The following is a 225,661-nucleotide window of genomic DNA, read 5'->3' on the forward strand; positions in this document are numbered from 1 at the left end:
GCTGGGAGATTTTCCCGAGGGGATGACAAGTGAAACCGCTTCATCTGGCCCGCGATCTCCTGGCACAGCCAGCGTCTGCGAGCAAAACAAGAAGGTGAACATCAGTTGGAAGGGGTGCCGGTGGGTTTTAGGCTATCAGTGCCTCTCCCTTGGTATTGGTGAGTGTGTCGGTGTGTCCGAAGCGAAAGGGTTAGCAAAGGGACTTGTTTTTCCTGGGAATTTAACACGTGATAGTCATACTGCCTGGTTTTTAGGAGAAATAGCACTTGGGTATGGAATCATGAAGCCTGCTACTAAATTTCACCTGCTGTCAGGCAGCTAAATTTCATTGTGGCATGTTACTTTGTTTCCTTTCTCTGCAGGAGCACGAGAATGTGAACTAATAAACTAAACCAAAAATAAACTTTGTCTGCCCTGAACAGTGCCTTTTATTTTGGGTGAGAAGAATTCTAGTACCTTAGGGATGGAGTCATATGCATAGAGTCCCTATCAAAGTGCTTTCTTTCAGCAAAACACAACGATGGAAACACTTCTCCATAGAACTGATGCAGTACACGGTGGTCTGTAGCACAGGAGCAAGTGGTACCTTTTTTGGGTAGGATGGTGTTTTATACAAGATGGATAATAAAGGTGCAGAACAAGGATTTTTGAATACTTGATGCAATTTCTAAGGAATTAGTGGAATTATTGTGTTACAAGTAATGTGTGTGGTCAGGATGGAGTCTGCAATAATCCCCTAATTGTGATGATTTAAGGCAGTGGTTTTGACAGGAAGTTTGTTACCAAATAACAGCTTCCAAGCATGCTCATTACAAAATGGAATTACTTGGTGATTTGCAGCCCTTCGTAGCTGCTTCCATCAGAAGATCTTATTTCTCTGCGTGCTGGAGTACACATCCAGGAAAGTTCAGTAGAATTCTCTGACTCTTTTTGTAACTTAGAGCTGATCTGGAGTGTGGTTCCTTAACAGTTCCTCAACATGAAGTTGAACAGTGTAGGAAAGCTTTGGGGACATTATAGTATTGTATCCTTATATGTAAAGCTGGTTTGATGAAACCCCAGTGAAGTTCTGCTTCACAGAAGTGTTTGTTTATAATGACAGAGAAGCTGAAGATGGGAAACTACAGGAAAAAAGCTGGCTGCTTATGAAGATGAATAAATGTGTTCAGTTGTGGGCATGACAGACCAGAGCAGCCTCTTCACTAGTTTGCTGCTATGTGCTTCAAGTTTTTGGATCCAATCCTGGAAGCTGTTCAGTGGTAGTTTTGTCCTCATGTCAAGTCTGCTTATTTAATAAAGGTCTTGTGAGGGAATGTTAATTAAACAGTACATGGCGTAAGCTGTAGTTAAAACATCCTGAATTGGAAGGCATTACATGGAAGGAATATAAAGTTCTTAGGCTGTATTTAGCAGGTCTGGGCACTGTCTTGCTTCCAGTTTTGTACTAATCTGATTTTCTTTACTGGCAGCACCTGTCAGGTGAAGGAACTTCAAAGTCATTGGAAACACACCTTATTTATGGCCTACTATATAAATTATTGTTGTTTACACTTCTGAGTTGGCAGTGATACTATAGAATAGGATGTGGATATATTAACTGTTAAGTTACTGAGAAAACCACTCCATAAACTGCTTTCACAGTTGTATTTCCATACACTTCAACAGTTGCAATGTTGACTTCCCTGAGCTCAGCTCAAGCTCTCAGTGTTTGGTTAAAATGCAATGAGGAATTGCTAACCTATGTGGTGGGAAAGCAAATGAAAATGATGTACTGTGAACTGCCCGAGCTTGTCAGATTTTGGTCTGTGCATCATTTTCTAGGGTAACTCCATGAGCACAGGGTTTCTTCTGGAAATAGCTGGCTTCTAAATTTGATAATGAAACACAGTTGCAGTGGTTGTTGGGATCTGCTTTTTCTTCACCAGTTCCAGTCTGGCTTTTTCTTGTCTTTATTATTCTTGAGATGCTGAAAGACCGCTTTCACTCAGAGAATATGTTATATTAAAGTAATTTATTTTCTGAAACTCCTATCTAAATGGCTTGTTTTCTGTGGCTGGCTCAACCAGCTAGAGTTGTGTTCTGGAAGCTTGATGAGGTTGTGATAAAAGGCAGATACAAATGAAAAACTATTAAAAGTAGTTTTGAGTCAGGTTTTACAGTCTGTTTTACAATTGCTTGCACAACTGGAGTAGTTATGTGCATAAATCACCTAACTGGAACTAAATTTATGTTGGCCTTCCAAGTTGTTTAAGAATGCAGTTATATTTTTCTAATTTTAGTTGTAACAAAAAAAATTACAACTGGGTTAGAATGGCAATTTCCCAAGTCCTAGTCACAGGTGGTACTAAGCAATAAGTAACCAACAACTGAACATTGATCCCTTTACAAGTGCAGGCTCTTATAAATTATTAATGTACACCAGTAATTGAACCTCTCTGTGCCATTCTCTTAGGATAAGCCTAATCTACAGGAGGAGCAGAAGTATTTTCTAGTTTGATGAGGTGGTGGTTTTAAATTAGTAACTTAAGCCATGCTCTAAAATTACAACTTCATTTTATTGATGCTTTTGTGATCTAAAAGTTGCTGTGAAAAATAGCATTGGAGATCATCATTCACTGGGAAGTTTAGAGCCAGATATCATTATGCTGTGAGTATTTTCTGGAGCCAGCGTCTATGTTCCTGGTTACAATAAGGTTATGGTCCATTCTGTACAGGATACTGTGTGTAGAAGAAATGGTGAAACTCATTTAAAAAACAAATGCGCGTTTTTAGTGAACCAACTTTTTCCCCTGTGTTGAAATCAGCTGGCTTGGGGAATGCACTGCTCCTCTAGACTGTGTTGTCTTGAATACTGTTTGTTTGTAGTTTATTGATACACTCAAAGCTGCTTTCTCTTTATATTCTGATGAGACTTCTTTTACGTGGCTCAGATACTGAGAGCTTAGATCTGGGATTTGTAGCAGCTTTGGGGAAGGATGGTTATTTGAAGTTTGAGGGTTAGCTTGGTGGTTTTTACTTCTGCAACGCTGCTGTCTAGCCAGCTGTTTATCTTGTAGTTGTGCTGATTGTTCATGGAAGTGAAATACTTCACGTTTGTCCTTATTGCCTCTTGTTTGTTTTGGACCATCTCCCCGGTTTGTCACAAATGATTTAAAAACCTTGGTATCGTCCTTCAACTTGTTTTTGCCTCTTCTCAGCCTGATATTAATATCATTTTAATGAAAATCTGAAGGGTATTATTATCATTATTATTATTACTACTACTACTATTATTATTACCTTTTTAATTGCATTTTTTTCCTTATTTGGACAGGTTTTTTTTTAATTTTCTGTACTAGGATATTTTAGTTTTATTTGTTCAATACGTGCATCATTTAATAGAAGACTTCATAGTTTTTACTGAGTCTTTATTTCTTGGCAAATGTTTAAAGCCTTTCATCTTCTTCAGCATCTAAAATAAATGCATTTCATCCAGTCTGTGCTGGTCTTGAAACAGCTCTGTTTTGAGCCTCTTCTAAATCTGGGGGCATACATGTTTTAATTCTGGGCATTTTTCCTTCCAGTGTCTTCTGATTATCTTGAAGAGCTTCTCAACTGCCCAGATCCTTTTTATCAGTGTTTAATTATCATTTAGCTTTGCTCATACTGAGATTTCCCTTCTCTCTCTCCCCTATCCCCTTTCTCCTGGTGTTTTTCCACAGGAATTGAATTTTTCTCTCTCACTGAGGTTCCTTCACTTCCAGTATGGAGATGAACAGAGAAAAACTGTGTGCCAGTAAGGCTGATGGGAGCTCAGATTCTGCTTATCATTGCTCAACCTGTCATGATGATGAGGAGTGGAGCAACACTAGCCGGGGACGAGCGAAGTCACGAAGTTTGTCTGCTTCACCAGCCCTAGGAAGCACCAAAGAATTCCGGTATGGCTCTTGGCTCTTCCTCTCAGTGCTGTCTTTAAGAACAGTGAAAACAGCATTTTAAAAACATGTTACCTAGATTTTAATTTTTGTTCCTTTTTTTGTATATAACCACGGTCTTGAAGCTGTGGGGAGTGATAGGAGCACTGGAGCAGGCCGCTCAGAGAGGTTGTGGAGTCTGGAGATATTCAAAACCCACCTGGATGCATTCCTCTGTGACCTGCCTTAGGTGATCCTGCTCTGGCAGGGGGGTTGGACTGGATGATCTCCAGAGGTCCCTTCCAACCCCTAACATTCTGTGATTCTGTGGTAATGAACTGAAATAAAAATAGTGGTTCATGGTAAGAAAGAGGAAGATGATGAGTGAACCGTGCTGTGGGTGATGTAGGTGGGCATCTGTGAAGAGATGTTCATGGAAATGGGTCCTGGCTGGTTGTGAGGGCTGCTGGAGCTCTAGTGTACTCAAAACCTGGATGAGTGTTGAGATTGTATGGTAAGGTGAGGCAGCACAAAGTTTGTGCTTGCAGATTGTTTCATAAGAGTGAGAAACGCCCACATTTCCTTGGAGCCAAATTTTTAATCTAGTTGAGAGGCTCTTGTCATGTGGACAGCGTGGAGAGGACTTCTGGGTTTTGTGATCTTTGGATTCGTAAATATTGAGTAGCAGGCTGGGGCAGCAGCGTGGCTTGATCTTGTGGGAAGGATAGCAGAATTCTGCCTGACTTACACTGTGGCTCTGCAAAAGCACAGACAGAATCTTGGAGGAGTTTCTCAACAGCTGAAATTCTCATCCAGAGTTACTGCTTTGCTGGTAGGAAAGCTCTTGCAGGGCAAGAGCCTAGATGGGTGAGGCTGAAGATCACAGGGGGAACCTTTATGAAGGGAGGAGTAATGAAAGCCTGGATCTGAAGAGGCTAAAAGGTTAGGAAAATACTTGCTTTGCATGCATGGTTCGGAAGGTCTGTGTGCTTTCATGCTGTGGAAAGTACATGCTGTGCTCTGTACTGCTGCTGCACTGTGTTGTAGTCAATATGTAAGACTTAGATTTTAACAACTTAAAAGTGCTCTAAAACTGATGAGTTTTCTGTTCTCCACTTAAACCTTTAAGAATATAAACTTAGTCAATCTGAATTTAGACCATGTTTAGATTTATTTAGACCATACTATTTTTGTGCATCATTGTCTTCTAGTTAAGTAACTACTAGTTAAAGAACTACCTTTTTTAAGCTAGAAGTTATCTTTGTAGACCCTACTACCCATTGTGGGGTTGAATTAGGGCTGTTGTTGATCAGGTTTATTTCATTAGGATGCTCTGCATTCTTTCATTGGTTGTCTTCAGTTTAGCATTTTGCAGAGTCAAGAGATCTCAGGCTTGCTGTGTGGTACTCGGAGGGAAGTGTTCACCTCCTTGCTTTGAGCTGATGAATGCTTTGGTCCTACAAGCTGTGTAATATCCAGTGTACTGCTGCTCATTCCTAGCAAACACAAGCCTTACTACACCTTTAACTTCTCTTCAAGATTTCACCTTCTATTTACTGGATTGTGTATAGATTGAGTACTGATGAAACCAAGGCAAATCTCAACTGAAGTTTATAGCAGTGATTAATTAGAGCTTGCAGGGAAAACTTTGAATGCCATGAAGGTCAGATGTGGGTATTTAATGCCTCTTGTAGGAATAGAGTTTAGCCAGCTACTGGGAGTGGTATGGAATAGTTACCTGTGTGGAAAGAAGGTGAAAGGACAGTTATTTGGGAGCAGCTTGAGAAGAGGGAGCTGATATTGTCAGGGTGGTGTTTAACTTTCCGAATTTCCAGAGTTATTGTCACATGCAGATAGAAACTTACTATTCCTTTGCACATATTAGCACATTTTAATCTCTAATTATGTCAAATCTTTGCTCATTTCTCTGTTTTAATATGGATAAGGTGAACATTACAAAGCACTTAGTAATGATCTTATCTGACTGCATTAGTCATGGCTGGACTTATAAATGGAAAAAAAAATTGAAAAACAAATATCCCTTGATACAGGAAATTCAATACTCATTTAATTAAGGGAATTGGAATCTCTCACACACATATATTTTATTAGACATGGAACCAAAAAAGATGTTGCTATAATTCCTGAATAACGTCTTTTTAACCTGTCATCTGGCTTTGATTTTTATGAGATTTCTGATTTTTTTTTTTTTTTAGTACCAGAGTGAGTCATGGGGCTGGTCTGAGCTACTGTCTAATATACACAATAAAAGGCAGTGCAGTAATGATTTGTGACTGCCAAGCAATAGGTTAGCTACCAGTTCCTGTGTTATTGAATTAAGCACAGGAAAGGCCTATTTCCCTCTGCTTTTTAATGAAATCATTCTAATAGCATTTACACAATGTTTCAACAGTGACATGACTTGAGCAAGTTTTACTCCCATTTAGAGACTTGCTGAAGGAGGTGGGAGGGAAGAAAGGCAGAACAGTTCTGACTTGCTCCAGATAATCTCATCCTAGAGCTAGAAGTAATCCTGAGTTCTGGGTGGGGTTTAAGTCTGGGGATAAATGACATTTCAGAGCTGTTTATTTGAAAACTAAGTCATATTAGCTCTTACTAGATAAGTAGATGGGGAAAAATAGCATTTTCCTCCTACTTATTCAAAGCCTAAGGTCTGATACTGTAGATAGATATCTCCAAATACCTTAGAACTGAAGAGTTTGTGTTGTATAAATTTATTAAGTGCAAAGATTTAAACAACAAAAAAAGCATTTAAATGATTGGACACCGTTACTGTGACTTGACTGTGGCAAAAAAAATATGAAGGTGTTGCCTTGGTGTTGGAGATTCCATTGTAAATCCTTGTCAAGACTTACACTGGGAAACCTAATTTGCATACATTACTGAGCCTTATTGAGATGAAGAAGACTCATTAAGCTATTTTATGTGTACTTATACCAGACTTCATCATTCTGCATGGCCTGTTCTAAAGTTGGGTACTCTGAGATAAGATGTAGCACTTCAAGAAATGCAGAAGAATATTGTGGTTATTGTCTGCAGCAGTGAAGCTGATGTCACTTTAGGAACTGATGCAGAACAAGCCTCTACACACATTATTGACACACAACTAAGAGTTGTTTTGTTGAGAACATGGCCTGAAAACAACAGACTTAGGCTTATTTTGTTGCTTGTTTGGTTCTCTTGCTCACTGTCAACAGAAATTAATGCATGCCAAAATACTCTGGAGGAGAAAGTGGTTATACTATGTAAACAAAAGGCCTTGGCTTGTGTTTTGGTTTTTAATTAGGCACACTTCTTAAGTGAAGGTTGTGAGACTACTGAATTACACACAAAAACTGATCCCTGTTGCTCTTTCTCTCAGCTAGTGTCACCACAGATATTTTTTGAGTTTCTGCTGAATGCTGCCACATGTCTGATTTGATCGGTTCTCAGTGTTATTAAATCACTTCCTAAAAAATCTGAAATGTTCTGTCAGCTGCTCCAGTACCAGGTTGAGCACTTGGAAGTGTTAAATACTTGTTTATGCTCTTGTGTTGACTGTTACTTAATATCACAACAAACTGAGGTCTCCAGAAATGTGCCCTTTAGTTCTTTAAATGCCCTTCATACTCCAGCTTGAGAAAGGTTTTTAATGTGTAAGAATTACACAGCTAATTCTGAAACAGGAATGGTCTGTGCCTTGTTTCTTAAACATAGTAGTTTTCCTTTTCACAGTAGTGAGACCTTGGAAATTGATTGTTTTTAGGATTTGGGATTTATCTACACTTTTTTTGTTGGTCTCTGTGAAGGACACATGTACTGCTCGGTATTGCAGTGTGCAGAAATAGGATCTTTGCAGGTTGGACATGAATCCACAGAAGCAACTGATTATTCAGTATGTGAAGGGGTAAACTGTGATTAAATCACTTTAGAGGAGCAGGTACAGGAGGTAAGTTTTGGGTGAAATGTGAGAGCTGATAGGTATAAAATTGCCTTGGCTGATCAACCAATACTGCAAGCTTAAGAAATATACTTTTCTCTGTATTGCTTAGTGCAGCCTTTCAAAGAATTGTTTTTGGTGTACCTTTGACTTACTGATCATATTTTTTATACCCATGTCATTAGGAGAACACGCTCCTTGCATGGACCGTGCCCAGTGACCACGTTTGGACCAAAGGCCTGCATGCTGCAAAATCCTAAAACGATTATGTAAGTACAAATAAATGGTATGATGCTCATTCTGTGGGGAAGAACTGAGTTTGCTTGTCCACTCTTGACCCTCTAATTAGAATTGTTTGTATCCTGATACTTAGAGAGGTTGGATGATCCTTGGGGTCCCTTCCAGCCTGGCATTCTGTGATTTTCATGCTGCTTGATTGCCAGCTCAGGATCTGCACTGCCAAAACTGGCTTGCCATTTTTATCACACTGTTTTGATCATTTAAAGTCACTGCTAGAGAAGGATGGAGAGCACCAGCGCTGCTGAGCTGTCTTCTTGAGTCAAACCCCATTAGAGGGGCATTAGCTTGATTTGCAATTTGGAAAGTACAGTGTGGGTTTGAATGCCACTGGGATTTGTTCTCCCAAGGGGTGCTAGGGCATAATCAGTATTTCTCTGGATGCATTGATAGCAGCTTTGCCAGTTGGAATATTTCCTGCAGGGTCGCAGACATAAAAGGAAATTAATTTTATTGGTTTTCCATTACTAATTCATGTGATGTTCTTAGGCTCACCATCTACTACCTAAACTATTGGCAGGTTGTTTTCACAGCTCAGTATATCTGTTTTGAAAAAAAAAAAAAAAAAGGTAAAATTAACCATTTCACATAGAGCAGGGCATGTGAACAGTAATAAGTTTGTTTTAGGCATGTTTTGCGTCATCTGCAATCCACAGTTTGATGGCAGCTATAATAAGCACTTCCCAGCATAATTGGCAGTAAACTTTCCATGTGGTTAAACACCCTTGTAGCAATCTAATTATGATGTAGAGGAGCTATTGCTACCATTTTTATTTCATCACTGAAATACATAAAGAGCAGTGTTGAGGAATGATAGAGGACCTGAAATTTTTGTGGACAACACAAGGAAAGGAGAACTTGTTCTGGATACTGTGAAATCTGAGGAGAGCCTTCTCATGCTGAGTTAGTAGTTTGGGTTTCTGTGCCTGATCTCTGGCAGTTTCAGTGTATCAGTATCATGACTCTTCTAATAGGTTGAGTGAAATGAAGAGCTGATTTCTGCTTAGGCATAGAAACATTTTAACTTTCTAGGCTAGATGGTATAAAAGTGTTGCTTTTTTACACCATGTATTATATATACTTAAATGGTTCTTGATCAAATGAGGAATGTCAGAGTTCTACAGAGTAACCGAGTTAGTGGTCCCTGTTTTTTTCCATTTAAAACGTTTTGTTGTTCTTTCAGTTAAATATAGGGTGTTTAAGTACTTATTGGCCTAAATCTTCACCTCAGTAGTAGTGAACTTTAGAACAGGGTGGTGGTGCCCTTTCCTTTCCTATGAAAGCATGGTGAAATCTTGCGGGGTCCAGTAACTCAGCTTCCTCATTCTTGCTCTTCTAAAGTGGATGGCTTGGAGTCTTGCAGTTGATCTGAAGCCCAGCTTGCCTTGTGTGTTTACCCACCTGACTGATGGGCATGCTCCTCCCCATGGGCTGGGCCAGCAGGGCATGATATAACCATGGTGTCAAGATCAGTTGAGTGTAGAGGCTGCAGGCGATAGCGAGCAGAAGCTACTTGCCAGGAACAAGGCTGCTTGTGCAGTGCTCAGGGCAGGTGGGCAGAAAAGGGAACTGGAGGAAATGGCAATTTGAAGACCAAGTTGTAAAGTACTAGTCTTAGACAATTGTAAAGTACTACTCTTACTATACAAAACCATATACTATATGGTTTTATTATGGCTTCTGTAAACAAGCCAAACTTTCTTGTTTTGAGTTTTCTTCTCTGCAGTCAGCAATACTGTTAAAGTCTCTTCACGAGAGAGCATTTTTTAACAGACTATTTGATTTTTTTTTCCCCCCCCCTCCCTTTAAGTTAGTGAAGGTCTTGGTTCCTCTTGAAGTTCTAGTGTCAGTGATTGTACTGAAAAACCTGCTTTATGAAGACTTGTGTAAGATGAGCAGATGAACTGAATGACTTTTTGGTGAACAAAGAATCAGGTGTTGGAGAGAGGTCAAATACCTGGTTTTAAACCCTTGAAATGGGATTTTTATCATGAAGTTTTGCCTCTAAAGATTGGTAGTAAACCATTTTCTGCAGGATTTTTCTGTAAAGCCTCAGAACTTTGTATTGATTCTAGTTGAAATACTTAACTCTGGAAAAAAAATTAGAGAGAAATGTTTTTGTTTGAAGTAGCAGGTATTAAGAAGCGATAAAAGCCACAGCTTGGTTTTATTTTGGAGCTGTTACTTTTCCCTGACTTCTGGAAGGAAACATGAAGATCTTAAAGCATGCTAGGAATAATCTTTCTTTTAGTAGAAGTTCCTGGACTTGGTGAGTACGGCAGAAGGAGATTTGTCTTTCGTTTCAGTGGAGTCTGGTTTTATGAAGTTTATGAAATGCAATCTGGGTTTTTTTTAGCCAGCTTTAGAAGATAGCCTGGTCATCTTGAAATGCTTTTGGGGGTGGTTTCTCTGGGTGCATTTTCTGCCTTTTAACTGTATTGAGACTTGAATTAGTTTTTATGAAATGAACTTTGAGTATAGAAAACATTCCCTCAGGCACCATTTGTCTTGGAAGTAGCACAGAAAACTTCAGCTTCTTTGCAGCTGCTTGGCAGCAATAAACACATTCATGCAGCCCTTCCTAGTTTATTTTCTTTTACTATTTTCAGTGTAGCTCTTGGTTGGTTAGTCAAGTCAGTTTTGGTAGTAAAGGTTATTGATATTAGACCACTTCATCAGTTCCTGTAGTATTTATATGTAGAATGTAGGCATTTTGGAAAGGAAAATGAGCAGATCAGTCCACCTCCAGCAGCAGCATCTCTTTTATTTTAACCCTTGAAGTGCTAAATCCAAATCTCTCTGTAAATTTGGCTTGCCCAGCACTTCTACTAATCTGCTTTGCTTTATGGATTATGCCTGCACCATATGGAAAAGGATGGGATCCTGGTAATATGCATGAAGTGCAAGTGTGCAATTATGCAACTCAGCAGATAGAAATGAAGAAGGGAAATACAGCTGGGTATTCCTAATCAGCATAAGTGTTCTCTTACTGAACCCTCTTGCAAGCTGCAGAATTGTGTACCTGTATTTATCCTTGGGGTTCTCCAGCCTCAGAATTCTGTCCTGACAATAGAACACAGTGGCTGTAAAGTGGTTAGTATTAGTGAAAAAGTGCTGAAGGAAACACTGCTGAAAAGAAACAAAAGAATATTTGGGTTGGAATTGTTGCACTCTTGTTTAAATTTACATTGGCTTGAGCTGTTTGACTTCCAGTATGGGCCAGGGAAAGGTTTGTGCTGTAGCTTTTCCTGTTTCCCTAATTGAATGTGTCTCCTTATTTGGAGTCAGTGTAAGAGGAGAGAGCATTGAGACAAGACAGAGGGAAGCATTATGGCTGGAAGCATCTGCAGAGATGTCAGTTCAAGAACTTGATTCCAGAGCTTTTGCAGTGCCTTCTGTTCAAGCCCCTGTTGCAGGTGTTGGCAGCATGGCAGCAGTCACAAGAATGGAGACCTTAATACTGTGTTACTGTCTCCATATCATAAAGCATTGATTGGTTCGTGGGGGGAAAAGCACCATTACAATCCAAACCTTCTTTCTACTGTTCTAGGGCTGAGTGCAAGGATATATTCTTAACCAGAAGGTTGACAAAACAGAAGGTAGCAGCACTGTATTTTTTTTTCCTGTTCTCTAGGCACATTCAGGATCCAGCAAGCCAGCGGTTGACATGGAACAAACCTCCCAAGAGTGTCCTTGTGATTAAAAAGATCCGGGATGCCAGCCTGCTGCAGCCTTTCAAAGACCTTTGTGTGTATCTTACTGAGGTAATTTCTTCCCAGAAGGAAAAATTTCACATCTAGACTGTTTTCAATTATTGATTCTGCTGCATGTGGAATGTGCAGAATTGGATAGGAAAAAAAATAGTTTTACCTGTTGTCACTGGAAGTAGTAAAACTCATTCCAGAGCTTAAGATCAATACTTATGTACTATAAAGAGCTTGGAAAAAAAGTAAAACCAAAACATTCCTTCATTCTGCTTGCAGTCTAAGTTACAGGGAATGGGATATAAAAAGCTTTAAGCCTTGAACAAACAGCAGTGTTTCTGCATCATGTAACCTATATTCCATGGTTTCATTGATTAGATGATTTATTCATTTATTATTTTGCATGCTGCAAAACTCTCACTAGAATCAGACCATGCATTAGCAGCCAACAGATGCAGACCACTTCTCTAAAATGTTTGTATGTTTTTAGTGCAAATGTTGAGAAAAGTCAAGTTTTTTTTTCATTTGAAGCAGTTATTAACAAGCTTATCTTACCTTTCTTAAGGAGAACAATATGATAGTGTATGTAGAAAAAAAGGTGTTGGAAGACCCTGCTATAGCTAATGATGATAATTTTGGACCAGTGAAGAAGAAATTTTGCACCTTCAGAGAAGGTATGATGATTTCTTGAAGGTGAAGTTGGTTTGTCTTGGTATTTCCTTAGTTGTTTGGGAACTAATGTCTTTTGCAAACAGCTGTTGGTACCTCTTGATTGTGTTTTTATACTGGTGAGTGAATGTTGGCATGCTATACTCTGTGCTAGGAAATAGAGCCTGCTGATAAAGCTTAATTAAAAATATCAATATTCTTCTAGATTATGATGACATCTCCAATCAGATAGACTTTATCATATGCCTGGGTGGAGATGGGACCTTACTTTATGCTTCTTCACTTTTCCAGGTTGGTCTTTGTGGGGAATAGACTTAAAGACCTTTTCTTTTTGAAGTATTTGAAGGTTGTTGGGTTGGGGTTTTTTCCTTTGCTGTTTAGGACAGCATTTGTCCTTTGCTGTTCGTTCCTTTTTTTAAAAATCAAAGCCTGTTTTACCCTGTACCCTCTGAAAATAGTTTATGTAATGTCTTGGTTTTGTTATGCACAGTTGCATCATTAGTCAAACGTATTTACAGGCAATTAGTTGAAGTATGAATTGCTTTTATTCAGTAGCTTTTAAATTCTTTTCTTTATTGATAGGGTAGTGTACCTCCAGTTATGGCTTTTCATCTGGGATCCCTTGGATTTCTTACTCCATTTAATTTTGAGAATTTTCAGTCCCAAGTCACTCAGGTTATAGAAGGTAAATTTAAGGGGACAAGGTGTGGTGTTTCTTTTTTGTTACATTTTCTGCAGCTTTTTTCAAGACAAGTAAATTTTCTTAACCACCTCATTCTGAGGTGGTCCCATAAGATTGAGACACAAGAAACTTATGCTAAACTAACCATAGTATTGCCTTGCATTGTCCCATTCAGTGCTGCTTTCTGTGCTGCTCTCTAAGGGAAAATGGCTGAGACAGAACTTTGGTGTGGAGTAAACAAGTAAAAGATGATGCAGAGCTCATGTTAAATGACAGCTAAAAGCACATCTGGAGCATGACTCTGAAGGCTGTGGTAGTGCAGTGCTCAAATACTGACAAGTCAGGCAAATGAAGTAGTAAAAGGAAAGAAATGAGCTGCATCCAAAGCAGAGTGCTGAAAGGATGGCTCAAATCCTCTTGTTGCTAGAATGTTCTTTTAATGGCTGTTTCCAATTCTCTTTAAGCTCAGCTTTTGGCTCAGTGAGGATCACACAAGCCCAGCAGTGTGTTCCCATCATAAGCATATCTGTAGAAAACTTAAATCTCCTATTAACATCATGAGGAAAGGGAGGAAGGACTGGGTTCAAATTGGACTTTAACTTTGCTCATTACTACTAAAAATGAGTTTTGGGCTTCAACCAAATATAGGCACTTACCTTGTGAATGAATTTGGGCATGTTGAAAGCAGGGGCAGTAAGTGGATGGCATTTTGTACAGTTTGCTAATCATCACAGGGGTTTAGTTTCTCTACCAGCATATCACTTGGTGTGCTTTCTCCTCTCTTCCCTTTCTAGGCAATGCAGCCCTTGTTCTGCGAAGCAGGCTGAAAGTCAAAGTGGTAAAAGAGCACAGGGAGAAGATGGCAGTGCAGAATGGTATAGAAGAAAATGGAGTGGTCTCTACAAATCTAGAGAAAGAAGTGGGCAAGCAAATTATGCAATATCAGGTCAGAGGGCAAAATAAGCAAAAGAACTGCTTGTAAATCATTTTGTACTTGTTTTATTGTCACTTTTCCCTGTTCGTTAGTTTACTTACACAGTGCTGTGGGCCAGATCCATATTGCTCAATTTAAAGTATGTGCACTAAAGTGGCTATTTCATTACCTTCTGCAATCATAAGTGCCAATATGATGCTTTCCTGTAGTAATACTTTCCTTCTATGTGGCAAACAAAGCAGTAGTTCTAAAACGGGATGTCCCAAAGATTTTTGTTTTAATAAGTGAACAGAAAACCCCTGCACATTGTTATTAACCAGCTTCTGGAAATAATTCTGAACATCTAAAAACTTCAGCTGGCGCTTGATAAGGCAGAAGTGTAAAGGGTTTCATTTGGCAGGTCCAGGTCCTAAATCAGCATTTCAAAGGTCTGGCAAGCAGGTTTTGGATTGTCATTGATTCCATTGCCAAATCAGCAGCAGCAGCAGACTGGTGTAATATTTTGTGTCATGGCAGGTCCTGAATGAAGTTGTAGTGGATCGTGGCCCTTCCTCTTACCTTTCCAATGTAGATGTCTTTCTAGATGGGCACCTGATAACAACAGTGCAAGGAGATGGTGAGTCTGCTTCTTGACTTAAATGGCTTATCAGTTTACATGTAGGCTGTTGCTGTTTTGCTAGAGGGTTTTCTCACATGGAAACAGAATCTCAAGCTTCAGTTCACTCTGGTGACAGAAAACATCAGTGTGCAAAGAAAGGTGTGTTTATTTATTGGTAACTCATGTGCTCCACAGTGAAGCACTGAAGTTTTGTAAGACTTGTGGAGGTAAGTGGCAGTTCCTTTGGGTATGAAATGTTAGAGCTAAGGGCAAGAAATTACTCAGAAAAATTTGGATACCTGGAACTTGCTGAAGGCCTCAGATGCAATAGAGACATTAATCTTTAAAGCTCTTACCTTTAAAAAAAAAAGAGTGTCACTCATGGAAAAAACGTGCTGTGCCAGGATTAGAGGAGTTTCTGCCTTTTTGTGTCTTAGACGGCAGTTCTGCTGTGAAACACAAGCTGATACATTCTGTGCTTCATTTTCACAACAGTGCTATTTCGTAGTTGTCTTCCAGATTGATTGTGATGCTAATGTTAGTGAAATCTCTGCTCCTTTCACAGGAGTCATTGTCTCCACACCAACTGGGAGCACTGCATATGCAGCTGCAGCAGGAGCTTCTATGATTCATCCCAATGTTCCTGCCATAATGATCACCCCCATCTGCCCTCACTCATTGTCTTTCAGACCTATTGTTGTTCCTGCTGGAGTGGAACTCAAGGTTAGCTTCTCCTCTGTTATTTCTCTTTCTTAGTTAAAAACTTCTGTAATAACCAGATAATAACTGGAAAGTCTTTCTGTATTTCCAAAGAGTAGGCTTACTGCTTGTGGAAAAACATGTATAAACCAGGGTTGGAACTTGTGCAAGGGGTCGTTTCTCAGAGAGAGGATGGAGGAGGTGTTTGTTCCTTGCTCTTGAAAACTGGTTTTGGGACCTAAAGTTCAGTTATTTTCTCTTTTTCAGATTATGCTCTCTCCAGATGCCAGGAATACAGCATGGGTTTCCTTTGATGGAAGGAAGAGGCAGGAAATATGCCATGGAGACAGGTCAGGCCTTTTTGGGGTTATAGTTTAGAAAACACTGATTCATGCACTTCTCTCATTCTCTGACAACCATCAAAAGGGTTGCTGGCAGTGAATGAACAAACTGTTATAAACTCTAACACCTCTTATAGCACAAACTGCCAAAAGTATTTTAACTTCAGGCTTTCAGATCTTCCCATGAAAGCAAGTGAAAGGTTAAGGCTGAAGCATGTCAGCACTGCATGCTTGGCAAGGAAGATGGATATGTCTTCAGAAAAGCCTGTAAATTTAGCTTAAAGAGAAGGCTCAGTAGCTTGAGAAGGTGTAAGCCAAGGGGAGTTTATGTAAGCAGTACTCTGAATAATGCCAGGTGGTTTAAACTGTGTGAACTCAGTGAGTGTTGTGGTCACTTGCAGTGCTAGTGCCTTGAGCAGCACGTTGAGTTGCCTCTGGTTTTGTGTGCAAAATGGTGTGGCTTACCCTGACTGAAGGTGATTTAGGGCAGCTGTGATATCTGACTGGTACAGGAGAACTTCTGCTTTGTCTTCTCCATACAAGTTGCCAGGAAGGAAGGAAAATGCATAGCTAGCATGGCACTCCATCTTGAGCTGTGTGTATTTCCTGTCATGGAGGATAGATCAGGAGACCAGTGAGAGTTCAAATGTGAGATTTGGCCCTTAGTTAGATGCCAGACTAAGTGGTGTTACTTATAGCTAAGACTTGAAACTTAAAAGATCAAGGTGGTGACTTAGATTATGTTTTGTCCTCATGATGTTGTTGTGAAGACCTGCAGAAGACTGCAGGAGGTGGAGGAGTGGGTTCAGTGTTATCCCCGTGTCAAAGAATGCTGCCCACAGTGCATCTGTTACAGTTTCAAGCTCTGTGGAGATGAGCCCGCAGACTTGGTTGTTGCTTGACTAAACTTGCTTGTTTTACCCCATTGTCTAAGCACAGCTAGTGAATTGGAGATGATTTGATTGTGTTTAAACTGCTGTTCATTGTCCCTGACTGACTGGGCTGTTCCTGTGTTGTTACAGTATTAGCATCACTACCTCTTGCTATCCCCTTCCTTCGATCTGTTTCCGAGACCCTGTGAGCGACTGGTTTGAGAGCTTGGCTGAGTGTTTACACTGGAATGTGCGGAAGAAGCAAAACAATTTTGCTGTTGAAGAAGAAGAATTTTGAGTGTCTACATCTAACAAGACTCATGGGAATGGAATATGGCAGTATCCCTTCTATATGCTTGGATATTCAAGTTCTTGGCTAACGAGTGTGGTCACCATCTCAGACATGTGTAGGGATTCTATCTGTGATCTGCTGAGGGCTGGGAGTTAATTGTGCTACTTCCTGTCTACCCAGAGTAGGAATGGAAGAAATTGAGCTCTGATTGTTATAATCCAATGTGAATTTCCTTCACATGAGCAATCTGGATTACTTCTGAATGGTACTGACAAAAGCATCTGGAGATTTGATTGTAACCTCTAACTTACCAATTACATGGTAAGCTGAATGTAGATACCTAACAGAAGAGTGGCAGTAGCAAAATGGCATTAAAATCTTCTGTTTGATTTGGTATATTTGTAATTCCATTTAAGGAATTTAAGTAATTCCATACACATATAAAGGCTCTAGCAAATTTTCTTTTGAAAACCCCAAAGCTCCTCTTTGTTAGCTTAAATGTCTTACCCAGAGCAGCTCTCAATCGAGACAGCTCTTAAAATACTTCCTCCTTTCTTTTACTTGCAAACGTGACACACTGTGGAGAAACACCCCTGAAGAATGTTTCTTTCTTAATAGATGGAATTAGTGGGGGAAAAAAAGCATGTATATATTTTTTATATATACATATTTCTATATCTCATGCCCATTTGAACAGTGGTTGACCCTTGGCTGTCATCACTGTGTCAGCATCCACAAACCCTGTGGATGAGCATTAGGCTGAGCTTGGTTATTTCAGTGATCTCCATTTTTGCAGCTGAGCTGGTTTCCAGCTCTCCAATTCTTGGTGGGAATCATCAGTCTGGTGGGTTTTATATTATTGTTGATTGATTATCTGGGATAAATGGTAGCTTTAGAGACTACAAAGTGAAAGGCCACAATTCCCCAAGCTTTTAAGAAGAATCTTGTCTTCAATTCCTACTATACTGTCTAGTTCCAGTATTGCCTTGAAGAAAAGCATATCCTGTGCTAGGCTCTGAATGCCCTTAGCTTCCCCTAGTACCTTCCAGCTCTTGGTGCTGAGTAATAGAAAAAGGGACACTGCAGTGGCAGGCTGATAAAGGAGAGGACACATTCCCAGTAGAGTAGCAATGGTGCCTTCAGCACACTCAAGATATTCTAAGTCTTGTATTTACTTTTTTAAAGATGCTTTCAACTGTTTCTAACTTCTCTATGTACATATTTTATTCTATGTGCTTTTATGAAAGAAAAACAACAAAACCCAATAGAAAAAGAAAAAAGAAGATAGTTGGGGGGAAAAACAAAGCGTTTGTACTGTACTTACACTGAAAAAATATCAAACCCAAGTATAATGTTTACATTTATGTTCTTTGTGGTGCAGTCTCATGCTCATACTATCCAAACTTCAGCATTTTCAAAGTCTTGCTGCATTGGTCATTAAAGGAATAGACATGATCTGTTAGATTTAAACCTATGGCATAAAACTGTGGAGGAATGAAGTTCCTGATGAAGGTGGGATTTCCTTGGAAGTGGAGTGAGAAGCAATGGAGAACTCTTCATGAATGTCTTACATTGTCTATGTGGTCCAAAGTGGGAATGGGAAATGTATTCATTTCCAAACTTTGCCTAACCTGCTGTCCTCTGATGGTTTCAGTAACGTCTCTTCCATCTTGGATGCTGCCCTAGTCTCGTCCGATTTTATGAAATCCAGCTCTTGGTTGATGATACAAATCACAATGGAAAATGTGTTAATATAAATTAATACTTGGTTTGTACATTTTGTAAAATAGAATATTGGGTTGATTTGGTCAAAATAGATGAATTTTGTGGTATCTTGGAAAATATCCAGATAGCTTTTGGGATTTATCTTTCACTTGAAGCTGCAGTAATTGTTTTATCACTGTTTTGAAGCTGCTTACGGGTTTCTTAGGTGGAGTATTCAGTTGTTTAATAACTGTTTACTTTTTGAACTGTAGAAATGTCAGATTTTTTTGTTTGGTTCGGTTTTGCTTTGAAATTTTTATTTAAAACATGCAATAATAGAGGAAAGGAACATGGTGTAGTGTGGCTACAGAAAGGTCCTCTGGAGAAATGAGCAGAACACAGGAGGCACGCTAGGAAGTGGAAATAATTTTGCAGAGGGGAGGTGAAATGATTAATGAGCCTTATCTCATATTTTTTTAAAGATAAAAACTATATTCAGCACTTTTTATTTATGCTTTTTATAATAGTAAAGCTTTTATTGACTGAATTGCTGAACTTCTAATTTCCAGAGTGCATAGGTCACGAAATCTGTAATCAAAACATACCTAACTACTTTCTCTAGATTAGATCTAGATCAGGAGTTCTCTTTAAATTTATCATGTGCTGCAATTGCATTACTGGCTTTGAGGCTGCTGCAGTTTTGCTTGTACAACTATTCCTGCTTGATAAAAATCTTACTTGGATCCCTGATCAGCCAAGTAGGGAGCTACAGTCACTGACTGAAGGCAAAAGTCACACCATGACTTCAAGTCTTTGCTTCTTCCTCAGAGAGCTGCGTCGATTATAATTGTACCAGCTGCTTCTTATCAAAACACAACCCAAGCTGTGTTAATACATCACAGGCTGTACAAAGTCCCTTTTCAAGGCCTTTAATCTGCAAACCAGCAATTCACAAACAGGCTTCTGAGGTTTCAACAGCACTCCAGTTTTGCATCTTTAACTGCTTAAAGTGTGGGTAACTTCTGTTCAAAGCTGACTTGGTTATGTTGGCAATAAAAGCTCATTTTGCTGTTGGAACTTACTCGAAGTCAATGGTTTGACCTGGACTAGTAAAATTGGGGTTTGCTGATGAAGAGCAGTGTTTCTAATCCAATGGTTTGTAAACATCACTGTACTTACCAATCCTTCCCAGTCTACAAAGGGTCAAAATGGAAGCTTGGAAATCAGTTTGGGTTTTTTTAAAGAAGTTTTTCTCCAGCAGAGAGTTGAAGTTGTTAACAACTTGATGTAGTTTGGAATAAAGTGGTGTACTGACTTTTTGAAGAGGAAAAATCCTGTTATATATTGTTAATGCTTTGAAACTTTGTTTTAAATATTGTTGAAAACAAATATTTTTCAATCCTTTCAATAAAATCTTTTTGTAAAGTTGGATCTGGAAAGCAGCACTTTGACTGTCGAGAATGTAACAGCAGGGAAGCAGAGTCTCCTGCTTGGAAAGCAAATGTCCAGTGGGGTTTGGTGCATTGTCTGGTGGGACAGCAGCATCTGTTTCCTAGAAATACATCTACAGCTTTTTGAATATCGATGGCTGATGCCAGTCTTCTCCCCCAAAATAAAGCTGGATTTGCTGTGCAAGTTGAAACAAATCTTCTGTACAACTCATGGGGCTACAGTAACTACTCTGTGGAAGCCCAAGAGTGAAAAAATGAGGAAAGAGGAAAGGGATAAAGGGAATTATGTGGATAATTTGGATACCTAGGAATCTCAGCATTGAAAATGTACTCTAAATGCCCATTGCCTTTGCACATTGTGACCAAAAAGTAGCCTCTCTCCATGCTGGGTTTGAGAGGTTTCTCATACAGAATGGAAAAGAAGATGGATCAAAGAAGGGAAAATGTAGCAGGTGCTACATAAAGAATTTGCACAAGCTACCTAAAACTGAAATCTCCTTGCACTTATTCTGAGTAAAACTTGCTTGATCTTTTTGTCAGGGGGAGTTCCTAATGCCCTGTAGAGCAACAGCTTCCATTTGTTCAGAACAATGTGATGTGTTCTCTTTGGTTTCCTCTTCTTCTGGCAAAGACCAATAAACAATGTGAAGAGTAACCTTGGGTTTATCCAAAGTTAACTTTGGAGTTAGCTGGATTAATCTCCTGCTGTGTTAATGTGAAGTTGGGTGTCTGTAGGAGTTGGTTTAATGATTGTCTACATCCAGGATGAGAGTGGCTGGGCAACAAATGCAGTACTTCAATTTAGAGGAGGCCAAAGACAGTGTCTGTGGGTTATGGCAGGGTTGTGTATCAGGAAGGTTCCACAGATTCAGTCTCATAGTTCTTGCCTACAGAAGCATTAACTTCAAGACCTTGTGAAGAAGAAGGAGCAGACTTGCACAGAAACTTAGCAAGCTCTTAGAAATCAAATCATTTCCCTGTGCAAATAGGAAGGTTAATTTGCTTTGGTTTGGGGAAGAGAAATGTTTCAGTGTGATCACAACTGCTTTTCCTTCTAATGATAATTGTTTCTGACATGTCCTTGCATTGAAAATAAAAAGGAGCAGAGCTCAAACACACTTTCTTCAAGCTAACTGTGACCAAGTCCAGGCCTACTGCAAGGTCCAAGTCTTCCCTTCGCTGCTCAGGGCAAGACCTGCTGCATGTTTGCTTGTTTCAGCAAAGGACTGAATATGCTTAATTGTGTTCCTCCATTTCAGCAACAATTCATAGTCACATTTGGACTTGTGGAATGAAGTCACAGTCATCAGCTGGCACTCTGGAGCTTTCTCTTGATGTTGTCAGCTGTATGCAGTCTGACCACAGATATTTAACCTCTTCCTGCCTCCCTTGTGCTAGCTATAAAGTACATTTGTTTCAGGTTTAGAAGATTAGGAGAAGTATATATATTTTTAATAGCAGTTTTGAGATCACCCTTAAGAGTGTCCCTACTTTCTGCAGTGTATTTCTGCAAGATGTCTCTGAAGAGGAACATGATAGCACTGTTCACAGCACAAGTGAGTTCCAGCTCCAGTCTCTTTCATACCCAGTTTGTGAACAGGCTTCCCACTGAACTGATGTGAGCAATAATTATCCATGCAAACTGTGTTTACACTTTATTAAAAAATAGACAGCCAGTAGCTAAAGGTTCCAGTCAAGAGAATATCAAACTTCTAAATTCCAGTATTAAAGGCTTAGTTTAACAGTCACCCTTGGAGTCTGAGATGGCACGTTGGTTAGACACGCTGCAGGGGGTAGTTGAGATTAAAAATATACTAAAAATAATTGGAATAGTCTGAAGTCAAGGAGGACCAAGAGCCCTAACCATTCTGTAAGGGTTAAGCCACCACACAGCCAGAGTGGAGATTAGGGTCTGCAGCTGTCATCGAAACTGCTCCAGGGCTTGACCTCTGTTCAGCAACAGATGTGAGTTGAGAAAGGAGGGCAGGGCAGCCCACTTCCAGTCTCCGGGTGTGTGGGATGGCTGAGCAGGTTAGTATCATCACCTTTGTGTAGAGCCAGAAACTCAGCAGTTTAAGTAACAACTCGCATGTTGTGAACCTCCTGCAGTCACAGAGCAACAGCAGGAAAAAGAGGAGAGCTGAGATGCATTCTCCTGCCAGCACAGCTCACTGCATGCAGAGGATTACCGCTCGCGTCCCCAGCGCGCTTTGCGTTTCACACTCAGTCACCAGCTGCACTGCTCCAGCTCCCTAGCACAAAGCAAACCAAGAAATGCAGAGCTATTTTTCTGAGCAACTTCCTCTTCCCCTCTGAAACTGGCCCATTGTCTTACATCCCCAATGCAAGTACTTGATCAGAACTTCCCCAGCTGGGATTTCACTCTTTAAGAGCTGCAGTGAGCACAAAGGGGATGCTCAGGAGTCGATCCTTCCATAGGAAGAAAACACTGTGGGAAGAAAGGAAGATCAGTCAACACCAAGGCCTAGCAGCATTTAGGTCCTTCAAGTAGAAGGAGGTTTGTGTAGTTCAAGATCACTGTCTCTCTAGGTCCCTTAATTTTGTCTCTCCTAGTTATTATAAAACAGTTACAGCACAACAAAGAAGAATTAGATGCATCTTGTACAGAGGAGGTATTTCTGGCTTTCTGGACAGCAGCAGTTCTTGCACAGATTGGAAGCAACTTTGACTCCTGTCAGCTTTCTCCTAGGATAAACCACACATGTTCCACCCAAGCCTCTGAACTGTGTCAAGTCAGTAAATTCTAAGGCTGCAGTAGCGCTTGATGTCATTTGGGATCTGCCTTTTGTTCTGACTATCCCTAACAATTCCCCTGGCTCAGCAAGCTCTCTACTCACTTGTGACTGTGATAACACAACAGGCTACAAGCTTCAGAGCCAACTGAACCTTTTCACATACTTACTCCTTTCTCTCAGCCCCTGTCCAAAGCTGCGGTAGACGTGAATCAGTGCCCAAAACAGAACAGACTTGATTGCAACAGAAATGCAAGAGCCAATAATGAAAGCAGCTTCCAGAGTGTAGGAATTCCCTTTGCCCCACTCTTTTATCACCTGCAGGACAAAGAAAGACACACAACAATCAGCACCTAGTGCCACAAAACCTCATTGAAGCCATAAAATGCCATCAAGCACTAAATTTCTGTGAGAAGTCACTAGATAGTAACTGGGAGGGAAAAACCTGGTTGCTTTTAAACTCTCTTACTTCCCTGTTATATACTATGATAATACTCCAGATCTCCCAGGCACAGGAGGGGTATTACATTGCATGTCCAGGCCCTTGTTTCCTGGTCTCTCTTTGTGTTCACTGTCACCAAAGAGCCTTAGCTGGTTTCAAGTTCTGTTACTCTTAGTCAGAAGCCACCACCTGCACTCTTCTTCCTTACTGCAACACAAGTAAAGACACACCAAAGACAGTGTGTGGTCCTTCTGTGCTCTGCCAGCTCAGACAGGCCTGTGAATAATTGAGAAGGCCTGGTTTGACTCAATACTTTGATAAAACCCCAAGGACTTGGCTGAGTGCAGCCACTGGACTTTTATCAGTGTCTGGAGACTATGTGAGGTATGAGAAACACTGGCTGCTATCAGCAGCCAAGCCCTTCCCATGCTGAACAATCTGCGTTGCCCTTGCCCTTCTTCCTTGCCTCCATCCACAGACATGTTGTGGGAGGTGCTGAGGTACCCCAGTGATAAGTGCCTCATCACTATTTCAGTGCCAAAAACAATGCCTAATACTGGAATTTGTTGGGCTTGCACTGTCTCTTGTTTTGACTACATCAGGACTAACACCTGGGGGTGCTGCCCAAGAAATTCTTTACAATATAACTACTTGAGGCCCTGCAGATGCTCTGGCACCACTTGAGACATTTCTGAGGAGCTGTGTATCTTGTGCTGGAAGATTTCCTTGCATCTTTCCCTAATCACTCTGGACACGTTGCCAGTTGCAGAGACTTCCACGGCCTCTCTAACTAATCAGTTCAAGAGCAATCTAACATGGCTCCTATCTTGAAAAGGTGATCCTGAAGAGGCTGGACATGCCTGCTGCTCTCACTCATTCTAACAGGAGCTGCTCAGGAGTGAGGTAGCATCTTTTGGGCCCAAGGATACAGTAATGAAGAGGAGGCCTCCAGCCTTGCTCCCCATTATTGAGTGAGTAAAGCTTGAGGAGTTACCGTGTAAAGCAGGTAGATGAGATAAGCCACTTCAGGTATGTTCTGACTCAGAAAAATCCAGACCAGAGGTTTCAGCTCTTTTAAAATCTGTAAGATGAGATAAACACAGCTTTAGAACTCATTGCTGTATTTAGTTGATTTTTCAATAGCATTTCAAGTGCTGGTCTAGCCGAGTTCTCAGTTGTGACTCTGTTCTCCACTTGCCTTCTCTACCTGTGTTTTTTTTTACTGGGAAATATGGTCTCTCTTTTCCACTGAGCTGGACCAGGAGTGTTGTAGGTGAAATCACAGCTGGTTGTTTCATGGGTACTTTTTGTACCGTGTGTGACCTGAGTCATCTGTGATAGTTCTAATGCTTACAGTCCAGCTCCCAGCTGGTTTCAGTGGAGAAGCAGCTGACTCTCCTGAGCTGTATCTAAGCTGCTATACTTTCTCTCTGGGTACATTCAGATTTGTCTCTAACAAATTAATGTTTTCATAGCTAACTGATAGCACTCTGTGACTTTTTTCTCCAGTTTTGTTTCTGCTACAGATCAGTCACTGAGAACTAAAATGTGGGAGAAGCAAGAGGATTTAACTGTTAGAAAAAATTAATTTCACAGTCAGCCTTGGGACTTGAGAAAGAAGAAGTGATGGACTACTTTCCAGCAGGTAGCATCTTTCAGCAGTCCTGGGCTGGAAGGGCAGGTATAAGGAAACCAAAGGAAAACAGCTGAGTCACTGAGAATGAAAGCAGTGCCTGGGTCAATGCTGTGCTAAGTTTTGATGCATCTAATCAACCACAGATTCCCCCCCCCAACTGATATTAATCAATGGTCAATACAGGAACTTCTAGCATTAAGGGAACTGTCCCTCTTTTAAGGAGAATTAAAATAAGGAATAATCCCTTGTGAAAGGGCATGTGCATCAGCCCAGAAATAAGGGAGCATCAGGTTTAGCTCTGCTCTCAGGTACTGTGGTTACCAGCAGGACTGTGTTGAGGCATTGGAAAGTTTTCCAATGGAAGGCTGTGACTTCCCAGCCTGGGATAACTGCTCAGGGTGAGAACTTGTAGTCTCAGAAGTTGACTCTCCTTGTTAGTGTTGCTGTTACCATAACACTTACTGCAATGATGCTGATGGTCACCTTCAGGCAGGCCCACAGAACCCCTGTTGCTGAGATGATGTTGTGTAGAAGGCTGATCTCATGAAGGCTTATCAGCAGAATACATAAGCAGAGCTAAAAGAGAAGAGGAAGAGATTATTATCTGAGACCATACAGCTCACCAAAAAGTAGTTGACACAAACTCCCAGCAACAGAAAGTTGGACACAGGTCTAAAGGTTAAAATTCCCCCTCAGGAACTGACAGACAGCATGAAAGGGGACCCAAGGACAGATGTCCTGCCCTGTGTGCCACATTAGCAACAACAAAGAACAGGGAAGGCAGTAAGATGTGCTGCAGATAAAGCATAAGGTAATACAGGGTCATACAGTAGTAAAGTAAGGATGAAGGTACTACAGAAGTGCAAGCTCTTTCTAACCACGTCTTGGGTTCTCCTCACTTATCTCTAACTTCAGGATGCTATCTCACCCTGATTGCCCTGCTGGGTCAGGATTTTTTCTCCCATTCCAGTATCATTTCTTCAGATATAGAAGATAGCTGGAAAGCAGAAGACTGTAAACTGAGATGTTGTGCACTGAAAACCTTTCTTATATTAAGAGGCCATGCTGGGTTGGAGCTTCTGGATGCAATTGTTTTGATGGACAAATTTCCTAAAGGTAAGTTTGAGTTCTTCTTTTGGGCAGGACCATGATAAAATATAGGTTGATTCATTATTTTAACTAAGCTTCCCTAAAGCAAACACCTGGAGAGATGACCACTAGGAAGCTAATCTTATCTGCAAAGTAAGGTGCAGGCAGGATTGCTCTAGGATGGGAATATTCAGCTCAGTTAGTCCAGGATATTCTCAACAGGAGGGGAAAAAAGGAAGCCAGGGGGAGAGAGGTCTATACCTGTGCCTGAAGATCAAAAGTCAGCATGGAAAAGCAGAGGTTGAGCATGAAGTACTGTGACTGCAGGCTTTCTAGAGCACCACCCACTCGGAAGGCCATCATGCTTTGACTCTGAATGAGGATGATGGCACAGATCACATCAAAGGAGCCAACCAAGAGGATCAGGATGAAGCGGGCCTGATGGGAAAGAGCAGTAAGGATGTGACTGGGCATGCCAAAACACAGACAGTCTTTAATCTTCCTTCTCCTAACTGGAAATAAAAGCATGAAGGGGCAAGGAGAATCAGGCTGGCTGTTAACAGCACTTTAATATAAACATGACAGTTTGGCACCTTGTTAAGTGGCAAAGATCAGGCCAGGAGCTTTGCCATTTGCTGTAACCCCCTGGCAGTAACTGTGAGCTCGTGTTGCCTGGTTTGGTTTGTGTTATCCTCAATGTAGTAGTTTTACAACTGTTAAGAGAAAGGTAACCTTCACATTCCCTGTAGTAGCATGATGACTTTTAGCCAGGTTTTGTTTGAGGCTTTATCATACAGTTTGAGGGAACAGCTTGCTCTCACAGACTGGCTCTAAGCTTCCTGCAGGGCAGAAACCACCTGGTGAAGAATCTTCCCAGTTGATCTCAGTGGGGACAGTTACTCTGAATGACTACATTCCAGAAAACACTGGGTTTGGCTGGGCTGTTTTCACTTTGCTGCCATTCCACTCCATCTCTGCTGCTGGAAGGATGGCAGAAGTGGCAGAACACCCTTCATTATTATATTGATATGATTAGATTGTTACTAGCATGCCTCATGCTGGCCCAGAAGTATTGATCAGGAAGCAGGAGTTTTACTTTTATAGCAATAAAAAAAGATAAATCCTTAATTAGTACATCTTCCACAGCAGGCTTTACTTTGAGGTTCAGTCTAATGTATGAATTGGTGACTGGGATGAAAACCTTGAAATCATTTGCATCTCTTTGATGCCTGTTCCTTACTGAGCCAAACACCCCAGTTTGCTGTAGATGTTTAACTAAAGGGACAGTGATATGTAAATTCAACAGGCAAATTCTGCTTTGCTGCTTCTTCCTAGCCTAGCTGTCATCTCTTCTGTGAAAGACTAATTTCTGGATGACCTCACAGCAAGGCAGCTCCTTCTCACGTGTGAAGGGAAGGACTTCTGGGAAGCACAGAATACAACCCTTCTTTAAATTTTATTGTTACCAAATGCAAATAAGATTACCTGCAAATGCAGTGCTTCCCCCAGCACCACCTTTTTGTTTCCTTACTGCAGGTTACTGTAACTCACAAAAGCAGGTGGCTGGATTTATGGAGCAGTGGGACCAAGGGCTACCTCCTTGCACATAGACATGAGATTCCAGTTCTGTTCAGAGGTTAGATTTAGGTGACTTTAGGCCAATTATTTTTATAGCTGGAAATCTGATGCAGAGTAGGTGAAGTGAAGGGTACCTTCTGCAGTAATCATCTGTGACTAAATTGATATTTATGTTACTGCCATACAGAAACCCACAGAATCATAGAATCACAGAATGGTTTAGGTTGGAAGGGACCTCAGAGATCATCTACTCCAACCTCCCTGGGCAGGCTGTTCCAGAGTCTCATCACCTTCATACTGAAGGACTTCTTCCTCAGCTCCAGTCTAACCCTGCCCTCCCTCAGCTTCAAACCATTCCCTCTTGTCCTGTCTCTAGACACCCTCATGAAAAGTCCCTCTGCAGCCTTCCTGTAGGATCCCTTCAGGTACTAAGGTCTCCCCCAGAGTCTTCTCTTCTCCAGGCTGAACAACCCCAGCTCCCTCAGCCTGTCCTCACAGCAGAAGATTTACAATGGTGGAATAATCCAGCCTGCCTTTTCTCTGTTATCAGTGTCCCCATCACACACATCTTGCCTTTCTCAGATTTTTCAAATCCAAGATGTGGAGAAAACCAAAATTAATTAAAACCAGGAGACTAACCAGGAGTTTGGGCTTTTGCTCAGCAGAGAGAACAGTGAAGTTGACAATGGAACGAAACATCACTAGCAAGATGGAAAGAACAAAGACGATGAGCTCCTGGCGGTTCTCCTGCAGGATCCCTCTGGTCACATAGTACACACAGAACACTGGGAAGGAGAAGGAAAGGTCAGTTACCAGCTGAACAGAGCCTGCACCTGCTGCAGTTTTGCAGCATGCTTGACCCAGGTGACAAAATGGAGTATTCAGATGGAGTAATTAGGCTCCTCAGTCAGTAACATATCTTTACTCCTACCGAGGAGCCTGAATCAGACACTAGAATGAGGACAGAGTACTCTTCCCTGTGTTTAGCATACAGGAAATGAAATAATCTGCTAGCTTTTAGAATTACTTGTGAAATAACACTTTGAAAATGGCAACATATTAGCCAGCCAAAATAATTGGCAGCTGAGCTGTGCTATTAATACTGCAGAGTGTGCTGGTGTTTGAGTTAAATGAGGCAACACCATCTCTACTAAAGAACTGAGATGACACATCTCCCCAGTGAGAGTAATTCAAGTGACTAACAAGCAATCCACTACTCACACACACCTCTACACCACTGTCTGTGTGGTTCTGACAACTGCAAATGGATTGTGTATGAAATTGAACCTGGGCAGATTGGATTCCTAACAGTTTCTTTTTGTGCTGGAAATCTGGAAGTGCCCCACCAAAAGATCAGTTTGGGAAAGTTCTGGGTCCTGTTTTTTATTAAATCCATCAAATCCCACCACTCTTAATACCACAGTCAGCTCTCGCTGTTGAACTCTGCACTGCTTTGATAAAGCCTGAAGAAGGAAAAGGCTTTTATTTCTTAAAGGCAGCAATCAGTGCTTTGTTCTTATATTGGATGCTATTGCAAACACCAGTTAAATTTTCCCATGGTCAAAGTAACAGCAGATTTCTTTTGCCAGAGGGCTGCTTCCTGGATGCCACACATCAAATCATCTGGTTTTTCCAGGTCATGACTCGGGGACAAAGTGTTGTAGAAGGTTTCAAAGTAACATAATAGCTTTGGTCTCTCTAAGCAAACCTCCCAGTGAATGCACTTCCTTCTTCACCTTTATCAACAGCAACTGAGAAAACTGAAAATGATGGGCAAATTACAAAGTGATTTTTCTTCATGCTTATGACCTCAGGAAGATCTGAAAGATTCAAGTCACTGTTTCCTTATCTTGCAAATTCAGCTGCTAAATCAGAAGTCTGTACAAATAATTTGAAAACAAACTTTTTTCCCCCCCTGAGCATTAAGATGTTTGCAGAGGTAGCAAATGCTCATTTCTGAAAGAAAGGACATCCTTTTGCCTTTGCGAAATGAGTGGTTTCCAACAAATTAAATCCCAAGCCCAAAAGAAGTATCTAGGCGTAAATCCAAGAGGTTGTTACAGCCAGGGCATTTCCCTTTCTTTAAAGGACCACCATCACTTCTGCCAGGCTTTGTTTCCCATGTAGATGGTGTGGTTTGGGTGTCTTTATGGAGGTTACTTTACACATCTCAAAATCTCAAGGTAAGCCAGTCACAGTTTTAACATGTTCCTTAAATGATGTTATCTTTCCTGACTAATATGTTAAAACAACAACTTCTGTTTATATTAAAACCTGGAAATCTGAAGTGTTAAAAAGACACAATTTTTCCTGATTTAAACCTATTTTAACCTGGTTAATCCCATTTTTAGCCTATTTAAACACTGGTTTTCCTGATTTGTGAGAGGTGTGCACTTCTTCCTCTGTGTGTAGGATATCAACAGAAAGTAGGAGTGGGGAAAACAGATTAGCAAGCACACTTTCAACTTCCCCATGTGATTCATTTGGTTTATTATGAAGGTTCTTCATTTTTCTCTGAAGCACAAAACAGCAGTGGCTGACAAAAGCAGTGTGACAGATTGGAGGCACCAGTGGTCTGTCCTAACACTGCAATTTTTGGGTGGCATGCTGAGTCCTGTGTGAAAAGCTGCTAATCAAACCAGAGTTTGGGAATAGAAGTCTTGTTTGTGTGTGTCTAATTATAGAATCTGGAACAAATCTATTGTCTTTGTTCTCTCTGGGTGAAAGCAGGAAAGCTGGAAAGCAGTGAGTGCTTATGATTAGTGTCCTTCTCATACACAGGTATTACACCCACCAAGAGTCCATTCTTTTCTATGCAGTTTTGGCCAGCAAGCCAACAGCCAATAGCTGCTAAAGCCACTGAAGAGGACTTCCTAAAATATTTATAGTTGTTATTTATGTTCATGTTAGGTTTCATTTCTATATAATAAAAATGGACCCTGGAAGAGGAACATGTTTCTATTGAAACTCCCATGGGAAATATCCACAGAAGTTTGGATTCAGATCAAACTCTCTCTGTTTGGTTTCTTGCAAGGTAAGAAGGTGCCTTGAAAGCAGTCACAACTCAGGTAGAGCATGGCTCATGTCAGGAGATGCATGTTCTGTGGCATACCTTGGAATGTGGACACCTCTAAGTTCCTCAGCACTTCATGATACAGACATGGAATGGGAAATGGGCAGCTAAACATTCACTATACCTAAGTAACAACTCTCTGAAAGTAAAGTCATTGCTGTATCAGCCTAGAGAAAACCAGTTATAGCCAAACTTCCCCAAACCTGAGTATTGTCATACATTAATACATTTTGGGTGACACCATATCTATTATTGATCCTTTCCCTAAAACACTACTGGGAAAAGCATCCAGCTTATTAGTGCTAATATGTTCTCTGCGTAACATGAGGCCAAATGGAGTGAACTAAGAAACTTCAGCTACTGATTAATTGCTACCTTGGGAGGAAAAAAACAACTTCCTTTTTTTAGAAGACAGAGTGTTTCTTACCAACTCCAACTAACTGAATAAGAGAAATGGTGAAATCTTCCTCAGTCTGTCGGACAAGCGTCTCTATGGTTAGCCCTATTACACTTAGCAGAGACAAAATAGTGACACAGAAGTAGATCTTCACAGGAAAGGATAGCTCTGAACAAGGTTTTATCTGCAAAGGAAGAAAAAGTTTTAACACAGAATGCAGTACAAAACAGTTGCTGTTCCTAGAAATGCATCAAAGTCACCTGACACAGGTGCAGGGTTTTCCTTGGGAAAAGGAAGAAAAGCTCCCTAAAACTGAACTAAAACTGCAAAACTGCTGAGGAGGGCAGAATTGCTTGATTTTGTAATTATCTCTGCCTGGGTGTTTCTGGTGTATACCTAAAGACTGCCTTCTGCTTTTCTCAGTGCCTCATAAGAGCCATGGTGTTGTAATTTCACCTCCTGAAATGCAGATTGCCAATACCCTCATCAGTGATGTCCAGCAAGTAACTTATTCCCAGTACCCTATATGCTGATTTAGGTTTGGAAAACTTTAAAGAAAAGTTCTAGTGAGCAATATGCAGAGGATTTGAGGGATCTTTTTTTCCATCCAACCCAGGCACACTGAATCGTGGAGGCAGATAAACTGCACTGCACTAGTGAAAACCATTTCACTGATGTATGTAAGGAAAAAAAGCACAGCGGGAACTGGGACTGGGAGAACTCTCCATGGAACTGGGGAGTCACCTGCAGGTAGGGCTGAGCTATAGCGCTGCTGGTTTCAATGCACGTTGGTATGTTTATGTTTAACGCGCAGGGTTTAATTCATATTGCGAACGCTTCTCGTCATTCCGGTACACGCAGGAGCTTTTGATGAGTTGCTTTATTAATTGGCTATTTGAAAACACTTTTATTTAAGCCAAACCAGCTAAACCAAGGGAGAAGCCCACCGGGCAGTGCTGTCTGAGCCTAGGTACGGACAGCCCTGTCCCGTTACGCGACACGAAGGGACACCTTGGGCACAAACTCGCTCCCATCTCTTCTCGGGGAGTGGCAGCGGGGGAGCACGGCCGTTACCGGGGCAAGCAGAGAGCCCGTCCCGGAGCCAGCCCCGTATCGGCGGGGCTGTGGGGCGCGGCGGTGGGTGTAGGTGTACTCACGGGGCCGCAGGGCGTGGGGATGAGCTGCCGGTGCCGGGGGGTGAGGTTCGGCAGAGGGGTCGCCGCCGCGGCACTGGATGGGGAGAGAAGGGGAGGAGGAACGAACCGTCAAGGCACGGCCCCAGCGGAGCAGAGGCGGCTCCGGCACTGCCGGCAGTGACGCTTCCGGCCCTCCCGCACCAACCGGAGACGCAGGGGCAGCCCAAGTCCCGCCCACGCCGCCGGCGAACCGAGGCGGCGGAGCACCGGGAGCGGCCCCCGCGCAGCGTTCAGTCCCGCCCGCCCTCTCTCCCTTCTTCCCGTTCCTCTCTCCCCGAGAGTACCCAGCGATGCCAGTTCCCGCTGCTACCTGTCATCCGCGCCCTCCATGGCCGCTCCGGCGCCGTTCCCCTCCGGTTAACGGTACCTACATGGCTGCGCCGGGTTCCGGGCAGCGTCCGCCCTTCCGGGGCAGGCTTCCGCGTCACTTCCCCGTTCCCGGCGGGAAGAGCCGCCGCGGGGCGGTGGCGGGAGGGAGTGTCGTGGACTCGGAGCCTGTCACTTGCTTCCCCCTCGCCTTTCCTTCCTCCCCGGGGGTTCCTTCTCGCCGCTGCTCCCCTCGGGCGGAGGGGCCGTGTCAGGGGACGTGAGAGACGGGCGGCTTGGGAGTTCCCGCTGGGCTCAGTGGAGGCACCAGCCTTGAGTGAACCCCCCGGGGTTTTATCAACCGTTACCTGGAGCTGTGTCCCCTATAATCCCCTTTTCCTTTGTTTATTTTTTAATCCTTTTTCTTTCCCTAAAATGGCCTCCCACTGCCCGCCCGCGGCGGCAGGGAAACAAAAGGCAGCAGTGACAAAGAGGCGGAGGCCCAGGCCTCCGGGTCCACGTCCAGCACCGCAGGCGAGGTGCTTATGCCCGCCCGTGGCCGCTTCCCGAGCAGAGCTGCCTCCGGGGCACGGCGGGAGTGACGGCTCCTTGCCCATCCCGGGCGGTGGCGGCTGAGCTGCAACGCCACCTCCCCCACGGGCGCCGGGGGCGGTGCGCGGCCTGGTCCCGCCTCCCCTGCCTCAAGCGGCGGCGGCGGGGCCGGTGAGCGGGGGCGGGCCCGGCCCGGCCGGCTGCTTCGCTTCGCTCTGCTCCGTTCCGGGGAGGGAGCGGCAGCAGCCTGTGAAGGCGAAGCTCGAGTCGACCGGGAGCCACCGGAGCATCTCGGCCTTGGTGGAAGGCAGCTGTGTGCTCGGGACCGCCCAGGTGCTGGCCGTGATGCTTTGACCGATTCTCGGGAGGGAAAATCAGCGGCCGAGCTCTGCTGGTGCTGATACAGAAGAAGATCCAGAGCCTGCTGTCTGAAAGCCCTTAGCGCGGAGGTGCTGGATTAGCTGCGGCATGCCCGAGGAGGGAGATGTCTGAGCTCCCTCCTGCTGTGCCTTGCTGCAGCGCTGGTGCTCTCTGGAAAGTCCTTGAGCCGGAAAGTCGGGTCCCAAGGGTCGGGGTACAGCACTGCTCCATTGAAGGTCTCAGAGGGGCGGTAGGGAAAGGCAGCTCCGAGCAGACTCCAGTGTTTAGGGTGTTCGGTCAGCTCCGAGGTGCTGCGAGGCATGCACAAACGTGCTGGGTTTGCCTGCGTGCTGGCTGGTGCTGAATGAGGAAAGGTTTTAGAGCCGGGGGACTGGAAATGCAGCCCAAGTGCAAAGAAGTACCAAGCGGTTTCATTCTTTTAGCATCATCTTTGTGTGGGAGGTGTTTATGGTTTTACGTTTGTATTTGCTGGCTGTGTTTATAAATGTCTTGGATCCTTACCGTGTAGTGGAACCCTGATAATATTTGCAGCTTGCTGGGATACTGAATTCTGTTCGTCATGTTGGATGCAATGTTTGGCTGACCTTTGTGGCATAAGAGGTTAAGAAATAACACCAAGCCTCTGTTTTTTTCACTCTCAGTTTAGCCTTAGTTTGTCTAACATTGTATTTTTCAGCTTTTAGTTTTTATATGAGGTGTAAAACTGACTTGATAGTGTTCTTGGTGGGTATTGTCTAAAGAAATTGTCTGCTTATATATAGGTACTAACAAGAGATCAGAAAAACTGTAGCAGTGTCTTTCTGTCTTTGCAGTTAGTTAGTGGTCATCCAGGAGTCCAGAGCACTTCTGGTCTTGGGCAAATGGATGCAGTAAGAACCTGTGGGTGTCATATGTGTAGTGAGGATTGTCAGAATCTGCTTAGCATTTTGAGAAGTAATCGGAGCTTCTGACCAGAAGGTCTCAGTTGTGAGGTGAGCTGCATCACAAAAGAATTTTATATTGCATTTGTTGGGAGTACCTGCTCTGTCTGCCAATTAATTTATTTCTAGCACAAATATTTAATCTGCTCTGTGGAAGGACCATGAAGGGCTCTGTGCATAACTAGAGTGGCAATAGATGGTTAAAACCCACAGAATCTGTAGTGCTGAAAAAAAGTTTTTCTCTGCTCCTCTTCTAAGTTTGAAATTAATATATTCCTGATTAAATGTTGAACTTCTCCAGTAGAAAGGGGAAAGGAGTTTGAATGCAGTTAGTCTCATGGTTATGATGTCTTAAAGCTTAAGTAATGGTAGAGTTGTTGAATTGCATGAGCTGCTTTTTGTAAGCCACAATTTGTCTGAGACTCTCAAAACTTATGCTCTCTCTTTTTTCCACTTTTTAATACAAGATGTTTATTGGGAAAGTAGTTAAAAGTTGGAGAAGATACAAGGAGTAGCACAAAATGAGCTGGATGATTGAAAGTGTGCAATCCAAGACAAACAGGCTATCAACCACTGCCACGTTTTCATCTGTTGGTAAACATCAGCTGCGGGTTGGTCTTGAGGGAGAAAGACTGAATTAGTTCCAGATGGAGAACTCTTTCAGCCCATTTAAGACTCTGCAGTTGATATAAGACAGCAGGTCAGTAATTTAGGGGAATAGTTTTCTTCTTATTTGCTGTTCTGCTCCTGCCCTGTGTGGAATCAGCAACACCAAATACGATACCACAGTGCTGCTGAGGGGGGGAGTTCTGTTGTGCTTAATCACTTCGTTTTTCAATTGAGTAGCATAAACAGAACAAAACATTAACGAAGTTGTGCTGGCTTAAAACCATTCTGGATGCAGAGGGTGGGGGTTTTTAAGACTGAAAAAGGAGGAGGAGTCAAGAATCCATTTTCCTTGACAATTCTCTTGAATGCGTGTCTTCAGACTCCTGCCTCAGACTGGGTTAACACAACTGAAGGGCTTAACGTGAGTGTGCCAGAGGGTCTTGTGCTGTGCTGCTGGCATTGCTCCCTGCTAAAATGGGAAGAGGCAGGGGTGTAGGGATGGAAATCTCTGTGTGGTTGTAACAACAGAAGCAGGGAAGATGAGGAATGGAAAAGTTCAGCATAAAGAAGCTGCTGCTTAGGGTATTGAGACTGACACAATAGATTTAACTGTTCATGATTTGCTTTGAGATGCCACACTGGACATTAAAAAGGCGTGAAGGAAATGGTGTCTCCATCTCTTCATGTGCCAACAAAATCAGGGCAGGTGCAGTAACTCTTATTTTTGCTTGCCATGAAGTATTTCTTGTGCTGCCATTCTTTGATGTAGTATTGTGATCTAATTGCAGACAGCTTTTCCAAGATGGCCAGTGATTAATTTCCCCCACAAGAATTACTTCTTACTGGTGTAAAGTCCTCCACTATCCTGAGGCTATCTAACAGCTATCTTGAGGCTAATTACATGACTTGAGAAGAACACAAGTCACTGTGATTCTGTTGTACCCTGTCCTCTTTTACTGTAGCTTGCCACATTCGTGTCGTTTGTAAAAGAAAGCTCAAGTTGCAAACAATTTAATGCCTTTTTCTGTCTTGATCTTTTTAAAAGGCTCTAAGAATTACTGCAAGTACCAACAGTGAACTGCAAGCTGTGCCAATACTGCATGGCAAAATCAGCAGTGTTGCTTTATTTATAACTAATTAGAGAACAAGTTTGTTTGGAAAGCTCCTGGAGTGACTTGACTCACCTAGGTCTTATCTTTACCTGGATAGCTGTGCTATGAAAGTTGTCTGGAAGTTGCAGTCCTTGTTTATTAATTGTTCACTTTGGGGATCATAACAGGTTAATTAGTACTAAGGGTGCAGGCTCCTGCCCCTGCCAGACTTTCTGGATTGTGAAGATTTTTCTCTTGAGGGGTTGTAAGAAAATCTTAGACTGAGATCAAAGAAACTATAGAGTCTTGAAGAGGAGCTGATTATAATTGAAAGGGCTTCATTCATATTCTTTAGAGGAGAAAAAAAATAAAAGCTCGTGAGGTCTTTTATGTCTCTCTGCTATTTTAGAATAAAATCATCTCCCTTAGACAAGTTTTGAGTGCTTAATCTTGGTATCATGATACCAGGAGGGCAAAACCCAGCCTGAAAGACAAGAGACAGTCTTATTTTTCATGAAGTGCAGGTGAAATGTGGTATCCTGTGCAGTGGGGGTTGAGTGTCATCACATTGTGCTGAATGCTTTTTCCCTTCTGTCTCTCTTTCACTCTCAGGCAGAAGGACTGCACTAGACCACATGAAGAAGCACGTGAAGTTTATTTTTCTGCAAGATGTCATTTGGAGGACCAAGTACACTTTTTCAGGCCACAGGAGATGAAAGACTAATCACATGATACCTTTGTTCTGCTGGAGTGCTGTTCTGTGCTGAGTCAATGTTGGTTTGTATTAAGGACAAATATTAATTGCTTCATGTCAGCATGTCGACTGTGACAAGTGCCCAGCCACCAGAGGAACCTAATTCTCCCCTCCTCGAAGAAAAACCAAAGGGAAAATCACTCTTTAATTTGGGTTCACTCTTTGCTAACAGGAGTGAGCAATTTGTCATTGCCAGGAGTGACAGTGTGCCAGAGGAGAACGTCCTGAAAATAACCATCACGGAGACAACGGTCATTGAATCAGACCTGGGCATCTGGAACTCTCATGCCCTCATCTACCTCACTTTGTGGTTTTTCTTCAGCTTTTGCACTCTTTTCCTTAACAAATACATTCTCTCACTACTGGAAGGAGAGCCCAGTATGCTAGGTAACCCTCCTTTCTTCTGTACTCTAATTCCAGTAAGAGATTTCAGAATGCCAGATCCTCCTGTAAAAAGCTGAGGGACAAAATAGTTCAACTGAAGTGAAAAAGACTCAGTTAGGAGATGTGGGGATAAATCTTGGGGCTGGGAACTCATGAGTTGTGATCTCAGCCTGTAAAGGGCTGACACTGCCCTTCCACTCACTGAAGCTGTATGGTATGAAGCTGTGCTTAAAGAGGAGCTGTAGCATGGTGTTTGAGAACTAAGAACTGGAGAGAAAAACGTAGTGGTTTGGGTTCTGTGTTGAAGAGAAATGTGGGAGCTTAACAGGATAAAATCTGGAGCCAGTTGTTGATAGTCTCCAGAGTTGGTAAGATTTCCTTGGTAGGGGTGCAAAAATTGCCTTTCTGTGATCTCTTTTATCCGGTTGGGCTGCTTATTTCTTTTTTTCGAGGGGGAACCAAAGGACACTTAAACTGTGAACCAGACTTCAAGGTGTTTGCCACCTTTGTTTTGTTCTGCTGCCTGGCTGGTAGATGTGGAAGTAACAAAACATAGACAATAGTTGCCAAGTTTCTTAGCTGCTCCAAGTACCACAATGAAGTTTGTCTTGTGTTGCTTGATTTGTCATGTTCCCATCATCTAATTGTAGGGGTCTTTTTTTTCCTCTCATCTTTCCTTTAGGTGCTGTTCAAATGCTTTCAACCACCTTCATTGGCTGTATAAAAATGTTTGTTCCATGCTGCTTGTACCAACACAAAACACGCATCTCTTACCCACCCAACTTCATCATGATAATGCTGTTTGTTGGATTAATGAGGTAAATGCTTCAATATCTTCTAGAGATCTCTCTGGTTGCTTTGTTGCACTCTTCTGAACAGAAGCTGTATTTTCATGGTGCTCTTCCTTTTTCATTCTTTGATGGGAAAGTGTTTGGAATATTCACCTTTCCCCCCTAAACAAAAAAAAAATTATCCTGTGATTTTTTTATTTGTAGTTCCTGTTGCTAAATGGTACATTCCTGTTTCCAGATGTCAATTGTGTTGGCTAGCTTGGCTTCAGAACACTTCTCTTTCCATTTACCTTCTTCCTGTTCTCTTTTGAGACTAATGTTTGTTTAATACACTAATATTTATCATGAGGTTGTTTTGTTCCCTCACCTTTTGCCCCCGTTTGCCTCAAAAGTGATGCAGGTTATTGACATTTATCTTCGAAACAGTAAGTAGTTGCTGTGTGTTGGGGTGTTTGGTCTTGGAGAGAGTAAGGATCTATGACTTGGTTTATTCTATCCTTTATCACTTCTACAGTGTAACAAGATTCAAATCAACTCAGACTAGCTTTATTGTAATAACTGTGCCACTTTATTTGGTATCATGGTTTAAAGTATAGTAAATATGTAGCTTGCCTAATTAAAGATGGGTAACAGCAAATGATAACATTTCTTTGGTCTATTACTACTTAAACCAGAATTTTACTAACTTTTTCAGCTGAGCCTATTGAAACACCCAGGTTAAAACACCCTCCTCTGAAGCTTGGCTGGAGTGCAGTAAATGTTTTCTGGAAGACCACTGTGCATCCATAGAAACTGCAGTTGCTCCAGGATGCTCTCACTTGTGCTAAATAACAATGTTTAAGCACATTCCACCTGCCAAGTGCTGTGGAGTGAAGGTGTGCAGCTGATCAGTTGCTGTAGTTCAGCCAAGCCACCACAATCTGATAACTTGATTGCCAGCTTCTGTCTTCTTAGTCACAGCAGCTCACATTTATAAACCTGGAGAAATTAGAATGCAACTCTCTTTTTTAGTGCTAGATATCTAAGAGTAGCTCTTAAAGCATTATTTTCTACTTCATTTCATGTGTTCCTTTATTACAGATTTGCAACAGTGGTCTTGGGTCTTGTCAGCTTGAAAAATGTGGCAGTTTCATTTGCAGAAACTGTGAAAAGCTCTGCTCCTATTTTTACTGTTATCATGTCTCGGATGATATTAGGAGAATACACTGGTAAGGACTCCACTCTGGAAATGGGATTTTGTTTCTCGCTTTTATGGTGCTGTCATTGGCCATGGATGAGGAGATTGCATTGAAAAATACTAAATGCACCTGGAGGAATCATTCTGTCTGAATGAAGAACCAGAGTGGATGTAAAGTTAAAAAGGATTTCTTGCAATTCAGCTGTGTAAGAGCTTTGTTCTTATGAAGTGATGTGGTGATAGCTGGGAGACCTTAGAGCTGCCTTCCAAAGCCTGAAGGGATCCTGCAGGAAGGCTGCAAAGGGACTTTTCATGAGGATGTCTAGAGACAGGACAAGGGGGAATGGTTTGAAGCTGAGGGAGAGCAGGCTTAGACTGGAGCTTAGGGAGTTGCTCTTCATTACGAGGGTGGTGAGACTCTGGAAAAGGTTGCCCAGGGAGGCTGTGGATGCCTCTTCCATGAAGGTGTTCAAGGCCAGGCTGGATGAGGCCTTGAGCAGCTGAATCTAGTTGAGAGGTGTCCCTGCTCATGGCAGGGAGGTTGTGGTAGATGATCTCTGAGGTCCCTTCCAACCTGAGCCATTCTGTGACTGAAGTTCAGTACCTTCCTTATAAAGACAGCTTGCTCTTCAGAACTTTAAATTCTTGAGCACCCTGATGTTGTCTGAGATCTCATTTTAGTGCCTCTCTTCTTTAAAATCCACTCAGTGAAGTTTCTCTTTTAGTTGAAACAAGTTAAGATGGACTTTAAACTTTTTAAAATACACATAATTGGATCTAATTAGACTTAAATGTTCCTTTTTTATTTGCAGGATTGCTGGTTAATCTGTCTCTCATTCCTGTCATGGGTGGGCTGGCTCTCTGTACAGCCACTGAACTCAGCTTCAACATTCTGGGTTTCTCAGCAGCTTTATCCACTAATATCATGGACTGGTAAGGGATGGTGATAGCTGCAGATGTGGAATAAAAGAAATTTATTTATTTAGTAGATGTAAGAAAATTGTTGCTTGTGGTTGATTTTGTTTACTACATTTCAGTGTTGGCATTTAAAAGTGATTTTAACAGAAGATGGTTTGTCTCTCATCTGCTCCCATTAATGAGATTAAAAATAGTCCAGCTCCATTAGTACAAAGTACTTGGACCAAACTCCCTTCTGCATGTTGTATAGAAAACATACCTGTATGTAAAGGAAACCTGTTTTTGTCATGGATTGATTGATTTGGCCTACATAAATACTGATCATTGGTGTCTGTCTTTTCCTTTCTTTCCAGTTTGCAAAATGTCTTCTCCAAGAAACTGCTCAGTGGAGACAAATACAGATTCTCGTGAGTATTGCAAATACTTTAGGTTTGATTAGCAGTGGAGTCTGGGCTGCAGAAACCATCTATTTGTGATTAGACTAGACTGGAGATTAGAAAGAAATTCTTGGCAGTGAGGGTGGTGAGATGCTGGAACTGGTTGCCCATGGAGATTGTGGATGCCCCCTCCATGAACCTGTTCAAGGTCAGGTTGGATGAGCCCCTGAGCAACCTGGGCTGGTGGGAGGTGTCCCTGCCCATGGCAGGGGAGATGGAACTGGATGATCTTTAAGATCCCTTCCAACCCAAACCATTGTGTGATTCAGTGAATCTATGAATTGTATTGCACCAAGATGTTTTTTTTTTTTTTTGTAATTCTCAGACTGTTCACAGCTTTAACCTACATCATTTAATCAGGAAAAGACAACTTCCTTATGCTCAGATCCTGTTGCAGTAGGTTGGAGTCTCATATTAGGCTAAAACTGAGCATTCCTTGAATGAGTCATCTTCTCACAGAAACAAGTCCTTGTTCTGCAATCATAAAACACCCCTTGACTTTATCAGGCATGCAGAAACAGGCTTCAGAACTTGTTTGATGTTTTAACTGTGAAATTGAGCTAGGAGTAAAATCTTGTGGTAAAACAGACCTACAGCTACATCTCTCTGACTTGCCATGAGGTAAAATGCTACTTTTGGTCTCCAAAACGTGTGCATTTCATCTTCACTGCATCCTGGCCAACACAAAAAGCAAAATTCCTTGTCTTGGCAAGAATTGGTTGTCCCCAGAGCTTGGCAGATGGCTTATTGCTGTTGGTATCTGTAAATACAATCATGATGCAGCTTTGGATTATTTTAACTGTTGTTTCTTCTCCTTTGTAGAGCCCCAGAGCTTCAGTTCTACACAAGTGCTGCTGCAGTGGTTATGCTTATTCCAGCCTGGATATTTTTCATGGTAATCTGAATTCACTGACAGATTTATTTGTTCTTTTTGACTCATGAGCACAATGTGCAGCTAAGGTTAATCTTAGTTTTTACTCTTTGTTCTTCCTTTTATTTTTTAATTCCTAATTAAAATACAATTAATATTATCTTTATGAGAGACTGGGAGGGATAAACAAGAGAAAATGTTCACAAGGTGCCAAGTGACCCCAGAAAAGCCTGAGTTTATCTGAGGACTTTTGAGATAAAAATCAGAATTTTGTCTAAGAGCATTTAAAGTCTTAAACAGTGTCTTGAAAACCAAATGTTAAATCTTTGACTTTTTGCTGATGATCAACTCTCTGAAAGCAGACTTGAGCTTTAAGTAAGTATAATCTGTGTCCTTCAAATTCTGCCATTTCATTGCCATGCATCAGTGCTCACAAAAGAAAATCAGGGGCAGGCTGAGCACACTGGAAAGTTCAGTCAGGAGAGAGCTGTATTCTAATACTCTTTGAGGGGGGGAGGTTTGTTTTGTATGCTGTAGGTTTTGTTTTGCTGAGGTTTAAATGTCAAAGTGTTACCTGCTTATAGTAATTACTTGAGTGGAAAATCTCTTGCAGAATTGCTTTATAAACAAAACTCTTCAAGTCCTCTTTTGTTGCTGTTTAGGATGTGCCTGTGATTGGGAAAAGTGGGAGAAGCTTCAGCTACAACCAAGATGTTGTCATACTTCTGGTAATAGATGGAGTCTTGTTCCACCTACAAAGTGTTACAGCCTATGCCTTGATGGGAAAAATTTCTCCTGTGACTTTCAGGTAAAGCTGTATTTCATGTCAAGAGCATCCTTCTCTCTCCCTCCAGGTCTCTCCATCAAAGCCTGGTTGTGTGGGGGACAAGAGAAAGTTTTCTTTGGCCTGAATTTTTCTATTCCTTTCCAGTGTTGCTAGTACTGTGAAGCATGCCCTGTCCATCTGGCTAAGTATTATTGTGTTTGGCAACAAAATCACAAGCCTCTCAGCCATTGGGACTGTCCTGGTGACAATTGGAGTTCTACTCTATAACAAGGCAAAGCAGCATCAGCAAGAGACTATCCACAGCCTGGCAGCTGCAGCCCCACAGGCTGCACAAAGCACAGCAGAAGATACTGAGCCACTCATTTCCAAGGATTTGGAACCCTATGATTAATTTGGCAGTTTACTCTTCCAACCTGGTGGAACTCAAATGAACTCCTCCCAAAAGTGGTTGTTTCTTTGACTGTTGATGCCAGTTTGGTTCCCTTGGAGTTCATGGCAGGTCAAGCTTGGGACTTGCAGCAGACAGGAAAAAAAAAAAGGGAAGAACCCAGTAAGCTTTGACTGAGACACTGATACAGCAACAGAGGACCTAGTGCTGTGTAACATGGTAAATGTGGGGTTTGGGGTCTTTCCCTGACTGCAGTGAACTGCATTAGAGACAGAACTCTGATGTCTTGTGGAAAAATGATTCCTTCTCCCTTTCCCATCAAAATAATGTGAAAACATGGACCTTCCACTGTATCCTGCTTGCTTGCAGTGGAAGGAAACTGGTGCAGAACTGAAATCTAGAGTTGTCTGTGCATCATCCACGTGTGTGTTGCAGAGCTGGAAGAAGGAACCTTCTCCCAACAAATGACTTCATTCTGGTTAATATCTCATTGAAGCAAGCTATGGAAATGAGTCTATACCCCAAAAGCAGTGCTGAGCAGCTATTGCTGGCTACAAAACTGGGAACAAAAAGAGATATTTTCCTGCTAAAATTTAAGGTGGAACTACTGCATCCTGATTGAGCATTAGTATTGCCATGCAGGTACACACATTGCCATGCATATACATGCACTGTATAAGTGGAATGAGTTAAGTGTTTGCAGTTGCTTAGAGGTTAAAAACACTGAAAAAAATTGGTGATAAAGGAAGGATCTCTTACTTCTATGAAACCATTGAAATGTTTTAATTTATTGCATTTTATCCTATTTTTCTATGAGGAGGAAATCAACTGTTTTGGTATTATTTTCAAGAGGGCAACAAAATCTTGCCTTGTAGAAACTCAGGGTTATAATTCTAACCTGTGTGCAAAGGATTTCTGTTTTATGTGAAGAATCTTGGAGGTATCTGTGACAAAGATGGCAGAGAGGTCACTAAAGGGAGGAGTATTAACCATAAACTGAGGTTATTCTTTATTTCTGCTGCGCCTAAGACTCTTAAGAAGTTTTCTTTTTTTAAGAAATTTTTTTTGTGGTAGATCAAAGCTTAAAAGTTAACTTAAAAAGTATTCTTAAGTGTTAGGAATTAGTGTTGGCAAAATGCAGCGTGGAGCTACAAAAAAAAAAAACAAACACAAACATTCAAATTGATTTGTTTTGTTAAGAAAATGAACAATTCAAATGAGCCAATCTTTAATAATTACCATTCTTCTGATATGGCATTAGAAGCAAGGATAAAAGTGGTCTTTATGGTAAAAATAATTTCTAATAGGATAATAAGACGTTGCCAGTGGAGTTTCTGCAGAAGCTGAGCTCATGTTTCATTTCCACATGTGAGGTAATCCCTTTAGATTTAGTGAACTGTTCTGCAGAGAGGAAAACTCTCTTCAAGAGGGTCTCTGAAGCAGCCTGATTCCTGTTTGAATAGTCTGTGCTTGTTTTGCCTCACTTCAGGTTACATTCCTGTACATGACTGGTTGCCTGGGGCCTATCCTCTGAAGGATTTGAGTGGGAGGGAAGCATCAGGATTATTTCATCATTGTATATGTGATGTCTGTGTGGTTTTGTTCCTTTGGACTCTTAGCACTTTTGCAAAAGCTGTGGACTATGATGAGGAGCTGTGGGTGTTTTGGGTTGGTTTGTGGTTATGCTTTCAAAAATCTCAGTGCATTTAGCAGAAGCAAAGGCTGGTTTGCATTGTGTTTCTGCTCCTTCTGGAAGACAGAAATGTTAATGGCTTTCTGGCTGCCCAGCTCTGTTCCTGTGTAAGCCCTTTCATCATCAGCTGAATAAGCTCAGTTTTAAAAGCTACCAGGCTTTTTGCCTTTCCTAGTGCTGGAAAACGTTTTGTGAAGCAAACAGGTGGGGGGAATTTGGAACTTGTAATTTCTAACAGGTCTAAAGCCATTAGTGGCTGGTTTAGCCCCACCTGTTCTGTGGCAGCAAGATAATGCTGCTTTACTGGGGGTTGTTTTCACAGTGTTGACCTTCTGTACTTTTCTATGCCCTGTTCTTGGCCTTTGTTTTTAATAGATTAAACAAACCAACCTCTTCACTGTCCACTTTTTAAGACCTTTTCTTCTTCCAGCCATACTAGTACCTCTCCTTTTGCTGTTGCTGCTGTTGGCAGGGAACAAAATTGTCCTTGTTTACCCAAGAATTCATTGCAGTGTTATACCCCAGCTCTCTGCCTGCTTTTTCCTTCTGCCCAATTTCTTCTGGAAATTAGCCTTTTCAACACTTTTGTGCTTTCTTTCACTGGCATTTCTCAGCACCACACCCTGATAGTCATGCACTGATCAGGACAAGCTCTGTGAGCCAGAGCTATGTGGATTATTTGGTTTATGTTTGTCAAGTATGTTCTCATACAACAGCCTCTTGTGTTTAATGTGAATTCCTGAAATAACACAAACCCTTCGGAAGAGCAGATTGCAAATGTCAGGGGTGACGTGCAGCACTTGACATCTTTCTCAAACAGCATTTCACAGCTAAAATAGTTGGAAAGGAGAGAGCTGCACATAGTGATTTAATGATCTTTTCCTCTCCTGTGTTGTGTTGTAACCTGTAGTCAAGTTAAATAACCACTTTGTGTTAAGTTCTCTCTGCAGTCTCAACTACTTTCCCTTTTTAGGGACTTTAATGTAAATTCGCCTTCATAGTGTATTCTGTTGCCACTGTGACTTGTTTAAATCATGCTTTATTCAACTGAATAATAAAGTTCGACTTTTTTTAATATGTAAGGATAGTCCTAACGAATGATCTGTGTGGTGCCAGTTTCTCGTTTGTTTGTCGTGGGTTGTGTTATTTATTACTGCACGGGCAGAGCTCGGCCATTAATTAACTAATTTATTAGCTATTTGATTGCCTTCCAGCCTGGCGCAGAGAGCTCCAGCCCTGGGAGCTCCGGCTGTGCCTTAAATGGCGGCGCCGGCAAGCGCAGCGTGCGTCAGACGTCATCAGCCTGTACCGCAGGGCGGAAGTGACGCTGCTGTCCCGCGCTGCTTGTCCCAGGCTCCGGTAGTGGCGGCGGTGAGTGGGCCCGGCTCCCGCGGGGGGCGACAGGGCAGCTCGTCGGGGCCGGCAGGCGCTTCGGTGTCAGCCCGCCCGCGGCGCGGGACTGAACACGAGAGGGGCCGGGGGGAGATGGGGACCTTTGGTGAAACCGCTCCCTGAGTCGAAAACGGGTGGTGGGGCCGGGCCGGGTGTGGGCCGCAAGGCTGGCAGTCCCGCCTCGCGCACCCATGGGCGCTGGCTCCGGCCAACCTCCCGACCGGGAGTGTGTTTGTGGGTGAGGGTGGGTTGCCTCTGTCCGGTGGGAATGAGCGGCGGCGGGATAGAGGGCCGTGGTGGTGCCTTCTGAGAGCAGCGGTTCTCGGCACCGAGGTTGTGCGTAACGGACTGTGTTGTACAGGTGCCTCTGCCTCTTCCGCAGATCTTGTGCATAGGCGGTGTTTGCATTTCACTTGAGCAGGTCACTAAGTTCGTAGCAAAGACTCTGTGCTTGTCGGTTTCAAATGGCCTTTCCTGGTTCAGCGTTAAGTAAGGACTTACTTGACTTTACCTGAGGATGATCCATTGAGCGTTCATATGTGAAAAGCCAGTGTGAAATAGACATAGGTATGCTGGACTCTGTGGTTTCATGAATGTTGTGTTCTTTTGCAGACCCTTTTTTTTTTTTTTTTTAAACTCAAATGGGTGATGAAAAGGATTCTTGGAAAGTGAAAACTTTAGATGAAATTCTTCAGGAAAAAAAACGAAGGAAGGAGCAAGAAGAGAAGGCAGAGATAAAGCGTATGAAAAATGTAAGCTACTCTTTAGTACACAAACATTTCTGATGAAATCTGAGGAGCTCCACTGCTGATATAATTTCCTGATGAGAACAAGGCTTCTTGCCCTGTTGCTGGAACTCCTCTGTGCTCTTAGGCATGTTTTGTGTGCGAGCTCTAATTCTAATGTTTGATAAAATTAGATGCTTTGCTAAGATCCCATTGGCCTTACCTCCTGTGCTATGCTTTCATTCCTAGTTATTGGTTAGACAAGGGAGAGGAATTGATGTGAAAGTTGAAGTTCCAGTAACAAGCTTTGAAAGATTTTACAGAAAAAAGGAATTAAGTAATAGTTCTTGAATACCTTTTATATATAACTGTGTAGAAAATAACAGTCATTTGGAACGAACTCCACGAGAGTTAATGCAATTCTGGTTAGTTTTATCTAATTACACTGAATTTGCAGTTCAGGTATAATTGCAACTAAACTGCATTTGGTTGCTTACAGCTGTGTAATTTCTGCTTTATGAGTTAGCGTGCTTTATCAGTGTGACCAGTTTGAGAGAGGAATATAAAATTTGATACCTTTTTGTTTTCCCCCTCCATTTTGTGACCTAACATTTAATTGCATTTTGGTTTTGCCCTTCCTTGTGTTCCTGTCACAGTCAGATGATAGGGATTCAAAGCGGGATTCCCTTGAAGAAGGGGAGCTGAGAGACCATCGCATGGAAATCACCATCAGAAATTCACCTTACAGGAGAGAAGATTCTATGGAAGACAGGTAGGAATAAGAGAAAAAGCTGAAGAAGAAATTAACTTTTAGAAGTACTGAGAATAGGGTTTAAAAATAGCTAACAGGGAAAAATTTAACTTTTCAAATTGGAGAAAAGAGGAAATAACTCTCAGTCTGTTTGACATTACCTGTAACATCCTGGAGTTTATTAATTTTTTAGATTTCATTTATATCTTTGTATTTTAGAGGAGAAGAAGATGATTCCTTGGCTATAAAACCACCACAGCAAATGTCACGGAAGGAAAAAACCCATCATAGAAAAGATGAGAAGAGGAAAGAGAAACGCAGGCATCGTAGTCATTCAGCAGAAGGTTGTTACTGCTACACTTGGATAATGTTTCTGGTAGCTTCCCAAGGTGAAGCCAAACAGGCAGCTGTGTAGAAAGTAGATAATGAAGAAAAGCTGTCAGGTGGCTAAGACACAGGAATTGAAACTTCTGTTATCTCTTTGGTTATGTTTAATTCCCTTAAGGGTATAGATATGTTTGAGAGGTCACTGACCACCAGACATGGAGTCTGCTGTGTGAGAGTAGTGGGATGAGCTATGATCTTTGTACCTGACTGTAAAGGCAAAAAATATCCTTTCTAGAAACATTCTTGTTATATCCTATTGCTAACAGCCTTTTTCTGGTTTTAATTGAACTATTTGTGCAGGATCCTATCATCTTTTAGTTTTCCAACACCCTTTCAGAGCAGGACTTTTTCCATTAAGAAAATAACAGAGAAGATGAAAATAGGTTACCATGAGTTTTCATCCTTTCTAGTTTTGCTTCTTAAAAATAGGACCTCTAAATATTTTGAAGAGTAACACTCCAAAATTAATTTCTGTTTGTTTAGGGAAACATGCCAGAGTGAAAGAGAAAGAACGGGAACATGAGCGTAGGAAGAGACATAGAGAAGAGCAGGATAAAGCCCGACGAGAATGGGAAAGACAGAAACGGAGAGAGATGGCAAGGGAGCATTCCAGGAGGGAGAGGTACATCTATCCCTCCCTCCCCTGTGACAAACCAGCAGAGATGAACAGCTTCCTCCTCTAAAGCTATCTCTGATCTTTCACCCTTCTGAAATCACAAATAATTCAGAGCAAAAACTTGAGGTCTGCTGCCAGTGCTGCATTCATGTGTGTTGTGTGATCAAAATGTGCTTTTGACTTTAATCACCTTTGTAAGTGGCTTCATGACTCCAGGTATTTCTAGGTGAATTCATTGCCAGTTTTTTACTACAACGGGGAATAAAAAAAAGCATGAACTAGATTTACATAGTATCAGAGGATTTATTAACTGACCTTGCTGAATTTCTGCTTAAATCCAAGTGCAGAAGCTTGTCTGTTTTGGAGCTCCTGGGCTTTGCCTTTGAAATCCCTCTTTTAAAGGAGCAGCTGAAAAGCTGCATCTGCTCTTGACTGGTGTGCAGCCATCACAATGGCCTTGTAATTTGTTCTCCTTTACTTCACAAGCTGAATTTGTAGTGAGCTGTCACATAACCAAAGATGATTCTTTTCTAGAGATCGTCTGGAGCAGCTGGAGCGAGAACGGGAGAGGAAAATCCGAGAGCAGCAGAAAGAGCAAAGGGAGCAGAAAGAACGAGAGAGGAGAGCTGAGGAGAGGCGTAAGGAGCGGGAAGCCAGGAGAGAAGGTAACTGTCTGCAGGAGTGGTGGTTGGGCTCGCTGCCTGCTGGCTCAGTGAAGGTGTAGAAAGCTTTTGTTGCTTAGGTCAGTGCCAGAATTAAAACAAATTAAACCAGGGGGAGCTTCTTCATGGCAGGGAAATGAGTTCCACATGGGGCAATCAATTGATGTCAAGTGCCTTAAATATTCAAGGCTGTTGAGTAGTCACTCAGTCTTGCTTTGCTTCTCTTTTTCCATCTGGTTTCCTGTAGAACTGAGGTTTATGTCATTGGCACTATCTGTGCCTGTGTATCTGTCATGGTCCCGGCTGCTGCTGAAACTTCTGAAGTCTAACTCCATTTAATAGAGACTGAAGTCTCAAAATAAAGTGTTTTAAGGGTTTGGGGAAATAATTTGTAAAGGGAGGGGTACTGATTGGGAAAACTCCAACCATGAAAAAGGCTCTAGAGGGAGTCAGGAAGATCTGATAACTGAGCTATTTCCATTAACTGCTTGTGTCGGTGTGAGCTGAAATTCCCCCCCCACCGACAATAACCAGGCTAGCCCAGTCTGGAAGCAAATGAAAAGCTGTATTTACAAGCAGATGAAATGCAATGAATATGTACAAATATACAAAATTCACAACATTTACAAATATATACAATCAACAGAAAAACACAACCGATCTCCCTTTGCTTCCCCCCAAGGGGACCCTCCCAAAGGGGCCTTCCTCTCCCAGGAGCTTCCCCCCCAGACCCCCCTGGACAGAGAAGCAGAGTTAGTTAAGCAGAAAGTTGTTAACTTAGCTGCCAAGGTCAGTGTGTGTTATCTTCAGCCAGAAGAGAAAAAGAAAACAGCAGCCAGACAGCCCAGCAACTGCCCCCACTGCAGAACGCAGAATGTGCAGAGTGCCTACTTTGTTTTGGGTAATAGTTCTTAAACATTTCTATCTATCCAATGGAAGTGTTTAGAACAATCAGTATTTTGCTTTCTTACACCCAATAGTGACTTATTTACATTCTTTCACTTTCTCTGTTCTGAACTTTGCAAGGAAAAATTAAAAAGACAGTTTCAAACCATCACACTGCTACACATGAACCTCACTTTTATAGCATGTCAGGTACCTGCAGGCTAGTTCAGGTCACTTTGGGTTAAAGGATCTCTGTCCCAGCTTTCAGAGGTAAAAATCAGAGCCTGTTCCTGTGCTCAAGTGACGAAGGTGTTCAAGAGTAGCAGAAGCCACATTTACTGCTGCTCTTTTTAGTTCAGCTCACTCTAAACAACTTCCTTTTTGTGCTTGGTATTTACACTGATTCTGCTCAATCTCTCTAGCTTTTAATTTTAGTTATTTTTATTCCTCTAACTGTTCTGTCAACTCCTTCTAAACCTTAGTGGGTTTTGTTCTTTTATGTATCTTCCTGGTCTGTCCAATTCTCTCTCTCTGGCATGAACTGCCTCAGCTTCAGAGTGCTTACTGTGCAGCGTAAGGGCATCTTGCTTCTCTTTCCAAGTCTGGCAGCTGCTTTCTCTAAGCAGTACAAACCCCTATTTTATTGTGCATGAGGTAAAGTCCTTTGCTCGCCTAGATACAGCTAGGTTCCACTTCTGCTCCTCCCCATTCCCCTTGAGCTTGGAAGGGAAAATGCAAAGCAGGTGGTGGTGGCAGCCAGGAGTGCTGAGGGCAGGGAGATGTAACGATTTTTCCGGTTTTGTTTTCACTAGTTTCTGCTCACCATAGAACAGTGAGGGAAGAATATGGAGACAAAGTAAAAATGAGACCCTGGAGTCGCAGCCCATTACGACAGCAGAGAGACAAGCTTGAGCAAGCAGATAGCAGGAAACCAGGTAGCATTTGCCACTTCATCATCGTGTCTTTGGGGGCTAGGAGGAGCTCTTCTGGGGTAGTGTTTCATTATCCCTGGGACTCTGTTGAAGGTGTTGTCCACTGCAGCCATGGTGGCACAACTGGAGCGTTCATGGCTGTGCACGTGTGGTGTCCCTGCTCACTGCAGGAGGCTTGGACAGGGTGACCTCTCAGGGTCCCTTCCAACCTGATACAATCTGTGAATCTGTGTACTGTTCTGTACAGCAGTGCTGGGTTTGCAGGTGACTCTGCAAGTGACAAACTGAAACTTTCTGTAGTTGGAGTAGCAATTCAAACAGTTTCACAGTGAGTCACTTCATTCACTCAGTGATAAAAGCAGCAGCTGACTGAATTTGTAACATTTTGTAGTTTAAATGCCTTGCAGGTAAAAAAGGGATTGTTTGCACTAGCTCCAGTTGTTGTTAGGAACTGAACTACCTTAAAGTTACCTGGCAGGGATCAATACAGTTTTAAGCACCACTGATGCTGTCATCTTGGAGAATAAAATAAATCTTGAAGGCAGTATTCTGGTTAGATGGTGAATTATGTTTTCTAAGCCAGAAAATGGCCCTTCCCATGCCTAGAAGGTCCTGACTGTGAGTAGAGGACTTGCACAACTGTCATAAAAGTCTCTTTGGTTAAAGAGCAGCAGCTCTGTGTCTGCCTTGTGAAGGTGTGTAACTTTCAAGTGAGCTGATTGCAGAGTGGGACCAGCTGAAATCCCAAGTGGAGGCAGGCAGTAAATCCTTGGAAGGATCCATCAACACTTACTCCCACCTGTTGGTTCCTGGTGGTTCAGAGGGGCTACATTAGAGTAGTAAGTGCTGCGTGCACAAGTTGGTGAAGCTGTGTTGTGGAGGTACTTGTTACCCTGTCACTTAACTCCTGATTTTTTTTTTTTTGTTTGTTAGAGAAGTTTAGGCAATAGATCAGCTTTGAAAACCAAAAGGTCAGTATTCCACATTTTTGGCTGTTGACCCTGCACAACTCCAGTCCAGAAAACCTGTTGCATCTTTTGAGCAGAGGCTGAATTTATGTTTTCTTTAGTGCTCAATCTCCTGTGCAAAAATGTTCAGCACCAATTTAATGGCCAGAGAAAGTAAAGCATTACCTGGGTATTCAGAGTGTCCTGTAAGTAGAAGTGAAATGCAGTCATCACCCTGTTCTTAATCTTTGTGGTCTCAATAGTAAAAGAAGAGAAACCAGAAGAGAGAGATCCTCTTTCAGACTTGCAAGACATCAGTGACAGCGAGAGAAAAACCAGCTCAGCAGAGTCCTCATCAGGTGACCAAGCACAGCTCTGCAGCTGTCATTGATTGTGCAGCTCTCTGCTGAGGGAACACTGCTGTTAGAGCCTATACCTACTTTGGTATCTGATTCTTCCTGAGCAGAATCTGGATCAGGCTCAGAAGAAGAAGAGGAAGAGTCCAGCAGTGAAGGCTCTGAGGAAGAGGGAGAGGAAGAGGAGGAGGAGGAGGAGGAGGAAGAGACAGGAAGCAATTCTGAGGAAGTGTCTGAGCAGTCAGCTGGTGAGTGACAGGAGGCAGGCCTGAGTATAGTGTGTTGGGATTCTTTTTCTTCCTCTTTCTGTGTTTCATTTGAATGTTTTCCTTTTCTCTTAGTCTAGGATAGGCTGAGACCTCACAGGTCAAGATTACTAAAGAGAAAAATAATAAAAACCCAAGTCGTATTCTATCCTTGTGTATAGAGGTAATACCAATCACCTGTCTGAGCAAGCTGAGTAGAATACTCAAAGCCATCTTGGTCTTTCTCAGTGGTGTAAGGCTGACAGTTGTAAAAATTAAACCTAACAAATACCTTACAATACAAATAGTAATTGGGGGTGGTGGTGAGACACAAATGTCTGGCATTTTTTAATTACTGTCACTTGCAAATTTCAGGTAACTTTTGAGTTTATACCAGCACAAGTAATGAAAAAAGGTTTAGTAAAAGCCTTTTACCAACACCTAGTAAAAAAACCTTACTACTTGTTAATTAGCAAAGAAAAGGCACAAAAGCAGGCTCTGGTGGCTGGGTGTTCCTCTTTAAAATCAATTACATAAGAAAATACCAATAAGTTTTGTGACTTAATTTATTCACCTGCCCCCTTCCCCACATTGCCAGATAATTGTGTGCTGTGTTGGAAGCTGCAAGGTGCAGTTCTGAATTAGGGGAAGCCTTTGCTTTCCAAGTGAAAGAGAAGGATGAGGTCACTAAGTAGGTGGTGAAGAAGGCCTAGTGAGTTAGAAAAGCATTTGAGCAGTGATCTGCCTTACAAGGAGCTGCAGCAGTGCTGAGGTTACTCACTTGAACTTGATTCTGTTTTGCAGAGGAGGTGAGCGAAGAAGAAATGAGCGAAGAGGAGGAACGGGAGAATGGAAACCACATCCCAGTTGGTACAATGCAAATACTGAATATTTAATGGAACCTCTGGCTGAGCTTTTGCAGCCAAATCCAGCTATTTCTGCAAATATTTAAAATCTTGCTGTAGTTTTGCCATGGTTCTAAAGCATCACATACTTGTCACTGTGGGGCCTTTCTCATATCAGAAAGAAATTCACTGAAATCTGTTCCAAGGTCCATGCTTAGAAGAAGTCAGATCCTAGTCTACTGAGCTTTCTTCCTTCTTCATTTTGGGCATCTTACCATCAGAACAAGTTCCTCTGGGTCAGTTTTCTCTTTCACTCTGTTAGTGTAGAGATGTCTTTTCCTGACATGCTGGAAATTGTATGTCCAGGACTGCAAACAAGTTACGAAAGCATCACCTCTGCTAAGAGGAGAAATTTGTCTTACCTTTGGTCTTTATTGTTAAATTAACAGAAGTTGAACTCCTAGGGCAGTGAAACACAGAGGTTATTTTGTCTAAATCTGAACTTAATTGTTCCAGTTGGCTCCCTCTTTCCACCACTGATTCTGACTTTTAAAGTTACAGAGTCGAGGTTTGACCGAGATTCAGCAGGAAGCGAAGTGGAAGAGGAGGAGGTAGAGGAGGATACTCCTCACTCCAATGCCATGACAGAAGGAGACTATATCCCTGACTCACCAGCTTCCTCCCCCATTGAGCTGAAACAGGAGCTGCCCAAGTACCTCCCTGCACTTCAGGTAGAGCATCACTTAAAGCCTTCTTGGGAATATCACAGGCAGATGGATTTCCCTAGCTGCTTTCACACGTTTTTGTGCAGGAGATAGTTTCCCCTTGCTGACCAGACATCACCAAATACAGATCTCTGGGGGAAATACTCCTGGGTTTTTTTGATAAGGTGAAAATATGCATGGAGCAAAACTCCCTCTCTGTCTTTTAGATAGAGGTAAGAATACTCTGAGATCTTGGTATTGCTGTATGAGAATAGATACTTGGGAGAGATCTGTTCATCTGAAGTGAGACTGTGATGGGTGATTATTCTGTTTGCAGCCAGCAGCAGAGCTTCAGTCTAGAGTGCTGAGTTGCCACCTTTGCCATTTTGGCAGAAATTTCAGGTTGTTCTATGCAAAAATGAGTGAGTGAAGACTTAATGAAATAATTCTGTTCATCTACTAAAACACAGGGCCTTCTCAGGATTCCTTTAGGGATCCAAGTGAAAATAACTCCCAGAGACACCATTCTGCTGTGGTGTTGCCATCTTGGTGAAATCTCTTGGTACATTTTTACAATTCCTGGGATTTTGCTGAAGTTTATTTTATGTTATCTTAAAAACACCACCAAACCAAACCCTGGAGAGGGGTAAAGGTCGGCTTTGTGTTTGCTTTTTCAGGGCTGTCGCAGTGTGGAGGAGTTTCAGTGTTTGAACAGGATTGAAGAAGGAACATATGGTGTAGTGTACAGGGCAAAGGACAAGAAGACTGGTCAGTAGAAATGGTCTCCAGTGGTTACCTTCATTCCATTTAGGGCTGCTGCTGACAGTTCTGCATTCTCCCTTTGATGAACAAAACCTGTCCCAAATACTTCATGTAGAAGAATCACTGCTGTTGAATAGGATGTGGACTTTGACATAAGGGCTTCACTTTCAGCTCTTTGAGTTCAGAAGCCATCTCTGTGTTGGCCATGATGGTGTGGAAGAGTTAATACAGTTTCAGTTTCTGGTTCAGAAGGCAGCCAGTTGTTTCTGGCTTGCGATCTGCTGTAGAGAGTTGCCAGGGTGGAAGCTTTCAGAATGTGATGCGACTGGTGAGGGAGTCCATAAAGGCAGGGGCTGTATGCTGCACTATACAGAAAGAAATGTCACTCTCTCTGTTTTCTTCTTCTCAAAAGCCACTTCTTGTGTATGCAAGTGGATTTCTATTTTGAAAACTCCATCTCTTTGCTTATCTCTCTACAACTCCCTGAAAGGAGGTTGGAGTGAGGTGGGGGTTGGCCTCTCCTCCCACATGAGACAGAATGAGAGGAAACAGCCTCAAGTGCCAGGGGAGGTTTAAATTCACATTAGGAACAATTTCTTTGCTGAAGGAGTGGTTAAGCTCTGGAGCAGGCTGCCCAGGGAAGTGTTAAAAAATGTGCAGATGTGGTGCTGAGGGACATTGTTTAGTGGTGACTTGGGTTAACAGTTGGACTCAAGGATCATGGAGATATTTCCCAACCTTCATGATTCTGTGATCTGCTTTGTAGTGCCAGGTGTCTGGAAAAAAATAATTGCATTTGCCATGAGTGGTACAAGACCATCAAGCCATTGATGTGTTCTCAGCTAAGTCTGTTTTCTTTGCAGATGAAATCGTGGCTCTGAAGCGACTGAAAATGGAAAAGGAAAAGGAAGGCTTTCCCATCACTTCTCTGAGAGAAATAAATACAATTCTGAAAGCACAACATCTAAATATTGTCACTGTCAGAGTAAGGCCACAATCCTCTGGTTTTAAAAGTATTTTTGTCCTTGAAATATTGCCTCTGGGCTGGTAAAAAGCCTTGTAGCAATGTTAGCATTGGGAGCAGAGCTTGGTTTTGTAAACAGCTGGGCACTGCCTATAAGCTATACAGAATTTACTTGTTTCTACCTAGTATGCTTTGGGGTTTCTTTTTCATAGAAAAAGACATTTTCTGTGGATTTTAACCAGTTTCTCACTTTGGCAGTGAATGTCCAGAATTCCTTTTTGCATGCTTTTTAAATGCAATGTGCTCATTTTGATTTGTTTGCTTCTGTGTTTCAGGAAATTGTGGTAGGCAGCAATATGGATAAGATCTATATAGTCATGAACTACGTGGAACACGATCTCAAGAGTCTGATGGAAACAATGAAGCAACCATTCCTGCCAGGTACTGACTGCTGCACTCTCATGGCATTCTTAAAACAGGAAAAGTGCCCAACACAACCCTCAGTGTCTTTGAGCTCTGCTGACATCAGAGAACCCGCTCTATACAGTGATGTGTGCTGCCTTGGAATGGCCCAAGAGTGTTCCTTGGAAAGCTTTTGTCTTTTTTCTGTTCAGGTGGATTTTACTGATCAGGTTAAGGGAGGAGTGCAGGCTTGGAGTGCTGGGACTGTGGTGATGCTTGGCTGGTGAATCCAGTTTGCAGGCTTAGGGTGAAGTGGAGGTTCAGATGTGGAATTGAGGGAGTTTCCCCTCTGCTAAACTGGAGAAGAACACTGGCTTTTGTTTCTGAGCATTATTTGGATGCATTCTAGCTATCCCAATGAATTTTTGCTCTGCTAGCAGCTCTCTGGGTGTAACTCTTGCCCTGTGACAGATGTTTATGGTGCAGTTTGTGCTGCACTTTAACCTCGACATCCCTTTCCTCCCTCCCTCCTGTCCCTTTCCCCGTTCTCCAAACAACTCAAAAATTCAAGCTAGATTTGATTCTTGAATGCATTTGGCTGCTTTTTGCTCATTTCAGGTGAAGTGAAGACCTTGATGATCCAGTTACTGCGAGGAGTCAAACATCTGCATGACAATTGGATCCTGCACCGGGACCTGAAAACTTCCAACCTGCTGCTCAGTCACTCAGGCATTTTAAAGGTAAGGATTACATCAGAGCTCCCACACCTGGGGAAAAGCTTGTCCTGCAGAATGACACTGCACCATGGCTGTGCCAAGAGCTGGATAGGATGGGTTTGCATTCATCACACCAGGAGCTGTGCTGTGTGAAATGTACAGTTGTGAAGGAGTGAGCTTCACCTATAAAGAGAGTGCCTTGGAAAGAGACTTGGGTATATTGATGGATGAGAAGCTCCCCGTGAGCCAGCAGTGCCTCAGGCAGCCCAGAAGGTGGCTGTGTGCTGGGCTGCATCCAGAGGAGTGTGGCCAGCAGGGCAAGAGGGAGGGGATTCTGCTCCTTTACTCTGCTCACTGAGCCCCCACCTTGTAATTCTGCATCCTGTTCTGGTGTCCCCAGCATAAGAAGGGCACAGAGCTGTTGTGAGTCCAGAGAAGGGCCATGCAGCAGCCACCCCCTGGTGGCACACAGACTGGCACTGATAGTGACCCTGTGGTCAGTGTTTGGAATCTTGCTGATACCAGTTTCCATTTAGGTTGGAGACTTTGGCCTGGCCCGAGAGTATGGCTCCCCACTGAAGCCCTACACACCAGTGGTTGTGACACTTTGGTACAGGGCTCCAGAGCTGCTCCTTGGAGCTAAGGTATGTTTCTCTTTGTTCCTGCTAGAGGATTGGCTCCTCAAGCTTAGTTTCATAATTTGTGAACAAAGCATGAGCATGCTTGATTCTTTAGATTGGCAGGGGTTGGAAGGGACCTCTGGAGAAACCATCCTCTGATTCTGTGATTTAGAAGTGGGAATTCTGACTCCTCAGTATTATTTTTTCCTAGTAACACAGGTAAAAAGGTTCCCTCTTCCACAGGCAGAAGGTGGGAGGGTGAGAGATGAGGTTTTCTCCTTTAGCATGCTGCTGGACTCAGCATGCATCAGTGCAAACCATCACTGTCACCTTGCAGCTTGGGTATCGGAATGGCTGTGTGTGTGCTGTTCAGAATCCCTAAAAACACAAACCTCAAATCCCCAAACCAAAAAAAGAACACCACCTCCACCTCCCCAACCAGCTCAGCAAAGCTGTTACTGATTTTATAAGCTGTCATATATTCCTCTTTTCAGGAATACTCAACAGCAATCGACATGTGGTCAGTGGGGTGCATATTTGGAGAGCTGTTAACACAGAAACCACTGTTTCCTGGGAAGTCAGAAATTGACCAGATCAACAAAGTTTTTAAGGTAAGGATTTTAAAAACACCCCTGGATTCTGACTGACTGGATTTAGACATGGATTAAACAGATTTTTGGGCATGGGATATTTATTTTGAGGCTCTGGCCAGCCTGATCTAGTGTGAGATGTCCCTGCCCATGGCAGGGGGGTTGGAACTGGATGATCCTTGTGGTCCCTTCCAACCCTGACTGATTCTATGAGGGCATTGCAGTAGGAAGAAGTTGCCAGTGCTTGTTGCTCTTTGAGATTAAGCTCATTGCTCTGGCTCTTGTTTTACAATAGTTGTAGTAGGCTAAGAGCATGATTTGTCTTGCCTCTCTTCTGTGAATGCTTACCAACTCGAGCTACATAATGACTAAGTAGAAGGGTTGTACTCTAGAATTAAGGAGATAATCTTAATTTACAGGATCTGGGGACTCCAAGTGAAAAAATCTGGCCTGGTTACAACGAGCTGCCAGCAGTGAAGAAGATGACCTTCACAGAATACCCCTACAACAATCTGCGCAAGAGATTTGGAGCTCTCCTCTCTGATCAGGGCTTTGATCTGATGAACAAGTAAGTGCTGCCTGCTTGGGAAATGTCTGCACACAGGGCCGTGGTGGAAAAGGTCTTTGTAGTGAAGCTCTGCTGGTGTTTCAGTGTACTTAACCTCATCAAAACATGCTGATGCATTTGAAGCTTCTGTGACGTGCCTCATGGCAGCTGTATTTAGTGTAGCATGCTCTTAACACCTGCTTTTAATCCTCAGTCCAAGATTGTTCTTGCCCACACATCCTAGAACAGAAAAACGTTTTAGTAGCAGTTTTAGCTCGTTGATGTCATGTTTAATGATGTGGTAAGTCAGCTGTTGTGGGGTTATGTGATGGATCTTGTTAAAACCATTAAATCACAGTTGTTAAAAGAGGGGAACAAAGCAGCCTGGGCCAGGGATCATGTTAAAAAGCAGTCCTGGGGGTTTCCCAGTAGTATCATTTACTTAACTTACTCTGCTTAGGGCAGGACTTTGTCTCCATCACAATACTGTGGCATTCCTGTGGGTCTGGATCTTGGGGAAACACTCAGCACATGTACAGCTCTTCACTGTGTCAGTGTTTGCCTGGTCAGGGCCAAACCTTGTTTGGGAGGATGAATTGTTCAGGAAAGCATCTTCCTGTCTTGTGAAATCAGCCACAAGGCTGTGCAGTTAACTTACATCATCTGACATCATTGTGTGGTGAATCTGTATCATCTCAGTTGTCTTCTCTAAAAAGCAAAGCAGCATTGCAAAATATTTTAGTTTGACCCATCCTGGATCCCTTTTGAGCAGCATCTGAATACCCACAGGGGCTGAGGTGTGGAAGCAGAGCCCTGCAAAAGTTATTTCTGATTGTAGTTCCAGCTGCTGTTTCATTCCTTACAGGTTCATGGAGGAAGCATGTTAAGGTGAACTGTCAGATCAACTGCATGGCAGCAGAGCCAGCAATGGAATTCTTTCTTACACCTCCTCCCCTTCTTGCTTTTCCTTTGGAAAGATTTGTCATTTGGGGGATGAAATGTTTCTTCTTTCTGCCCCTCTCTCACTCCCCTATTTCCTTGTCTTCCTCTACTCAATACCTATTTCCTTGTCTTCCTCTACTCAATACCTATTTCCTTGTCTTCCTCTACTCAATACCTATTTCCTTGTCTTCCTCCACTCTTCCCAGCTTTTTGACATACTACCCAGCCAGAAGGATCACTGCTGAGGATGGTTTGAAGCATGAATATTTCCGAGAGACTCCCCTGCCCATTGACCCCTCCATGTTTCCCACCTGGCCAGCAAAGAGTGAACAGCAAAGGGTGAAGCGTGGCACCAGCCCCAGGCCCCCCGAGGGAGGCCTTGGATACAGCCAGTTGGTAAGGGGCTGACTGACAGAGTTCTCATCTCCTTGGACACAGCCTGGAAAAGCTCTTGTGGGCTGTGCTTTGGGGTGTGGGATGCTCACCTCTGTCTGCTTGGCAAGGACACTACACAGCCCAGCACCCCTCTGGCTTTTCAGAGAGCAGGTCCAGTTACTGCTGTGCTCACAGAATCCTCATTTCAGTCCATCTGAGGAAGAAATTTGGCCTGGTTTTATCACAGGGCAGAAGAGGTTTGCTTTTGAAGGGTGCATTGGTTTGCACTCCCAGCAAACATTTCCCATCAAAACATTTATTTCTCATCTCCTATTTAGATTTTGTGGTGGTGTTTACATTTCTGTGTGGGAGAGGGAACTGCATCTGCCCAGACACTGCTAAATGAACTCTGGTGGCTTTTCAACAGGGTGATGATGATCTGAAGGACACAGGTTTTCATCTGACCACCACCAACCAAGGAGCATCTGCTGCAGGACCTGGTTTCAGCCTCAAGTTTTAAACTCAGCATGAAAGAGAGGAAGAAAAGAAAACCCCAAACTGTTCACGTGAGTGGATTTCTGAGTGCCCCACTTCTGTTCCTCACATCAGGGGCACTTGGTGTTCTTCACAGGGGAAAATGTCAGATGTCATCAGATGCAAAGGCTCTTGCTGGGTGTGGAGTTTAACTGCTGCATTCCATTAGAGGACTGGAATTAACCTGAAAAGCCAAGGATCATTACAGAATTCACAGGAAAACTTGAAGTACAATCCTGGAATAGTTTGTTTGAATTTTAGGGGGTTTTTTATTGATTTTTTTTTTTTGGTGGTTGTTGTTGATTTTTGTGTTGTCCTCTTTTTTTTTTTTTTTTTTCCCCCTTGTAAATTTGTAGAATTAAAATACGTTTTTAATTGTTTTAAGTGTGAAGGATTTCTTTTCTTCACATGCAGCAAACTCAGATGTTGGTGGCATTTAGTCTTTTAGAGTGGTAACTTTATTCCTTCTGCTGCCACTGTTACAACAGTGTCAGTCTGGGCAGAAACTTTTTTTTTTTTTCTCCTTTGTTTTAAGTGAATTGTATGTGGCTGAAGACAAGGTAAAAAAATCATCACAGTGCTGAGGTTTCTTTTCCTGTTGTGTGCCTTGGAGAGAGCAAGGCTGGGTTGGGTTCAAGACTGAGAAGGTTTTTTGGGTGCACTGCTGAGCTGCTCGCTGTTGTACCCATGGACTGCCACTGGCACTGGTGCAAGAGGAGTGCTCCATTGTTTTATAAATCAAGAAAGATTTGAGATGGGGACTTAAAACTTTATTTTCTATAGAAAATTCTTTGGACTATGCCCTTTTCCCAGTAAAAAAAGAGCTTAGCTGTACTGCTTATATAATGCTGAATTCCAGTCCTTTCTCCTAAGATGAAAGAGCAGAGGAATCATGTTGGGATACCACATCCTTTGGATTCTCTGCTCTTTCTTTTCTGGGAGGAGGAAGATTTGGGAAATAACTTGGGGTGTTCATGCTCTCAGAACTGGGCACCAGCCCAGGAAAAGGATTAACTGAAATGATAAACATTCCATCAGTTTCAGTACATCTGAGGAGCTTTTCTGGGTAAAGAGCTTGGAGCTGGAATTTGGATGTGGTAAATTTTGAAACCAGTAGTTGGGGGTTGGGTTTTTTTGTTGTTGTTCTGTGGAGGAATGCAGAACTCTGTGTGTTCTCTTGGCCTGATTGATTGCTTGGTGTTGAAGGAGACACAGTTCTGTTGTCAGGCTGTTAACTGACTTCTCTTTTAGCAAGGTTCCTCCTAGGTGGAGATCAGGAACTACTGGCAAGCAGGGGTCTGCAATATCCCCCTTGTACAGGAAGGAGCCATGATGCCAGGGCCTGTGCTAAGCTCTAGAGGGTCAGAGCTTGACTCTGTTTTTCATTCCAAGCTGTGCATGGTGCCCTCTGGGATGTGCTTTCCTTCCAATGGCCATGCTCTGACAAAAAGATTGTTTGGGTTAGTTTTAGTAAAGCAAAGAAAGTCTAAATGCTGGATTGCAATGGAAATTTCCTGTGGTTGGACAGCTGTGTACTTTGTTTCTGTTGCTGCTGTAGAAGGGAAGGATCAGCTATCCCTGAGTAGTGCCAACAGTGTTTGGTTAATGCAGCTTAGCTTTTCTTGCCTCTGCTGTCTGGGTTTGCATTCTGTATTTGTCTTTCCTAAGCCTGAGCTTAACTGACCATGCAAAGATGTTTTCTGTGATGGTTAAAACTGTCCTAGAGCAGAGGAGAACACTGGTAGAACCTTTCTGCTCTGACACCAAGGTCTGAGACTTCTGCCCTCTGCTGCAGTTTGTGAGATGCTTTGCAGTTGCCTTGGTGCTTTTGAGCAAGAAGAAATTTGTTTGGTCCAAGAGGTTAGAAGGACAACTCCAAAAGGATAAACCTCAGCAACATGAGCTGCTCTCATACTGGACAAGGATCTTGCTGAATGCAAGGACTACCAGGGCCTCCTGCCTGCAAAGGAACACTGCACTGCTGTGGACATGAGGCACCAGGCTTTGCCTGCCAGTACCAGTGCTGGGCTGGGGGCTGTAGCACATTCACCTCCCCCTGTGGGGGACGGGGGGAGGACAGTGATGGAAGTGTCCTCATTTCTGCTGAAGGAGGCATGAGACTTCTCAACCAGACAGCTAAAGGACAACTTCTGAGTTGCTGCTGGTGCAGGTAAAGAGTCTGTTGGGTTAAGGTGACAATATGCATCATAAATAAATACAGAGCACAGGGGAGAGGTTGGGGGGCAAATTAAAAATCTGTTATTACCTCATGAAGTCAAAATGTGGAATGGAGGCAGTAGGCAGGGGTTGTTCTGACCCTCCCTCCTTTCTGACAAGCAGAAGTAATATTACAGTGTGAATTCATAGAGTTACAGAATGGTTTGTGGTGGAAAGGATCTTAAAGACCATCCAGTTCCAACTCTCCTGCCAGAGGCAGGGACACCACCCACCAGCCCAGGCTCCTCAAGGCCTCCTCCAACCTGGCCTGGAACATATCTGGGGAGGAGGCATCCACAACCCCCCTGGGCAACCTGTGCCAGTGTCTCCCCACCTTCACTGGAAAGTTCTTCTGGTACTGTGCACCAGGGTCTAAAGAAGTGACAGCAAAACACTTCCAGAGCGTAACTGGTCCCTTTCCTCCCACAGCACCTCCACTGCAGCACAGCTGAGGCCTGGATCTGCTCCTCCAGTTGTGTGATGTTCCTCTTTCTCCACAGCAAGCCCCAGGTTAACTGCAAACACTGGGTTTTTTGTTTTGTTTTGTTTTTTTTACAAAAGTTTTAATTCTCTGTACAGCACCTACCTGACAAAATCTTTATCATTAAACCTCATTTGGTAAAGTTTTACCTTCCAGTAATCAAGTCTCAAGAGTCTCTTTTGCTCAAGGTGTGGAAACAGCTGCTGGAGAAGTTCAGTTGTGCTACTGGAGATTAAATATCAAATGCCAGAGGAGCATTCTGAATTGGAAACAGACCTGGCAGGAATTGCTCATTCCAGGGCCTGTCAGTGCTTCAGTCTGATTCTCCAGGAATAAGTAGTCAGAATTCTTTCTTTTTTCCTTACTATGCAGGTGTAAGTTCCTTCATTAATTGCATTGGCAATGATGCTCATGTGGTCTTCATTTAAGGATAAATAACCTGGGTATGAGTATTCCAGCAGCTCCTTATCTTTATACCAGCTGTCAGGGGAAAGAAGAGCAGAGGTTAAATACAAACTGCCTGGCACTATGAAATGTAGAAGCTCTTCCTCCTCAGGAGCTTTGCTGATGGGGCTTCAACAACACCAGGTTCAGTTTTACTACTGCAGAGAGCTGCTGGCTGTTACAGCTGGGCACCATCCTGACTGCTTCTGGAGCTAGAATCTCACTGAGGTGAGGGGAATTTGCATCCTTGATCTAAACCAACTCAGGGACTTGGGCATCTCACTTTCAGCTGCAGCCAGGAACAGCTTGCTTGTACCTCAGCAAGAGCTAACAGTGAATTGAAAGGGTAAAGAGCAGGGCTTTGGCAGAAGAGGGGTCTGAGACCTGACTTAAGCTTAAGAATTATCTTTGTGCTCTGGATGAAATTGAATTTTTACCCTTTTTCAGCTCACTTTCAGCCTAAATGCTTTAGAAAGTTGATGAGCAGTACCTGCACCTCCCCTCTCCCTTCCAGCCACCCCCCTTTCTGCTCTGGGTGCCAGAGGAGACAGTGACCTGCTCCAGAAGATACCCTGCACTGTGACTGAGGCTGTTCAGGGTGTAGAACCTGCAAATCCTCCCCAAGGACTGGAAGAAAGGACAGAGCACTTACTAGACTTTGCCTTTTTTATGGATTATCTTCTGTCCACAGCGGAAGGTGACGTTCCTGCCTTCAGAAACTGTCTTGGTTTTTGTCCTTGGTGGGGGCAGAGTAGGAGGGACTGTTGGGAATGGGAATTCTATAGACCAGAAAGGAGAGAGAGAGAAAAGAAGTATCTCATTAGCAAGCTTCAGTCAGTCCAAAGCCCTTTGACAGAATTGTGATCACACTTAAAGAACCTTAAAGGTATTAATGGAGTGGCTCCTGCTGAGCAGTTCCTGGATAGCTATTTAAGGTGGTTCATGTGCAATGAAAATCTGGGGCCTGTAAACTGACAGATGGAGCAAAACCACCTTCCCCATTTCATACAGCCCCCAGAATGCAAAGGTTTGTAGTTCTGACTGCATCTTTGCATTAATCTGCTCTAACAAAGTGCCTCTGCAGCCAGAGGGTACCAGTTCCATGGTGCAGCCTGAGGTCAGGAGGTGTTTATCTGAAGCTGCAGTGACTTGACCTGATCCTGCATTAGTCCCTGATCTGGATTCATAAAACTGCAAGGTTAGCTAAGGGGATTAACAAACTTCATCTCCTTTTCTGCAGAGCAGCTCAAGTTCTTTGAGCTTTGCCTTGTGTCCCTTCACTGTATCAGGAACCAAACACATCAGCTGGGGCCAGAAGGCACAGGGAGCAGTTGTGTTTTCAGGAACCTCCCCACCATGAAAGGAGAGGACAGTTCCAGGGTCCAGACCACAAATGTTTAGACACAAAAGCTGCTTCCTATTCCTTGAGCTTGGCTCAAACACAGGAGGGGCCACCTCTGCTGTGCTTCTCAGAGCTGCATGAGGCTGGGCATTGGTCCCTGCTGCTCTCCAGTGTGGCATATAAGATCCTGCTTCTCCCTGCAGCAATCATTGCTTAGCTTTTACCTCCTCCCTCTGTGCAAACCCCACCAGGGATCCCAGCAGAGCAGGCAGGTACCATAGCAGAAGTCACAGGTGGCTGGGCAGTGCCTCTTCATCAGCTTCCTGCGCTTCTCACAGAAGCCCTTCTGTGCCCACGCTGGACACATCAGCAGCCTGTCCCTGCACCCTGAAACAGGAGCAGACAAGGCATTAGAGCTCCTACAGCAGCAGCAGGAATCCAAGGTGCTTGCTCTTCCAGTCCTACACTAGGTACTGAGTGAAGAGCAGCAGGTGCATGAGGCAGAGCTTGAGAGAATCTCACCCCAGCTCCTTGAGTTTGGGGACAGCTTTTGTACCTTATATTAACAGCTCTGAGCCCAGCACAAGCAGCTCTCTGCCCTCCCTCTTCCCTTTGCTTTTCCCTCCCTTGGGTGCTCCTGATCTTTCCAGGGATGCACCTCAGGGCTGAAATTGGCCTTTTAATCTTGTCTGAGCCACAGCACAGAAGGCCCAAAGAGGCCATGCCCCAAGCAGGTTGCCAGGCTGAGGCACAAGTGGGGACACAGTGTCTGCCAGAGCAGCTCAGGCTGGGGCCACCAAGCAGCCTGACCCCTCTGAAACCCTTTCCCTGCACTGGCAGCTGGGTGAATGGGATTATGAAGTCTCTAAGACTGCCAGCCTCCTGTCCATCACATTTTATCTATTTGAAGCTACTTGTGCAGGAAGCAGACACTGCTACACCTCCTTGGAGTTCTATTTGCAGTTAGAGAATGGTTGGACTCAATGATCTTGAGGTCATTCCCAACCAAAATGTCTCTGATTCTCCCTTGCATAAAAAGGAGTCAGATCCTCCTGCTGAGCGGCTTCCAGCCTTGTCCTGCCAAATGCTGCAGGTCTAACACCACAAGGGTTCCACAGCTGCCCTCTGCCCAGCCCTGCCCCCTCCTTACCATACAGCCTGTGGATTCCCCAGACTTCATCTTGGGAGATGATCTTCTTGCCAGTCAGAGTGGCATTGATATGCATGAGGGCATTGGGGTTCAGGGAGTGCATCAGGCCTAGGGCATGTCCAATTTCATGAGCTGCTACATGGACCAGGTCTGTAAGCCAGACACCTGGAAAAGAAACAGACAAGCAGCTGCTGAGGTCCATTTGCTAATCCCAGCGTAAAACCAGAGGAGATGTTTCAGCACCAGGATGGTTTGGTCTCACCACAATTTCTGTTGCCCCTTTCCCATACCAGGTAAACCCTGGTCAAGGACAAGTACCAATCCCACAGTACCCATTTTGTGCTCCCAAGCACTCTGTTACCTTTTTTCCAGCTGAACCTGGTATTCCCCAGGATCCAGTACTCATGGTCATCAAAGTGGATTTCCCCATTGGGGGGGAAGAAGGCATGGGCCAGTTCCCCTGTGGTTCCATCAAAGCAGTGGTGGATGAGAGACTCCAGGCAGTCGGTGTGATTGATGGAGTAGAAGCCTGTGGAGAAAAGCAGCAGATTTAGTGTCTCCAGCAGGGCACAGGACACAGACATCCCTAAACTTATGATTTACAAAAATCACTCCTATGCTATCTCACAGTTCCCACCCTACAGAGCCCTGAAAGGGAAAGCTCCGGTCAGGAGTGAGGGCTGTGATGCAAATTCTCCTCCCTGTGATGACCCTGGATTGAGATCTGCTTCCAGAGGAGACAAATGAGTCTGCTTTCCAGAAAGGAATGCATCTCCTTCTGCAACATCACATGGAAAGCTGTTTTGGGTTTGGTTTTTTTTTTTTTGGAGAGAAGTTGGACAGGGAGGTGACAACCTCAAGATGTAGCTGTTCCATTTGAAATGCAAACAAACAGCCTGAGAGCCAGAGCTGCTTTGCTGGCTGTCTGCTAACACCATGCTAGCATCCCAGTGTACCCTGTGTCCCCTGGAAGAGGGCCACCTGGAGCTGATAGGGTGGCAGGCCAGGCCCCTGGGAAGGGAGATCATGTGCTGCTGCTGAGTGAGGAGCAGGTTGCGAAACAATGGTGAATGTTCTGGTCAAGGCTGCTGCCATCTGCACAGGAAACAATTATTTCATACAGCCCAGCAGACCCAGGAAGAATTGACAGCTGGGGATGAGACTGAGCAGATAACTCCTTAGCACTGACCACCTCCTGGGCTTGAGGTACTCAGCAATAACTCAGACTCATAAAATGGGATGGGTTGGAAGGGACTTGAAAGACCATCCAGTTCCAGCCCCCTGCCATGGGCAGGGACACCTCCCACCAGCCCAGGTTGCTCAAAGCTTCATCCAGCCTGGCCTTGAACATCTCCAGGGAGGAGGCATCCACAGCCTCCCTGGGCAACGTGTTCCAGGGTCTCCCCACCCTCACTGCAAAGAATTTCTTCCTAACCTCCAGTCTAAATCTGTCCTTCTCCAGCTCAAATCCATTCCCTCTCATCCTATCACCACAAACCCTTGTCAAACATCTCTCCCCAAAGTACAGGGACAGGAAGAAGGGGAGGAGAGAGAGCAGAGAGCAAAGATGGTGCTTCAGCAGAATCAACAGCAGGGAGACTAAAACCATAACCAGGCTGGAATCTGTCGCCTGCTCTTTGGCTCAGTGTCATTTCACCTCTCAATATTCACTTTCCCCACCTGTAGAACAGAAAATCCCTTCCCAGTAGCAGAGTTTGAGGGTTAACTCTTGTCAAACACCTAAAGCTTCCCAACTGCAAGTAGTAATTATGGCATTAACATCTCTTCAGGGCAATTAAGAGTAGCCTCTCTACCTGATTAAAGGCAACACCCCAAGCCCTTAGCTAAGAAGCCCTGCTGAGTCCATACAGCAAAGGGGTGGATTAGCTCCTGCCTCATCCTGAACCTCTGCAGGTCCCTGGTGGGGTCAGCACACACCAGAGCCCCTGAGCCCAGCAGCCCCTGCAGCCTTACCAATCTTGAGGTCGCTGGGGACGTGCCGTGGCACCTCCCTGAAGCTGAAGGGTGAGACCTCGCTCCACATGCGGAAGGCAGCTGCCAGCCCCCTGCGCGTGTCCCGGGCGCCGATCAGGTTCCTCGGGAAGGAGAGGATTCTGCAGGGATACACAACAGCTTTAGGAAAATGCTGCTCCCTTCCCAGGCAGCAGCTGAAGGCTCCTGAGGATGTGTCAGGCCATCAGCTCTTTCCCTCTAATAGGCTCCAAACAGGAGTGGCTTGACCTGGATGTTAAGAACATTTAATAACCCCCCAGAAGCTGATCCATTACAGATACTCTTTACCCTGAAATGTTCTTCACCACAGCCTTTGTCCCTCCTCAAGCACACAGGCTGAAGTTCTTTTGGAACAATCATTTTATCCTTGGATCTCAGAGCAGGGAACTCTTGTTCCCCACAGCAGCATCCTAGAAGCACTCAGCAGTGCCAGAGCTGTGTCCTGAGATCACAGCACCTTTCAGCAGCCATTTCCCTCAGTGATGATTTAGATTCCCATGGAATTATTTTGCAAACCTCAGCACAACAGAGTTATCATTCAGCTCCCTGCCTCCTAGAGGAGGTCTATAGCTGTGGGAGGCCTGTCTGGAGCCTGCCTCAGCCCCTGAGCTTTGCTGGCAGCAGCCATGGGTGCTGCTAGAGCACTGCGGCTGAGGCCAGAGGTGCAGCACCTGCAGAAACACTTCCTGCAGCTGCCCCTTCTGAGCCCCTGGGGGAGCAATGGTGATGTGGTTAGAGCCCAGTGCCACCCAGGAGCTGCTGCTGCCTAGGGCTAGAGCAAGTCCCTACTTGTATGTCAGGTTGAAGTGGTCCCATTTCAGGCGTGCTGGGGTGATGGTGTAGCGTTTGCTCCGGGCTGGAGGGGGCACGGCTGGGCTGTGCAAAGCAGAGACACCAACTCCATGGAGACCAGGTGATGTGGCATCTTCCTTAAAAAACAGAACAGGAGGTTAAAAGAGATGGCACAGACTGCAGGGCTGAACAGAAAAAAAAGCTACCAGGTAGGAGGTATCTGGGGGGCTGGAGAGCACAGCTGGTGTCCAGGAGGCAAGACCAGTGCCTGAGGGCTTGTAGGGATAGGATGAGAGGGAATGGATTGAGGCTGGAGGAGGGCAGATTGAGACTGGAGATGAGGAAGAAATTCTGTGCAGTGAGGGTGGGGAGACACTGGAACAGGCTGCCCAGGGAGGCTGTGGATGCTCCCTCCCTGGAGGTGTTCAAGGCCAGGCTGGATGAGGCCTTGAGCACCCTGGGCTGGTTGGAGGTGTCCCTGCCCATGGCAGGGGCTTGGAACTGGATGATCTTGAAGGTCCCTTCCAACCCAAACCATTCTGGGGGCAGTGCCCTGCAGAGTGTGGCTGTTGTGAGTGTGGGGAACAGAACCAAGACAGAGCAAAAGGGCTACACTGTGAGGGGTTCTTGGGGCATTTCTTAGCTCAGAGATGGAAAGAAAAGAAAGGAGCAGCACTCCTCAAGGCTGGATGACAGCGAATCAGTGCTGTAGGTTCTCTTGAGCTGCTGCATCATTCTAGATCAGGACACTGCAGCTGCTCCATTCTCCTCTTGGAGAGCAGAACAGATGGAGCAGAAATGAGGCCTCAGCAGGCTCCTGGCCCCAGCAAGTGCTGCAGCTCTTCTTGGAGAGTTCTCATTTCCTTTTCACTTTGCTATTGCTCTCCAGCCTCACCACAGAAGAAATGAAATGCTGGACAAATGAGTAAAACAGTCAACCCTTTGTGCAGAGAGCTCTCCAGAAAGCTGCACTGTGGAGCTGAAATGCCTTCAAAGTAAACAGGAGCTCTGGAAAGCCTGGAGTGCACTTAAAGCCATCCCAGTTACAGACATCCCAATCTGTGACACGTCTGACTAAGGCTGTGAAAGCCTTTTAGTCCTGAGTAGTGGAGGTAAGAAAATGGGAGCCAAGCACAGGCCTCTGGAAGTCCTCCTGCTCTGCCTCTCCTTTTCAGGGCTAAGAATCTGAGCACCTCTGTGTCACCTTTGCTGCAGAGGCTCCAAGACACTCACTCAGCAACGTGTGCAGTGGTGATGTTACAAAAGCTGCATCACCCTCACAGCACAGCAGGCAGGAGCTCTTCATTCCACTGATGGAAAAACTGAGGCTCCAAGAGCCAAAATAGCAAAGGCCTGGTCTGCCAGCAGAGAAGACAAAGATGCCTGAAGCAACAGCTGCCAGACACTGCCCAGATCACCAGCACCTCTCCATGACACTGCCCCTTCTGCCACTGGGCTCTTCAACGACACAGCAGAGGGTGAGATGGAATCACAGAACGGTTTGGGTTGGACTGGACCTTAAAGATCATCTCTAGTTCCACTCCCCATGCCATGGGCAGGGACACCTCCTACTCAGCCAGGTTGCTCAAAGCCTCATCCAACCTGGTTTTGAACACTTCCAGACTTGGAGCCTCCACAACTGCTCTGGGCAACCTGTTCCAGTGCCTCACCACCCTCATGGGGAAGAATTTCTTCCTAATGTCTGATCTAAATCCAGCTTCTTCCAGTCTGAAGCCATCACCCATGGTCCTGCTACTCCCTGCCTTTGTAAGATGTCCCTCTCCAGCTCTCCTGTAGCCCCTTTCAAACACTGGAAGCTATTCTAAAGTCTCCCTGAAGCCTTCTCTTCAGGCTGACCAACCCCAGCTCTCCCAGCCTGTCTTCACAGCAGAAGTGCTCAAGCCCTCTGATCATCTTCATGGCCTCCTCTGGACCTGCTCTAAGAGTTCCATGTCCAAGAGTGACTCAGGCTCAGCAGCAATCACTGAAACCTGCATCTGAGCCACTCACTAGACCAAGAAAGGTGCAGAGGGTTAAGTCTTTGCCCTTCTCCAGCCTTTGTTCTACCTCCCATTGGGGCACCAGGACGCTTTTAATTAAGAATGTGTTGCAAAATGAAGCAGGGGAGGGTGGGGCACCAGACACAGGCTGCTGGAGCTCAGCTGTAGGATCCTGACAGAAATGGAGTGACCCAGTTCAAAATTTCACAGCATCATTGGGATCAAAGGATCTGTCTGGATGCCAAAGAACCAAGACTATGGGAATGCTCAGCACTGGAGAAGAGGTCAGCTGCTCCCAGGAGAACACCCATTTGACTGTAGGTTAGTCTCAAGCCTTCCAGAAGCTTGGGGGGTACCAGAAGAACAAAGATTCAATTCTCCCCCCTCACCAACATACACAAAGATAAAGGCAGACACTGGCCAGCATCCCTGCTCTGTCTTATTGGCCCTCTGCAGGCAGACCTCCATTAGTTGACTTGAGATCTAATGAATAGAATTAATTCTCTTCTCTCTCTCCTAGCTATGCAGCCCCCCTCAAACTAAACATGAGTGGGTACCAAGTCAGAGTTTTGTCATGAGCATGAGATGCAAACAAGGGCTACTACTGCCAGGACCTCCACAAACAGCAGGAGGGGATGTCAGCACTTAAGAGAAGCTAAAATGAAGCTGAAAGCAAAAATTAAGACTAGATTCTGAGAGCCCCAGAGCCTTGCTGCAGGTTCCCCCTGAATACCAGCCTGTCCCAGCAGATCTTGCTAATGGCTGGACCATGAAAGACTTCCTATCAGCTAATAGCTTCCTTAGGTCCAGTGTTATCCTCTCAGGATCTCACACCATGAGCCTTGCCTCTGGAGCTCCTAGGAAAGCTCAGAGTGCCTGCATGCCACATCACACTCAGGGAACAGAGCTCCTCAGGAGAGCAGCCAAAGCTCTGAGGGAAAAGACCAACCCAAATCTTTTGTGCATTCAGGGTTTGGTTGTCTGCAGGCTGCACCCACAGCTCTGCTAACCTCCTTCTGCTTGGATGCATGGCCAGCTGCTAGGACCCTTTGTAGAGAGGGACTCCAACAGCTCTACTGACCTCCTTCTGCTTGGATGCACAGCCAGCTGCTAGGATCCTTTGCACACAGGGACTCCAACAGCCAAACACAGACCCTGCTGCCTTAACAGCTACCTACACGTTCTTTAGATTGCTCCCGGAATGCACCACCTTCCAGAAGGACAGACATGCACACAGCTTGGATATCCCCACTCCCCTTTTGAGCCCTTTGAGAATGAGATCCTTTCTCCTACCTGACTTCTCTGCACTGCAGCTCCAGCTGGATCTCCTACAGCAGCCAGCAAAGCCACCACAGAGAGCAAGCACAAAAATCCCACAAGGGTCCTACAGCCATTGCTCTTTCCCTTGTCACCTGAGAGGAAGCTCTTCCTTCTGTCTGCAGAAAGTTCTTCTGCTTGATCCATGCTGTTCTGAGAGACTTTTTTTTTTTAAGAGGGAGATGTGACAGAGATTAAGACATTCTCTTCACAGAGTGCATTGGTAATCCTTTTGCTCACAGCTGCATGTGTGAGCAGCCCTGCAGTCCCTGCCAAAGCTGTGCAGAACCACCAGAGTTCCAAAAAAGCTCTGAAAAAGAGAAGAAAAAAAAAAAGAGAGAAAAGAAAAGGAAAAAAAAAAAAGTAGACTTTACATTAAGCCTCCTTCCAATGTGCCAAAGATTCTCTCAGCCTCTGCCAAGTGGGATCATATTACTGCAGCTGAAAGTTGGGCTGGCTGAGGCAAAGCAGCAAAGTGAAACAAGCTGGGATGGACATGAGCTCTTTTCTTTAACTGACTCTAATCAACAGAGCACAAATCTGCAGCTGTCAGCTTTATGCAGTGAAAAAAAAAAGGAAAGAAAAAGGAAAAAAAATAAAACTGGGGGAGGGGGAGCAGAAAGAGGAATCCAGAAGCCAGCATCACATCCTTGGAATGTTTCACTGGGGATGCTTAATGCTGGAGGAGCTGTCATTTGTCAAGGGCTGCCCTCAGGAGCAGCATGAGGAATGAGATGTTGTGAGAACAGGCAGGGCTGCTCTGCTTAGGAAACTCTGCTCTGGGGGAGGTTACAAGCTCAGATAAAAACAAACAGCAGCTCCCTCTTCCATGCCCACTTGGCAAGTGACCTGGAAGTTTCTGGTGTCCTTGGGAGCTCCCCAGGAAGGGGTCAGTGTGCTGACAAAGACAAGTACCTTCACATCAGACTGGTCTGGGAGACCTCAGCTTGAGCACAGCAGAAAGACTGACTTGGAGAGCAGCTGTTGGGTTCTTGGAGGCACCTCTAGGCTGCAGCCACGAAGTCAGCTCAGGACCTTTTAGGAAGCTTCCTCAGAAACAGCTGCACTTCTCTCTCTGATCACCCAGCTCTGGATCCTCAGTGCTGCTGAGGTGTCCTGAGCTGAACAGCTCTGACCAGAGGAAAAGGAACTCTGCAAGCTCCTCCTTGCACAAGCAGATAGCAGAGAGGGGGTAAGCCCTGTTGCAACAAGTACAAAACATTCCTAGGGGGTGTCTGAAGCATTTGAAAGCTTTCAGAAACTTCTTGCACTTTTAATAATGACAAATGGTTTCATTCAAATAGTTTTTCCCCTAGATCATCATCAGAGCTTGCAACATTTTATCAGTTTCATGTATTTCCAGCCTAAAGCTGGCCTTGTAACCAGCTCAGCATACTCATGAACCACCGAGCCTGTGCACAGGAAAATTTGGTTTCTCCATTCCCATCACTTTCTGCAGAGAGTGGACAAAGTGCAGCTCTCGTTCAGATGTCAAGAGAAGGACAGAACTAGGAGTAACATGGAAGGAAGTCATGGATAGAATTACAAAGGAAAGCTGGAACTTGAAGGAAGAGAAAGAGCAGAAAGCAAAAGGCACAAGAAGGCCAATGGCATCCTGGGGTGCATCAAGAAGAGTGTGGCCAGCAGGTCAAGGGAGGTTCTCCTGCCCCTCTGCTCTGCCCTAGTGAGGCTTTATCTGGAGTATGGTGTCCAGCTCTGGGCACCCTGGTTCAAGCACAGGGCTATGAAGATGCTGAAGGGCCTGGAGAATCTCTGATGAAGAAAGGCTGAGGGGTCTGGGGCTTTTTAGCCTAGAGAGGAGCAGGTTGAGTCAGGATCTTATCAGTGCTCATAAATCCTCAAAGGGGGGCTGTCAGGAGCATGGGGCCAGTCTCTTTTCATGGTGCCAGTGACAGGACAACGGTTAACAGGCACAAACTCGAACATCAGAAGTTCCATCTAAACATGAGGAGGAACTTCTGTACTTTGAGGGTGGCAGAGCACTGGAACAGGCTGCCCAGAGAGATGGTGAAGTCTCCATCTCTGGAGTCATCCCAAAAGCCCCTGGATGCCATCCTGGGCAACCTGCAGTGGGTGACCCAGCTCTGGCAGAGGGGTTGGACTGGATGATCTCCAGAGATCCCTTCCAACCCCTATCATTGTGTGATTCTGCACAGAGCTCCAACTCCTGTGGACCCAAGCAGCCAGCTGCAGCATCTGAGGCCTCACTCAGCTGCTGGCCACAGCTTTCTAGGGACAGTCACACCTCTGCAGCACTGCTGGCAGAACCAAACCAGCCTGGCTGTGAGCACTCAGAGGGCTTTGTTCAGAGCTCCAGGGAGCAGGGCAAGAGCAGCTCCATTTGTGGTTTAAGCAGCAGACCTCAGCAGGAAGTGAGGGACTGATAACAACACTCTCCTGAACTTATCAATGCCTCAAGTTCCCTGAACAAGTTGCTTATCAGAGTCTGTAGATGAGAACACATCTGCAGAAAGACTGACTGAGAAGGGAGCCTTGAAGTGAGAACCTGCCTTGGAATGGGCTCAAAAACTTGAGCCAAGAGCTCCTCTCCAATAAAGCACCACTGACTTGAGAGCAAAGTTCTGCTAGCAGAGTGCTGGAAGAACACTGAGTTTCAGCTGTGGGCATTAGGTGCACCCAGATTTCACAGGGCAAGAGGCAGCAGTGGTTGAGAAAGAGTTCAATTCATGCACTGTTACACAGCCCTCTGCTCTTGGCCAGAGCATCACAGCCTCTCAGAGCATTTAATCTTCAAAGCAGGGCAGTGCTATTATCTGTCCCCTACAGCTTAAGCCCCACAGTGCTATGCAGGAGAACAGATTTGCCTGAGCTCAAGCATGGAGCCTGAAATCTTCCAAGCACCACTTAGTGCCTCACTGCTTCTCAAGGTGATTGCAGGAACCTGAGTTTTAAAGCACGGACTGAGAACTCACAACCTCATTGCCTGAGAGAGCTAAGAATGGCCTCTGTCCCAGTGTAAAGAAAGCAAAAGGGTTTGTTAAATGCAAAATACTCAGCCCTATCTCCTCCTCAAGTCAGTACCTAGAGCTTTAGTAAAGGCATCTTCTGCAGGACCTCCTTGTTTCTGAGTACTTATTCACATGCAGCTACCAAAGGTTAACACAGCCAAGCCCTTTTCTATGGCTTCCTGAAGTATTCTGAGTGGGGGAAGAGCCCACGCTCTGCATTAACTTTTTATCTTCCTGTACCCCATAGGAATCTTGAGCTGCAGAGCTGATTCCTGACCTCTGTGCCAGTTAGGATCCTGCTTCCCTGAGGAGGCAGCAAGCAGGTTACACCCTGATGGATCAGAAGAAAGCAAGCAGGGGTTTGGAAAAGCACATAGCTCACTTCCCCCCCTCCACACAAATCTAGTGCCTGTGCATCCAACTTCACCAAACCACTGCCTGCAGAATGCTTCCAAAACTTTGGAGCCCAATATTTGCTCAGAAACCAGCAGTAAGGCCAAGACAAACCTCAGTTATCATGGCAATGAGTCAGATGAGGAAAGCTCTCATGCTGAGGTGTTCAGAACTTACAGCTGCAGCTTGTGGAGCTAAGGGAGACACAAACTCCATGCTGTCCACACTCACAACACTGCTGATAAAGTCTCTGTGCATTCAGATTGTTTGGAGCACAACCAGAATCCTCAGTGCTGCTGCTGGTCAAAAAGGGGAACTCAAAAGGTTTGCACTCAGTTACTCACTCTGGTGGTTAAACTTCAAGCACAGCTCTCTTCTGTGGAGATTTTAACCATCAGCAGGAGCAGAGTGCACAGCTGTTGACATTTCATCCCTGTTCTCTGCCCTGGGTTGGGAATACCATGGCTTTCCCAAGGGATACTTGGGCTTGAAAGACTCTCAGATCAGTGGTCTCAAACCTACAGCACTTGTTGGAATTTCAGCCTTTTTCAGATGCTTTAGACAACTCTCCAAGCTCTCTCCTGGGAGCCAGGGTTGCCCTGTGCCAAGGGCAAGAAGTTCATCAGAACTCTGGAAGTTTTCTCTCTGTCTTTTTAACATTCTAGGTGCTTTATCAGGCAGCCTGAGCCCCTGAGCAGGCTGCTTGTATAGGAATGCAGAGGACTGCTGCTGGAACTGCAGAGCTCTGATGAATTTTCGAGGTCTCAGGTTCTCTAGTGCAGATATTTGCTTTGGACTCCAGGCAGAAACTGTCATCCTGACTATATTTGGACAGAAAAACATTCCTGGCTTTGGTTTCTGCCCAGTGTCTAAAAGCAATGGAACACATGACACTGAGGGAATCCATATGGTGGAGTGGGGAACAGGCAAGGAAGGCAGGGCACAGAACTGACTGCTCTGTCTTCCTGCTGCCAGCAGCAGTGACCAGGACCTGGATATCCTTTGTATGGAGCTGGGATTTCCTAAGCAACCAGTCAGGGGCATATTCTGAGATCCCTGCCTGCAGTTCAGTGTCACAAGAGAAAGCAGGCTCTGAACAGCTGTCAGAAGGCAGTGAATGCTGCACTGTGTTGGATAAAACCTAAAATGGGCAACCAGGGACTATGAGGAACATAAAGGACTGGATCATTTGCACCACACAATCACTCTGCTTGTTAAACCACCTCAGTCTTGGCTTTGCTCTTCCCAGTCTTGTTGCTGAAATGTTTGAAGTGGGGCTGCTGTGTAACACAAAGCACATGGCTACAGTCCCAAGGGCAAGGTTCAGCTCAAGAATAAATGCTTTCTCACTTCCATAGAGCACTCTTACAGCATTCCTCTGCTCCTCTTTGTTCACCATTGTTCATTTTAGACCTTACACTTCCAGCACAGCTCCTAAATGGTTCCCTGCTACATCTGCCAGATTTAAGAGGAAGGTTAGCCCTGGTGCAGCAGACCAGAAGCACACTGGCAGTGCTTCAAGTCCCCACAACAACCTGTTACAAAATAGTTATCCTCATCCTAAGAGGTGCTCAACCAAAACCAACCATTAGTGCTACAACTGCAGCTGCCTGACTGTCCAAAACCAATCCCACCTCTCACCAAACCTCTTGTTGATTCAGGGATTAAGTGCAGATTACTCAGCACTGGAACAAGCTGCTCCCCTTGGCTTCCCTTGTCATGAAGTGGGAGTTGAACATGGATGCAGGGAAGGCAGGAAGACCCAACATCTGATGATGTCTGATGGCTCAAGGCATGAGCATCACTGTTTCATCTTCAGGGCATCAGCCCAGCTCCAAACCACAGGCAAGGGGAGGGGACTGCACACAGCTGAATGGGATTTACCACATTCTGGCTCCTTGGTGGCCCATGTGAAAAGAATTATCAGCTCCTCATATAGCTCTCACTTTAAAAAGCACTTAAATATTCATCTCTTCATCTCACAACTAGGGAGGGGGGAAAAAAAAAAAAAAAACAACACCCACAAGCAACCCAACATTCCTGCATGGCTCCTGAGGGAATGGCAGTTAGAGCTTGTGCTTTTCAGTGGGCCATGGACTAGAAAGGTTTGGATCTGCTGTGGAAGGACACAGCACTCCCCAAAGAGGGAGAGACTAAGAAATATTCGTTAGTCCCCCAAACATTCTCCCACTTTCTATCATGCAGCCCCTCGTGATCAGCATCTGCTGATGTTCCTAGAAAAAGCCATGGTCTGCTGGATAGCAAATGAGCTGAAAACAAGAGCTTGCTCCAGCTGGCAAAGAAAATGGAATATTTAGCTTCACTGTCAAATTGGAGCAGCTCACACAAATGCCTGGACTGGCCTGACCTCCTGTTACCAAAGAGACATTGTCTTGACCCTAGGTGGAAGGTCAGCAGCCCACTCATGGCCACGTAGTGAGCAGAATTTCAGCCATCAAAGCAGAGAGAAGTTTTTCTTAGTACACAGATGTGCCTGGAGCAGAGTAAGAATTGCTTACCTGGGTGGAGATGCTTTCTTGTTGCTCTTTGTTGGGTTACAGCCATAATCTGTGATCCATTTGTGGATGGCCCAGTCCTCTGAAATCCTGGGAGCAGCATGGACTACTGGGAACACAATCAAGAGACAGATTGGGTTCTGCTTCCTGACTCTGCCTTTCAAAACCCAATCTCCCTCTCTCTACCCCTCAGCCTCCTGCTCTCTGTGCAATGTGGAGTTTCAGCTACAATTCAAAAGGAAGTGCTTTAGCAACCCTGGGTTTGAGGAGGAGATGAGGTGCCCTCTTAAAGTTTCACACCAGAAAGACTCAGCAGGATCTTTCCCTTTCAAAGCTACTGCTGCAAGGCACACAGGAGCTAGCAGGAGCCCCAGTGAAACCAGGGAGCTCCCCACCTCATTTGCAGACCTGTCAGCCTCCTTTAAGTGGTAATCAACATCAAGCAGAGAGTTATTCACTACACTATTCCCTCTGACTTCCTAATAACTGCATTTGTCTTTTGTCTTTAAAGGAGCACCTCCTACTGCTCTGACACCTCCTTGCCTCTCTTCCATGCCCTTCCTGTTCCTATAGCCAGCAGCTATTTGTTGCACCTGCAACTATTTGCTGTACAGCATGTATTTGGGAGAAATGTCAGCTTTAGTCCAAAGGAGTTCACACTTTCAGCTATTGGAAGGCAGCTCCAAGACCCCCCTGGAGTCTTCTCCATGCTGAACACCCCCAGCCTATCCTGGAACAGAGCTGCTCCAGCCCTTGGATCACCTTTGTGGCCCTCCTCTGGACTCAGTCCAACAGTTCTGTGTCCTTCTGATGCTGGGGACACCAGAACTGGAGGCAGGATTGGAGGTGGGGTCTCAGCAGAGCAGAGTCAAGGGACAGAATCCCTTCTCTTGCCCTGCTGCCCACACTCCTCTTGCTGCAGCCCAGCACATGGCTGCCCTATGTGCTGCATGAGGGCACTGCTGGCTCATGGGGAGCTTCTCATCCATCAATATACCCAAAGCCTCTTTCTTCAGAGCTACTCTCAGCATCAGTGTCCACAGGAGTCAGAGGTTGTGATCTACAGAAGGCAGAGGTTATGACACAAAACTTTCTCACACCACAAGATGACGAAGCAGCAATAAATATTCCTGTAACATCCACACATTGCACCAAGCTCAACAAATGCCTCTCCAAAGATCTGCCACCTGTCTGCTAAGGAACAAAGAGGAGCAGAACATTTCTGTCTGGGTTCAGTAGTGCAACATGTACCAAAGAGCAGGCTTGTGCAGAACTGTGCCACAAGATTTACACCCCACACACAAAGCTGGGCACATATTACACTGTGGCCCTACAGCCTGCCACTTCCAACAGTCACTTGACACAGGATGGACTCAGGAGGTATTTTTTTCTTCAAGTCAGACAGCTGGAAAACACAATAGAGCAGGCTCCATGTTTCAGCTACTGTTTGTACATTCATTTTAATGCTCAGGAAAATAGATTATTTTTTTATTTTATTCAGTTTTGCTGCAAAACAAAGAAACAGAACCAAAAAGAAATCCCTTTTTTTCCCCCCTCTCTCTCTCATGTCTTAATTATTCCTATTTATTATCTTTACACTTTGATTGGAGTATTTAACACCTGCCTTTGGCATTATGGATAGAAAGCTCAGGAGTCTCTGAACACACAGTTGTGCCAAAAAAACCCCAAACCAAACCAAAACCAAAAAAACCCAAACCATGAAATAAAATAAAACATGGAAGAAGAGTGTCACTTAGAGGTTAAGAAATATTTCTTGTAACAACAGATTTTCTCCAATCAGTGTTCACTACTTTATCTCTAAGGCACACACTCTGTCTTTAGGGTCTCATCACATCCAGATTTGCCTCTGTCAGTTGAAGTTCTTGTGGAGCCCACAAGTGCTAGTTCAGCCAGCAGGCTGTCTAAGGACATCACCTCCCTACCACTGAGAGGCATCAAGGAGAAGTGACAGCATGACCCCAGCTCCTCAGCTGAAGCTCAAGCATGTGCTTTGCCACGGCCTGCCAAGGTGTAAGGTACACCCTCCCACAGCAGCTCCTTTCAGAGCAAGGCAAGGATGCAAGTCTGATGCTGCAGAGCACTAGTCACGATGCAGTCACTGCAGTTGGATGCTGTTGGAATCATCTGCAAATGGAAGTCTATGCACCTCTGGTGTGAAAGTCTCTCATGCCCTCAGCAGACAGGTCAGGCTTGACTTCAGCTCCTTCTGATGGATCAGCAGCACAGGGTGAGGGAGCTGCCTGCCTCCAGCACCCTCCTCGGCTGTATGACACTAAGGAGAGAGGACTCCCTCCACCTAAGTCACAGCAGTTATTTGCTTCCCTCTTCCAGGATGGCTTTGCAGGTAGCCAAACACATCAGCCTGCCTAGCACTGCTCATCTACAACACAGACAACAAGGGAGGGAAGGAGGAGGTGGGAAGGGGATGGGAAGCGAGCGGATCCTTAGACAAAGATCGGAATCCTCTCCCGGATTGCCTGCCTGCAGATGGGGCAGACAGTGAGGGATGTGCTGCAGTCTGGGCAGGAGCCATGTCCACACTGGAAGACCAGTTTGATTTGGTCATCGATGCAGATGGGGCAGGTGATGCGCTCCTCCATCTGCCGGTAGCGGCTCTGCAGCTCCTCCATCAGCTTCCTCTGATCTGTGGATTCAGAGCTTGGGCTGCACTCCACCTCGGTGCTGTCTGCAGGGGTGGAGAGCAGGAAGGGTTAGTCACCAGTGTGCTCTGCCTCATGGCACTGCCTCTGAAACCAGACTCTGCCCCTCCAGCAGCACTTCACTGAGCCTCATCCAGAGATTCCCCAAATGAAAAGCCTGAGCTGATGCCCTCTGCAAGCTGGCCAGTGCTGCTTTCCTCCACTTAGCTGCTCAGCTGGGGGGGTGTATGTGAGCTTGGGTGGTTTCTTTCAAGGGAAAGAAAACCTTGTCTGAAATGTTCTGCCTTGGTCTTCTGGAACAGGCTGCTGCCACCTTCAAGTAAAACCATGTGAAGCTGCTGTGCTGCTCTGCCATGCTAGTCCAGGCACCCTTACAGTGCCAAGAGTGCTGTGCGCTCTCAACCTCCTCTTCATTTGGGATGCAAATTTCTGCTTATGTCTTTCAGGACACTCATGGTGAAAGAAGAAGAAACCATTTGACATCACTTATGTGGAATTTAGCATACATGAAGCTGCACAAATAGAATCATTTGGTCAACTCTATGAAATTAAGGAGCCTCAAATCCTGGGCAGCTGCCAGCTTAGGTAAATAGACTCCCCCTAGTTTCAGCTTCATACAGCCCACTGCTCATCTTCTCCTCCTCAAGATTTGGTTAAGCAGCTTTACACTTCAATACAGATCACAGAATGGTTTGGGTTGGAAGGGACCTCCAGAGGTCCAACCCCCCCCCGCTTTCCTCAATGTTCTGGAATTAGCTGCACTTCAGTGGTGCAAGAAGTGATTTCAAATCCATAAAGGTGAAGTGAATTTGGGGAGAGTGAGCTTGCAAAAGGCAAACATTGAAGGCATCACTGACAGGTTAAGTCCTGCTGGTATTTTCAGAGCCCTTGATGTTCCTCCTCCAGCAGAAATTTGTATGCAAATGTCTCATTTGGGATTCTTACCATTGTTATGTTGCTAGTCTGTAGCTCCTGTGCACTGCCAGGTGAACTTGCTATTGTTTGGGACATGGAGTTCCAAAAAGGATTCTCTTTGCCAGCTGTGTACATCCAATGTCCTGTGACAGACTCTTGGCTCTCCTACACTTTTGTCCAGGCATCAAGTCACAAGACTAGAGCCTGATTCCAACAAAGGAATCTACTAAACCAGGAGCAGCAGGACATGCAGTTCATGTGCACTTACCCTGAGAGTGACCTCAGCTAGCAAGACATCAACTCTCCCAACTGTTAGGAAAAAGCCTCAGTGGGAAATTCTAAGGCAAGTGTAAACCTGCTTCTGGCTTGCTGACATAATTCACATTGCTGATTCTGGCCCCTGTCTTCTGTCCACACTACTCAGTCTGTTTCAAACTGGGTTGAAGAGACACAATCTCTTCAAAATTTGTAGACACAATCCAGCTGAATGATTTCTGGAGAGCAGGCTAATGCCAGCCCTGCAGAGGCACTGGACTTTCAGGCAAGGGAGGAATGAGGCTTTCACAAGATGGAATTTTCCCTTCCTCACAGGTCTTCACTGTGAAATCCCTGCCTGTGGAAATGGTTAGACTGACACATGGAGAAACTGACAGTTGCTTTTCATACTCCAAGTGAAGCACAGGAGAAACTTCCTCAAATGTCCTGTCTGTGGAGCTGGAGCTTGGCACATGACACCTTTTCCTCTCTGAAGGTGGTCAGTGCAACAGCCACACCCCCAAAAATCCTCAAAACCAAACCATCAACTCCCATCCTTGTACTTGTTTCACTGAAAATCATTGCTGCTGCTCAAACTAATGCTGTGCAGGACCCTTCCCACAGCACTGAACAGGAGGAACAGCAAACATACCTTGCTTCAGTTTTTTGGTTATTGTCACTTGACATTTGATGCACTTCTTCATTCTCCTGGAGCATTCTACCATGAATGATAGAAGAAGAAACTACAGTAAGCCCACTGAATCAAGAGGAAGAATACAGACTCAAGAACATCAGCTTTGAACAACCTGAGACCTCCCTGGATGCTGAAAAGTTGTTTCTGCACAGAAGTGAGGACAATATCTTCTTTTTGAGCTACATGCTAGCCTCTTGGTTTAGTCTTTGTTATGTCAGTGGCAAATACAACACCTTTAAAGTCCTCAGTGCCCTGTGCTGCTGGAACTGGTGCACTATGGATCAAAACCAGCCCTCTGCTCTGGCACACAGTCCTCCCCCTGTGGTCAGGCAGTGAGTGTTTTGCAAGATAAACTTGCTGACATGTTTGAGCAGGCTGCCACTAAATCAATTGAAATGCAAACCACTAACAAAGCCCAGAAGAGAGAAATCCTTCTTTGATGGATAAGGCACTGCCAGCTAGAACTGAAACATCTGGCTCTCCTTCTGAATCATCCAGGGCATCTACAAGCACATGCAAAGCCGCCTGGAGGCCCAATCAGCAGGTAGCCAGCACATTCTGTGCTTTTCATAGACAGCTGTGGACATCTTGTTTGAGATGGTGGTGCTGAAATTGTGCTGAGGTTGTTTCAGGACAACAGAACAATAGCTTTGTGTTTAAACGGATTGATGAGAGTCCAGCTAGGGAAGCCATGTGGTGAAACAGGAAAGATGGACTTACCTTCACACACAATACTGTGCTGGCATGGGAAGAAATGGATAAGCAAGGCCAGCTCTGAGCAGACCAGGCACTCTGTGGGGACTGCCACACTGGAGACGCTAAGGTTGGTCATCGTGTTGGGGGTGGTGTGCACACGGCGAAGGCTGCAGGTGATGGTTGAGCTTTCTGAAGAAACCTGCTGTTCCCTGCAACCATACACATGCAGTAACATTTGAGTCACATACTCCAGAGGTCCTCCTTCAGCAACTAGACAACATTGTACTGACCCCTGCCAAACCCTGTGTGTGGAGACAGAGCAGCAGATGCTCAGGGAGCTCGAGGCTGTGAACCTTTACTGCCCTTGTGGGGCCAACCCAGCCTCTAGGAGCTGGGATTCTGACTGGAGCTATCTAAAAACAAAGGGCAAGAGCATGGATGACCAAGACAGGAGTTTCAAGGGAAACATTTCACCTGTTATTTGGAGTGGAGCAGAAGCATGGCCAGTTCCATTGCCTGCTGCATGGCTCCTCCTCCAGCAGCAGCCCTCAGATCAAACAGAACTCTGCTTTCATGTTTGCAGACTCAAAATCCAAAGAAATGTTTCTCAGAACCTGAGATAAAACCATCTCTGACTTGCTGCTCTCCCTTTGGCATTTTTCTCAGCTATTTCTCTTATCAGCTGAAAAACAGGCACTTATCTAGCTCTGGAATCAATTCTGCAGATTGTAGTGCCCACGCTTTGGTCACACCTCCTCTATGTTTAAATTATCTGCAGCTGCAGAATCCAAAGTAAGTAAACCAGAACCCTGAATTACTCTGCAAGGCAGAAGTTGCTCTTGGCTTCAGGGGCCAGTCTTCTCAGACTGTCTCAGGGCTCTCTGAAGTCAGGAGGCTGAGTCTGGAGCAAGCAGCATTAATCTGCTTTTCCCAGCTCTGTGGAATGGCAGCATGCACCCTTAAATAACCCCTCCAGAAACACAGGGGCAGCAACCAGCTCCAGATGAAACAGGAGCTGCTCAGACTGACAGCCAAAGTGTTTCAAAGATGCTTCATCCTTCCTGGAAGAACAGCTGCATGCAGTGAGAGCACAGAGCTGTGGGAGCACTCTGCCTTTGTAGGGAAGTCTACTGCAAGGCAGTTTGCAGGGGACCTGGTTTACCTGAATTTCTGTGAGAAGTCTTTGATGATCTGGACAATCCTCCCATCTGTAATGAGGTCTAAAGGAGACTTCCCTCGATGGTTTGCATAATTAATATCTGCTCCTTCTTGTGCTAAGTAACATGCAATTGCAGTTCCAACATTCAGCTCCACATTTCCAAGAAAACCAGAAGCCTGCAGCTAAAAAAAAAAGTAAGTTGAGAAATACTCTGTTCATAGGAAGAGTTTTTGTTATGTGGCTTTTAATCTGTATCAACTTCTGAACAAAGTCTTAATCCTTGTTCTTCTGATTTGAAAGTGCAGTTGAGATTAACTGAAACAGAAATCCTTCAGCATGTAAACAGCAGATTTAAGTCTTGCATTCCAGGACAAAGAGTAAGACTGGTCCTAATTATGACTGATCATAGTAACAGGCATTCACTTCTTCAGGTAGTGGAAAGGAAGTCCTCTGAGGACACCCCAGTACATCCCAGTTGATGAAGAGCTGCTGTATCAAGGCTTGAGTGACAGCTATTGAAAAAGCCAAATTTGTGTCTGTTATCCAAAGCCATTTGAAGTCTCACAGTCTCACAGTGTATGAGAGGTTGGAAGGGACCTCAAGAGGTCATCAGGTCCAAACCCCCTGCCAGAGCAGCATCACTTAGGGTAGTCTGCACAGGAACACATCTAGGTCAGTAAGTCAATAAACATGCTCCACTAATTTAAAAGACCAAGACATGTAGAATAGAGCAATTAAAATTAGGCATGAAGTACTCTACACCATCTAATGTTACCATAAATAGTATTGGAAATGGCATGCTCAGATCCTTCATGTTGCTGTAAGACTTTCTGTGCCCAGGACTGGCTGTCCCTGGCACAAGCTAAGAGCCAACAGCTACCAAAGCTCATTCTCAGTGAGGAGATAAAACCCAGCCTTGCTGCTGACCCCTCCTCAAATCTGCAAGCAGAGATCTCTAATTCAGAAGAAAGAAGGAATTGCTGAGCTGGTGGGGGGGGTGTTTCTGTGGAGTGTCAGTGGCTGAACCAGCCTGAGGACCCCAGGGTGAAGCCTCCTTGGCCATGCACTCGAGCTATCAACACTGGTAGCTTGGTAAGGAGCAGAATGGAAGAGCAGCAGTGCACTAAGCTTTTTCAAGCACCACCAGGTAGCAGGGAGGAATGGGTGGTTTGGCACACCACTGACATGCTGAAGGGCTGCATGACCTTATTCTGACCATTTCAAACTACAATACAGAATTCTGTGCCAGGTTTTCTGGGGTTCTAAGTTATCTCTACAATGGAATCATTCTCACTCCATCCATAAAGCATAACCAGTGCTTCCATTCTTGGTTTGCACTGCAGATCTGGTGTGTGCACATGGTGGGATTTACATAGATGGCAGAACACTCTGAAGGGCTGAATTAATGCCTTTGCCAGCAAGCCAGACTGAGCTTCCAGTCCTTGGTGCATCAGGTGCTGATTTCTAGATCCAAAGCCTTTCCTGACAGGCCTTACACATCCATGAGTACAGGGCAACAGAGCAAAACCCTCTTCAAGCTTTTTAATCCTTGAGCCTGATAGATCTCACCTCTCACTCTGCTCTACATCTGCAGATAACTGGGCTGTTTGTGGTTAGCTGTCCTCATATTTTCCAGGCCATCAGGCAGAACTGAATTGCTGCGGTTCTGGGGCATGAATAAACCCAGGAGTCTTGGCTCTGCAACTGGATTTGTGACCTTTCCCATGTCAAGAAAGCAACACACAATGCTAATAAAACTGGGGGAGACAGTATGAATTGTTGTCTGACTAGCTGAAGTTTCAGGCTATAAATTCAAGCATGGCCTCAGAGGATCTTTTCTTGCTTTCCCACAAGCAAGGAGGTTTGTTTCCACATTCTCCATCTGGTCTGACTTTACACAATTTCCCTGCTTTCCTCTGTCCCCTTGGATCCCACTATCTGCTCTCATATCCCACACCAGGCATTTTCCTGCCCTTGGTGCTCCTACTGACAGCTCACCTTGGAAAGGAGGGACCACCCCATCTCCCCTTCACGCTTCTCCATCATGACGGACGTTAGCTGCTGTCGTTCCAAGGCAATGTGCATGGCTGTGTCCCCATCCTCATCCTCAGCATTGACATCACTGCCTTCACTGACCAGCAGCTGCACCATCCCCACGTGTCCCTGGATGACAGCCAGGTGCAGAGGTGTCTGGTTCCGGTTGTTCTTGAGGTTGACATCACAGCGGCCCTTGGAGAGGAGAAAGGCATCAGAGGGAGATGTCCCTGCAGAGTTTGGCTGAAGAGGGCTGTGGTGCTTGCTGAGGTTCCAAAGCTCAAGTCCACCTCTTTGTCAGGAGAGCAGTATAGGCATTTCCAAGAGAGCTATGTGATGCAGCCCTCTGTGTTTTAGCCACACAGCTCACACACCTCAAACATCAAGAAAGAGGAGATGGGACCCCCCCCCCAGGAATGCCAGCCCCTGTCCTTCAAAGCCTGGCCAGCAATGGCAGCTCTTCAAAGAGACTGAGACATTCTTGTGAGACCCAGCACTGACCGAAGGGTGGTTTAGGAAATATGGGAGAGGGACAGGTGGGAGTTTTTGGTGGTGGTTTGGTTTTCCTTTCTTACCTCTTTGATGAGGATTTCTGCCACTTCTTTGTGATTGTTGAGAGCAGCAAGGTGCAGGGCAGTGAAGCCATCTTCCTTCTTGGAGTCAACCAGCTGCCGAGCCCTTGCTAGAATCTTCTTTATGGCTCTAAAGTGTTGGAAGACAACAGAGAGATAAAAACTACTCTATCAGGAAGGAAAATAATGTAGAACAGAGAGGCCTGCCTCTTCTGCTCAGTACCTATGAATGTTCATGTTCTAATAGGCAGCACCATGAGCAGACACTTGTGATGCATCCCCTCTGCCTCAGACTGAGTTACAAGAATGAAACAAAAGCCCTCAGCCATCATCTGACAAAGCAAACTCATACTGCTATGAAAATAATGAGCATATCTACCCTGAGAAGAATTCTGAAGAGTTTTCTTCAAGTACTCTTCACTACAAACCTTCTCCTGTCCTTCCCTGTGTGAACCCAAACATCTAAGGAGACTATCCAGGAGCAGAGAGATTTCTTAGCCAAGCTACGAGAAAGATGGAATGGGGCAAGTAGGAAGCAACTTCCTGTGAATGGTAAAAATGCAAAAAGATCACTTACAGCTTGTTGCCTTTTAGAGCAGAATAGTGGAGCAAGTTGAAGCCTTGACAGTTCTGGACAGTGAAGTCTATGTTGGGTACTTCAGTAAGGATCTCAATAACAACTTTGTAATCTGCAGTGATGGCATAGTGCAGAGGGGTGTCCCCCTGGGAATCCTACACAAGGATACCAAAGCACAACACAGGTTACCTACCTCAGACTGTCAAGTGATTACAGTTCCCCCTGAGGGACACTTCAAGGCAAGAAGCAATAGCATCCCCAGGTCACATCAGCTCCAGATCAAACATCCAAATGTCACTGCCACCCACAGCAGCCTCATAGCCCTTGTGAAATCACTTCCCCACAGCTTGAAGCCAGCTGAACAGGCAGGTGCTAATACGCCTAACCAGCTCTGAGAGACTGACCCAGCACAGTCCAGTCCCACCACCACCACATGCATTCTCCAAAATCAGGCTGGATCCAAGTCACCATCACTGCCAGTCTTTAAAATCTCCCCACCCCTTACTGCTGGCAACAGGAGTGTTCCAACAACACACAGCAGCAGGTGGTCAGCTCTCAGTGGAAGCCCAAGTCCAGGAGAGCAGAAATAGTTCTACTGAAGTGAGCTAACTGATGATGGGCAAACCCAAACCTGGAATTTCAGAGTACTGCAGTTAGAGGAGTAGTTCCTCTGTGCAGTGCATTAGGAGAATGACCTTCAAACTCAATGAAGCAACAAATGGTGTAAGTCACAAAGCATCATCTCTCTGCCTCAAAAAAATTCCCAACCAACCAACCCAACCTCCAAAACACACCCCCAGAAACCCCAGAGCTTACTGGGAGGTTGACATCACAGTTGAGCTCGCAGAGGGTGCGCACCACCTCTGTGAATCCTTGACTGACAGCCACGTACAAGGCTGTGCACTTGGCATTGTTCAACAGGTCTGTGCTGGCTCCTTTTGCAACAAGCACACGGGCAACCTCAGCTTGGTTTCTGGTTTGAAAGCAAGGAGTAAGCCAGATCAGATTCAGTTCTGTGCAGACAGTAAACGCTTCTCGAGTTTTGTATCCTCCCAACCTCATCCCATCTCTCCTTAGTATTACAAACACCTCAAGACCACAACAAAACCCCACAACAAAAACCTTCCTAGAACCTGCTCTCTCTTTGCTTTTCATTAGCAGGAATCTCCTCTTCTTAATGAGAAATTCTTCCCTGTTTAGCTTACAACACAATTTCATCTTGCTCTGGAAAACAAATGCAGTCACAGAAACCAGCCAGCCAACCTAAGCTCAACCAGCCAACCAACCAATCTAAGGCAAACCAACTAGCCAGCCAACCAACCTAAGGCCAGCCACCCAACCATCCAGCCTAAGCCCAATCATTCTCCACCCCTTTGCAAAAAAAAAAAAAAAAAAAAAAAAAAAAAAAAAAAAAAAAAAAATCTAATCAGCAAAACCTCCTTATCACTTGTTCTAGAGCCTCCTGAAGCTGACCTAGCTGTGGGGGTTAAACTGGGGCACTAAGAAATGTAGCTGTGGCCCTGAAGCTCAAAGGCCAGTTTCTAACACAAGATAAAATCAGAGAAAAGCCTCCACCAGCCACACACCCTTCACACAGAGTGTCTTTTTATTTCTAGAATGTCCTTTGACAGCCTGTTAGGGTCTTGTATCAGAGACAGCAAGAGGAAGATGTCCTACCCAAAAGCTGCATAGTGCAGTGCTGTATCCCCCTCTTCGTCCCTCAGGTTGACAGTGGCATGTGCCTGCAGCAAGATCTTCACAACCTCCAGGTGTCCCTGGTAGGAGGCAATCTGCAGGGCAGTCCTACCCTGGTTCTTTGCATCGACCTATAGGAAGGGCAGGGAAAAAGCAAACAGCTTGGTTAGGAAAGACCTTGGCTTGTGTTCAGCCTTTGGCTCTGTTCTAGAGCAGGATGGGAGTCACTAGCTGAAGGACAGCTGCAGGCTCAGAAATGCTAAGCAGAATCTTTGCCTCCTTGGCTCTACTTTACATTCATCAACTCCAAGGCTGACCTTGTCCCATAATATTTCTAAAGGGGAAGGAGAGAGGACATGGACTCAAGAAGGGAGAAGTGAGTGAACAGAGCTGGAAGCCAGGACTCTGTAATTGCAGCTGTGATGCCAAACCCATCTATGCCTGCAAGCAGAATTCTTCTTGACATCTCTGCCAACAATTCCCTTCCCAATAGGAAAATGTGTGAGGAGATCAAATTAGCTTTGCATAAAGCTTTGAAGATGCCAAGTCCCCATTGTTTTGTGTTACTCCAGGTACTTTACTGGGCACAAAGGCTTGAGGGTATATCACAGTGCTGAAGTGCTGCAATGAGATTTCCTGAGAATTAAAAGGGATTGAAGAACAAAGGGAGGCTGTATGAAAAGAAGAAAAAACAGGAAAAGAAGCTACTGAAATCAGTGGGAAAAGAGATGAAGGAGCAGGCAAACGTTCAGCAGGCTGGCAAAGAGGACAAAGGGCCTTCTCCTAGCTCTAGGCAGCAGTCAGGAGAGCAGGACAGGCAAAACTGGCCTGGATTCACTCAAAATGATGGGCAAGTCATTTAGGCAAGGAGGCAGACAATGCTGATAAACTGGAAAGGCCTTGGCAAGCAATTCCAACTTGCACTACTGATCTCAAATCCAGCCTCCTCTTGCTGTATGTAACTAATAGAAATCACTCATTCATTAATATAAATATTAAATAGAAAGTAGAACAGAAAGCTAATAACTAATCACAGAATGGTTCCCTGACCCTTGGCACTTTCTTATCTAGGACAAATGTGACAATTGCAGGCAGTTGCCTATTGCTCCCATCTCCAGAGGCCCCAAGAACTTTGTAAATAGTTGTCTGGTATTCATTATAGCTAACCACTCAATCAGCTTCAGAGATTCCTTCTGAACTGATCCTACTTTTCCTGCTTCATGCACCCAGCTGTTTTTGCCAGCCATGCAGAGCTTCAACCAAACTTAGGTTTGGATACTGATGATCTCAAAGGACACTGCTGAAAGTTTTTGTTCTCTGGTTCTCCCTTTTTAAACCTGTTTATAAACCCTGTGGCCCTCACTGAAGGAGCTTGAGCCTTCAAACAGGCAGCTTGAAAGAGCAGCAATTTGAGTGGATGTGATCCTAACTGTTTGGCATTCTGCAAGCACATAAATTGTTCAGCAACAAGTCAAGCCCAGTTCCCTGCTCCAGTCAGACATGAGATAAGGCACTGCACAGACATGCACAGCATCAGGATCTGGGCAGCTTTTCTCTTTCCTGATTCCAACAATATCATTTTGCAAGGTTATCTAAGGACAGACACATCCCAGCCAGCCACAACCTTTCCAAACAGAGGGGTAGATCTTGCTACTGTTTCGTATAGATAAATACCTCTCCCCCTAATTCTATAGGTGCAATGTCCATACAGGAAATCTGGGACAAGCCAGCTTTGGAAATGTGCTTTCAGCACTTAACTCTAGCTCAGATTTAAAGCCATGGAATATGCACATTTAACATGCAAATTTAATCCCGGATGGTAGCAAAATAATTTTCCAGCTGTTGGAGCTGATACTAGGTCTGAAAAAATCCATTCTTTTTCTCCCATCCTCTTTCCCACCTGACTACAAACTTTTACGACAGCCTTTCCAAGAAGAGCAACAAAAAGTAACCATTCAGGATGTCTTCCAAACTTGCCTTGTCTGGGTACTTCTGAAGGAGCTCTCGAACTTTAGCTGTGTTGTTGAGTGCTGCACAAATGACCAGGCAACCTGCATGCTCTGACTCTGTCTTCTGAGACAGCAGTTTCTCCAAGACAGTAATCAAAGTACCTGGTAGGAACGAGAAACAGCCACAGGTTAGGAAGGCCAAAAAGCAGGTTTAGAAATGCCTGCAGTTGGCATAGCACAGAACCCAAGCATGTGCCTGCTGTACCTCCAACACTCAGCTCACACAAAGGGCTTTACAAATCACACTTGCTTTACAAGTCTGATGTTTTGAGAATCCAAAAGACATCAGACCATGCTATAGAAGACCAACACGGAAATATCAGTACTAAAACAGCAAATAATCTGAGGAGCAATGCATGGATTTGGAAAGGATGCCACAGGGAAAAAAATTCAGGTCCTTTCAGATGGACCCTCTAATGACAGACTGTGGCTAGCATTTCCAAGTCCTAAATTCTGTAGTTCCTTAAGTCCTTAAGAGGGCTAAATTCTGTAATTTCCTGCTAAGTCCAGCTTTGCTTCCCCAGTAAGGCACAGCTTGGTTTTGGAGCTGTGTCCAGGGAAGAACAGACACCTGGAGTTTGACACTGTCCAAAGAGTGCTCTTACACCAGAGCAAGCACGTCACAACCCCTGCCAGATCAGACATCCCTGTTCTCACTATCTCACTTTTTGATTCCTTTGCATTCTCTGTTGTCATGAGGTTTGCTTCCTCCTCTCTCTGATAAGCTGTCAGGCAAGCTGGGTTGAAGGTCCAGGACTGTCCTCCAACCGACACTCGCAAATCTCCGTCCCCATAGACTTTGATCACTTTGCCGATGTGCCCCAGGGTCTGCAATAAAAAGAGACAGAGGATGTTCAACAGGTGAGATGCTGCAAGGCTTCTCAGAACCAATGCAAAGCTTCTAAGAGTGGTTTCACAGGTGGCACACTCCTGCTGTGTGAAAAGAAGCACTGAACAGCGACACACATGCAGACAGCTCCCACTTCAAGGACAGCAGAGGGGTCTCAGCAGTTTCTCTGTTACTGGTTTTACATAAGGGTTTCCCAGACACATTACACATGTCTGGAGATGAAGGTGGTGAAACAACAAGACATGGTCTGAAGAACCCTGTGAGAGAACTGATGCAATTGGGTCTAGGAAAGGTTTCCTCTGGGCATTTGTTTGCTCCTGGAGGTCACCTGTAGCCTGCTTTTAAGCCACAGTGGTCTGACTGGACCATTTTTCCACTTTCCTGCCTCGTTCCAGAGAATTAAGGAGGGCATAAGAGAGCTTGTTTATTTTGCTTAGTGAAACCTCTTTTCTCACTTACTGGTATAGCCAAATCGTTTGCAGAATCCCCATTTACCTGTGCTTCACTCTGGGTGCTGCAATAGGATTGGGATTACCAAGAGCAACCCTTTATTTTGGCAAGGCCTCAGCAGTGCCAGAAAGGTCTGTGCACTCACTGTGCACAGCTGGGATACTAGAGGGCAGTGCAAGCCCAGTCACTATGAATAATTGCTTGGGAACAGTCAGGAAGTTACTGGAGTGTCCTGGAACGGGTGTGCACTCACAGGTGCCATCTCATCTGTCCACTCCCCATGACCAGGTTGGAATCGCTTCACTGTTTCCATATCATCTATCACCCGGACAACATCACCAACCCAAAAGGTGTTGAGCTACAAGAAAAAGAAAGTCATCAGCTTTTGGGGGCTGAAGTCAGAGTTTTCAAAAAATAAAATAAAAGAAAAAAAAAAATTTGATCACCCCTTCCCCCCCAGTCCTCCCTCCTCAGAGACCCCCAAGCAAGCACAAAGCTCATTGACTCAAAGGCATTGCAAGACATCAAGTACAGCTACCAAGGGATCTGTAATCCCTGAACTGCAAAATAAACACAGGTCACAGGGCTGGGGTATTTATCTTTGAAGCCCAGTGCACATTAAAGCAGGGAAATAACTTGGGATGCAACGTTTTTCTTTCCTCTTTCAAACCACTTAATAATTAATACCAGTATGGAACTTTCCTTGGTCCAGCTCCTCTCTCTACCTGACTTGGCACTGGAGATTTTAATTCACTTTAATAAGGAAGTTAAATCTGTTTGCTATTTTAAAATAGAAAATGGAAACCAGAGTTTATCTCTGCTGGTAATTTGCCAGATGCTCCCTCTGCTCACTGAGCAGTGTGTCAAAACACACTTTTCAAAGCAGACTAATTCTGTGCAAAAGACTCTGACACTGCATTTTTCCAGTGGCATTGGGAGAGTTGAGCAGTCTGACCTTGTTCAGGTCATTCAGAATTTTGCTGTCTCGCAGCAGCTGCTCCTATAGCTCTTAACCCTGTTTCTCATCATCCATGTTTCACCTCCTCAAAGGTGAAGGCCAGAGCTATGAGGTTTAGAAATAGACACAGATGAGGTGGATTAAAGACTCAGGTCATCCAAAAGAATCAGAGAGAAGAGAGACAAGATGATGTAAAAAGGGAGAGTAACACAGAGACAAGAACATGGAAGAAAACAGAATCCAATGGAAATGGCACAGATGAAAGCTCATCACAGATGAAAGGCAGCAGCAGAAGCATGAACTACTGTAGGTCTACTGTTATCATTCTTATCAAAGATGCTGAAATCAAGAAATAGAATTTACCTTCAGAATTTCCAACATTTGAAATGCAAAAGTTCATCAAACTAGACAGCCTAGCAGCCCAAACCCCACTGCCTGCAACCACCTGTCTTAGCTCTGATGGCTTGCAGGAGTTTCTGCCTGCTTTTAGAAGAGCACCTGAGACCCAGGCTGTCCTAACACCACAGGCTGCCCTGACAGCTACTCCCTGCAGCATTTCTACTTCCAGCCCAGCTCACCTACCAGCACCTACCTTAGTGAGAGCTCCAGGATGGAAAGTCCAGCGGGTTTCACTGTTGAACTGCACCCTCACGTCCCCTCTGTCCGTGATTCTGTGCACAGTCCCTGTCTGGCCAATGAACTTTTGATAGTGGGGGGGAAAAAAAAAAAAAAAAAGGGGAAACCCCCAAAATAAATCACATTGCTTAATAGTGAGGAAAGCAGGCACCATAGATGGCTAAAGCAGGCATCATTTCCAAGTGACAAACTAACAGTGCTCCCAAAACTGCTTTACATGAGATGCAGTCATGGTTTTCCTGCAAAAGTAAGGGAAAAGCTGCTTAAGAAGCTCTTCTAAAGTAGCAGCATACTGGGGGAGGAGGTCCATAGGAGACCAAAGTGTGAAAATCCTTGGAAATGCAGCAGAAATTGTCCTCCTCTTCCCAACTGGCAAAGATGGGCAGGGATTACAACATTGCTCTGCAGTGTAATAGCAGCAAGGCATTCTCCAAGAGGCAATGTGATGAGTAGCAAAGCATAATTTTGTCTTGTAGTAAACCTTCTGCACAACAGCAGTGCTGCCTTCTTCAGGATGTGAAGGCAATTTAAATCTCATCTATTCTGGGCAATGAATCTATAGACCATTAAAAGCCCTGAAAGTTGACTGAAGGAGAAACAAGCAGCACAGACCTTCTAAATTAGATGGCAACCATATTCATTTAACTGTTCTCATTTTGTCTGATTGTCAGCCCACACCAAATGCACACAAGCCCCTGGAGACTCACTTCCATGATGGCCCCCCTGAGATGCTACACTACAGCAAGAGGTGTCACTGCTATCTTCACTTCCTCTAGTAGCTGAGGTTTTTACAGATAATAGGTGAGAACAGACTGAACTCTTCCAGCTAAAGACAACAGGCTAAGCTCCAAGAACATCATATGGGCTGAGAAATTTTAGCCCTGCCCAGGGATAGAGCCCACTGTTGACACAACACATAACTTTCTTTAGCAGTAATGCAAAGTACAAAGAAGCCAAATAGGGAATGGATCCAGAACTCCAAGGCAAAGATCCATGGCTCATTTGAAAACAAACAAGCAATCCAGCCATGAGGTTTTCTTGCACTGGCTTGCAAGACTTTTGACCCATCATAGACTCTTAGAATCATGCAGGGCTCCACAGATTTACCTGAGCCTAAAAATAAATCTGACTCCAACATCCTGAAGAATTTCTCATTCAGTAACACAAGGTAGAAGGTAACATGTCACACACAGATGTTCTGGTAACTTCCTAGCCAGTGCCTGCTTATGTAGCCTGAGATAGTGACTGGCACATTACCAAGAGGACAGCAGCAAGCAGAAGCCTACCTCTGCCATTTTAGGATTCCAGCCACCATGGCCCTCCTGCATCTCCCTTAAGATGTCAATGTCCAGCAGGCATTTCACTTTGTCCCCGTGCTGGAATGGATGCCTGTCTGTGCTTTCCTTCCTCTGCAGCTCAGCTGGTTTTCCTGAAGAGAAGAATGACACCACCCACACACATGCAGAATGCAGTAATAAACACACTTTGGGTTTCATTTGCCTTTGCAACAAGGGTTGCAAATTAGCAGAGGCTTAATTGGGGCAGAATGGTGTAAAATCCATTTTTTTTTCCTCCTATTGCTGGGCATGCCCTACACACCCTCTGGGGCAGCACTATGTAGAGAGATCAAGAGGGTTTAGCTCTAAGTGGATATTGATATAGGTTGAACATGAGGTAGTTAAAATAAGGCACAGTTCTGTCCCTTCCCTCTTGTGTCACATCAGACATCAGCAGCTGTTCCCTGCAATTCAGTCACCCACAACTGTTGTTCAGCAGACACACCCACACAGTACCCAAAATAAGCTCTCTTCCACAGGCAGCCACATAGCTGGCTTTGTGGAGAGCTCTGCCCTCCCAGCTTTCCTGTGCAGCAAGGCACTGTACCCCTGGAAATAAACTCCCCAGCTAACCTTTCCCTTCCCTCCTGCTCTTGCCAAGGTGCTGAAGAAGAGAAAAGAATGAGAAAAACCTGATCCTTTCTGCTGCAGTCTCAAAACCAGATCTCTCAGGTTTCCTTTAGGGGAGTCCCTGCACCTCATTTTAAAAAAAACCTAAATGACACCTTAGTGAAAAATGCTGGAAGTCCAAACCCACAAATAGCTTCCTTGGTTTCATTGGAGTTAAGAGGAAAAGTGGATTGCAGCAAGTTGCCAATACAATCACCTTTTCCCATGACTTTTTATAATCTCCCTGCTGGGCAAATACTTGACAGCTCCATTGGCTGAAATTTCCTTTTGTTACATTCCCCTTCAAGAGGCTTTTTGGTTTATCAAAGTATTTCCTCTCTAAAAGCACAGTGGACAGCAATTGGGCCAATTCTTGCCTGGAGCATGAAAAAAAACTCTTTGGATTAACAAAATTGGCACTGGGTTGAATCCTCTGCTGACACAGGCAGGCACTCCCAAGGAGTTCCATGCATCTGCAGCAGCAAAACTCTGCCCTTAGCAGAAGATCCCTCCTTAGGACACAGCTGTGGACGTCTGATGGTCTTCCAACAGCCTTACCACTGAAAGGCCGAACTATTTTACTAACCACTCTGAAATAAAGCAATCTGTTCACACACAGACTACTACTTCCAAATGGCACAGATCATGTGGCACCTTCCTAGAGCCACATGCTGCTCTTCTGTCTTCCAAGCAAAATGGCTTCAGCGTCACGAAGCGGCAGCGTGAATCAGAACCGCTCGTCCCTACCCACCTAATTTGGGGAGATGCTCTTTGTAGTAAAAACCACCAGATGCCTCCACAGTACATTTCAGGTCCACTTTTCCCTTGTGTCCAACTCTGTAGACGTTTGTGGTACCATCAGACCACGTGACGCTGGCCACACTGCGTCCAGTCTCCACATCCCAGCCACGGATGTCAACCACACGTCCAGTTTTACCTTCACCACCTGATGGAGGGAGAGGAGAGCAAAGTGTCCAGCTTGCATTTTCACTAGGACCAATATACAGCAATTCACCTAGCACTGGGATGTAATTTAATGGCCTTTTAACCTCAACTAGGCAAAAAATAAGGAAAAAAGCTCATCATCTCTCCAACTATTCACTATCAAGGAGTAGGCACTGTCCACAGCCAGGGTAGCTGAAATTTGGGCTGAGAGGTTGCCACCAGGAAGGATTTCTGTGGGGTCAGCACACAAGTCTGCTTCACTGACAGCATACTCTGCCTGAGCCACTGCCCTCCAGTCAAGTGTTCCTCATACACATGAAAGAAGGAAATCACACACAATAAATAAATGATTTGGCAGCTCAGAAAAGTTCCTCACAGCCTGAACAATTCACCTGGGTCTGCAGAAGGCACAAGGGATCCCACTCACCTTTTTAATTAGAGCAATTCAATCATGAGACAACTCAGTTTGACCAATTAAGAGACAGAATCTCTATGTTTAAAGCCCCTGAAAGGCAGCCAGTCAGCCATTTACTTTGGAACACAGGCATGGAGGAGCTGCACTCTGTGGAGCAGCAGCGCACAGGAACACGGCGAGGTGCAGCGGCACGGCACCACGCTGTGGCAAGACAAAAACACAGCAGGACTGGAAAATCCACCCAAGCCCTTTCATTTCTCCCCAGCACCAGCCAGGTAGAGGAACAGCAACTAAAGAAAGGTAGAATCATCTACTCCAAACCCCCTGCCAGAGGCAGGGTACACCTCTCAACTAAACTCAGCTGCTCAAGGCCTCATCCAACCTGGCCTTGAACATCCCCAGGGAGGAGGGAGAAGCCACAACCTTCCTGGGCAACCTATTTCAGAGTCTCACCACTCTCACACTGAAGAACTTCTTCCTCAGCTCTAGTCTAACCCTGCTCTCCCTCAGTTTCAAACCATTCCCCCTTGGCCTGTCTCTAGACATCCTCATGAGAAGTTCCTCTGCAGCCTTCCTGTAGGATCCCTTCAGGTATTGCAAGGCAGCTCTAAGGTCCCCATGAAGTCTTCTCTTCTCTAGGCTGACCAACCCCAGCTCCCTCAGCTTGTCCTCACCCTGACCACAGCAGAGCAAAAAACGTTTGGTCAACTTGCAAATTTCACAGTCAACGTTAATTTCTGCAAAGGGCTTTGGGCAGCAGGACTGCTAGAAAGACAAATAAAAGCCAGACCACTTGATCAGATTTCTCAGCTAGCTGCTCTTGCCCTTACCAGACACACAGGAGCAATACAGAAGCTTAACCAACAGACTATTACAGGGCTTGCAAGGCTCTTTATTAGCACAATTTGCATGTTACTGCCTTCAATGGAAATAAGAGTTCATGACAGCAGGGAGCTAAGTTCAAAAGAGCAAGTGGCTGTAATTGGGGCAGCTCCATCAAAGTCATGGCATTAGAGACCAGCTGAGTGGCTGGCCTGATGTCTCTTCTCACTTGTCTTGCTCATCTCAATTGCTTTCAGGCCACAATCATCGTAAGCAACCCACGTCTCAGACATGTAAATGTTGATCTGATCCCAAAAGGATGGATAAGCTGGACTGAGCATAAGCTGCTTTTGCTCTCAGACCCTGCAAGCATCCACGTCCTCCACTGAACCCAGAGCTGCAATAAATGGTGGAGCCAACACTGGAAACCTTTGGGCTTATAACTTAATTATTAAGAGGAAAAAAGAAGCTAGAAGCATCACAGTGTGCACAAGGCTCTGGAATAGAAACAGACACTAATGCTTCCTTAACCCTGCAGTGCTACACAGAAATAGGCACCAGTGAATTAGACACAGTCATGAGCACCCCAAGAGTAGCTCTAGAAAGGGTATTTTTGTCCCTTTCCACTTCCAGCCTGAAGCTACAATTCCTACAGAAAGGAGAAACCATTCTTCAGAAACCACAGTATGGAGTTCCTCATTACTGCTGCTCAAAGATCATTTCTCTTCACTGTCCTAAATTGTCCAAACCAGGACATTCCAGAGAACTCCAAGGGAAACAGGAGTACTGTACACAAAGTCAGCAAATTTTATTCCCACTATCCACGGGTGAATGGAAAGTTTTCCAGGAAAAGATAGGTCTTTATTTTCTTGTAAGGTGGTGAACATTTACAGCTCTATACAAGACCTTCCAAGATGGTTGCCAGGAGTTCTCACATCTATGAAAGAGGAGCAGCAAAAATTCCCTTCCCACACTTCATGTCCCAGGTATGCTTTTAAATAAATACAAGAAACCAAACACTACTAAATACTCTAAACACCTGCAATAACTACTTCTCCTAGAAGCTACTGCTTCACACAGGTTTTCAGCTAGAAATTTGGTAAAAAGAGAAAGAAAATACAATTAAAAAAAAAAAAAAAAAATCAAATGGCGTTTTACAGGCCATCTCTCAAAAGCAACTTACCATCCTGGTTACCCCACTCCCAGTCAGGACCACGAACTACTTTAGCCCCCTGGAAAGTCCCTTTTAAAGTGATGCGAGTCAAATTCTGTCGAGGACTCACCAGGACTCTGGGGAAAAAAAATAAGAAGAAAAACCCAAATCAATTTATAATTACTTTTTCACATTTTATTATAAAGCTCTGTTCCAACAGAGGTCTGTCATAGAAGGATCAAGTATACCACATTTAGCTAGAGGAAAACAGGGTTTGAGCTCTGAAGAGAGTATAAGATGTGAGAGAAAACAATGAAATAGTTGAACAGGGTCACTGATCATAGAGCTGCTCCTAGGCACTGTTCACCTGACAGCAGAAAGGCAACTAACAGATAACACACTGGACTAAAGACCACCCAGGTTTATCTTCAGACATTACCAAAACCTGTGAGATCCATGAAGAGCTTTACAAATGTTCTCAACAATGGGATGCAGACAACAGGGCAGAGGAGATGCTCTATGAGCACAAGGAACAGGCACTCTTCAGTGCAGGGACAAACATCTCTCTGCACACAAGCAACAGGACCATGGTGGAGGCTCCTTTAAGTTGCTGGACACCAGAATGTCATCTTGCTGACTCAGGAAGCTGAGCATTTATAAACATGAAGATTCAGAATGATTCCATTCACTCGGACACTACACAATTAGCCACAAAGGAAAAAAAAAGATCATCCTTGTTTCAGATCTTCAAGAGCCTTCAAGGTGCAGAAAATAAAACCTAGCAGCTCCAAAGAAGAAAAAATTCTCCACAAGCTCTGAGATGGAAGAACCACAAAATATATTAGGGCAAGGCAGCTCCCCAAGGGCCACAGTATGATTAATACCTTCTAACATAACCCTTTACTGGCATTCTACAGCATAAGGTACAACATCTGCAAACCAAAGTCAGTAAAACGCGGATTTAGCAGCTTCAGCAGGGAAAACCCTGCTGAAAAACCATCAAGCAATCCTAAACATCATAGCAGGAGGGCATGCTGGTTTTCACTGCAGCTGTGCCACTCAGAGTCCACAAGAACACCAAAGTCAGTCAATGGAAGGCTCATAAAATTAAAACTTATCCTTAAAAGAGAGGCTCAGAGAGGGGAAAAAGAAAAGAGGGGCTCAGAGTAGGGAGAAAGTAACCTCTCCAGAAAGGTTGACATCACCTCAGAGAAAGAATGAAACACTTCCAGCTTCCCTTTTACCTCATGACTGAGTTGAAAGCAATGCTGATGGAGGTTACCAGGGTGGAAATGGCCCAGGCAGTCTCCTAGCCTGAAGTCAGAACTGCAGACAACACAGCCTAGCTCATTTGCTGAGAAGCAGAACAGATTAGACCAGCAGTGTTGTGGCTAGACTGTTTCCAGGATAACACAGAGCTCTCTATCTGCCCTGCAATCCACACCACACACACCACCCAGCTTAAGGGGAAAGAGAAGAAAAATACCTACGTGATAGTAAAGAGGGGGTCTGATGTCCTGTTAAAGCAGCTTCCAATTCCCATAATGTTACAGCAACCTCTCTGCTGGTTTTGCGCCTGCTCTTCCGGGACCCTTTCCCTAGCAGAAAGCTCTCTCATGAGACTCCAAGCCACCAAAGTCCTCAGGGACCTCGCCCAGGGTACGATCCACTTCCCTAGGTGACCGCAGAAGTGCCACAATCCATAGCCGTAATCGCACACCTCCTCCTGACAGGCTCTTGGCAACTCCCAGACCAGAGAGAGCACAATGAGGTTCAGCAGCTGCTCCACAGGGGAAGGGGAGGGGAAGGCTACTGGGGGTAGGGCTGACCTCAGAATGCTGTATTTATTTTCCATCTAATACCTAGAGAGAGAAGGTGGAGACTCAGAAGGATAAAAAGCTTACGCTTGAACTTACTGTTTACTTATCCACCAGCAGCCTAAGTCTTTTACCTTTCTTAACTTCTCCCACCTGTGCTTTACAACTTAATGTGTTTAAAAAAGAGGGAGAGATTATTTACACATATCCTTATCACTGTTCAATGTTCATCATCCAGACTGCAGCTCCACAGGAGGAAGCTGAGGATGGTTGTTTGAATGGTTGAGATTTTGTCTGTTTTCAACACCCACCACGCCTGGCAGGTGGGAAAGAATATAATGGAAGAGGGCTAAGAAAAAGCTTAGCTAAAAAGAAGCAGTGATCAGCATTCATTTTATTGCTCTGTGTCAGGCACCACAGACTGGCTTCAAAAAAAACAGCATGGATTTGTGTGCTACATCTGAATCAGCTTAGCTACACCATTCTATTTTCACTGGGGTTCTTTTGTGGAGTTCTTTCCTAACAATTCATCACAAAACACCTTAGTCAAGGCCTGAGTTTATCACAAAGTGATAAAAATACACTTTTCTCCTCCAAACCCTGCTCTCACAAAGGAGGAATTTCAATGCAAAGATTCTCAGTGATGGCAAAATAAAGCACCAAGTGAAACTCAAGAAAGATGTTTAAACAGCAAAATAGCTCCCATTCATCAGACCCCTATCATCATTTATCCTTTTTTTGTATAATCATATCCCAGCAGTCATTTTCCATCTCAACACCTTTCATCTTTGGTGACATTTGTGGCTAGAGACCAGAAAAAAACCACAGCTGGCCTCTGCAGAAAGCTGAGCTTCCTTACAGAAGTATAAGAAACTGCACCTCCCATTCTCCTGAACTGCTGGAGGCAACCCATCCCAACTACCCTTATTTCCCCTGCCTCACAAAAAATCTTGACCTTGTCTTCTACCACACTGCTGACCAGCCACACCAAAGACTGATGCAAGAGCCAGATGTCCTGAGCCAGTACAGGTTTTAATCTAATTCAACATGTTTTGCTCCAAATACTGGATAACAACCAAAGCTATTAGTGTGTTGCAAAAATACCCTCGGGATAAATTTAATCACTGCAGCATTGCCTTTAATAACAATTTTAATTATGACAGCCAAAGTCTGCAGCCACTTCTGCCCTACAAATTCCAATGATATTAAATTACCATAGAGCCCAGCAAACCCTTGGGAGCATGTCCTGTACAGAATGAAGCTATGCCTCTCTTCAGCATGCTGGGAACCACCCCTCTGTGCATATTCTGCCCCTGTTCAAATTTCAGTGAGGTGCTCAGATAGCCTTTGACATCACTGAGAGTTATGCTCCAGACAGCTAGAAAAAGAGCATCACTCATGCTTTACAGAGAGAGATTTGAAACTCAGAATAACTCACTTGGAGAAGTTGAAACTGCTTTGTTTGCAGGAGAGATCTCAGGCTCTGCAGAAGTCAGAACCCCTTCATACCAGGCACTGCCATTTCCCAAGAGAGAAACTTCTCAGCTGCAGAAACTTTTTACCCCAAAGAAACAAGCAGAATAAATAGGAGTGAAAAGCCACGGAGGTGGTCACCCTGCAAGGCAGCAGGCCAGAAATAAGTGTGTTAATCTCTTCAGCAAGGCACAGCTGTAAACTAGAAGCTCAGCTCGCAGCAGGTACCACACTCCTCTTTAGGATGCACAAAGACCTACCCAGGCTACTTCAAGAAAAGCCAACACAAAGGGCTTCCAGAAGCTGCAGGTAAAACTGACCTCAGTGGGGCAAGAAATTCTGGATTCTCTAATCCTCCCTAGCAAAGCTTTTACTGAAGCACTTCCAGCAAAGGATAAAGGAAGGAAATTCTGACAGATGGCAGGCGGATGCTGATTGCTCAAGCATGAGCCAGACTCAGACAAGGACACTAGTGAGGGATCAGGATCACAGAAACCTATTTCAGGAACTGTCTTGACCAAGAATTTCCATTGTCAATCCCATCCTTCCTGGCCAAGGCACAGTTCCTGACAAAAACAGCTGGATGCTTACAACTCACACCACAAGGTTGGGCTAGAAGCTTGCTGTCTTTTCTGCTGACCTCCTTACCAGACTCAGCTTTGGAAAGCCACAGTGGGCAAGGACTGAGGCTCCTAAATGTGAACTGAAATGTGTGTGCACACTTAAGGCTGGTTGGATGAGGCCTTGAGCAACATCGTCTAGTGGAAGATGGGTTGGAACCAGAAGATCATTAAGGTCCCTTCCAAGCTAAACCATTCCATGAATACATGCTGAAGAGGTAAACACAGAAAATAAACCTAGATCCCCTTCATTGCCTGGTAATCAAATGCCCAGCAGTTGTCACTCAGCTGCTGTATGTTAGCTCAGGGATACAGGATAACCAGCTACAGATGGCAGGCTGGATTATTAAAGCTGCCTTGCATGGGTCAGCATGGCACAAGCAAAGCTACATGATGGCATGCACTTGTTCTGGTAATGCATCTGATTTGGAAACCCAACTGGTAACTAGACTAGCCAGAGCTGGTTTAAGAATCATGGCTGCAAGTAACTGCAAACTCTGTTTTGACTACAGCATAACACACTATGTGGGAAAATATTTGTTACTTCTTATGCTTGATTACACAAAACATTTCCCTGTGTACTTTGCTGGCTCCTCCAACTCTATTGTTCTCAAAAAAAAAACCATAGGGCTCTTGAAAAATTGTTATGGTTGTGATTTATTGGTGAGTGAAGGCTGGGTAAAACAAACCACTTCCCTCTACTGAAATTCAGCTCAGCATCAGCCCTCAGAAGGTGATGCACACCAAGTGCCATTGCTGCCTTTGCACCTGGAAATAAAAACATTAATGTTTTGTATTAGGGGAAGATCATCTCAGACTTCATTATTTGCAGGCTGTGCCTGACTATCCCAGCCCTATCACAAACCTGCTATGTTTTGCTTTGCTCTCCTGCTTGCAGACACTGATTTATTTCCCAATTACCAAGCACATATTCAGCAAATGGATACAGAACTGTGAAACAACAGAAAAAAAAAAAAAGTCTGCAAGAGAAAAAACAAAAAAAGAGGCCTGACCCTATTTTTAAATGAAGGGTGAAAGCCTCTCCCCAAACAGCCAGAAAATTATCAAATCAAACAAGACCAATTAAAAATACCTGCAATTAGCAGATGTTAGGAAGAGGTTACTTCAAATGGCAAAATAAATACATATTTAAAAGCAATAAACCAGTACTTCCTGCCATCAGAGGTTCAAATTCAGGTCATTTAAGACCTGAAATAGCCTCCAGGTAAAGGTGTCTTCAAAGCTTCTTTAGAAAACTGATTGGGAACCCTCTGCAGTGCCTGTCTGGGCTTAAAGCCTCTTAAGTCCTAGGATTAGTGAGCTGCTGGCCTTGCCTTGGTTTAGCTGCACAGGAGCCATGTGGTAAGTCTGGCCACAGCAATGCAAGTGGTGGCAGTTTGCTGTGCAGACATCACCCTGAGATCTCTGAAATGGTCCTACTGGAGGCTTTGGCTTTCTCTGTCAAAGGATCAGCAATGGTACCAGCTGCAAGACTGAATGTGTGGTGATACTCCCACAACAGACTGAGGACTGAGACCAGGGAGGGACTGGAAACTCTGGTTAGAGAGGTAGCTGATGGGACAGCTCTAATGCAGCTGCATCCCCTGGTGCTACACTGAGGGCAGGAAGCCAAGGCCTACAGTCATGATATACAGAACAGAACCACAGAATCATGTTGGCTGGAAGAGACCCTTAAGACCATCAAGTCCAACCATTAACCCAGCACTGCCAGGTCACCACTAAACCATGTTCATCACTACCACATCTCTACAGCTTTGAAATCCCTCCAGAGATGGGGATTCTACCACTGCCCTGAGCAGCCCAGTCCAGGGCTCAACAATCCTTTTGGGGAAGAAATTTTTCATAATATCCAACCCTTGTGCAACAAAGCAGCCCCTCCTTCTTTAGGCAAAACCAAGACTATGGGATGCTGTCAAATTTGGTGAGCTGTTCCTCCATACACTCCCTGCTTCTAAGTTTCCTGACCAGTTAACACCCCAATGGACTCATCACAGCACTCTGCCTGGGTCTTGAAAGTAACACACACTGCCTGTGCCTGAAGCTGATGGTAAACACCAAAAACTCCCCACTTCCTGCCAGAAAAAGGGAGTAAAAGAGACTCATCCTGTTTCACAGCCATCCAAACAACAGGTAGCAAGGAAATCATAAGAAAAACTAAATCCACACAGCAATTACCATGTCTTTTTAAATGTAATTTTTTTTTTTTTTGGTCCTTGGGGAACTGCCAAAGGTTTTCTCTGTTTTATAGAGCAAAAAGATTGAGCTGAGTGATCTAAGCACCAGTCCTAGTGAGTCAGAAGCATGCAATTTTTGTTCTTCGAAAAGGCTGCTGCACTGCCTAAGGCAAAGAGTCTTTGCAGCTCAGACCTCAGTTATTCCAAAGAAATCCTCTCCACGGCATGGTCCAAAGGTGATCTCCCTCCATGCTCCTCACCTCACTTATTGTTTTATTCAGACATTCAATTCCTAATGCAGAACAATCTATGGAACACCAGACCAGTAAATCCTAGGATTATATTTGCATTAAAGCAGAGGTATTCCCACTTTTTGCTTCTCCTGCACTGCCAAGACATTTCTGATTCACACTGGTTCACTTTGCCAGCTCCCTGTATGAAAGCTCTTGCATGAAAGACATAGGCACTGCAGCTCTAGCACAGCATTCCAGCAAATGACTGAAACAAAAGCACTTCTGACAGCCTGTTGCCTTTCATTCATCTTGAAAATTGCAGCTTTCCACAAGTGGAAGCTTCTTCAGTGAGGATTTCTGATTTCTCTCTGTCCCTCAGCATGGCTACATTCAATACCTGCCATGCAGGAACAGCAGGAAAGATGTTTTATTATCCACCAGTGCTGCTTTTTCCTTTACTCCTTCAGTTATATGTACAGAGTGATTTCATTATCAATTTATCTCCCTGAATCATTAATGTACCAGAGTGATTTATCTTCTTCTCATTCTCTAGACCCTTGGAAAGTGTTAAAGGATCATGTACTGCCAAAATCAAGCCCATAAAAATCCATACCCATTACTGAAGTTCCCAGCAACCACTGCCACATCTGGCACATGCTGTGTCCCTGATGTCACACACACCCACTTTTTTCTTTTGGCTTTTTACCAGCTGCTTGCTGTTAGGAAGATCACTGCTCCTGTTAAGGCACAGTAATGTCAACCAGAACACTGTTACCTCAACAAAACCTTGGTATCACAGGCTCTCAATTTCTTTTTAATCAACCCAAAGAGTTGACTTATATCATCCCATCTCTAACCACAGAATGAGCCACACTCACAGGAAAAAAAAAAAAAAAAACACAACCCAAAGTGATAGGAAAAAAAAAAGCCCCAACCCAAACAAACCAAAAAGCCACTAAGAGGTAAGCATCATCAGGAAGCAAGTTCTGCTCTAGTGAGCATCTACCTCCTAAGAGCTCTCCAGTGCTTCAGTGACATTCCAGAGCAATGCTGCAGTGTTTTGTGAAAGTCAAACAACTCACACAGGACAGCACCAGGTCTGGCAAGTCTCCTGGCAGCCCTCCAGGCTCTCTTTTCACACCAACAACAAACCCTCTGCTGCCTAATTCAAGCGGCAGCCTGGACACAGGTCAGATACAAGACTTGAGAAGAAAAATTGCTCTATTTCCATCTTTCACCATTCAGATTCCTCAGAAAAGGAAATAAATGCTGCAGAGGATGAATACTAGGGAGCAATTGCCTAGCAGTGTGCCTTTTGAGAAAGGACAGCCTTCTAGGGTGTTCCTGATGAGGGTCAGGAGAGGCAACAGAGCTGGCCTGCTGCCCAAGGGAATGCAGCACTGTGCAGCACCAGGAGAAACCAGAAAGAGGACAGAAAATTTGGCCTGCTCTGCAACAATTCAGCCTTTTACTGTAATTGTTGGCTCTTTTTTCTCTCTAAATGTCAGGATGATTATGTACCTTAATGGCACTGTACCTAGAGCTCAAACAAAAGCCACAAGCAGGCACCTCTGAGTAACCTGCAGCTAATTATAATATTCAGAGAGAGAGGGGAAAAAAGTCTGGTTTTATCTGTATGAAATCACAAAGCTCATTTCACTAAAGCATCTGGCTGGCTTGTCATTTTAACACAAGCTCAAGAAACATCCTAATCAGGTGGATAAACACAAGCCTCAAAGCTCAGAGAAGATATTGTTTGGACAGCAGCATCCTCTACCCCTTTGCTGCATTCAGAATTCTGGCTCAATTGTGGTAATCAACTCCAGAGAGAGCTTCCCACATGGGAGGAAAACCAGCTGGAAACCCAACACTGCTGTCTTTAGCAATGCAATTACTTTTCATTCCACAGATGGATGCAACACACAGGGATCTTTTCAAGGGGAGGAAAAAAAGGAAAAAATACCAACACCACAGACAAAAGCTGACTTCCTAATAGTTTTCCTAAAGGCAAGAGGATTACAAAGTTCATCTTCAAGCCCTCCTCAGGAGGAGGGAATAAAACCACTCTCAGCTCATCCTCCCAGCAGAGAGGCTCCAGCCCTCCCATCATTGCTGTGGCCTCCTCTGGCCCCGCTCCAACAGGTCCCTGTCTGTGCTGAGCACTCCAGAGCTGGCCCCAGCACTGCAGGCATGGTCTCAGCAGAGCAAAGAAGAGCAGAATCCCCTCCCTCCACCTGCACCTCAAGAGCATCTTGCATATCCTCTGGGGCACACCCTCCCCATGTTTTGGAGACCACTGCTACAGAGTGGGCAGCTGTCAAGCTCAGCAAGGTCAAGCGTCCCTGCCCTAGAGCACGACTCACGGCTGGGAGTGCGCCGTCTCGTAGCGCTCGAAGGAGTGCGAGAGGTCGTGCTTGTTGTTCATGTAGCACTGTGTGCACAGGTCATAGTCAAAGCACATCTTGCACTTCCAGCGCATCCCCCGGATGCCATGCTTCTTGCAGCAGTCACAGATGATGTTGGGGTGACGGACACCTAGGAGAGAAAAGTAAAGGCAGGTGAGATCCACACCAAATCCAGAGAGAGCAGGGCGAGCAGGCTCTCAGAACTACATCAGCGTGCTGTAAAGAGAAATACAATCATGTGCTGTGTGTATTGAAGAGGATGCAATGCTGTGGTAAGACTGAGGGGAGATCTTCTCAATGCTGGTCAATAGCTACAGGGTGGGTGTCAAGGTTATGGGACTAGTCTCTTCTCACAAAGGGCAATAGATAAACTGGAACACAGAAAGTTCCACCTCAACAATAAGAAAAGTTTCTTTGCTGTGAGGGTGATGGAGTACTGGAGCAGGCTGCCCAGAGAGGTTGTAGAGTCTCCTTCTCTAGACTTTCAAAACCCACCTGGATATATTCCTGTGTGACCTGGTCCTGGGTGATTCTGCTTTGGCAGGGGGGTTGAACTAGATGATTTCCACAAGTCCCTTCCAACCCCTACCATTCTATGATTCTGTGAAGTGAAATGAGCAACCTGAAGCATCCAATTCCTGGCTTAAGGGACTCCCATCCTAACAGAATCTAACAGAACAACAATTCAGTAAAACTGACAGACTCAGAATGAAGAAAGAAAGGCCTTTGCCTAGAAGCAAGCAGGAACGTCCTTGCCACGAAGTGGCTGAGCATACCCTACTGCTCAGCACCAGACCACAGGAAGCTGCAAGAGGCTGAGCATTCCAGCTTGCACATGAGGCAGGATTCCCACACACTGAAGGAGCTGGGTTCCCAGCACCAGTGTTGGTGCTTCCTGCCCTTGCCACACTCACCTATTTGTGCGTTATCATACAGAAGGAGGTCGTAAGCCCCTTGGAATCCAGTCCTGTAATTGGTCCTGTTGCCTTGATCCCACTGCACGACCACAGTCTTATCTGGAGTGGTTGGGCTGCCTGTCCGACCAATCTCGACCACAGTCCCGACATTCCCTTCTCCATTGTCCTGGTTGCCCCACTTCCAGTCCACTCCACGCACGACTCGCATCCCGACCTGCATGCTGGCATAGGGCTCCACGTCCATCCACCTGCACGGCAACCTCTACAGCTCCTCCAGGTGAGGGGCCTTGCAGACAGGCAGTATCACCAGCAGCACATCCAGCATCCTCAGCAGCATGTTCAGCACACCTGAGGAGACAACACAGTTAAGTGACACCATTTGCCACAGCACATTTTGCCCAGAATGACCTGGCTCCAGAAGAGGCCTGAGCTGCTGAGCAGATAAATCTGTGCTTTATTTAAAACAGGGATCCTCCCAGCTTTAGATGGGACACACACGCAAACTAGCCAGACTTCCAAGGCACAGGAACACCTGCGTATGTCCAAAAGACTTATCCCAGAGCACTGGGGATGAGGGAAGAGGACTGGACAAGAAGTTTTGACAAAACACCAGGACCAGCCCTTGATTTCTAATTCAGGAGGAAGTGCAACAGCCACCAGAGACACAATGGCAAGAGAAACAAAAACTAGAATGGTCAATGGAATCGAAACACAACCAGGAAAACACCAGCAACATGATTTTAGCAATAAAAATAGCAGTAGCAGTCTATTTTCCTTGGAGATTCCTCACATCTTATTAGTTCAATACTGCAGTGCTGAGTTCCACTTGCCCAGAAAGTTCGTTTTGGGCTTGATTTTGGGATGCAGGAAGTGTTAAAGATGCAGATGAAAGATGCTTGTCTGTTTTCCCCAAAGAGAAAGGTCTTTTGCTGCTCTTTAGCAATGTCAGCTCCAAGACGAACAGGAAAGGATTATTGCTTACCCACACAGAGCTCTCCAGACTTCAGGCTAGGATCAATAAGAGCTTGGAATAATCTTCCTAATTGTTGCCATGACAATTGGTAAATGAGGTGAATACCACACAGATGGAGCACATCCACAACTTTCAATTAAATCAAAGAAATTGTCAAAGCCTGGTTTACCTCTTTGCCAGAACAAGCCAGAGGAGCATGGCTTTCAACATTTAGGGCCAAGCTCCTGCTTTAACTTCTGGAAAAACCTACTCTAGCATCCTTTTATCTTTGGGCATCTCTGGGCCTCCCTCATTCTCTCCAGTTATCCACAACATCCAAAAATTTTCTTTGAATTCAAAAAGCCCCAAACCCAACAGAATGCTAAGGGCCAAACAGTGCAGATCCTAGAAGCACAGCAAATCTTACCAACTGCCACAACACAAAACCAGTTCAAACCAGGCTGCCAAGCCTGGTTTAGCTGACAAGCTAATAGGATGTGTGCTCAGACATGGCAATAGGAGCAGCTCTGAGCCATGTGACACGCTGTTAACTCTACCACCCAGCAATAAAGCAACTGAAACCACTAAGCCCTAAAAATAAACTCTTCCTCCAGCCAAGCATCCCCTTTTAAATGTATGGAGGAGTAGTTTGATGCAAAGAAATCAAGTTTCCAGCGTGCAGAGCTCAATTTCTGTTCAGCTTTAGCATCAAGCTAGCTTCAGACTTTTCCTACTGCACATCACAGTGACATCCAAACACCTGTCACATGAGAGCAGCATCAAAACCAGATGTCCTTGTGAACTTCATGTCATCCTTCATTTTAATCATCACTGTAAGAAGCCCTGGGCGACACTTTGATTTAGACTTCTTTTGTGGAGGTGGATGTAACATTGCTGAGTTTAAGGTGCATCATGTTTGCAGTCTTCATGAAAGCAGAAATTACCCCCCCTCAAAAAAAAGTATGTTTTTTTGAAAGCAGTGCAGAGTCTAATCAGATTTGTAAAATCCTCCCTTCTTCCTTCAGATCAGGGATGAATAAAAAGGACAATTTATTGCTGTAAGAGGCAGAACTGCTGTTTTAAAAGGCTGCTAGCAGCCAGTCAAGACAGCCAAACCCACTGCAGAAAAACCAAATGGAAACATCCAGCAATACAAAGGTACAAGAGAAGCAAAATTCAATTATTGCTGCATGGCTTTTCCTTAAAAACAACCACCACCACCCTCCTGTTTGATCCATATGGAGGGTGGGGGGAGGTAGTAACAGTGGGCAAAGGAATTGCATGCTTAGAGAAAGCAATGACAAGTATCACAGAGGGGTTTAGACAAGGATTAGACCTTTTCTCTTTCCCCAGGAATGAATGAACCACCACAGTCTTCAGAACTCTCAGCATTTCAAGGAAAGCAACGCCTGTTCCAGAAATTATTCATCATAGAAGATTATTCCAGGCTGTGCCACAAACCCATAAAATTTAAGTCACTGCAGTATGAAGGAGAATGATCCCTTGCTACCTGAAAACAGCAGAGCAGGCTGACATGCTGTATGCTGTGACACACACTTCAACAGCAAAGCACCAACCTCAGGTCAGAACTGCCTTGGGCCTACAAATGTGTGACCTACATACAGGCAAAAATCACACTTCTTCCTGCACCTTCCCACTACTTTTCTGACACAGATGCTGCAGAGATGCCTTCTTCAAGCTACCACAAACACAAAGCAACACGAAGACACTGTAGAAAGAGCCCTGGAAAAACACTTCACTGCACTGTGAAATCACTTCTGGATGCAATATGACAAGCCAACATCAGGTATCTTGCTGCAGGACTGCCAACAGACAGCAATCCCTGTCAATATCACAGGTACCAAGTTGCAAGGACAAAAAAATCCATTTCATCAGTAGCCCATAATAAGTTGGTTCCAGATGGGAACAGACTTCTACTGCTGCCACAAGCATCAAAGCTTCCCTTGGTTCTGCAGGTCCCTACCACTTATAAGGGAGCTGGACATGTCCTTATCCCACAGCTCTAGGAGCTGTTTTAGTTCAACTGCACACTTGTGCTGCTGTATACCAGTTAATGGAGCTGTCCATGCTGCAATGACCTTCATGCAATCCCTGCTCGCTGATCTGAAGGCTATCTTCTTACTGTGAACACACAAGAAGGCACCAGATGCATTCTGCATTCCCCTCTAATCTGCAAAGGTGATGCACTGTTAGAGAACAGGACTGTTCCAAACCATTAGGAGATGGATGGCAATGCCCATGCAGTCTGAACCTCGCCAGAGATCAGCATTATTTACTTCCTAAATGGAAATGTTTCACTTGCTGAAGCATAAACTCCTCCCTTGATGCTGCCTGGGTCATAATTACTCCAGGGAAGGATAGGTGTAGCTGCCAAAAATGATTCACAGGGAAAACAGCAGTTTCCCATGGGAGTTTAAAGTAACTACAAACAAATAATCCATTGTAAGACACAAGCATATTTCTGAATGCTGACCTAATGTTCTGACCTCATCTCCTGCGACACAGGAAAGAATAACCCAGGTGTAATCTATGAAATCCCAGCTGGAACAAAAGGGAAATACTTTAGCACCTCCAGCCCCACAACAGTTTTTTGTTCCAATAATTGTTGCAACTTTCTGCCAATACTCAAACTGTGCTGCTGGTAGAAGGTGCTCTAGAGGCAATGCAACACCTGCCTCCTAAGAGGCAAAGGTTGCTGCTGCACTGAATACACAGCAAACAGAACTGAAGAGTGGTGTAAGCAGATTGACAAAATCTCTGTGTGTAACTGGGGGATTGGGTTATTTGAACAGCATGGCAAACAGAGGAAGATACAGGTGGTTTGGTTTCATTGCTGCTTGGTTGTTTTTTGTGTTTTTTTTTTTTCCTTACAGCAGCTTTTCCACCCCTGTACACATGCTGCAGTTTGAATTGTCTTCTCAGGTGAATTACTTCACCTTAGAGTGCTTTGCCTATCCTAGGATGCCTCTTTTAAGTGCTAAGGCAAATGCAAATCAGCTTTTTCAAAAGCTTGTGGAGCTCAGATTTTGATATGCCTCTAGTTTCTACTTTCTGAACATCCTTTATTATAGAAACAGAATCGTTTAGGCTGGAAAAGACCTTCAAGATCAAGTTCAACCATTAACCAAGTCTGCTGTTAAACCATGTCACCTATATGGCTTTTAAACCCCTCTGGGGACAGAGACTGAACCACTGCCCTGGGCAGCCTGTTCCAAGGCTTGACAATCTGTGAATGGAGATGGTTGCAGCAGAACTTTTATTACAGCATCTTTTCCACAGCAGCTCACCTGAGCCCAAAATGCCCAGCTTTCCCAAGCATCAATCTCTAAGTCCCAAAATAAGTCATTATTATGCTAAGCATTTCAGAAAATAACACCATCCCCCATTTCTTACTATTTTCAACCCCCCTGACTCTTCCTCCTCACCGGGTACAGCCTGTTATTTTGTATAATTAGATCTCTAATAACTGGAGACCTGCAGCACCCAACACCTACTGAAGAGCTGACACCATCTACTCACTTTCACCCTCTTGCTCTTCAGAGGCTTCCCAAGGCATACAAAGCACAGGCAGATAGAAACGCCTCAAGCTGGCACAACTCCTCCATCCTCTGGACCCTGTCCGGGCAGCTTAGCGCAGGGCTTCCCCCTGCTCCCACTGGAAATCAGACTGGAGGGTACCGGGACAGCTCCCCGAGGAGCAATGGCCTACTGCCACCGACCCTCAGCAGCTCCTGACACCGCCGCCCGCTGCTCCCGCGGGCCCAGCCCCGGCCCAGCCTCCCCCGCTCCCGCCCCCCCGCTACCTGCCGGCAGGAGCTGCCGCCCCGAGGCCCGGAGGGGTCTTGTTCCCTCCTCACCCCCGAGCCGGGGGCTTCCTCGGGCAGGAGGCTGCCGGCGGCGAGACGGCTCCGCTTCCCGGCAGACGCCGTCGGCTCGTCCCCGGCTCTGCCGTGCGGTCACGGCCGCGGCAGCACGGCCCAGCCGGGACACGCGGGGCGGCTCCCGGGCGGAGCCAGCCGCTGCCCGTCCCGGCCCCGCGAGCGCGGCCCCGCCGCCCCGCATCGCCCTGTCCGGCCTCGAGAAGCATAGGGCAGGACGCTCAGGGCACCCTGAGGACAGCAGCGGCACGGGGAAGCTGCAGAGGCGGCTGCAGGAGGAAGCTCAACCCCAGATGGGGACAAACCTCCCACTTCCCTTCCGAACCAGCGGCCCAGGCTGGCCCCGGGGCACCGGCTCGTCTGTTTCGACAGCCCTGAGCCCCGATTAAAGTCTCGTTCCCTTCCCAGAGCAGAGCTGCCCAGACAGGGCATGAACCTACCCCTTGCAGTCAGCTGCACCAGGCCACCTTGTTCCCTCCAACCGGTCCTCGCAGCCTCCCTGCTCCAGCCAGCTGCAGACAGACACGGCTGGGTCAGACTCCCTCGGGAATGGCCACAGGGAGCATCACTGTTTTCATGCTTTAAAAGCCGCGAATCCTGCCCAGACATCCACAGCACCAGACTACATTCAAGTCCCTCAGGGTCATGTTTTGTGTCCTCCTTAAGGCTCCAGCTTATGTGCATGTTCTGAACCCAGGTGCTCTGGTGTGAACTTGACCATGCAGCTGGGTACACTGGAGCAGGGCTAGGGTCTGAAGGCAAAAATCTGAATCCTGGGTGGTCTGGGCAGTCATAACAGGACTCAAGCTTTCCTCCATAAATTCCCATTCGGGAACAGAAAAATAGAGAACACGACTTAGAGGAAAAAACAGTGTCCTCTGCCTGACAGAACCAGGCTGATCAACATTTCCTGAGGCTCAGTATTTGTTTACTCCACACATATTGTGGACACACTGCCTCCATGACACCACCCTGGAGCTATAAATCCTTTCTGCCATGCAACCTTTTGCACATGGTATACAATGCAATGAGTAAGAGAATTAAGCTTTGGCCTTCTCAGCACAACTCAGCAGTGGGTAAAGCAGCTTATTTTAATTAGAAGAGGATTTAAAGAGTTTTACAGCCTGTCTTCTGAGACCCCTCATCCTGCCCTGAGCCCCCCTCTTGTACAAATAGTGAATAGCCAGCACAAGAACTATGCACAGGCCTGGGTTTATTAAACTAACCTGCAACAAACTAGGAGTTAGCTTACATCTCAGAGCATCAGTAAGGATGGAAAAGACCTCCAAGACCATCAAGTCCAACCATCAAATCAACACCACCATGCCAAAGCTATGACAGCAGCACAATAAATGAATGCTGGTAAGATTCTGCTATTGAAAAGCAACAGAAAGCCTTGAAAAGGGAATTTAACAGAGCCATAACAATCCAGACGTGGAACTGGTGGTGACCAGCTACATTTCCTCACACTTCAAATAAGAGATTCAAATAAGTCAGGTGGTCACGGCTAAATTAAGCCAGCTTCAACTGGCTTAATGTCTACTGTGGCTAGGCAGCTGGTTTGTACAACTGCTTTCTACACCACTCCTATGGGCATGTGGCCTAAAGGAATACGGCTTGCCAGGGTTTTCCTCCTTTCCTGCCACAAGCAGTGTTTCTGAGAAACCAGCAGAAGTTGAATAGCTAAATGCTTGGCCAATTCCTATTGACACAATTAAGCACTGTTCCCCACCCCACTTTCCCTACCTGCAAACCAGAAAGAAATGCTGCTTCAATAACAGACTACTTCTGAGCTGCTAAGTTAGTTACCACAGCTCATGCCAACAAACTCAAACTCACTCTTACCCTTCACTTTTTTTCTCCTCACCTAACAGCAAGGCCCCAGGAGAGCACAGCAGCACGTGCTCTAACAGGATGTAGACTAATTTCTCTCACAAAAATATTCACTACTAAATGAAAGCAGACCAGAAAAAGAAAACCAAAAACCAAACCAAAACACACACAGAATACCAGACAATAAATAACCCTTTTTGACTTGCTGGTTGTATTACATAAACAGAATAAAGCAGGTGATTAATGCTCAGGGATTAATATCTTGTTGTTTCAGCTTCTCTGTGCAAGAGCAGCCACACATCCTGAAATGCAGGGACACAGAGTAAGGGAATGCTAAAAATAACCAGCCAGGAGCTATGCTTAAAGATGGTCCCATTGAGTGCATTTTATCTCTCCACACTTCTCCTTTACAAATGCCAGCCCATTGATCTGTTTTGCCTGAACTGGATTTTACATTCCATTTACACCAATTGTATGCTAGCACTGACTTGTCATGGTGAGAGGGGAACTTTGCCTTCCCTTTCAGGTTGCAGGAGCAATACTTTCAGTGCTTATAATGCTGGCTTCCTCTCTGTTCTTCCACCTTGTTAAAGGATGCAAGTCTAAAAGAAGCATCAGCAAATTTAGTGCTAGTCAGCAACTGTATTTTTGTGCAAACCCTTCTGAGAAGCTTGACTCCATCGTTCTGGTCTCCCAACAATCTCAGAATAGATCCCAAAGATGGAAGAAGTTATAGAGAAGTTATCCATCTTACACTTTCAGGTTCATTATGTCCAAGTATGGCAATACCTAATAGTGTCAGCAGACACAAAAGCCAACAGAGGCAGCTGCTGCATGAAACACAGTCAAAGATGGGCTCTGCTTAGCCAAGGAAAAGCACAAGAGATAACTGGACAGTAGCCAAGATCCTCATTCAGAATTCTGACAGAGAAACACTCAGTGATTCTCCTGAGACTGTCTATGGCAGTGCCAGAAGCACCAGATTACAGTAATGCCACTGGAGTGACTCAGTCTCAAGGCCATGCTGTCTTCATACTGTAAAAGCCATCACCAGAAGAAGAAAATGCGTCACAGCAAACAAGAAACTGAAACACACAGGCACTGCCACTTGTCCCTCAGGGGGAAAGGCAGTACCTCTGTCATCTGGACTGCAAGGAGGATGCCCCAGGAAGAAACTGGCTCCACAGCCCAAGAAGGTCAGCATCCATACACTTCCAAAGGGTGAGATGACTTTTTAAAAACCCTGCAGAGTTATCTTCTGTTTTCCTTGGGACCAAATTTAAATTCTGTGGGATTAAGCACAAATGCTGGGGCCAAGAGTCTTTTGTGTTTATATCTGAATGCTGTGAAGACCTCTGTGCTTTTGAGGCTAAACAGGCAAGAAGGACTTCCTGCTCTCAGATCCAGGACCACCACTAAAGTCTCAGATCAAAGATAACTCTTCTTAACTTAAATCACAGATAGGATTCAAAAACTCACAGCTTCAATATGGCTGAAACATCAAGAAGTTAATTAGAGAACTTCCTCCAGCTGCGTGTGAAGGCATGCAAAGCCTTCTAGAGATATCAAATCAGAACTGGGCTGGCCTTGAACCTTCAATTCTCACTTGATTCAAACCTCAACTCACCTGTGATGGCAACAGACACAGAAATGTGAACCTGCTTCAAAACCCAAGCACTTCTCTGCATAGCCTCAATCCAAACTGGTGTTGTCACCAAGTTCTATGGACCTAAAAGGGATTTTTTGTCAGGTAGGAGTAACAAAATAAGTTAAATAAAAAGTCACAGCATCATCCAAATGATCTACCAGGAGCAAAGACACAGCACAGTGCTTTTAATGAATCAGCCTCCTGCTATCTGATGGATTAGTCCCATGAAATGCACTGGATTGCACAGCAGGTCAATATTTGCTTTAAACCACATAAACACAACCTTTGGGAAACACCACCAGTAAGCCAAACCCAAACAGCTGTCACAGAATTCCAACACGAAGTTGTGTTACACCACAGGGTACTGGTTTTGGCTGGGAGAGAGTTTTCTTCAGAGTAGCTCATATGGTGCTCCTTGGGATTTCTGACCCAAAAAGTCACTCATGTTTTAGCTATTGCTGAACAGCACTTATCAAAGCCTCTTCTGCTCCTCACACTGCCTTGCCTGTGGGTAGGCTGGGGGTGCATAAGAATTTGGGAGGGAATACAGCCAGGACAGCTGATCCTAACTGTCCAAAGGGACAGCTGATACGGCATCACACTCAGCAATAAAAGCTGGGGGAAAGAAACAGCAAGGGGGGGAGGTATTTGCCCTCCCAAGTAACCATTACTCCTGATGAAGTTCTGCTTTCTCACTGTTACCCTTCCAGTTCTCCTCCCTGTCCCACTGGGGTAGAATGGAGCAAGCAGCTAGTGTGGTACTTAACTGCCTACCTGGGTTAACCCACAGCACACAGAAACGTGAAATATCTTCTGCCAGGTATTCAAAATCTAGATTTACAAGTCAACATCAGTCAAATCCTATATAAAAGAACAACTTCACTCTACCAGCTTCTACTGAACACAAAAACTTCAGGCTTTAAATGGGTGAGATCAGTGCTCATCTGCCCACTGGAGAATTAAGAGTGATTATAAGTGAAAGTTCACACTGGGCATCTAGTGGATCTTCCTTATTACATCCCACAGGATAATTGCTCATAAGCATGATGAAATTTCCTTCTGGCTTTTCATGAACTGTGTTCTCTCCAGGAGGGAGAAAAACAGCTCCAGCCATTTGCTTTAATTGGACCTGACAGTTTGCAGATTGCTGCCTCAAGCCTTGAAAAGCTCAGTAGCTGGGGCTGATGAGAATCCACTGTTTCCTCAATAGCAGATTTCAGAGTTGAATTTACATGGCATTAGAGTAAAAACAAATACACACAGAGCCCCAAACCACACACAACCACCAGGTGATGTTGTTTCATAACACAAAAATCCCCACCAATTATTTGCTGCGTTTGAATTAAGGTGTTTGGTTTTTTTTTTCCCCACTTTACATAGAAATAAAAGCAGGAGAAGGGTATTTAACTTCCCCACATGCTCCATGGGAGATCTCTGTGGCATAAAGAAAACAAAAACTCAGAAGCATTGTATCCAGTGACTCCCCCACTCTCTCCTGCCAACAATCACCACTGCTTTTCTGGCCATTAGCATTAAGAAGTCAATAGTCAAGCACCTGGCATGGCAGCTCTTTTTGTGCCCCATTCAGAACACTGACAAAAGGCACAACATTAAAAAACAAACAAAACAAAACACCCCAACAGTTTAATAAAATCAAACACAGCCCACTCAGGGAACCTAGAAAACCTCCACCACTTACAGAAGCAGCTTAACATATCTATCAGGAATGGGTCTGGTGTAGTTTATCGAGCCTTGTGGAAAAGGATGGACTAGGTGGCCTTATCAAAATCCCTTCCAGATCTGTTTTCAATCACCTAGAAATGGAGGACCACACAGAAACATATTCCAACAGTGAGAAATCTGTCTGGGCAGCAGATTTCAACTGTACTCTTACTCAGACACTGCTCCAACACATTTCTCAGAGGCAAGACCTTCTTGCCCAGAGCTGATGGTGTTGAGCCTGTGGTAAAGCTCAGGTCCATGCATCTTTTACACAATCTATCAATATCTATTGATCAGGAAAATCTAGGTTAAATCACTTCAAAATTCACAATCCTCCAATTAGTTTACACAAGTGCCCTTATGGACAGCTAAGTTACCCCACAAGTCATTAAAAATTAGAAGACTGCAGGAGCAAAAAAGAAAATAATTAAATAGAGAAGACTTAACATTGAAGTCCTGCTGGTAGACATATGGTTGACTAGAGAATGGTTGGGGAACACCCAGTACTGTGATATAGCTGATCATAGGTATTTAGCCTCTGGTACACTCAGCAGTGGTGGTACAATAGGATTACAAATCATCTGAGTTAGGAACACAACTTCCCCCAGATTCTCAAAATGAAAAGTAGCTGCTTCAGACTCTGGCACAGGACAAGCTGGAGCATAAAACCTGCTGAATCTCTGATGAGCCTTGATAACTCATCCTACCAACTTCCAGCCTTCCCCTGCTGGCTTTCAGATCGGTCAGCATCGCACTCCTGTCAGTTTTCTGCCTGAAACTTGACCTTTCTGTGCTCTGAAAACAGATCAAAAGGTTTAAGTCTAATCTATCTTGACATGCCTTTGGCTACAGAGACATCAGCTGCGTAGGAGCAGAATGAATTGAGTAGTTCACTATTGCTTTCCTCCCTGGTACTTAGAGAAGGTTTGAGGGTCAGCACGTACACCAATTCACTTGCAAGTCTGTACATTTCAGAAGTACAGATGTTATCTTTCAGCCCTGGATAGCTGAGTACTTTAAAGTACCCACTTTACAGATGGCAAATGGAGCCAGAGCTCTATGAGGGATTGGTGGCAGAGCCCAGAACAAAGCTCACACACATATCCTAGCTCCAAGTTCAGTCCTCCACAGCCTGGCCCATGCTGCTCACAGGGGAGTTAAAGAACAGTTTCACCCCATGGTCCAGCACGCATCCTTGCATTCCCTGGGTTCACATCAAGGAATGTAGATTGAGGTCTAAGGTGAAGCACACACCTAAGGCGATGCCAACTTCTACATACAGCCAGTCTAAATGCCACAAGAGTTGTTCCACTACAGCTGTTCTCATTACAGAGGGTACAGAAAAATTTAAACTCTTTAAGTCTCACAAAACACAAGAGACTCCACTTTCTCACTCCATGCTTAAGGAGAGCAGAGCATCCAATCATCCCTCTGCAACCAGTGAGTCTAGTGAAGGCATACTGAAAGCTGCACTCATCTCCCTCTGAGAACACTGCACTGCAAGACCCTAGCCCCTCCATAAATAATCTTGATAAGCCATGAATTTAAATTCTTGAAAAACAACTAAGACTCAAAGAGCCTGCTCACAGGACTTTGCATTCTATTCCTGGATCCCTGGGAAACAGCAACTCGAAATGAAAGGGCATGATCGGTACTGTCGCAAGTGGTATGGTCACATTCAGCATGACCCTGAATTCTGCCAGAGCCCAGGAGCAGTTCTGTATCAGAGATGATGAGCAAAGCAAGCAGATTTGATGAGAACAAGCAGGCAGGGGCAACATGACCTAGGAGAGCTTAATTATCAAGTTGGAGAAAGCTTTCAAGTCCAACAAAACCATAGGAGAACAAGAGCAGTCTCTGCAAGCAACTACACAAATGCAAGCCAAGAGATGAGCTTCTGCCACAGCTCTGATCAGCCCATGGTGGTCATGCAGCCATGCACATGACAAGCAAAGCAGCTTACAAAGCCCTGAACACAAGTGAAAATGGAAGGAAACAACCAATTCTATTTACCAACACCCTGAAACCACAAATGACAAATTGTAACAGGTAAGTAAGTGTGGAAGAAGGACCTAGAAGGATCAACAACAGCATTTTCTTCATAAGAAATAGTTTTAGAAAACCAAGGAGCTGCCAAACAGAGGAGAAATACAAACAGTATCCCATCTGAGCCAAATAAACTCCTCCTGTAGCAACAGAGAGGTGCAGAGGATGTAATGAGGCTCTTAGCCAACAAGAGAGGAGGTTCAGTAGCAAAGCCAAGCTGAAGCGACCTCCATGAAGGTGAGCCAGAGCTCATTTGCTCCTCAGTGAAGTAGAAATTAGAATTTGTTGCGTTCACAAAGGGAATTCTGGAGCTGAGTGTCTGCAGGGAAATCAGAACAAACATATGTGGCACTTCCAATGCAGCAGTACCATCTTCTCTAGGTTTAAATTTGTCCCTTGTTTTCAGGAATCTTTTTTGTTTTTCAGTTGGGGAAAAATGCAAATATCACAGAAACACAGGAGAGAAAAAGCCACATGTGCTTCAGCTTCGAGTTATATTCAGCATACGGCACATGCCCCAGCCATACAAAATGCCCAGCAGCAACCACTGCCAACGTTTCAGCTCTCACCTCAGCACGTAAGGACTTACCTGCAGTACCTGTTTCAGAACAGGAAACCAGAACGCACGTTTAGAGAGCAGCCAGCGCTCGCCAGCCAGAAAGAACGAAATAAAAACGGAGCAGGAGCAGACAAACCCCACCAAGGACTCAACGCCGGCTAAACGTGGCAGAGAGAAAACCTAGAGCACAGCTAATCCCAGCTTAGCCCAAGAGGAAAAACGTGGAAAAAACAAAATCCGGGGACATACCTGAGAGAGCAGAGAGAGAAGAGAATTCAAACAACCCTTCAGCAAGCCGCTGTCCTTAGCCAAGGGCTGCGTTTGCCTCCTTCCCTCGTTCATTCTCAGTGTAGCAGTCCCAGCAGCAGACCGAAACCAGTGGCCTAGGGAGGGACAGAAAACCCGAGCAGCACCTCAGGTGGGCACCATCGCCTCCGCCAGCCGCCACCGGCTCCCCTCACACCCAACACCGCCGCCGGACGAGACACGAGTGCGGCTCCGGTCCTCGCACCCGCGGCGGCACCGGCGGACTACAAGCACAGCCGCAGCGTCCCCAGAGACGGCAGCTCCCCAGCGTCGTTCCCCCCCGGCTCCCGCGGTCCGGCTCCCCGACGGGGACCAGCCGCCCCAGGCCCTGTTCGGCAGCGGCACCCAGACACCACGGCACCGGGCTGGGGCAGCCCTACCCACGGCCATGCTGCCCCGACCACGCTGCCTGCAAGCCCCCCCTCTTACCCCCAAAGAAGCGGCCGAGGAGCCGGGCCGCGCCCGGCCTCCCCGCGGGTGCTGCAGCTGCGCCGCTCGACCCCGCTCCCCCGGGGCCGCCCGCCCCGCCCAGGCCTCTCACCGCCCGGTGACAGCCGCCGGGGCATGCTGGGAGAAGTAGTCCCCGGCCCGCCCCGCTCCCCGCCCGTGGGGCGACGCCGACTACAAGTCCCGGGAGGCCCCCGCGGCCCGGCCCAGGCCTTGGCCCGCCTGGGGGGCCTCAGGCTGGCGCTGGGCTTCGGGGCAAGGCCCGAGTTGGGCTGCGACGGCCCCGTTCCGGGTTCAAGCCTCTGCTCCCCCAAGCCCCTGCTCCCCTTGCCGTGCCCGGTCCCTCCTTGCCGTGCCCAGTCCGGCCTGTCTGTGCTATCCCTGCTCGGGGTTTCTGCTTCGGGGGTAATAAATATTTGGGATCGTTCCGTGTTTTCTTTGCGTTTTTGTGTTTTAGCCCATGGGAACGCCTGACGTGTAAGGGTGCGGGATCCATGCCAGGACTCTTTTTCTAAACGTTTGGGTTGTTGGATTTTTGGGGTCATTTGGGGATAACTGTAAGGGAGGTGTGGTGATTCTTTGCAAGGTGCCTTGGGTCTTTGTGCAGCAGGTTGCCAGGAAGGCTCTGGAAGCCCCTACCAGACAAGATCCCATCTCAGATAATGCCTCATGGGGTCATTGGTACCCTGTGTGCCACCATGCATTAGCCAGAGTGTGTGAATCTAAAAGCACAAGCTATTACTACTTTCGTAATGAACTTATCTTCAAACAGGCAGAGACAACAAGTTTGTGTGGTCTGCCTGGTGATAAGGACTACACTTGTTATGGATCTCGTGTGTGACACACTCTACTGACCTTACCCCACTGTGGTCAGAGACACCTTATAAAGCCTCTTGCCTGCCCTGTTCTGTTGGTGCACATCAAGAAAGGCTCTGTTGAAGCCACCAGAGTGGAATTTTGGTTTGTATTTTAGTCTTTTTTAATGTGGACTGGCATAGCAGAGCGAGGGTGTGATGGTTTGAAACTGTCTTTTTAATTTTTCTTTGCAAAGTTCAAAACAGAGAAAGTGAAAGAGTGTAAATAAGTCACTATTGGGTGTACGAAAGCAAAATAATGATTGTTCTAAACACTTCCATTGGATAGATAGAAATGTTTAAGAACTATTACCCAAAACAAAGTGGGCATTCTGCACATTCTGCGTTCGGCAGTGGGGGCAGTTGCTGGGCTGTCTGGCTGCTGTTTCTTCTTCTCTTCTGGCTGAAGATAACACGTACTGACCTTGGCAGCTAAGTTAACAACTTTCTGCTTAACAAACTCTGCTTCTCTGTCCAGGGGGGGTCTGGGGGGAAGCTCCTGGGAGAGGAAGGCCCCTTTGGGAGGGTCCCTTTGGGGGGAAGCAAAGGGAAATTGGTTGTGCTTTTCTGTTGATTGTTGGTGGGGGGGGGGGGGATTTCAGCTCACACCGACACACATATATTTGTAAATGTTGTGAATTTTGTATATTTGTACATATTCATTGCATTTCTCTGCTTATAAATACAGCCTTCATTTGCTTCCAGACTGGGCTAGCCTGGTTATTGTTGGTGGGGGGGGAATTTCAGCTCACACCGACAGAGGGTTAAAAGAGTGACCTGCACTGATCGTGAAGGACGACCACAGCAGTCAAAGTGAGTGATGTGGTCATGCCAAACCCAAATGCCTGCAGCACAGAATTTGCCCTGCACTCACAACAGGAATGAGACAGCAAGGCCATAAAAAAAAGCCACCCTGTGCCATTCCTCATCCTGCTACCCCATCAGGAATATTATTTAGAGCCCTAAAATTCGAGGAGGAAGCAAAGTAACTGAGCAGCAGGATTGCCTGGGGCTCATGCAAGCTGAGGAGACCAAAATTCTGAGACAGTGTCAGAGCACAACAGCAGTTGCTATAACTTTTATGCCTACAGGGTACAAAGGACCTGTCCAAACACAGGCTCGTCATTGCCATGTGATAAAAGCTGAACAGGAGGACTCTGTGTCTCTTGTCCTTGTGCTAAAGGTGATGTGGGCCAGACCACTCACACCTTGGGGTGACTGTGAAAATGTGAATGTGAAAAAGAGTGACTTGAGCCTGACAGGGCTGTGGGCAGAGCTGCGGTGCATTTTAGCTTTTGGCCAGGAGATGGGGAATGAGCACTGTTAACTATTTAGGACTGTGCTAAGTGGATCTAAGCATGCACTGGGGCTCCCTCCCTCAGCTTGCAGATTTCTGTGATAGTATAAACACAGAAAACACCTTAAAGAGAGGTAAGTACAGCCAGCACAGCACCAAGTCCTGGCTTTCCAAATATATTACCAGGAATCTTTCTTTGCCCACTGGATGCCACTGTTACACAGAAATATTCACAGTCTCTTTCTGTAGGTTTCTTCTCCAGACACATCTCTATCAGATGTGGAAGGCCACTTCAGGGGCAGCCAAACTGTTTGAATTTATTTCTATTACCCAGCCTTTTGTTTTTTTAAACAAAAGAATTCTCCTTAACATTTTGCAGCTCACTGACACTGCACATGTGAACCTTGGGCCATGAAGGTATCTGCCTATGTGATGGCAACACCAGCAGCAGAAATCTAGTGATGTTCTTTGAAGGTGATTGAACAGTACACAGGAAAAAAATAATAAAAATAGCTGCTGAGGGGAAAATGTTGTCCAAAACGTGTCTTCAGGTCAGATAGAGAAGGACATTTCCCACAGGTATGTGCTGCAGTGCCTGTTTTGCCTGCTTAGTCTGTGTGTGGTAAGACAGGTTCAGAGACTTCTCCCCTCAAAAGCAAAGCCTGGGACTGGCAGCTTTCCCTGGCTCCCACGGTGCAGATGTGCACTGCTGTTACACTCACACCTTGTGGCACTGTCTCCAGAGGCAATGACCTGGATAGAGCAGGAAGGACAAGTGTGGCTTCCACTTTTTAGAGACAAATGAGCAGTGTTTTAGCTCAGCTGAGCCTCAGAATGAGACAGAAAGTGACCTACATCCAATACCCAGCTTTGGGAATTAACTTTGAGGAAGTTCAGTTCCACATTTAGGTCTCTCCTCTGAAACAAGCGGCAACACAGCCTAATGGAATCTAAACCCAAAGGGAATTCCTCTTTATTTCCTTTCCAAGAGTTTTTAGCACTGAGAAACAACTATCCTGGATTTTTAACCCCTGTTTCTCACTGAGGGAAAAATAGGACTCCAAGTGATCCTTCAGCTTGTAACAACTAAACTGTTTCCTGAGATCTGAGCCATTCACCTTCCAGGAGCTGGTCAAAACAACAGGAGAACTAAAATAAGGAAGGAGCTGTGGCAAAGCTGCTATGACAACTATATAACAGTGAAAAGGATTGTGTCTATCTGAGGACACCATCTGTGTCCAATAAACTTGACAGCAAATAAGGTAACTGATAAAAGGCAAAGCAGGGACCCAGCTTTGTTTGACCTCCAGTGGTGTAAATCTGATAACTTTCAAATTCAGGGGAATTATTCCTCTGAGCCTTCGGCTGTGTGTTTGCACAGTCTGCTGAGTCCCTTAGCTGACAATCCTTTGCTGTCTTGCCTTTTTTGCAGCCCAGTCAGTGTGATAAAAAGTACTAGAGACAGTTTGGATCTTCATACATCAATGTGAAATCTCAGGGGGAACTTTAAAACACTTGCTAACAAATATCTGCAAAGCATATGCTGCATGGAGCCTGCCATCAATAAAGCAAGTGGCAAATAAATATTATGGTGTCATGAATTCAGCCTGGGGGCTACAGCTGTGTTGTTGTGCAGCTTGTGGTATCCAGAGAAGCACTGTTGTCTGCTTCTGAATTCTATCCAGCCCTCTGGAGTCCTGTAAGAAGCAGTTTCTGTCTCAGTTTTGTCTGTAAAATGAGATGAGAGTGATTTACCCTCTTGCCCCACTCTTCACTGCACCAACTTTGCAGCAGGACCTGATCCCTCTGTGTAAGAAGCAGTGCACTGGGTCACTGATATCCCACTGGAAACGTGGTAGCAATGTCAATAAGCAAGCCAGGATGCTGTGTAGCCCTCCAGAAATCCTGGACAGATAGCTGCCCTGGCATGGTCAGAGAGATGCTCAACAGTTTTGTGATGTAATCCTGAGCCCTGTTACCATATGGACTCCTAAAGGGAGTGCAGGGAAGCAGTGAGGAAAGGCACTGTCCTTGGAAGGAGCAGAAAATAGCAGCTGAGCTGTGCCAAACTCTGGCCTTCCTGCATTTTGTCCTGAGTGTGTTGTTAATGACCAACAGACAAAGAGCAGGGACCAGGTAGTCACAGCTGTGTGCAGGGAACACTGAGTTTGGTGTGGTAGAACAGCAGCCCAGTGATGAGTGCTGAGGTTGCCTTGGAACAGCTGCAGGTAGTCCCAGCAGTGCTCCTGCTTCTGGCTAGCAAACAGAAACCTGTCTGCCAGCTGTGCTGCAGTGGTGTCATCTGGGGACACATGATCTGAAGCTGGCCCTAGAGAAGTCATCTGCAAGTGTTTGAGGGCACCAGGGCTGCCTTTTTGGAAGCTCCCCACTGCTTTTTGGGTGGGAGTTCTCCAGAGCCCCTAGCAGCTGTGGATTCTGTAGTGCTGGGTGCTGGATGGTGACTCTCAGCAGTGGTCAGCTGCCTGCTCTTTAGGACTGAGCCTTTACCTGCAGGTGCTAATTGCCAGTGCCAGCAGTTCTGCCATCTGAAGTCTATCTGAAGTCTCTTCTCCCTGTTGTTGCTGCTCTAGAAAATATCTAAGACAGCTTCACTCCAAAGCTGAGCATCATTCAAAAACCAAGGAAGACTGGATCAATCTGTTCCATCTGGTCTTCTGACCTTTGCTAAGTGTTCAGATATTGCCAGGTGGAAGACTGGAGGAGTTTTGGAGTCTAATGGAATCACAGAACTGGTTTGGTTGGGAGAGACCTTCAACATCATTCAGTCCAACCATTAACCCAACACCCCCATGGCCATTAAACCATGTTCCAAAGTGCTATGTCCACAGGTTTCTTGAACACCTCCAGGGATGGGGACTCCACCACCTCCCTGGGCAGCCTGACCACTTTTTTCAGTCAATAAATTGTTCCTAGTATCCAATATAAATTAGGGAATAATAATAAGAAAATTCTTAATTAATTGCTAAACAGCGAGCTCTTCCCCTACCCTCCTTCCCACCCACTTCCAATGAAGCACATCTAGAGGCAGGATGAAAAGCTGGTTGAAAAAAAAAAAAAAAAAAGAACCCAAACAAACAACAGAATAGGCAAATTGCCATTCAATTATTTCATCTCTTCCTAACTTTAGGGTCAGAGGATTTCAAAATCAGAAATGCCTCCTCAGCCTCCCTTCTTTTACAGGGTTTATTTATTGTGCTGGATTAATATGGCATATGGAATTCTGCAAGGGAAGTCTGTCTCTGCTGCTATAATTAGCCAGCAATGGTGACAGCAGGCATCTTGGCTTCTTTATTATTTTAAAATTCTCAGCACTGTATTATGGGATGGTTTTCTACCACATCAGAATGCTAATGCTTGGGGAAGCCTTGAGAGTGCAAGCATCCTGCTGCATTAATGTAGCCTTCCAAATCCCAAAGTGATCCCAAGTGTGACTGCAGTGAAATCAGCAGGATTACACCAGTGATGAATCTGGTCCTAGTCACAGAGCAGACAAGGAAACTAATCCTCTTTTTCATTTTTTTTTCCTGCTGCTGCAATTATTTAAACAACTTACTCATGTACCTGAGGTCAAGTTCTGTGTGGCTGTAAATGAATGTCTGGCATCCTACCAAGGGGGAATTAGGTCCTTATGCCTCCCTGGCTGTACTTAGTATACTGTATACACAATCTTCTCATGAAATAGTTCTCCTGCTGTAAATGCTGCCAAATCCTGTCTTAAAACTGTGTTACTTTTTAAAACCAACCATGCACAAAGCAACTCCACCCTTCCAGTCCTTAGCAAAGGCTGAGAGCCCCCTGCAAGTCCAGGTTTAGAGACCTTTGCAAACATGGGCTCCAGCAGCAGCTGAACACCCGGGTTATGAAATCCTAGTGCCACTGAAGCCACTTGGAGATCCATCAGCAGGGGGGACCTTATAGCTCTTCTCCCTAATATCAAGTGACAGAACAAAAGGAAATGGCCTGAAATTGTGCCAGGGGAAGTTTAGGTTGGATATTAGGAAAAAATTCTGTACTGAAAGGGTGGTCAGGCATTGGAAAAGGTTGCCCAGGGAGGTGGTGGAGTCCTCATCCCTGGAGGTGTTCAAAAAATGTGTAGATATGGCACTCTGGGGAGATGGTTTAGTGGCTGTGCTGGTTTTAGGTTGATGTTAGACTTGATGATCTTGGAGGACTTTTCCAGCCAAAATTATTCTATGGTTCTGTAGGATCATCTGAGTTTTCCAGGCAGTTGAAGGAGGCTTTCTAATGTAGAACATTTGCCACTTCCCTCTTTCCCCTACCAGAAGAAGTCATCCTCCATGCCTGACCATCCAGCTGGTACCCAGGGAAAGAGACTGGGAGGATTGCATTCACTTACAGGTATCCATGTGCCAGATAGGAAGTCTGGTGGGAGCAAACTGCAGCAAGGAGAGGGAGATACTGCAGTGTGCCTTTGTGCTGAACTGGAGGCAAGGAGGATGTGTCAATGGTGACTGAAAGAGGGAACTAACTGGCAGAGTTTCAGAGATAAAAAGCTTAAGTATCAGCATGATTGTGCTGCGTTCCTCAGGGTGTTTGACAGTACTCTGCAGAACTCAGTCTAACAGGCAGTGTACTACCCATCAGCTGTCTCTCATCATCTGGAGGAGAGGGGCTTGAATTTAGTTTACCCTAAAGGGGCTTTTTTTTCCCTTGTCTAAATCATATAAACAGGGCCAGGAGAGTCACTTTCCATGAGGCTTGTTATTTAGTGTTATGTAAGAAACAGAGTTTCTGTGACTGTAATTGCTCCTGGAGCTTGAGTTTGCAGGCAGTGCTGGCTAGAACACGCAGTTTTGTGGGGAGCTGAGGGCTTGCATGCCAAATTGGCTGTTTGTGTCTGCAGCCACAGGATCCGTGAGTGGAACAGGCACTTCTGCAGAGTTTATCTCCAAATGTGGCCTCTGCTATGTGTGCAGGGAGGCAAATGAACTTCAGGACTTCTGGGCTGGTCAGACATGCAGAGCTGGAAGTATAATCAGGTAACAATTCAGAGGTCTTTCTGTAATTAGCTTAGTGCCAGCTTGATTGTTGGCCATAGAGAGAGTTTTTGACAGGTTAATATAGAATAGGAGCTGATTTCCATTTTTATAGCACCACGTTGTTCTCCCTATTGAATTCTTACTCAGGGACATATCCATCCCATGCCAGCTGGAGGTGTGTACCTGGAAGGAGGCTGCTGAAGGTAATAACCTTAGAAGGATTCCCAGACAAGTCAGAGTGGTAGCCGAGAGCCTCTTGACACTGCTCTGCAAACAGATGTGGACCTCAGAATCAGTGAAGCATCTCCCTGGTAAAAAAATTAAAAAATTCTACTATGAGAGCTGGAATGTTCCCTGGCTCTGATCAAAAGCCTGTACCTCGGTGAGGCACTGAAGTCTGTGCCTCTGGAACTGCTTGGTGAGAGCTGCAGACACTGCAAACAAACAGGTGATGGAGTCACAGGGCTCCAGCTGCACTGTGAGGCATTTTGTGTGGAGAAGATACTCTTTGCCCCTACTTGTTTTGCTTTGTCTCTTTGAAACCGATTCTCATCGCTCTCGATTAAAAAGGAACCCAAATGACAAAGTGGTTCAGCTACCAGCAGCCTTTATAGATGAGCAGTGGCAGTCTGCTGGCTGTGCTGGCATGGGGGTGTAAGCACAGATCTCCCTCAGCTCCAGTTTCTGTGAAATACTCTTCTAGCTGGTGAGATTGACCCTAGAACCTTGTACCTCTAAAAGGCAGGGTTTATGCTCATTAAGTTCCCTCAGTTCACATTCTATCTATAATTGCATTCCCTGAAAGGAGGGTGAAGTGAGTAATTAGTGATAGGACAAGAGGAAGTGGCCTGGAATTGTGCCAGGGGAGGTTTAAGTTAGAAATTAGGAAAATTTTCTTTGCTGCAAGAGTGATCAGGGACTGGAACAGGCTGCCCAGGGAGGTGGTGGTGTTCCAGAAATGTGTGGACATGGCACTAGAGGACATGGTTTAGTTGGGTTAGACTTGATGATCTTGGAGGTCTTTTCCAAATAAACCAATTCTATGATTCTATGGCTGTGCCCACAGCTTGTCCCTAAGGTCTGGCAGGGCTGTGATTTAAGGGCTGACAAAGCTGTGAGAGCATCAAGATTTCTTGAGCTCTCCTGTGCTGACTTTCAGGCATGGCACAGCAGTGGGATGACTCAACACACATACATAGGCTTGGGGAAGCTAAGGGAGCTAGCTGAGCCAACATGCCATTCTGAGACAAAAAATGATTTCAACAATGCAGTCTGAAAAATGGTCCCCACTGCTTCCCTGGGGCAGCCTCTAATGGATCTTAATTAGAAGCTGTCACTTCTTGTTACAGGAAGGAAGGAATGGTTCAGCTTTCCCACCCCTTAACCTTGGAGGGACCAGACATGAGAGATGCCCCTAGGAACTGTTTAATTTAGGGAGCTTTCACTCCTGCAAAGAATGAATTAGGAGTTTCTGTGTGTGGTAGGGCAGACACCTCCAGAAGGTGCACGACATGCAGGTGCTTCCAATGCTCAGATTCAGGCACGTACATCCTCACGTGCCACTGCAGAAAACTTTAAACCTTTGTGCCTGTCATTTCTCATACACTAAGCTCCTACCTCTTCTCCTGCTCACCCTAGACCCCTAAACACTGGATTCCTGGAGGATCTGGGAGGCATCTGCAAGACCCATAAGGGCTGCAGGGCTACAGCATCCTGCTCAGCCAATTCTAGTGGGCTGTGGAAGTTGCTAATTTACTCAGTTTGTTTTTGTTGTGGAACTGCAGCCCTGAAACAGCAAAGCCTCCCCTCTGTCTCCTACTAGCACATTCCTTACATGCATCTTTTTCAGACACTTGGTTTCTTGACAGCATTTACATAACCTGGCTGAAAATACTCCCACAGCTGATTAAATGCCTGCTATGAAATCCAAAGCTCTGATTAAAAGGCTGGAGCTTTCCAGGGCTGCAATATTTGCACAGATGGTTAATACTCATGGCAATGCCATCCAGGAGAAAAAAAAAAGTGCCATTTTCTTTACAAGTACATCCAGTCACAGCTTTCCCATGGGAACTGCTTGTTTTGTTCAGATTATTATTTTAAAGCTATCATCAGATGTGATCACCCATTGGATTAGAGCAGGCAAAAAGGAGATGGTCAGGTAATCCCTGAGGCACAAAGCATTTTGAGTTGGATTTGAAGAGAGCTGTCACCTATGGTCAAGTTGTTCACCTCAGAGTGCTTCTCTCTTCCTCTCTATTTTCCTGATGGCATGAGACCTTCAGAGAGCTTTGCAAAACCCATCAGGATGTCTCCTTCTCATCTCGTGCACAGAAATCTTTGGCAAAGAGAACTTCTGATCTATCCCAGCCAGGTGAGCATAAAGATCTAATCAGAACAAATAGCAGATACAAATCAGGCACAATGAAAAGGAACTCTCTGCAGGTGGAGCTTTGTGCCAGGGGTCTTAGAACAGAGATTTCAGTCATGGGGGAACGTGCCCTGGAGTAAGGAACTCCAATCTTCCTGCTGTTATTTTCACATCTTTATGGGAAAGGGATGTTGGGCTTTTTTTTTTTTTTTTTTTTTTTTTCTTGATGTGGAAAAACAGGACCCCAGTGGAGGATTTTATCACTGACTGCAGGGGAAGTGGGATCAGCTCTCAGTTTATTGGGATTTCACTAGCAGGCCACATAACATAAATACTGGCAAAGCATGAGCATGAAACAAATACTTTGGCTCTTTGCTGGGGCTGTGTTATTCATCTGGCCCTAGATCTGTGCAGAAATAAGGAGCTATACCTACAACTGAATCTATTACACCATAGAGGAGTGGTGCTAAATTGCAGAAACCTTGTCAGTCAAACCTTTCTCAGACAGGCATCCCCTAATTCAGGATTTTAACCTTTTCCAGAGTCCTCTCAGAAATTCCCAGTGTTTCTCAGGCAGGAACCAGCACATGAGGAAGTAATTAATGAAAGCAGGAGGGAAAAGGGAAAAGGAAAAAAAAAAGAATGTGCTGAACAGAGGCAAAACTGAGACTCAAATCCCTCATCCCACAGGCTGCCTCCTCAGTCCTCAAGATGCAGACAAAAGGCATTCCAGCTCCTGACAAATAGCCTGGAGAGATGCTGCAGCATTCAACAACCCCTCCCCCTCCTCCAGCCATTTGGGTAAAGAATCAGCTGGACACTGAGGCTGGCTGGTGGAGTGTCTCTTTAGCTGAAGACGTGACTCAGTGACAAGACTACCCCTGCTCCTCCATGCAGATGATCCAGGCAAGACAGAGGCTGTGTGAAGCATCACATCAGTGCTATTCTGGTTTTCAGAAAAGAGCCAAGCAGTAAGTCTGGAAGAATCAGTTAATTCATTAACAGAAAATGTTTTCTGGAAGCTAAACTCAGAGCTTAGTTAGTTACTTACAGACTGTTAGTTCTGTAGGCTGAGTTTCACCCTTGTTCTGGCAGACAACTCAAACATACCAAATCCACTTAAAATGCTTGGAAAACAAACAAACAAACAAACAACCCAAACTTTGGATAAATCACAACCTTACAGGAATGCTGTGCCTCAGTTTTCCTTTCTGCAGATGAGGGAGACAGGAATGGCATCCAGCTACTTCTCAGCAGTACAGTGAAGCTCATTTGAAGAACATTTCTAAAGCTGTGCAGGATTCTTGAAGGGGAATTGCTGCTGAAGAATTAATTGGTGTGATTGTTGCTTATTCCCCGGATGCCTGAAACATGGAACTTGGCAGAATTCTGGAGGAAGTCTCCTTGTAAGCTCAGATAAGAGATGAGCCAATGTGACAGTCAGGCTGCTGGTGCAGACAACATTCATTATAAACCTGGGGGTCTGAAGTAGTAGATCTAAGCTCAGACCGTGTGCAAGCCTCCAAAGAGCTTCATCTGTCCCCTGAAGGATAGAATCATAGACTGGTTTGGGTTGGAAGGGACCTTTAAAGGTCACGTAGACCAACCACCCTGCAGTCAGCAAAGACAGATCTTCAACTAGAGCAGGTTGCTCAAAGCCCCAAAAAAGCAGACCGGGAATGGTTCCAGGGATGGGGCAGTAGGGTTGTTCTCTCCTGTTCCTGTCTGTTGTCTGCTAACATCACAGCTGTTCCTCACATATCTGGATAAAACAAGCTGGATTCTGCCAGAAGACAACAGCCCACGTTAAGGGCAGCTGCTCAGGGGAGGCTGAGCTGCCTAAAGCAACTTGAAAAAGCCTAACTCATTGCACACCCCTCTCTTTGCACTGCCCTTATGCCTTCATCAGCTCACATCTTCCCAAGAAGAAACCACTGCTCTTAAAAACCTTAGGCTTTTAAAGGAATCCTTTGAAGATGTCCTCCTTGTTAGCTACCACTCTCTTTTGGGGAAGAGAAGGTTCTGGTGGCCTTTAAGTACTTAAAGGGGCCATTAAGAAAGATGGGGACAGGCTTTTTATCAGGGCTTGTCCTGACAGGACAAGGGATGATGGTTTGAAACTAAAAGAGGAAGATTTAGACTAAAGGGAAAGATTTTATGCTGAGGGTGGTGAGAGATTGCCCAGAGCGGTGGGAGATGGCCCATCCCTGGAACCATTCCAGGAGGTCATGGTGATTGGAGCTCTGAGCAGCCTGCTCCAGGTGAAATGTCCCTGCTTAGTGTAGGGGTGTGGTCTAGACGAGCTTTAAAGGTCCCCACCCAAACCATTCCATGATTCAAAGACTCTGGATGCAGGTGTGCCTCGCTTTGCTCCCCCTTCCCAGCAGGTGCCTGCGGCTTTCTCCGCTGGTTTAGAGACGAGAAAACAAACTCTGTGGGAGGCTCGTGGCTCAGACCTGCTTGGGGGGGTCACACACACAGAGTGATGCTCTCTCCCCGCTTGTCCCCAGCGCCCCGCGGGCTTAGACCCTCCGCACCCCCGGGGCAATGCGGGCTGGCCGGGGGCTGGCGGCAGAGACTTTCGGTGGGAGCCTCCCGCCCTCCAGGACAGCCGGGGTAGGCTCCAGGGCGCTGCCGGTGCCCGGCCCTGCCCTGCCGCTGCCCCTCCCGCCGCGGAGGGCGGACTCGCCGCCGTTGCAGCCCGGATGCCGCCGCCGGTTTCCTGGCCGCTCTCCCGGCCACCGGTGCCGCCGTTTCCTCTCGGGCTGCCGGCGAGGGAAGCCTCGGGGAGGGGGCACAAGGGCTGCCCGTCCCACCGGGTTATTTTTTCCGGTCGGTGCTCCAAAGGGGGAGGTGGGAAGAGCCAAAGGCGGCCGTACCCCCTTCCCACCCCCTCCCTCCCTCCACTGCAGCACATGGGAAGCAAAAGTTTTCCTCCTCTTCCTTCTGCTGTCTCCCCGCCGGTTCCCCTCCTCCCGGGCCGGTCCCCCGGTGCCGTTGGCAGCTGGAGGATGCTGCTGCCGGCTCCGCTCCCGCTGCTCCCGGCCGCCGCTGCCGAGCTGCGCTCCCCTGTCTTGGGCAACCAGGAATAAAAACGCTGCCGGAGCATTTTCTGCTTCTCCGAAGGCTGGAAGAAGAAACCAAGGCGAGACTTTGATCGCATCGCACAGAGGGATCTGCGAATTTGCCGGGGAAAAGGGGCTGGGGGTGCAAAAAGCCCCCGATGCTTTAACGAGGAGGGAGAGGCAGCTCTACAGCGTTTCGCTTCGGCCTCATCATGGGCACTGGGATGTGCTCCAGGAGGCAGAAGGGGCTCCTGCAAACCGGCTTCTGCCTGGTGACTGTGGCATGTTTGGGCTCGGGAGTTTTCCTCTACAACCACTTGCAGCAGAAGGTGAGGAACGCTGACGCCCTGGCCCAGAAATACAAACAGCAGCAGGAAGCTCTGTCTGCCCAGCTCCAAGGTGAGTGACCTGCTCTCTGTGTGAACACAGCTGCCCCAACTTCCCTCCCTCCCAACATTATCTGCTGGTGGTTTGGCTGCCCAGCCCAGCGAGAAGTGGAGTACCTCTGTGGAGCTAGACTGAGCTTTTTGGCTTTGAAGAGCTCCAAGATTTACTTCTGCCCAGAGAGGTGGTAGATGCCCCCTTCCTGAAAATATTTAAGGTCATGTTGGATGGGCTTATAATTAAGGATGGAGTGAAAGGCATAGGATGACAGGAAATCGGCTGACAATGTACCAGGGGAGGTTTAGATCTGATATTAGGAAAAATTTCTTTACTTGAAAGAGTGGTAAGGCATTGGAGCAGGCTGCCCATGGGGGTGATGGAGTTGTCATCCCTGAAGGTGTTCAAGAAATGTGTGGACATGGCACCTGGGGACATGGTTTAATGACCCTGGTGGTGCTGGGTTTACAGTTGGACTCAATGATCTTGGAGATCTTTTCCAGCTGAAATAATTCTATGATCCTATGTCCCTGCTCACTGCAGAGGGGTTGGACTTAGGTGACTTCTAAAGGTCCCTTCCAACCCAAAGCATTCCATGATTCTATGTTGTCACCTATTTCCTTCCCCTTTTTGCTATCAATTCAGCAGCCTTCAATCTGAGCTGCTGCTCACAGCAGCATGGTGAGCAGCGTGTGCCGGGCTGGTGAGTTCAGCTGTGTCATGTCTGCTCCATTTCTTCCCCCCTGTAGTTCCCTTTATCCATAAAGACCAGTCCTGTGTCACCTAAACTGTGAGGCAGGAAAGATGCAAGCAGGACTTAGGGCTGGTTGGGCAGGCTCTGAGATGTGTCTCCCCTCTCCAGCTCACCGGAGCCTCTGTCTGGAAAGTGACGAGAGAAGCAGGAGGTCCTTCAGCAAAGTTTGTTGTCATACTCCCCATTGCCTTGCCAAGAGAATAAACCCAGTTTCTTCTCAAGAGATTGCCTAGAAAAGGCTTATTTGAGGCTGACAGATGCTGCAGCACAGAGCTCCCAAAAACAAGGGAGGAGGAGGAGGAAGCAGTGGTGGCTTTTCTAACCCCACTGATGGGCACTTGGTTCCTCTGGCAAGAGCTGCCAGAAGACCGGAAGGCAAGAATAATGTGTGTGCTCCCCCTCCCCTTTCCCCCCTCATTTGTCCTCCTTACATAAATGTCAGACTGTGGGAGCATGACATTTAGCCTGTGGAGAGATCTCAGCAGGCAAGGCCGAGGACACATGTCAGTCCATTGCTGAACTCCTCTCTCCTTTGTCTGCTCTGTGGTTCTAGCCTTACTGCAATTGCCAAAGCTGCCGTTCCAGCACCTGCCACTAGATAGATTTGGAGTCTCTGGAGGGGATTTTCTGAGCTCCCTTGTAGAGAGGTTTGGTGGGGATCCATTCTTAGGTAGCCAGCAGTTGTGTGAGTGTGATGCTGGAGGGAGGGGTTGGTTCTGGAGTGCCCACAGAATGAATTTTGCAGGGGCAAAACGTGGTTTGCCCGAGGTTCTGAGTGACTCAAGGTCAAGAGATTCGTTTAACACTTTTTCTTCTACCCTAGTGGGTTTAGATTGTGGTGTTTAAATTGAGCTCTTCCTCAGGCTAAAAATCAAATGTGAGGTATCCATTCTGACTTCTGCTGCCTTACCCAGTGACATTGTTTCTCTAGCCTGGGGAATTCTGCAGGTCTGTGACTCAACCCATGTGCCGTTGGGGGTTAAATCTTTGCTGGTGGTTTTGCTGTGCAGTGTTGATGCAAATGTAACATTGCACACAGGCTGCTTGTGCTCAGGGCTGTGTGTTTCTGCTTGTAAACTGGGAAAGCAGAGTGTGGTGGTTGTGTTCTGTTAGTCTCTCAAGGAAACTTGCTTTAAAAACCTCCACTCAATCCTGTGAATCGATTGTGTGTGTGTATAGCTTCACTGCTACCACCTCACATTTTGTTTCTATTTCTTCTTTATCTCAAGGCAATCAAACAGCTCCAGCTCCTAATACGTTGCACAGCCCCAGCCACAGCCATTTCCACTCTCATCCTGTGATTCTGAGCTGTGAAGCTCAGCAGGGCAGAAGTTAGCCCACATTCCTCTCTGGTGTGTCAGCATCTCTTGCTTCTCTTGGAGAGAGGGGCTGTTTCTTCAGAGAATAAGATGACAGTGGTAGCCTCAGGGAACCCCACTTTTGGGAGCAGCAGGATCAAGCAAACAACCCAGACAGGCCCAGCATAGTTTTGCCACCCAAATACACTTGAATGGCAGAGCCACAGCTTGTTGCTGGGGTTTTGAACCCTCTGTCAGCCCTCCCATTCCTAAACACGGCTGTTACCATGGAGACCTTTTTTATTTGCAGAAGACACTTCCTTGTCCAATGACTTTAACAAGGGCAAAGCTTCTTTTTGGTTGTGGCTGGTGAGAGAAGCCTAATGATTGGCAGACAGGAGCCATGCTCATGGAAGTCTTGAAGTGCAGAGGGATCTCAAGCATAGGGCTTTGGCTCTTGAGCTGCCACCTGGCACATCAAAGTGATGTCTGGGATGCAGGAATTCTCTCTCACAGCAGGCTGCCATTGCACACTGGCTGAGCATCAGGGCACAGCCCTCCTGTCCTCACGCCTGGGTGTCTTTCACCCATTCTGTCTCTTCTTTACCATCTCTCTGGATCAGAGAGGGAGGGCTGATGAGTCTGCCTTTGATTCTGCTCCCCTTGTCCCTTGCTCTGGATGATTCTTGAGCCTGACTGGTGCCATGGGTGATGAGTTGTGATGTGACTGGAAGGAGACTGGCAGGAGTCTGAGGCTTGTAACAAGGATAGCAATAGAGAAGAAAGCCTTTTGTGGGTGATGAGCTCTGAGAGGGGAAGGAGCATGGTGCAGAACCATAGAATCACAGAATCAACAAGGTTGGAAAAGACCTCAAGGATCATCGAAGTCCAACCTGTCTGGAAGTTAGAGGTGATCTGTGTGCTGAGAGCTGAGTTGAACTGTGAGCCATGGGCAGCGAGATGACTTTTCCCACAGCCTCTGCTATTGGCATGGAAATGGCCTGAAGATCTGTGCACTGTGGGTGCCACAAATCTGACACCTCTGCTGCCTTCTCCATGACAGCTGGGAGCAAGCACATGCTCATGGTTTCTCCAGACAGGAGTCAAACAAAACCACTCCCAGTTTTTTCTCTCCTTCTGCTCAAGCCTGGAATCACTCTGCCTTTACAGACTCATTAAACTTTCCCTGCCAAATACTTTTCTTAGCAATCTGGGGTGTATGAGGCAACCCCTCCAGGCAAGCACCCTGTTTTCTGTGCTCTTTGGGAACGAGTGTGTGGAAGCCTTGCCCTGTTCTTCTTTCCCCAGGACCAGGCACTGCAAGGAATTTCATTGTTCCAGCATTTCAAGTTCTGCATTTTAACTCCTTTGGCAGCAGGTGATGGTGCTTTAGTGTTGAATTCTGGCTGCATTCCAGCCTGGATTTAGACACTGACCACCCTCCATTCTCTCTTAGAATTGCAAATTGTTAAAGACTTCCTGGCTTCCTGTCCTCTGAAGTTGTACAGTGCCATTTTGGTCTGCTGAGCTGTTACTGTATTCCACCACAAAGATCAGTAGAGAGACTACTTGCTGCACTGCTTTGTGTAAAGCTGAGCCCACCTTTCCTGGGCTCTGGAGACCTGGAGAAATGCAGGAGAGATGGCAGATTCCCCCCCCCTCACCCCCTAATCACTGGAGGTTACTTAAGCTTATTTGACTTATTAAAGTGTCAGGAGAGCCAGGTTTGGTGTCCTAGATTTCTGAATAAGCAGCCTGTGCTAAGGAGCTGCTCCTGAAGACTCTCTGTGGTGCTCCTGTTAGGGTTTGTGGTTCTGGCTGTCAGCCCAAGCCTGTTGCTGTGCTTCAGTGTTGGATTTGCTTTGTGAGATCAATAGCACCTGGTGGCTTGGGGTCATCTAAGCAGACCTCTCCTACATAAAGGAGTTCTTTACTTGCCTGGCCCTGTGCTGAGGGCTTGGCTTTGCTGAGGGAGGCTGTAGCTGGTTGGTGCTCTGGGCACTTTGCTGTTCTGGGTGGTGGAGCTCAACTGAGCTGGCAGTGAGGCTGCTGACTGCCTTGGTTGCCCTGGGTTCTGCAGTGCAGGGACCTGGAGAGGTGGATAACCTGCACTTGGGGGGGAGGGGGGGGGGCAGTTCCTAACCCTGTTTTCTTTCACTATACTCAGGTTACTAGAAAATGAAAAAATGCCTGTAGGAGGAAGTCCAACATGGGGAACTCCTCCAAGCCTCAAACCAAACACAGGCTGGAAGCTCAGGGAATGTGAAAGAGCATGGCAAAGCCCAGGAATTGCTGGGCAGTCCCAGCAGCCATGACTTTTGCTGCTGGTGTGAGGTTCTCATCACATCAGAGACTTGTCCTCAGGTGCTCTGCTAGATAAGACTGCAAGGAAGTGAGATGTTTGTGGCAGTCAGGAGAGCTCAGAGCTCACAAGTCCTTGGGGAAGTGGCTGATGTTCTTAGGGTGACAATTTCATTGAACAGGGCTTTTTACACCCACAGTCTCTTGTGTGCTTAGTTGGGCTGGGGAAGCCCTCAGGGTGACATCTGAGTAGTCTGTTAGGAAAAGTGTTTCTAAAAATAAAGCTGTCATGAAGTAGACACTTGGACAGCTGTAGTGATGGGCTTGCTGCTTACCAGTGTGCTCTGCAGGGGAAAGAAAGTCCTCCCAGACTGAAAACAAATCTCCCTGCTGTAATGCTTTGGTAGTTTCCTCAGTCCAGAGGAAAATATTAATCAAGTGGCCCAGCCCAGAGGAAGCATCTTCTCCATCGGGATGTCTTTAAGTAGAGAGGGTAGCAAAGGGAAAGGAGGAGAATAGTGGCTGGTGGCAATAGGAATTCATGAGGCAACTCCAGCTAGGCTCTTGCACACCTGGCTAGCTGAGTAGTGCCCCAGAAGGCTTAGGAAGCAGTGGGACTGCAATTGGCAGACCCTTAGGACTCCACACTTCACCATGCCTGGCTTCATCTGCCATTTCTTTTTCCCTTGATTCATTCAGGCACTTGGCTAGTAAACAAACAAACAAAAAAACCAAAACCATGTAGAGATGGCAATCTGGGACATGGTTGAGTGGCTATGGTGGTAATGGGTTGATAGTTGGACTTTTGATGGTCTTAGAGGTCTTTCCCAGATGAAACAGCTTGGACCTAGCCAATGGCTAGCTTGGCTTAAAAAATCATGGAGTTAAACCATGTGGAGGTTCTTTTTTCTGTGCAGAAAAGGCAGTTTTGAAGTGGGAAGAAAACCACCAGTCTTTGTGAGGGTCCTGCTAAAGCCACCAGACTTGGATTTGTTGTGATCCAACAGAAGAGAAACACGCAACAGTGAACCACAGCTTGAAGAAGCTGTGACTCAGGGGAAGCTCTTGGTTAGCATTCAGGCATCAGAGTGGGTTAAAACCACCATCCATCAGAAAGCTTCTCTGGCACTTCCATTTGTCATGTGGCTGCTGTAGGAAGCAGCCTCATCCCTGAAGCAGCTTCAACCCTGAAGCAGCCTCATCCCTCTCCCCTCTCAGCTCCTGTGCAGAGTGCAGATGTTCTGTGCAGAGTACAGATGTTCTTTTGTACTGAGAGAGGGAGATGCTTGGCTCACTTTTCCTGAGTGGCCTAAGGGCCAGCTAATGGTTGGGTTGTGAAGGGGAGCAAATGGCTCTCCTGTGTGCTGCTGATGTCTTTACAGAGCAGATGACCTGGAAGGCTCTGCCTCTCTTGAGCCTGGAAGTGGACTTGGCTCACAAATACATGGTTTAGTCACTGGCCACTAAAGCCAGATCTTGGGCTTCACAGCTTAGATGCCAAAGCTCAGCCTGAGTGTGAATGCTCAGAGGGTGACAGGCAGCTGTGCTGTATCAGGACTGTCCTTTGTCTCTAGTCCAGCTGTCACCACCCTGGTCCAGAGCTTATCTCTTCCCGGCTGTGAAAGCAGCACAAACAGCTTGTACTGGAGCTGGCCCTTTCACTGGCTGGGACTTCAGGTATCTGAATGTATTTCAGGGCAGTTGCTTTGCTCACTCTGGGTTTGTGTGAGCCACTCAAGCCAGAGTGAAGCAGCCCATCCCAGCCAGGAAAGACTCTTTTCCCCAAGCCTATTGGGCACCTGCTGGCCCAGTCCATGGCAGGATTTGAGGTCCAGATGTGCACCTGGTTGCCTGAGCTGTGAGAAGCCTCTTTTAGGGAAAAGAAGACATGGGAAGAACTGTAAGGGCTGATCTGATGCTCTGCCTCCTCCTGCTCCCCCAGTTGTGTACGAGCACAGGTCCCGGCTGGAGCGGTCCCTGCAGAAGGAGCGAGGGGAGCACAAGAAGACAAAGGAAGGTGAGTCCCTTGCATGGGTGGCACAGCGATGCCCAGCCAAGCCTCCAGCTGTCCTCTGGGGGGACACCATGTACCCAAAGCGTGTTCTGCCTTCAGCCATGTGTGGATGTTATGCCCACACCCCAAGTTTGACTCATGCTTTGTTTGAGGCTACTTCCCTGACTTGTCCATTGCCCGTGGGCAGGAGGTGCTGGGAGGTGAGTTCTGTTCTCTCCTATTCCTACCTCTGTCCTCAGTGGGTAACAGTTCCCATGACACAGTGTTGGAGAACTTTAAGTGACAGCCAAACCTGGGTGTAGACCATGGTTGGGGATTTTTGTTTGTTTATTTTTTGTTTGGTTCATTGTATTTTGTTTTATTTTCCCCTCTTGAAAATATGTAAACTTTCTTATAGAAGTGGCCTGCAGATGCTGAGCTCTGGAAGTGGTTAATGACATTAGCATCAGGGCACTCCACAGTGCCTGGACAATGCAGGCTGTCAGACCCTCTCAAGCTGAGACACAAAAGCATGCAGGATATTTTAAGCCCATGAAGTACAACGAGAAGTAGGAAGCTCACAGATTAGCTGACGGCTACAAGAGCTTTCAGTGCAGCAGAGTGCTTGGATGCCAGACCTCTTTGCACCTGATTGTTGTTGGCAACTTAAGAGCTTGGCTGTTCTCTTCAAAAGTGGTTTGTGAGGTGACATCACTCTTCCTTGCTGCTCCATGGACGAAATGCTGACCTACAGCATCCAGGTTTGATTGTAGCTGTGTGGCTGCATAGCTAAGGGAGAAGCTGCATTCCCATTCCTGCCTCTTCTTTATTCAGTGGGGACTGAGTGAGAAAATGAAACCTCCTAATAAACATCATCCTGTCGTGAGACCTTTCCATTTTAAGATGGTAGCAAAGATGAGATCAGTAGATGAGTTCTTTCTGGTCTCACAGAAGCTTTGATTTCTCTTTTCTGATGTCATTTCAGAGCCCCCAAATCCTTCCACAGTTGCAATGACATCAAAGTGCTGCCATTTGTGTGCTGGAATGGGAAGTCTGCAATGCACTTGCCTATAGAGTGGGAAAGGAAGGACATTTAAGGCAGTCTAGATAGGTGGACAGCTCTGATGGACAATGTGACCATCTTCCTGAGGACATTGAGTGGAGGTTCCTAGCAGCAGCTGCATTCCACCTTGTTGAGTTGCAGCCTTTTGCTTAGCTAGGGGCTGAGTTCCTTCTTCCCTCTGCCCACCAAAATGTAAACCAGATCCTGGTTAAACTCCAGCTCATTAAATTGTCTTCTCTTCTTCTACTTCTAGACTTTTTAGTGTACAAGCTGGAAGCTCAGGAAGCTCTCAACAAGGAGAAGGTAGGTATGGTTCACTCCTCCCAGAGTGTGTGTGTGTAGTAAAGATTTTTCTAGCACCACCACAGTCACGAGAATGGTGCTGGGCTCAGTGCAGGGATGTTGGACTGGATGACCTTTAAAAGCCCCTTCCAACCCAAAGCATTCTGTGATTCCATGTTACCACTCCTGCTGTGGGGACTTGACCTTTGAGCACAGGTGGCTGGTGGCTTTCAGAGCTGCTGGGTTGAGATGCTGCTGCTACCCTGGGGACAAGGAGAGAATGTGACTCTTAGCAAGGCATGAAGGCCCCCCTCTGTGCTGGTTTGTGTCAGTGGAGCTCAGTTTGGTAGCTCTCCCTGGTTACAGCAGTTGGCTCTAGGCTTGCTCAGCTGCTGTAGTGCTCAGTTTTTTGTTAAATGGTGCAATTTTTGTGTGTAGGCGAAAGCCTGAGCTCTGGTGCTGTCTGCCTCCCCCTCAGCTGCTGCAAAGAGAGCTCAGCCTGCCTTGGGTGTTCACTGTGCAAAGCTCTTCCAGCACTGGGCCTGTCCTAGATAAAGAACTGAAGACTGGGGAGAACCAGTCTGAATGCCAACCAGGAGAGTGCAGTTAATAGCTGGTGGCTGGCTTGTTCTGAATAGGTCACTTCCCAGCCCTGCTCAGGCTCCAGAGTCTGCTGGTCACCCTGGTGGGCTTGTTCCCAGGCTCCACATGTACCTGTGTGTGTGAAGGGGCAGTGGGAAGGTGCTCCTGTGTGTTCCTCCCTGGGATCTAATGGCACTGTTGAATCTTTTTCTTTCCAGCAAGATTCTATGAACAGATATGGAGCACTCAGCTCCCAGCACAAGATACTGAAGGTAAGGGAGGGGACTGGTTTCCTGTGCTCACCAGCTGCTGCCTGTTAAATAATACTCCCTAGAATCACAGAGTCATTAAGAAGAGACCTTAATTAAGCAGAGAATCATCTAAGACAAGACCTCTGTAATCATCAAGTCCCACTGTTAACCCACCAACACCATGCCCATTAAACTCTGTCCCAATGTGCCATCATTTTTGGACATCTCCAGGGATGGGGACTCCACCACCTCCCTGGGCAGCCTGTTCCAAAGCCTGACCACACTTGCAGGAAAGAAAATTTTCCTAATATCCAAGCTAAACCTCCCCTGGTGCAACTTAAGACCATTTCCTCTCATCCTATCACTTATTACTTGGGAGAAGAGACCAACCCCAGCCTGGCTTCAGCCTGCTTAGAGGGAGTAGAAAGACAGAAGGTGTCCCCTCAGCCTCCCTTTCTGAACACCCCCAGTTCCCACAGCCACTCCTCTTCAGAGCTGTTCTCCAGACCCTTCACCACCTTCATTGCCCTTCTCTGGGTGCACTCCCTGGAAGGAGAATTGATGCTTTTGCTTACCAGAGATGCCTGGGAGAGCCCAAGGGTTTCCTCCAGCTGGTGCCAGCTCGGCAGGAGGAGGCCAGGCAGTGGTGCTGCTCCACATTCCTCCCTGCCCATTCAGCTTCAGGGGAGTTTCCTATTTATTCTGCTGGGTTTTGTATCAGATTACAGCCTTCACCTAGAGCTGTTTCAATAGTGGGCTTTGTGCAGTTTATCACACAGGAGTTCTCTTGTTCAGCTGTGTTCTTTTCTGGGTCTCTTGGTGTGAAAATGGCTCTGTTCATTGGAGCATGCCCCTCAGGCTAACACAATGTACTCCAGCCCATGTGAGAGGCTTGGAGGGGGGTGGTTTGTAGCATTTTATACCTTATCACATGCTCTACCTGAAGCATATCTTGATGTCCAAGTTTGCTTTTTGTCAGAGTGGTGCAAATGTGGCTGGCAGTGGTGGGGTTTGAAATGGTTTTAGTTAGAGCCTTGGCAGTGAACTGGGAATTTAATTCTGGGCTGTAGAAAGAGGGCTGGGTTCCAGCAGCCCTTAGCACCACTGGGTTGTATTTCCTGAGCAGAGCTGGACCTCCAGCTGCCTGGCTTTTTGGATTCAAACTTGGGGAAAAGGGAAGTACAGTTTTGTCTCTTGGGTATTATCCAGCACTGCGGATTCTGGGAACGCTTCCTGATAGTAACCTTCTTCTTCATAGCAACTGCAGCCTGAGCAGAGAGCTCTGCTGTGCTTGTCTCAAGGGAACACTGAGAGCATTTCATCCTGGCTCCCTTTCTCTTGCTTCCTTTTATTGGGGAAGGGAAAAAAAAAAATCATCTGTTTGGTTGTTTGTTTTTTTTTTTTAACTACTTTTACAGCTGCTGAAAGACAAGGCCAGCCCTGGGGACTGCAGTGTGGTAGCTGAGCTGAAGGACTCCCAGTGTTTGAAGGATTATTTGGCTTCCTGAATGCTCTGATTTCCCCTTCTTGCAGTGTTGGGTGTGATGGGTAGGCACACAGGTCATGGCAGCATGGATTCCCTCACTCCAAGCTGCATTTGTGCACCATTTGCACAACACTCATGTGCTGTGTCTTGCAGTTTCTGCCTGAGTGATTCAAAGAGCATTTCTGTGAGGTGGAGGAGGGAAAGGCATCACAGTCAGATGGGCAGCTCTGGACACCAGAGCTTCTTGGCTGCCTCAGGGCTGTCAGCACACCAAGCTTTGGTAGAGCTGCCTGGGTCAAGGGTGCTCTGCTCACAGTGAAGTTGCTTCTCTGGAGACTGATCACACATAGGATGTTCCAGACCTCCTGTCCTGCAACTACAATAAAGCAGCAGCTTTAGATTCCTCCTGCATGTTGCAGCCATCCTTGGAAACCAGCTGAGAGTGAGGATTTTCTGTGTGCTTAATGAGCTGGACTGGACCTCAGGTGCTTTGTGTGACCTTGGTCAAGGCACTTATCTCCTCTTCAGCTTCCTGCTGGTGTCAGAGGCTGAGTATTCCCTCCCTTCTTCCAGGCTGGGAGCAGCCTGGGGAGAAACACTGCACACATCACCTGCTACACAGAATATGGGTGAGAAATTAATTGACCTGAGCTGATGAGGATTTAGAATTCCTTGAATTGCTTGGAGTTTCTTGTTAAAATCAATTCTCACTTGCTAATGTTGGTGGTTTCTGAAGTGTTTAGTATCTAAATGATTTTAGAGATGTGGTTCCTCTGCAGTGCTTTCTGCCAGTGGCTCTGATGAGAGCTCTAAGTACCTAATGTCTTTGAAAGCCAGAGCAGGAATCTTTTATTCTCTTTCTTTTCCCTCCTGATCTGGTGATCTGATTAACCTGACATCCTTGTCTCTTTGCTTTGTTCTCTTCTCTGGACCCCTCCACGCTGATAGCTTTTTCCTCTGCACTGGATGTATTTTTGGAGCAGAATTATTCTCTATTTTTTTTTTTTTTCAGTAGAGGAGAATTGCTTCAGGGGAGAATCCCCAGGCCACAGATGCTTTGTTTTTACTGGGGCTAAATTAATAGCATTTAGAGGTTTGGGTTTTTTCATAAAAGATGATTTTTTTTTTTTTTTTTACAAGAAGGCTGACTGAAATTGCTGCCTGAGTCCTGAGGAGCTATTGTGTGGAAGGGCCAAGGTTCACCTGTGAGCCCATCAATCTGTATACATAATTGGTGTTGACAAACTGAATGTGGAAGGACTCTCTCTAGGTTACCATGGGAACACAAAAAATAAAAAGAGGAGGTGAATTCTGGTTCAGTGGGTCAGACCAAAAGGATGTCTCAGCATGTTTTGTTCTTGGGTTCTGCAAGAGGGGAGGGGGGAAGAGAACAGCTCTTCAACCCAGTTCTGTCTGATGAGTTCCTGGCCTGCTTGAAACAGTCTCTGGTCTTGTGAGAGTTTTTTACCCTGGCATTCATCCCCAGGTTGTGATGGAGAACGTGGGCTCTCTGAGAATCTCACTGTGTGAGAGGCTGTGGTACCCTTGCAAAAGGTCTCCTCCTGTTCTAGCAGCTTGGAGTGGTGGGTGGGAGAGCAGCCAGGCTGCCAGGAAGCAAACCAAGCAGAGAGAACAACCTGAGTCCCCAGCCATGTCCCCAGTGGCAAGCAGCACCATGGGGGCTATCCTTGCAGGCAGTGATGTCCTTCAGCATGTCTGAGGCTCTGGAAAGGACCCTGGCTTCATGCAGTGCTCCCCAGGCATTTGGTTTGATAGCTGCAAATATTACAGCCTGCATTGCTCCCACAGAGCAGGGTGTGCAGGGAAGTTGGGAAGGAGTAGGAGTAGTCCTTGGCTGTGTCCCAGAATCTCCATCTCTTTTGCAGGCAGGACTGGACTTGCCACCACAGTCTGCTTCCAGTTTAGGGGCATCCAAAGAGACATCCCAAACTGCTTCCCAAAGCAGAGTTTAACTGGCATTTTGCATCCCCTCTGGACCACTGAACACAAAATTTTCTTGTGTCTGGGATTTGTAGCTACCTCACTGGAGCAATGAGCATCTCTTCTGCCTCCCCAAGCCACTTACTAAATAGAAGCACTTAAGCAGCACTTGGAAATTGCTCTTCTTCTCCTTGTACTGATTCTGTGTCACTTTTCATATTCAGAATCAGCATGAAGATGTCAAGAAGCAGCTGCTTGACCTGCAGCTGCAGCACAACAGCTTGAAACTGGAACATCGTAAGACACTGGAGACCCACAGCCAGAAATATGCCCAGCTGCAGCAGGAGAAGGACACTGAAGTCACCAGCTTGCAGGGTGAGTGTGATGAGGAGCTGAGAATCCAGCAGGCAGAGGAAAGGCTGAGGTCAGGAGAGAGCACTCTTGCTTCTAGAGGTCACTAAAGGGTCTGCAGCTACTGTAGGGACACTTGTGTGTGAGTGTGCACTGCCTTGGACCTCCACACCTCAGCTGGAGCATTGTGGTGCCTCAGGGTGAGGGTGCAGGAGCAAGGGCAGTGCTCCAGCTGGCCAAGTGAGCTGAGGGAGGCAGAGCAGGCTGTGGAGGAGCTTCCCATGAGAGGGAGACCATTGGGGTTCCCAGGTGGGAAGTATTTGTGCAGGAACAATCACCACAAAGACCCCTGGCCAGTGGGGCTGGCATTAATCAGGTTGTCATTGTATGGTCAGTGTAGGATCACGGAGGGGAAGGCTTCCTTTTTTTCATAGCCCCTTGGGAGACTGCATGACCTTGAGCTTAACCATACTTGGGTGTCTCTGGGGGCTCAGACACCCCTGCACTGCCACCCTATGTGGGACATCCCTGGTTTCTGCCACCTGCCTCCCAGTGCGTGCAGTTCCAGGGATATTTTGGAGAGCTTTAGGATCCAGAGTAAGGCTGAACAGTTTTTGACATGGTTTTGCTTTTCACTGGAGGCAGTCAGATGTAAGTGCATTGTGTGTCTTGTCACTGGAGTACTTGGGAGTGTGCAGAGAGCTTGAAAGGAGCCCAGCCTGGGGGCTGCAAGGCACAAGCTTGCTGCTTAACAGCACAAAGAATAAATGTGCCTGCAGAGGAACTTGTCCTGTGGTTGCTCACTGTAAGGGGGTTGTGTTTTTAGCAGCCTTTCAAGAGGCAGCTTCTCTGTGCAGTAGGAAGGAACTTCCTAACTGGATCTGCTGCGGGTTCAGGAGAACCTGACAGACCTCTCCTGCAGTTGTTTCCCAGTCTTCCAGTCAGCAGAGGTAGGACAAGTGAGCACTGCTTGATGTTCTTAGCTGCCAAGGGTAAGGGGAATGAAGAAACAAAGATTCTGATAGCACAGCAAGAGCCTGACCCTGACAGCAGCAGTTGGAGACACTCCAGAGAGGAGGAAGTTGCTTGGCTGGGCAGGAGCCCTGAGTGCTGAAAGCAATGCTGCAGGTTTGGCTGTGTCTGCCTAGTCCCTAGCTGCAATTTCTGGGCTTGGAGAGATCTGTGAGGTCAAGAGGAATTTAGGGCAAGGAAGAGAGGTACTCCACCTGCAAAACCAGCTCTCTTCAGCCAGTGTCTCCTTCCCTTGCAGACACAGTCTATAAACTCCGAGAAGAGAGCAAGCTTCTCCGGAAGGCTCACCAGGAAGTTCACTCTCAGCTCCTTAATGCCCAGGTAGTCAACTGGGAGGTACTTGTGGCCACATGGGGGGCTGGGTGCACCCTCAAACGTTCTGTAAATAATAACCTGGTGTGGGGAGTTGCCTAACACAGTGCCGGTGGGTGCTTGGGGTGAGTTCTGTACAAGCAATATCCTCCTGGAATCTGGCCCAGGAGCAGGGAATAAAGGTACACCAAGACAAGTCCCTGGGAGAAGGGAGAAAGCAGAGTATGTTGGGAGAAGTGGGAGGAATTAATGTCCTGAGTGTCTGTCTGAGGCTCTTACACTGAGCCCAGACACAGGCAGCTTTGTAAATACACTTTCAAAGTCAGGTCCCAGTCTGAATTAGCCTTTTCTGGTGTTAATTAACAGCCTTCTGTCAAGCACTCCCATGGATTATGGGATAAGCCCAGAAGCAATTAGCTGCTTGTGGTGAGATGCTGTTGACAACTGATTTGTCCCCTGAACTGGCTGCTGAACTAGAAGTGTGTGTGTGGTAGTGGGGGTAGTAGGTTTTGACTTCTACAAGATTTGTCTGGAGTTCTGGCCTGGTCTGCCCTGCCCAAGAGCAGGGACTAAGTGGCTCTAGGGCATGGCAAAGTCCCCAGATAAGGAGCTGCTCCAGGCAGGAAGCCCAGGTTCCTGGCATTGCAGGCAGCTGTCATTTGACAGCTCTTTGGCTCATGTCAGCTGTGGTTTGAGGGGTCTCAGGTGGGCTGTCAGTGCATTTGACTTGCCTGCCTTCAGAATCCTGCATGACCACTCAACTGCTTCTTGACCCTGCTCCTCCACCTAGCCAAGGCAGGCTGGTAGGATTCCTGCAGGGATACTGCCTGCAGCCTACTTGCTGGCAACTAAACAAAGGCTTCTAGTCTCTGTAGGGGTCAGGGCAGCCAGACCACAGCAGGAACTGAAACAGCAGGTGGGGGCAAGCCTCTGCAGTGCCCAGGGCAAGCCTGCACTCACACCTCCTGCTGTAAAACACATAGAATCCTGGAATCACAGAACTCTTTTGCTTGCAAAAGACCTCTAATTTCATCCAGTCCAACCATCAACCTAAGACCACCATTTTGGACCTCCTGGTCAAACTTTCAAAGCAGTTGCTTAATGTTGCTGCTCCACAGCTTGCTCTCAAGCAGCACTGAGACCCAGTCAGCTCCCATCATACAGCCCTGTGCCACTGACAGCTTGGGCTGATGGCAGCTGACCAATGGTCCTCTGTTTGTCATGATGGATTTCTACTTTTGTCTTGCTGGATCAGTGCTGAGTGCACTTGCATCTGGCACACCATGTAGGACCAGTCTGAATTACCCTTCAGCAGAGAAGCCTTCAAGTGCTGTTTGGCTGTGCTGCATTCAAGCAATCAGCAGTTCAAGTGGGCTCTGAACAGCACTGACACAAAAAAAACAAAACAAAACACACCACCACAAACCCTTGGCTAGAGATTGCTGAAGCTCCAAAGTCAAGCACTTGCAGACTGGGAAATGTGGTGGCAGCTTTTGTGCTGCCAACCTTAATCTTCTGGCCCCTTCAGTGTTGTGACCAATGGGGAAAAAAAACCCAACAGTTTGCAGGAAAGAGATCCCTGCCATCTCTTGTCAAAATGAAGAGTGAACAGGAGGGAAAGGATCTGCCCTGGGTGTGGGAGACAGGACTCAGCTCTGCGTGTACCAGACAGTCCTGCAACCAAGTTGTGCTCCAGCCATCTGTCTGCCTGCTATTCCTGGCTCTTGGAAGAGTGGCAGGGGTTGGTCCCAGTGACTTTTTGGAAAGTACTTCAGATCTTTTTGACAATGAGCCTTAGTGTTAAATCTTTAAGTTGGCTGATCAGCTGTTTCAGGACTGAAAGGAGGCTGGCACTGTGTTTGCCTTCAGTGGGGTGAGATGCCAGATGTTAGAGCTGACACCCACAAAGACTCCCAGCTTCCTTGTCTTAGAATGCTCTGGATTGGAAGGGACCTTTAAAGCCATCTGGTCCAACCCACCTACAGTCAGCAGGGACATCCCCAACTAAACCAGGTTGCTCAGAGCCCCATCAAGCCTGACCTTGAATGTCTACAGGAATGGAGCCACCACCACCTCCCTGGGCAACCTGTTCCAAGTGTTTCACCACCTTCATAGTAAAGAACTTCTTGATGCTCAGCCTAAATCTACTCTGCTCTGGTTTCAAACCATTGCTCCTCGTCCTGTTGCTGCAAGCCCTTGTAAACAATCCCTCTCCAGCTTTCTTCTAGCCCCTCCAGGTACTGTCCCCCTTCAGGCACTGCAGTTCTTCATTGCAGTGTTGATTTGCACTGAGGAGTGCACATTTCACCCCGTTGCAGGTCTTGCTTCCTCCTGGCAGGTGGAAGTTTGGAGGAGTGATTTGCATTCCAGAGAGCATGTTAGAATCCCTGGGAAATGAGCACATTGCAGCAGCCCAGCCTGCAGGAACTGTCACAGCAGTTGCTCTGCCAGGCAAAATGAGGCAGGGAGGCACCCAGCACAGCTCACCATGGTGGGCTGCAAACAGCATGTGGGAGTCTGTGCTCTGAGGATAGTCCAAAGCTTCTTTCCCAGTGGGCTGACCACCTTAACAGGCTCCCATCTGGCCAACAATGTCCTCTCATGGCCAGGAAGGACAATGATATTCAGGGGTGCATGAGGAAGAGTGTGGCCAGCAGATGAAAGGAGGTTCTTCTCCTGCTCTGCTCTACCCTGGTGAGGTCACATCTGGAGGACTATGTCCAGTTCTGGGCTCCTGAGTTCAAGAGGGACAGGGAACTTCTGGGGAGAGTTCAGCAGAGGCTACAAAGCTGCTGAGGGGCTTGGAGCAGCTCTGTGAGGAGCAAAGGCTGAGAGCCCTGGGGCTGGTGAGTCTGGAGAAGAGCAGCTCCAGAGGAGAGCTGAGCAATGCTCAGCAAGAGCTGAAGGGTGGAGGTCATGAGGATGGGGCTGGGCTCTTGCCAGTGGTACCCAGAGACAGAACAAGGGGCAACAGGCACAAACTGGAACCCAGGAGGTTTCACCTGAGCTTAAAGATACATTTTGAGGGTGTCAGAGCCCTGCAGCAGGCTGCCCAAAGAGATTGTGGAGTGTCCTCCTCTGGAGAGATCCCAGATCCACCTGGCCATTGTGATCCTGGGCAACCCCTTGTGGGTGCCCTGCTTTAGCAGGGGGGTTGGACTGGATCATTTCCAGAGGTCCCTTCCAATGCCTACCATTGTGTGATTCTGGGACTGGAAGCAATCTCCTGCTAGCTAGGGCTATGGCCCACAAAGTGCTTTTGGTTTCCTTTTCCTTTGCTGAGTGGTTTTGTTTGGGTTGGTTTTTTTGGGTGTGTTTTTTTTTTCTAATGTTAATTTTAAGGTCAAATTTCAGGGGGAAGAACTGAAATCAACAGAGCCTGCTCAGGAATTCATTTCCTGCTAAAACTTTCCTTGCTGCTTGGAAGCTTTCTCCTACTCTGCCCAGTCCCTAATTTGGTCCACTTCCAGGTATCCTGGCAAGCAGATGAAAAGCTTTTCCCTTCCTCACTTTCCTATAAATAACTGGGGTAGGAGTGGAGAGCTTTTCCTTGAGTGGCTTTTTCAAGCCTTGCTTTTCAGGGTTTGGAGATGGATGAAATAAGCTGCAGCAGAGAGAGCAAAGTGTTGCATTTGCTTTAACAGTCCAGGAGAATCAATTCCCATCTGTCTGGCAAAGTAAATTGAATTGTCTAAAGCAGGATAATGCCAATTATTGTCAGCCCCACTGAGATGAGCACATCCATGGAGAAATGCCTTCACAGGAGGAAAATAAATCTGACCTGGGAGGCACAGGAGGAGAGGGAGTCACACCTGACAAGACCCAGGATACAATTCTTAGAATCATGGAATGGTTTGGGTTGGAAAAGACCTTTAAGATCATTGAAAAGCAAGAGTTATGTCAAGAGCTCATGTGCTAAAGGGAAGGAATTGATGTCATGGGGCAGCCCTTGCAGGGTAAATATGTACTGAAAGAAGAGTCAAGCTGGGCAAAGGGGGAGTGCAGAATATCCATCAAGCCTGGAGGAAAAGCTGAAGGCTACCTTGGGCTTGCCATTAATGGTTGTGGTTTATCTCCAGCCTTTCACACATTTCATATGTTTTCTTTAGTAGTGTCTCTGGGCTGAACAACTGGCCAGAAAAGAGTGGCTGCTCTTAGCAAGGAATGTTCATGGAATCACCTGGTTGGAAAAGGTCTTAAGATCATGGAGTCCAACCATAACCTAACATCTCCCTGTGCACAACTGTTACTGTGTGAGGTTTCTCTTTGCCTTTCTCATTCCCTCAGGCCCAGATGGAAGAGTTCAGGCAGCTCAAGGAAGCTCTACAGAAGATGCCCAGTTTCAAAGGAGGAGGAGCTGGGAAGGGGCAGCAGCAGTTTCAGGTGCTGAAGGAGCAGCCTGTGGTGCCAGCCAACAGCCAGTTGCAGCTCGTGAGGCAGAAGGTGTGCTACTCCCAGGAAAGCCCAGGGAGAAGAGTTCTGCTGTGGGTTTTCAGCATGGGGCTTGGAGGGGTTCCAGCATGGGGGCAAGTGAGCTTGGCTGACTCTTGTCCCTTCTTCTTTTCAGGCACTGGCAGTCAGTCAGGAGAATCGCCCCGCTGGGAACCCGCTGGCATCACAAGTCGCTGGGCTGCAGAAGCAGGCAGATGGCTCTCTGCTGCAGGGCCAGAGCTCCTACAGGAACAATGCCCCCAGGCCACAGGCTAATGTCCTCTTTACCCATCCAGCCCCACTGCAGGATGCCAATTCCCTGCCAGATGCTGTGCCAGCCTGGCCAGCGAGGCACGGGGACGGCCACGTCGTCCGCTTCACCCGGACCATGAACAGCCTCCCCAGTGGGAACCCAGTGAGTGCTGCACTCCTGCTGCTTGCCCTGTGTGGCCCTTGCTTGTGAAGCTCAGCTCTGGGGTATTTGTAATGACATGCACATGTGCATTCCTGGCATGGAAAGGGTCCTGGCCCCAGGTTTCAGACTCCTGTGCACTCTCCAGAGCCTGTGGTTTAGTGGCTGGGCTGGGTTCTTGTTCTGGATCCTGCTGGATTCTGCAAAGAGGAAATCATGAAAGCAGCTCCTCTGCCTCCTGGGGTGATGGAGAAGCAGCTATGGAAAGCAAATTTCTGCAGAAATGACAATAATTGCAGTGTGGTTAGGCTGTAAATACAGGAACTGCTGGAGAGGCCACACCTTGAACACTGGGCTCAGGTTTTGGGCTCTTCACTACAAGAAGGACATTGAGGGGCTGGAGCAGCTCCAGAGAAGGACAACAAAGCTGGGGAAGGGTCTGGAGAACAGAGCTGGGGAGGAGCAGCTGAGGGAGCTGGGGGTGTTTAGTCAGGAGGAGGCTGAGGGGAGACCTCATTGCTCTCTACACCTCTCTGAGAGGAGGTTGGAGCCAGCTGGGTGTCAGTTTCTTCTCCTAAGGAGCAAGTGATAAGATAAGAGGAAGTTGTGTCAGGGTAGGTTTGGGTTGGAGATTAGGAAAAAATTATTTCCTTTAAAAAGTGGTCAGGGATTGGAACAGGCTGCCCAGGGAAGTGGAGGAGTCCTCACCCCTGGAGGTGTTCAGGAAAGGTGTGGCCATGGCACTTGGGGATGTGGTTTAGTGGCCACAGTGGGGTTGGGTTTGCAAGTTCTATCTGATGACCTTAGAGACCTTTTCCAACCTTAATGATTCTCTGTGTGTGGGGTTTTGGAAGTGGTTTTGTTGTTCCTCTTTTCTTGGAGATTAACCTGCCTGAGACAAGCTTGGGTCACACAGAGTCCAAACTGCTTCCTCTTGGCTGCATGGAAGGAGAAGAACCTCTCCCACTGCAGGCTGGCTGCAGAGGGCTCTAGACTGAATCTGTTGTTCTTTGAGAGAGGATTTTTCTGGCCCATGAGGCTGCCCAAATGCAAGGGGGATTCAGTGGGTACCTGATAAGGGTAGGGGGCTGTCTCCTGAGTGCCTGCATGTCTCTCCTCTGCAGGATGTAAAGATGGTGATGCGCATCCAGGTGAAGAGCCACGAGGAAAGCCAAGCTGCTGGGCTGACCCTCTCTGATCCAAAACAACTCTCTGCAGCAGAAAAACCTCAGGGGCCAGGCACCCACCACTCCACAGGGACCAAACAGGGCCAAATGCAAAGGTTGGTGAAACAAATCCCTTCTGCTCAATCCTCCTTTCCATGTCTTTTCTCCTGCCAGGGAATGGCGCTTGGGTTCCTCTTGGTGTATTAAGAACTCTCCTTCACAGAGCCTCCTTAGAACATGAGCAGTCAGACAGGCCTGAGAGCTGTGATCCCCAAACCAAGGGATTTATCCAGAACGGGATAAAACAGTTCCCAGCAAGAGCTTATTCCAGGAATGAGGACACAATCAGAATCCATCTAGCAGCCCAGGCTTTTGTCCTATGTTCCTGCACCCCTGCACTTGAGATGATGTGGTTTATGTCAACTTCAGCTTCATCTGGGGGAGGCAAACCAGTTCAACCCTGTCAGAGTAAGGATCAGGGGTCAAAATAAAAGACTTGGAACTGAGCTTAGCTGAAACCTTGGTATTAAAATTCCCTGCAGCTTGGGACTGTTGCTGATATTAGACATCCTCAGCAGAGTCTTCTCCAGATCTCTTCTTGGGGTAAATAGGAGAGAAGAGGAGAGGTCTGGGGAGGGAGCCCCTTGGAGAGGGCAGAAGTTCAGAGAATAGCTTCAGCCTGCCCATTCCATACAGGTACCAGCATGGATAATTCCTCCTGTACTCCTTGTATTGCTGTAGGAGCTGGGAGTCTGGTCTGGGACCAGGATCCTGTAGTCCTGGGTGCTGTAGAGGCACAGCAGGAGCTGTTGGCTCCCTCAGCAGCACTCCCAGACCAGTCTGTTTTGCAACAGGCAGAAAATGTCTTTCTGAGGCTGTAACTTATCAAAGTCTGGCCATAATCCAAAGAAACTAACTCTGAAAATAGTGCTTCCTCATTTAATTTATTTATCCCTTGTGTCTGTCCAGGTCATACCTGTTCCATTTACTGGAGCAAACCAGATTTAATTTCTCTTTTATCTGTAGAGGAGACTTCTGGATTTCATTCTTAATTCAGTCTGATGCTACCCATTCTTCTCTGCCATTTTTTTGTTGTTTGTTCACTTAACCTGCAGCCCTCCCAGGTCAGAGATTGTGCTTACTTTAAAGGGCAATGTCCCCTCCACACTGCTTTGGCAGACACCATCTGATGGACACAGGGAGTCACAGCACTGAGGATTTTCTGCCTCTTGACAGGGAGGTGCCTGTGTGAGTGTACCTGCAGGTGAGGGTTGAGGTTGTGATGGCAGGATGGTCCTTCCTCAGCTCTGCAGAGCCTGCAGAAGATGCCATCACTGCTCTGTGACACACACAGTGCAAATATTGGATTTGCTTGGCAAATAACTGCTGCAGGGACAGAGGTGCTGGTGTGTCTGGGCTGCTTTTCTTTTCCTGGAGCCATGGTTAGGAAATTCTGGAGCAGCTGGAGCCTGTTGTTGACTCTGTATGAGATCTGTGATAAGGAGTGAACAAACCAACCCTCTCCAGAAGGTGTTGATGCCAAGAACAATATCAAGCCTCAGCAGAGTACCAAGGAGGGCATGCATCCAGTGGCCAATGTCTTGCTTCTGGTGGCTGAGACCAGCACTTTCCAGACAAGCTCTGGATGGCTGATTTGCATTTTGATGGTTTTATAATGGGGGAAATGGGAGCTGAAGGCTGGGTTAGGATTGCTCTTCCTGGAAGTTTGGTGTGGTGGTGGTATGCTGGCTTTAGAAAGCTGCTACAGTGAAGGCCACTTGTCCTTTCTCAGAACTTAAACCTGTGTCCAGTTTTGGGCTCTTCATTCCAGGAAGGACATTGAAGTGCTGGAGAGCGTCCAGAGAAGGGCAACAAAGTTGGTAAAGGGTCTGGAAAACAGAGCAGCTGAGGGACCTGGGGGTGTTCAGCCTGGAGAAAAGGAGGCTGAGGGGAGACCTCATTGCTCTCTACAGCTCCCTGAGAGGAGGTTGGAGCGAGGTTGGGGTTGGTTTCTTCACCCTGGTACCAGGTGAGAGAACGAGAGGAAAGGATAAATTTTGCATTGTGCTTTTCCTCTTGATTTTGAAAGTTTGGGGTTTTTGTTTCTCCTTATAGGCCAAAATTCTAGAGTTTTACTGTAGCAGCCTCTTCATTTGAAGTTGGAACAAAAAAGAGGAGTTATGGGTTTGATATCTTTCCATAAACTTAGATCTTTGGGTATGTGTGAGGCATGAGTAAATCTCTCTTTAGGGCTGGAGTTTAGTGCTGTGTGGGTAAGTTCTTGTATCAGGTGAGTGATCTTAAAGCAGTTCAGCAGTAAATTGTGTTTATAAAGCATAACTTATTCTGTGCTTATGGCATATGCAATGTTCTGTTGCAAGCAGATATCACAGCAAGGAATGCAAACAGCTCCTTTTGCCCAGAAGTTAAATCAGGACAAGCTTCTACATGTGCTGAGGTTTCTTCCCTCTGCTTGCCATTATAATACAGGATGATGAAATTATCTTTTGATATATTGAGGGGTTTGTGGGGGGGGATCTCTTTTGCTTTGTACCCTTCTTGCAGCTGGAAAGACATAGTTAACAAAGTGAATGCTCAGATGGATGAAGAACAAGTGCACAGCTACCCAAAGAGCCTTCAGTTTGATCCCAAGCATGGCCAAGAGATGCAGAAAGGCAGCCCACAGCCACCCAGCGAGAAGAGAGGGGAAGAGCATCCAGGAGCTGATCAGGAAGACAAGAAGGAAAGGACAGATGATGAGGAGCTTGAGATGGGTAGGGCTGCCCTAATCCTATCCTGCACAGCACTCATTTATTGCCCATCAAAGTGGGGAGTGGGGAGGGAGGAGAGCTCTCTGCTGGGGAGGGAGGAGAGCTCTCTGCTGGGGAGGGAGGAGAGCTCTCTGCTGGGGAGGGAGGAGAGCTCTCTGCTGGGGAGGGAGGAGAGCTCTCTGCTGGGGAGGGAGGAGAGCTCTCTGCTGGGGAGGGAGGAGAGCTCTCTGCTGGGGAGGGAGGAGAGCTCTCTGCTGGGGAGGGAGGAGAGCTCTCTGCTGGGGAGGGAGGAGAGCTCTCTGCTGGGGAGGGAGGAGAGCTCTCTGCTGGGGAGGGAGGAGAGCTCTCTGCTGGGGAGGGAGGAGAGCTCTCTGCTGGGGAGGGAGGAGAGCTCTCTGCTGGGGAGGGAGGAGAGCTCTCTGCTGGGGAGGGAGGAGAGCTCTCTGCTGGGGAGGGAGGAGAGCTCTCTGCTGGGGAGGGAGGAGAGCTCTCTGCTGGGGAGGGAGGAGAGCTCTCTGCTGGGGAGGGACTCCAAAGATTCCTTGTGAGGATATTGTCCTTGGTCACACGCAAAGCCTGGACAGTGTTCTGGGTCTGCTCCCTTCTGTCCTGCATCTTCACACATTTCCAAGGTGGTGGCCTCAAAATCTGTGTAAGTGAAGTCAACTCTTCTTTCATTCCCATGGGAGTGATGGGGAAAATGTCACTTTTCAGCAGGCTAACCCAGTGCTGGGTTAAGAGTTGAACTCAATGATTTTTAAAGGCCTTTTCCAACCTAAACAATTCTATGATTCAATCTCTCACGGGAATGTAGGTAGTTATTTATTTTTTTTACTTGGGAAATAGGTTTTCTGAGTTACTTAGGGTAGACAATGTCCCAGCTGTCCTCAAGGGGCTAAAAGCAAATAAATTCAAGGGCAGGCAGTTGTGTTTGTCAGTCAGCCAACAGAGCACCTACAGCTCTTTGCAACTCTGGGAGGTAACTCCTGGAGCTGCTCTTTCATATTTTGCTGACCTGATTTTTTTCAGCAAGTCCCCTCAGAGAAACTGAACTAATTGGTTCACATCAAAGTGAATTTCACCCTGAAAAGCAAAGACCTTGTGGCAGGTGTAAGGGAGTGTGAGGACCAACAGCCCTTGACCTCTGTGTCCTAATTGGAATTAACAACCAAAAGCAGTGCCCTGGCTGTCCAGTTGGGAATGCTGCTGGCTCCCAGGCTCCCCTTGCATGTCTGGGGGAGAGGCACTTGGGCCATGGTGATGGCAGACATGGGCCATGCCATCCCATGTTGATGGCTGGTGTGGTGGTGAGTGCCAGAGCTGGGACATGTCACAGCCATATCCAGCTCAGGATGAGGATTAGGCAAAGGATATGTATTTAAAGACTGCTTTTTTTTCCTCTCCTCCTGCCTTTTGTTCTCAGCAGCCATGTGCCAGCAAAGGGGCAGGTGGCCTGGACACAGTGACCTGGGGTGGTCTACTGTAGCCCCCAGTGCTGTTCTGACTGCCTGTAGGGCTGGGTTGCTGCTATAGATGCTGCCAAAACTTAGCAGTGGATGAGGAAAAAATGCACCTTAATCACAGAATGAAAGGGGTAGGGGCTGGAAGGGACCTCTGGAGATCATCTGCTCCAACTCCCTGCTAAAGCAGGTTCTCCTAGATGAGCTTGCACAGGATTGTATCCAGGTGGGTTTGGAATCTCTCCAGAGAAGGAGACTCCACAGCCTCTCTGGGCAGCCTGCCAGGGCACCAGCAACCTCAAAGAAAAGTTTCTCTTGAAGCTCAAGTGAAACCTGCTGGGTCCCAGTTTGTACCCCTTGCCCTGTGAGTGGCCATCACTGCAAAGAGCCCAGCCCCATCCTCACGACCTCCCCCCTTTAGATATTTATAGCCCCCAATACAGATCAGGGCCTGAATCCAGAGCTGGTTTTTGTCTCTGTCACGTTGCACCATTCAGTAAGTTCTGGACATGCTTCAACACGTGCTGGTGCCCCAGCCTTGGGGACAAGGAAGGAGTTTTGGCAGCTGCAGGAGCAGAGAGCTGCTTTGCCCTGAGCTCTTGGAAATGGCACTGCAAAAGAATTCCTCTGAACTCATACAGGGACCATTGTCTGCCTCCAGCTGCAGGCAGGTCGAGACACATCTCTGCATGGTGTAGAGTGAGCACAGCTGCTCCCCAGCAGTGGGAATCTTACCTGGTGACACTGATGACTGTCCCTTTGCCTTGCAGATGCAGGAGTGATTGAGAGAGAGGAGAGCCTGCACTCTCAGAAGGAGGCTGTTGTGCAGGAGCCGATGGTCAGTTGTGCTCTCCCCTGGGTGCAGCATTCCTCTATAGTCAGCATCTCCCACGGGGACATCCTGCTTGGTATTCACAAGAGGCTTTTCTTGTCCAGATGCCAGATGATGCTGCAGATCCAGCCCAGGATCCCAACAACCAAGGGGAGGATGAGTTTGAGGAAGCTGAGCTGGAGAGACCTGACTTTGAAGAGAAAGTGGGAGGTCTGGAGAAGTTCAAGGAGCCCAGTGTGAAACAAGAGTCCAAGGAGAAGCCACTGAAGGTAACTGACATGAGGGTGAGCAGCAGGTGGCAGGGGAAGATCCCCAGCTATGAATGGGGGGAGGCAGAAAGCCTCAGGACATTGTGTTCCTGGATGGATTCATGATCCCACTGCAAGGGTAGAGCAGGCAGGAGAAGCCTCTTTCTGAGGGAGGATCAGTGGGTTGGTCACTACCAGAACTTGTTCTGGCCCTGTCCTCTCTGCTGTTTGAAGTCAGCCCTAGCATGTGAAGCACCCAAGTGTCTGGAAAGACCTTGAGCAGGAAATGACTCTCCCCACAGCTCTTACAGCAGAGATCTGTAGCTTTTCAAGCACTTGAGAGACCCAAACCAGAGACCATCAGAGGGCCTGTGCTGGGGCTCTGGTCAGGTCCTCCTGTGTGTGCAGCAGGCTCTTGGCAGCAGTGCCCACAGGTGAGAACTCTGCCTCCTTGTCTGCCTGCTTGCAGATGGAATCCATTCTTTTTGCAGAGTGCTTCTTGCTGGCTGAAGCCAGACTCTGCATCAGGGAAATGTTAGCTTGTTTTGACAAGAGGCTGAGTGTTGCTTGTTTTAAAAAGGAGTGTTTTATCTGTCAGCCTCTAAACCCATGATTGATAGTGAGGCTTAAGGGGGGAAAAAAAGAAGCCCAAGCCAATGAAATCAAAGGAGAAAGAGATGCTGGCACCAAGAGAGCAACACCTCTTTAAGATTAGTGAAAATGTGGAAAGAATTAGTGACTGAATACCTGATGTGCAGACAGGGCTGGGCTGTGCTCCCTGAAGCTCTACCCTAAATAACCTGTGGATTCCCAGCAGTGCTGGCACTTGGTGCTGCTGCAGCAGCTTGGGCAGGGGCCCTGGCACTCCCCTGCTGCAGGAGAGGACTTGCTCTCCACGGGGGAAGGAGCTGGGCTGTTGCTGCCAGCAGGTGGAAAGTGAGACTGGATGGAAAAAGCAGACATGGAGTTTGGATTGCCTCATTGTCCCTCTGCTGCCCTGAATTCCTGATCTACAGCCCACACCTGGGGCTCTAACGCAAGGCAGCTGTATCCCTGGCTGGGGTACTGTCAGCAGTGAGTGAGTCTCTGTGTTTTGCAGGATGCTGGCAGACCTGCCAAGCCCAGGGAAGACCAAATGGATGACTACCAAGAAGATCAGGAGCAGGAAATTGTACGACACCAAGGTTCTTCCTCTTTCCCTCTCTGGTGTGGTTGTTATCTGGGGGTGTTGGTAGCCAGGGGCTGAGCTTGACTCAGCTTTGAGGAAATCAGATGTGAGCACTGACTTCAGTTCTGTCTCTGCCTGCCCACTGAGGTGGGTCTCCAGAACAAACCCAGAGCCCACTTAGCTCTGCTCCTTTCTTTCCCAGGAGTTCAGAGTATCCTTTATGCTCTGTCTCCCCTCCCCTATTTCTTTCTGCATCCATTTGCAGCAGCTGAGCTGAGAGATGCTTCTCACCTCTGTGTCTTGCCAATGACACCTAAAGGTCCCTGGCAGAGAGGGATTCTTCCCTGTTTTCCTGAGTTTCCCAAGCTGGGTTGGTGTGGTGGAACAACCATACTCAGGAGCACCACAGTGTGCTGCTAGTCAGGGACTGCTTTTCCAGAGACTTTGCTGATTTTCTTTTTTTTATTTTTTTCCTTCCTGGCTGTTCCCTCTGCACCCAGGAGGATCATGGAGGTGAGGTGGATGACAATGATGACCTGGAACTTGTCCAAGACCAGAAGGACCATGCAGGCTTACAGAGAGCTGATGGCAAGAAGGATGACTACTACTGAAAGAAAACGGAGTACACTAGGAATGAGAGGATGGGAATTCCTCCTGGGAACTGGCTCCTGTATTAAACACTGCCCAGAACAGACAAAGGCAGAAGGAGATAATGGTCTGCACAGGCACTGAGCAGGGGGCTTGCAGATGTGCATTACACCCACATGGGTGAGGCCATTGCTGCCTCTCTAGTCAATAGCATGGAAGTGCTCTCAGACTGTAGGAATGATTTTATCCTGCTGCTTCTCTTAGAAGCACTTTTTGATTTACTGTGTTCTTCACCCTCTTGTTGTCCCTATCCCCTCCCAAGCTGGAGAGTTTTTCTTTTTATTTTTTTTTTTTTTGACCCTCTGGGCAGCAGAGGTGTGCCTGAACTGGTCCCTGGACTCCCTTGACCGGTTGCTAATACAAAGGAATCTGTCTTCATAAAACATTTTGCTCAGCAGTGTTTCTTGAGTGGTCAGGCATTGGAACAGGCTGCCCAGGGAGGTGGTGGAGTCACCATCCCTGGAGATGTGAAAAACAACAAAAAAAGCTGTGTACATGGCACCTTGGGATATGGTTTAGTGGCCATGGTGGTGTTGGGTTGACAGATGGACTTGATGATCTTAGAGGTCTTTTCCAACCTTAATGATTCTATGCTTCTTTAAAACATCCTTCACTCCCCCCAGAGTGAGGTGGGAAGGAGATTAGCCTGGGGTTTGTGTGGAGTAATGCAAAGGTGGCAGCTAACCAACAGGAAGGACCACATGCCAGCCAGTGGATGTGTGCACATGAGCAGCTGGATCCTCTTCCTCAACACCTTATCTCAGCTAAGTTAAAGCCAAAGGCAGAGCACCCCATCCATGGGGGCAGCAGCAGTTCAGCCACAGCCCATCACTTAAGATGAAAAGAGCTCTCCCAGCCCTGCAAAGAAGCATTTGACCTGCAGAGCATCCTCTGTGCAAGCTTTCCCTTTTGTCCCAGCTTTCTCCTGGTTCAGAAATCCAGGAATGGTCCAGCTCCTCTATCAATGAAACCATTTCATCTGAGAGCTTCAGCGACACCCTAATTTAAGAAAGTTTTCTGACTTCCCATTTTGCATCACTCCCTAGAGCAGCCTGCTTTAAGCAGAGAGGTGTCCAGTCCATGGTGTGCACACAGACCTCCAGAGGAGACACATGCTCTAGACTCATCTTGCTGCTTGCTACCTTTGTGGGTAGAATAAGCAAAGGTGCCAGAAGCAGGACAGCAACCAGAGGCTGTGCCAGGGAGAGCAGGCAAGGATCTGTTAGCCTAATGCCAGAGCTGCTCACACTGCCCACTAAGGAGCTCACTGCAAAGCTGAGCTGGGGTTTCAGACACCCAGAATGGCTTGAAATGGTTAATGCTGCATTAGTGCTTTACATTACCAACCTTGCTGCATGATGCAATGCTTGTCAGCCTCCCCTGCTGCTATAAATAGCATGTTCAGAACAGATCAGCTGGAGTGGTTCAGTTGCATCCTAATCAGAAATGCCTTTAACTCTCAGCTGGGCTGGGAAGATGTCACTGTGTTCAGTGTAGGGCCTGGAGAAGAGAAGGCTCCAGGGAGACCTTACAGCAGCCTTCCAGTACCTGAAGGGGGCTACAAGAAAGCTGAGGAGGGACTTTTTTACAGGGGCTTGTGGTGATAGGATGAGAGGGAATGGATTGAAGCTTGAGGAGGGCAGATTTAGACTGGAGATTAGGAAGAAACTCCTTACATTGAGATTGGTGAGACATTGGAACAGGTTGCCCAGGGAGGTTATGGAGGTGTTCAAGTCCGGGTTGGATGAGCCCTTGAGCAACCTGATCTAGTGGAAGGTGTCCCTGCCCATGGCAGGTGGGTTGGAACTAGATGGTCTTTAAGGTCCCTTTCAACCCAACCCATGCTCTGATCTATCACCAACACAGTCTGTGGTGTTAGCTTCAAGCCCACAGGCCCAAGCTGCCCTAGCAAAGTAGGTAGGCACAGCTCTCTGACCCCTGAACCTCGTTCACTCCTCTTCCCTGCATCTCTTCACCAGTGGCTGTCAGAGAACACAAGTTCAGACCTTACCGAAAGTGAATCAAGCGCTGGAAATAGAACCATGGTGGGGGTGAGGCAGCCTGCTGATTCAGAGAGGCTGCAGGAGCTATCTAAATCAGGAGGCACATTCTCTGCTTTTGCATGTCTAGGATGAGTAATCCTCAAAGTAATGACTTGGAGGGAACTGTAGCAACTCAGCCCTAAATGTAAAGCTCCCTCCTAGGAGGAATGCTTTAGCAACCATATGTCGCAGGCTGCCCTTAGCATCTCTGCTCTAGGGATTGTCTGCCCTGGCTGAATCCAAGACTAAAATTAGCACAGTGCTGCAAAAATGGTTAGCTGTGGGTGGTTAGTATTTCCTTGGCTGGCCTGCAGCAAGCTGCCCCTGTTTCAATACCAGTTGATTGTTTCTTTTAACAGGAGATGAAACGGGAGACAGCAAACCCAGGGGAGGAGGATCAGAAAAGCAGAAAACCTGTGGTGTGTCTGTCTGAAGGCCTCTAAGGCAGTAAGGGATGTTACTAATTCTGATGTGCTGCCTGGGGGTTCACTGCTCAAAGCAAGCAACAGCGTTCTGCCTGAGTGGCAAACTGTTGAAGCAGTAAGCGAGAAGTCCAGGCTGAGTTTTATTGCAGGCTGAGGCACAGGAAAAGGTTGGAGGAAACAGCTGGATTACCAAGAGAGCAAACAACCACACAAAGTATTCACATGAAACCAGTGCTGGCAAAAGGACCAAGCCAGAGCATGTGGTTTTGCTTGTCTCTTGCATAAATAATTTGGGTTTGCTTAGAGACCGTGCAAGGGAGCAGGCTGAGGTGTAGTCACCCTGTGCTGCTGTCACAAAGGTGGTGTTGGGTTGCTCTTCATTTTCTCTGGGATTCCAACTGAGATGTAGCTTAGATTTCTGTAAACAAAGATGTTTTCAGGGTTCATGTGCTGTCCAAGTAGTAAAGTGGTTTGGCCTCATCTTTAGCCAGGTGATGAGAATGAACAGCAGATTCTCTGCCCTTCCAAACAAAGGCATGGCTGAGGGACACATATGCCTATCGATTAGGCAAATGAAATCTCTGTTTAATGAAGCCTCTCTCTCTGTAATCCACTTACTTGGAAACCTGTTTAGGATGATTAGGTTCATCCATTTCCATGGCATCTTTCAGGGAAGGTTAAAATGTGACAATCTAATGGGAGTTTAATGAGATGTTTTTCTCTGAGACATCTGAAATAGCTGGAGGAGAACATGCCCTAAACCCTTGTGTATTGCAGGTGTGGGCTGCCTGCTCCTCCCCAAGCCAAATATTTTCCTTTCCTATACCAAATGTCAGACCTCTCTGTTGGAGCTCCCAAGAGAAGAACTCAAAGGGCACTGCAAATTATAAGCAATATCAGAAGCTGGTGGCAGGTCTTTTCCCTGGCCACTAAAAAGGTGACAGCCCTCAAGCACAGTCTGTTCTTAATAGTAATTACACAAAGTTTAAGGAGGGGCAGCTTGCTCCAAACATCTCCTGAACTCCCACACATCACTCAGCAACAGTTGTCAGAGCTTCAGTTCTGCATCCTGGCTGGAACTTCCAGAGGTAAGTTTGCCTTGGCCACCAAGGAGTGCCTTCAGCAGCACAACACCTCCTATTCTGGGGTAACCAAGGGGTTTCTGAGGAGAGCAGCATTTACTACAACTTCAGCCTCCTTTTCTATGCTGATACTTTTTTCACTGATTGCTATCAATACCTCTTGGTATCAAAAGAGCTCTGTAGCAACTAAGAAGCACCCTCACTCTTAACACTGCATTTGATTAGAAGCTAGGTGTGGAAAGAACTTCAACACTTGACATTTAAATTTTGTTTAAAGGTTTGTTTTTTTGTTGTGTTTTTTGTTTTTGTTTTGTTTTTTTCATCAGAAACCATTGCCTTTAAAAAGGCAATTCCATTAAAAAGGGCCAAATCCAGTAACTATTTTTGGTCATTTTGATGTTCCCTGCATCAGAAACCAAAACTATTCAAACAATTTCTACATTGCTGCTAACTCCACTTTGTATATATTTAAGTAACACCTTCAGTGAAGCCCAACCCTTATAGTTTTGGTTTGGCTTGGAGGGATTTTTTTGTTGTTTTTGTTTTGGGTTTGTGAGGGATGTTGTTGTTGTTGGTTGGTTGTTTCTTTCTTGCTTTGATTTGTTTTGGTCTTTTTGGAGTTTTCTTGTTTAGGCAATGAAACAAAAACAGGAGTCAGAATCTTATTTTTGTTGTAAGTTATCTAAGACAATAAACACAATTTAAAGAAAATTCAGCTGGTGAGCTGTAGGTTTTGTATTTCCAAGGAGGTAAGGCAGTGAAGAAAAACTACACCACTGTGTTTAGGCACATTTCTAGGAGGTTGAACCATCTAACATCCTCATTCCTTTACCTTACGTGTTAAATGTACACAATGCTTATGTTCTGCTCTAGATCTCTGAAGTAGACACTATGTAAAACTTGATCAAAACACAAACCAACCAACCCCCAAATCACAGTGGAGTTCTCTTTCTGTGTGGAATGAAACCAGCAACTCAGAAACGACTTAAAGCAGCTTTTACCAATTGAACTGTTCAAAGACTCTCCTAACATCACTTTGAGTAAGTCTTTTTATTTCTTTTTAATTTGAGATCTTTTGATTCCAGGTTTAAACAAACCTCTACCATAGTGTAAAGCTTTCAAGGTCATTCAGAAAGCATCGTGGTGAGGCCAGGAAGGATGGAGCACTGCTGTCTCTTTCAGCCTTCTCCTGTGCTGCACCATCCCCCGCTGGCTTTGGATCAGATGGATGGATGGTCAGCTGGTCCTGCTGCAGAGAGGAGGAAAATGGCATTTGTAGAAGACGGGAAGAAGAAGAGTTACTTTTTTCCTTTGGTTTCACAGACTAGTGTGCACTGAAGCCCTACAGCTTCACTCCAGCTATCAGCAGATGTCCTGGGGGACTCAGGTCTTTCTCCCTGTATTGCATCCTTGCCGAGTTTCTCTGAATTTTCGATCCCAAGGGCTTAAAGCAGCTCCGGTCTGCAGCTAGACCCATTCAAATAAATCAATAAATCAACAACTCCCTGTAACACCCACTGTGAACAAGTCTGCTTCAGCTGCAGGCGAGCTCTGTAACTTCCACACGCCTGCTCCGGCCGAAATCTCTGCTGGTTGTGAGCCCTCGGTGGCAGAGACACCCCCCCGGTGCCCGAACCCGCTTCACCTCATCCAGTGGGATGCATCTTCACGGGACCTGCGCAGCGCATCCCGGAGCGATGCCAGATGCAGAGCCCAGTAAGGGCCAGAAGGAGGGAGCTGAGCCGCCCCCAGCCAGCCCTTATCGGGGGGGATGGGGGGGTGCAGCACTCAGGGGACCCAAGAACGGCGCACCGGGGGCTGCGGACTTCCCGCCGGTGGGGTCAAAACCGGAGCCTCCTGGGGTCGGAGCCGGGGCTTCCGCCCACCGCCGGTCCGGAGCCGGCTGCGCGTCCTGTGCGTGCTGCCCAGCGCGGCGGGTGCCCCGCAGCCCAGCGAGAGTTAACGGTGGAGCCGCCTCTCCATTGGCGCCCGGCGGAGCGGCTGCAGTGGCCGCATTTATAACCGGCGCCGCTCCGCCGGTACCGCGGCTCGGCTCCATGCCGCGGCGGCCGGTATGCCCAGCCTGCTGCCGCCCTTCCTCGCCCTACTCTGCTTCGGGGCGCCGGCGCCCGCCCTGAGGGCTGTGGGACCAACGCCTCCCGCTTCACCGCGGCGGGCCGAGGCCCGGACCGAAGCGGCGGCGGCGGAGGAGGAGCCGTGGTGCCCTTACAAGGTGTTGGCCGAAGGCTCGGCGGGCGGGCGGCTTTGCTTCCGCACTCCAGCCCGCGGCTTCCAGTGCTCGGCCCGGGCCTGCCGCGCCCACCGTTCCCCGGGTGGCGCCTTGGTGGCCAACGTGCTGCGCAACGGCAGCGTCCTGCTGCAGTGGGGGCCGCCGCGCCCCGCCGCCGGCCTCCGCGGCTTCGCCCTCAACTGCTCCTGGGACGGGACCTACACGCGTTTCCCCTGCGACAGCGTGGAGCTGGGCGCTGCCTGCCGCGACTACCTGCTGCCCGAGGCGCACGGCAGCGTCCGCTACCGCCTCTGCCTGCAGCCCCGCGTCGCGCCGCCGCGCCCCGCGCCCCCCGCGCACTGCGTGGAGTTCCGCGTGGAGCCGGCAGCCATGCGGGACATCGTGGTCGCCATGACGGCTGTGGGGGGCACTATCTGCGTCATGCTCGTCTTCATCTGTCTCCTGGTGGCCTACATCACCGAGAACCTCATGAGCCCGGCCGCTGCTGCCCCGCGCCGCGCCTAACCCGGGGGAAGCGAGAGAGGAGCGGGGCCGAGCCGACAGCTACGGGCGCGGAGGACGCTCCGGTGGTTACCTCCGGGGTGCGGAGGTTCTCCCGATTCTCTGGCCAGAGCGCTTCTTGCAGCGAGCCCGGTGCTGCGTTCCCGGCGCTTCCAGGGAAGCTCGGAAGAGGTTCAGCCAAACTCTGCTGGCAGCGGTTGTGCCCAGGGCGTTGTTTGAAGCGTTGGGTGGCTTGGGTTCGCCTTGCCCAAACTTCTGGATTTGGGGTTTTCCTCAATATTTGCAGCTCTTCTTCCTCCTAGGGCAGCTTTTCCTGAGCCCTGCGTGGTCACTGAACTTTTGGGATCTCAGTGGATTAAAAGTAAAAAATGGCAAAGGTCCACAAGTGCCAGAAAACGTCAGTTCTTTAAAAGCAAGCAGCAGATCTTGCAGAAGGTCTCTTTGAGAAGGCTCTCCAGAACATCCTTGTTTTAAGCCTATGCCCAAAAATCCCCCTGCTCTTGGACGTCTGCTTGGGCTTTTTTTTTTTTTCCCCCCCGAGGGAGAATGTTGTTTGAAATCTGTGGGAGAACAGTCTGGTGGTACCACAAACCCCATAGCTAAGAGTGATTTTGCTACAAATCCCACCTAAATCTTGTGACTTATATGGGGTTCGTATCCTGCTTTATGATGTTCACAAATTTTGGGGACTAGCCTGGCCATTGTCTGGACAAACAGGGGTTTTCTGGTCAGCTCAAGTGACCCATCAGCATCTTTACACCAACCAAACCTGCTTTTCTCCCTTTAGATGTTGGTAGTTTCCACAAAGAGTGATTTTAAAGGGACAGATTTAGTCTGAAAATTCCATTTAGTTGTGCAAGTATGAACCCATTAGAATTAATTATAAAGTAAGTAGAGTGTAACTGAGCACCATCACTTCCCTCTGAAATCCCCCCTCTTAGGAATGCTGTGTGCAGCTGCACTAAGGTAAAAAAACCTCCAACTTCTTGAAATACAAAAGTCACTCACGTTGTAGCCCAGCGTTTGGAGCACAGGGACATTCCCCTTGTTAACTGCTCACTCAATGCTGTAGTCTGTAGGGTTTAGCCATATTTTAGTATTAATTCTATTGTGCCTTAGTGCTGAGAATTTGTCCCATTTATATTGGTAGATCTGTTCCTGTAGTCTCTGCAGACAAATGTATCTCCCTGAGCATTTTTGTCTCTCAAAGTGGTTGTTGGTTTGTTTGGTTTTAAACAAGAGAAGAAAAAAAAAAAAAAACAAACCCAAACAAACTTAGACTGGTCATTACTTGAACTTCAATATATACACAAAAATAGAGTCAGTTTCCATCTGAGAGGTATTTATTGAGCTAGTTTTTACTTAGTGTTGTATGTAGTTGACTGCTGTAACAGAAAATGACTTTGTATCACTTAAACTGAGCACCTAAAGCAAAAGATAGGGGAATGGCTCTTCTGTAAGGGGGTACTGCTAGTCACATGCCACCTGTTCATCATATGTGAGCTGTTTGTGTAAATGTTTATCACTGTGGAAGTAGTTTGTGAAGTGTCAACTTGCTAGTAGAGGGCATAGGAAGTTTATAGAACGCTGAAGAACATTCAGTATTGGTACTCTTCATAATCCCTTTGGTCATTTGCTGAGAAACTGAAGGTCTATCGTTCAGCAGGCAGAAATACCTTTAATTTGTTTGCTCTTCTTGCTTTATTTTCTTTCTCATGTGCAGCTGACTCTAAATTTAAAGTGTTCTCTTTTATTAACTTGCCTGTATACTTGATTTAAGCAGCCTGACAATATGTAGCATGGCAGTGACAGGAAGATGATGTCATTCATTGACACTGAAGGACAATGTCATAATTTTTCCTTTTTTATCCCTAAGGAGACTGACTGCTGGGAGAAAAAAAAAAAAAAAGGGAAGGCAATCAGTTTTTTAAGACCATTAAAACAAACTGTATGTAGTGGTTTAAGGGATTTTAAGCAGTAAATTTGGGTCAGAGGTCTCTTAAAGGTTTCAAGTCAGTCTTTTTGGTCACCATTTCTGCACAGGACTGTCGGAGTGGCACTGATTTTTGTACATCTCTGTCAGCTTCTGTCAAGCAGTGTTACTGTTCTGTTCTTCATCCTGTCATGAATTGCCAGATGTGAAAATCAAATGTATCAGTAATGAGCCTTGTACCACCTTGGCGCTGACCTTAATAAATGAAGAGAATAATGGAAAGAAACGAAGACGTCACAAAGGGTTCAGGATCTTGTTTGACTCGAAGTAAGCAGATCTCTCCTGGTGTCAGTGATATTCCACTGTGACAATGTTAATGTGGAAATGGAAGGTTTCTCCTCTGAATTCTGGCATTATCTAGATCCTAATATAGAGGACATGGCACTTGGGGAGATGGTTTAATGGCCATGGTGGTCTTAGGCTGATGGTTGGACTCAATGATCTTAGAGAGCTTTTCCAACCAGAGCAATTCTGGATTCTGTGAATACTTGAGCTTTGTTTACTAGAGCTTTACACTGTGGTATCACAGGGAAATTCAGGTTGGAAGGGAGCTCTGGAGTTCAGCTTTGAGTGCCAAGCAGGGTCAGCTGTGAGATGACAGCAGGTTACTCAGCTATATCCAGGCCTTGAAAACCTTGGGGGATAGAGATTGCACAACCTGTCTGGGCAAGCTGTTCTGCTGCCTGAACTCCTGGTACTGTCCATAAGTGCAGGGAAAAAAAAAGGTTTGGGCTACAGAGATCATCTGGGCCTGTCTAAAATAGCTGTATGAGGGAGGAAGTCACAGCACCTGGTACAAGGAGCTCATGATCACCATGTCCAACAGCATGGGGAAAAGAGGTGCACTATTCAGGCTGATCATTTCAGTCTTTCAGATCTAGGAAGCCAAAAGTGAATTTTTGCATGAAAACTCCCTGAGCCAAACCATTTGTTATGGTAGCCAGGTGTCTTTGGCTTTGAATAGAAGTCCTCCTTATTTGACCTTTGAATGAGCTGCTCTTTGCTCCTAAATCTTTGTTCATGATTCAAGCTGCTTCATTTTGCATGCAGCCAGCACTGCTCATTGCTGATGTAAGTCTGAGGGAACTGAGGACCAGGTTTAATTTACAGTTCTGGATGTGACTCTCTTCACCTCAGCAGGTATAGATAGGGTACAGTTACCTGTTAAGCTAGCATCTGGGAGATGCTGTAGAGACATTATTTGTAGTCCTCTCACATCTTCATGCCTCTGCCTCTGTGGATTGCATCACAACAGCTTGCTGGGCAGAGGACAGACAAGATTAAAACATGTAGAACAAGAATCTGAATCCTAATGGAGGAAATTTGTAACCCTCCAAAGGATTCTCCTTTTTTTGTTTGTTTGTTTGTTTGTTATTTTTTCTCCTTTCCATGCATTATGAATGGGATGTGGGAAACAATGGTCTCCTAGTTTTTGCATTAATTTTTAGTGGATTAAATTTTAACGGCCTGCAACTTTGCACCTGGAAAAGAAAACCAGAATGTTCCCTATTTTATTTTGTGTGACTTAAGCAAAACATCTGCTGACCCACTGATAGCTGTGGGTTTTTTTCCCCTTCAATATGGCTATTAGAATTTCTTCTATCACAAGTACAGACATTTGGTTTTGGCAATCATGGGGAAAATGACTTGGTATTGATTTGAGTCCCACAATGAGACTGCACAGCTGAAGAAGGCTTTATCCAGCATTTGCACCAATTCCCAAAACATTCAGAGGTGCCTTGTAGGGTTAGAATCAATCCTGGCCTGTCCAGGCAGCAGTAGAGAAGTGGCAGGAAGCTGATTTATAACTGCCAATAAGCTGGATGTCCTCTACCTAGTGCTTTGGGAACAAGTGGAAATAACTTCTAAGGCAGCTACACATTCTCCTTAGTTCTATACAAGTAGCTGGGTATTAAAAATCCAGATGGTGCTACTGGTGTGTCTGGCCCTGGTTTATCTGGTAATTTCCATTACAAACATCAAGCTATATCCATTGCTGCAGGAGTTAAACTGGAGAGTGCTACACTCATTAACAAGCTGCGTTGGTTTTTTTTTCCCCTGGCCTTGTGCTGGATGTGATGGAAACACATTGGAACATTGATGTAAGCAGCCTGACCCCAACTTTGAATCTTCTAGAGGAATCAGTCTCTGCCTCAGGCAAAGAATCTCTCTTAATTCCATTATGATTGGTTTTTCTTTTTGGTGCTACATAAAAGGAAAGGCTGCCTAGCTTTATTTGGAGGTGCAAAGGAAAGCTGATATTTTGCTTCCATGGAGACCTGGAGTTGGAGTCTTACAAGACTGCAAAGTGCTGCTCTATTTCACCAGTGTATTCCAAAAGAAAGGCCTGGAAGAGTGGGCTGGAAGGGGAAAAAAAAAAGTGACAACTAACAGTTAACTGTGTCACATTCCTGCTGAAGGCTTAGGAATTACAACAGTGATGCTTGGACTTGGGTATTTTGCAGTTTTAGACTGAGCAAATAGACCTTGACTGGTATTGCACGACCACAGGTCTGGGCACCACATCTCCTGGGCTTCACACATTGTCTGATCTCACCAGGGAAAAAAAATTGCCCAAACCTCTTGTTTTGTTTTCACCTGAAAGATTGTTTTGGTTTTTTTTTTTTGATGAAGAAATTAATTGTCAGGAAGCACTGAATGTATGGGGGAGATATTCTGTAGGGAAATGTCAAGGGGATAGTGGGGAAAGGCTTTCTGTGGAAGGTGCTGGAGGGAAAAGCCATTTGTGTAAAGCACAAGGGGAGGGAAGAAAGAATTAACTGGGAAGTATTGGAGGGAAAGAGGTGGAAGACATTTGTGGGAAGTGCTCGGGGGAAAGAAAGAAAGAAAAAGCTTGGAAGTGCTGAGGTGACAGTGAAAGCACAGAGGGGCAAAAAGTATTAATGGGAGGGTTGAAAATCTTTTTAAGAAGAGAATCCTGCCTCACCAGGTGAAGTTCAGCTGGGCTGGGGAGTGGAGTTGTTTTGTTCATGTCCTGATCTTCTCTCCCTGCTCCCACCATGCAGAAATGAGCAAGATGAGGAAGGCCTTGGAGAAACTGCAAGCAATGAGCAGGAAGAATCTTCAGGCTCTTTAGGAAGCCAGTGACACAACTCCCAGAAGATGGTGGAGAAAGTCCCAGGACACATCTGCAGAAGCAGGGCCTGGGATGCAGACCTGCAGTCCCTGCTGCTCCTGAGCCTTTTTGGTTGTCTGGAGTAGCTTGGCTGTAGGCTGGATGCAGCTTTGTCCCTGTCTTTTGCTGGGAAAATGGGAAGCATTATTTTCTTAGATTGGTGCTGCAGGGTGAATTTTTGTCTCTTCTGGGAAGACATTCTTATCTTTAATGTCTTTTCTGTCTCCTGTCTCCTTCTCTAGATTTTATTTATGTTTTTCAGACATCAAAAGTGACAGAATACTTATTTTTTTAACCAAGAATAAAATTTGTTTCCTGGTCTTTGCACTTTCTTTTTTTTTTTTAAAGATACTATCCTCATTTTTGTCTCTTTTGTGTTCCATTTTTTTGGTGTGATTTGATCTGCTATTAATCTTTATTATCCTTTTGTTCTGTAGTGTAGCTGCACCTTTATCTTTTAGATTGTTTATCTTTTGCAGCCCTAATTATATATGAGGAAAATTCCTGAGCTTTATCCAGCTGGTTATTCTGTCCCATGATCTGTTATCCTCTCCTTCCTTTAATCACTTTATTCCTGCTGTCTCTGAATTTTCAGGTAATGAATGTTGTCATTTTTGGAGGTGCTTTGCTCATACATCCCTTGCTGGACCTCGTTTCTCTGGAGGTTAAGAGCAAGAAAAGGCAGGAGAGGACTGGGACCAGTGTGCAATTATCTTGGGTTTTTGTGACCCAGATTTCTGCTCTATTGAAAGAAAAATTCTCCTGGGATAAATGCAGCAGGAGATGGTTATTTTAGTTCTTGCTTTTGGAGTATATATGTCCTAAATTCTTCATCCCTCAGGAATCTTTCATTTGCAAGCTCTGTGTCTTCAGCTGTTAAGTCCAGCTTACAGTATTAGAGGTGTACCTGGAGCTTTTGTCTTTGGAGCAAGGTTTCTGGAAATGCTTTTAGGCATTTTAAGGAAAAGTTAATTTGTAAATGTCCTTCATTTGGCTAGAAAAAAAAAACACGAGTTTTTTTCCCCCAATTTATTTTCTGCTCTTCAATCTTAATCACTCAGTATTGTTTAGGAATTTGGGGGTTATTTGCAGACAGTGCTGTGGGAGCAGACATGAAGCTGGGGATTGATCCAGTGTCAGACCAATTTGCTGCTTCTCAGGTGTGGTTCAGTTCTCCATCCAAAAGCTTCTTCTCCGGGGCTTTAATCTATGGTCCAGCTCGGTGGAGCCGCTGCAACATTTGGCTGCCATCTAGTGCTGAGGACAACAAATAGCCAGAAGACAGCTGTTCAGGAAAAAAAAAAAAAATCATTGCTCGAACCGCATTCTTCCGAAAACAAAGTAATAGAGTCCGTGGCTTGCACCGTCAGGCCAAGAGGAATTACACGGGTGGGAAGTATGAAACTGGAGCATGTCTGGGAAGAACATGGGAGGGCTGAAGGCCTCACATTGTAAATTTGGGATCATTGAATCATTGTGGATGAAAAAGACTTTTATCGAGTCCAAGCATCCTCTGTCTCTCTGCCAAGTCTGGTGCTAAACCACGTCCCTCAGCACCTCGTCCCTCAGCACCATGTCTCTGCGGCTTTGAAACCGCTCCAGGGATGGGGCTTCAACCACTTCCCTGGGCAGCCAGTTCCAGGCTTTGAGAACCCTTCCAGTGAGGACGTTGCTTCTCATACCCAACCTAAACCAAACCTTCTCTCACAACAAGCGGCTGACAAGTTCTGTGGCGTTTTCCCGGCCCAAGCAATCAGCCGCTGGCTCCGGAGGCCGCGGTGTTTATCGAGAACAACTCAGCGCCGGAGCGCGGACCCGCAGAGCGAGGGGGAGAGCGGGGGAGAACGAGGGACAGCGGATGGGCGGCGTATCCCAACCAAATCCCCCCGGGGCGTGGGCGGTGCCGGGGCGCTGCGGGGTCCGGCCCTTCCTTCCCTCTTTTGCGCTCCTCTCTATGGCCGGCGCCGCGCTGGCTCCTCCGCCCCGCCCCGCGCCTCTCTCTATGGTAGGCGGCGGCCTCCGCCTCCTGACGCCCGCCCGGCGGTTGGCCGCGGCGGGACGGAGCGGCCCTGCTGACACGTCCCGGCACCGCCCGCCGCCGGGCTCCCGCCGCCATTTTGTGCGAGCCGCGGCTGGGGGCTGAGAGAGTTCGGGGAGCTGCGGGGAGGGAGCTGGGCTCTTTCCGGCGCCGCCATGCCTTCCTCGCCGCTCCGTGTGGCCGTGGTGTGCTCCAGCAACCAGAACCGTAGCATGGAGGCGCACAACATCCTCAGGTAAACAGGGCCTCACCGACTCCCTGCCTTCCTTCCTTTCGCCGGCGGCGCGGCCTGGGCCGGGCTGGCTGCAGCCGGGCCCCACCGGTGCGTTCTAGGCCTGGCGGCTGCGGACTGTCCTTCCGGACCGCATCAGGGCCGCTGTAGTGCGGTCTGGCCGGTCCTGGAGCTGGGCTGTTAGGGCGGCGAGGCACCGGCGGCGGTCCGAGGCCATACTTGGGGCCTGTGCCTAACCCTGCCAGGCCCACGGGCTTGGTGAGCTCATCCTCATTGCATCCCATCTCTTCCGGGCCCTGCTTCAGGCTAGGTTCGCCGGAGGGGCCGATGCGGTGGGATCTACTCCACTGTGGCCGGTGGACCTCCGGATCTAGTGCTGCGAAACAGGAGCTGGCGAGTTCGACAGGCTCAGAACAGCTCCCGTGTCTCGGCATCTGAAAACTTAAATGCTCCTTCCTTCTTCCTCCTCCCTCTCTACCCCCCGTTTTATTTTTCTTTCCTTTTTTATTGTAAAAGAAACAAACAAACAAACAAACCAACCAAAAAAATCTTTAAAAATGTCCCTTCTCTGAAGACTGGAACCGCTTAGTGCAGTGAAAGGGAACCTTTTCCTGTAGCAGCAAACCTGAGCAAAGTGTTTCCTTTAGGATGTTAAATGTTTTTGAGGTTATGAGGGTTCATCTGTTTAGCACTGCAATTATTTTCAGCTTGGCTGAATTCAGAGGGGGAGGTGGGAGACTAGGGACAGACTGACAAGAGAGACCTGATCTGCCTCGGAATCGTGTTCCTAAATCGTCCTGTGCACTGCAGGAAAATGATAAAGGGCTTTTTTTGTTTGTTTCTGTTACAGTTATGCCAACTAAATATTAAGATACACATAGTGTTAGCACAGGAAGCCAAACAACTGTGTGTAAATTGTCTGCTACACTTAAATAAAAAGAACAGCCTTGGAAGAAATAAATAATTAAAGTATTTGGTCTGGCTGCCATCTTACTGTGAGCAGCATTTGATGCTGTTTAACGCTTAAACTTGGCACCAGATATTACCTGTGGCAGCTCTGTAAACATGATGTTCCCAATAGCTGCTTGTGGGGGATGGATGCCCTTCTGTTGTTTTCCTGCTGGAGCCGAGTTTTAATTGAAACCTGAACACTAAGCACAAATTAAATTTACCTCTAATCTCTAGCCTTTTTTTCTTCCCCTCTGTCTTTGCAGAAGAAATAAATCACTTATAGCATGAATGATGCTCTTCTGGCAAATGTGGCAGCGAAATGTTTTTTGGGTTTTTTTTTTTTTTGAGGTATTCTCAAGATTTTTAATTAAGAATAAATAAAGAAAAAGGAGGAGGCAAGTCAGGAATAAATTACTGATGCTGCTTTAAAGGAGAAACTACCCTGTGCAACGAGAATGGTCATTTGCCAGTAAACTTAAGAAAAATGTCTTTATTAGCTCAAAGCCAGTCTGATTGCCTGTCCAGGGTAATGTCTTGCACTGCAGTTTGAAAGAGCACATGATGAAAAAGGAAGAAGAGTCAGGAAGAAACATATCAGATAAGTTTAATTTACTTTCTAAATGTCAGGCTTACCTAGTGCCTCCTATAACCTGAATTCAAATGTATGATAGTTCATAGATTCATGGAATTATTTGGGCTGGAAGGGACCTTAAAGATCATCCAGTTCCAACCCCCTGCCATGGGCAAGGACACCTCCCACCAGCCCCAGGTTGCTCAAGGCCTCATCCAGCCTGGTCTTGAACACTATCCACACCCTCCCTGAGCAAGGTGTTCCAGTGTCTTACCACCCTCACTATAAAGAATTTCTTCCTAATATCTAGTCTGAATCTAAATCCTAAAGCAAAAGCAGCCTTGCAGAAAAGCCTGAATTTTGATTTCTGTAATTGTAAAACACCAAATTGAGCCCTCTGTGTATAACATCTAAGTGAAAAGTGTCTGCTTCACCTGGTAGGCTTTTGTTGGAAGCACCTATAGTCCATCACTTCTTGCTTTGATGTTTTTTCTTAGTAGTTTATCCTTTTAAATGCCTGAAGTTTAGGGAGTGACCTGAACAAGCTTAATTTAGCATCTTGATACATTTTATAACATCCTGAACTCAGAAAAGCAAAATGGTAACACACTTTCTCCACATACTTCAGCAGTTTGAGGAAGGGGTTGGTGGTGTGTGTTTGGGTTTATTTTTCTTTAAGCTTAGCATAACAGATAATTAGTTACTTCTTTTGGGAAACTCACAACCTTTTTGTCCTTTTAAATTCCAGCAGTTCATTCCAAAAGGGTTTGCAATGAGCCTCACATGCCAACCTGAATTTCACATTCATTCTTACTGTGCTTTGATACCTCTGTGCCACTGGAAAACAAACACATGTGGATGTTACTCATATCTAAATAATCCATCTATCAGATTCTGATGTGTTTTGGTTCAGTACAGTGCCAGTGTGCTTTGTTCTAATTTTCCAACAGAAGACAGACTGAAAGGCTTTGGAAGTTTGTTGATAGCCATAGGGATATGGTAAGACATTAAAGCAAAGGGTAGAGAGGAAGAGCAATAAAGACTCTACAGGAAGACCAACCTTCCTTAAAAGCTGTCAGACTGGATTCCATCTGTAACCAATCTCTTAGGTCAAATGTTACCCAGCCTACATTTTTTTTACAAATATAATTTGTATATAGGTCTTCTGGACTTTTTTTTTTCCCCTCAGAGTGAGCAGAGTTATGCTATGGGTGTCCTTCAGACATGGAAGAGGAAGGTGGAAGGGTAACACTTCTCTTATTGCCAGTAACTTTAACATTGTCATTTGTCTGTATTTATTTGGTAATACCCTGGTTAGCCTTTAAAATGAAGTCATTGTTTCAGAGTCTCCCAGTTTGTAGGATGTGTTTTCAGGCTCCTCCAGTGTAGATCTCCTGTCTCAACCTCCTGGGCTGAGAGCCTGTGCTACTACTGATAATGAAAACTTGTGCTGATACTGCCTTAAGCTGCTGATCTCTTCCTTTGCTTTGGGAAACTTGTGAGAAATTAGGAGTGTGAACCTAAGATATTTTAGTGGCAGTAAACAAATTTAAATATTGAAGCCCTAGTGGCTGAAATTTCAGTTTCATATTGATGTCATGTTTATTTGTGGCTGAAATTTCAGTTTCATATTGATGTCATGTTTATTTGCTCAGCATGGCCCAGAGAATTGACATTGCACCCATGGTGTTCACATAAGTAGCTTCTCTGCTGGTATTATCTGTCAGCAGCCAAATACAGTGAGGAATTGAAATTTAATACAAATTGATTGATAGATGCAGAGAATGGTTTGGGTTGGAAGGGACCTTAAAAATCATCTAGTTCCGACCCTCTGCCATGGGCAGGGACACCTCCCACCAGCCCAGGTTGCTCGAGGCCTCATCCAGCCTGGCCTTGAACAACCTCCAGGGAGGGGGCATCCACAACCTCCCTGAGCAACCTGTTGCAGTCTCTCACCTCCCTCACTGTAAGTAAGTGTATTATTATGTAGGAAGTCTTAAATTGTATTAATAAACCCTCAAGAAGGAAATGTTTTAATGTGGGGTTTTTTATAGTAAAGCATTTCCATTTCACAGCTTATCAGTGATAGTGCCAACTACAAGGAGGGCACTGTTGAGAGTTGTTTTCCTGCTACATGTTGTGGGAGGGGTTGTAGTCAAATTAGTGATTTGTCCCCTGAAAAATCTTTACCAGCTGCAGTGGTACTGCAGGGTTTGTGTTTGCTTTACTGTTCAGCAGTACTTTATCCTGGCTGCTGTAAGAAGGGAAGCTGTACTGGTATGACCTCTCAGGAAGCTGAAAAACACCCTAATGTAATAAGCATGTGTGAGATCCCCAAAGAAGAATGAAATAAAAGAAAGATTTGGATCAAAGTTCACATCTTGGTCTGCATGGATTAACATTTTTCCTCTCAGTGCCTGGAACTGTGTGGTAACAACTTTGTCACGTGTTAGGGCTTTGTTAGTCCCATGTTGACCTCTGCTTTCAGTAGCAGTTGTGTCCCAGATGAGAGGTGTTGGCAGTGAGCTCTGAGAGTCATTGGAGGGAAATGCAATGCCTGTTCCCAGGTTGCTCAGTTAAGTTTATAAACTCACAGGCACATGAGTAGTGCCTCTGTCCTCACTGTAATGAGCTATGACTTAAGCTGAGGTGAGCATACTTGCTGCAAGTGAGATCTGTGTACTGACTTATGTTTGTCCTTAGTAAATTGATAGTTTATACACACTGATTTTTTACTAGTAGTAATAGAGACAGCTTCCTGAGATTCCCCAACATCTGTTAAATATTTAAGCTTCACATATCCAGCAATCAGTGCTAAGATACTATATTGGTTTGTCTTGCCCTTTATGGTAAAGTGGAAGCTCATGAGTTTCCATCTGCTGAGTAGCTGAGTAGGCTGTTCAGAGGCTGTGCTACACTACACCAAATACTTGACTTGCTGAACAACATCTGTCCAGCTGCTGACTTCAAGCAGGCTGTGTTGAACTGTGGCTCTGTGCAGCCATTCTGCCCTCTCTCCCAGCCTCCCAAGAGTTGCAAAAAAAGATGTTGAAACCTTTTCAGGAAATTTCATAATTGTACACGTGGTGCATAAATCGTGTCAGAGCTGTTCCCAGGCAACAGCTGGTGTCAGAGCAGGAATTCCATGTCAGGAGTCATATTTAGGCTACTTAAGGAAGTAATTTTCAGTGAGTCATGTGCATTAGGGGAACAAATTTTTGATGTGTGGAACTTCAAATGTTGTCCAGCATTCTGGACAATAGCAACAGTATTTTACCATGTGTTTGTCCATCATTATTATTATTTATCCATTGTTGTTATGTATTTGTCCATCAGACCACCAGAAAATAAATCTCCTTTTGGTCCTGTTATTCAACCAATATATTACAGTGTTCCTTAATACTGAAGGATTTGTTGAGATTCAAGTGGGTGTATTTAGATTAATCAGAACATTTTGGCATTACCCTTAAAGACAAGCAGGTTCCTGTCCTTTTTAAAAATTATAGTTAATAAACAAGCAGTTCTTCATAAGAATGGAATGAAGATCTCCCTGGCTTACCCAAGAGTTTTTAGGTACCAGCCAACAGAATATCTGCCCCAGTTCTGTGAAGGTAATTACACAGCATGTTTGTCAGTCCACTTGAGAAAAGAGCCAGACACACAAATATTTGTACTGGGCTAATTAAATTACACTGGAGGTAGTTTTGGCAACAAAGTGAGGGGAACAATCCAGTTACTCCAGCAGCTTTAGCAGAAAAAAATAACTGCTGATCAGTTGGAATTGTTGCCTACTTTACTACCAAGACAAAAGCATCTCTGTCTATACTGTATTGCCCAGGAGTGATTACAGAACTTGCTTGTTGCAAATCCAAGATGCCTGGAAGCAGAGAAGAAGCATCCAAAACACTTGGTACCATAATTCTGAGAAAATTCCACAGAAAGTGTAGGTGCTCCCTTAGGAATGTGCATGTTGGATAAGTGAGTTGCCTGATTTAAAGAGTGGTTTGGGTTGAAAGGCAGCTTGAAGATCATCCCTGCCATGGGCAGGGACACCTCCCACCAGCCCAGGCTGCCTTATTCAACCTGGCCTTGAACACCTCCAGGGAGGAGGCTTCCATAACCTCCCTGGACAACCTTTTCCACCCTCACTGTAAATAATTGCTTCTTAATCTCCAGTCTAAGTCTCTCTTCTTCCAGTTTCAATCCATTTCCTCTCATCCTGTCACCCCAAGCCCTTGTCAAAAGTCCCTCCCCACCTCTCCTGTCGCCCTTTCAGGTTCTAGAAGGCTGCTCTAAGTTCTTCTTGGAGCCTTCTCTTCTCCAGGCTGAACAGCCCCAACTCCAATCTGACTGATTGCTAAGAAGTGTTTGTAATATTCAGGGTGTGTTCTGCAGCACTTTGGTGTTTGAAGTCTAATTGCCTTTCCTCTCCCTCTCCCCTCTCTGTCTTTCAGCAAACGAGGATTCAGCGTCCGATCCTTCGGAACAGGGACTCACGTGAAACTGCCAGGACCAGCACCGGACAAGCCGAATGTTTATGATTTCAAAACAACATATGATCAGATGTACAATGATCTGCTTAGGAAAGACAAAGAACTGTATCCCTGTGGCATGGCCTTCTTAAAAAATCCAATATGGTTCATCCCTGAGAGGTGTAATTCATTATTTGGCATCATGCATTAGGAACATAAGAGTTGCTCCACTGGCGAACTTCAAATGTTTTCAGTTTATAGGAGGTTTGTTTTGGTTTTGGTTTTTTTTGTTTGTTTGTTTTTCTTTTTTTTTACAATGGGCCTCTAATGCTCCCTTGTAAATTGCTATTGAGTTTACAATGCACACATTCCAAATGCTCCTTTGTAGTCTGTTGACATGTTTAGCTCTTGAGTGAAAGCACATTTAATACTCTGACAGATTGTCCTTTCCCTCCCCTGCACTGTGGATCCTTTTCTCAGTGCAAAGACTGCGCTGATAATGGCTGCAGGAAGAGCGACCACCTCGACATTAATGTTGTATTTAGCTCAGACACTGACAGGTAAGGCTTACAGTATACTTTCTGTGGGAGAGAGGATACCTTTCATTAAAGAGCTCACCCTTCTCACTGACAGTTTCTTGAGACATGATTTGATCTGTGCACTGTGAGGGGAAAAAAAAACCCTCAACTTGTAGTGTATTATAAAGACTGGACATAGGAGAGCCCAAAAACTTCTTTAGTCCTGGACAGCAGAGGTGATCAGGGTTATGCACACTACTTAAAACCATGGCTAATTTCAAACTCCATGATTTTGAAACATCTATGTTTTAAAGTTGGGTTTTCTTTTTTTTTTTTTTTTAAGGAAACCTACAAAATTGGGGTACTCATTCTAGATATTTTCTCAACAAGGCATCTTTTTTTTATAAGTATGAAAGAAGAAGACTTCCCCTAATTAAGGGATTCAGTATATGCTAAATTTCTACTTCAAAGATACAGAGCCATATAGAGTGAATTATCTCAGAGATTAATCTTAGTTTAATAGAGCAGTCGGCATTTCTTAGTGCAGGGCTGGATTTTTTTCCCATGGAAATCTTGGGTATGGCCGCCTGAAGATCCAACAGGATTGTTAGAATTGTTTAAATGTCTTAATTGCATCCAAACAGCCCTGTTGGCTTACATCTTTTTGAAGAAACTGGACCTAAGACTAAACAGCTTGTCAGAGATTAGAAAACTTGGAACATGGTAGAAAGTACTTCAAGCTGTTACCCAAGGAGTCAGCAAACTCACTAACTTGAAAGCTAGCTCTGCAGTTGTGTGGTGGCACAGCTTATACTGTGGCTTACTTAAACAAAAAATTTTGTGCTATTTGCTGACCAGAGGTAGTAGATTTGAGCTCCCTGAGGCCCCAGGAGTGGCAACTGGGCATTGAAAAACTTGTGTTAATAAGGCCTGGGCTGTTTGATTAAAGCTGTACAGTGAGAATTGATTAACCTTTGGAATACCTTTCTTCACGGTGTTCCACACAAATGGCATCCCTTGCAGGGGTGTTGGTTCCCCAATACCTAATTAGAGATCCATTTAAAAAAAAAAAAGTAGGGTTTAGCCTTAATGTGTGATTTGCTGAGGGTTGGGGACTTTTTTTTTTATCCCTCTGCCTATAGAGAGGAAGACCTTGCAAACCCATCTTAATGAGGTGTGCCATGTCTTGATTAAAAAAGAACTGCTTGAAAAGAAAACTCTTTGAATTGAGAAATCATTCTAACCAGCACTAATGACTTGGTGATTTCCTTGTTGCACTCTTCATTGCTGCTGTATTAAATGTGGCAATGCTTTAAGAGAAAATCAACAGAAAGCCTACCTAGTACCCCCTCTCCAGTCAGCATTTTTTTTCTTTTTGGAGTTACCATTTTGGTTCTGCTCCATGCTGGAGGTGGTTGTTGTATTTGCAGTGTTACAGTTAAACTTCCTAAAATTAAAGAAAGCAAATGTAAGCAATAGCTCTTGCAGAGGAAATAGGGCAAGACCAGTTAGCTCTGCATCTTTGCATTTTTGATTCTCAGATAAAGTTAAGGTTTTCAGAGTGAAGTGTGCCAGTGCAGAAAGCAACTCCACTTCCAGAAATGGGTTTTGAGGATGAGGGCTTTGGCAGTAACCAAACCCACACCCACTCCTGAGAGTTGTGGTGTGGTTCATTGTGACCCAGGGTTGTGTGGGCTCTCATGTGGGGGTTTTTGGGTGAGCATTACTTCATAGAGCTGATAGAATGGCTTCAGTTGGAAGGGAGGGTGATGGGCATGCAAACATGAGCTCTGAAGGGTGGGAGGGCCTCCTCTTGGGTATGGGGAATGGGGAATGTATGGGGAAACAAAAGGAGGGGTGGTTCTTCACATGATTTAGCTGCTTGCTCTGTTCCCCAGCCTTGCCTTCCTCAGCTAAGCAGAGATCTGTCATCTGTAGCCTTTCCATGTGCTTTGAAATAGTCTGTCTTGGTGACAACTGTCTGCTTGTTCCCAAATGCCAGTGATGTGACACATGAAGTCAGTGTTCAGCATTCAGTATTGCCTTGCTTAGGAGTGATGTCCTTCCTCCAGCTCTGCATGCCACCAGGGTCCAAAGCATTATAGTCACCAGATACTTAGTGAAATCATGGCTCTTAGGGACTTGGGACATTGTCAGGCCAGTTAAGTAAATGGCCCCTGTTTCAGAAGGCAGGCCTCAAATAGAAATGAGCCTCTGCAGAAGCTCAGACATCAGTCAGCAGGGTTAAAACACGTTGGGAGTGAAAAGATGCATTGAAATTTGCATTCACTTCTGGAAAGGGGGAGAACTATCAAAAACCCACTCTGCAGAGACTAAAAGCAGCTTCATTGCAGTTAATTAGTGAAATACAGAGCAGAAGCTCCCATACCTTGAAGGCATGTGTTGATTCCAGAGCACAGGAATAAGGGATTAATGGAGCCTGGCACAGAGCTGTAGTTGAGTAGGTGGTTACGGTGTATGTGAAATGGAAGCACTTCAAAGTGTATTAAGATGTGGCAGTTAAGCCTTTCAGTTAAAGTATCCACATCTGCCACTGCATTTTTAGAACACAGTGCTTAAATTGCCTGAGTCACAGAATCCCAGCATGGTGGGGGTTGGAAGGGACCTCTGGGTGATCATCCAGTCCCAACCTCTCTGCTAAAACAAGGTTCACCCACAGCAGGTTGCCCAGGATCACAGTGTCCAAGTGGGTTTGGAATCTCCAGAGAAGGAGACTCCACAGCCTCTGGACAGCCTGCTCCAGGGCTCCAGCACCCTCACAGCAAAGAAGTTTCTCCTCCTGTTAAGATGGAACCTTCTGGGTTCCAGTTTGTGCCCATTGCCCCTTGTCCTTTTGCTGGCCACCACTGAGAAGAGTCTGGCCTCAGGCTCTTGTCCTTACCTTTTAGATAGTGATAAACATTGTTCAGGTCCCCTTTCAGGCTGCTGCTCTCCAGGTTCAATAGCCCCAGGTCTCTCAGCCTTTGCTCCTTACAGAGATGCTCCAGGCCCCCCATCCTCTTCATAACCTCTACTGGCCTCTACCTAGTAGTGATAATCCAGGTGATTGCAATCTAGGTGGTTTTCCTCTGTGAACTCCAGCTGGATGAGCTGTTGCTGACATAGGATGGTTGTGGGCCTTTTTGAATAATATCCTTCACATTCAGAACAAGTGGAGCCAGTTTCTTCTGCCATATACAGACCACTTTGCCAGTCATTGTTTGTAGCATTATGTTCCTACCATAACTCATGTTGATCCCCCAGTTTTCCCTCTGCCTGAGATGTGCTCTGGTAACTGGTAAGATGCATTGAGGTGGAACATCAGTAGAGGAAAATGTGTTGGCTTTGAAGTAAGTGTAGGCTTGAGGGAAGGACTGTGTAGAGCAGTTCCAGAACTGAAGTGAAAAAAGATCTGAAGCAGGTTCTGGCATGCACAGGATCTTCACAGGCTCTAGGTGGACAAAACTGAAATCTGTATTTCCATACAGAAGATGAGGAAGGCCAGCAGAAGGCTATTGTTGAACTAAACTGGCTTCACTGTAGAACTGTGTGGGGGAAGATTCTGTGCCCAAAACTTTTCAGTCCCACTCTAGACACCATCTCCTGTGCTCACGAAGAGGAATAAATACAAAGAGGATTGGGTCAAGCTGAGTGCATCCAGAAGCAGTGAGGCTATACTGAGGAAGAATTTTTCAGTGTGTAGGGTGGTGATGAAGGAGGGTCTTGCAGGGCTGAAGTCTTGGTCAGGCATCACTGCAGTTAGGTTTTTCTTGTAGAAAACTTGACATTTACAGTCTTGGAGTCAAGCTTAGCTTTGTGGGGCAGTACAATTGGAGTCATCTCTTCCAGAGGGTTTCCTCTGCTCTGTCTTAACACTAGTACTGGAAGAATGAGATCACTTCCTTGTGCAGTAGAAAGTTATTTGTCAATCAGCCACAGAATTGATACTTTGGACTCTAGAGTGATGAAGTTAAGTTCATGTAAGACAAACCTTCCAGCACTTGGGTGTGGAAGAACAGTGGAATTTTGATGCTGCCTTTTTGTTGAATGACTTTGATCTTAAAAATTTCTCGATGCTGTCAAAGGTACAAATCCCAGAAATTGAGTGAACTGTGCCAAATGTTTCTGATAATCAACATCTGAGATTGTTTGTGTGTCACCTGCTGCCATGGAGTGGTTTGGAAGCTCACTTCTGTGTGGCTTGCCCACCTAGTATGGCAGAAAACCTCTTGCAGCCGCTTACAGAGGAGCGTTTCGAAAACTTCTAACAGAGGAAAGTGAAAGATTGTTTGGAAAATCTGGATGCCTTTGGACATGTTGATCAATAGCCCCCATCTTGATAGGAGGAAGATGAGAAAAATGTGCAAGGTAAGAGAAATCTGAGTAAGATGGCCACACTCCCTGTGCTCTGAGTACTCAAGAGTGTGTGCAGGCATGTGCTTCACGCCTTGGCAGAGTGCTTTGGCTCACTGGTTTGTGGAGGGTAGCCCGTGTCTTCTGTGTATTGCAGATGTGATTGTTCTGCCACTTGGGATCCAGGTGGCAGATTTATTTAACTAAATCCAGCAGGACTTCTCCAGTGGGCCCACAAAGTATTTAGCAGCACAGTTTTGAAGGCCAGCATGGGAATGGCAGGAGAGGTGTGTGCTAGTTTCTTGTTTTCCATCCATCCACAAGGGTTTGTTGTGAGAGGATAAGAGGGAATGGATTGAAGCTTGAGGAGGGCAGACTTAGACTGGAGATTAGAAGAAATTCTTCCCAGTGAGGGTGGGGAGGCACTGGAACAGGTTGCCCAGTGAGTGCCTACTCCCTGTAAGGTGTTTAAGGCCAGGTTAGATGGGGCCTTGAGCAACCTGGGCTAGTGGAAGGTGTCCCTCCCTGCCCATGGCAAGGGGGTTGGAATCAGGTGATCTTTAAAATCCCTTCCAACCCAAACCATTCTATGAATCTCAGCAGAAACAAGCTGGCACAACTGTATTTATCTAATCCCACTCAGTATAGAGAACAGTTACTGCCATGGAATTCTTGTTGGAGGGTCTCATTCATGTGTGCTGCTAGTGTACATGCAAGGAGTGGCTGAGGGCTTTCATATCCCAGCTGGGGCTCAGTTAGCCCTCAGAAATTAGTATGTATCTCAGAGCTCTTCTCCAAAACTAAACTTCTAAGAGAAAGCAAAACAGCAATCTAATAGAAGTAAGCATTTAGAAGCTTAGGTTTTCCAAACATGCTGCTGCTACTTTATGGGGTACTTACTTTGGACTGATTTGCTGTAAAATAATGTTAAAATCAATTTATTGATTACTGAAGTCTTTTCAAGATGTGTGAAAGAAATTTACACGGTCTTGCTGCCATATACCTTTAATTGGCATAACACAGGTATCAGTACATAAACCCAAAGGGATTTAAGTACCATTTTCAAAAGACAGGGAATTGGGGTGAGGATGAGGGGGGAAAAATTGTTCCAGCCGCTTTGCTGCCCAGTGACAGCACTGAGAAGTCTTCAGGATCCTCAGAATTTAATGTAAGAATACAGAAACACAAAGCAGCAGTGTGAGAAGGGCTTCTTGTGAGAAGTGTTTACCCAAGGCACACAAGTTGTGTGTATGTAAGCCTTGCAAAAATTGGTTGTTAATTAGCCTGTGGCTTAACCACATCCCTCCTGTTCTTCAAGGTCCTGTTTGTAGTGTTGCAGTAAGGAGTGTTTGCTGCAGACCTCATCCAGAGTGTTTCTGGCTCTGCATGCTGCTAAGAAGTGGTCCTGCTGGCTTTGTGAATGTGTTCTCAGGTTCCCCAAATGTGTGAAATGAAATGGCTTAATTGATTTAAGTAATAGGTGTGTTTTGCTTTATCTGAGTTACCCTAGCCAGCTGTAACTCTATTGAGTTGAAAATTACCTTTGGGTGTTACAGCACAAAGCAGTGACAACAAGGGAAGCCACTTTGCCAACAGTCATTGCAGGCCCTGTTGCTCCAAGCCCTGAGTGATGTTTTTCTCACAGACCTCTCTCCTCACAGCCATCTTCCAAGTGCTTCTCCTTGCCCCATCCAATTTGCTGCTCATCTTCTGAGATCTGGCACTTGTGTCTAACCCTGAGAGCAGCATCCCAAAGTAATGTGTGATGCTTGGCAATCTTCTTACAATCCCTTCTTGCCTGCCCACTGCTGCTGAGACTGGTTTCTGTATTCCTTCATCACATGCCCATGTCACATACTGGTCTTACCAGTAGTTTGAGCTGCCTTGCCAAGTCACCAAGACACTGTAGATTCCAGCAGTCAAAATCCAAGCTCCTCTTGAACCACACACTGGATGAAGTGCATAGTCAGTTGTTGGGTGGCAGGGTCAAACATACCACATCTGTGAAGTCATCCTGTTGTGTTCTGCCTCTGCTATCCTTGTCTTCCTGGTAGTCCCTTCAGCCTGTCTGTTGATAGCACTTCAGCTCTTTGGCACTGGACTTTGCCATTGCTCCCATTCCAGCTCTTTGACAGCTTCTGTCTGTCTAGGCTCATCCTAGGAAATTCTTTACAATGAGAGTGGTGAAATAATGGCACAGGTTGCCCAGGAATGTGGATGAGACTCCATCCCTGGAGACATTTGAGATCAGATTTGCTGGGGCCCTGGGCAGCCTGATCTAGTTGGAGGTGTCCCTGCTGAGTGCAGGGGGATTGAACAGGATGACCTTTGAGGGTCCCTTCCAACCTGATGCAATCTGTGAATCCTCAAATATAGTTTCAGCTGTTCAGCACTGGCAAGACATTATCTGCAATGAAAATAACAAAGCCTCTGTCTTAAAATGCAGCATGATGTGCTGAAACATGTTAAGATAAAGAAGCAGGCATGAAATTTAGTTTCCTTACATGGTGCTTGGTATCCAGGTGGTGTTCTACAAGCTCTGAAATACACATTCCTTTATAAACATGCACCTTAGCTGGCCTAAGGTGATAGTCATTCCTCTCTATCCTCTCCTCTGAGCATCAAGCTGTGAGCCTGAACAACTGTTGAAATCTCTCTGCTGAATTAATAGAGCGTTCTGACTGCAAAACAGTGGGAATCACTTGGCTGTGTCCAGCTCTGACTTCAGTCCATTCTGTTTTTCCTAAATTGCTCATCCAGAAGTTTGCAGTCGTCTTGTATCTCAGAACTGAGGTGGCAGCTGAAGGCCCCATCCATCCTAGTTACTGGGGAAAAAGCTCCCCTCAGCATTAACCAGATTTATTCCCAGTGAAGATAATAGCTGGTCTTGATTCCTGCTGCTCTGGGATCAGAGGGGCAGAGGATGGTTAGCTGTGTGCTGTTGAGTGGGTGGTAAAAGGCACTCCTGCTGTCTATGACAGCTTTAAATTTGGGTAGCAGAAGTTGTGAAAGCTTTAAGGGTTTGACCTAAGCACACACACATATATATATATCTTTAAAAAACTACTAAGTTGTCTACATCAGGACATTGTTATGGTTGAGCCTTAAGTAAGGATATTCCCCTAGGGGATAGCCTTAAGGCAGGAGAGAAAACACACTGGAATGATCTCCCAGGGAAAGCAGTGAATTCCCTTGCATTGCACAGCTTTAAGACTCAGCTTGCCAGGGTGCTGGAATATCTCATTTCACTACCAGCTAGAAAGGTTGGAGCAGATGATCCTTGGGGTGCCTTCCAACCTGGCATTCCATGAAATGAAGAGAATGCACAGTCACTAACAGCAGAAACAACCACACAGCTCCAGTGCTGTGTCTGTTGGAGTAACTCCACTTGTGCTGCAACATCATCTCCTCTTTATACCAAGTCTTTCCTTTACTGAGCTGTCATGCATATATTCTTTCTTTTATATTGTGGATCTCTTTAGCATAGTTGCTCCAATAGAGGTGAGACCTGAATTGGATTGACTAAAAATGTGATGGGTTTCCTGTACCCAGAGTTTGCAGCAGGTGAAGGCCTCTTGGATAAATGCATGCATGTTTTGTTGGCTTTCTGAGCCATGGTAGTGTTAAGAAGGCTGCTGTGGCCAGACAGCAGCCCTGAAAGGTGAAAATTCTGTTGAGTGCCTTCTGGAGAAGTGACGGCTGAAAAGAAAGAGCAGCAGATGCATAGGATAAGGAGCATGGAGTTGAAAGCTGTTGGAAGGAAAGCAAAGTCTGACTTAAATGATTCAACATCTGGCAGTGTAGCAGAAACCTAATGGTGATGATCCAAGGGCTGGAGCACCTCTGCTCTGAGGACTGGCTGAGGGAGCTGGGGGTGTTCAGCCTGGGGAAGGGAAGATCCTAGGGGGATCCTAGAGCTGCCTTCCAATACCTGAAGGGATCCTGCAGAGGGACTTTCCATGAGGGTGTTTAGAGACAGGTCAAGGGGGAATGGTTTGAAGCTGAGGGAGAGCACGGTCAGACTGGAGCTGAGGAAGAAGCTCTTCAGTATGAGGGTGGTGAGGCTCTGGAACAGGCTGCCCAGGGAGGTTGTGGCTGCCTCTTCCCTGGGGGTGTTGGAAGGCCAGGTTGGATGAGTCCTTGAGATTTGAGATCCAAATCTAACTGAGAGGTGTCCCTGGCCATGGGGGAGGTTGGAGTAGATGATCTCTGAACCTTCTTCCAACCTAAGCCATTCTGTGATGATCTCCACATCCACCTGAGCTCCTGAAGAGAAAGAAGCTGGGGTTATAATGCTTCATTGAAAACCATCATGCAGCTCACCTCCCCCTGCTTCCTGCAAGGATGCTGTCCTGTGAGTTGGGGTTTATTTATTTTTATTTTACAGGTGCAAAACATTTCAGACAACCAAATGTCAGGAATCTTAACTGCTTCTTTCAGGCTCCTTTTATAGGCAGATGGACCCTTGGAAAAGAAAAATCCATAGCTGCAAGTTGGCAGCAGAAAGCTTGCCTGTGAAGCAGAAAGCTTGACTGTGTGGGTTTTCTGAATATGCGTAATTCTGTCTCCAAGCTCAGTCAGGAAAGCTTAGGGGACAGCTGCCAGCAACATTTTATCCTAGAAAGGGAAAAAAAAAATCCAAAAAAAGTGTGTGGGATGTTGAGGATTTTTTTTTTTTCCCTTTGAACTGCATGATGTAGAAATGAGGAGTGTAGAGCCCAGAGAGGGCTAACCTGCAGCCTGGGCAAGGTGCTCAGTGTGCAGGAGGCTGTTGCAGTTGTTTGCATGCTTTGCAAATAACCAGAGGCCCAAAGTGGCTACATGGAAGTGATTGATTTTTATTTTTTTTTTCCCAAGCAAAACAAACCCAAGGAGAGTTCACAGGGGTGCTGTCAGGAAGCTGTGGGAGATAGCTTGGGGCTAGAAAGGATGATTCTTGGACTATACAGGGAAGGAGAGGTGGTAAAAGAGTTGGGGATGAATTGAAAGGGAGAAATCTGTTGGCTGAGAGAGAAGTTTAGTTCAGTTTTGAGCCCCTCACTCCAAGAAGGACATTGAGGTGCTGGAGCAAGAAGGGCAGTGGAGCTGGTGAAGGGTCTGGAGAACAGGGATGGTGAGGAGCAGCTGAGGGACCCGGGGTTGTTCAGACTGGAGAGGAGGAGGCTGAGGGGAGACCTCATTGCTCTCTACAGCTCCCTGAAATGATGTTGGGGTGAGGTGGGGGTTGGTCTCTTTTCCAAAGTAACAAGTGATAGAACAAGAAGAAATGGCTTCAAGTTGTGCCAGGGGAGATGTAGGTTGGACATGAGGAACAATTTCTTCTCTAAAAGGTTTGTCAAGTCCTGGAGCAGGCTGCCCAGGGAGGTGGTGGAATCACTGTCCCTGAAGGGATTTAGAAAGCTGTGTAGATGTGGTTTGGTGGTGGACTTGGCAGTGCTGGGTTAGTGGTTGGACTCAATCTTAGAGGTCTCTTCTAAGTGATTCTAAGACCTCAGTGAAACATGAATAGATTTATCTGTCTGTGGTAAGCAACCTCTCAGTCAGTGAGTGAGACCAAATGGATATGTTCTGAAGTAGTTCAAGTGCAGTGGTACAGACACAGGAGAGAACTGAACTGGTTTTCCATATAACCCAAACTCTTACAGGTAGAAAGGTGGATTGAATTTTTAACACAGCTTAAACACTTGAAAGAAAAGCTTTGGAGGCCATTTGGTTGAAAACTCTTCTTTGAAGCATATAGATAGCAGATGCAGGTCTGGTGACCCAGGGCAGAAGAGCTTGAGATCCCAGGGCAACTGTAAGAAGGTAGAGAGAAAGTTGCTGGTCTTTTGTTAACAAAAGCTTAGGCTTGTTCTCTGAGAAGAATTAAGATACCTGCCAGGTGTGTGTATGACCTTTGCAACAAGGACATGAGCCAAGATCACCTCTGACATGCTGATAATGGGAGGGGTTTCTGCTCAGAATCCTTCTGTTAGCTCTAGAAATTAGATTGTTACCCTTCCTGCTATTTTAATTTTACAATAAATACTTAGCTGGGTAAAAATACTGCAGCTTCAAAGGCAGGCAGGCATGGCAGCACTTCCCAGGCTGCCTTCATTCAAGCCTTTCCTGGTCTTCCTCATTAACCCTAAAACTTTGCCTTTGCTTTTAGTCAAGTGAGCAGATTTAGATGCAGTCAACCCTGGTGTGCTCCCAGTGAAGCTGCACATCCCAGAAGGCTGAGAAGAAAGAGGGATGAGTGAATCCTGTCTGAAAGGGGGCTCCAGGATGCAGATTTGAGCCTGGAGGTTACAGTACCAGCATAAATATAGCTCCCAAGCAGCAGATAACAGGTTCCTTTCACACAGTGACTGAAGCTCTGACAGGCATGAAGTCAGTGTTTTTCTTCATTCCCATTTCTGCATCTTGGGATATTTTTAAGGGACTGTGCTTCTGTGATTGATTTCACTTGCTTGGGAAGTTGAGTTGCATAAGCCTGGAGGCCTTGAGTGTGGGCCATGCTGCAGATGTGCAGTTGACACTAGAAATACCACATAATTGCCTTTCAATTTCAAGAGGGAGGCCCCTGGAGTGAGGGGCAGTGACTTCAGGGAATGTAGGACATGCTGCTCACACACAGCCAAGTGAGTGTGCTGAGCATTGTGGATATAAAAATAGTTGCCCAAGAGAAGTTGTCCTTCTGAAGAACTCTCTTCCTAGAGCCTTTTCAAAGCTGGCTCTGCCATTGTGCTAATGACAGTGCCAGGTCTCTTCAAAATCAATTGCATGAGTTGCCCAGATGGGGATGAGCCTGCCACCCTAGGGATCTATCTCATGGTCACTGAGCTTTGTGTTGGCAAACAGAAGGAATATTGCTTTCTAGATACAGCAATAATTGTGTCCAGTTCTGGTGTCCCCAGCGTCAGAGGGACACAGAGCTGTTGGAGTGAGTGCAGAGGAGGCCACAAAGATGATCCAAGGGCTGGAGCAGCTCTGCTCTGAGGACAGGCTGAGGGAGCTGGGGGTGTTCAGCATGGAGAAGAGAAGGCCCTGGGGGAACCTTATGGCTGCTTTCCAATACCTGAAGGGATCCTACAGGAAAGCTGCAGAGGGACTTTTCATGAGGGACAGGACAAGAGGGAATGATTTGAAGCTGAGGCAGAGCAGGGTTAGACTGGAGCTGAGGAAGAAGTTCTTCAGTATGAGGGTAGAGAGACTCTGGGATAGGCTGTCCAGGGAGGCTGTGGCTGCCTCCTCCCCTGGGGTGTTGAAGGCCAGGTTGGATGAGTCCTTGAGCAGCTGAGTCTAGTTGAGAGTCAGATCTTTTCCAACCTTATTGATTCTGTGAGAGGTGTCCCTGGCCATGGTGGGGAGGTTGGAGTAGATGATCTCCGAAGTCCCTTCCAACCTGAGCCATTCTCTGATTAATGTAACTTGTGCTGGTCATTTGTGCCAAACCATGACTTTTCTTGAAGTACTGGTACTTAACTCAAGCAACTTCAGATACACACAGAATGGAATTTTACACATGTTGGACAGAAATAAGAGAATCAAGCCACGACCAGAAAGATTCCAGAACTGCAAAGATGTTTTTGATTTGATCCTAACGTGTGAAGAAAGAGTCTATGATCAAGTAGTAGAAGGTAAGGACCTTGAACTGATAAACCAAGTTAACTTTGAGTGCTTTTTCCCCACCTGCTCCCTCAAGTCCTCCACAATCTGGAAACACCTCAGACTCCTGAGTGCTGCTGCTGGCACATCAGCAGGGACAAAAGCTCACAGTCTGTTGATGTAGACTTTGTGTCCTAGAGGAGTGATGGCTGAATGCTTTGTTCTAAAAGATGCTGGTGTTGGCAACTCCCCAGGCTGTGTATAGCAATGTGAAGGGCTGAGATCAGGAAACAGCAAGCATTTGGAGGCACTCAAACACATTTAGGTTTGAAAATGCTCATGGGTATAGAAATGAGCAAGTTGTGTGTGGTGAGCATTTTTTTTTCCACCTTGAGTTGATGAAGACACCAAGTCTAAGCTGTTTTCCTCATGCAACTTCCCTTCTCTGCAGAAGACTTCCTCTGCTGTACCAAGCAGTTTATCCACAACAAACAGCTCCTGCCCAGGTGGAGAAGCTGTTCCTGTGTGTGATTAACACTGCAAACAGGGCACAGCTTTGCTCTCAGATGAGTCAGTCAGACGCACCAGGAGCATCTCAGCTGGGGATTGGGCTCTGCATGAGCACAATGCAGCAGGTTTGAGGAGAACTCACTCAAAGTCATGGGGGTTTGGCTGTGACTCAGTTGGCTCCTGGGCTGAGAGCCCTGCTTCTGGCAGTGCTGGGTGCAGGCTCATGTGGGGCTGAAGGGGTTTGCTGTATGCTGAAAAACCAAGGCAACTGAACTGGTATCTTGCACACATTTGAAAGGCTGTTGCCTTCTCAGTCCTTGGTGGCCCTGTCACAAGCAATACAGAAGCACAGTTTGGGCTTCTCCAAGCTGAGTAATTAGTGTCCTGAATGCTTTTAAGTGTTTGAAATGTGTTGGTAGGTTCTGGGAGCAGCTGCCCTGGTTCTTCAACAGCTTCATAGAGGAAGCAGCTTTCAGTCTAATGTTTTAAGTGGGGATCCTGAGGAAGGGAAATGAAGAGCAACAACCACTGGCTGAGTGTCAAGTTGTGTATCTCTGACTTCATGGTAATGCTCTTCATAACTGACCAAAGAAAGGAAGACTTGAGTGCAGCCAAATGATTCTAGATGTGAAAGCTGAAACTGTGGAATGGAGACCTCAACAGGAGAGAACAACTTGCAGTGTTCTAGGAGGTTATGTTAGAGAGGCACAGCAGTAACACATGGTTGGATTGGTGGGAAAAGGATGTTTTCTTTTACCCACTTCACCCCCTTGTGAATAAGCAGAACACACTAAAGCTGGAATGTCCTAATGTGCTCAGCCTGGGGTTCACCTTGCAGTTGGAGTGTTGGGCGCACAGTGCTTTTTTTTTTTGAGGAAAGAGGCAATTAAAACTCTTCAGGTGAGGAAGCCCGAAATGATTTTTGACTTTTGAGACTCTTTAAAAGATTGTCAGTGTAAGGTGAATGATAACTTCTCCTGACCAGGGCAAACTCACTGTCAAGACCCTTCCACCAAACAACTCTTTCATTTCCAAACCCCAGCTTTTTTCAATGTTTTTTTTTTTAATGAGGAGCTGTTGTTTAAGGCAACATTAAACAATTGCCTGAAAGCAAGTTTGGAGAAGGCAGAGGTGGACAGTGTCTGTGTATCTTCAAAAAACTTCTGTGTGCTCTGTGTCAGAGGTGATCCCATCCCACCCAAAGTGTTGTTACCTGTGCTTTGTTTCAAATAGATTTAAATTCCAGAGAACAGGAGACGTGTCAGCCAGTACATGTGATCAATGTGGACATTCAGGATAACCATGAGGAGGCAACCCTGGGAGCTTTCCTTATCTGTGAACTCTGCCAGTGTGTAAGTAGAGGCCTCCTTGCCCTTGGACCCATCTGTTTTTCAAAGTGAGCTCTCTGTGTGTGCATTCTAGAGAAGGCTCCAGGGGGACCTTAGAGCTGCCTTCCAATAGCTGAAGGGATCCTACAGGAAGGCTGCAGAGGCACTTTTCATGAAGGGTTGTAGAGACAGGACAAGGGGGAATGGTTTGAAGCTGAGGGAGAGCAGGGTTAGACTGGATCTTAGGAAGGAGTTCTTCAGTACCAGGGTGGTGAGACTCTGGAACAGGCTGTCCAGGAAAGTTGTGGCTGCCTCTTCCCTGGAGGTGTTGGAAGGCCAGGCTGGATGAGGCCTTGAGCAGCCAAGTCTTGTTGAGAGGTGTCCCTGGCCATGGTGGGGAGGTTGGAGTAGATGATCTCTCAGGTCCCTTCCAACCTGAGCCATTCTGTGATGATTCTCTGATTGGAAGCAATGTGTTGATAGCTTGTACAAAGAGCAGCAATGCAAAGCCCTTGTTAATAACCTGCACAGAACCATTATGGGTTCAGCCCATGCTCAAAACAGTGTCCGTGGCACAAGCATCCATTCCTAAAGCAGTTGTGGCAGATGGGGTTCGAAATCACAGCTGCGTTCTGAATCACAGCATACCTGATGAACATCCTCTGTGTTTCACAGTCCCACCTTGTGTGTGGGATGTGGAAGGCAAAAATGGTGCCCTCTGTCATCCCTGTCCAGGGGCCCCAGCCCTTGAGGGAAGACTGAAATAAGCTGTGCTGAAACCAGTGAAGAGAAGAGAAAGGATCTGTGTCCTTCACACTGTGCAAGTTGATGAGTTCACCTGTGCCAGTGTGGCAAACAGGCTGGTTTTTCACTCCAGCCTGTGAGAGCTATTCTGGTCTTAAATCCTTCCCAGATTCAAAGAAGCCTGAGAGGGTTCAAGCACTTGAAGTTCCAGCCTTCTGTTCAGTGTGCCTGCAGCTATTCTGAAGCTCCTGTTTGCTATCTAGTGAGGATGGCTGTTGCCTACTCAACAAAGTAGCAGTGAAGTGCCAGTTCAGTGGGTTGGAGCAGGAAGGATATGCAGATAAACATGATGCAGAGATACATTTGGGAATCTCAAGCACCTCCTGCTGCACTGGTTGGTCCAACCTGCTGCTTTACATCCCCCAGCCAGCCAAAACCTTGGAACTGTTGCAGTTTTCTAAACAGCATCACAACCCTTGGAGTCCAGTTGTTTAATCACAGAATTGTCAGGGTTGGAAGGGACCTCAAGGCTCATCCAGTTCCAACTCCCCTGCCATGGGCAGGGACACCTCACACTACAGCAGGTTGCTCACAGCCACATCCAGCCTGGCTGCAAAAGCCTCCAGGGATGAGGCTTCCACCACCTCCCTGGGTAACCTGTGCCAGTGTCTCATCACCCTCATGGGGAAGAATTTCTTCCTAATATCTAATGTAAATCTCCTCTCCTCTAGCTTGGATCCATTCCCCCCGAGTCCTGTCACTACCTGACAGCCTCAAAAGTCCCTCCCCAGCTTTCTTGTAGCCCCCTTCAGATACTGGAAGGCCACAATGAGGTCACCTCAGAGCCTTCTCTTCTCCAAACTGAACAGCCCTCAACCTTCTCAGCCTGTCCTCACAGCAGAGGTTCTCCAGCCCTCTGATTAATGTTTGGTTGTTCTTTGTTCTCTTCTAGATACAGCACACAGAAGACATGGAAAATGAAATAGATGAGCTGTTACAGGAATTTGAAGAGAAAAGTGGAAGGACTTTTCTTCATACTGTCTGCTTTTATTAAAGCACATCTGTCTCCTAGGCCTTAATCCAGATGAGGGAAGCATGTGTTTCAAGTTCTGCTGATACTGTATTTTCCTGCAAAATGAATATTGATTTCTCTCTTTTGTTTGTTTGTTTAAGAACCTCCTTTTTCAGTGTCTTTTTATTTTGTTTCAGGTGTTCTGTCACAGGTAGGCGGAGATACTGGTTGGGGTTGTACATAGGAGGGGGGAATGAAAAGTCTACACAAAGGCCACCTATTTAAAAATGGGAAGGGTTTCTTTGAATCCTGCTTTAATTATTTACAAGTAGGGTTTTAATTCTAAAGAGAATGTTTCTTGAATAGAAGTTTATAATGTATTTTTCCAGCTTACAAAGTTATTTTATTTCAGTTTGTGCTTTTTGTTTTGTTTTGTTTTGTTTTGGGGGGGGTTGTTTTTGGTTTTTTTGAGGGTTTTTTATGTTAATGTGACAGAATGGCTGCACTCTGTGAGGATGTGAATGGAACAATATGAAAAATGAGTATCTGTATATTATTAGGTATAAAGTTGGAAGCATCCAATAAAAATGAAAAACCTCTAAGCCTCGCTTGTTTTCAAAGGAGCAAAGTAGAAGCTAAGTCAGTCTGGTCTGTCTGTGGTAGAACACAAGGATTCTTCTGCTGCTGCAGATACTTTATGGTTGGAAAAGACCTCTAAGATCATAGAGTCCAACCATAACCCATCCACCATGACCACTGAACTGTATCCTGAAGCACCATATCTACAGCTTCTTGAGGACCTCCAGGTATGGTGACTCCACCCTGGGCAGCCTGTTCCAACCCCTCACCATGCTCTCAGTAGAGGTTTTTCCTAATCTCCAGCCTAAATCTCCCCTGGCACAACTGAAGCCCATTTCCTCTCATCCCATTGCTGGTTACTTGGGAGAAGAGACCAACCCCAGCCTCACTCCAATCTCAGGCAGGTGTAGAGAGCCATAACATCTCCCCTCAGCCTCCTCTTCTCCAGACTAAACAACCCCAGCTCCCTCAGCTGCTCCTCATATGATGCTCTCTAGACTCCTCACCAAACTCTTTGCTCTTCTCTGGACACCCTCCATCACCTGAATGTCTTTCCTATCCTGTGGCACCCAGAATTGAACCCAGTGCTCAAGTTGTGGCCTCCCCAGGGACACCATCATTGCCCTGGCAGGCTCAGCTCCCAGCTGTGTCAGGAAGTTCTCTTCCACACACTCCAGGAATCTCTTAGGTTGTTTCTTCTCTGCTGTGTTGTATTTCCAGCAGATGTCTGGTGAATTATAGTCCCCCCAAGAGAATGAGGGCTGGAGATTTGGAGACTTCTGCCCATCACCTTGTAGAATGCCTCATTAGCCTCCTCATCAGCCTCCTCATCCTGACTGGGTGCTCTGTGGCAGACTCCCAGCAGGGTATCTGCCTTCTTGGCCTTTCCCCTAATCCTTACCTACTTGACCTTACCAGCACAGGCATTGGGTTCTACACAATCCAAACACTCCCTAACATATAGAGCCACTCCACCCCCTTTCCTTCCCTACCTGTCCCAAAATGCTGTGGAGAACATGTGATGAGAACAGGATGGGGAGTCCAAGCAGCAGTTGTGGTGAGCTTTGCAGAGTGCATGTTTTCTGGTTGGCTTGTCCTGTCCCATTTTTGTTTCTGTAGCTGAGGATTTTCACTCAGCCTCCTCTGCTTCTGCTCATTTGTCTGTCTGATTCCATTGCTTGTTACCATGGGGATATTTACAGCCAAAGGAGGGAGATGATTCTGTGAGGACTGAACTGCTTTAGTTGATCTCTTCAAAAGAGATCTCAAGCAAGCACAGCACTAAGTATTTTGAGCAGAGTTCCTTCCCTGTACTGGAATCTGCTCTGTGGCAAGGTGAGATGGGGAGAGGGCTTGGAAATGTTTTCTCCTTTCAATTTGCTCAGCCTAAGCAGAGCTCTTTGTTGTTGGTTTATAGAAAGGCAGTAAAGCCCCAAAGAGGACCTTTCTACCCCCTGCTTTATGTGTCTGTGGAGCTTTGCAGCAGTGTCCTTTTGATTACATAAAGATGACACTTTTCATGTGCATAATTAGCAGAGGATTCTGGTTGCTCTGGTGCTGAGCATGGATTAATGAGCAGAACTTCATCTCTTCAACTGAACTGAGAAGCCCTTGGTCTGAAAACATGGTAGAGTTACACAGGATGTTACAGAGTTCTTCCTTCTTTCCACCCTGCACATACAGGTAGTGACAGGACAATTGGTGATGGCTTCAAACTGGAAGAAGCTGGAGTTAGATCAGACATTGGGAAGAAATTTTTCCTCATGAAGGTGGCAAGGAACAGATTGCCCAGAGAAGTTGTGGAGGGTCCAAGCCTGGAAGTGTTCACAGCCAGGTTGGTTGGGGCCTTGAGCAACCTGATCAGGAGGTGTCCTTACCCATGGCAGGGGCAAATACAAATAGATGATCTTTAAGGTCCCTTCCAACCCATTCTGTGATTTCCCAAAAGGACAATGAAGGAAGGTGGCTCTTCCAGAGCTAGGTAGAGAAGCCTGGCTTATAGCTGAGCCCATGACAGCTGAGAGGTGACCCAACCTCATTCATGGGGCTGTCTGGAAGATCAGCAACCACTGGTTGATGGCTGGGAAGAACTTGAGTTACCCCAAGCCCCCCTGAGAGTTGCCTTCTCTCTCCTGTGATTCTATTTGGCTGTTACTTTAGACCCACTGATGTTTTCCACCACTAGCTGCATTTCTCTGCATTCCTTCTGCTGAGGGTCTGGCTTTAGATGGTAGAAGCTATCTCCTGGCTCAATAAGAAGCAAGAGCAGCTCAGGGTAGAGGGTTGTGAAGGAGGGGAACCCTGATGGGTTGGGCAGGCTTGTGGTGGGAGGTGCCTGGCTTATCAAACCTTCCATGTGTGTGGCTGAACTTCAAGAAAGAGAGAAGAGAGGGAAAAGAAAAAAAAGAAAGCCAACCCTGCAATGCAATCTGTGCTCTAATTTGAGGACACCATTTAGTAATTTTAATTGTGTGACAGTATTTTGGTATTTTCAATACCCAGTAGTAGGTTAATGACTGTTCCTTGAAGAAAGGAGTTTATATAACACAAGTCATTATATAAGAAGGCTGATTGTGGCCTGAGGAGCTGAAGAAGAAGAAAAAAAAATCCAAACAAATATGCAAGAATGTAACCCTCCCAGAACAAGCGAACTCTCTTTGGATGACTCTGAGAAGCATAAGAAAATAAAGGACCCTTGGGTTCCACCAAGGTGGAAGTAACCTTGAGAAAGGCTGAGAGGACTCAGAGAAGACACTGCACAGCTCCACACAACAAGCACCAAGCTACGTGCCAGCACACATTTCCCACGTGGTGGCTGTCACCTCTGCTCTTCATCCAGCTTGCTTGGTGTGTGTTAGAAAACAGCCACCAAGCAGGCAAAAAGTTATGGACCTGGGCACTTAATTTCTTTGATTTTTTTTTTCCCTCCTAGAAGCTCCTAAATCATTGACTGACCAAATAAGATGGTGAAATAAAACCTTGGGAGAACCTGCAGCACGACCTTTTGCTCAGACCTCAGATCTCAGGTTTGATAGATGGGGCAAAGTATGGAGTGGCTTTAGTTCTGTCACAGAAACAAGTGGATCTCCTCCCTCTGCTTCACCCCAGCTTTGCTTAGGGGCCAAGTCCAGGGCAGATACTTGGCAGAGGTGGGAACTGATCCCAGCTCTGAAGCACTGGGCACCCACAGCTTTCCTTGGGTACCCCCTTCAGGAATCTTCCCCGGGATAGAGACCCAGGAGGACCCAGACCAACCTGGGGGAAAGGGCTGGGAGACACCCCCTCGAGGCTCCATCACTCTCAGAGTGGGAAGCAGCTGGCAGAGGGATGGAGGGAGGGAGGTACTGTGGGAAGCACGGGGTAGCAGTGGAGTTCGGGGATCCCATCCCATCCCATCCCATCCCATCCCATCCCATCCCATCCCATCCCTTCCACCACGGGCTGTGCCCGTGTGCCCGCATCCCCCGGCCGGTAGCGGCGTGAGCCCGCGGTCCCACACCGTAGGGTGTGTTGAGGAGGGTCCCGGCAGCGCCCGGAGGATGCAACCCAGGCCCAGTGGCCCCTGCGGGATGTGAGGAGGACGGGGCAGACCCCGAGCGGGAGGAAGGAAGGGAGGAAGGGCGGGGTGAGGATGGCGTGTGGGACTCGAAACGCGGCCAAACGCCGCTGCCGGGGCTTCGCTCGGGAAAAGCGTGCGGCGGCTGCCGGGCGGGGGGAGCCCCGCAAGGGCAGGTCCCGCAGAGCCGCCGCCACCGCCGCCGCCGCCGCCGCCGCCGCTCGCAATGAGCCGCTCCCGGAGCAGCACCTCCCCACGTAGGTAAATGCTCGGGGTGGGGAGGGGGCGGCCGGCTCTGCCTGGGCGCATCTCCCCGCTGCATCCCGCAGCCCTCCACCCCCCGCCTCCCGTGTAGAGCCGGCGGCGCGGAGCCACCCGGGCCCGGGAGGGGCTGGGCCGGGGGCTTCCAGCACGGAGCCGAGCAGCGGGGACACGCAGCCCCGAGCCCGGGAGGGTTGTTGGGGTTGTGATTTTTCTTGATATTTTATTTTTCGGGGGGGGACACGCCGTGAATTGAGGTTTGGACTGTTTTTAATGTAAAAATTATTATTTTTTTTGCACCCATTAGCAAAGGGAGGGAGGATGATTTTGGGGAGGGTCGAGGAAAAGGATGCAATGAGGCTCCCCCGGACTGGGTGATTTTTTTTGCAGCTTGCCTCCTCCTCCTCCTCCCCCAGCCTTCCCCCCCCCCCCGGTTTTGGCTGGCTCGCTTTCCAGTTGCTGCATGAAGGGCTGTGCTTGTGGCTGTGTGTGCCCGGAGACGTGGCGCACCTCCCTCGGCTGCCTGACACCGGGGGGAAGACCGAAGGAGTAGGGGGAGGGCAGGAGGGAGGGGGGCACGAAGAAAAAAGGAGATCTAAAAAAAAAAAAAAAAAATTGTGGGCTTTTTTTTTTTTTTTAACCTGTCCTAGAATAACAAAAAAATAAAAGGGGCAGGGCTCGGGAGCCCGAGGCACCCCCGGCACGGGGGAGTGCGTGTGTGGTGTGTGTGTGTGCGGGGGGCCCCCCGCCGCCCCCCGCCGCACCGCACCGCAGCGTGCGGGCGCCGAGCGCGATGCGCCCCGGGCTGAGCTCTGCGGAATAGCGCTGCCGCCGCTCGCCGTCCGCGGGCTGGGGGCGGACGGACCCGACCGCTGGCTATCCCCTATTGATGTCCATGAATGCAAACACCATGATTTTCATGATCCTGGGCGCCTCTATCGTTATGGTAAGAGATTTTTGCTTATTTCCCTCCCCTCCATTCCACCTCCCCCCTTCTCCTCCCTCCCTCCCTCCCTCTTACCACCACCACCACCTCCCGGCACTGTCCCTCAGCCTGTGCCCCTCCGTGTGTCTGTGTGCGTGTGCATGTGTGTCTGTCTGCCCCACCACACATCACAGCGTCTTTTCTTGATGACTGCTTCAGTCTCTGGCAATCAAACTAGAGTCAATGTTTTATTCCATCATCCAGAGTTGACCAGATGCCTTGGTTGTGGGCTCTTACAGGCAATAGCTTGCTTGATGGACATGAATGCGTTGTTGGACAGATTTCACAATTACATCCTACCGCATCTCAGAGGGGAGGACCGAGTTTGTCACTGCAACTGTGGAAGGTAAGTTACCTGCAGATGTGTGTCCCCCTGCTTCCTCCCAGCCCCTTCCCACCAGCTGGGTGCTGCTGGCTGGGCTACCATTTTGGCATTCCTGCTGTGTCTCACCTTCCTCAGCAGCTCCTGCATGGTCACAGGGTGGGTGGAGGGTGGGGTGTGTGTGGGGTTTGTTTTTCTGGAAGAAGAGTTTTCTGTGGGCCTGGAAGTCCATTTTCCTTTTTGTGCAGCTTTGTGGCTGGGCATCAGTGAGCCCTGGCAAAGTGAGGAAGTTTGATTGAGACACTTGTCACGGTGCCTCTGTTTGTCACTGCTGTTCCCCAGGGTGTTTGTGGTCTGGGTGTTGCAGTTGATGCTTTTGTGGCTTGCACTGAATGAGGTTTGGAGCGCTCAGAGAATCCCTGTCCAGCAAGGAGCGTTGCTGTCTAGGACAGTGTCACTTTGAGGCTTTGTGATCCTTGATCAGCTGTTAATTCTCCGTCGGCTTTTCCCCTGAGAGTTGTGGTGGTGGTGCTGCTGGACAGAGCTCGCTGAGGGTGCTGGGCTGTGCTTTTGGGGAGCGTTTAGCAAGCTGAGAACGACGGGGTGTGGGTCCTGTGCCAGGAGCGATGCCTTTGCTGTGCACAAGTTTATGACTGCACCTCTGTTTGGGGCTGTTTGGCAGAGCTGAATTCTCCCCGGCGGCGTCGTGCTGCTCGTGTCGCGAGTAGTCGCTGGCTGCTCTCTGTGTCAGAGCCTGGGGACCGACTGCTGGGGAGCTGAGCTTCACTCTTCTCCATAGGAATGTTGTCGATGATTCTTATCCTACTCTCCTAGGAGGCCTCATTTCCCTTCCCATGCCTGGTTACTCCATGACTGCTGGAGAGTTTCTTGTCTGTGGGGTGTGGGATGAAGCAGCAGGAGGCTGGGGGACATGCTGGGGGGAGCTCTCCCCTTGCCACATCCAACATTTAGCTTGGGCTTTACTCCCCTTTGAGCTGCCTCTGGAATCAGCTGCACCCTGCCTCCCAGGCATCACAACCCTCTGGTGCCCCTGGTGTGGAAGCTGAGCTGGGATGGGCATGAGCAGAGCTTCTTGAAGGGAAACTGCTTTGCCCTTCCACTGCTTCGCTCACCCAAGGTGACAGCTACCTTCCTCCCACGGGTGCTCCTCTGACTCCCGTGGCAGAACAGCAAAGAAAGCACAAGCAGCACCTCCAGGACTAAAATGCAGCCAGGCCCTGAGTGATCCAGACCCTAACCACCTGGCTCCTTGGGCACCTCTGGGTTAAGGTCAGTTGGGAAGTCTGTGGACAAGAACTGGCCACCGTCTTTGACTTCTTTTGGCAGGAGTTGGCTTTCTCTTAGGTTATTTTTTTTTGAGCCTTCTGGTTGTTTTTCACTAGTTTAAGAGTTTTTTCTTTGCCTCTTCAACCAGTTTTTCATTGTTGCTGTCACAGCTGTGCTCAGTGGTGGTGAAAACTGGCTGCTGGTAACAGACTTTAACATTATCTGCAGTGACTGAGGAGTGTCAGGTCTCACTGGAGCTGTTGACAGAGTGTCCCTTCTGCCCAAGTCTGAGAAGGTGGCAGGGGCACTCCTCTGACTGTCTGTCTGCAGAGATGCTGTAGAGGCAGATAAATCAGCCATGGCACTCTCCCCAGTCGTAGCTGGGTCATTTCTTAGAAAGAGCACAAACCAGCTTCCAAAACTGTCAGGCATGGGGCTGAGAGGAGGCAAAAGGCAGAAGCTTGCCACTTGCCCAAGGTCTGTAGAAGCAATGGCTCCTGCCAACAGAAGCAGCACACAAGACTCCATGCCTGGGCATGGGCTCTTGCTGTGCACAAGTTTGGGTTTCAACACATCCCTGCTCTGAGGTGGGAGACACTTGCCCAAAGCATCCCCTCCTGGGGCTTTGTGTGGCCTCATGCTAAGGCTTGGTCTGTGATCTGCTGCCCAGATGCTTTGAGTTATCTGATTTAAAAGGCCAGGTGATGCTGACCCTGCCTTCTCCTTCTTGTCAGCTCTCCAGGTACTCTGAGCATAGGCCTTTGGTGCTCAGATCATGAGCCATAAACCATTCTGCCTTCCAGGAGGCACAGATGCATCCTGGAGGATGTTGTGAGCAGTGGCACTGGGGAGTGATAAGGGATTCTGAGTTTGCCAGTGACCAAAGGGAGTCCTTGGAGGAGGGGACTGGCTGCAGCTCAAAGTGTTGCAGTCAGGAACAGGGATAATTAGTAAATGTTGCAGAAATGGAAGCAGGAACTGGGCTGCATGGAGACTGATGTGCACTGGGCTGAGCTGCTGCCCCAGCCTAGCCTGCAGTGTTGCTCTCACCAACTGATTCATCTGGAAACATCTTCCTTCCACTCTTCTGTCCTGGTTGTATCCTTCCTCTGTGGACCTTAGAGTGGACTTCATCCCCAGGAATGATCTACCCTGGCTAAGCAGCCCAGGCTGGACTGTGAGAACCTGGCCTTGGGCATCCAGGACAGGGCTCTCCAGAAAGAACCTGCCCTGAGCTTGTGGCACTGTGAGGGGCTGGGAACTGCTGCCTTGCTGGGGGAGGCTCTGGGTTGACCCTCTGTGTGTGTGCTTCAGGTGAATCCAGGTCTGCCAGGGGGTCTAGGGCTCTGTGGTTTGCCCCTCCCAGACCTCTGTGTCCCATCTCAAGGCTCCAAGGAAAAAGCCCAGACTTCAGCCCTTGGCTGCCTTTGCTGCTCCTTGATTTTTAGAGTGCCCTTCCCAGACAGAAGACTGGAGGCAGCCCTGGGTGTTTGCCTCCTGGCTCAGCAGGAGGGACCAAAGGTGTTTGCAGCCCAGATCTCCTCTCCCTTGGCAGTGGGATGGGGACCTGGCTGTGTTTCCAGCTTCCTCTCCTCATTTCTGTCCACACTTTCTGCTCCCTGAGGAGGGACAGCTGGGACATGGTGAGTCTCCTCCCAGTGCTGGTCTCTGGTGGGAGGCTGGCAGGCACCAGTATGAGCCAGGGGTGCCCCAGGCTCTGCCCACATTTTGGTGGCTCTAGACTCGTGCTGGTTGCATGGGCAGCAGGGCAGGATGCTCTGTCTCCTCAAAGAGCTCTTTGGGTTGCATGGAGGCTGTGGCCAGGGTCTCTCCTCATGGGCAGTGATGTATCTTTCCCTGGATTCTGCCTGTTCTCCACTCCATGGGGGACTGAGCCTTGTGAGGAGGTCCCAGGACAAGTCAAGGGGAGTGCTAGCTGCTGACACCCTGCCCACTTCTTCCTGAAATGCCCTCTGCCAACCCTTCTCTCATAGGGAGGACCTTCTTTCCTGCAGCTGGGGACCTGCCTTTGGCCTTTTCCCACGTTCCTGAGCACTTGGAGTGCCAGCAGTGATGTGGAGAGTCACTGGGACCAAGATATTTGGGGAGGAAAACCATCTCCACCTAAACACTGGGCACCTGGCACTGCTGGGGCTGATCTCCAGCCTCACCAAGCACATCCCTGTGGGCTCAGGGTCGCTGGGGCTACTGGAGACTGAGGCTGGCACTTGTCACTTCGTGCCAGAAGCAAGGCAGCAATGTGTTGAGGCAGGAGTGACCTCGCTGTGCCGAGCCCTGGCAGGTGACTGTCAGGTCTGTGAGGTGAGAAGGGAACTGTGGCCTCCAGGAGCACTGAGAAGAAGCTTGTGGAGGCTGTGCAGAGTGTGTGGTGACTGCCTGTGGCTGCAGGCACTGTCCCCAGGGCTGGCTGTGTGGTGATGGTTTGGAGTGGCAGATGCAGGCTGCCCTTCCCTCCCTCGCTGTGCAGAGAGGAGGGTGGGCAAGGCTGGTGTGTGGTTGTGGTCTCTCAGGTGGCACTGCCCACCAGGTCTCTCTCCTCAGTCTGAGTGAGCTTGGGCTGGACAATGACTTCACCAGGGCTGCAGCCCTGGGCTGAGCAGTGCTCTGGGCTGTGGGTGGCAGCAGATATGTGGTGGGATGGAGCTGTGAGGCTGGGCTGATGCTTCCCCACTGGGCAGCACTCGAGCCAAGGAGGGCAAAGCTGCCAGAACCCCTGAGGTCAGCCCCAATTCATCCACAGCTGCTCAGTGGGAAGAGTCCTGCCAGTTATTTGGGAAGAGAAGCTGGTGCAGGACTGGTGCATGGAGTGAGAGCATCAGCAGAGAGCCAGGACTGGCCCTGGCACCTGGTGCTGATCCTGAGCCCACACAGGCATGCCTGGTGTGACAGGGACTGTTCCTCTCTCAGCATCTGCTTGCTTGCTGGAGGAGGAAGGGGTGACAGCCACATTCACACTCCTGCTGGCTCCTCTTGATGCCATGCAGAGATGTGTCCACTGGAGCAGGTCCCTGGGGGAGCTTGGCACTCTCTGTCCTCAGCATGTGGAGATCTCCAGGCTGTCCAAATCACTGTGTTGGGGCCAGACTGCATGCAGACAGCCCAGTCCCTCTGCTCCTGCCTCCTTGGGATTTACCTGCTCCCAGCAGGGCTGTGGAGGACTGCAGAGGTGTAGCACTGCCCCAGTCCAGATCTCTCTGTCCCAGCCAGTAAAGGGTCCTCTGTGGAAGCAGAGAGCTGGCAGCAGACCAGGAGCTGGGTGATGTCATGCAAAGGAAAAACACCAAAGGGCGTCCGTGGAGGCAGGGTGAGTTGGAGAGAAGAGATGACACCTGCTTGGAGCAAGGACCCTTCAAAACAGCCTGGGGGGCTTCCAAGTTCCCTGTCTGGGAGAGGACAGGGAGCTCAGGAGCTCTGGGCATGTGTTCTCCCTGCCACTGACCTTCTGAGTGACCTTGTGCGAGGCTTTGCCTGCCAGGCAAAGTGTCTCCCTGTGAGAGGGGTTAGGAAGGACCAGAGGAGTCTCAGCCTCACCTGCAGCAGGGCTGGGGCCTGGCCAGCCCTCAGGTCAGCTCTTCCTGAGGGCTGCTTCAGCCCTGCTCTCACCAGGCTCTAATCCAGGAGGGAAAACTTCAGGGCAAGGCTGTGCAGGACCTCTCCTGAGCAACTGGTGTGGATGCAGAGCAAGGGGCTGCTCCCCAGGAGAGTGGCTGGGTGCAGGGTGGAGATGTGTGAGGTGGCTGCTGGCTGGGGCTGTGCCCTGATGCTGGGGTTCCTGGCAGCACCAGTGAGCAGGGGGGGGCTGGGGCTGCTGGAGCAGCCTTGTCTTGTGCCATGGTGGGTTCTAACAATGCTGCTCACCAGGTTCTGCCCATGAGGGGCCAACTGCTGCCCTCCACACTGAGAGGAGGGACAGGCCAATGCTTGTCCCAGGACAGCAGCACTGCTGTCAGGAGTGCACAGAGCTGCTCCTTTCCCAGGAAGAGCTCTCAAACCTCTCAGCCCCCAGTTCCTCTTGGATGTGCTGGCAGTGTTCACAGCCTGGTGCTGGAGACCAGCAGCCCTTCCTTGGGCTTCTAGTTGCTGCTACAGTGTGGAAGGTCCCAGGGAGATGTTTTCAACCGTGCAGTGGTGCCACTCACACTGCTCTGCAGACTTGGCTTTGCTGGCAGTGGCTCTGAGAGGCACTGGGCTGTGTGGCCTGTCTGGGGAGAGGCTGCAAGGTCAGAGGGATGCAGGCCAGCAGGGATGCCGAGCAGGGAGGGATGCAGGTCAGCCCCTGTGTAGGACATGCCTTGGGGCTGGCCGGCAAGGCAGGATGAACCACGGCCCCCCAGACCCAGCCGGGGACGGGGAATGGGACAGTCCAAGCAGGTTGTGACAGCTGCAAGGTGAGCATGGGAGCCGTGACACATCTGACACCTGCCCAGGGGGGAGCCAGAGCATCATCTGCCGACATCAGCGGTGGAGGGGGGGAGCTGGGAAGCGCGGCGGCAGCGCCGGGCTCGGTGTGCCGGGCTCGGTGTGCCGGGCTCGGTGTGCCGGGCTCGGTGTGCTGGGCTCGGTGTGCCGCGCACGGCAGCTCGGTGGTGCTCTCGGAACGGCTCCCGGGCTGTGCTGTGGCTGCAGCAGGAGGCACACACGCAAGGTCACTGCAAGGGACAATAGCGCTTCGGGCAGCTCTCTGGTGAACCTTCCCCAGGTTCTCCTCCAGCCCGCTCCGTGCCTTGCCTCGGCAGGGAGGAGAAGCCTTCCCCCCTCGGTGACAGGCTGGGGCCGGGGACAGGGACGCTCCAGCTCAAGCACACAGACGCTGTGCTGCCCTTGTCAGCTCCTCACCTGAGCCAGGTGCCGGCTGGCTGGGGAGGGAGGGAGCAGCAGCTCCAGGCTCTCACTTGCTTCAGGGGAACAGCTGCTGGTGCTCAGCAGACCCTCCCCTGCTTCCCAGGCTGCTTCTGGCCTGAGGATTGTGTTTACCTTCCTTCTCCCACAACTGCCCCTGCTTCCCGTGGAAGCTCCAGCACATCCAGGGTGGGCTTGGCTGGCAGGGGAGGCACAGGAAGGGAGCTGGTGCATAGCTAACCTAGCAGGAGTAAATTGGCCTGGATCTGTTGTGACAGTTGCCACCAGCTTGAACTCCCCAGGAACTGGCCCTTAGGTTGTTGGAGACCTCTTTTTTTTTTTTTTTTTCTCTTGTAAAGGAAGATGGTGAGGACGTGGGATTACCTCTTGAGGACCACATGTACCTTCTGACAGCCCTCACGGCTTGAGGGTGCTGCAAACCTGAGTCCTCTCACCCACTCTGACTGCTGGCTGAGGTCATGCAAGGCTGAAGGAGATGTTCTCTTCTCAGAGGTCTTTGCTTGGTGAAGCAGGCACTGGCTGGAGGGTTCTGTCAGCTCTTGGGCAGCCATGGTGCTGAACACAAGGTCTGACAAAAGCATCTGCTCTGAGGAGCTGCCCTGCCAAAACCTGGGCTCCAGCACTGTCTGCCCTGTGCCCTGCTGTGGAGATGCTGGTGGCTTGCTCTGCCCACGTTATGCCCAGCTTAGAGGTGATAGATTCCCTCTCTGGATCCAGCCCCCAGAGCCATCCAGGCCCTCAAGTTGCTGTCCAGCCCAGTGATGACCAGAGGAGGCTGGGAGTGCTGGAGGAGATCCCACTGCAATGTGCAGAGTCAGCCTGCACTGAGGAGAGGGACAAGGCAGGGAGGAGGTGACTGTGTCCCTTCCCTCCATGCCCTGCAAGAAGAGCAGAAGAGCTGTGAAGGAAGCAGTGTGGGAGGAAAAAAAAAACCCTCCTGTGAAACACCTGAGCAGTAGTAGGCAGCAGGAGCATGGCTAGGAAGGACTTCCCACCCCACCTGTGCCATGGCAGCAGGTCCTACCCCAGCCCTAGGAGCCTTGGGCTGCTGGGAGCCTGTGGTGCAGGTGGCCTCCATTAAGTCAGTGCTGAGATCAGGGCTGTTTGCAGTCGGTGCCTTTGAGTGGAGGTTTGTTTGTGTAAATATTTGGACGTTTCTCAGGGATGATTATGGAGCAACCTGCACCTCATGCATATTCAGAGGCCTCCAGGGATTGCCTCCTCTCCTGCACGTGGGAGCAGGGCTGGGTCCGTGGATGTGTGAGGGGCGGCAGGGTAGGTGCTGCTGGTGGGGTGGGCACTGGGCAGTGCTGGGGGAGAGCCATGCAGCTGTGCCCTGGCCTGCAGTTGTGCCCTGGTGAGGTGTTTGAGCTGCAGTGCCAGGGCTCTTGTGGTGGTTTGATGTGTGGAACCTTGGCAGTGTTGGCAGAGCAGACCTGGCCCTGGTGTCTGCCCATTCCTGGGCTCCCTGGCAGTGGTGGCAGCACCTGCCCAAGCAGTGCCTGCCTCTTGGTGGGGCAGTGGGAGCAGGCAGGATGGCTGAGCATGGAGCCTGGGCAGCCTCCTGGCTGCTGGATGCTCTCAGGGAAGGCTAAGAGCTGTGGGCAGCAGATGTAGAGGCTCCAGAGCAGCTTGCTCCCAGTTTTGCTTTGCATGCTGCACCCCCTGGGATCCTCCTGTCCCCCATGCTCAGCTTGGCACAGCTGTTCCCCTCCCCTCCAGCCCCTGCAGACCTGCCTTTTGTTTTCTCCTCTCACCTCCCTGGCTCCACCCCTGCCATTCCCCTGCTTTTCCCAGGTTAACCAGGGGCTTCCCAGCAGCTCAGCACCAGTCCAGGTCCCCATCACATCATCCCACAAGTGAACTCAGCTGCCCTGCTGGCACAAGGCATGGAGCCAGCCTCTCCAGAACCCCTGAGGGAGACAGAAGGCTCTGAGAGCTCCAGAGTCCATGTTTTGAGTCCATGTTGGATGCAGCCTGTGGCACAGCTCCCTCCCTGCTGCATGTCCCTCTGCCTGGTGGAAAGCAGGACATCTGCTGCACTGTTTGGGGCCAGCACTAAGCTCATGGCTTTGTTTTTTCTGGAGACTGGCTCCAACCCAAGGTCAAGGCCAGGTGATGAGTGGTGGGATGAGAAGGGAGGCAGACTGATGGGTGCTGGTAGATCCTGCACCCAACAGGGTCAGGCAGGGAGACCTTCCTGAGGTGGAAAGCTGCAGGAGGGAGCTGTGAGATCCAGCTGCAGCTGCTGTTTACCCTCCACAGCATTCAGAGCACGAAGGGAAAAGTGCTGGATGCTGCTGCACTGAGAGAGCTTTCTTGCTGCCTGCTCCAGGCAGTATTTGCTGCCTGTTCCTTGGGGAGAATGAGGCAGACCCTGCAGCCCAAACCACCCTCAGCCATGGAGGAAGACAACCTGTAAGTTGCAGCAGGGCAGGATGAGGTTGGATATTAGAAGAAACTTCTTCCCTGAAAGGGTTCTCAAACTCTGGAACAGGCTCCCCAGGGACGTCTTTGAATCTCTGTCCCTGGAGGTGTTTAAAAAAGGCAGAGATGTGGTGCTGAGGGACCAGCCTTGGTAGAGTTAGTGGATGCTTGGGCTCCATGATCTTTGAGGTCTTTTCCAACCAAAATGGCTTCATGATTCTAACCTGAGGTGGTCTTAGAGCTTGCATGGCTTTTCCAGGAGTGCTGACACCGCAGGGTCTGTGCTACCAGCTGCCTGAGGATGACTTCCAGCCCTTCCTCCATGACTATAGTCATGCCCTGCTCTAGTGTGTGAGAGAGATGATCCTCATTGGGCTCTGAGGTGGGATGTGAAGCCAAGGAGCCCACCTGAGGAGAAGAGCTGTGAAGCAGCCCCATGTTAGAGGGGACTTGGAGTCCCCTCAGGCAGTGTGCACCAATTGCAGCTGCAGGGCCACAGCTGCACACTCAGAGCCTCTGTGCTCTCAGGAGCAAAGGCTTCTCGACCTCTGCCTGCCCACATCCACACAGCAGAGCCCTTTCCATCTCTGGGGGGGTGACCACTCCAACCTCCTGCTGTCCTTCATATTATCTTCCATTTTGCAGATGATGAGCTTGGGCACAGAGAGCCTGTGTCAGGAATGAGACACGAGCTCCAGGCAGGGCTTCAGGTCTCTGCACTTCTGTAGCTCACTCTCTGACACAAGCACCAGGACAGTACTTTTGCTCCTAGGGGTGTGGGTGGAAACTTGAAGGAACAGGTTGCCCAGGGAGGTTGTGGCTGCTCCCTCCCTGGAGGGGTTCAGTGCTAGGTCGGATGGTACCTCGAGCAAGCTGGGCTGGTGGAAGGTGTCCCTGCCCATGGCAGGGGGCTCGAATTGAATGATCCTTAAGGTCCCTTTGAACCTAAACATTCCATGACTGGTGTCAAAGGCACAAGAGCAGGAGCTGGCTGTTAAAGCCATGCCCTGTGCTTCTCCACTGATGCTTTCCCCCCTCTCTCTTCCCGTGCCAGGCATCACGTCCATTACGTCATTCCGTATGATGGGGATCAGTCAGTGGTGGACTCCTCGGAGAATTACTTTGTGACTGACAATGTAACCAAGCAGGAGATTGATCTGATGCTGGGACTTTTGCTGGGCTTTTGTATAAGCTGGTTTCTGGTGTGGATGGATGGGGTCCTGCACTACGCAGTGCGAGCCTGGAGAACCAGCCGACGGTATGGTAAGTGCAGCCTCCTGGGCTCCCCTGCTCCCCCACCCCCTTGTCCTTGTCCTTGTCCCCTCAGGCTGGTGGAGAGGGAGGAGGTCAACAGCTGGGGAGGGGTCTGGAGCACAGCCCTATGAGGAGCAGCTGAGGGAGCTGGGGGTTTTAGCCTGCAGAAGAGGAGGCTCAGGGGAGACCTCATTGCTGTCTACAACTACCTGAAGGGAGGTTGTAGCCAGGTGGGGGTTGATCTCTTCTCCCAGGCAACCAGCACCAGAACAAGAGGATATAATCTCAGGCTGTGGAGGGGGAAGTTTAGGCTGGATCTGAGAAAGGAGTTCTTCCCAGAAAGAGAAATTGCCCTTGGAGTGGGCTGCCCAGGGAGGCGGTGGGGTTGGCATCCCAGCAGGTGTTTAAGCAAAGCCTGGATGAGACACTCAGTGCCAGGGTCTGGTTGATTGGATAGGGTTGGGTGGTCAGTTGGACTTGGTGATCCTGGAGGTCTCTTCCAACCTGGTTGATTCTGTGATTCTGTCACACCTTCAAGTGCCTGTGCCATGTGGGTTTGGCACAGCTCTGCCCAGCCAGGAGGATGTGGCACCTGGGGATGTGGGTCAGTGGTGGTAGGTTGTGGCTGGACTCAGAGCTTGGAGGCCTTTTCCCAACCAAAACAAACCTCTGAGTCTATCCCAGCCCTCTTTAGACAAGCAGGGATGTTGAGATGGAGATGGATCCCACCTCCAGGGCTGTGCTGGTGCAAAGTGAAGGGGGAAGGGGGGGTGATGGAAAGCAGCACATTGACCTGTGGGCAGGCTGGCAGAGGGTGGCTCTGTGTCTGCACATGTGGGCAGCAGGGTTTCTTTTTTCCCCAGGCAGACAAAACTTCCCTGAAATCTGGATTTTTCCATGCATAGAACTGGCAGCCAGGCACATGCCTGAGGAGAGCAGCCCCTTGGTGTTTGTGCCAAGGTGTGGCACAGTGATGGCAATGACAGACAGCTCTCTGTGGGGTCAGGGGTGCAGCACCTGAGGTTTCCCCCATCCTCATTGCTGCTCCAGATGTGTCCCCATCCTTGTTGCTGTTCTGGATGTGTCAAGTGGGTTTGTTCCTTCAGTAGTGACTACTGGGAGGTGTCCCTGCCCATGGCAGGGGAGTTGGAACCAGATGAGCCTCAAGGTCCTTTCCAATCCAAAGTATTCTATGAATCTATGACCTCAGCCCCACAGGGAAAAGTGTTGGCCAGACCAGTTGGTCCTGGGACCACTTAGCTTACATCCACTCCTTTAGAGGCCCTCTCTGCCCCTCTTTTCTTTCTCAGCAGGGACTTGCCAAGGACTTTAACTGCTGGAAGGGAAATAAAGACAGAAAAAACCTCTATTAAGATAGTGAATGACTTGAAATTCCCAACCAGTGACCCTACACATCTCAGTCTCTCCAGCTCTGACTGATAGTGTCTGTTGAATTACAGCTCAGAGGAAAAGGAGAGCAAGCAGGAGAAGGATTTCTCTGAAAGCCTGCAAGAAATTGTCATTAAGGAAGTGGACTCTTCTCTTTCTAAAAACTCAGATCAAAATGATATTAATTTCTCATTACTCTTCCCAAATTCCCAGCAGTTTCTGAATCAGGATCCTCTTGAGGCTCTCCTTGCAGTCATTCCCCAAGCAGAAGGCTGATTGTCAGAGCTTCCAGTGAGATCTCAGGTTCTGAGCCAACCTTGAGACTGTGACACCTGGTTTGGAGCAGGCCACCTGTGGCTATGATCTCACCATGAAGTGCTCATGAAGTCAGCAGGGCTGGCAAGAGCTCTCCTGGGGTGAGATGCTGTAGTGAGCAGAGCAAGGCTGTTCCTCAGAGCTGCTGCCTTTCACTCTGGAGATACAGCTGTGGTATCCCCATCTAACCTCCCTTCTTCTGAGTGGATGCTGCACTGAGGTCTATTTTTAGTAATTAAGGGGAATGCTGCTAATTGATTTAGTGTTTAAGCTGAACCATCTTTTTTGTTTGTTTGTTTGCTTTCCTCCCTTTCATTTTTTTCCCCCTCCCTCTGTGTGCATTTGGACAGGCTGAGAGAGTTGGGGTTGTTCAGCCTGGAGAAGAGAAGGCTCCAGGGAGACATCCCAGTGGCCTTGCAGTGCTTAAAAGGCTGATTGGAAAGCTGGGGACAGGCTTTTGAGCAGGGCCTGTGGTGACAGGACAAGGGGGGATGGTTTGAACTAAAAGAAAAGGAAGAAACTCTTAATGCTAAGGGTAGTGAGAGCCTGTCCCAGGTTGCCCAGAGAGGTGGTAGATGCTCCATCCCTGGCACCATTCCAGGCCAGGCTGTTTGGAGCTCTGGTTGCAGCTGTCCCTGCTGACTGCAGGGGCTTGGACTGGGTGAGCTTTAAAGGTCCCTTCCCACCCCAACCATTCCATGACTCCAAGGTGTGAGGAAGGGGCTGGGCAGGGTGCAACACCTCATGCAGACACATCTCAGCAGATGAATGCAGAACCACTTCACACCCAGGTGCCTCTTCCCTCAGCACCTCACTGGCAGTGCCCCTTTCATGATGCAGGAGACTTTGCCCTGAGACATTGCCTCTTGGTGCCACCTGAGTGCTGTGGCAGCAGGGTGGCTGTTCCACAGCTGTGTGCTTGCACAATGGTCCCAGCCCTGTGTCCTCACAATCTGAAATGAGGCAGGAAAAAAAACCCCAAAACAAAGCCTAAAACCCCTCCTCAGCTCATCTCTAGGTGAGGTTTCCAGTGTGCAAGGGATGTCCCTTGCTAGTAAAGGTTTTTGCATGCCTTGAGCTGTCCTCTCCAAAGAGAAATCTGTGCTCCTGTGTGCTGTGCTGGGTACATCTCACTGCAGGCAGGGTGAAAAGCCAAGGGGGATTCAGAGGGAAAAAAAAAAAAAAGAAAGACCATTGAGCTCTGAGAGATTTGCTGTGGCCATGGTGGTGTTGAAGGTTGGACTTGATGATCTTCAAGGACTTTTCCAACGGAAACCATTCCCTGATTCTGTTCAATCAAATCAGTTCTGCAAATCTGGCCATTGAGAAGGCAACAAGCAGGCAGGATTCAGCCTCTTTCCTTCTTTGTGGAAGAGGTACCTCAGCTAACCTTTCCTCCTGAAGAAGGGGGTGATCCAGGGACTATGAGAGGTCTTACTGGTGGAGAATGCAGAGCCCTCCCTGCAATACACCAGCACCACTTAGCAGTGACTCAGTGTCACATTGTGGCCTGATCAGCTTAATTTTGGGGCTATTAGAGTAACCTATGGCTGCTTCCTGATAGAAGAGATGGCTTAAAATAGAAACTATTCTATAGACACCCAGACACCAGCTCCTGCTTCCCAGTGGCTGTGGTGCTGGGCAGAGCAGCCACACACCACCTCATGCCAGCTGCAGTAGGATCATGGACTCAGCAAGCTTGGAAAAAGACCTCTAAGATCTTCAAGTCCAACCATCAGCCCAACACCACCATGGCCACTAATCCATGGCCACAGGTGCCATGGCCACACTGGGACAGGCTGCCCAGGGAGGTGGTGGAGTCACCATTCCCTCACAGAAAGAACCCCAAGTGAGGCCATGAGATGGGTTAGTGGCCAGGGTGGTGTTGGGTTGATGGTTGGCCTTGATGATCTTTAGAGGTCTTTTCCAGCCTCCTGTGTCTGAGGGTGGGTGTCTGTTGGTCGTGTCCAGGGTGAGTCTGGGAGGGCAGTGGGCAGTGATGTGGCTACAGCCAAGCCATGAAGTCTGTCTGCTCTGGAGGGGAAGCCTCAGGGGTGGCCTTGCCAAGGTCATAACTAGCAGCTGGTTCCTGGGGGGCAGAGCTAGGCAGGGCAGGAGGAGATGGGGCTCACCATTCCTCTAAGATCATGGAATCATTGTCAGGGCTGGAAGGGACCTCAAGGCTCAGCCAGTTCCAACCCCCCTGCCATAGGCAGGGACACCTCACACTACAGCAGGTTGCTCACAGCCACCTCCAGCCTGGCTGCAAAAACCTCCAGGGATGAGGCTTCCACCACCTCCCTGGGCAACCTGTGCCAGTGCCTCCCCACCCTCATGGGGAAGAACCTCTTCCTGACATCCAATCTCATCTCCCTTCTCCTTTCTGCCTTCCAGACAACTCCTGGTCTTGGATTCCCAAATTCTGTAACCTGAAGGAGCTGAGGAAGCGTCACCCCCGGCAGTACGAGGAGGCGACTGGCAACATGGTGCACATCAAACAGAAGCTGTACCACAACGGCCACCCCAGCCCACGGCACCTCTGAGGAATGCCCTCCCCCTCCAGGGACTGCAGGGAGCTTTTAAAAACCAGGAACTCTGCTCTTGCTTCCAGGGGCACAGCTGCTGGTTTGCTCCTCCGTGGAAGCCAGCCGAGGACACCACTTTCCTGACCCCCTCCTGTGTGTCCCTGGGGCACACCACGATGCACAACTCAGCCAGGCCTGGATGCTAGGCAGCCAAGACATTGCACTGTGGTCCACCTTTTATTGTCAGACTCCTGTATATATGTAAAAAAAAAAACCCAAACCCCAGACAAACACAACCCAACCAACCCCCACCCCCAGCCCCAGGCAAACAAACAACAACCACCACCAAAAGAGAAAAGAGATTTGCATTATCCTTCCAACCCTTCCCTGTTCCTGGCATTCACAGCTGTCCTGCACAGCCAGCTGCCCTCCAGGCGATGCTGCCCAAGGGGATGGAAGTGGGACAACACCAAGAGGATGCAGAATTTCTCACCCAAGAGCTCGAGTTCCCCCCCAGTTCTTTGGTTGTGGGGCTTGGTTCTGCTCTGCTCTCCTCCTCCCGTTGCTAGAAGGGCTTGGCTGGAGACAAGGTTTGGAGGGGGACTGCTGCTGGCTGCTGGGGAAGGCTCAGTGTCCCCTTTTGCTTTGGGTCATGTCCTGGGGAGGTGCTGAGGGGGAAGGGAGGCCTGGAAATGTTTAACTGGTTTGTTGTTGGCCTTGCTGTCCACTGAAACCTGCCTTAAGCAAGCCAAGGGGAAGGGTAGGCTGTGAAGGATTTGGTCCAGGGCTGGTGCTGGCTGGATGCACCACTTCTGTGCTGGTGGCACCTTGCTGAGGTCAGAGCTTCACTAATTCTGGAGAGGAGTTGCTCCTGATGTGTGGGGAGAGTATGGAGTTGAACATTGCTAGACCTGACCTGCACCCTGACCTCTCTCCTTCTGCTGCAGAGACACCACCCAACAGGAGATGCTCTCCTCAGAGGGTGGCCCTGAAGCCCTGCTGAGCACCACCCCAGCAGCTCTGACAGTGCAGGGAGAAGGTCCTGTTAAGAGTCTCACACTCCCTGCACATGAGCAGCCACCTCCCTTCTCATCTTGCTGCTCCCAGCTGAAAGAGCACTGCAGCAGCTTGGGCTTGGCTTGAGGAGCACTGAGAGATGTGAGCCTGAAGCCAACCTCAGCCACAGAGTCCAATGTCCCAGCAAAGAGCTGAATCTTTGTGCAAGGATGCTCTGATGTGGTTTTGCCTTTACTTCCCTTGGTCACAGCTTGGGTGTGGGTTTCAATGTAAGCTATCAAGGGTCTGAAACCAACCTCCACATCCAGAGACCTCCTTCATCTCCAGTCAGAGGGGCCTGAAGGAGCTGTTGAAGCCCCCAGGGAGTGCAGAGGTGTCTGACACCTGTAGCTGTCATGTTCTGCTGGGAAAGAGAATCAAATGCACCCAGGCCACATCACTTTGGCTCATGGTGAGCACCAGCAGCAGAAGCTCTGCTGGCTGTTGTGGGAAGAGAGAGGTTTTTATTGAGAGGTATAAAGGAGGGAGATGCTAGCCCCAAGAATTGAAGGTGGTAGCTCTGAATCCCAAGCATTTCTCCTTCATTCCTCATTTTGTGTGGAGTGGGCTTGTGCTTAAATGGGGAAAACATCCAGAGCAGGGGAGGGGGAAAACATCCAGAGCAGGGGAAGGAGGAAAACATCCAGAGCAGGGGAGGAGGAAAACATCCAGAGCAGGGGAGGAGGAAAACATCCAGAGCAGGGGAGGAGGAAAACATCCAGAGCAGGGGAAGGGGAAAACATCCAGAGCAGGGGAGGAGGAAAACATCCAGAGCAGGGGAGGAGGAAAACATCCAGAGCAGGGGAGGAGGAAAACATCCAGAGCAGGGGAGGAGGAAAACATCCAGAGCAGGGGAAGGGGAAAACATCCAGAGCAGGGGAAGGGGAAAACATCCAGAGCAGGGGAGGAGGAAAACATCCAGAGCAGGGGAAGGGGAAAACATCCAGAGCAGGGGAGGAGGAAAACATCCAGAGCAGGGGAAGGGGAAAACATCCAGAGCAGGGGAGGAGGAAAACATCCAGAGCAGGGGAAGGGGAAAACATCCAGAGCAGGGGAGGACGAAAATATCCAGAGCAGGGAGGAGGAAAACATCCAGAGCAGGGGAAGGAGGAAAACATCCAGAGCAGGGGAGGAGGAAAACATCCAGAGCTGGGGAAGGGAGAAAACATCCAGAGCAGGGGAGGAGGAAAACATCCAGAGCAGGGGAAGGGGAAAACATCCAGAGCAGGGGAGGAGGAAAACATCCAGAGCAGGGGAAGGGGAAAACATCCAGAGCAGGGGAGGACGAAAATATCCAGAGCAGGGGAGGAGGAAAATATCCAGAGCAGGGGAAGGGGAAAACATCCAGAGCAGGGGAGGAGGAAAACATCCAGAGCAGGGGAGGGGCAAAACATCCAGAGCAGGGGAAGGGAGAAAACATCCAGAGCAGGGGAGGAGGAAAACATCCAGAGCAGGGGAGGAGGAAAACATCCAGAGCAGGGGAGGGGGAAAACATCCAGAGCAGGGGAAGGGGAAAACATCCAGAGCAGGGGAAGGGAGAAAACATCCAGAGCAGGGGAGGGGGAAAACATCCAGAGCAGGGGAAGGGGAAAACATCCAGAGCAGGGGAAGGGAGAAAACATCCAGAGCAGGGGAGGGGGAAAACATCCAGAGCAGGGGAGGGGGAAAACATCCAGAGCAGGGGAAGGGAGAAAACATCCAGAGCAGGGGAGGGAGAAAACATCCAGGGCAGGGGAGGGGGAAAACATCCAGAGCAGGGGAGGGGGAAAACATCCAGAGCAGGGGAAGGGAGGAAAACATCCAGAGCAGGGGAGGGAGAAAACATCCAGAGCAGGGGAGGGGGGAAAACATCCAGAGCAGGGGAGGAGGAAAACATCCAGAGCAGGGGAAGGGAGAAAACATCCAGAGCAGGGGAAGGGGAAAACATCCAGAGCAGGGGAGGGGGAAAACATCCAGAGCAGGGGAGGGGGTGATGACTCTTAGCACAAACTGCTGATTTCTTTCCTGGATTCCTTGACTCTGTCAGTGGCCTGTTGTTTGATTGCAGAGAAGGGAACAGGACCCCATGACTCCTGCTCTTTCCCTCCCTGCTTCAACCTCTGTCTTGGTTTTTGTTTGGCCTTTTTTCTTTTTTTTTGCCCTTGTTTCCCATGCCCCAGATGAGTTCAGTTATTTACAAGCCCCAAAGCTACCCATGACCCAAACCTGTTCCTCTGCCATTCCTACCTTTGCTGTTTCCCAGTGCCTCTTGTTTTGGAGCCCCAGTGTCTGTACTGGGCCTAAACAGGTCTGTATTGGTCTGTACTGGTTTGTCTGCTTGACTGTTCAGGTTGCACAGTCTGCAGCCACCTGGCAGCATCTAAAGGATGACCTCTCCCTGAGCAGCTCCTTCCCAAGAACAAAACTTTGCAGCCTCCCCTTGCTCTATGAGCTTTGTGCATTGGACCACCTGGGCTCAGAGGGTGGCACCAGATGCTCACACCAAGGGAGTGTGGCTCCTGGAGTGCCAGAGGACATCTGGCCAAGGAGCTCTTCTCTTTGCCCTTGTGGGGTGGCACATGTTGAATAGAAGGGTAGGACCTGTGCTGTGGCATGGTGCATGGCATGGATGTGCCCTCAGGGGGGACAACATTTGGCAGGGGAGAAAAATCCACCAGGAGGAGGACAAATATGGAGAGGCAAAAAAAAAACCAAACAACCAAAGGCACTTTAAATAATCTTTCAACTTGGAGCCTCTCACAGGAGAGACTTCAGGCAGTGACCTAAACTCAGACTGAATTGAAAGTCTGGTTCTGTCCTGCTCTACCAACTGACCTTAGCTGAAATACCATTAAATATGAATCTTACAACTGGGAAGAGTGATGTGATGGCTCACACTGATTAACTCTGATGCACTGCAGAGTTTCAGAGGAACAGGAGGCTTAGGAAGAGGGAAAAAAAAAACAACAACCCTCCAGTTCTTCCCTGGTTGCATATTCCCCTTGTTTCAGAACAGGCTTTTAACTCTGCTGTGTCTGCAGCTCTCTCCTTGTGATCACCCTGGCCAAAAAAATAAAAGAAATAAAATACTCTCAGTGCAATTAAATTTACTGGGAGTAATGAATTGGTCTTGAAGCCAGGAATACCCTCACAGAGCAAGGCTTGTCCCAGCACACTCTAAACCAAGAGGACTAATCCTGAGGAACTGGCCAGGGCTTTGGTTCTTATCCTTAATGATCAATCCCAGCAGCAAGGTCAAGTCCCCTTCCTGAGCCAGGGGGTCTGGTGCAGCTTCTGTGCAGGGTGATTCCAACAGAGACCCAAGGGCAGATTCCTGCCTTGTTCCTCTGAGTCTAGGAAGCTCCTGGACATAGGACCCTAAGTTCCAGAGCCTGCTGCTTGGGCTGGATGCCCTTAAGCACCCAACCAGGCTGCACTGCTGACATCTCCCTGCACAGCAGCAGCCCAAGCCCCACCTGCCCCTTGGTGATGTGCAAAAGATGACTCTGCCAGCAGCCACCTGCCTGCTGTCTCTCCTCTTTGGGGAAGGAGAAGAGAAGGGGGAAGAGGCAGCTGTGTCTTGAGCACTGCAGCATCCTGCTGCCCCAAGCAGCAGCCTGCTCTCTCTCTTTCTCTCTCTCTGCTTGACTCCATCAGCACTCCTCATTTCTCCTCGAGCAGCTCCTTTCCAAGAGCAGAACTCTGCAGCCTCCCCTCACCACATGAGCTTTGTGCATTGGGCCACCTGGGCTCATTGAGTGGCTGCTTCTCAGCTCCTGCTGCTCCTGCTCCAGCTGGGAGCCTCACCAGCAGTGTCTGACTTTGTGGTCTCTTGTTGCTCTGCCCAAGTGGGGCTGCTCCTGTTGCTGGCAGCTCAGTTGTCTGTGTGGTGCTGCCTCCCTCTCCTGTGCATGTCTTTGTTCTGCTTCTGCCTGGTCCTGGGGGGGTGTTTTCTCCTTGTCTCCCTGTCTGAGGTGTGTTAGTGTTGACTTGTTTGTTGTTCTCTTGCCTCTGATCCAGCCTTCACACACACACAAACCCAAGCAGAAATCCCAGGGACTGAAACAACAACAACAAATTCTGCAACAGCTCCAAACAAAAAGGCTTCAGCTGGGACAAAGTGACTTTGGCAGCAGAGGGCTGACAGAAGGAGGTCAGGGCAAGGCAGGATGCTGGTCAGAGACCTCTGGAAGAGGAGACACAGGGTTGCAAAGCTTGCAGCTGTGCCTGTGAGGGCAGCTCTGGAGGGATGGAGGGGTGGGAAGTATGCACCATGGCTTAGCACTCAACCACCAGATGCTTTGAGGGAGGCTGCTGCAGAGCTAGATGGTGGTGGAGGACACACAGACACTTTGTGTTGCCTCAGGAGAGGCCTATTTTTAGAGCAGAGATGGAGATGAAAACTGCATGTGCCAATTCTCCAGAGCTGGGACTGGCACTGGAGACATTCTGCTGCCTCTTGGTGTTGAGCAGCACAGGGCTGGCTGCCTGCACACCCAGTGGCTGCATGCTGCTGGCTGGGAGCTGTGGCAAAGCAGAGGTGTGGAAAGGACAGGGGGAGAGAAGCAGAGGCTTGTGAAATCTGTTGTAATACAGCCAGGAGCTCCTCTTGAAACCCAAGCAGCCACTTGGCAGCACTGCTGAACAAACTCCTTAACCCTCAGTGAGATCCCTGGAAGTAGCTCAAAGCTCAACTCCTTCCCTGCCACCCTGCTTTGTGTTCTTACCACCTCCTTCCTTCCCCAGAGGCCCACATGCTAGAGTGGAGGTCTCTCAGGATGGTTGTCTCCTCCACTTTGCTTCCTAGCTGGCATCTCTCATCCCACCACATGCAGAAGGGGTTGGGTGTGGGGAAGGCAGCAGTGATAGGAGGACAAATTCAGCACAGGGCTAAGAGGAGCTGTGCCAGGGAGGGGCCAGCAGAGCTGCACAGTGCTTCAGGAACCAGGGGAAAGGAAGAGCCCAGAGCCAGCACGAGTGGTGCCCCAGGCACTATGCATGCCTGCTGCTCTGGCACCATCAGAGGGACCCTGAGGAAGAGCTTGAGAAGGTGTCCCCTGTGAGAGCAGTCATCCATCCATCCATCCATCCATCCATCCATCCATCCATCCATCATCCACCTCTCACTGCTCAGCCAGCCCTTGAGCCAGCCAGAGACACATCAGCTGAGCCAGCCTGGCTGAAGTCTCTGGCAGCACTGCTCCAGAAACAGGAAAAGCCCAGAAGCAAGCCCAGAATGCATGTCCCAGGCTCTGACAGCCTGGGGGGTGCTTTTAATTTCTCTCACAGCTACTCTCTACCTCATTTTCCAGTTGCACCCAGCTGGGAGAAGAGAATCCCTGATAGGAAGGGGTAAGAAAAAGAGCCACAGAGGTGACTGAAGGTCTGGAGCTTCTCTCCTGGGAGGACAGCTGAGGGAGCTGGGAGTGTGCAGCCTGGAGAAGAGAAAGCTGAAGGGGATCAGTGCATAGAAACACCTGAAGGATGGAAGGGCAGGAGATGGAGTCAGGCTCCAGTTGGTGGTGTCCAGTGAGAGGACCAGAGGCAAAGGGCACAAACTGGAGCAGAGGAGGCTCTGCTGGAACATCAGGAGACACTTTTTTTTTTTTTTACCCTGAGGGTGAACAAGCTCTGGGATAGGTTGTCAGAGAAGTTGTGGAGTCTCTATCCTTGGAGATAGTTAAAAGCCAACTGGAGGCAGTCTTGGGCAGCCTGCTCTGGGTGGCCATGCAAGGTGGCTGGACCTGATGATCTGCAGAGGCTCCTTCCAGCCTCTACCATCCCCTGAAACAAATAACAAACCCTGCAAATGCTGTCAGGTGAGCTGAAGCTTAACAAGAGACCAGGAGCTGTGCAAACACAAAGAGCACCAGCCTTGGCTTACCCTGGATAAGGTCTGGGCAAGCCCAAGCAGGAGGAAGCCCTGGGGGAGCCAGGGAGGGAAGTCCTGATCCAAGGTCAGCTCCTAGCCTGGGAGAAAGCAGCTTGGGGAAGGGAGGACAATGCTCAGCTGTGGTCACCTTCCCTCAGCTGAAGGCTGGAGGGCAAGAGCTGATGCAGGGCCTGGGTCTCATTCCACATTCCTCTTGGAGACAGCTTCACAGCAGCACTTCCACCTTCACTGTGGCACTGATGAAGAGTGTGGATGGGTGAGCATGGAGGTGATGAAGATCTCTTTTGCACTCAGAAGGTTTTGAAGGTAGAAATAAGCAACAGAAGCTGCCAGAGCCCCTCTGGGTGTAAAAAGAGCAGAAGAGCTTCAGTTACACAGGGCACAAAGAGATATTGGGAGCAAAAGTTTTGCCACCTGGCTGCACTGGGGAAAGAGATTTGGGGTTCAGTGGCAAGCAAGGGGCTGCAGAGCAGGGGACAGACAGGGCAGGGACCAGCTGGTCCTACCCTAGGTGAGGGTGAGCTCTCCTCTCAGGCCAGCCCAGGGAGAAGCAGATGAGCAGCAGGTGAGCTGAGGGAAGGGAAAACAAAATAAAAGCAACATGCCAGGCCAGGTGTGAGCTCCTGGGGCAAAAGAGCAGGAAGCAGAGGAGTGGGAAGATGTGGGCAGGAGCAAGGAGGAGCTCAGCAGTGAGCCTGGACTGCTGGTTTGCTGCACCCTGGCTGGGGCCTCAGGCTGCCCTTGCAGTCTGGTGTCTGTGTGCCATCACCTGTCTGCTGCATGCAGCCTGCTCCTCTTCTCTAGGACCCCCCAGACCTTTGCACTCCCTTCTCTTCCAGCAGGGCTGCCAGCTTTAATCTCCTCCTCAAGCTGAGCCCTGGATTTCCACTGTGGGGTGGCAGCAGGAGGGTGGCTCAGTCCTCAGCTCACAGCCACAGAGCAGGACAGGAGCACAGAGCTTGGGAAGATGCTTTGCACTGCTGCTCTGCAGTGAGGCCTCAAGAACAAACCTTGGAGAGCTCTTTTCCCTGCTTCTTAATCCTTCTTT

General features: G+C 47.1%; 10 protein-coding genes across 17 annotated transcripts; 7 read left to right on the top strand and 3 right to left on the bottom strand.

Moving 5' to 3' along the window:
- The first annotated feature begins 3,716 nt into the window (after nt 1–3,716).
- Nucleotides 3,717–17,065, top strand: NADK (NAD kinase). Its single transcript, XM_054394968.1, has 11 exons — nt 3,717–3,917; nt 8,019–8,102; nt 11,765–11,894; nt 12,403–12,508; nt 12,709–12,794; nt 13,086–13,188; nt 13,980–14,131; nt 14,636–14,735; nt 15,283–15,440; nt 15,684–15,766; nt 16,780–17,065. Exons 1-11 carry the CDS (start codon nt 3,745–3,747, stop codon nt 16,925–16,927), a joined length of 1,323 nt encoding a protein of 440 aa, XP_054250943.1. The 5' UTR covers nt 3,717–3,744; the 3' UTR covers nt 16,928–17,065.
- Nucleotides 17,066–21,752: 4,687 nt separating this feature from the next.
- LOC128977317 (uncharacterized) lies at nt 21,753–32,570 on the bottom strand. The gene is made up of 9 exons (XM_054394825.1): nt 32,551–32,570; nt 32,202–32,274; nt 31,075–31,228; nt 28,214–28,359; nt 26,258–26,434; nt 25,370–25,483; nt 24,266–24,352; nt 23,000–23,147; nt 21,753–22,525 (listed from the first exon to the last, which is right to left on the bottom strand). Exons 1-9 carry the CDS (start codon nt 32,568–32,570, stop codon nt 22,494–22,496), a joined length of 951 nt encoding a protein of 316 aa, XP_054250800.1. The 3' UTR covers nt 21,753–22,493.
- A 4,345-nt stretch (nt 32,571–36,915) lies between these two features.
- Nucleotides 36,916–42,609, top strand: SLC35E2B (solute carrier family 35 member E2B). Its single transcript, XM_054395055.1, has 8 exons — nt 36,916–37,240; nt 37,920–38,055; nt 39,109–39,236; nt 40,018–40,138; nt 40,477–40,530; nt 41,383–41,455; nt 42,094–42,239; nt 42,363–42,609. The coding sequence occupies exons 1-8, from the start codon at nt 36,916–36,918 to the stop codon at nt 42,607–42,609; spliced, it is 1,230 nt and encodes a 409-aa protein (XP_054251030.1).
- Nucleotides 42,610–46,332: 3,723 nt separating this feature from the next.
- LOC128977480 (cyclin-dependent kinase 11B) lies at nt 46,333–60,482 on the top strand. Of its 8 annotated transcripts, none has more exons than XM_054395027.1 (20): nt 46,333–46,443; nt 47,073–47,188; nt 47,387–47,514; nt 48,038–48,176; nt 48,705–48,835; nt 50,530–50,652; nt 51,365–51,403; nt 51,860–51,955; nt 52,060–52,200; nt 53,002–53,067; nt 53,598–53,773; nt 54,424–54,514; nt 55,372–55,493; nt 55,808–55,913; nt 56,493–56,614; nt 57,127–57,234; nt 57,705–57,821; nt 58,220–58,368; nt 59,496–59,685; nt 60,092–60,482. In XM_054395027.1, exons 1-20 carry the CDS (start codon nt 46,333–46,335, stop codon nt 60,182–60,184), a joined length of 2,364 nt encoding a protein of 787 aa, XP_054251002.1. In that variant the 3' UTR covers nt 60,185–60,482. The 8 variants fall into 8 exon arrangements, with proteins under 8 accessions (XP_054251002.1, XP_054251004.1, XP_054251001.1 ...); XM_054395029.1 differs by having other exon boundaries at nt 47,387–47,484; XM_054395026.1 differs by lacking the exon at nt 51,365–51,403.
- A 2,719-nt stretch (nt 60,483–63,201) lies between these two features.
- Nucleotides 63,202–72,101, bottom strand: MMP23B (matrix metallopeptidase 23B). Its single transcript, XM_054395078.1, has 8 exons — nt 71,931–72,101; nt 68,635–68,774; nt 67,807–67,946; nt 66,194–66,361; nt 65,833–65,997; nt 64,959–65,069; nt 63,993–64,119; nt 63,202–63,376 (listed from the first exon to the last, which is right to left on the bottom strand). Exons 1-8 carry the CDS (start codon nt 72,099–72,101, stop codon nt 63,202–63,204), a joined length of 1,197 nt encoding a protein of 398 aa, XP_054251053.1.
- Nucleotides 72,102–79,366: 7,265 nt separating this feature from the next.
- On the bottom strand, nt 79,367–121,990 carry MIB2 (MIB E3 ubiquitin protein ligase 2). The gene is made up of 19 exons (XM_054395112.1): nt 121,884–121,990; nt 108,973–109,323; nt 108,017–108,188; nt 99,346–99,452; nt 96,732–96,926; nt 95,321–95,463; nt 93,991–94,098; nt 92,694–92,798; nt 91,806–91,968; nt 91,109–91,242; nt 89,114–89,262; nt 88,253–88,409; nt 87,437–87,591; nt 86,863–86,989; nt 86,252–86,482; nt 84,257–84,435; nt 83,119–83,303; nt 82,357–82,422; nt 79,367–80,560 (listed from the first exon to the last, which is right to left on the bottom strand). Exons 2-19 carry the CDS (start codon nt 109,217–109,219, stop codon nt 80,319–80,321), a joined length of 2,865 nt encoding a protein of 954 aa, XP_054251087.1. The 5' UTR covers nt 109,220–109,323; nt 121,884–121,990; the 3' UTR covers nt 79,367–80,318.
- Nucleotides 121,991–135,204: 13,214 nt separating this feature from the next.
- On the top strand, nt 135,205–162,118 carry LOC128977540 (Golgi integral membrane protein 4-like). The gene is made up of 14 exons (XM_054395101.1): nt 135,205–135,391; nt 141,669–141,743; nt 143,036–143,085; nt 143,865–143,918; nt 147,549–147,699; nt 148,946–149,028; nt 153,307–153,462; nt 153,587–153,865; nt 154,987–155,144; nt 157,594–157,802; nt 160,030–160,097; nt 160,196–160,360; nt 161,439–161,510; nt 162,008–162,118. Exons 1-14 carry the CDS (start codon nt 135,205–135,207, stop codon nt 162,116–162,118), a joined length of 1,818 nt encoding a protein of 605 aa, XP_054251076.1.
- Nucleotides 162,119–167,778: 5,660 nt separating this feature from the next.
- On the top strand, nt 167,779–168,459 carry FNDC10 (fibronectin type III domain containing 10). The gene is made up of 2 exons (XM_054395114.1): nt 167,779–167,847; nt 167,887–168,459. Exons 1-2 carry the CDS (start codon nt 167,779–167,781, stop codon nt 168,457–168,459), a joined length of 642 nt encoding a protein of 213 aa, XP_054251089.1.
- A 7,259-nt stretch (nt 168,460–175,718) lies between these two features.
- Nucleotides 175,719–198,193, top strand: SSU72 (SSU72 homolog, RNA polymerase II CTD phosphatase). The gene is made up of 5 exons (XM_054394925.1): nt 175,719–175,858; nt 181,832–181,975; nt 194,203–194,342; nt 196,054–196,172; nt 197,845–198,193. Exons 1-5 carry the CDS (start codon nt 175,779–175,781, stop codon nt 197,944–197,946), a joined length of 585 nt encoding a protein of 194 aa, XP_054250900.1. The 5' UTR covers nt 175,719–175,778; the 3' UTR covers nt 197,947–198,193.
- Nucleotides 198,194–203,189: 4,996 nt separating this feature from the next.
- On the top strand, nt 203,190–217,703 carry TMEM240 (transmembrane protein 240). Its single transcript, XM_054395102.1, has 4 exons — nt 203,190–203,246; nt 203,525–203,631; nt 213,257–213,465; nt 217,555–217,703. Exons 1-4 carry the CDS (start codon nt 203,190–203,192, stop codon nt 217,701–217,703), a joined length of 522 nt encoding a protein of 173 aa, XP_054251077.1.
- Nucleotides 217,704–225,661: the final 7,958 nt, after the last annotated feature.

This window comes from Indicator indicator, chromosome 32 (genome assembly GCF_027791375.1).
Source record: "Indicator indicator isolate 239-I01 chromosome 32, UM_Iind_1.1, whole genome shotgun sequence".
Taxonomy (NCBI): domain Eukaryota; kingdom Metazoa; phylum Chordata; class Aves; order Piciformes; family Indicatoridae; genus Indicator; species Indicator indicator.

Excerpts from the sequence above, each read along its gene's own strand:
- LOC128977540 (XM_054395101.1), top strand. The coding sequence starts at position 135,205 with ATGGGCACTGGGATGTGCTCCAGGAGGCAGAAGGGGCTCCTGCAAACC. Across the intron at positions 160,361-161,438 it reads CCAAGGAGAAGCCACTGAAG|GATGCTGGCAGACCTGCCAA; the intron begins GTAACTGACATG and ends TGTGTTTTGCAG. Across the intron at positions 161,511-162,007 it reads AAGATCAGGAGCAGGAAATT|GAGGATCATGGAGGTGAGGT; the intron begins GTACGACACCAA and ends CTCTGCACCCAG.
- LOC128977317 (XM_054394825.1), bottom strand. The coding sequence starts at position 32,570 with ATGGAGGGCGCGGATGACAG. Across the intron at positions 31,229-32,201 it reads TCCCCACGCCCTGCGGCCCC|ATAAAACCTTGTTCAGAGCT; the intron begins GTGAGTACACCT and ends CTTCCTTTGCAG. Across the intron at positions 24,353-25,369 it reads TGACCATCAGCATCATTGCA|ATTTTAAAAGAGCTGAAACC; the intron begins GTAAGTGTTATG and ends CTCATCTTACAG.
- SLC35E2B (XM_054395055.1), top strand. The coding sequence starts at position 36,916 with ATGTCGACTGTGACAAGTGCCCAGCCACCAGAGGAACCTAATTCTCCC. Across the intron at positions 40,139-40,476 it reads TCCACTAATATCATGGACTG|TTTGCAAAATGTCTTCTCCA; the intron begins GTAAGGGATGGT and ends CTTTCTTTCCAG. Across the intron at positions 41,456-42,093 it reads CAGCCTGGATATTTTTCATG|GATGTGCCTGTGATTGGGAA; the intron begins GTAATCTGAATT and ends GTTGCTGTTTAG.
- MIB2 (XM_054395112.1), bottom strand. The coding sequence starts at position 109,219 with ATGGACGTGGAGCCCTATGCCAGCATGCAGGTCGGGATGCGAGTCGTG. Across the intron at positions 89,263-91,108 it reads TTCAGAAGTACCCAGACAAG|GTCGATGCAAAGAACCAGGG; the intron begins GCAAGTTTGGAA and ends CCCTTCCTATAG. Across the intron at positions 86,483-86,862 it reads CAGAAATCCTCATCAAAGAG|GGCCGCTGTGATGTCAACCT; the intron begins GTAAGAAAGGAA and ends CTCCTCTCCAAG.
- MMP23B (XM_054395078.1), bottom strand. The coding sequence starts at position 72,101 with ATGGATCAAGCAGAAGAACTTTCTGCAGACAGAAGGAAGAGCTTCCTC. Across the intron at positions 67,947-68,634 it reads CACTTCAACCTGACATACAA|AATCCTCTCCTTCCCGAGGA; the intron begins GTAGGGACTTGC and ends GTATCCCTGCAG. Across the intron at positions 63,377-63,992 it reads CATAAAAAAGGCAAAGTCTA|CTGGTATAAAGATAAGGAGC; the intron begins GTAAGTGCTCTG and ends TTCCCCTGACAG.
- SSU72 (XM_054394925.1), top strand. The coding sequence starts at position 175,779 with ATGCCTTCCTCGCCGCTCCGTGTGGCCGTGGTGTGCTCCAGCAACCAG. Across the intron at positions 175,859-181,831 it reads GAGGCGCACAACATCCTCAG|CAAACGAGGATTCAGCGTCC; the intron begins GTAAACAGGGCC and ends TCTGTCTTTCAG. Across the intron at positions 181,976-194,202 it reads CTTAGGAAAGACAAAGAACT|ATACACACAGAATGGAATTT; the intron begins GTATCCCTGTGG and ends AAGCAACTTCAG.
- NADK (XM_054394968.1), top strand. The coding sequence starts at position 3,745 with ATGGAGATGAACAGAGAAAAACTGTGTGCCAGTAAGGCTGATGGGAGC. Across the intron at positions 12,509-12,708 it reads ATTTTGCACCTTCAGAGAAG|ATTATGATGACATCTCCAAT; the intron begins GTATGATGATTT and ends ATATTCTTCTAG. Across the intron at positions 13,189-13,979 it reads AGTCACTCAGGTTATAGAAG|GCAATGCAGCCCTTGTTCTG; the intron begins GTAAATTTAAGG and ends TTCCCTTTCTAG.
- TMEM240 (XM_054395102.1), top strand. The coding sequence starts at position 203,190 with ATGTCCATGAATGCAAACACCATGATTTTCATGATCCTGGGCGCCTCT. Across the intron at positions 203,247-203,524 it reads TGGGCGCCTCTATCGTTATG|GCAATAGCTTGCTTGATGGA; the intron begins GTAAGAGATTTT and ends GGGCTCTTACAG. Across the intron at positions 203,632-213,256 it reads TGTCACTGCAACTGTGGAAG|GCATCACGTCCATTACGTCA; the intron begins GTAAGTTACCTG and ends TTCCCGTGCCAG.
- LOC128977480 (XM_054395027.1), top strand. The coding sequence starts at position 46,333 with ATGGGTGATGAAAAGGATTCTTGGAAAGTGAAAACTTTAGATGAAATT. Across the intron at positions 46,444-47,072 it reads AGATAAAGCGTATGAAAAAT|TCAGATGATAGGGATTCAAA; the intron begins GTAAGCTACTCT and ends TTCCTGTCACAG. Across the intron at positions 59,686-60,091 it reads GCCTTGGATACAGCCAGTTG|GGTGATGATGATCTGAAGGA; the intron begins GTAAGGGGCTGA and ends GCTTTTCAACAG.
- FNDC10 (XM_054395114.1), top strand. The coding sequence starts at position 167,779 with ATGCCCAGCCTGCTGCCGCCCTTCCTCGCCCTACTCTGCTTCGGGGCG. Across the intron at positions 167,848-167,886 it reads CGGCGCCCGCCCTGAGGGCT|GCCCGGACCGAAGCGGCGGC; the intron begins GTGGGACCAACG and ends CGGCGGGCCGAG.